Consider the following 251,229-nt stretch of genomic DNA (forward strand, 5'->3'; position numbering starts at 1 on the left):
CCAGCCTGGGTGTGGTGGCTGATTCAGGGCAGCTTTATATGGAAAGGAGCCATTTCCACATGTTTTGGGAAGAGTTGGGTTTGAATACGGTGTCCAGAGCTGGGGCCCAACACAAGGAAGATGTGGGGCTGTTGGAGAGGGGTCAGAGGAGCCACGGGGATGCTCAGAGGGCTGGAGCAGCTCCCCTAGGGAGAGAGGCTGAGGGAGCTGGGCTGGGTCAGCCTGGAGAAGAGAAGGCTGTGGGGGGACCTCACTGCAGCCCCCCAGTCCCTGAAGGGACCCCAGGAACAGGAGGGGAATCAGCTTGTTAAAGGGCAGAGACTGGCAGGACAAGGGGGATGGAGTGAAGCTGGAGGAGGGAAGGGTGAGATGAGATATTAGGGGGAAGTTCTTTGCAGAGAGAGTGGTGAGGGGCTGGAAGGGGCTGCCCAGAGAGGGGGTGGGTGCCCCATCCCTGGGGGTGTTCAAGGCCAGGTTGGATGGGGCCCTGGGCAACCTTGTGTAGCTCCAGGGCTGGAGGTTGGTGTCCCTGCCTGTGGCAGGGGGTTGGAGCTCTGTGACCCTTGGGGTCCCTTCCAACCCAGACTGTTCTATGATTCTGTGAATCAGCACTCACTGGCTGGAGCGGGGCGGTCTCAAGGGCAGGTTCTCCAGGGAAGCAGCCTTGAGGTTTCTGGGATCTTGGGAACAAAGTGGTTTAGTTTTGCTGGGAATTGGAGCATCACAAACCATTTTTTTGGCATCCTTGAGGTGAAGAGAAGAAAGCACAGGGTGCTGGTGCAGGACCTGATTGGGCTCAAGTGTAAAAGTGCCCCAGTTCTGTTTCTGGAGGTCTCTGAGGTTAATCTGCTTTTCAAGTACCTTGAGCTGAGGTGTTTCTGGGCAGTGAAGGGGGCAGCAGGTGCCTGGGGGTGACACTGGGGAGGGTGTTAGAGGATGTGACTAGGCGGTGTGTGCACATCATTAATCCAGTGCTCGGATTTCAGGGTCTTTTCCTACCAAAATGATTCCATGATCCTACAATTAACGTGGCACCTACGGCTTCAACTGCTACCTGGGAGGGGGGGTGACATCAGGAGGGTACCTGGACTGGGATGGGGGGCAGATTTATCCATTTCTTGGTGCAAATTGTGTCATTTAAAGGATATTTATTTATTTTTTTCCCCTTTCTTAGGACAAAAGGGAGGTGGAAGCCTCCCTGACGCTGGGGCTGACGACACGGGGCATCCAGATCTTCCAGGTAGGCAGCTGGGTGAGGGTGGCACCTCAGCTCCGTGCCCGCTGCCGTCCCCCACAGCTGAGCCTGTCCCTTCTCTTTCTGCAGAACTTGGATGAAGAGAAGCAGCTGCTCTACGACTTCCCATGGACAAACGTGGGAAAACTGGTGTTTGTGGTGAGTTCCACCATCCCTGGGGCAGAGCATCACTGCCCAGGTCAGTCCTGGGCTCTGGTTTGGGCACGGGGTGATGGTGTACAGCTCCCAGGCAGGGTGATTATAACCTGGTGGGGGGGGTTATAGATGGCAAGAGGGAATTTTCTCTGCAGGGCTGATGATCTCCCTTCCTCACACACAGGGTAAGAAGTTTGAGATCCTGCCAGATGGGCTGCCCTCAGCCAGGAAGCTCATCTACTACACGGGCTGCCCGCTGCGCTCCCGCCACCTCCTGCAGCTGCTCAGCAGCAGCCACCGGCTCTACATGAACCTGCAGCCCGTCCTGCGCCAGGTCCGCAAGCTGGAGGAGAACGAGGGTAGGTTGCCCCCCCCTCACCCCAGGGTGTGAATCCCACCTGGATGTTCTGCCTGTAACTGGTTCTTGCGTCAGTCACCGGAGACGGGAGCGTGGCAGGCGGAGGATGTGTCCATGTGCCCCCCCAGCTGTGTCCAATGGGAAGACCCTCTCCTGGCCACAGACCCACTGGCTTAGGGATGGGCACAAGCTCTGTGGTGGTCCCTGACAGCCCAGTTCTTGCCAGTACTTCCCAGTGCCCTGTGTCCCATCTCAGAAAGCCCTTGTGCAAATCTAAGATCTTCATCCTCATCTTCCTCTCCTCCCCATCTTCCTCTTTCCCCTCATCTTCCTCCTCCTCTTGCTTCTCCTCTTCCTCCTCCTTGTCCTCTTCTTACTCCTCCTCCTCATCTTTTCTCTTCCTCCTCTTCCTTCTCCTCTTCTTCCTCTTCCTCCTCATCCTCCTTTGGAGGGATGGCACAGCACAGAGCACAGCAAGTTCAAGGCTCCCCACCTCCCCATCCCCAAATCCCACCAGGACAGGGCTGGCTCCTGGAGTGCCACCATGCTGGGCGTGGGTGATGGTGCCACTGGGTGCTCGGGGGTGGCCGTGTCCTTCCCTGAAGTGAGGGCCGAGGCACCCAGGGGTTTGGGGCGGCCCCATGCCGACAGCGTGCCTCTGGCCCTACAGAGAAGAAGCAGTACCGTGAGTCCTACATCAGCGACACCCTGGACCTGGACATGGAGCAGCTGGAGAAGCGCTCGCGGGCCAGCGGCAGCAGCGCCGGCAGCATCCGGCATAAGCGTCTCTCCCGGCACTCCACCGCCAGCCACAGCAGCTCCCACACCTCGGGCATCGAGACCGACCCCAAACCCAGGGAGGTGGGGCCTGAGGACGGCTTTTCGGGTGCCGGTGCCCACCGCAAGCTGAAGACCTGCAGCTCCATGACCAGCCACGGCAGCTCCCACACCTCCGGGGTGGAGAGCGGTGGGAAGGACCGGCTGGAGGAGGACTCCCAGGATGATGGTGAGACACCAGCTGCCTCCAGTCTGGGCTGCTCACCTTGCAACTCGACGGGTGGTGGGTTTGGAGGGTGCTCTGAAGGTGCACATCGATGACTCCCCCTCCTACCTCCTTCCCACCCACAGAGATTGAGATGCTGGTGGATGACCCCCGGGAGCTGGAGCAGGTTGGGGAGATGGAGGTGAGCCCCGACATGTGTGTCTACATCACGGAGGACATGCTGCTCTCACGCAAGTTCAACGGGCACTCGGGTAAGGCAGCAGTGGCTTTTCACCCCAGTTCCTCAAAGCAAGGAGCACCTTTGGTGTTTGACAGAGCAGAGTTAGTCCAAGGCATCTGTCTGGGACACTGGGAAAGCTGCTCACTCAGGAGGGGCGGTATAAGTTTGGTGAAGCTCTAAGAAGAGAAGGGGTTGCCCAGGCAAGGCATAGGTTTTACTCAGAGTAGGACTGATGCTCCATGACTGATGCAGCCCAGGAGGGTGTGCCCAGGGACTCCAGGTTATTCTGAGATCCCAGGGGATGATGGCAGGAGCTGCCTGCAGGCGATGGATGTCAGTTTGGCCATGTTCTCAACTGCTGGCTCCCAGTTTTCATTTTCATGACACCTCCTTGCTTGTTCGCACGAGCACGGGTGCTGTTATCACATGTGTGAACCTGACTTCTCTGGAACTGTGCCAGCACCCAGAGAGCAACCCACGCTTCCAGCTCCTCCATGCTGGGTGCTACTGGGAGGCCTCTGAGGTGCCAGGCTCCCTGGGGACAGCTTTGGGTGGTGTTTTGGTGCAGAATTTGGGATGCTTTATAGGTTGCAAGCAGAGCCATCGTGGCCCTGCTGAGCTGGGGGTGCCTTCGCCTTGAAGCCCCCAAGGGCAGTGGGCATGGAACTCAAGAGACCCCAAAAAGCCTCAAAATAACCTTCACACCCCCTTCTTCTCTTCTCCCCCACTCAGGGCTTATTGTGAAAGAGATCAGCTCCTCCACCTCCAGCTCCTCAGAGACGGTGGTGAAGCTGCGAGGACAGAGCACAGACTCCTTACCCCAGGTACGTGGTGCTGGTGGGCTCTGCTGGCACCGTGGGGTTTTTTGGGGTTCCCCCACGCCATTAGCTCCGTGACAGGCCCTGAGGTCCCTCTTTGCTTTGCTCTAGACGACGTGCAGGAAACCCAAGACGTCGACGGACCGTCACAGCCTGAGCCTGGATGACATCCGGCTCTACCAGAAGGACTTCTTGCAGCTGGCCAACCTCTGCCAGGACACGGCCCAGAGCTACACCTTCGGCTGCGCCCACGGGCTGGAGGAGGACGGGCTCTACTGCAACGGCTGCTTGGCCCAGCAGTGCATCAACATCCAGGAGACCTTCCCCGTCAAAAGAACCAGCAAATACTTCTCCTTGGATCTCACCCACGACGAAGTCCCCGAGTTCGTGGTCTGAGCGCCGCGAGGAGAAGCGGGGGGGGGGGCAGGACCTGCTGCCCACCCTCGAGGGGGAAGAAGTTGGGGTTCCCTGCCCTGCTGCCTTTCTCTGCACCGCTCCCCGCGAACCGAGAGCCCGTGGAAACCCCTCGCGCTCCGAGGGTCACCCCGACGGCGGGCAGGATGGATGGAGACCCTCCCCACCCCATCCCTGGGCATGGTGGAGCCCCACCGGTGGCCCCCCCACCCCGGCATCCTCCTCTGAGCAGGCGGAAGGCACCCTGTGTTTTCTCACGGCCTCTTCTCACCCCCATCCTCAGTGCTCCTGGGGGCCCCGGGGGGGGGTTCGGCGGCGGCTGCCAGAGGGGAAGAGCCAGACTGTCGCGTTCAAGTCAAGCCAAAGAAATGTAAATACCCTCAAGGCCAGTATGGGAAGGGAGAACTGAGCAATAACCCGCGGAGGGGAGCTCTCGGCACCCCGGGGCTGGGGCAGGGCAGCAGCAGCCTGCCAAAACCACTGCCAGGGCTCCAGCCAGAGCCGCCCCAGCCAGGCGGAGGGGGGCTGGCAGCTCCCGCAGCTGATTGCAGCTCGCTTGGTCTCTTGGTTCTGAGTTCTTCTTGGTTCTTTTGCTTTCTTTTCTTTTTTTTTTCTTCCCCCCCCCCCCTTTTTTATCATTTATTTTATTTTTTCTTTTTACTTTTCATATTTTACTTTTTTATTTTTTACTTTTTTCTTTTCTCCTTTTCCCTTTTCCTTTATTTTTCCTCTTCCCTTTATTTTTCCTTTTTATTTTTCCCATTCCCTTTCTTATTTTTCCTTTTTTCTTTTTCTTTTCTTTATTTTCCTTTTTTCCTTTTTCTTTTTCTTTTTTCCTTTATTTTCCCTTTTTTCTTTTCCCCATTTTTATTTTACTTTTCCTTTTTCCCGTTTCCTTTTTCTTTTTTCTGGTTTCCTTTATTTTTTCCTTTTTTCTGTTTTTAAACTTTTTCCTTTTTTTCTTTTCTCTTTTTTTTTTTCTTTCTTCTTCTTTTTCTTCTTTTTTTGGAGAGAGAAAAACCCCAAAACCAAAAAAAAACCCACCAATCCCCACCCAAGAAAACTGAAAGCAAAAGGAGAATGGAAAAGAACAAGTCACCTGCAAAGCTATTGCAATAATCCATCCCAAACTTTGCCTATATGGAGATTACATATATAAATATATGGAGGTATGTATGTTTATATATGTCTGGATCTTATAGACCCATCTGCATTTTATTTCTGCTCTAAACCACCCTTTATACAAAGGATCTGCCTCTCCTCTTTAAGGAACCATATCAAGGCTCACGTTTTCTGTTTCCCAAAGCACTTAAGGTGAGAAAACAGACTGTTCCTCTGGAGAAAAACACGGATGCGCTGGCAGTGTGGCTCATGCCATCGGATTTGTACCAAGGCTTGTCATGCATCTCTTAAATCTCTTACAGTTTGAGTAGCTCTGCTAAAGGATGATGTTGGCTGGGGCCCTGGGCAACCTTGTGTAGCTCCAGGCCTGGAGGTTGGTGGCCCTGCCTGTGGCAGGGGGTTGGAGCTCTGGGACCCTTGGGGTCCTTCCCAGCCCATGCCACTCTATGATTCTATGATGGTGATGTGCTGGAAAAACCTAAGCACAGCTTCCAAGCATGTGCTAGGGAAGCCAAACTGCCTGGGGTGTGATACTTACCATCAGTGCCAGAGGGTGAAGCATTACAGCAGCTAATAATCACAGCACAATGCCTTTTTAGTCGGGGTTTTTAATTAGAGTTTAGCCATTAATGCCAAAGTTTGGCTGTATTTTGATATACTGCCCTTTGTTTTTTTAAAAACTGGAAACTTTTCTTAAAAAAAACCCAAACAAAATTAATTTCTTATTTTATAAATAAGCACAATCTTATTTTTGTAAGAAATGTCGGGGGAGCTGTGGTGGGGGAACTGGTACCAAAAGGAAAGGAGTGTGGCTCTTGGCACGGCACAGAGATCCTCAGTGTTATCGTGATACTGGAGCTGCTCTGGGGAGAGCATTGGGTTCTGCTCTGGGTGTCTCTGCTCCTGAGCCTGATCTCACCTGGCACAAGCCTCCCTTCCTATTAAATGAAGGAGGGAAGGGTTAGATGAGATGTTAGGGGGAAGTTCTTTGCAGAGAGAGTGGTGAGGGGCTGGAAGGGGCTGCCCAGAGAGGGGGTGGGTGCCCTGTCCCTGGGGGTGTTCAAGGCCAGGTTGGATGGGGCCCTGGGCAACCTTGTGTAGCTCCAGGGCTGGAGGTTGGTGTCCCTGCCTGTGGCAGGGGGTTGGAGCTCTGGGACCCTTGGGGTCCCTTCCAACCCAGACCAGTCTGTGGCCCTATGATTCTATGAAGGGGAGTATTAGGGGACAATTGTGTAGACAGATGCTGGTGAGGGTGAGTGGGAAGCTGGTGGGGCCTAAAACCTCTTTATCTTCCCTGAAGCTGCCTGGAACAGGCAGAAGGATGCTGCAGGGGCAGGGGGCTCAGGGCTCTATGCTGCTCTCTCATTGTTGGGGGATCCCAGCAAACACCCTGAAAAACCTTTCCTGTGGGTTGGGATCCCTCACTGCAGACCTTCCATCACCAGCATCTGCCATGCTGGAGCCACACAGGCTGGTACAGGCATGAAAATCCCCTAAATTCCCTCCAAGCCTCTTTTTGTCCCCTCTCCATTGCCCAGCTTGGGGGGGGTCCTGCTAGCACCCCCTCCATCAGCAAGCCCTGGGTGCCCTCACCCATTAATCTGCCAAAACATGTAGCCAGAGGGAGCATAAAGGGAGATAAAGAAATGCTCCACGCTGCTCAGAAAGCCTGGGGGCAGGGGGCGCAGCTAGACCAGCACCTCTCCATCTCTTACCCCCACCCCATTATCCTGCAGCTGAACCCCAACCCCGCCCAGGATCAGAGCGATGCCGGAATGCTGTGGTGGAGCTCACCCCGCTGGGGCAAGCAGGAGCAGTACCAGGGAGGGTTGGGACGGGGAGGGGGGGGGACAGGACACACACACAGAGGTGCCAGTTATTCCACAGGTGGCCAAGCGGGTCCCACGGGGGGCCGGGGGGGGGGACAGGGTGACCACCCCCCCCCTCCCTTGGTGCAGCGCCATTCCCCACCACAATAATGAGCCGTCTGTGTGCAGGAACGAAAATAGTCCTTTCTGTGAAAGGATCTTCCCATGGGGGCCACGGGGGAGCAGTAGGGAATATCCCCCAAGGACTCCTCTCCACAGCCCCGCCGCGCAGTGAGTCTGTACCCGGGCGGGGTCGGGGTGTGCCTTCTGCTGCGAGTGACAATAAAGTGACAGTCGTTGGCATTCACTGTGACTCTTCAAGGTGCTCCCGGGCTCGGGGAGCGATGGAACCAGGGTGGGGTTAATGAAGGTGTTAATGTTATTGGCCTCCTCGCTCTGGCATTGCCTGGCTGGTCCTTTCGATCCTGATTTTTGGGGATTTCTATGAAAAAGGGGGTGATATCTATGAAAATAGATGATACCTATGAAAAAATGGGTGATATATATGAAAAAAGGGTGATATCTATGAAAAGGGATGATATCTATGAAAATGGGGGGATTTCTATGAAAAAGGGGGTGATTTCTATGAAAAAGGGTGTCATTTATATCAAAAGGGGTGATGGCTATTAAAAAGGGGGGATTTCTATGAAAAAGGGGGGGGTTGCTGTGAAAAAAGGGATTTCTATGAAAAAGGGTGTGATTTGTACGAAACGGGTTGGTATCTATGAAAAGGGGGGGTGTTTCTATGAAAAGGGGGCGATATCTTTGAAAAAGGGGGGGGATTTCTGTGAAAAAGGGGGGATTTCTAAGTTCCAGGGCTCCAGTCGGGGGGGGCGGGGGGACACGGGGGGATGTGCAGCAGCTGGCATGGGGGTTGAGCTGTGTAAGTGGGGGCACGGGGTGGGGGGGGGGGAGCACAAGTGGGACCGTCGCTTTCCTTGCAGCCAGTGGGTCTGGCTGTGGTGAGCCCCATGTGGGGTGCTCAGGGGTGTCCCCGGCCTCTAGGATTTGGGGGGGATGCTGCAGGTTCAGCTCTGGTATGAAGGGTTAAGTGTGGTTGGCGGCCGGCTGAGAGCTGGGTGGGCCCAGCTGTCCCAATGGAAAGGGTGTGTGGGTGTTGGGGGGTATGGGGCACCCCTCCACTTGCAGCAGGGGCCACCCCGGGATGTCAGGTGGGCTCCAGCATCCCCAGGGACCACTAGCCCACGGCTCGCAGCATCCCCGCGCTGGCAACGGGCCGAGCGAGGCGGGATTTGCCTTTTTCCCCATGATTCCCCCCCAAAAAACCCTCCCCTGCTTCCTGAGCGAGAAGCCCAGCGCGGGCATCGCCCCTTAGCCTGGGTGGCGGGGACAGCAGAGCCCTGGGGACCGCAGAGGGATATGGGGTGGGTCCATAGCCTGTCCCAAATCTCCACCCCCCCTACCCCAGCCCGGCCGGCAGCGCCGCGGCATTTGCTGCCATCCTGCGGCACCGCGGCACGGTGAGGGGCTGCGGGACCGAGGGGCTACCGGGGGTGGGCTCGCCTCCGGCAGCGGGAGAGGCAGCGGTCACTGGTGTGATGAGCGAGGCCGTCCTCAGCCCGCCGCGCTCCACCCTTTAAATCCCTCTTTCCTCCCTTCTCCTCTGCTTGGCGCGGGATCTGCTTAGGGAGGGCGGGATGGGTGTCTGGGAGCAGCGCCGGGGGGCATCTCCCCAACGGAGGAAGCCCCACCATGTTAATCAAAGCCATGACACCAAGCAGGATCCCACCCAAGAGCCTGGGCCAGCATCCCAGCGCTGGGCTGAGTGCAGGGATGCTTCTGGAGCTCTTTTCCCAGCTCCCAGTGAGGATTTCCCCACTTCCCTCCTCAGTTTCTCCTTCCCCAGTTGATGTTTCTGGACGAAGAGTGTGGATTCTCCAGCAGCTGATGGAGGGCTTGAGCGGCAGCCAGCCCCCCCTCCCCATCACCCAGGGGCCAGCCTCCTGTCTCCCATGCTGCTAGCGCTAATTAAACTCCTCAGAACATAATTAGCCAACTCTTTGCTTCTTGATTGTGCCGCATCCACTGATCCTGGCACCTGCTGCTGCGGGAGGTACAGATACCCAGTGCCTCTCCCAGTCCCCCTTCCCAGTTGCCTGAGCATCTCTTCACCTCCAGCACCTTTATCCGGCCTGTTTCTGAGACATGCCTGGTAGAGAAGGAAGAGAAGGGCTGCCCAATCACTCTGATGTCATAAATTGGCCATTTTCAGCAGCAAAATCCCTATTTCCTGGTGAAGTTGAGGATGAAGATGATGAAGAGCCTGTTCACACACAGGGAAGCAGCATCCCTTCCTGACATGGTTCCTCCCAGCAGGTGCCACTGTCCCATGGATGTCACCATGTGCCACGCTAAGGCTGGGACCAGTGGGGTTACCACCACCCCCCCTCCAGGAATCCAGGGCAGCACTGGGACCTGCACTAGGATGGGGATGGGGCTATGGGACTTGGCACCCCTGGCGTAGGGTATCCCGGAGTGATACCAGGGAGCATCCTGCACCTTCTCTAATGGGCTTGGAAAGTAATGGCATATTCCCAGTGATTTCCCTGTGTCCTCCAAAACCAGCCCTTGTCCCTGGGGTCTGGGTACCCGATCGCTGCTGACACAGGATGTTTTTGGGACAGGTAATTGCCTCATGGTGGAGGGATGAGGAGGAGGGAGGGAGGGATTTCTGGGAAGGGGCTTAGTAATGATGTCTGCTACTGAGGACAGCCTCTAGATTTCATCCCTGGCCTATAAAATATGGGAAATTTTCCTAAAAAAAACAGATGTTGAAGTTTTTTTCATGTGGGCCTACAGAGTGAGCCAGCCCTGCACCCAGGGGGGAGAGGGAGGGGTCTCCCCCCTCCCCAAAGGCTGTGTTTAGCAGAGAATAGTACCCTCAGCCACGCTGTTAAAGAAAACCTCCTCCATCAGAAGGCATTTGATGGCTTGGTCCCCATTGCTCCTTCACCTTACCGCAGGAGAAGCCCCCCGGGGAGAAAGGTCCTCCCGTTCCCATCCTAGTTCCCACCCTGGCATGTCCCCAGGAAGCTCTGCATCCTCACTGGCCTTTTCCCTGGGATGCTCCCTGGTGCTGGCAACCCTTCTGCTGCTCTGGGTTACTGTTTCACAGACTCCAGCCCTCCCCAAAAGGCTGCAATGGGGTCATTTCCTCTTCAGTCACTCCACTTCCAGATTTTTCCATCATTTCACAGGAGCCTAGGAGGTTGGAGACTTGGGATTTGTAGGGTAACAACATGAAAATGTTGTTTTTTGGTTGTTTTATGGTGCCAGCTGCCAAATGAGCTGTAGAAGACCTAAAACTTGCCATCCTAGCCTTGTTTTTCATTTCAAAGCGTCCTAACTGGCCATACTCTCTCTTCCATCCCTTGCAGAGCATCCTCCTTTCACCAGCCCTTCCAAACCAAGCACTGACACTCCCCCAATCAGACACCAGTGACTAATTAGTGGTAATTATAAAAATCCCCCCCATGTGCCAGCAGCTCTTTTAGGCTGGGGACCTTCCATACCCTGAGATGCTGGTGGGATGCAGGACTTTCACATCACACAGCATCACACAGCCCCTGTGTTGGGTTGGTGGCTCTATGTGGGGGGACACCATGCTGTGCCCATGCTAGGCGCTGTCTAGGGGGGTGCCAAGGCCACCCCCCCCCCCCCTTTCCCCATGGGCAGGTTGGTGAGTGCCAGGGCATCATGTCAGGGCTGAGCTCCTGCGTCCCGCTCGCAGGGCAGCAAAGGAAATCAGTCATTGTGGAAACAGGAGGGGACCCCTACAGCCAGCACCTCTGTGCCAGGAACCTGGCAGAGCTTGGCCAGTGCAGGGGTGACACAGAGCCCCACACCCCCCCCGCCCCCCACTCTGTGCCCACCAGTGCTGGCCCCGGGGAGGGGGTCCCACTGCTGCCCTTTGTGGGATGCTCGTGGGAGCTGCATCCCATGGTGCTGCTGCAGCTCTGGGCACTGGTATGGCTGGTTTGGGTGTGTGTGTGGGGGGGGGGGGGGGTTGCTGCACCCCAGCTCTGCTGTGCCCCCTGCAGCACATTAGCAGACCTTCAATGTATATATTGAACATACATTCAGCGTTGAGAGCTCCAGAGAGCAGACTTGAAGGTACAGCCACGGGTGGGCAGCTGGGGTGGCCACAAAGGTTTCAGGGTGCAGATGGGGGAAAGGAAAATGTTTGGTACAAACCCCCCCACACACACCCAGTGCTCATCTGGTCTCTCAGACCTCTGAAATCCTCCCCCTGGAATGCCCAAACTGGCCAAGGGATGGGCTCAGATGGGGAGTTTGGAGCTGGGAATGGCGAAGGGAGGCAGGGAGGGGGCTGGGGGTGATGGGGGGGCTGTGTTGGTCACGATGCCCCACATCAGCGCAGAGGTGAAGGGTTTTGGGGAGCCTAGGGGGTAGAAGATGGGGTCGAGGCATGGGGTGTTTGGAGCTGTGAGGTGTGGAGGGCAAAGGAGGGCAGGGCTGGGTGCAGCGTCGCTGGGAGTGCAGGGGTGGGGTGCAGGGTGGGGGTACAGTGGGTGGGTGGGTCGTGGGGTCGGTGTGTGGCATGTGTGGGGTGCGTGGTCCGGGGGTAAGTGGGGCTGGGGGAGGAAGGGGGGAGGAACAAGGGGCAGGGGAAGGGGCTGGGGCAAAACCCACCGGGCACAAATCGGGGACAGGGACCAGGAACGGGGACAGGGAGGGTGGGCAGGGACAAGGACCGAGGCACGGTGAGGGGCGGGAGGTTGCGGGGTCTGGGGAAAAGGGATCTGCAAAGCCTGGAGGAGAGGAGAGGGAGAGGAGAGGAGGGAGAGCAGGAGGAGGAGGAGGAGGAGGAGGAGGAGGAAGTCGGGGCCGAGCCGCTTCCTGTAGGCAGAAGGATGAGCGCAGACAAAGCTGGGTGGGGACTCGGCGCTCGGGGCTGCTGCTGACCACCCCCCCGCACACCCCCACCCCCGCCAGCCCGCATCCCTCCCTGGCTCCCTCGCTCCGTCTGGCCGTCCGTCCATCCCTCCGTCCCGCCGCCGCCCGCCCCGCGGGGCACTCGGGGCAGCACTGCCCGCCTCCAGGTACCGGGGTGGGGAGACGGGGTTTGGGCTACTGGGAGCGCTGGGAGGGTTGGGGCTGGCAGCACTGGGGCGCACTGGGGCACACTGGGCTTGGCGGGGCGGCCCCCAGCCCCCCTCCCTCCGTGGGCCCCCGAACCGCTTAAGCCCAAATCAGCAAAAAATCCCCCCCTCCGGGTAGCAATCCCTGCATCACCCCCCCCCCTCCAACCCCCGCCCCCTCAACCCCCTCCCTGGGGCTCCCACAGCCTCGGGTGTGGCGATGGCACCTGCGGGAGGGGGTGCGGGGGTCCCCATCCCAGCGGGGGCCGGGGGTCGCGGGGCTGCCGGGGCTGGGGCGAGGCGGGGGGGGGGGGAGGTACCACGCACGGAGAGTTCAGTCTCCCCAACAAAGGTTTGATTTAGCGGCTTTGATCCTCAGTTAATCAACTGATTTGCCATCACAGGGCAGGCTTTTTCCGCCCATGAATGAGCCGTAGTGTTCTTTCTTTCCCTGGGCTTGGGGTTTCCCCCCCCCACACACACATTATTATTCCCTGGGAAGGAAGGGTGAGACTTTTCCCAATCCCAAATCTCTGCAGGAACCTCAGCTGGGATGGATTTACCCCCAGCCTGGCTTGTTAGGGGGGGAAGGGAGGATTTGGGGGGGTGACAGCCATACTCAGTGCCCCACCCTGCCATCCCCACAGCAGTAGCCCTTTTCCCCATCATTCCCATCGTTATCCTTGTTTTTCCCAGTGGTTTATGGGGTGAATGCTTTGGGGATAGTATCCACTGGTCAGCTGGGAAGGTGTGCTCAGAGAAACCCAGTCTAGGGCTCTCCTGCCCCAGCCAGGTGGGAAGCCAGTGGAAAAACTTTTACCTTCTCACCTCCTTGGTGGAAAATGGGTTTATATTTAAGGAAAATCTTGAATCCTGGTGACTCCCCACCAATTCCTAACGAGTTCCTAATGAGCTTGAACCCAAGCCACTGCCATACCTGCTGCATGCAGGGTGGAGCATCACTTTGGGTCCTGTGGGGTTATTTCTTTCCCTGTTTCCCTCTGGAGCCCCCAAATTTCCCAATAACCATCACCCCACCAGTGAGCCCACACTCTCTGGCTGAGGGAGGGAAAGGAGCCTGGGCCATGCGAGTGGCACATACCCTGGCAGCAGGCTGGGGCCAGGCACAGAGGATGTTTCCCCCCCCCCCCTCCTTTATAACTGGATTTCCCTGGATGCAGCTGGAGCATGCGATTTTAATCCTCTTTTCTTCCATATGGCCGCTGGCTGGATTGAAATATGACTCAATTAATTATTGCCAGGAAAGCCCTGGGGCCAAGCCTTGCTCTGGGAGGACGCTTTGAGGTGCTCCCAGGGTATAACAGGGCTTTGCTCACCCCGTACTGGGGGGTACAGTGGCACATGGCTCAGCCCCATCCTGCCCTGGCTCTGTGAGGCTGATGTGCTGGTTCCTTGGCACTACTTTGGGTGTTTTATTTAATATACATATGTATATTTATATTTCTTTTTTGGCTTTTCCTGCTTGTGAGAGGAAGCAGGGGTGGCTTCTCGCTGGCACCGCGTGCTGCTGCCTGCTCACCTGTGACATGAGCGTGGCGGTCTCAGCATCACCTTGGGGATGACCAGACCCAGCCTCACCTTTGAACTGGCTGTCCCCAGCTTGGGGGGGAACCGCAGGTGTGTCCCCCCCAACTATCACAGTGCCTTTGTGTGTGTGTGCTCAGATGAACAGCCGTACCATGGCATGGCTGGCCATGGTGGGGCCGGGGGGAAGATAACTGGTGTGCATCCTGGCTTGGCACAGGGCTGCCTCATGGTACAGGGGGTTGTTGCTTCCCACTGGGAAAATTTTGGCTGACTCACAGCATGGGGGGTGGGGGTTATCGAGATGGGGTGCGGGCGATGGCAGCGGCATCCGCCAGCCCCGCGGATGTGCCCGCTGCCGGCTCCCGGAGCCCCGGGCTCTGAGCGGCGGCGGTGGCCGAGGAGGCCCCACTTCTCCTTTCAAAACCCAGTGAGTCACCGAGGGAGGAGAGCCAGGCGCCGGCGCAGGCTGTTACCATAGTAATTGGGGCTGGCGAGACAGCGCCGGAGCCCCGCAGACCCCCAGCACCCCTCGCCGTGCCGCGGTGCTCAGGGGTGGTTGTGCCGCCCCATCCCACGTGCCAGTGTCAGGATGCTCGAGGCCGGCACGCTCATGACGCATGTGCTGCCCATGGGGAACGCGGGGCTGTACCACCTACTCCCTCCCAGCACCCCATTTTGGGCTGGGAATAAGGGGTTTGTCCTGGGGAAAGCTCCATTTTCGGTCTGAGTTGTGCCAGTTCTCAGCACGGCTTCTCCAGGTGTGACTGGGAGGCGAGAGCGGGATGCGGCCGTGCGCATTCACACGCGCAGGAGGAAAGAGCAAAGGGATTTGGGTGGGTTTCCCCTTTTTTCTTGCTTTTTCAGACTTTTCTGGCTGGTTTTCCCCCCCACACACACCCCCTCTGGCTTCTTGCTCAGCTGCTTCATGGGGTCGCAGCGGCTGGTGGGAGGAGTGATGGGATGAGAGGCGGAGGCAGTGGGGTCCGTGGCGTGGGGTGCAGCGTGGCTCGCTGGCAAGGGGATTTTTGTCTGGTTTGATTCCCTGCTCATTTCCAGGGGGCCTTCAGCCTATTTCTTTTCTTCTGTATGTGCAAAATACCACCCCTCCCCAACTCATCCCTTTGAGCTGCCTTTATGCCCCCCTCCCCAAACTCATAGGGAGAAGTGAAAGGGAAAGGGGGGGGTGGAGGTTCTGCGGCTCGTGGGGGAACGCGTGACGGCTGCGGGGAACGCAGGCTGCCTCTCCCAGCTCTCCACACACGCTTGGCACGAGGCTCTTGGCACTCACCCCGTTTACAGGCATGTCTGAGCTGGGGAGAAAGATGGGCTCCAGCTGCCAGGAGGACACAGATTTGGCTCTGGCTCCAAAACCCATCCGAAATCACCGGGATGGTGCCTGTCAAACCTGGGGCTTTGGGTCAGGCCAGTGATTAATTAACCATGGCTTCCATCAGAGACTCACCAGCGCTTTGTGGGCTGGGAGGCAGCAGGAGCTGGAGGCAGCCAGTCCCTGGGGCTAGGTGAGGATGTCCAAGGATGCTGCCGTGCTGGGGGTTGGAGTCTAAAATCTCATGTCTCCTGCATTTTGTGTAGGGATGACACACTCCAGGCACCAAACCCAAATCTTTCATGTGCTCTGTGAGAAAAAAAATCATTAAAAAAAAAATCTGAGATGGCATTTTACTGAACCTTTAAAGAAATCCCCACCTTGCTTTTCACGTGTGGCTGGGAAACCATCCCCAATTCCCAGGCAGCAGCTGTGCCAGGACCTGCTTATCCTACCAAACATGATTGGTTTTCACTTCATCTCATCCTTCCCTTGTTTTTCATGCAGAAATTGTCTTCCTGTTGTCTGTTGTCATCGTAACTCAGACCAATTAGTTTATCCAAAGGAAGTATGGCTGGACTGGGCTTGGCAGGTACCAGTGTCATGGGGGGATCTCTGGTGCTGGGTGATACTTTCATCCAGCATCCCAAAGCTGGCTGAGCTGCAGGTTGGTTATTCTCAGGGGTGCTGCTGTGAACCCCAAAGCGCTGTACCCAATGTGGTGGGACACCCCAGGAGCCAGGGGGGAGGGGGTGGCACACCAGATAAGCTCTGAGAGTTGGTGTCTTGGTTTAACAGGTTTATCACCCTGCCCTGCCTTGGCCTCCTGAGGGCTTTGGGAAGGAAAATCGGCTCTGTCCCTCCTGTGATGCTCCCTCAAAGCAGCTCTCCAGGCCAGGGAGGTTGGGGCTGGTCAGCTGGGTTTGTAAAATGGAGCAGCTCAAGTGGGAAGGAGCAGCTTTGCTCCAGCCTTGGAGCCCATCAGGGATCCTGAGCATCAGTGCATCTTCCTGGATTGCATGTGATCCCACCAAGGTGGAAAAAAACCCTGCACAGGATGGGATATTCCTGCTGTGATGCTGGTTTTACCCCATGCCGTGCTGCTCAGCATCCCTCCTGCTGCCTACAGCATCCTCCTGGCCAGGGTGGCTAAACCCCAGCTTCAAAGCCTGGCAGCTGCCTGAGCTCCCCGTGCCCATCCCCATCCCCACAGGCAGAGCTCCCCGTGCCCATCCCCATCCCCACAGGCAGAGCTCCCCGTGCCCATCCCCATCCCCACAGGCAGAGCCAACAGCTGCAGTGGGGACGGCGGGGACGGCGGTGCCACCACCGGCGCCTCTGCACAGACACACAGACCTAATTATGGAAGATGTCCAGAGTAAGTCAGCACCAAGAAATCCCTGTCCTCCTCCTCCTCCTCCTCCTCCTGCCCCAGCGCTCCCTTCACTGGCACCTCTGGGAAAATAGCAACAGGGTTTGGGTGAGTCTGTGTGCTCATTACAGTCGGGCCGTTTCGGGCTGCGGTGCCTCTGTGTCACCCCTGCTGTGTCGGGAAACCTGGAGGAACGGTGCCCACACTGTCCCCCGTGGCATCTCCAGCACTGTGGCCCTGTCCCAGCCCCCTGTCCCAGCCACCTTGAGGCCTTGTGGTCATGGTGGGACTGGTGTGCTTACTGCCCTGGGGTGTTTATCCCCAGCCTGGGGACCTGGAGACCTGGGGACAGGCAGGGTGTCCCCATGTGCCAACCAGCAGCCGCAGGGATGTGGTGAAGCCACATTTTCTCTCTTGCCTGCTCCCATCTGAACCTGTCCCAGAGGAGCTGAAGCTGGGTGAAGTGCAAGAGCAATTAACCTGTTGCAGCATCCAGTTGGGATGGCTCAGGGAGCATGGGCAGGCACCCAAGACTCACGAGCCTTAGGAGCAATCTCCTTAAGGAGGATGCTGAAGGGACCCCTCAGGCCTTGGTCTTCTTGAAGCCCCCCGAGCTGTGAATTCCTGCAGACAGAGCATGTCACATGGACTGTGGGTTTGGAGGAGCTATGGGGTTTGGGCTGGTTTTGGGTAAGAAAGAGCTAGTTGCTGACAGATGTAGGTGATCAGTGTTGATTTAATCATTCCTCATCAGTCCTCCTGTCTTTGGTTTTGCTTTGGAGGAGGTGCAGGGAAGGCAGGGAAGCAGGATGCTGAGGTTGGGGGAGGTCAGGGGTGTGAGATCCCACAATCCCACTGTCACTGGGGGTACTGGGATGGTGCCAGCATGTCTCTGAGCATAGCAAGTCTCATCATAAGGGCTGTCTTATGTTTAGGGCCATGATACCTGGTCTGGGATTGTGCTGGGGTGGGGCACCCATGAGCTTTGTGCTCTGGGTGTGTCCCTCTTCCTCAAGAGCATTGGGTGGGTTTGGGTTTTCCAAAGGGCTGAACCCAAACCAAAGAGCTGCAGCACAGTGGCCTTGGCTTTGCTGTGGGGTTGGGCTGGGTTGCCTTAAACCCTCCAAGGTGAGTTACCCATCACCCACAGGTGTTGAGAAGAGCAGGAGTGTCATTGCTGGCCAAATCAGGGTGAGAGATGGGGGCTCCAGCTTGCTCTCCCTGCTGCTGTTATCAGAAAGAATGCAACACATGAGCTGTTTGGAGGCAGAAATCACCCTGCAAGCATGTATCCTCTGTTTCAGTGTGCCCCTCCTCAGGCAGGTCTTGGGAGAAGCAGGCAAATAAGCATCTGCCATCTGCTCGTGGTCTGTGTGCCCTGCAGAGAGCCCTGGGCCGTGCACACAGGGGACATGGCGGGTCAGGGGATCGTGGAATTATAGAATGTGTTAGGTTGGAAGGGACCTTTGAAGGCCACCTAGTCTGCAGTGAGCAGGGACATCACTAGATCAGGTCAGTCAGAGCCCCATCAAGCCTGACCTTGAATGTCTCCAGGGATGGGGCCTCCCCCACCTCTCTGGGCACCCTGTGCCAGTGTCTCACCACCCTCAGGGGGATGGATTTTTTGGTAATATCCAACCTAAATCTTACCTTTTTCTAGCTATTGCTATGTGCCCTTATGAGATGTATGGGGGATGAGTTAACACCACATTCTTCCTTGCTGCTGTTTTTGGTTTCACACCTGCAGACACCATTCTGATAAAAATTAGTGTGTCCCCAGTGCCTACAGGCATCTTCTCAGGTCAACGTGGTGTTAACGGCTCCTTAGGTGTGGGTCACATCCAGCCTGTTGAGGTTTATGTCTTTGAAGGAAGGTTCCTGGAGGTCTCCGGGCATTCACGGAGACCAGAGGCACCATGTCCCTCCTTCTTCCAAACCCTCCTGACAGATTCTTGCTGCATTTTGCCTCTTGAAAGGTTCATGTTAGATTAAGGGACACCAAAACATTGGTCTGTATCTTCTGAGGACCAAAGCAATAGGAGAAATTCTCAGTACCCATTTTTCAAAGCCATGATGGGGCAGCTCTAGTGCTGGTTCCTGTTAGGAGGGGGTTTCTTTGGGGCATTTCCACAGTCTTGGGAAGCCCTGAAGTGTGGCCTGAACGTACCAGGAGCTGCCCAAAGCTCATTAGTCACCCTGGAGGTGAACAGATTCAATCTTTAGCTGCTTGGTTGTAAACCTTGTGGCACTTCCTGCTCTTTCTTCTTATCAGACCAAACCAGGCCTCTCGTGATCTCCATAAATTTTGTCTTGAGCAGAGATGTGTTGTTTGCTGCTCTGACCACAGCACAGCTCACGTGCTGGTGCTTCCCTTCCCCCCCACCCCCAGCCAGGCTTTCTTGAGCCTTGAGCTGTTGTTGCAGGACAGCAGATCCTTTGTGGGACGCGTCCTCCTTCCCGCAGTGCCAGCGGGTGTGCAGAAAACATCTGACCATCGCATTTCCATGGCAGAGGCTTCCTCACCCTTGGCCCCCACATATGAGGAGGTTGGGTCGTGTCCTCACAGTTGGCTTTTGGCTTTCTTACTTCCTCAGAAGGATGCTCCATTGGCACGTCATGTGGTTTTATCTCACTTGCATTGTGGTTGAGTTGGCTCCAAGGGCTCCTTCTGCTTCTATCGGCTCTTGAATGTGACCCATTTTTGGCAGGAGCTGGATGAGGAGTGTGGGGAGATGGTCACTTCTCCATGACAGCCTGAGAGGGGTTAAAGGAGTTGGCTGGCAGGTTCAGGGCAAAGGGTGACATATATTGGTTGCCTGTGACGTGGGGGTGTTTTATGGAAGAAGTCTGCAGCTGCAGTTTGGGCTTTCACCAGTGTTAGTCCTCAGAGCTGGGGGCTGTGGAAACAGGAGCCCGAGGCCTTGTGCCAGCTCCCTTCATTTTCCTGTTGTTTTCTGGATCCCTCAGGTTTCTTTGAGTGAGCAAACAGTGATTTTGGTAATGAACCAGTATGGTCAATGACTCAGTTAGGTTGGAGAGGGAAGCTGAAGGTGCCTGGTCACATCTGCAGCTCAAATCATGGCCAGCACTGTGGGTAGGTCAGTGCTGTCCCCATGGGCATTGTAAAGGTCCAGGTGGGTCCGGGTGGCCTCAGAGTGCTGTGCAGAAACATGGCCAGGTCTTCTCCAGCACCCAGGTTTTCTCCACGTCTCTACATGCCTTGTCAGGGAATTCCTACGTCCTCAGTGGGTCTGCAGTGGTTTGGGTTCCTTAGGAAAGGAAAGCTGCAGGACTTCAGATTGGAGATAAGATCATGCAGAGGTGGGGAATCAAAAGACGCAGCAACCCAGGCATAGGGAGAAGTATAAACAGCAAATAAAGGGAGCACTGATTTTATTTTTTATAACTATTATATATTATTATTTTAATAATAATTTAAATTATTATTATTATATTATTATAATAATAAACATAGATTTAAAAGCCTAAAGCTAACTGATGTCAGGCTGGCTGTGAATTGATGCTTCTCCATCCTCCCCAGAAACAAAACCTGCCCCCCCCCAAAATTGCAGCTGCCCCTGTTTATTTTCATAGCTCACACTGGGAAAAATATCCAGATGAATATACCATGCTGAGGTCTCCCAGCACCCAGGTAGGCAGGAAAAGGCGCTTGCCCTTGCAGAGCAGCAAGGCCTAAAACCCACAGCAGCTCCAGCTCATTTGGAAGAAGGATTAAAGCTGGGGTGGGGTGGGATGGGGGGTATAAATGAAGCGTGTGTAGTCTGCAGCATGGCCAGCATGGATTGATCTCCAGCATGGGAGGTATTGATGGGTGGGAGGGGAGAGCGAGCCAGCGTGGGTGATGCCGTCTTGTGCTGCTTAATCCAGGGTTTGCATAATTTCTTTGGCTTTAATTTATTATTTTTAAATTTTGCTTTAATTTGGGGGGAGGGGGTTTAGCAGTGCTTGATGTTGCAAGTGTGAAAACACCACCCAGGCTAGCAGCTCTGAGGTGGCTTTCTCCTCCCATCGGCGTAATATCAGTGTTTGCTGAGCATGTGTCATTCCACGCCGTAGCCAGAAGAACGCGTGGTGGTAAAAGCAGGGCCGTTAGCAGGAAGCGTGGCAGGGATGCTTTGCCTGTGTTTTCAGGGGAAAACAGGCTGGTCCATGGGAAAAGCAAGAGGTTGTATGTGGAGATTAGGAAGTGATGAGTATGCCGGAGACGGGGTGAGGATGGACTTGGGCCAGGGGAAATAGCATGGGAAAGGTTCTGAGTGTATGGCTCAGGAAAGGAAAGGAAAGTGAATTTGGGTGGTTTGAAGGAGCATTGTGGTCAGGAGAAGTGTGAGAGGGTCAGAGCTGGGAGGGGGGGAAGCTGCCAAGCCCTTGGTGCTGCTGCCTCTCTATCCCCCTTCCATATCCCTGCCCCAACTGTGCTGGGATGGCTGTGCTCTCCTGTCCCGTCACCTCGGGATGGACCCAGGTGCCCTCCACCTCTCCATAACCAGGTCCTACTTTAGACCCAAAAGCAGGAGATTAACGGGGGACAAAAACACCTGAGGCAGCAGTGGGCGGCAGAAGTTAAATTTAATATGGTAATATGGGTCAGCTCACTGACCGAGGACGGAGGAGCAACCTACTTCTCCCCAGCCAGCCCCAGCTAACCCAGTTTGCAGCACCTCCAGGGCCCTGCCTGCATCCCTGCCGTGGGCTATCAGCTCAGAGAAACACCCCCAGAGCCCTCAAGTTGGCCATGAAACATCAGGTCCAGCCCAAGCTATGATAAGTTACTTTTCCAAGTCATTTATTGTGAAAATCTAGAATAGCATGGGGGATTTTTTAATGGGGTTTTTTTTCCGTTTTCCTTTTTCTTTGTGGTTTTTCCCAGAAACCAGCTAAAATCGCCCATGTTTAGCAGTGATCCTCCACCTGCTGCTTGGGATCTGGCCTTCAGCAAAGGTTTCACTCATTTTACAGATATCTCAGTGGTGCCTTTGTGAGGAAACCTTTGCAAGGTACCCATAGCTGCAAGATTTTATGGGGATTTTACCCCTGTAACCCCTACCGAAAGCATATAAAATCTCAGGAAACAATCACAAAACTCTCCCATTTCCATGTGCTACATCCTCCATTTGACTAGTCGCTCTCCAAGGCGACAGCTCTGGGTGCTGTGAAATAAAAAACAGCCCAGAAAAAGAGATAAAAATGGGAGAAAATGGGGAAAAAAATCCTCCCAGCCTCGTTGCTTTGGTGGCAAGGGATGGGAACAGAAATTACAGGCAGCAGCATCTGGGCTTGGCTCTGCTCTAGCAGATAGGCTGTGACCTGTTTGCTGTATTTGAAGCTTGAAATAGAACCTTATGAGTAATGTGGTTCAGGTGCTTATCACTAATTAATTTATTCTTTTGTACGGTGGATACCTAATTAAAGCAGTCTAAGGTAATTCCTGGGGGGTGGGGGTTAAGCTAATGGGATGGTTAACGGGGTTGTTTCTTTGCTGATGTAACTTGCTGGGTGATTCCCAGGGGCTGGGAAGGGTTATTAGGCTGCATGTGAGTGTTACTTAAAATAAAAATTCTAATAAAGGTTTGGTTTGGGTGAAATCAGTGGAGAGCAGCTTCTCCTTGCAGAGAGTTCTGCAGCCGAGGGCTTCACGTGCCGAAATGGCACGGCCAGGCCCAGCGGGTTTGGTTTTATTTCAGCTGGGCTGAAAAATGTGCTGCAGAAGGATGGGCCTGGCACTGTGGCAGGGATCATAGAATCACAGAAGGGTTTGGGTTGGAAGGGACCTTAAAGATCGCCAAGTCCCACCTCTGCTGCCATGGGCAGGGCCACCTCTCACCAGTCCAGGCTGCTCAAGGCTCCATCCAACCTGACCTTGAACACTTCCAGGTAGGAGGAAGCCACCACCTCCCTGGGCAACCTGTTCCAGTTGCCCACCCTTATAGTGAAGAATTTCTTCCTAATATCCAATCTAAATCTACCCCCTTCCAATTTAAACCATTCCCCCTCATCCTATCACTCCATGTCTTTCTAAAAAGTCCCTCCCCAGCTTCCTTGTAGCACCTTCCAGTCCCTGAAGGGGCCTACAAGGTGCCCCCCCCGAGCTGAACAATCCCAACTCTCTCAGCCATTTTAGCTGAATCAGGACAATTCAGTAGCTTCCCCCCAGTTCCTTCAGTGGGGCCAGGGGTGGTTGTACCCCGTGCTGCCAGATGGGTGGCTGGTAAATCACCATGGCCGTGAATTCAGGGTGACTTTGCATGAGGCTTGGGGTGGGTTTCTCCCTTCAGGAACGGTGTTGACACAACCAAATACCCAAATCCTTGTGACACTGGGTGCAACACCTCTGTCACGCGGCGTTCCCTCCGCTTCCAAACCTTGTGTCACACCTTCCCCTAAAGGTCTTTACCTTGGCCCTGGCAAATACAGGATGTTAAAAACTGAAACCCAAGAATGAACCGGTTAATTAACATGACATAATAGCTTTTGGCTGCTTCCTTTAATTAAGGGTCAGGAGTTCAGAGCAGTACGAACAGAGGTTGAGGTCCTTTTCCCAGTACAGCAGCTCATTGCTTCCTCTGTAGATTTAACCATCTCTCTTTTTTTTTCCTGGGAAAAATGAGCAGGGAATTGGGATTTCTGACCAAGGTGCGTACAAAGAAGTTATTTCAGGGTTGATTTGAGTTGGTTTTGGGGAGGAATCAAGAACCAAAGGAACTGAGAAGTCATAGGTATGATGATGCTTCTAATTAGAGGGTGATTTTGGTCTCCTAGAGGTCTCTCCACTGGGGACTAAAGAGGTTTTTTGGAGGTTTTCTGCTCTTTTCTGTCCTACTGTGAGTTGGTGAGTGTTTCCTAGACCTAAGTTCTCCTTCACAGCAGAACCTTCCGCCCAGCAAAGTAAGGGACTACCCAGCCTGCTGCCACTTCATCAGTAGGAAACAAGTTCCATGGATTTGGGGATCCAAGAGAGAATTGGGGGGTTTCAGTGGGATTTCAATGGGAATTTGTATTTGGTCAATTTGTTCGTGTTTTAGTCCACAGAGCTGCTGCTCCCTTGGTGTGTGGGAGCTGGTAGTGCTGGCCTGTCACCAGTTAGCCCTGACATGGTTACATGAGGGTCACTTCAGCCTGGGAAGAGTCATGCCCACGGCAAGTGTTTGGCTGGGAAAATAACCCTAAAGAAAAGGTTTGCCGTGTTATACAGCATTATAGAAGAGGACCCGGTCTTTCCTTGGCCTTTCCTGCAGCAGAATAATATACTCCAGTATTTTTAAGGATATCTGTGTAGTGTCCTAACTGATGCTAAGAAGTCCCAGGGCTGCAGATAGTGCTGTTGATCTCTGGAATGGGCTGAGCTCTGCACAGGGAAAGACCCTCCAATGCAAGAGAAACTCATGGGGTTGTGATGCCCTGAGGCTTAGCAGCCACTATTCCTAGGTTTCTGTGGACCTGATGGGGAGAAATCTGGATGTCGGACTCACTGGGGGACATGGGACAACAGGGCTTGTGACCCTGCTTGTTGGCTGGGGCGGAAGGTCTGTACCAGTGGGCGATGGTCAGAGGGGTCACCCTGGGGTGATGCGTGACCCATCTGTACGTCGCCCCTCAGCATTGCTCCTGTCTGCCCGGTTTCCTCCTCCTCCTCTTTTCCTGTATTTACTGGGAAATCTGCATGATGGAGACATTTTGGTCAGGCCAGGGGATTTCGAAGATGGTGATGATGTCTCCATCCTCCAGCCTGGTGGGGAGGTTGGAGATGCAGGAGGTCAGTACCACTTTGCAGGAGGGCATTTCAGGAAAACCCTGGATTTCAAGGGAGCACTGGTAGTTTTAGGGAATCCCCAAAGCTGTGTGTTCTCCTCTCAGGCAACTAAAATGCAGGCAGCTGAATGCATTAGGGGGTTTTATTATATCTGGGTGGAAAGAAGGCTAATGGTGGCTTGGATGGAGGAGCAGCTGCCTCCTTTATGGCCAGGGTTTCGCCACAAGCCCACCCTGGAGATCAGTAGGACAGAGGCTCCTCAAGTTCCTGGTCCTCCTCACACACACTGCAGCGAGCTTTGACCTCTGGGTGTGTTTTAACATTTCAGTAAATTAAAAAAAAAACAACCACCCCCCCAAACCACAAACCAACGAGGAGGGGGAAGAAAAAAAGCCCAGCCCTTGAATCAGTTTCATTTTCAGTGAAGCACAGAGGTGCTGGTGGTGGTGCTCTGCACTGATGGGGACTGCAGAAGTGGAGGTTGTGCTTAAAGCCTCTGCTGCAGGACAACCCGAAAGGCGATGCTGGGGATGGCGTGACAGGATGCGTGCCCTTATCTGTCCCCTCTGTGCGTCACACGCTGAAACGTGACAGCCAAGGTCTTTTCTTTCTGTGCCACAGCGTGAGGAGATACAAGGGGAGATAGCTAGCCTCTGCTCAGTGTCTGTGGGGACAGGACAGGGGGCGATGGGCTCAAGTTGGAGCACAGGGAGTTCCCCCCAATGTGGGGAAGAACTTCTTCCCAGTGAGGGTGAGGGAGCCCTGGGACAGGCTGCCCAGGGGGTGTGGAGTCTCCTTCTCTGGAGAGATTCCAGCCCCGTCTGGACACCGACCTGTGTGCCCTGTCCCAGGGACCCTGCTTGGGCAGGGGGTTGGACTGATGGGCTCTGGGGGTCCCTTCCCACCCCTGTGATTCTGTGAGTCTGTGATAGTGAGGAGGTCAGCTGCCCTCCCCCTGGCAGGCATTGCCCTGCGATGCATCCCCACGAGTGTATGTGGGTGCTGAGAGCACAATGGGGCGCTGACCAGGGGTCAGGACTGAGTTCATGTGGGTATTTTTAATCTGGATGACAACCTCAGGCCATGGGAGGAAGGTGATGCTTGGCTGCATCTTCACTGGCTCCGACCACTGGACCGTGTCTCTGGGCATCCTTATTCCCTAGTTTTTGGCTGAGCTCCCAGTGCTTGATCCATGCACACTGCTGGGTTTGCCCCTTGTATGTTAAACCCAAACACTTTTTCCCTGTTTTTTTCCCCTAAATGATGGTGGGGAGGCTTTTCCTTTTTAGGGATACGTCCCCAAAGGCCCTGGAGTGGGGCAGAGGGGTGGCATGGCATTTTGGCTTGCTGGAAATCTCCAGGGGAGAAACAATGCTGTTATTAAACCCCTGACTGGGGGGTTTAGGGGTTCAGCAACCCCAACAGTGCTCCCACTGTGCCCGAGCCTTGTGCTGACCCTGGAGCAGGTCGGTGCTGCCCTCCCTGTGGTACCCAGCTGGAGACAAGACACTGTATGTGAGCGGTGGCAGGAGGGACCCAGCAGATGTCCCAGGCTGTGCTGTCTGGTGCCTGTTCCTTCACCCGAATAATCTCTTAAAAAAACCCAAACCAAAACCAGGAAGTTGGGGCTCGTTTGTGCTCGCCTTCCTTTCGAGCCGTTAGGATGCCTGTGAGAAAATAAAAGGCTGAGATTCTCACTTTCACGTGATGCCCACAGCACTGTGACTTCTCCAGGCCAAAGGGAATAGCCCTGCATGACCCAAAATGTTCCCATGGGGCCCTGGCTCCATCACCACTGCATCTCACCCCCTGCTCCACTCCAGGTCCGTAGGAGCTTCAGTCCGGGCAGCGCTGGGACACGCTCGGCTCTCCAAAGGGCTGGGTGTTGTTAAGATGGATGGAGGGGACATCCCGAGCCATGGGGCCACCTCTGGTGCTGAGCTCTTGGTTTAATCCCAAAGCAAAATTTGGGAAGAGAGAAATCTTTGCTCCTTATGCCCTGCATTGCCTTGATAATGAGATTTCCCTGGGGGAGCCGGTGGCAGGCTGGGTCTGCCCCTCCCCCGCCCCGGCACTGCTTTTGGGGTGAAATACAGCTGAATATGGGCAATATATTTTTGTATCCTCGTGACAGAAGCAACAGGAGGTCAGGCCAGCTGCAGGGTTGGCACCAAAACCCACCACCATGGGCAAAACACCAGTGTCAGGGCCAAAGCAGGCACCCATCCCACCTCACCCGTTTGGCCGGAGGGATGGGATGCTGGTGTGATACCAAAGCTGTTTCCATGGAAACAGGTTCTTTCCCCCCCTCCCCTTCACTCAGGCACCTTTTAATTCATTAATTTCTTTCCCAGCACATCTCCAACCCCACAAAGCTGCTTCTCAGCAATTTAAATACTGGATTGGACATAAAAAAAAACCCTGGACATTGGAAGAGGGAATAAAATCCCTGTGGGTGGGAGCTGGGGAGCTGCAGGAGAAGCTGAGGAGGAAGGTCCTCTGCCCCAGCAAAGGGGTTTGATGGGAGCCCACGGGTATCAATCCAGCTTTGCTGGAGGGAACAATGAAACACATGTAATTTGGGAGTACAGAGGCTCCTTTCCCAGCCAGGTCTGCGACTGCTGTCGGGATCGATGTGACTGCAGCGGCTCCCACCCCCTGGAATCACAGCTCAGCTATTTTTCTTGCTGTCTGGGATATTTTTATATTTTCCTGGATATATTTAGCAACTCTTTTTTATTTTTTTTCAACCCAGCTGACTATTTTTAGCCATGGCTTTTAGCAACAGAATGGCTTGGAAAGGCAGCCAGCCCTGCCTGAGGGATTCCCACGCTCCAGCCGGCCGGTGACCGGCAGCACTGGCTGTGGGAAGGATGGCAGCACAGCCCTATGCTCTGTTACCCATTCTGGATGCCATATCATGCCTAGTTTTGGGGAAGAACAGGCATTTTGTGGGAGAATTTGCTTGCCTTGATTGGGATTGCACTGGTCCTATGCCCAGCTGTGCCTCTGGGGTGCAGCGAGCTGGGCTGGTCTCAGCTGTTGGGATGCATAGGAGCCGGGAGCAGTCCCAGCACGCACAAGAGCTGGAACAAATCCCTCCCTTATCATACCCTAGCATCTTTTCTGGGCAAGGAAGCCTGAGCCCTGTGCTCCCCAGAATCATAGGGGTTGGAAGGAACCTCCAGAGATCATCGGGTCCAACCCCCTGCCAAAGCAGGGTCCCTAGGACAGGTCACACAGGTCGGTGTCCAGATGGGGCTGGAATCTCTCCGGAGAAGGAGACTCCACACCCCCTGGGCAGCCTGTCCCAGGGCTCCCTCACCGGGAAGAAGTTCTGCATGTCAGTGCCCCTTAACAGGCTTCACCCAACTGGGTGGAAAATACCAGTTCATCAGTGATGGAAACCAAGAAGCAGGGAGGTTCCTGCTTTCACTCTGAAAAGGAGCTGGCCTCAGTGGTGGGTGATGCCATGTGATGCTCCAGTGGCAGGTGATGCCGTGTGATGCTCCAGGGAGCTGCTCTTGGTCTTTACAGTGAAGGACCAGTGATGATTTTGTGCTGGCAGATGTCAATGCTTTCGGTTTCTTTCTGCTTTTCCTTTCGGTTCAGCTCAGGGGAGCTGTGGGGAGAATATTTTTTCAGCCACAAGGAGAGAAAAAAACCCCTCTGGGAAGTGAAAAAAGCCCAGAAGATTGGGAGATAGGAGAGGATGTGACCTGTGGGTGTCAAAACACAGGCAAAGACTGGGGTCCCCTCGAGATGCGGGAGGTGTCTCAAGGCACCAGTAAAGCCTCAGTCGATGCCCAGTTGCACCTTCAAGAACATAAGAAGATGCTTTGTGAGGGTGCTGGTGCATGCCAGCCAGGTTTAGCAGTGCAGAAGGTGCTCCAGGAGAGCCCTTGTGTAATGAGAGCTGATGCTTTAAGGCAATTAGGCTAAATAATCACCCTTAAAATGCCATTTTTTATACCTTTAGGAGAAATCTGGTCTCCACCCAAATGCAATTTGAGATAAAATTGGGGGGGGGGGGGGGATAGCTCTGTAGGAGAGGTTGGGCTCAGATTTTTTGGGTTTTGGGCTAGTGATGGGGTGATGGAGGTCTAGGAGACACCCCCCTGCCCAAGTGCTGCCTTTGGGCACAGCTCTGTGCAAAGCAGGAGGCAGCTCATGCTGACGAGGAGCTGGCAAACGAAGGCTAATTACTCTTGCAAGCAGGGCTGGCAGCTGCGGGATGCCCAGTTCTGGAGGAAGGAGGAGGACAGGCAGCTTAGCAGCAGGGCTCAGTTGCTCTGGTTGTTAAGAAACTCTCCTTTGCTGGTGGCTTTTTTGGGGCTGGACACGGCGTTTTCCCTCACTCCTCAGTTGAGGTGATGCTGTGGTGGTGCAGCTCATGCTGGGAGGCAGCACCAGCAGCTCACCGGGCTGGAGCTGGGTGGGGAGCAGCAGATAATTTGGCACATTAATTTCCCATTGAGTTAAACGATGCTGGCAGGATGGGTGAGGGTCAGTGCCTCCATGCCAGCTCACTCAGGGATGGGGGGACAGGGGACCAGCACCAACGCTGTCACTGGAGATTACGGGATGCATAAACATACTGGGAGGGAAAAACACATCCAGAAAGCAAGGTGGATGTAGTTAGTTTACTGGGATGAAGGAGGAGTGCTGGTTGTCTCTGGGCTTAAAGCGATGGTGGCTTTTAACAAAGAGCAAATGAACCCCTGATCTCATCCTGTTGTGCAGCACGAGGATGCAGCACCAGCAGGCAGCTCAGGGCTGGGTTTTGTACTCAACATCATGGGTAAAAGCTGAAGGTTTTGGCAAATGCAGAGCAAGCAGACTGAGAGCAGAGCGAGCTGTAAATACTGGATCAGTGCCCCCATGTCAGGGGCGTCCCCAGCTGTTTGCCCAATTAAACCCTGGTTTTCAGTGCCTGTTCTGGCTGGGTGTTGCTGGTGGGAAGAAGGGAATATCCTTTGACTATCAACTGCTCCTCGTTACATAAAGACACAGCAATAAATTCGGTGCTTCCTTGGAGTGTAGGTACCAGCTTGGAGAAATCAGCAGACAAATTTCCCAGCCCAGACATTCCTTTGAAATGAATTCAGCCTTGTGCCACAAGGACTAAACAACCCCCTGATATGGACAAGTATCAAACCAACCTGGTGAGATCCTCAGCTGCAATTACAGGGTCAAGATCCATGTGCTGCACAGGCTAAACATCATTAGTGTGATGATCAAGTAACGTCCTTACTCATTAACCTCGACCTCCCCTACAGAGAGAGGCTGAGGGAGCTGGGCTGGGTCAGCCTGGAGAAGAGAAGGCTGTGGGGGGACCTCACTGCAGCCTCCCCGTCCCTGAAGGGACCCCAGGAACAGGAGGGGAATCAGCTTGTTAAAGGGCAGAGACTGGCAGGACAAGGGGGCTGGAGTGAAGCTGGAGGAGGGAAGGGGGAGAGGAGAGACTGGGGGGAAGTTCTTTGCAGAGAGAGTGGTGAGGGGCTGGAAGGGGCTGCCCAGAGAGGGGGTGGGTGCCCCGTCCCTGGGGGTGTCCAAGGCCAGGTTGGCTGGGCCCTGGGTAACCTTGTGTAGCTCCAGGGCTGGAGGTTGGTGTCCCTGCCTGTGGCAGGGGGTTGGAGCTCTGTGATCCTTGGGCTCCCTTCCAACCAGACCAGTCTGGGATTCTATGATTCTATGATTAACCCATGGGCTATCCAGGTGGGAATCCTGTTATCCAGGGATGGGTTAGTGAGTGCCACCCAAACCTGTACCTTCTCCAGCAAACTCGAGCACATCAGCAATGGGTGGGAGGACAGCCATGGCAACAGGGAGATGGGGATATACTGGGAGGAGTGGGGATTTTGATGGTTAGGGTTGGGAGGGGAGCTCTGGCAGCTGGAGGGGACCTGTAGGTAAATCAGAGCAATGCAACGAGTGCCAGCACACGTCCCTCCTGCGTGATGGCTCCATCCCATCAGTCCCTGTACAAACCTGATGTGTCCAAGTGCTGCAGTGCTGGGAATTACCTGGATTCCCAGGGTTAAAATGGGGTTAAAGTTGTATCTGGGTCTAGTGGATCTCTGATCCCAGCTCTGAAACCTCCCATCCCAGAGGCTGCCCACAGAGGGATGATACGGCTCGGAAATGAGCTGTCTGGCAAGGCAATTCCCTTCCAGCAGCAAATACTTGGCATTTGTCCTCCAATCTAAGGATTTAGATCCTTCCCAGGGTGGGGTAGATTTGTCTGAACTCTGATGCCCTTGGTGCCTACCCACTAATGAATATTTTCTAGTTCCATGGCAGGGAACCCCACGCCTTGTTGGGTCTTGGGGAAGAGAAGTAAATCACAGGATCTCAGAAGGGTTTGGGTTGAAGGGACCTTTCCAAGGCCTTTGGGTCCAACCCTGCAGTGAGCAGGGACATCTTCAACTAGATTAGGTGTCTCAGATCCCCCCATCCAACCTGACCTTGAATGTCTCCAGGGATGGGGCATCAACCACCTCTCTGGGCACCCTGTGCCCGTGTCTCACCACCCTCAGCATAACAAATTTCTTCCTTATATCTGATCTAAGCTGTAAATTTACACCTGCCAGGGTGTTGGTTGCAATCAGCAGTAAAGAGGTCCTGGGGGTTAAAGGAGAGGAGGATGCTCTAGCAGCTCGGCTTGGCTTAAATCAAATCCAAACTGAAGAGCCACGGAGGTTTTGGCACCTTCTGGGGTTACGATGGGGTCTCTTCCTGTTGTGATGAAACAAGCCGCCCGAACAACCTTGCAGGGTTGTTTTTTGGTGGGGTATGCTGACGAGCTCTCCTCGTGGTGTCACCTGCTATTATCTTCTTACCCATGCTGGAGGAAGCACGCCCAGTTGCTCACAGTGGGGAAAGGCTGTAAAACCATCGTTGGCCCCAAAACCGTTCAAGTTCCTGCACCAGGTTTCCACAGAGGGGCTGAGCATGGGGCATGTGGCTGGTGCCTGGGGATGCCAGGGTCCTGCAAGCTGTCCCTGGGTCCCCAGCATCATCCCAGCAGCCCTGCGCAGCGCAGGGTGCTCACATGGATGTCCCCTCTTCCATCCCACTGGGGTCTTGGGCTTCTTAGGCTTTGTTTTGGGGGGCGTAGGAAGAGTATGGAGGGGTTCCTTGCATGAGGGCAGTAGCAGGGTTTGGATACACATATTTAAGGGGTGTACCAGCCATGCAGAAGCTCTATGCAGTCCTCCCCACTCCTGTGCTTCCTCCTGTGACATTAAACTCCAATCCCTATGTGACTCCCTGCCACCAGAGCAGCAACAGACCACGGTCCTCTGGGAAATGGCACCAAATCACTGAGGCAAACATTTCCCACACCAGAAGAGATCCTGTGGGATCCAAACTGTGCAGTGGAGCCTTGGGTGATGGGCACCTTGGTCAACCTATGTGGCTGCTGGCTTTCTCATCAGCCCAATGCTGGTGAGAAACAGGCTGGAATTGGCATCGTGGTTTTGCAGGAAGAATTGAAAGCAAAAGCAGGAGGCACACGCCTGCGGCTCAAACACCTCTCCAGCAAAGAAACTGGGGGAGACCTGAGCAAAACCAGTGTGGAAACAGGTCAGAGACGCTTGAGCTGAACCTCAAGCGATGGCGCAGAGCTGTGCCCAAAGAGAGCAGAGCCAGGCAGGAGGTCTGGCTGATGGGGATGCTCAGTAGGAGCGGAGCTATGCTGGAGGCTGGAGGGGTTTTGGTAGCCCTCCCCGGGGGGGGGGGGGGGGGGATGCTCTTTCCGCCCCACCACGTACGTGCTCGTGCTCAACAGAGGGTTAGAACTCCCCCTCCCGCAGCGCGTGTCCCGCGCTCGGCCATGCTGCAGGGCTCGCTGCAAGCCGGGGAACAGCCAAAAGCCTGACTGCCAACAGCCCCTGGATAGTTGCCTGCTGACTTGAAACCTCTTCCTCTGCTGAAAACCTCGCTGAAAGCAAACAAATGATAGTGCTTGGAGGGGGCGGGGGGGACACGGAAGGAAACCCACAGCCTTTCTGCCTCCCCGGTACGGGATTCGGCGTCTGCGAGGGCTCTGGGTTTCCTGGTGCCGTGAATGATGTTCTGCTCATGTTGATTGGCATCTCAGCTGTCTGAGCTGGGTCTTTAATTGGTTTTTATATTGTCTTTAAAGGTAGCAAGCGGCCGAGAGGAGCAGATCATCCCCTAGAAGCACAAATCACCAGGGAGACCTGCTTCTGGTAAAAACAAACCCCACCCAAACCCTCTTCCTTGTACCCCTCCTTTTAGGGCCATAGCATCCTTGTCCCATCACCCGGGGAGCTGGTACCCAGCTATTGCAGAACATCGCTGGATCACCCCCGAGCGCCCCCATTTTTAGGCAGGCAGCTGTAACAGCATCAGCTGCTGGATGAGCTGAACGCTGGGGCTTCTGGCTGGTGCTGCCGAGGCTTCTGGCTCTGAGAAGGTAACGGAAAAACATCCGTGGTTGAGAGGGTGTGGATGTAATGAGCATGCCCCCCTCCCTCCCCTCCCTTCCCCTTCTCTCCCCTCCCTCCCCTCCTTTCCCCTCCCCTCCCCTCCCCTCCCCGCCTGTCTGGGGTAGAAGTCTCCAGAAACAGGAAACTTCAGCATCCTGTTTAGCATCTCAATGCTCAAGCTGGCAGCAGGGACACAGAGGGAGGCCAAGGGACAGCTGGAGCTGGGCTGGATGATGTGCCCAGCTCAGGGCAGGGGAACCAGCCCGGCACAGGGATGCTTGGGCTGGAGTTCCTTCTCCTGTTTCCTTTGCCTTGGTCCTGGCATCCCCTAAGCATGGCTTGTAGGAAATCCCCCACGCTGGCAACGATGGGGGGACACAGGAGGGCATTGCTGGCAGCCTGCGACTACCTGCAAAGGCTGGTGCCCCGTTGCCCTCGTATAAACTCAGGATTAAACGCCAGCTGAAACACCCAGGTCTTCATCTTCCATCCTTTGTTGAGGACAGGAACGGTTGGACTTGATGACATTATAGGTCTTTTCCAACCATGTGGTTCTGTGATCCTCACCCCCTCACACAGGGACAGCTCCACAGGTGTAACCACAGCCCATTGTTTGGAGGGGGTATTTCAGCTCACCCACATGTGTTTGTTGCCCACAGCCCATCTGCAGAGCGTGCCTGGCCTGCCCATGGCTAGCAACAACACTGCTAGCATAGCACAAGCCCGCAAGCTGGTGGAGCAGCTGAAGATGGAGGCCAACATCGACAGGATAAAGGTAGAGCGGCTCTGGGGGGGGGGGACAACTCTCGGCTCAGAGGGATGCTGTGGGACCGTGCCCAATGCTGAGTGGCTGCCAAAAGTTGCAGGAGCCAGGCTGTGGTGGAGGGTGGTGTTCATGGGAGATGCTCGTGTAATGGTGCCGATGGCAGCGGCTGAAGGCAGCCTGGGGGAGACTGGCTGGAGAGCTGTCAGGAGAGAAGGACCTGGGGGTGCTGGGTGACTGCAGGCTGAACAGGAGCCAGCAGTGTGCCCGGGGAGCCAAGGGCATCCTGGCTTGTGTCAGAGCCAGCGTGGCCAGTAGGTCTGGGGAGGGGATTGTGCCCCTGGGCTGGGCACTGGTGAGGCTGCAGCTCGAGTGCTGGGTCCAGTTCTGGGCCCCTCACTACAAGAAGGACATTGAGGTCCTGGAGTGTGTCCAGAGAAGGGCAACCAGGCTGGGGAAGGGGCTGGAGGGCAAATCCTCTGAGGAGCAGCTGAGGGAGCTGGGGGTGTTCAGCCTGGAGAAGAGGAGGCTGAGGGGAGACCTTCTCCCCACCTCCCCTGCCCTGCCAGGAGGGTGCAGAGAGGTGGGCGATGGTCTCTGCAGCCAGGGGACAGGAGATGGGACAAGGGGCAATGGGCTCAAGCTGCCCCAGGGCAGGGTCAGCTCAGCTGGGAGGGAAAAGTTCTTCCCTGGCAGAGCTGTCAGGGCCTGGCACAGGCTGCCCAGGGAGGGGCTGAGTCCCCAGCCCTGGGTGTGTTTAACAGAGGGGAGATGAGGTGCTCAGGGATCTGGTTTAGCACAGGACAGGGACGGTTGGACTCGATGAGCTTAAAGGGCTTTTCCAGCCTGGTGATTCTGTGATTCTGAGATGCTTCCCCAGGGAAGGTGCTGGAAGCATTGGCTGGAGCCCTGCCAGAGGTGGGAAGGAGCAAATTACCCCCCCCCCAGGCAGCTTGTCCCTCCCAGGAACACACTATACCTATGCTGATTGCTGTTAAAACCATCCTTTGGGCAGGGCTCGGTGCTCAGCCCTGAGGTTAGTGGGGAAACCTCAAATCAAGGGTGTCCCCAAACCTCACTGGTACGGAAAGCCTGCTCCTTTCTGGGAGGTGGTTTCCCCCCTCTAACTGCTTCTGATCCACCCTGGTAGAACTGCTGCTTCTGGGCACATGAAGGCTCATGGGCTTCAAGCCCGAGATCCCAGGGGATTTGTCTTTTCCCCTGAGGTGGTTTTGGATGACAGCTGGTCCTGGGGAGAAAGGTGCTCTGGGGCTGGCTGCTGGCACCTCTGGGGCCTTGGAAGTGAAACCTCATCTTGTGGGGCTGGGGTGAGCTCTGGCAGCTTGGGATCTGCCACCGTGTCCTGCATAAATCGCCAAGTCAGTGGCTGTGGGCTGCACATGTTGGTGTGGCAGCTCCGGATGTCCCTGCTGAGGGACAGCAGGGGACTGAGGCAGCAGGGATGTGGCGCTCGCTGCAGTTGGTCCTGCCTGTGATGCGGTTGGGTGAGGGATGGTTGGGTGAAGGGTGCCAGGGATGCTCACAGGAGCGTGAAGTGACAGAGCCCGGAGAGCAAAACCAGCCCCAGCAGGGAATATGGCATCGTCTCACCGGTCAGGTCACGCCGGGGATGCTGTGAGCCCAGTCCCATGGCTGAGCTCCCTTGGGATGGGATGTCCCTGGCACAGCCTGTCCCTAACACAGGGCTCCTTCTATTGCAGGTGTCAAAAGCAGCAGCAGACCTGATGGCGTACTGTGAAGCCCACGCCAAGGAGGACCCTCTATTGACCCCAGTCCCGGCTTCAGAAAACCCTTTTAGAGAGAAGAAGTTCTTCTGTGTGATCCTGTAAAGCCTCGAGGAGCCTGACCAACACTCAGGCCACCCTGAACACTGATGTAGAGTTTTTAGGAATGGGGACAACCGGCTAGTCCGAAGAATTTAAACAAAAATAAGTTAAAAAAACCCACAAAACACGGCCTGGAAGCTACAGAGATGTGCATGTTTAAAGAACCTGGCCACCTTTTTTGGAGGGGGGGGGAGATATAAGATGATCTGCATTGTGAGGCAAAAAAGGTCTGAAGTTTGTAGAGTTGCTTAGAAAGGGAAAGGGAAAAAATAATAATTAATAATAATAATGTCAAGAATAAATCTGTGTCACTTTTTTCTGCTCACCAAACTGTTTGGTTGTTCCATATTTAAAGCACCAGAGGTGTGCTGAGCAAAGTAACCGCTAAGGATGTGTATAACCTTCTCAGAATGCTAGTGTTGGTTTCTTTCTTTCCCAAATCCTGGGGTTTATTTAAGTTGTTGGGTATATAGCAACAAGGTTAGGTGACTATGGTGTTGGATGTTTGGTCTTGTGCTTCTTTTCATTTCTGGCAGTAGCGTAGCGCAGGGGTTGTGACCGGTCCCTGTGGTGGGTTAGGTGAGGTACAGCTGGCAGCTCCTGCCTGTAACCCCCCCCCCCCAAACCATACTGGCACCTCTGTGTTTCTAGCAACCCCCCCTTTCTACCATTTTTGTACATGGTTAGCTTCGGCTCTGCGAGTAAACAAGTGAATCGTGTGTCGTGGTTGGTGCTTCATACTCCTGTGACGACGTTTGGTGGTAGTGCATGAGAGTCTCTCTCTCTTCATCCGCTCCAGAGTTTTCTTCCCTCATCGCCTGACGCCACGTGCTGCTGGAAGAAGCTGTAGGGAGGAAACCCAGGCCATTCCGAGAGCAAAAGCGGCTCCTGCGATGCCTTAGACGTGCCTGAAATACCTCCTGCTTTAGGGTAGGTGCCAGCCCTCCCTCCTCCCGCCTCCCACCCACCCCTGGGTGCTGGGGGGGGCTCGGGGTGGCCCCCGCTCTAGGTGTCGTGGGGTAGCTAGAGAATCTGCAAATCAAAGCCGACCACTTCTTTCCGGGTCCTTCCTCTTCTCCTACACCTCTGTGCCTCTGCCCTCCTCGCTTGGTCCCTCTCCTGCTCTTTTCCCTTTCCCAGCAGCATCTCCTTCCCTTTGGGACTGGGTCAGGATGCTGCCCAGCAGTCAGATGCTTCTGCCCCTACCCATTCTCACTGGCTCTCCCATTCCCACTGCCACCTCACCACGATGGGTAGGGGCAGGGGAGCAGCTCGGGGAGCTGGGGGGCAAGCTGTGGGGCCACCCCTTCACAGAGGTGCCTGATGCCTTGTTTACACACAGCCTGAGCTCCACATCAGCCCAGGGAATTATTCCCAGGTCCAGTTTATCCACTATCAGCATTTATGGGGGGGTGGACACCCACCACCTTTTTTTTTGGGAGGGGGGTCCTACCTTGGGATAAAGCTTTTGCAGACCCAGCTTGCCTCTCCTTTACACTGCTAAACACCTCCCAGCTTTCTCTGCTCATCTCCACTCCCAGAAAACTTTGGGAATGACAACTTGGGGATCTGGGTACAAAATTCAGTGGGTATCACATAGGGCTTCAGGGGGGTTGGGTGGAGGGGATGGGGGTCCTGCTGTGACCTCGCTAAGCCGTAGTTCCCAATCAGGTATCAGCTTAAAAATCCCTGTGGATTCAAGAGGGCAATAGTCTCCAGGTACCTTTCAGCGAACCTTTCCAGCCCAAAACAAGTGCATTTTGGTTTTTCTACCTTTTCTTACTCTTTTTCTAGTCTTCTACAGAGAAGACCAATTCTTCTTACACTGGGCTTGAAAACTTTGGCCATCTGGGAATGTTTATGCACCACGAGTAGCCTAGATGGTCCCAAAACCCTCTCGTGGTGGCTTTCGTTACCCCCCTACTACCACCACCCCCAGGCTCCCCAGCTCGATCTTTTTACTACAGCTCACGTAGCTTTAGGATAGAGGATGGATGAAGTTGTTTGCTCTGCAGCTGGTTTCACTCTTGGGGTTACATGGCAGGCATGTAAACACCCCATTTGGGGGTCTGCCTCTCCTTTCCAATGCCGGTTTACCCTCATGGAGAGTGAGGAGCAGCCGGTCTGACCCGGGGTTTGGCCCCAGATGCTGTCATGAAGGGGTTTGTAATAATCTTTTGTAACGACTTTGCCTATTTTACAACTTGAATTCTTAATAAATAAGTGGAGAAATTCAGCTGCATGAAAACGGGGAGGGTGGGAGGGAGGGGGGGTTTTGAATTCGCCTAAACTACTCATTGAAGGTGTTTTACTACGTTGCTGGTCTCTTGTTTTACGTTGGTAGTGGCGTTGCCATTGGTGTGCTGCCAGGTATTTCACCACAGTATTTATATTTACCCAGATATACCTTTGTTAGACAAGTAGAGATCGCCTGCCAAGCTCCTTTCCCCCCCACAACCCCCTCAAAATTCCAGTCATCTCTCCATCCTGATGCTGTATTTCCAGCGTGGTATCAAATGACATTCAACTTTACCCCCCCCTCACCCCTTCCCCTCCCAGGAAAAAAATATCTGGAGTGCTGGAAAAGGAATTGTTCTTTATTCCTGCCTAGGCTGCTGGCAGGGGAGGGGTGAATCCATCCCTCTGCTGCCAGGCTGTTTGGGGAGGGGGCGGTGGTCACCGAAAGCCAGCGCGGGGAGGTCGGCGTTGTGGTGTAGCGCATCCCCATCCCACGTGGTCTGTGTACTCGTTGGAAATAAACTTTTGGATTTGTTTCAAAACCTTTGGAGATGATGCTCTGTGCGTGCCAGCCCCCAGCCCCCAGGGGAAGTGGGTTCCCATGCTGGTTGGGGGTCTTGGGAGAAGGTTTGGTGGTCGTTGGTGGAGCCTCTCAGGGTTTCGGCTCTTGCTGAGCCGCAGCTCAGTTGCAGCGTGGGGGGATTGGGCTCAGTCAGGGGGAACATCACTCCCTGCACAAGATCACCACTGCTCCAAAATTGAATCCCAGAATGGTTTTGGTTGGAAAAGGCCTTCAAGAGCATCAAGTCCAACCATCTACCCAACCATGGCCTAGTGTTGGGCCTACTATCCAGGTCCAGTACTAGACTATGTCACCAAGCACCATATCTCTTCTTTTAACCCCCTCCAGGATGGATGATTGAAAGACACCCAAAAGCTCTAGCTTGGGCATCCATCCCACCTCCCCATGCTTTCCTTCTGCTCCCATCCCCAGCAGCGAGCACAGGCTCTCCCCAGTGCCCAGGATCAGCAATGGCCTCATTTGGGGCTCTTTTAGGGAGACTCTGAGGCTGCGAGCTCCGTCCTTGCTGCCGTGGGAGGCTGGGGAAGGGGTGATGGAGAGCAGCACGGCGGGACTCCCTCCGTGCTCAGCAAAGACACCCTGCTCCCGCCAAAGTCACTACATCCCATGCTTTCTCTCTGGCTTTGTAGGGCCCTGGCAGGCAAATTATTTCCTAGCTGTGGTCTGAGGCTGGGTGTGCTTGGGTCATCTCTGGAGCCAGCAGCAAGGTGACAGAGTGGGTTTTGGGATGAAACCCACCGCTGCTGAGGCCAGGGTGGACACGCTGGGTGGGAATTCCAGTTTTCCCTGTATGTTACGAGCATCTCAGTGGAGCAGAGGACATTGCCCGTCCCTGGGGAGACAGCAGAAGCCTGGCCTGACATCCCCACACAGGCTGGCTCGACTCCAAGCTCCCCACCCCTCACTGAGACCATCGGGCTGCCTGGAAGGAAAGCAGCATCGGTGTCACCAGGGAAGAGCGAGCCACCCGCCGCTCAGCTGTCGCTGTGCTCGCTGCCCCCCCCATTCCCCAGCCTTGCTCCAGTTTGTCCTCTCCTCCCCAGGCTTAATCTCACCTCCCCAGTATTCAGCTCCAGAGCCACTGAGCCGGAGGAGGAGGAGGTGTGGCACACCCAAGGGAGGGCAGCTGCTTGCCCTGTGCACCCCCTGACACGGGCTCTGTGAGGCCTGCTAATGAGAATTAACCCTCTCCATGCTAATTGCATTCACTGAGGCGTGAGCCCATTAGATGTGCAGCACATGGTGGGAAGAGGAGAAGCGTGAGCCCTCTCTGCAGCTCCTGGGGATGCTGCAAAGGTGGGAGTCCCTGTGCCGTTGCTGCTCGCTTGCACGTCACGGCTCACACGTGTCACCAGCACGCCAGAGCGCTGCCAGGCCCCGGCTCCGGGAGCCAAAGGAGGCAGAGCTGGCTCCCTGCCTGCTCTGGGCAGGGCTGCGGCGGCCACAGAGCCTGTTCCTGCAGCTAAAGCCCTCCATCTCCGAGGAGATACGCGAGAGGACTGGTCCAAACGGGGCAAGAAGGGAGAAGCCCCCTCCCTACACCCCGTCCCCGAGGCTCAGGGTGCTGTGGGGAGGTTGGGCTCAGCCCCATGGCACCCTGCCGTCCCAGCGCCGCTGCAGCCCGTGGCTGTGCTGGCTGCCGGCTGGGGAGCTGGGAAGGGCTTTGGCACCAGGAGAAATGTGGGGATGAACATTGCATGGGCTCGGCGCGCTGTCAGCACCGCGTCTGCAGGGGAAGGGAGGGGGGAAACACGGAGGGAGGTGGGCTCACTCCCACCCACACCGGGCTCGTCGCCTTCTCCAGGCAGAAACACCCAGCCCCCACTTAAACAGGCATCCTTCACCTCTGCCACGGGCACAAGATGCCACCAGAGCAGGAACCTCCCCTGGCACTAAACCACACTAACACCCTCTCTCCCCGCGCACCCCCCATCTCTGGGGATGAGGGAAATAACCCGGGAGCAAAATGGGATGAGCAGCAGCGGCATTTGCATGGAAAAGTTTAATTCCAAGCTGGGTGTTTAATGCCGAGCTGGATGCAGCACTGAAGGGAGAAGGGGCTCAGGCTCAGCAGGCAGCAGCATCCCCTGCCCAAACACCTCCTTCCCTGCTTCCCAGGAGGATGACAGAGGGCTGCAGAGCCAGCTGCTGGCTGGGGCGGCTTTGCACCGTCGGGGTGATTCATGCTGTGGTTTGAAGACTTCAAAGGATTTGCTGAAGGCTGGAGAACAAACCCAACACCTGCACTGGGAGGGCAGAACAAGACCCCCTTCTCTGGCCAGTTGGGTGTTTCCCAGTTCGGCTCTTGCCCGGTGTCGTGAGGGGCTTTGCTGGCCCCTGCAGCACCACCAGCGCGGTGTAAGGACAGAGAACACAGGGGAGGGATCATACTGCCCCCCTTCCTCCCCGGGGCTGTGACCTCTCATTCCCCACAGCCCTCGCTGGAGCCACCGGACACGCTGCAGCGCCCCAAGACCTGTCCTTGGGGGCACCAGGCTGCACGGGGGCTGGGGCAGACACGGCTGGGCTGGGGTAGGTGCAGAGTGGCTGAGGGCCATGCAGTTCAGGGCGCTGCTCTGGGGCTGCCCCAGCGCTCCCAGGCACAGCCCAGCACTCCCCAGCATGGCCAAGTGGTCCCCAGTGAGGCTCCGCACAGCTCCGCACAGCTCCGCACCCCGCAGCAAGGATCACCGCTCCCCTTTAAGGCCCAAAGCCCCCAGCACGGCCCAGCACCCCCCAGCGCTTCCCAGCACAGCCCACCACCCCCAGTACAGTCCAGCACACCCCCAGTACAGCCCAGTGACCCCCCACCCCCCCAGCACGGCCCAGCGCTGCCCAGTAAGTCCCAGAGCCCCCAGCGCCGCCCAGCGCGCCGCCCCCGCCCCCAGCACGAGGGCCCGCCCCCAGCACGAGGCCCCGCCCCCTCTCGGAGGCCCCGCCCCCCGGCCGCTGTCCGTCCGCCGTCGTGTCAATAAAACTGGCCGAAGGGAAGTTTCCCCTTCCGGTAGCCCCTCTCCGCTTTCTGATTGGCGGCAGAGGCTGCCGCTCAGTGTGGCGCTGACCAACGGGCGGGCAGAGAGCGGGGCAGGGGGGACGCTGTTTCCGGTGCGGCCCGTTCGGCGCGGGGGAGCGGCTGGGCCCGGCCGGCAGCGGCGCCATGTTCCGCCGCAAGCTCTCGGCGCTCGACTACCACAACCCGGCCGGCTTCAACTGCAGGGGTGAGGGGCTGCGGCGGGGCTCCGCGGGGCCGCCACTTCCCCCCGTTCCCGCCCGTCTCCTCGGCCCTGCCGCCCGCCTCGCCCCGCTCCCAGGCCCGGCGCTGCCGGGGCGCCGCGGCCTTCCCCTGGCCGTCCCCTCGCCTCAGCGCCCCTGCGGCGGGGGCCGAGGCTGCCCTCGGGGCCCTAGGCCGTAGCTTAGCGCGGTGTTCAGGGAGCGTGTGCCGGGAGCACCGGGGCCCGGCGCGGTTAGCCCCGTCCCCGTGACTCTCGGGAGGAGAGGCTGAAGGCCCCGGGGTTGTCCAGCCTGGAGAAGAGGAGGCTGAGGGGAGACCTCATGGGGTCTGTGGCTTCCTGATGGGGGGAGTGAAGGGGCAGCACCGATCTCCCCTCTTTGGGGAGCAGGGACAGAACCCAAGGGGACGGCGTGAAGCTGCCCCAGGGGAGGCTCAGGCTGGGTGTCAGGAAGAGGTTCTGTGCTGAGAGGGGGGTCGGGCGCTGGCACAGGCTCCCCAGGGAAGGGGTCACAGCCCCGAGCTGGGCTGAGGGCAAGAAACGTCTGGAGGATGCCCTCAGTCCCGTGCTCTGACTGGGCTGGGCTGTGTGGAGCCGGGAGTTGGGCTCCAGGGGCCTTACGGGTCCCTCCCAGCTCAGGAGATTCGAGGATTCTAATTCTGTGGTTGACCTGCCCGTGGCCCCGGAGCCAGGGGCATCCTGTGCAGGAAGCAAGGCAGAGGCAGAGCAGTGAGTAGGAGTGGTCTTACAACATGATTAGGGCTGTTTTCTGATGTGTATCAATACATTGATGTTCGGTTTTTGCAACAATTAACATTTTCCCTTGCATGAAAGGGGCCTGTAATGATTGTATCTCGCAGCGTGATCAGTTACAAGCTTTGGGCCATCTTTAGTAGGTTGTTTTTCCTTCAGTGCTGCAGGTGGACTCGCTTCTCTTTCACTAGGTGTTGCCTCTGGGCATCTTCTCCTGTAGTGGGTCTTTTAAGTTCCTTACAGAGAGGGGTGAGGGGCTGGAAGGGGCTGCCCAGAGAGGGGGTGGGTGCCCCGTCCCTGGGGGTGTTCAAGGCCAGGTTGGCTGGGGCCCTGGGTAACCTTGTGTAGCTCCAGGCCTGGAGGTTGGTGGCCCTGCCTGTGGCAGGGGGTTGGAGCTCTGGGACCCTTGGGGTCCTTTCCAACCCAGACCATGAGTTTTTTTCCTTTAAATTCGTTTTATCTCTGTAGAAGTTCTCAAAAATCTTACTGCAAGCTTTCCTTCATGTGCTGTTAACTGTCTCTCTCTCACAACACATTCAACATAAACAGGGCACTTAGATCACTTAGAAGACGCTTTCCAAGAAGCAAACTTACCATTCTTGTCCCTGATGGGGAGAAACAGTGTGCTTACCCCTCCCTGAGATGCAGGGGGATATTAAACTCCTTAACTCAGATTATTAAACCTCATCCAGTGCCCAGAATACCACGGCTGGTGTTTGAGGGGCGGGCGATACGCCAGAGCCACCATCCTGCTGTGTCCAGCAGTGAATTCTCTCACTGGGGTGCAGGTGTGAGGCTAATTGCTTCACCAGGGGACAGATAGCTTTGTTTGCATCCCAGTCTGTGTATTATGGAATTCCAGCTCCCAAATAACGAGCTGTTGGGTCAACAACCAGGAAAAGTTGAGTCAACAGCGAAGGAAGCAAATGTTTCTGCGCAGTCGCGAGTGGTGTGGCTTGAGGAGAGAGGGGGTGTCCCTGCTGCGTGTGACATGCTTGTCCAGAGAACAGGGTTAGGAACCGAACTTCTCTTGTCATTGTTTCACCTATTGCTTCTCCACTTCAGTTATAAACACGTTCCAAATAAAAACACCCTGCTGGCTGATGCCTTTTAGGGTTGTCAACCAGTTGGAAGTGACTTGAATTGGTTGATTTTTTTGTTTCTTTGGTTGTTTCTCCTGACAGATGAAACAGAATTCAGGAATTTTATTGTCTGGCTTGAAGACCAGAAAATCAGGCACTACAAGATTGAGGACCGAGGGAATTTGAGGAACATCCACAGTGATGACTGGCCCAAATCCTTTGAAAAGGTATTTTCCTTGTTTCAGATAAGTTTTAAATGATGAAGATGTCTTATGTAAGTGACAAACAAGAGCTGCTCCTGTTGCTGGATGGAAATGGCTCTGAATATTCTCCCTTTCTCTGAACTTTGACATTTCTAGGAATTTAAATGCACTCTGTGAACTGGAGGTGTTGCTGGGGTGGGAGAATGTTCTGTCCATCAGTTCCACTCAGCTGTGGGATTTTGCAAAAAGAAGTATCCATCCTAATCTGTTTCTTGCCTGATTTGATTCTGCTCTTGAAGTAGAAAGAAAATTGCCTACAAATAAACAGCTTTTTCTACACTAATGATTCTCCTGTTCCAAAAGAAAGATGGATGAAGCTAATGCACTTGTAGGCTTTGCAGGCACTTGGCAGAAAGCTACTTCAACTCATCTCTGCACCTCTTAATGTTTCAGAGAGATGATTTCCCACTGCTGGCACAAGGCATGGCAAGCAGCCATCGTTTTTGGAGCGATATCCTGTGTGCTCATGAGCATTTTGAGTCACTGCAGGATGGTTGAGCCTCTTGGTTCCCACTTCCTTTCTCTCCACACAGCCCTGCAAGGAGCTGAGGATGCTCTGTAACGCTCAGTGCCTCTTCATCTCACTCCCCCCCAGCCTAGAACCACTTGCCTTGCTCCCTGCCCTGGAGGGCTGGAGCTGCAGCACTCGTGCTGGGCAGGAGGAGGCACTTAAAGCATTCTGATATCACATACATTGATGTACATGCTGTTAGAATTACTGGCTGCTGAGACTCTTGTGGATCAGTGGGATCTTTCTAGGCTTGGCCAGACCATCCTTCTCTGCTTGCGTGCCAGGGGAGCCCTGCCTGCTCCTGCTCTCCAGCCCCTGATGCCCTTTCTCTCTGGTGCTGCTGGAGCAGAGGCTGTGTGGCATTTCTCCCCAGCTAAGGGACACAGCAGAATGTCACCATGTCCTGGGCTTTCTTGAGTCTGGGCAGCAGGTTGGCCTTAGTCCTGTGTTTTGGCTTCAGGAGAGCAGAGACACTGTCCCAGCTGCTTTTTGTCCTCTCTCATTGCACACAATCCCTAAGAAAGGGAAGATTACTTCTGCTGCCCCTCAGAATCCTCTGATCTCAGTACTGTGAGAGCCTTAGGTAGCATCATTCCTCTTCCCTGCTTTAGCTGTGACATTTTTGCAGCAGTTTGCTCTCTGTCCTTTCCCTTGCCTCCATTCAGTGTGTAAAATGATCAGAGAGCAGAGAAAGGCCTGGTTTGGTTTCTCCTGTTGCAGTCTGACAAGGACTGTTACCCATCAAAAGGCAGGTGCTGCTGGTAAGTGCCAGGTTTGGTTTAGTGGTGGCTTGGAGCTCCCCAGAACACCTCAGGGCGGGTGCCGCAGCGGAGCCTTTCGGGATGATGCTTCTTGTTAGCAACTGTGCTGGCAACCGCAAGCTCTGTGGGAAAGCAACTGTTTACAAAGCAGCTCTGTGCTTCCAGCTCTTCAGGGGTCAGTAACATCTGTTTTCTCCTCTCTCTCTGCTCCTCAGTACATGAAAGATGTAAACTGCCCGTTCAAAGTCCAGGAACGACAGGAGACAGTGGACTGGCTCCTGGGCTTGGCGGTTCGGCTCGAGTATGGAGATAATGGTAGGAGTGAGTTGATTTCATCCTTTCTGTTTGATTCCTCAAGTTAAGATGATGTCAAAAGTATATATAGTTTCCTTTATAACACAAAAAAGAGATTCATCTGCTTGGTTTTGCTCCATATGCAGATGTGAACTGTTTCTCCTCAGCTCCCACGGGACAGGGCAGTAGCATTCTTGTATTTATTACTTTATTTCTGGATATAGCAAACCCCATTGTATGTTTATACCCTTCTCCCCACGGGATTGCCTTGATGAGAACTTACTCTGAAGTGTATTAAATGCATCTTCTTTAGTGCTGCATTTATTCAAATAAACTATTCTTAGACCCTTGTTTTACAGGGAGTAGATCCCAAACCCTTGGGAACTAGGGCAAGGTTATAAAAAACTGGAGTTTAATCTGAGCAGTCAGCAGCAGTTTCCTCTCCTTATAGTGAGAGTATGGCTGCAAATGTGAGTCCTGGTGGCAAACACAGTAACAGTCACGGAATCATTAAGGTTGGAAAAGACTTCCAAGATCATCTAGTCCAACTGTCACCCTACCACATCCCTAAGTCCCTCACCCAGCCTTCCCTTGAACACCCCGAGGGACGGTGACTCCACCACCTCCCTGGGCAGCCCCTTCCAACGCCCAACCGCTCTTTGGGAGGAGAAATTTCTCCTCATTTCAAACCTGAACCTCCCCTGGCCCAACTCTCAGCCATTCCTCTGTCCTGTCGCTGGGTATCTGTGAGAAGAGGCTGAGCCCCAGCCCCCCACAGCTTCCTTTCAGGGAGCTGTAAAAGGACTGCTTCCCATTACCTTTAATCCCCACAAGGGGATAAATACCTGCAGTCTGTAGAGCTGCTGCTCAGTCCCTCCCGGTGGAGAGAGAGAGCTGCCTGGGACTCAGGCTTACAGTTAGAAGGAGGCAGGAAGTCCCATCCTCAAAAGGACTGAAAAAAACCCAACCCAGTGTGGGTTGCAGATGAGTGCTGTGGTATTTAAAGTACAACCTCCACTGGAAACATTTTACTTGCTGGTTGTAACCAACGTCAGCCTGTAGTTCTCGAGCCCTGCATACACTGCCAGTGGAGGCAGAGGCCCAACGCTAGTTAACTGACAGATTTCACAGCAGTAGGACTGTAAGGTGCAGCTTGTTTGGCTTTCTGGGATGAGGACTGTAGGAAGAGCTTTAAGCAAGCGCATAGTTCCCTGCAGAAGTGTGGAGCATGCTCTGATGCCGCTCTTGCACAGCGCGTAAGTTCTCTCCAGCTGTTAGGGTGGCTCATTGGAATGGCAGCCACTGGGGACCTTCCTAGGGAGCTCCTAAACATCACTCTATAAACCCAGAAGGCTTTTGGGCCACTACCACACCCCAGAAATACAGGTCTAGCAAACTGCAGCTGTATTCTAACTTCTAACTAGTTACTGTGTCATTAGCTCTGTGGTGTTTGTGTTTGCTTCTCCATTTAACAGCTGATAAGTATAAGGATTCGACCCCTGATGGTGCTAAGAACACTGACAACACAGCAAAAAATGCAGAACCACTGATTAACTTGGATGGTGAGTATGTGGCAACCTCCTGTATGGGCATATTGGGTGTGAAAGTGTTCTGTGGCCTGTGTGATATCCTTCAGATTAAGTAGTTCTGATACCATGATACATACAACTTTTCAAAGCCCTGTTTAAAGCTTTAGGAAGGACTCAGATATTCTTTTACTGCCTCTCTGTGAGCAGCATTTCGAGTTACTTAGAGTTGTTGGCACTTATCTGTATTCCTACTAAAGGAAAGAGGAACTGGTGCTGCTCTGTAGGAATCCCAGGTGTCTGCAGAGCTTTTCCTGTTGGGGGGAAGAAGCGGAAGGGCAGAGGAGGAGAATTTTTCCCAGCAAAATGAGGTGCCCAGAGACTTGTTCAGATATGAATAATGTTGAGGGGGCTTTTACCAGGAAGCAGATGAAGGGTATTTACCTTACCAGCTCTATAAAACAGGAGTGTTTACTGTAGGTTAGAGTGAAATACCAACTATAGGCTCTAACTTCTCTTAAAAAAGAACAAACCAACAAAAAAACCTCACCAAAACCAGCTAAGGAAACATGATGGCAGGCTGTTTCCTTCAATGCTGTGACATATTCTGTGTTGGCTCAGTCTTCCCCAGCTGTACCTTTCAGAATCATTTTTCTGGCTGTTAGGCACAGTCACAATAAGTGGAAGTGGTGGGAAAACAGCTACTAAAATTAGCTCTAAGTCCTCCCAAGTCTTCTCCCACTGCTCCTTCTACAAACAGCCACCTAGAAATTGGTCCTGCCCTCACCTCAGGTCTGCTCTGTGCTGATGGAAAAACTCAGTAAAGATAATACTTTTGTGTAATTAGCTTAATTTTCAAAGACTGAATGCAAATTTGCTGTGAGGTAGGACATGCTGGAAACAATGCTGCTTGTGCTTGGATGATGTTCTGCAGCCCAATTCTGAAACCCGGTGTGCACATGGATTGCTCTGCAGCCAGACAAAGTGGTTGCTTGCTGATGTGTGTCCATGGCCTTGCCCATCCTTGAGAGCAGCCCAATGCTGTGGAGTCAGGAAGCCAATTCTGATGTTTTTTGAGCCCGTTCAGCTAACGTTTTTAACGATGCCAATCATTTATTTGCAGTGAATAATCCTGATTTCAAGGCTGGAGTGATGGCTTTAGCTAATCTGCTTCAAATTCAGCGGCACGACGATTACTTGGTGATGCTTAAGGTGAGTCTCACAGGTTTCAGACCTTATTTCTTCTCCCCAGTGCCTGGTACATGAGTAGAAGCTTCTGTCGCAGAGTTACCAATAACTAGGACTTGTAAGGCCCAAATAGAAAGAGAAACTCATCCTGTATGTGCCATTTCAAACAGATAAGAGCACAGAATGTGAATCATGCAAACTAATGCAGGGGTAATTGTCTTGGTAAACAGTTCAGCTGTAGCTGGGTGGTGGAGTTCCACCACTGAGAGCTGTGGGTCAGAGTTGGAAGTGGTGGAGGCTAGCTGAAGTACTGCTTTCTTTGTGATGAACCTTGGGAATGCTGAGGAACGCACTCAAAAGGAGAAGATTGCATTCCAGGGCTAGAAATTAGGAGAAACTTGAACATGCAGAGGCTAAGGGATGTAAAGGATGTTTTAAAACACTCAGCCTGGGGAGAAGCCCCAGGTTAAAAGCTGCCACCAGCTCCTCCTGGCCTTAGGAGCTGCATATTCCTTGTCAGCACTGAAGTCAGTTTGATTTAGCCTTGACAACTAATCAAGGCTTTTAAATACAATACATAGGCTAATTAATTTTCTAAAGCATCCTTTTTATGACTGATAAAATGTGTGGCTTAGCAGGAGAACACAGTAGTTCTCTGTAAATTTGGGGTTGAACTTGTACTGTATTTACTGAGGCCGTAGCGATCCTGAGTTCCTGTTTGATCATGTTGTGATACAGAAAGCAGCTTGGTTTTGTTTGGGACCAGAATAAACTCATTTTACTGAAGAAAAAGACTAATGTCCATCCATTAGAGAAGCTGTGATATTTGCTAAATTTTAGAGAAACTAAATGCCACAGGTATTGAAGTTTATACAGTGTGTGTGAGGCTGTAGCAGGTCTGTTTCAGCAGTAGTCTGGCTAGCTGGTTTCTGAAGGAAAGGGCTGCCTGCAGTTAGACCATCAATGCTGTCCTCCTTCTCTCCAGGATGGTATCATCCTTTGCCTTCTGTCGTGGTTTCACCCGGCTGAGGGCCAAGATCCACGCAGCTGCCTGCTCCTTTAAGGAAAAGGGCAGGTTAAAGGGAAGGGGAAGGGGGGTGAGAAGTAAGGGAAGGGAAAAGGAAGAGAAAGGGGCAAATAACCCCAAAATCAAGAAATTAAGAGGCCCGTGGGTTGGGATAAGGATAGTTTACTAAGATAACAGAAAGATACAATGTAACAATACTAACAGGACTTCAAAGCAAAATATATGAAGCTGTTGATACCCAAGGCAGTTTCTCACCAAACCACACAACTCAGGCCGTGCCACCCAGAGCCGTCCCAGAACCCGACCGTCCCCCAGGCACCGCGCGTCCCGGAGCCACCCCGGTCCTTCCTCCCGTCAGCCCCCGATATCCTGGGCAGGACGTAACTGGCGTGGAATACTCTCTTTGGTCAGTTGGGTCACCTGTCCTGGCTTCGCCCCTCCTTTCTCATGAAGAGCTGAGAAAGTCCTTGACTGTCTGACAGCAACTAGAAACATCAGGGTGTTATCAGCAGTACTCCCATTTTACTCTCAAACACAGCATCCATCTGCTGTACAAATGAAATTAACTCCATCCTGACCAAAACCAGGACACCTTCCCAAAATAGCCTTTGAGCTCTTAATCTTTAAGGAGTGCTGGAGTATATCAACCCCCTATCAAAAAAACCCAACCCAAACCCAACCTCCACAATAAAACAGCGGGGAGGAATATTGAGTAGAGAGGGAAGAGACCCTGTGACTGGCACCATTGGGGTTCTGTTAGGCAGAGCTCCTTCAGGTCTCCTTACAGGACTGCCTCCAGGCTAGCAAACTTCACCTGGGTTCTTCTAACTTGGTGCCAACAACTGAGAGAGAGAGAAAACAACATATCTTGTCTATGTGAATGTATTTATGCTTCTATCACTACTTCCACAGTCCTGGGCTCACTTTTTTCAGACAGGAGTGGTTGGACACAGCCACCAGCCTGAATTTTCTTCCCTTTAATTACAATGGGAACAGGAGCAGGAATGTTAACATGAGCAGCAGTAGTGTTCAGGTTTTGATGGGGTCAGGATGTGTCAGTGAAACAATTCCACACCACAGCAAGCGAGTTTGCAGTGTGCATGTGGAGAATTCCTGATCCCTGTTTGGGTTGGGATCCTCTGGAATGGGTGCCTAGGGAAGGCCAGAGGGTGTGAGCATGCCCCAGACATTTGGGCAGAGCAAGCAGATGTATTTGGAGTGCCCTTTTAGTAACTGAAATCTGGTGTGTGGATCAGAAAGCATCCGTGCAGCACAGTTGGATATCCCTCTTCTAATGCGAAAGGCACTCAGAATTCTCTTACATGGGGTTTGGTTTCACTCCTGGAATTTAAAGTCTTGGTTGAACCATTCTTTTCTCCTTCAGTTAGAAAGATTTCTAGAAGTATTCAGTGGCAACTTCCTCATATCCCCTTTCCAGTCCAATCCTGAGCAAAACTGGGCGAGACATGAAGCAGGAAGACTTCTGTCGCCCTTGGCTGCTCCTCAGGGAGAGTCTGAGGAATGTGTTTGACAGACCTAGTTCTTTGGGGTGGAAGTCTGCCTGCTTGGTATTTGGTTATTTTTAGAGGCGTTTCCAGCTGTAGGTATCAGTAACTGAGAGCTCTGATACAATTTCATGCTGTGTACTGGAGCCAGTAAGAACAGATGAGCAGCAGGATTGTATAAAATCAAGGCTGTGCTTGTTCCTGTGTCTAAAAATAAAAGGCTGCAGAGCAGGAAGGAATTAAAACTTGGATGGGTAGCCTTGCTCCAGGATCCTCTGTGTGTGGAAGGTGGTGCAGCACCTACTAAAGGATGCCAACAGCAGAAATTGCTTCCTGGAGAAGCTGTAGTGCTGCAGAGAAAAGTAAAAGCCATGGTGCTGCTGCTTTGGAATGGCAGTCTGGGAATCGGAGGCATTCATGATTGTTCCTGGTATGTTCTGGCCCAGCAAGTGGCTGAAATGAAGAGCATAATGTCCTTCCCTCTTCTGGTGAAGCTGCCTTCCCCAGTGAAAGAAACTACCCCTTTGTAAGGCGCTACGTGGAAGGAATATCTCTATGGAATACTGCTATTCAAGTAACAGATGATTTAACAGTAGCTCAAATACAGAGGAAGTGGTTACCCCTGAAATGCAGCCAGAGGAAACCAGATACAGTTAACCTAGCTCCTTAAATCCTGAATTCATGACCCTGTAAATCAGTAGCTATTCCAGCAGGGGTTAGCTGAATTAAAGAAGAGAGTTTATCCATTTCAAATACACACAATACCTATTTATCTCCCCTTAATCTGATCCACTTTTTATTACCTGGCATATAAATAAACTCTTAAACAGATTTAAAGTCAAACACAGCGTTGTTCTCCATTCAGAATCAGTGTTCAGTGTCTTTTCAGCTCTGAGTATTCCTCGATGCAACACTATGAAACTTTAGTTTCATGAGATGCCAGAACTATTTTGTTCCATTTTTTTTGCAATGAAACCTCAAAGCATTAAAGCTCTCACAAGAGAAAGTTACACTCCATAATGATCACTCTTGGAATATAAACAAGGCTGGAATATTTTGTTCTGTTTTGAGGTTTTTGTTAAGTTAGGGAAGAATCAAAGCAACAAATTTAGGTGCCTCGGTTAAAATAAGGGACTTTCTTTTTTTTTCTGTTTCTAGACTTGAACTTCTCTGTCTTCATCTGTTTCACACATCAGAACACAGAGGCTAGACAGGCCTGGCTATTTGAGGAAAGGTGCTGAGGGATGGTGGAGTCAGGAGCTCTTATTAGTGTTTATAAATATCTGAAATGTTGGAGATGAGAGAGAAATGGGCAGCCTCTGCTCAGTGTCTGTGGGGACAGGACAAGGGGCGATGGGCTCAAGTTGGAGCACAGGGAGTTCCCCCCAATGTGGGGAAGAACTTCTTCCCTGTGAGGGTGAGGGAGCCCTGGGACAGGCTGCCCAGGGGGTGTGGAGTCTCCTTCTCTGGAGAGATTCCAGCCCCATCTGGACACCGACCTGTGCCCTGTCCCAGGGACCCTGCTTGGGCAGGGGGCTGGTCTCAGTCTCTGGGGGTCCCTCCCAACCCCTGCAGCTCTGTCATTCTTAGCACTTTTCAAAAAGGGTTAAGGTCTGAAAGCTGCTCAAAATACTTCTCTCAGACTCGTGGGTTTGAGGTTATGCTGGGTTACAGCATTGGCTCCCTTTCCCTTGGAATTGCCCAGAAATGCTTCCAGACCTCAGTTAATGTACTCTCCCCCTCTCTGTTTCTCCCTAGGCAATTCGCATCCTGGTTCAGGAGCGCTTGACGCAGGACGCCATCGCGAAGGCCGCTCAGTCCAAGGAGGTTTGTGTATCACTGCACCAGCCTGGTGTTAATTATTCCATATTGAGTAATGGAGCAGAGGCCTCCCTGTCTGCCAGCTCAGTCAAATCCAGTCCTGTTGAAATGCTTAGCAGGGAGGTGGAAACTTGCTTTGTATCTTCACCATCTCAATTCTGAAAGAGCCAGGGGATTATGGAGCGTTTACAAAGCTCTTTGTTTGGGTTGAATAGGAACAGGTGTACCTGCATCACTTACAGAGCTGTTCTCTTATCTCGGGGTTTGCTGGAGGATTACCCTGGCTCTTAGGAGAGGGGACGTATGACCTGGCTTTTCCTTGGAATCAGCAGTGTTTGCTGCCTAAACAGGTTGAAACATTCCTCATACAGAGTGTTTTGTGTGTACACCTCCAGTGTGTTTAAGGAATGGGATGCTGGGTGTGCAACTCCCCTCTCCCCACCCCTTCCCCTAAAAGAACTGAAGGCAACTTCTGTGCTTAAACCTCAGATTTTGCAGAATTTCTTTTCTGACCACAAGCTGGCTGTTCCTAAGAAGCTCCAGGGGATGTCTAGGGTTTTTCAGCTCATCATTTCTTAGAACATCTCAGTTTTCCAGCTCTTCTCTGCTGTTTGGGTGCAGCAGCCACTGGCATTGGCCCTTCAGCGCAGCCAGGGAAGGCAGCTGCTCCTGCCCTGCAGCTGTATGTTCTGATGTGTTCCTGAAACCTAAAGCCACTGCATCTGGTCAAGGAGCCCCTTCATCTCTTCTGGCAGCTGCTCAGCACAGTCCAGGCTTTATTTATCATCACAACACTGGTTGTGGCCTTTACTAAGTGGCAGTTGCAGGTGCTCTGAGCTGCAGGCGCTGTGATTGCCAGAGGCCTTGGAACACTCAATCACAGATTTGCTGTCATATCCCTAAAACCATTAAAAAGAACAAGTAACTGATGGCACTAAAAAGCTGTCTTTTTAGTTGTTGTTCCCATAGCTGCTCAGCTGACATGCAGGGATTGGAATGGGCTTTTCTGGGTGTTTGGCTGCTTGGAAGAAAAACCAGGTTGTGTTGTTTTTTCCTGGCAAAGAATTATTTGCATTTGATAGATCCTCAAAGTGCCACCAGGTCTGAGGGTGAAATGTCACCACATGTGATTATTGCCATTGGGAGTGTATTCCCATTAGGAATGCTAAATTGCAAAGGGGGGGGGGAAGGAGAAAAAACAGGGGTGCAGAGGCAGGAAAATGCTTTTATTAGTGGTGGCAGCACTAATAAACACCATCAACAAGGTGCAGTGGGGAAAAGATAAAACAGGTACAGGAATGGTCTCTGAGGACTGTGCTGAGGGAGCTTCCACCACTGTGCTTGTGGCTTAAACACAGTGACATGAGATTTGTGGTGTTGGGCTGTCAAGGCACAGCTTTCAAGGTAGGACATGGCACTTCTTTTCCCTTTTATTTAAGATTATGGCTTGAATGGCCAGTGATTCAGTGTCCTTGGTGTCCAGACAGGGTTTGGATTTATGCTGACACACTCCTAGCCAGACAGTCCTCTTTCATCAGCAGAGGAGTGGCAGCAGGGACAGGGAGGGGATTGTCCCTCTCTGCTCTGCCCTCCCCAGCTGGAGTCCTGTGTCCAGAGCTGGGGCCCAACACAAGGAAGATGTGGGGCTGGTGGAGAGGGGTCAGAGGAGCCCTGGGGATGCTCAGAGGGCTGGAGCAGCTCCCCTAGGGAGAGAGGCTGAGGGAGCTGGGCTGGGTCAGCCTGGAGAAGAGAAGGCTGTGGGGGGACCTCACTGCAGCCTCCCAGTCCCTGAAGGGAGCAGAGGAACAGGAGGGGAATCAGCTTGTTAAAGGGCAGAGACTGGCAGGACAAGGGGGCTGGAGTGAAGCTGGAGGAGGGAAGGGGGAGAGGAGAGATTGGGGGGAAGTTCTTTGCAGAGAGAGTGGTGAGGGGCTGGAAGGGGCTGCCCAGAGAGGGGGTGGGTGCCCCATCCCTGGGGGTGTTCAAGGCCAGGTTGGCTGGGCAACCTTGTGTAGCTGCAGGCCTGGAGGTTGGTGTCCCTGCCTGTGGCAGGGGGTTGGAGCTCTGTGACCCTTGGGGTCCCTCCCAGCCCAGACCAGTCTGTGATTCAAGCCTGTCCTAAGCTTTCCTTGCCTGATAAGTGTGCCTTAGGTGGGATCAAGTGCAAAAAACACCCTTTAGGATCACTTTAAAGATGTTCCCAAAAGTTATACCTGGGGCATATTTAAAAGCACAACAAAGCAGGTACATTTTCCTGTAGGACCCCCTTAAGTACTGGGACACCACAGCTCGGTCTCCCTGGAGCCTTTCCTTCTCCAGGCTGAACCAGCCCAACTCTCCCAGCCTGTCTTCATAGCAGAGGTGCTCCAGCCCCCTTATCATCTTCGTGGTCTCCTCTGGACTCCCTCCAACAGCTCCATGTCTGTCCTGTCCTGGAGGCCCCAGAGCTGGAAGCCAGAAGGGAGCTGGCAGATGGACCGGTGAGAGGAAGGCAGGGGAAGTACCGCTGCGCTACCGGGTGTCTTGGAAAAGCCACTGAGGGTGCAGAGCAACGTTCCCAGGGAATTCATCCACAAAGAACCAACCAAATCCATTCTTTTTTGTGATCATGCAGCTTCCAGCATGTGCCAGGCTGGAAGTGAGGTTCTGGCAGCCTTAAGTATAAACTGGATGTCTTAAAAACTGTAGACTTGAAGTCTGAATCTGCTCAAAGTCGCTCTGACCAACAACCTGTTTCCAGTTCAACAACATGGGTGTGTTTTTAAGGCTGCAGTTCAATGCCCAACATACTGTAAAAGAACCTTTTTTTGGAAACAGAGTATTAAGAGTTCAGTTCAGGTGGCATTTCATATTTGGCTTGCATTGTTTGATCAACTTTCTACTTAATATAAAAGCCTCTAAAAGAAATCCTCACCCTTCACAAGGTTGTGCTGGACTCATACGTTTTTGTCCTGCAAGGCAAGTGTTGGAACAAGTTAATAGAGGTGGTGAAAGCAAATTTGAAGACTTGAATTGGTTGAATCTCCTTCTGTGTTTGTGGTGAAACAGGGCAGGTGGTTGGTTGGCATCTCTCCTCCACAGTGGGAAGAGGGTAAAGGAAAAGGGAGCTTAGAAATTGTCACTGATAAAACTTTACCTTGTGCTGCCCTCCCAGAGCAGGAAGTGGGATGGTTTTGTTCCTGAGCTTAACACTTGAGGAGATGCTCCTGGGGATGTTGCAAGTGGAGAGTCTGAGGCAGAGAACTTTTACAACTCTCTTCTCAGATCAGCCTGTGCTTTGGAAACGGGCAGCGCTTTGACGGCAAGGGTTTCTGAGGAACACAAAGGAGGCTTTTTATTGGGGTGGGTGTTCTCTCTGGCAGCACTGGTGTTAGCCTTTTAAGGATTGAATGCAGGCAGCGTGTATCCAATGGGGTTCTCTTGACGAGGAGGGGGGGTTATTCAGCATGAAGATTCCTCTTTATTAACACTCTGGGTTTGATGTTTCGGGGCGCAGCGGCGCTCGTGTGCGAGCGAGCACGATGACTCCTCCAAGCTGTCACAAGGTGTCTGGATAAGCAAAACCTGAGTGTCCTCTCCTCCAGAGGAGTCACCTGCTGCAGCATTTGACTTTTGTTGCCCAAACAAGTGAGATGACATTTCTAGTTAATCACATTTTAATGATCTTTTTCTTTTTGAAGGGCTTGCCTGTTGCCTTAGAAAAGCACGTGCTCGGCTTTGACACAGGAGGTAAGCAGTCCTTGTAATGCCACTTCTAAACAGTGATTGTTGCCTTCCACAAAGCATATTGCTGTCAGATACATAGATAACATGGGCAGCACAAAAGCCTCCAGTGGAAAGAATTGCTCCCTCCCAGCTTATTTATGAGCATTTTGTTTTGGAACAGCAAAGCATAAATCTTAAGCTGTGGAATATGTTGTTTTCAGAGTCGTGTTTAAAGAACAGCTTTTAATTGCAGAGAGGAAGGAATGCTCCTCGTTTCTGCTGCCTTGTAAATCTTCCTTCTGCCAGCAGAGGACCTCTGTGCTGCTTTGGTCTGTGTAACTCACCTAAAATCTAATCACAGGCAGCAGAGTTGGCGTGACACCATAGATTATCCTGCAAAGAAGAGCCAGACGACCTGGCATTCCACTCGTCTGGCTTTGCTTTTGCCCTGTGATATGCCTAATTTACTAGGCTTCATAGCCACCCAGCTATGCATTACCTGGGAGGGCTCCAGGAATCACAGAATCAGAGCTGTAGGGGTTGGAAGGGGCCTCCAGAGCCCATCAGTCCAACCCCCTGCCCAAGCAGGGTCCCTAGGACAGGTCACACAGGTTGGTGTCCAGACGGGGCTGGAATCTCTCCAGAGAAGGAAGCAGAGGGAGGTTCTGAGGAGCACCCCATCCCTCTCTAAGCAGCAGGGAGAAAGTTCTTCCCTATCTCCAGCATGACAAGCACAGCTGAAGCACAGAGTACTAGCACAGATTAAGCTTTCCTTAAAACCTTTGTCTCAAATGAAGCTAATTTGATGTGATTTCTCTTCACAACCCACCCAGATGCTGTTCTCAACGAAGCTGCCCAGATTCTCCGCCTGCTGCATATAGAGGAGCTCCGAGAGCTGCAAACCAAAATCAACGAAGCCATTGTAGCAGTTCAGGCCATTATTGCTGATCCCAAGACTGACCACAGACTGGGCAAAGTGGGGAGATGAATGGGTAGAAGATTTTAGCCCCTTGTGTGCTCTAGCCCAGTTAGGATCTATGTACAACTCCGGCATGCTCTTTGAAACGGTATCACTTGACTGTTTTGAAAGAAAACGGGGGGGGAATTGGGTTCTAACTCCTGAAGAATTCTCATTTTTCTTTAAATAAATGAAATTGGGGAAAATAGATGAATTGTTCTGATTAGCTCCGAGTTGGCAAATGCAACTCGTTGGGGTTTGGGTTTGTTTTTCCATTGTATTTGGCTTTGTGTTGAGACCGGAGCTCTGCGGATTCCTCTCTTGTTGAGGCCCTGCCCTATGAACTGCTTAGCTTCTGGCTTCTCCACAGTCTACCCTACAGCCAGAATACTTAAGAACTAAATCCAAAAGGGGAAACTTCAAACAACCATCTTTTTTTATTCAATTATTGAAATAACCTAGGAAAAAAGTGAAGCATTACAATGTAAATGGTATTTCTGACCGTGTGTCGGTCTACACTGGGTAGGTCTATGAAGGCACTTAGAAGAAACAAGCACGAATGGTCCATTCTAGCATATTCTTCTAATATAAATACTAAAAGACATGCATTGAGGCAGTGGTGAAAATACAGAGTTCTTCTCAGAAGGCTTCGATGCCTTTGGTGTTTCACATAACCCTTCAGCACACACAGTCTTGTCTTCGGGGCTGTGTGTTACTTAGACCCAGTGAGATACCCCACCCAGAGCTTCTGCAGGCACTTAGTTATTTTGGATAACGGGACCCAGTGCTCAGATTGTCAGAACCATTACAAGAATGAATCCATTCTTCTTCCAATAAAATAAACCATTTGAGTAAGAAAGCTACATTTTTGATTTGCTTGCATAAGCAAGAGTTAAAGAGTGAGGGCCCAGGAGTCATGGGACCTCTTGGTTTGGTGATATATCTGTGTTTTTTCACTTGTTTAAAAAATACAGTAGTAAAGACTTGAGGTATAGCTCCAAAAATAGACTTTTGATAATCTTTTGCAGGAAAGTCGCTCCCTTGGCCTTGGTTAAAGGTTTTCTCCCCTTAGCTGTGTGCTAGTGGCAGTTCTCTGGGTCTGAAGTTCTTTGGGGGTGCAAAGATTTGTTGCTTCTTGAAATAGCAGGTCCTATTTCCTTGCTGCAGAGAGAAACAGGTATCTTTAGTGCATCAAGCATGTAACTGCTGCCAGAGGGCAGCCAGGGGATGGATTTTGGGGGGGTTTTACCTCCAGGGCAGTAGGGATAAACTGCAGTTATTCCGTAGAGGTGCGATCGCTGCTCGGGGAGATACTCGTCAGTAAAGGAGCCAGTCTCTTTATTGACAGCTATCACACCATCCCTGGTGACATGAAGGGCAGAAGAGCTTTACTCACCTACAGAACTTGGGTTTGGGGGTTGTTTTTCCCCCCATCTATATGCATTTAAGAAGAGAGGCAGCAAAGATGCTGGTCTGAACACCTGCAGCACGGGGGGGGGGGAAGAAATTTGCCCCATATAAATTTGACCCAGTGTGGTCAGGGCACTTCTCTTCAGCGATTTGGAGGCGCAGGGACCGCCTTCCAAGGAGAGATTATCTCCCTGAGAGTCTCTTCCAAGCACGACAAGCACTTAAGTGTTTGTTGTCATCTGCTAGGGTTTGATTGTAGCTTTGAGAGCTTCCAGCTGGAGCGGGAAGTGCGAGTCCCTGCTGCTGAGGGCCTCGGCCGACGGGGCAGAGAGGAGGAGAGGGTGGAATCTTTCCTTTGACTTCATCTGGGTTCAGAAACTAGTGCCAAGTTTTATTTAAAAGAACCCCAACTGCTATTTCTGTCCCTCCCAGGAAGCTGAGACTTTCCAAACAACCGCTCCGCATGGAGATGTACAAGCGGGTGCTGCTTGGAGACCCCAGGGAGCGCTCTGGTGAGATGCTGGGATGCAGGAGCAGCACAGGGACAGAGTTTGGTTCCCCCCACTCCAGCTTAAAGCCCTTCCAAGCTGCTCACAAGCTGGAGTCATGCAGCTTAGGGGAGCAGAGCCTTAGGAGCTGCTGGCTCAGGGAGTGGGATTTCTTCCCTTACCTTCTCCAGTCGGTGTGGTAGAAGTGGTTGGCGTAGCTGATGATGCTGAAGGGGTAGTTGAGGTTGTTCTGTATGACGCGCCGGTCTTTGCCATCCGGCTGTGTGCACTCCAGGTGCTTCGTTCCTTTGTGAACACAAGACGGGTTGGGCACCAAAACCACCCCCAAGCTGAGCCCACCCACCGTGTTCTTGACATTCACCAAGTTCTGAGATGGCTCCTCAGCCTGGGAGTGTAGCAGGAGCTCATGTTGTGTGTGTCCCCAGCCCCAACTCCTGTGCAGCAGGACACTGGGAGGGGGCAGAGGAGCCTGTAGGCACCAGTGGGTTACCAGTACATCTGGTTTTCCTCTCCAGGCTTAGTGTGGTGCATACTGAGCTGCCCTCAGTGACGTTACCTGCGTCTGCCCAACAGAGCTGCTTGGAGAAGGGGTCGAAGGTCAGGCCGTTGGGCAACCCGATGTCCTTATTCACCAGCACCCTCCTGTTGGCTCCGTTGACAGTGGCAGTTTCGATTTTGGGTGCTTCACGATTCCAGTCTGTCCAGTAAAGGTTCCTTGGGAAAGAATTGCACAGTGAACAACCAGGACACGCGCCAGTGAGGAGTGGTGGGAGCTTACTCCTTCTTATTGGTCCCTGTCAGGAGGGAGGCCTGGGTTTCCCCTTGAAATAAACCTCTATTTGAATTTGAAGAAAAGCCTCTAAAAGGAAAAAAAAAACCCAAAATTATGTCAAACGTGTTTATGACCCAAACTGCAGCTCCTAGACGAGGGTGAGTCTTAGGAGTGGCACATGTTGTATCCCAGCAGCACCCCAGGGGCGCAGCTTGTGTGTTCCAGCGCCAGGAGTGTTTCGGAGCTTGGGACACAACAACCTGATGCTGGGAGGGGGGTTCAGCCAAAATCCGGGATTATGAAATAAAAACGGGTGGGGAGCAGAGCAAATCCCTCCTTCAGGGAGGAGAGCTGCTCCTGAGGTCAGGATGGGGTCTGGGCACCACCACCGGTGCTGGAACTCTTGCAGCTCCCAAATCCCTGCGTGTAAATCCCTGTGGAAAGGCTGCTGCTCACCCTCGGAGAGGATCCACGGCGATGGCCCGGGGGTTGACGAGCTCGGTGTCGAAGAGCACCTGTCTGTCAGAGCCGTCCAGCTGCGCTTTCTCGATCTTATCCAGGCCGCTGTCGGTCCAGAACATGGTTCTGCGCAGATGGTCCACAGCTAACCCCTCGGGGCTGATGAGCCCTGCCCCAGGGACGGGCACGGTCAGCGGATGGGGACGTGCTGCCCCCAGCCCCAGCCCGCTGCCCTGACCCACAGCCAAGGGATGTGAGTGCAGATGGAGGACCCGATAATCTCTTGAGGTGCCCTTCCAACCCCTATGATTCTGTGACCCCAAAACACAGCGGCCCCAGAGCTGGGATGGGCAGCAGCTGGATGGCCCTGCTGCTGTGTGATGGGAACGTACCTGAGTTGATGATGGTCTCTGGCTCAGCGCCGGGCTCCAGGCTCGCTCGGCTTATCGTCCGGCCGGCCACATCGGTCCAATAGATGGTCTTCTCCCGGCAGTCGTAGTCGATCCCCACCACGATGGAGCCCTGCCAGGGTTGGGAGAGGGGGTTGGGGGGTGAAATCCTCCTCTGTGAGATATGGCAGTGGGGAACGATCCCTTTTTCCTCAGCAAAACCCAGCATGGACAGGCTTGCTGCCACCGAGGCTTTCAGGGCAGCTGGTGCAGGGGACAGCCCCGTATCCAGATGGGCTTGAAACCCCTCGGCTTAAGGAGCTATTGCTCCAGCAGCAAAGCCAGCCTGAGGAATGGCCTTCAGGATGGGGAAAGGGAATATTTGGCAAGCTGTTTCAGTTCCCCGGGTGCAGAGAGGGTGGTGGCCCAGGTTTTAGTGTTCCGCTCCCTCACTTGGGCTTGTCCACACTCTGAGAAGAGTCTGGGGAAGGGAAAATGCAGGTCTGGAGTAGAAACACGCAAGCTGGCAGCCTTGGGCCTGTGATGGATGGCTGGGGGGGGGGGGGGGGCAGCTTGTGTCCTTCCATGTGCCCATATCCCCCTGCCCTGCTGCTGGGGGTCACTCCTGCTCCTCCAGCTCAGTGCCAAGGCAGCCATCACAACCAACATCCCCTCCAATCACCGTGGACCTTCACGAGGTGTCCCCTCAACCCCATCACAGCTGGGACCAAGAGGGGTGTGGGGAGATGTGGAACCCAGAACCGCAGCACCAGCCCCTCCCTAACTCCCTCCTGCACCCCAACCCTGACCCTGGAGGTACTCTACATGCAGGGAGAGCAGGGTCTTGGCCGCCTCCTTCTGCAGCCGCGTGCCGTTGAGTGGGAGGTATCCGATCTGCTGTCCCTGAGCGTAGAGCAGGAAGGTCCCCGTGGCTGGAGGGGACACGTCAGGACGGGGTGAGGGCCGGACGCTGGGCGGCGCGACGCTGGGGAGACCTGGGGGGGTAAATGGGGAGGGGAGAGAGAGACATTGGCTCAGGGAGCATCGCCCCTCGGCTCTGCACCCCAGCAGGAGCAGGGTGCAGTGCCAGGCACCCGTGCTGCACTGGATGGGGCGGGGAGGGGGGTTACACTTGGGGTGCTGAGCTCTTACATGGCGGGGTGCTGCCGGGCTCGGAGCGCGTGCCCTGGATCTCCCTGCCGCTCTCGTCCACGCACCAGCAGTACCCGCTGTCCCCGTGGCACTGCAGGGGGGTGAAGTTGCCCCCTGCATCACACTGCGGCACGTACTGGTCGTGGCGCGGGCGGCCCCCATAGTGCTCCAGCAGGCTCTGCCGCCAGCGCTCACACATGGTGTGGGGCCGCTCCGTGGGCTCTGGCATGGGGAGGGAGATGATCAGCCCCGTCCCTGCGCACAGGGCTTTTCCAGGGCCCTGGGTGCCCCCCCCCTCCTTGCTGGGTGCCCCTCTATATGAAGTATGCTGGGGTGCTGCCCCCTCCCCCCCCCAAGAACTGACCTGGGCTCCCGCAGCGAGGCGGCGTGCTGCCCGGCGCTGTCCGTGTGCCGGCGATCTCCTGGCCCGCAGCATCCACACACCAGCAGTACCCGGTGCTGCTGTGGCACTGGAGGGGCCGGTACCCACCCTCCTCATCGCACTGTGGCACGTGCCCATCACTCACGGGTGAGGGCCCCGGTGGCACCGCCCGGGGGTACAGCCGCTCGTGTTCACAAGGGGTCAGCTGCTGGATGGGCTCTGCTGGCAGCAAATGCCCCCATCCCAGGCTCAGGGGGGACTGAGCAGCACCCCTGCACCCCCATGGCACTCAGGTTTGGCCCCACTCCACCCAGGGCAGGAAATGCTGGGGCTGAAGTGCTGCGGCCATGTGGGACAGGCAGGGCTCCGTGTGCCACCCAACACAACCAGCTGCACAGACAGCCATGGCATCTCCTGCACCGCGGTGCTCGGGGATGCTTGGCCCCAACAGTTGGATGCCCACCAATTCCACCGGGATGCCAACAAGGTGCCAAAAGACCCTGCTCGCCTCCCCCTTCACCCCCTCGAGAGCCGCAGGGCAGCACTGACCTGGGCTCCCGCAGCGAGGCGGCGTGCTGCCTGGCGCTGTCCGTGTGCCGGCGATCTCCTGGCCCGCAGCATCCACACACCAGCAGTACCCGGTGCTGCTGTGGCACTGGAGGGGCCGGTACCCACCCTCCTCGTCGCACTGCGGCACATGCCCATTGCCCACGGGCGAGGGTCCCGGTGGCACCGCCCGGGGGTACAGCCGCTCGTGCTGGCAGGGGGTCAGTCGCTGTGTGCTCCCCTCCGCTGCTGGGAGAACCAAAGCAACAGCGGAGTGAGGATGTGGGGAAGCCACCCCGGGGAAGAGCTGGTGGAGTGGTGGGTTGGGTGACCATACCGTGTGTGCACTGGAAGCCATCGCCCTCGTAGCCAGGCCGGCAGCGGCAGGAGAAGGAGCCCGGCGTGTTGTAGCAGGCAGCAGCTGGGTGACAGGGGTTTTCAGCGCACTCGTCCACGTCTGCATGTGAGGAGGATGGGGATCAGCTAAGGCAGGGCACCCTGGTTGCACCCTTCGGTCCCTCCCACGCCCCCCAGCCCGTACCAGCGCAGTGGATGCCGTCCCCGGTGTAGCCAGGGAGGCACTCGCAGACGGGGCGGCCGCTGGCATGGGGCAGGCAGCGTGCCCGGTCTCTTGGCGCACAGGGATGGCTCCCGTCCTCGCAGGGGTCTCTTGCTGGTGCCAGCGCTGCAGATACAGGAAGGGTGAGGGGCTAAGGTGAGCCCAGTGGGACACAGGGGTCAAGGGGGACCCCAAAGTGTGGGGCTGGCACTTACGCACACACGCCTGCCCGTCCTCCGCCGGCTGGTACCCACTGCGGCACTCGCACCGGTAGCTGCCCGGCACGTTCTGGCAGGTGGTGAAGGAGCCGCACTGGCCCAGCCCCTCCGCACACTCGTCCACATCTAGAGGGAGGGGGAGACACCAGGCACCCCACGGGTGGTGGGATATCCCCACTTCCGGGATCCATCTGCTCCCAGCCCGGGGGAAACATCCCACCCCGTGCTGCCCATCCCACGCCTGCTGCCTCCTCCACCCCTGCAATGCTCCCCCAGCTCCCTGCCTCAGTTTCCCCACACCATTCACCCCATTCCTTGGTGCAGGAGCTGTGATGCTGTGGCACATCCCAGCACCCCAAACGGCTGTGGCCACCCTGCTGCCCCACGGGTGATGGGGTGCACCAGCCCCGCCAAAACCCCCTCCCCAGCCCCCCGCTCACCTCGACAGCCCCGCCCGTCCCTGCGGTACCCAGCTGCACACTCGCACGTGTACTCCATCCCCGCGCCGGGCTGGCAGCGCGCCGGCGCCTCGCACCCGTGTGTGCCATCATGGCACGGGTTCACCGGGGGATTCTCAGCATCACCTGTGGGGCATGAGATTGGGTGTGGGGGGGGGGGGGGCATCACCCCAGAGCTGCAGCACCCTCCTCCCACAGAGCGCCCCAGGGCCACGCCACACAGTGCCGCCCCTGCTCTGTGTGTCCATGTGTCCTCCCTCCTTCCCCACCATGCCAGGAGCCCGTCAGCTCAACCTGCTTGGAAACGAGCCCCTCTCTCGGGAGAGGACAGAAGACAGCAGCATCCCCCAGGGTGGGGACCCCAGGGCGGGCGCCTGGGGCTCACCTCGTGCCAAGCCCACCCAGGCGGCGAGGGCGTAGCGCAGGGCGTGCTCCTGGCTGTCGTAGAGGGCGAAGGCACGCGCCACGCTGAGCTGCTGCTGGGCGGGCGGCCGGGCGTAGGGGCAGCCAGAGAAGGTGATGTTCTGCCGCAGGCGGTAGGACAACGTCTGGTTGGTGGTCCCAGCAACCAGGACATAATCCTGCTGAGCAGAGGATGTCACAGCTGCCAGAGAGTGAGAAAGTTACCCGGGATGGGCATCACAGAGTCAGAGTCACACCGAAGCCCTGGGGGCTCCTACCTGATGTGGAATAGTGGTAGAGCTCCTTGTAGGGAGCGATGTGCACGGTGACGTTGTCTGGGATGAAGGGCACCTGGCCCTGGATGTGTGTCTTCAGGCTTAAGTAATTATCCGGCCCCAGGCCCTGGGCTGTCTGGGTGATGTGGACTGTCTCCTCCCCGGGGTAGAAGGTCACCTCCAGGCTCTGGGTGAACTCAGCACCTGGGCAGGGAAAGGGAACAGGGATACATCCCCAAACCACCCTTCCCACCACCCCCACACGGGCACACAGCAGGGAGATGGCGATCAGAAGAGCCTCGGAGCCGCCCTGCACCCCCACCCACCCATCCCAAGCCCCGCATCACCCCATGTCTGAGTCAGGCCACCCCACTGGGAGCCACGGGGGTCCCTCAGAGCAACCAGGGCTCGGTGGGACATGCCATGTCCCCGCTCACCGGTGATGCTGAAGCCGTTCTCAGAGCCGGGCTCCTCCAGCGCGAAGAGCCAGGCGAAGAGCCCGCCGACGGGCAGGAGGGGCAGCAGGGCGCGGGCGGCGGGCTGGGGCACCCCGCTGATGGCCGTGTAGGCGCGGCCGTCGCTGCCCACGATGTAGGCGTGCAGGTCAACGTCCTGGAAGCCGACGGACGCCCGGCCCACCCTCAGGCTGCCGCTCACCTTCCCGTTCAGACGATGCACGGCCCCTGGGCAGGGAGATGGGTACCCCTGGCAGTAGCCGCCCAGGCACGGGGTGCCCCTGTCCCCACTGCCCGCCCCTCGTACCTTCGGGCAGGCACTGCCGCCCGTTGCCATAGTAGGTGGCCCGGCAGTGGCAGCAGAGGCCGGTGGGGTAGTCAGTGCAGAAGGCGTGGGGGGAGCAGCGCCCGTGGTGCTGGGAGCACGTCTCCTTGCCGGCTGCGCTGTAGGTGAACACTGGAGACGAGGGCAAAGGGTTGGGGGGCACAGGGACAAAGCCACCCCTCCTCAGGGTAGGCACCCTGCCCTCCCCGGTCCCAAAAACACCATTGGGGACGGCACAGAGGGGAAGGCACAGATGGCCATTGCCCTTCTCAAGAAAGCCACCTGGGGATACACGTGGGAGGCAGAGGGTGGCAAACCTGTTGCCTGGCTTTAGGCAGGCCTGGCAGAGGGTATTTTTGGGGGACAGCCAGCCAGGGACAGGGCTTTGCCCCCCATCCCCCTGACCCTGGGTATGAGGAGCCCCCAGCAGTGCTCTGAGTCAGGGCAGAGCAGCAGCAAACCCATTGGGAAGGGACATCCAGCTCCAGCAGCCCCTTGGCAGCGGGATTTGGCTGAGAGGAGAGGAGCTGGAAGGGCAGCAGCTTCGCAGGACCGATGCCAGCCCACAGGAGCTCCAGCCCCAGCTGCTTGGGAAGAGATGAGCTTCCAGCGAAGGGGCCTGTTTCAGGGAGCCACCCACCCCAAGACATCCCCAGGGGCTCATCAGAGGGGCCACAGCCACTCACCATCGGGGTTGAAATTCACGTCTTCCTCCACGCCGACGCCGTGATGCCCAGAGCTGTAGGAAGAGGGGTGGGGGGAGTAGCTCTGCTGGGTGCTGCCATCCCCATCGGGGTGCAGCCGTCGGCTCCGTTCCTGCCCTGGGGATGCAGGAAGACCCTCGGGGGCGACGGGTCCATGGTCAGGACGTGAGGATGCAGCGTCCGAGCCGTGCCACGCCGGCAGCTCCGTGGAGACGCGGTGGGCGCGGCTGTAGAGCGCGTGGCTGCGGTCGGCCTCGCCGGGGACGTGGGGTTCGGGGCTCTGCGGGGTGTCAGGGCTGGCTCTCCTGGTGCCCCCCGGCTCCACGTGCTCCAGGGGGGCTGCACTGCCCACGTGGAAGACCCACACACCAGGGACCCCCGCATTGCTCCCCCTGCAAGACAGCAGCACACGTGAGCTGCGGTGGGAAACCCACCCCAAAAGTATCATCCCTGCTCCACAACACCCCCAGGACTCCAAATGCGCCTCCCAAAAAGCTCCCATGGATGTGAGGGCTGTGACACCCCCCCCCCCCCCCCCGCCCCGACACAGCCCATCACCCCCGGCTCACCTCCCAGCCTTTAAAAGACACAGGGGGGGCTGGGAGAAGGTGACCCCGCTCCCCCTGCCCACCCCGCACGCCCCCCGGGTACCACGCACCGCTCCAGGTGCTTCAGGGCCTGCTCGCTGCTGGCCAGGCTGTGGAACAGCCCGTCCCTCTTCGGGTCGTCGCCGTCGCCCCGGCTGAAGCCCACCCTGGCTGGCAGCTCCAGCTGGACGTTGTAGGACTCCTTGGGCCGCGTCCCCAGGAACTGGAGGCCGCCGTGGGGGTAGAGGAAGATGGCGTAGGTGTCCTCGTCGTCGTAGGCTAGCACGGCCTGGAAGGTGTTGAGCTGCCGAGGGGAGAGCAGGGGCCAAACCTCAGCACAACGTGCTGGGATGATGCTCTGCATCCTCCATGGGAGCCTGAGACACAGCCAGTACCCCCACCCCCCCCCCACCCCAGCTCAATCAGAGCAGGGGCATCCCCGTGAGCAGCCACCATGCCCAGGAGCATCCCAGGTGGCATAACCTGGGACACCCCCTTGCTCCCACCCCCTCTCCTCCTCTCCTGTCCCCAACACCAGCAGCTCCTCCCCATCCCACCAGCACCAGAGGAAAACCTGCACACACACACACACACACACACCCCATCCTGCTTCCCTCCATCCGGAGAACAACTTTAGCTCTGTTTCCTCAGGAAAAAACAGGCACGAGCTCACTCTGACCCTGCGCCCCTACGGAGCCCCTGGCTTGGAAACGACCTTCAAGATCACCAAGTCCAACCATACATCCCACTACAGGCACCCTGCCTGCCCACCCTGAGCCAGCACAACCATTACAAGCCACCACAGAATCCATACACACACATCAGCATCACCCTGAAGGAGGAGACCCTCTAACTCCCCCTCCACACATAGATGCTGCTCTGCAAATAGATGGATCTCAGCCCAGCAGAAGGAAAAGTTATTAAACTCCTGGGTTCAGCCCTGCAGAAACAGGCAGGAGGCGTGGGGGCTCTCCCCCCTGTGTAACCCCCCTCCCCTCCAGCCCTTATTTTGGGGTGAAGGGCCCCCAGGGCATCGCAGGGCTTCCCAGTGGCGCTGAGGGATATAAAGAGCCTTGTTGTGTGCATCACACACTTGGGCATTCAGAGACCCCGTGCAAAGGCAGCCAAAAAGCTGGGGAGGGGGGTAGAAGGGGGGGATGATCCCTACCCCCCGCCCTGCCTTGGGGTCAGATTCCTCCCCCACACAGCCAAATTGTGGTGGCAGCTGGAAGACTCATTTTGCCTTGTGGTGGGTGGTGAGGGGGGGACACAGAGGGGGACACGGGGCAGGAGGTGAAGAGGAGGGTGGGGATGGATGCAGCCCCTGGCTTGTGGCCAGCTGCTCCCAGCAAAGGGCAAATTCCTGTCCCAAAGGGCAATTCTTGCTCCTGGAGAAGCGGGATCAGCTCTCATCCCACTTTGCAGCCTTGGAAAGCATCGCTGCAGGGACTAGAAGTGATGTCCCCAAGGAGCTGGAGGGGGACAAGGCACTGCTGACGACCTCCCAGACCCCCAAGGCAGGGGACTGGGGACCCTCTGAGCCAGGTTTCTTCTTTGGAGGCTCAAAAAAAGAGCAAGCTGACATTCTGACAGTGGGAGGAAAAGGCTCCAGGGGCAGTGCTGGTTCTGAGCGGGTTTCAAGGCCAGGTTCATTTTAACCCCTCATCCAAGGTCTTGAGAGAGGAAAAAAACCCAACAAACACAATTGGGAAGAGGAGGAGAGGGAGAGGGGGAGAAGGAGAGAAGGAGACGGGGAGAAGGAGAGGGGGAGAAGGAGAGAAGGAGAGTGAGAAGAGATTAGGCTGCATTTTTGATGGCTGCGAGGTCACCGCGAGGCCCCTGATGGCATCTCTTCAGCTGCTTTCCCAAGTTTTAAATGAGAGGAAAAAATGCACGTTGTTTCCTTCCAAACCATGGGCTTGGGTGTGTTCTCCCCCAGCCTGGCTGCCCTCTCAGCATCCCGCTACGGAAGGGCCCCAACGCGGGGGGACGGCCGGCGGGGATGGGTCCCGATGGCCCGTGGGGACCCACTGACGGGCTCTGGGCTGAGCCCACCCCAGCGTGGTGAGAGCCTGTGACCCGTCACACGGCTCTGGGGGATCCATCCCAAGAGCTTTTCCTCCTGGAGCTCGTTCCAAGCCAGAGGCCCGTCCTGCCGGCGGAGCGTCACTGTCCCTTCCCCAGCACGTCATCAGCCTGGCGCGGCGGCTCCTGCCCCGGCAGCACATCCAGTGCTGTGGGGAAAAGGCAGCCTGTAGGACCTTGCCCTCACGTGGGAGCCTTATCAGCCCGTGGGTGGGGAGCTCAGGCCACCTCCCCGACCCGGAGGACCACCTACAGGCTTGTTTTGCAGACACAAAATCAGCCCAGGGTGGAAGGTTGGAAGCCGGTTCCTCGCTGGGCAGAAGGAAGGGCCAGCCCAAAGCCACCAGCACACAGCCAGGAGCACGACCTGGGCCACGGCTTCCCCCGGCCCAACTCCGCCCTGGCAATCTAAATCCAAAGTCCCTTTTGCCTGAGAAGCAGGGAAAAGCCCAGGAACCTCCAGCTATGGAGCTGAGGGCAACCCCCAAACCTCTTCTGCTCATCAGCAAAGCCAACGGGCCCCCGGACACCGCAGCTCTGAGCGGAGAGGAGAAGCTCCATGTCCCTCCCGGGGCTCATCCGAGGCTGGACACACCATCCAGCTGCCCAGAAAGAAGACACCAAGGAGCAGTTTGGGTGCCACACAAAGAAAGACCGGTCCTCCCAGGATGACAGGGTGGGTATCCAACTTCAGCCCAGCAGCCTCACCTTCTCAGAGGGCTCAGTGTCCTGTGACAGCTCCTGGTAGGCACCCACGTCCTCCCAGGTGGCGATGAACAGGGTGGTGGGCACGAAGGAGCCGGCGGTGTCGGGGAACCCAGCCTGGATGTAACCTGCAGCCCTGTCCAGCACGTCTGGAGAGTCATCCTGGCGGTAGTAGATGTTCCCTCTGCCTCCTGAGGTGTCCAGGTCGGCCAGGAAGGGAGCCACGACCGGGAAGTCTGTGGGGAAATCGTCATCCACGTACTGGGTCTCCCTGGGGAAATCCTGGGTGGAGATGACCCCGTTGGTCCCCACCTGCAGGGAGAGGGGTGCAGGGTGCTCAGGTGCTGCAGAGGTGACTCTGCCACCGTCGTGCCCCCACTTCTCAGCGTCCTTCCCCTCCTGGGTGGAGTGGGGAGCAGGGCCAGGAGCCCTGTGACCGCATGGCCCCCTCCAGCCACGGAGAAAACAAAGACCCCGGGCTTCTCCATCCCCCAGAGAGCCGCAGCTCAGGGGCCGCCCCAGCTGCAGCCGCTGCTGCGGGGGAACAGCTGCGAAGGAGAAAGATCCCTTGTTCCTCCGCAGCAGCCGGAGCCACCGGACAGGAGGCAGAGGGGATGGGGTGGAAGGGGAGGGGGGGAAGGGACGGAGTAAAGGGAGGGGGGGGGGGAAAGGACACGGGTGGTGATGCAGGGGTGGAGGCACCTATGGAGGGGCAAGTGGTGGGGAGAGAGGGGTGAGAGGGGGTGGGTGTCAAGGGGAACGGCCGGGGAGGAAGGGAAAGATGGAGGGGCGGAAAGATATGAGGAGAGAGGGGCGGCGGGGCAGGGGGATGGAGAGGAGGAGGGTGGGAAGATGGAGAGCCTGGGAGGGATGGAAGGAGAGAAGGATGCAGGGAGGTGGTGGAGAAGGGTGGAGGGATGGGAAGGACTGAAGGGTGGGAAGATGGAGGGACAGAGGGACATGATGGAGAGGAGGAAGGGGGGCTGGCTGGAGGGAAGAGCGGCGGAGGGTTGCGGGGGGGGGGAAAGGAGGGCAGGGCAGGGGGCCGGGGCCAGGCGGGACTCACGTAGAGGCGGCGGGCGGTGCGGCCGTAGAGGCGCAGGGCTCGGCGGAGCGGCAGCCCGGGAGAGCTCTCGTCGTCCCCGGGCCGCAGCCGGGCATCGCCGCGGGCCGGGCCGTGCGGCAGCAGCCCCCGGCGGGGCAGGGCAGCCCCCGCCGCCAGCACCGCCGCCAGCACCGCCGCCAGCGCCCGCATCCCGCCGCCGACAGCACACGGGCTTCTTCCCCCCTTCCCCTCTCCCCTCCCCTCGACGGGCCGACCCGCAGCCGAGGAACGAAGCGGCCCCGACGGGACGGCCCCGACCCCAGCGAGGGAACCGGAGCGCGGGCGGGGCGGGACGGGGCGCGGCCCTGCCCCCATTGGATCTCCCGAACCCGGCGCTGACCAATCGGGTCCTACCCCAAAATCCGCCCCGGGCTGCAGACCCCCTCCCGCCCCCCGCCCCAGCCCCCTCCCCCCCACCCCACCCCCCCCCGCTGGGTACCACGGGGGCAGCCCGGGGGGTCGGGGCCTCGGCGCTGTTGCGGGGTGGGGGGGAACGCGGGAGTGGGGGGATCCCCCTTCGTGCCCGCCCCCCCCCCCCCGCCTCTCCGGCTGCAACGCCCCCGGAGCCGGGCCCGCAGCCAGCCGGGGTCGGGGCTGGGGTCGGGGCGTGGGCGAGAGGCCCCGGCCGTTCCCCTCTGCCTTGAGCCGGGCAGGAACGTGACTCCTTATCCATCGAGAACCGGGGCAGGGAGCGAGGGGGGAGGCGGGGGGGCTGGGGGCTGGAAGGCTGGAACAGCCACCCGGCCAAAATATGTCGTGCAGCTCCAGTGGGGAGCTGTCAGGGAGCAGGGCTGGCCCGGCCCCACCAAGGGCTCCCCACGCACGCACGGTGCCGCGGGTGGGAGGTCATCCCTGTTTATCCTTTCTCAGACCCATCTTCCTGCCCAGAGAGATCCGGAGGGGTCAAGGCTTTGAGGATGGACAGCTGGGATATGGGGGCTGGGGAGGAGAGGTTGGGGTGGGGTTGTTCCCTGGTTTTGGGGGTGTTTGGGGTTGGAGAATGGACACCTCCCCCAAATCCAAACAGCCAGACTCACGGAAGGCTCCTGGAAATCCGGGCTGGGAGCAGCCAGGAGCTTTGCTCAGTCTCCTTGGAGAGCTTCCCATTTCCTTGGCCCCAGGCCAGCGTTCCTATCACATCTGTCCCAAAATGTATACATGCCCCAGGAATGCCAGATAACAAGGAGAGAAGTGTCAAACCCCCGAGGCTGGTGAGAGAAATAAATCAGGGACACCGATTCGTGGCATTCCCAGTAGGAATCCTCGCAGGGGAAGCGGCTGGATGCCCCCCATCCCTGCTGGAGTGAGGGGGGATTTGTCCCTGAGTCCCTTGTCCCCTCCATCCCGGGCAGCGTGCAAGCTGACACATCCCAGGCACCCTGGAAAGCGGCTCCCACCCGTGCTGGGGGTGCTGAGGGCCAGTTCATGCGGGCGCTGGGCTGACCGGGCGAGCGTGTGAGCGCGGGGGCAGCGTCCGGCCCGGCTGCCCCGCTGCAGTCAGCTGGCTCCAGCCCTTGCAGGGACGCTCCTTGCCTGGCCATGGAAAACCATTAAGGCTTTGAGCAGGGCTCAGGCCAGCTGGACACGGTCTGCAGCCTTCGAGGAGCTCTGCCTGCCAAAAAGTGGTTTCTCCTTGAAGCTCAACCCCACCCTGGGGCTCTCCAGGGAAACCGGGCACCCCGCGGGGCTGGCAGAGCCAGGAGACCCCAGCAGGGAGCTCCTTCCTGGGATGTCCCTCCCATGGGTACTGGTGGCATTTGGTGGCACCCAGGAGGTGGCGATGGGCAGGAAAGGAGGGGAGCAGCCTTGCTGCCCCATGGGATGTTCTGGGGGCATGGAAAACACAAACCCACCTGTCCCCAGTGGGATGGAAGAGTTACAGTCAGAAAATGGGAAAGGTCTGGGGGGGGGGTGTTATGTGAGCTGCTGTAGCTGTCCTGAGATGTCTCATTAAGACATTTATCTTCTAATATATATATATATAAATATATATAAAGGGTAATTTAACTTGGGTTTTCAAGGGAGGAGCTGCTAACCCCACATGTTCCCCTCGCCGGGTCCAGCCAGCGCTGCCCCGTGCCCCAGGGAAAGGGGCCCATGTGGGAGGGACAGCTGACAGGCTTCCTGCCCAGTTTTTAAGACGTTAAAAGAGGCTTTTCACCACCTCCCTGGCAAAACTGGCACCAGTCAGTTAAATAAGGAGCAGCTGGGAAGAGCTGCAGTTGTGCTCTGGCATTGGGAGCAGAGTCCAAGTGGCACGGAGAGGCTTTGGGAGCAGCTGGGAGCCTCATGGGGGGGGAAGGATGGGGCTGGGGCTGGGATATGGATGGGGCTGGGATATGGATGGGGCTGAGGAGATGTATGGGGGCAAGGATGGGGGCAAGGATGAGGATGGGAAATGAATGGGGATGGGGATATGGATGGGGCAAGGATGGGGATGGGGTCAGGGATGGGGCTGGGATATGGATGGGACTGAGGAGATGTTTGGGGGCAAGGATGGAGATGGGAACAAGGATGAGGAGGGGGACAGGCTGTGCTCCCCCACACCATGTGTCAGCAAAGGAGATTCCTGCAGAGCCTGATCCCTGTAATCACTTCCATGTGCCTCAGCACAGCCTTTGACTGGGGTGGGGAGGGGGGGGGTGTGGGGGGTGAGTTTTTCTCATAGCTTGGGCATAAAAAGACCAAAAAAAAAAAATCAATAGGCATTGAGTTGGTGGTGGTTTGTGCAGAAACAGATGTGCTGAAGCTGGAGGAGGTGGGGAATGCTCTGCAGGACCAGGCTGGGGAGGGTTCCTGCTGGTCCCTGAAGCCCCCCACCCTCCCCAGCCTCAGACACACTGAGCATACCTGGACAAACCTCTCACTGGTCTGTCCCCCATCATCCTCCTGCCAGATGTGGCTGCTGGGGTTGAGGGTGGCAGCCTCCCAGTCCTGCTGAAGGCTCACCCTTGGCCGGGGCTCCCAGTGAGGAGGAGGAGGAGGAGGAGGAGGAGGAGGAGGAGGAGGAGGAGGAGGAGGAAGAGGAGGAGGGGGAGGGGAGGAGGAGGAGGAGGAGGAGGAGGAGGAGGAAGAGCAGGCAAATCCCTGGTGCAGAGGCTGTTTCAGGGAGGAAATCCCAGCAGCCTCTTCCCCAAAGCCTGGCAGCTCTGGGATCGCTGAGCCAGAGATAAGGGAAGCAGCAGGAAACGTGCATCTCTCTTGGGGTGGCCAGGAAAGGAAACTTGATTCCCAGTGACTGGAGCCTGCAGCAGGAACCCAACGCTCTCAGGATGCACCGGGGCTGGTCGGATGCTCTGGGATGTCAGGAAGGAGTGTGGCTTGGGTAAGAGCTGGGTTTTGGCAGTGTCCCCTTGCCAGCTGGGTTAGTGGGTCACTGTAGTGATGCCCTTGGACTGTTTCCCCTCCTGGCTGTAGGAAATGGGTCCTGCTCGTGGTCAAGTTATTTGGAAGGAAGAGCAACCAATTAATGCCTTAAACATCCTTCTGGTTTGGAAAGGGCTCTCACAGGGAAGGGCTCTCACAGCTCTGAGCTCCCTGAATCAGCACGCACAAGGGGGGTTTTGGCCCTAAATTAAAGAGCTGTGCACAGGATTTCCCCTCCAGCTTTAATCTGCTGGCTAATTTCAGACAATCCTGGCAGCAGCATCTCCTGAGGGGCTGCAGACCCAGAGGGAAGAATGAGACACCCTGTTAATTGCCCTGTGCCTGAGGAAGGAGGCATGGCCTTGGGTTCGGGCTCAGCCCTTGTAAGCCACCTGAGAATCCACACTGGGGTGAGTCCAGTTTGGATCCTGCTGCTGTGAGAACAACCCCTGCATTGCTCTGGGGGCAAAAGGGGAATCACTGGGTGGCTGTGCCCTTCCAGGGGGGGTGGCTCTGCTTCCCCTCAGGCCATGTCAAGGTCATGGAATCACAGACTAGTCTGGGTTGGGAGGGACCCCAAGGGTCCCAGAGCTCCAACCCCCTGCCACAGGCAGGGACATCAACCTCCAGGCCTGGAGCTACACAAGGTTGCCCAGGGCCCCAGCCAACCTGACCTTGAACACCCCCAGGGATGGGGCACCCACCCCCTCTCTGGGCAGCCCCTTCCAGCCCCTCACCACTCTCTCTGTACAGAACTTCCCCCCAGTCTCTCCTCTCCCCCTTCCCTCCTCCAGCTTCACTCCATCCCCTTGTCCTGCCAGTCTCTGCCCTTTAACAAGCCCATTCCCCTCCTGTTCCTCTGCTCCCTTCAGGGACGGGGAGGCTGCAGTGAGGTCCCCCCACAGCCTTCTCTTCTCCAGGCTGACCCAGCCCAGCTCCCTCAGCCTCTCTCCATAGGGTCCATCCACAGTAGGCTCCTGCCTGGGCTCGCTGCCTTCCCAGGGCTGTTTCCTTTCCTGGGAGCATCCCGCTGGGTGCTGACAGCAGCGAAGTGGCAGCAGCAGCAGCGTGGCTGATTCCCACCAGCACAGCACCCAGCTCTCAGCATTTCCATTTTTGGGAAGGGTTCTCATTGACTTCAGCCTCACTTCTTTCGATCAGCTTCTCCTGGTGACTCACCCCATCCCACCGCTGCGGCGCGCGGGGACTCCCTTCCCTGCTGGGTCTGGACCCAGAAGCTACCACAGGACCTGCTCAGGTGCATCCTCGAGGATCCATGTGTTGCCCGGGTGGGTTTTGGAGGCCACCAGCCCCAAGAAGCATCTGGTGATCCCAAACCACCCACCTGTGCCCAAGGTTTCTGCCCACCCGCGCGGCAGATGATGTCCATGTGCAGGATCCATCCCACACGCTCTATTCGGCTGGGACCCAGCACAGGTTTGTCCTGCTGAGGGCACCAAACACGCTCTAGGAGAGAGGTTGTCCTCAGGGAGAGCTGGGAAGGTGGAGTGCTGGATCCCAGGAGGGTCCACAATACAGAAAACCAAGGGGTTTATAGAAATAGGAGGGATTCTTGGCCCTGGCCAGCTCTGTTGGAGCAGAAGCTGAGCCCTCCCAGGCGGAAAGGCAGCGGGACTCGGATGTCCCAGCATCCTGGGGAGTCAGAGACTCGTGGGATGGGAACACTGCTCGCACACGGCAAAGCTTCCCGAGGCTCCCGAGCCCCAGCCTGAAGGACTGCTCCAGGTGTTAGGGTGGGGTTCGAGGGATGAAGGTCAGGAAAAAGGGGAGGTGAGCTAATCTCTGGGGTCCTTCCCTTCCCCCCCTCCCTTCCCCCCCTCCCTCCCTCCCCCCCTCCCTCCCTCCCTCCCTCCCTCCCTCCCTTCCTTCCTTCCTTCCTTCCTTCCTTCCTTCCTTCCTTCCTTCCTCCCTTCCTCCCTTCCTCCCTTCCTCCCTTCCTCCCTTCCTCCCTTCCTCCCTTCCTCCCTTCCTCCCTTCCTCCCTTCCTCCCTTCCTCCCTTCCTTCCTTCCTTCCTTCCTTCCTTCCTTCCTTCCTTCCTTCCTTCCTTCCTTCCTTCCTTCCTTCCTTTATTGCTGCAGACCCCTTTTTGGTGCTGTGGCTGCTGGAGGAGCATACTGACCCCCCCCAGCCTCCAGGGCTGCTGTGGAGCTGGGATCCTGCCTCCTGCTCACCGTTCCCCCAGCCTCGAGCTCCTTATTTGGTCCTGGCTGCAGCAAGCGCCCTGGCAGAGGGGATCTCATCTGCCAGGCAGAGCAGCCTGGATGGGTTTGTGCTGGGGCTGAGACCACCAGTGGGGCAGGGAGGGAGCATGTTCACAGCAAAGAGAAAATCCACCCAGGGCAGGGGGCTCCTTGTGGGGTTTCCCCCCCAGCAGATGCAAATCACATCTCCCCATCACCCCCCCTGCGCCGTCCCAAGGCTCTCTGCCCCCCATCATGCACCAGTCCGGGCTGATGGGGTGCTGAGACATGTCCCTGGGTGCTTACACCCCGAATCAAGAGGTCCCTGCAGTATTAGGCTTTATTTAGGTGTCCCTGGGATCTGCCCTGAGCAGAGAGTCCTGGAGGAGCTGGGACACCGTGACTGACCTGGGACCATCAGTGACAGCACCCAGGCCCTGGTCACCCCTTTCTCTTCAGCCACAAAGCCATTCCTATGGACCTAACAGATCCAAAGCTCTCCCCACAATACCCTCTCCTGAGCTCATCTCTCCTTGCCTGACCTCCCTGGGGCCTCCAGCCCTGACCCCTGCGGCACCCGAATGCTCTGGGGTGACTAATCCCAGCAATTAGCCTCATTCCCTGAGTTTATCTGCTTCCTGCCTTTGTTTCCCTGTGACAGCCTCTGCAGCAAACATGCTTTAAGCCACATTTTCCTGGCTCCAGCTCTCCCACCAGCCTTTGTCCCGCGGAGCCTCTCCGAGCTGGGTGCAGAGGTTATTCTCCCCTGACACACGGCCCTGCCGTCCCTTCTGTCTCCGGGGATCAAACCAGTGACCAAAGATAAGGCCACCTGACAGGACTGAGGTGACCCCAGCCCCCAGCAGCGGATGGGCCGGCTCAAAGTTGAGGAGATAGGATTTGTTCTTGGAGATCCCTGCAGCCCCAGGGGCGTTTTGTGCTGAAAGGGATTTTTAAGGCTGAAGGAGCCGGTTAAATGGGGACAGAGCGCCTGGGCCAGCCTAAAATTCAATGGGAAATAGAGAAACACATGGGCAGCACATTTGGGAGCTGCTTTCCCAGCCCCAGCCTGTTCCCTGGGACAGCCTGTGTGTCCACAGGGGAGGTCTGCGATCCCACTGCCTTCCAGAGGGATGGATGGAAGCAATCCCAGACAGGCTCAACCTGCCTACAGAACCCAGACTGCTTTCATTAATTCCTTATTTTTTTCTTTCTAATTTTCTTTCCCATTCCAGCATCCCTCAACTCTGCTTCAACAGGTGTCAAAGCCAAGCAGGACTTTTCCTCACGGAGCTGTGGGCTGGCCTGCAGTGGGTCTGACCCCGCTGAGGGCTTGAGCTTCTTGCGTCCATTCGCCTGGACATGGGTCCCTTTTCACCCAGGGTCCCTTCCCCACCACAACTGGGGTGCTCTGATGGGTGAGCCCAGGTGGGGAACCCACCTCTGGCCTCTATGGAGAGCGGGAATCACACTCACCAGGCTGGAAAAGCCCTGTAAGCTCATCGAGTCCAACCGTCCCTGTCCTGTGCTAAACCAGCTCCCTGAGCACCTCATCTCCCCTCTGTTAAACACACCCAGGGCTGGGGACTCAGCCCCTCCCTGGGCAGCCTGTGCCAGGCCCTGACAGCTCTGCCAGGGAAGAACTTTTCCCTCCCAGCTGAGCTGACCCTGCCCTGGGGCAGCTTGAGCCCATTGCCCCTTGTCCCATCTCCTGTCCCCTGGCCCTGCTGCCACGCTGGGTCTGACACGGGCCAGGATGCTGTTGTCCTCCTTGGCCAAAGACCACGAGGCTCAGAGCAGAACAGAGGGGTTTCTCACACAGCACTAGACAGGACGCTGGCTGAAGGAGCTGCAGGACAAGCGGTGGGTGGATGCAGCTCTGGGGGTGATGGTCCTTCACCCCCTCGCAGCGGCTGGGGCAATCGCTGGGTGAATGAAACTCTTCTGCTGAGCCCAGGCCCAGCTCAGCCCCTGCCCAAGGAGAAAAGCTGCTGGAACATCCTCAATTTAAAGGGGAAAAGAAAAATAGAACAGAATTTGGGGTCTGGATCCTTTCCCTGGTGCAAGGCAGCACTCAACAGCACTGTGGGGAGGGCAGGGAAGGGGAAGGGGAGTGCCCCCCCACCCCGAGAAGTGTGTCCCGTCCCTTCCTCCCCTCCCCTCCCCTCCCCGCCCCGCAGAACGCCCCTGCCGCCGCCTGCTGTCCACGCGTGTGCTGCGCACCGGGCACGCACCCACGGCAGCACACACACGCCCGCGGCACGACCCCCTCTCCCCTGCAGAGAGGGCTCTGCTCACACATGAGGACCCCTGCCCCCTGCCCCCTGCTCCCGCCCCAGCCAGCAGCGTCCCAGCCTGCCCAGGACTCACCCCAGCCTGTCCTGGCAAAGCCGCGGCGCCCAAACCACCTTCCTCGCTGGGTCCAGTCATCCCACCAGCGCGACAGCCCCGCCCTGGGCTGTGGGGCCTTGTGCAACGGGGGAAACATCGCTCCACCGCCCACCCCCTCCTTGCCCAACACCTTCCAGGGCTCCTTTCTTCCCCATCCCACCTTGTTTCCCTGCCTTTGGCAGACCAGTCAGGATCATAACACAGCCCGAGGAGGTGGCAGCCCCCCCAGGGACCCCACTGCCCCCCACTGCCCCCCACGGCCTGAGCTGCCAGCGGCTTTGGGCACATTTCCCGGCTGGGCTGGGGTTATGTTCTCCTCCAGCTCTGGCTCTCTCCCGGGGTGAGCAGGGCTGCAATAACACAGCTGGAAACTATCGGCAGGGTTTCTCCCTCCTGATGACTCAGAAGGCTCAGCTGGGGCCGTGCACCCCAGCAGCGCCCCCAAACCCCTCTCTCCTGGGTCAGGGGATGGTGAGGGGATGCGGGGACCAGCCCTGTCTCTCTCAGCTGGTTTAAATGGGGGATTTTGGGGTGTGTTTAAGGTGCTCCCTGCATCTTCCCAGCCAAAACCACCCCCTAAAACCTCAACAGCTCATGAGTGGCTCGAGTGCAGGTGGGTGATCCCCACCCCTGCGCCCCAACCCCGTGGGTGCCTCCCCAACCTGCTGCATCATTTGGTCCATGGGTGCACCCACCTACCCACTGCATGCCAGGGAGCTGTGAATCCCCACCCCCCAAAAAAAACCCCAATCCCACTGCCTGGAAAGAGTGAAAGGCCAAAAACCTGGTGGGTGTTTAGTCTGGAGAAACCGGAGCTGGGGAAGAATGCGTGGGAACACTTTGGAAAGGCCAGAGGGGAGGAGACAGCGCTGCTCTCCTCCTGTCCCCTTGCAAAAACGGGGTCCATCCAGGGACAGGGATGGATGAGGAAGCACCAGCCAGCCACGATTGAGTGCTGCTGGGCAGGGAGGAGGTTGGTTCTTTATTTTTTTGCAGGACCCTCCCAGCCTTGTTGGCTTTTGACACACGAATATCCAGGGAAGAGCTGCCAAAACCACCCCATTCCCAGCCAGCTGCATCCCCCCAGCCAGCTCCCCGGCACGGCATTGCCTGCCAAAACCCTCCCCGTCTAACGGGCTCTAAATTAGGTTATTCAGCCACAGCTACAAACCCTTCTGAAAGCCAGGAGGAAGGAGAGAAAAAGTCCCAGTACGGATTCTGTGTCGCTGGTGAAGGGCAGACAGACACAGCTGCTTTGGGATAAGCCAGGCTTGGCACGGTGGCATGGCAGGCACCCCTCATCACCCCTTCCCACCACCCAGATGGCAAGGAAAAAGCCCCGGGGGTGGGAGGGGGGGTGTCAGGAAGAGGTTTTTTGGGGAAAAAACAAAAATTCCCCTGAAATTCCTTGTGGCTGCTTCAAGTTTTTTTCCAGCTCCTCGTTTGTCTTCTGTGTTTTTTGGGGTGTTGCTTTTTCTTCTGCTTTGGGCTGGGTTTATTCCGGGGGTGGGGTGATGGTGGTGGTGGGGATGGAGTTGGGGGTGTGGAGGGGGGGGTGAGGGGGAAGTTTCTGTGGTTTTTTTCCCCTTCTCCACCAGGAATGTGACCGGGGAGACGAGGGTCACATCGGAAGCATGACCAACAGGAGAAATTCGTCATAGGCAGTGATGAGAGTCTCTCAAAAGCCTTTTCCCTCCCCAAAAATAAGCTGCAATTTATGCAAATGAACCCACAGAAGAGCTGAATGGGGACTGGCCGGGTGCATCTGGCTGCCCACGCTGCTTTCTGTCCCGAGGGAGAAAGAGGAAGGAGATGAGTCTGTGGTTAAACTCCTGGGTGGACACCTGCCCTGAGCCTGGCTCCATGGTTCTGGGGGCTGGGTTGCCCACTGCAGAGAAGGTTGGTCACCATTGCTGGCTGTGCTCAGCATCAGATCTTCCAGCAGTTGGGGAAGGTCTGGGACCAGGTGAAAAGCATCCTCCTGCTCAGCTGGAGGCCGTGCTGGGGGGCTGCCTCCCTCGCCTGTACCCAGCACCTCCAAGGCATGGCTGGACCAGGAGGTCACCCCAAAAAGCTGTCTCCATCCCAGGTTTTCACCATCACGCTGGTACCAAGGGTGTGAGGATGGGAACAGCAGCATCCCCCTGGTTCTTTGGAGTTTCCAGCCAGCTGGTGCATCTGGGGCAGCACTTGCCCCCAGTAAGAACTGGCTTTTGTCACGGTTCCTCCTCCTGCCAACCCACTTCTGGTGGGTCTGGCCTCCTGGCTGGTGTCTGTCGAGGGACTTCCCAGAGGTGGTGGGGAAGCCCAGCACCGGGGTCTCTTCTCCATCAGAGCAGACTGGTGATGACATGACCTTCACGGGGACGTGTGGTGTCATCTCTCAGCTGGCAGCACATCCCTGGAACCCACTGTGCCTGGGGGTGATGGGTACAGCATCCCTAACACCCCTGGTGCAGGAAGGGAAGCAAAGCTCGGGAGAGGCAGCTGATGGGGGTGGAGGCAGCTGATGGGGGTGGAGGCAGCTGATGAGGATGGAGGCAGCTCACCTGGGTTTTGGTTCGAGATGGCACGTTTCTGCACTGAGCAAGAAGAAGGAGGACTGGACATGCCCTGTGCAAGTGCCAGCCTGGGGCAAGGACCACCCCAGGTCCTTTTCGGTAGGGCTGTCAGGGGTTGCTCCAGGCACTGTCCTCCCAACCCTTGGGAACTGGTACATCAGCAATCTGGAGCTGCCGGGCCCCCCTTCCCAATCTCCATGCCAGGGAAAAGCCTGAGGGATCCCATTCCATCATCCCTCTGTCCTGTACTGCCAGGACCACCCCTCCAGGAGGATGCCTGGAGAGAGGTTCTGCAGAGCAGGACACTCACTGGGACACTGGCAAGCCGCCTCCTTGCCCTCCCCAGCATCCTCCCTGGCTCATCATGGGCCATGAAGATGCTCAGAGGGCTGGAGCAGCTCCCCTACGGAGAGAGGCTGAGGGAGCTGGGCTGGGTCAGCCTGGAGAAGAGAAGGCTGTGGGGGGACCTCACTGCAGCCTCCCAGTCCCTGAAGGGACCCCAGGAACAGGAGGGGAATCAGCTTGTTAAAGGGCAGAGACTGGCAGGACAAGGGGCTGGAGTGAAGCTGAAGGAGGGAAGGGGGAGATGAGATGTTAGGGGGAAGTTCTGTGCAGAGAGAGTGGTGAGGGGCTGGAAGGGGCTGTCCAGAGAGGGGGTGGGTGCCCCGTCCCTGGGGGTGTTCAAGGCCAGGTTGGCTGGGACCCTGGGCAACCTTGTGTAGCTCCAGGTCTGGAGGTTGGTGTCCCTGCCTGTGGCAGGGGGTTGGAGCTCTGGGACCCTTGGGGTCCCTCCCAACCCAGGTCAGTCTGGGATTCTATGATCATCTGCAGGGAGGTGGCAACAGTCGGCTGAGCCCTGATGCCAGCCCTGCTACCAAAGGCAGCGGCTGTGTTTTGGAGGTGCAGGGGGGGAGGGTGTCACTCTGGATGGAGTTTCTTCTCCGCTGGGCCCCAGGCAGGAAGCAGAGGCTGGGCTGGTGCTCAGCCCCAGCGAGGGCAGCACTTCAACAGCTCACGTGTGCAAGTGTCGTGCTGCCACCAGTCGCATCTTGATTCCTTCCAGAGCCGGGGCTTGTCCCCGGCACACCGGCAGCAGCCACCAACGGTCCCTGCAGTCACCAGCTTGCCCCGCAAGCAATTACAGCCCCACCACCCAAACACTGGCAGGGCTGATGTCTGGTGCCCCAGACCACCTTTCCCACCCCTCCTGTCATCTCAGTACTTCCCTGTGCTTGGTGTACACTCATCCAGGGTAGCAAAAAGGAGCCTGAAAGCTGACGACCGTGGTTTCGTGCTTATTCATCATCACATGTAGCCTGCAAGCTGTGGTATGTGTGAGGCAGTGGGGCTTCTGCAGCTAAAGAAAGGCTTCTTTTCCTGGAAGAAGCTCTGGGGGCTTGTCCCGGAGTTTGCTTCTGGGAGAGCAGAGGGCTGATGTGCATAGAGGGGCTTGGAGCCCCGCAGCTTGGAGATGGGGGGCGTCAGCAGCGGTACCACCCCACAGCCGGCACGCGGATGGGGTGCAGGAAGGGGTGATGCTGTGCCAGGTTGAAGGCTCAAGGCGGGATGGCTCCTGAGTCATTTGGAGCCACGGGCGCCCCGAGGAGTGAGGGCACGCTGCTCCCCGAGGGAGCACGGGGTACTGGGCAGCAGACGGGGGCCTGGGGTAACTCTTGTGTGCCCCCTGCCTTACCTAGCCCAGTGCAGCAGCGGGGCTTGTCCCCAGCCCTTCACCCCGTAACGCCCCCTCGGGCTCAGCCCAGCCCCCTACCCTGTAACCCCACTACGGGCTCAGCCCTGACCCCCCACCCGTAACCCCCCAGGGGCTTGGCTCCAGCTTCCTCCCCAGGAACCATCCCTGGGGCTCAGCTCTGCCTGCTTACCTGCAGCCCCCCAAAGAGCCCGGCTGTCCTCCCCTACCCATACTGTCCTCTACCCCATAACCCCCTGCACTCAGCCAGGCCTCCCTTACCCCTCAGCCCCCAACCCCAGGGACTGGGTCCCTGTCTTCTACCCTGTACCCCCTCCAAAACAGCGCTGGATCCTTACCTGCACCCCCCCCAAGGGGCTCGGCTCCAGCTCCCTACCCCGTACCCCCCTTCCAGGGACTCAGCTCTGACCTCCCCGCCATAACCCCATAACCCCCAACCCAGGGACCCAGCCGCGATCCCTTTACCGTAACCCCCGTCCCGGTCCCTTTTCCCGTCCCTCCTCCCGGGGCTCGCCCCCAGCCCGCAGCCGCACGTCTCCCGGGGGAACTCCCCGTCTCCTCCGTCCCGCAGCCGCCCTCAGACGGCCCAGGGTGGGCCGGGCAACGGGAAGGGGCCGCCCCGGAGGCCGTACCCATCCTCGCCGCACCCCCTCTCCCCTCCCTCCCTCCCTCGGCCGGCGGGGGCCGCTCGCCCCGCCGGGCCAGTCGCCGCCGGCAGCCGCGGCGCAGCCCGGTGCGGTGCTGGTGCGGTGCGGGGGGCCGGGGAGCACCCCATCCCGCTACGGTGCATCCCACTGCGGGATATCCCGATGGCGACGGAAGGTTACCGGTGCCGTAACAGCCGGTACATCGAGAGCGGGCAGTCGGCGTTGCCCAGCTCGGTGTTATTCGCCGCCGGGTTGTTGGGCAACGTGCTGGCGTTGCTGCTGCTGGGACAGCACCGGAGGCGGTCCCGGTCCTCCGGTGGCCGCCCGCCGAGGGTCTCCGCTTTCTACGTGCTGGTGAGCGGGCTGGCTGTCACCGACCTGCTGGGCAAGTGCCTGCTGAGCCCCATCGTGCTGGCCGCCTACGCCTACAACCGCAGCCTCAGCGAGCTGGGGCCGGGCGGGCGCTCCGACAGCGAACCGGGAGTCCTGTGCCAGCTCTTCGCCTTCCTCATGGCCTTCTTCGGGCTGGCCCCCACCCTGCTGCTGCTGGCCATGGCGCTGGAGTGCTGGCTGTCCCTGGGACATCCCTACTTCTACCGGCGGCACCTCACCCGGCGGCTGGGGGCTGCCGTGGGGCCGGCGGCGGCGGGGCTGTGCGCGCTGTTCTGCGCGCTGCCGCTGCTGGGGTTCGGGGCGCCCATGCAGTACTGCCCCGGCACCTGGTGCTTCATCCGCATGGCCGGCGGCGGCCCGCGCCAGCTGGGCTTCCCCGTCCTCTACGCCAGCGTGATGGGCCTCTTGGTGCTGGCCATCGGCGCCTGCAACGTGAGCAGCATGCGGCACCTGTACGGCATGGCGCGGCGGCAGCCCCACCGCGGGCCCCCCGCGGCCGCCCCGCACATGGAGGAGCTCGACCACCTCGTCCTGCTGGGGCTCATGACTGTCCTCTTCACCATCTGCTCCCTGCCGCTCATCGTGAGTAACCCCCCGCCGCCTCCCCCCGACCCCTCCGGAACAGCCTCCCCCCCCCCCCCCGACACCACCCTCCATCCCCCGGTTTCTTTACCCCTCCCCATCCCGAATACCCCCCACCCAGCCCTGGGGGCAGCCACTGCATTAACCCCCCTGAAAAAACATCCCCTCTCCCTGCCACCTCCTCCCAAGGTGGTTGGATTGTTGCTTTGGCCCCCTCCAAGAAGCCCCTCACCCAGTCCATAGGGGTCAGCCTAGAGTTCCTTGGAGTAGCCCCCCCATCAGCACAGCCCAGTCCCAAGGGAGGAAGTCGGGGGGGGGGGGGTGTGTGGTGATTTTGGTTGTTGTTTTTGCCCTTTGGAATATCCCCAGCGCCACCACCTGCTCCTGGGGGCTCAGGGCATTGCCCCCCTCTCAATACTCCCCCAACCTGTCTTCAGAGGTCAGCTCGTTGTCTAAGCCCCCTTGGCATAATGCCCCCCACCCCCAGCACTCAGTCCTGCAGAGAGACAGGGGGGTCAGGCCATTTCTGTGGGCCCTTGGAATAAACCCTGGCACCACCACCCACCACCAGAGGGGTTGAGGGGGGACCAGTGCTTTAGTCCCCCCTGAATAACCATCGCTTGCTTTAGTCCCCCCGAATAACTGTCCCCAAGGGTTGGCTTATTCCTTCAACCCCTTTAGGATGAATACCCCCTTGTCCTTGGGGGGTTGCCCCCCTGTGAATACTCACCACCATGTCTCCAGGGGTTAGTTGATTGCTCTAACCCCCATGGAATAACCCCTCCTCACCCCACCCTGTGATGGGGGCGGGGGGGTGAGTTCAGATAATTACTTTACCCCCCCCTCTGAGCATCCCCCACCCTGTCTCAAGGGTCTGGCTGTTGCTTTAACGCCCAGGGAATAATCCCCAGCACAACCACCCCATGCCATGATGGGGCGGGGGTTGGGGGTAGGATGGGATTAATTCATTGCTTTAATCCACCACCCCATCCTGGAGTTCAGTTGATTCCTTAAATCTCCTTGAAGTACCCCCCCAGCCCCTACCCCATTCCTCAGAGGTGTCGAAGGTGTTGGAGGGTTGGTTCATTGCTTTATCCCCTTGAAATAGCCCTCCTGTGCCTATCCCTAGGGAGGTTGGTTCGTTGTGTTACACCCCCCCCCCCCACCCCATCTCTTCCCTCCTCTCAGCCCTGAGGGCTGGGTTGATTCAAGCCCCTTTGAACCAGGCTGTGTTTTCTAGCGTGGGGGAAATTGTCCCTAAAATCCCCCCGCTTCTTCCCCAGGGACTGGGGAGAGGGGGGTCCCGCTGGTGGGGGCGGGAGTGGGAGACCCCCAGCATGACACCCCCTTGCCTCTGTAGGGTGCTGCAGAGGGGGCTATCCCAGAATCCTGGCGGGGTGGGGGGGTGCGGGTGCTGCCACTGCCCTAGAAGACAACGTCCATCTCCACTGCCTGTCCCCTCTGTCACATCCTGGGGCTGTATGGTGACATGCTACCCACCAGCAGCCCAGTCACGACGGGGCTCGTACCGGTTTTGTAATAAGCCGTGTGAAAGCCCCGTGGCCCTCAAACAAAGAGGGACCTGGGTGGGGAGGAAAAGGACAGGACCTTGCCCCCCTGCCTGGCTGTGGGCCAGCCACTTTATCCAACAGATGCCGAGACCCGTCCCAGTGCAGGGGGGTGGCAACAGAAGTGGGGTGCCCACCTTTGGGGGGCAGAGCAGCCTGCAAAGGCTGGGTCCTCCTTTTGCTCACGAAATAACCCCAGTCCTTGGACCAAACCTGCAGGTTTCATCTCTCTGGCCTGCCGGGGACACGGTGCCCCCTTGCTACAACCACCCACGACCCACCCCAGCTCCCAGCCCTGCACCCCATGACCCATACTGATTCGATGCACAAGGACACTGAGGGGCTTAAACTTCTTTAGGTGCCCCTTGGGAGGGGTTCTGCACCCAGCTTTACCCCTGGAGTGGATTCTTTTCTCATTTCCCCCGTTTCTTTGTGTTTTTAACAGATCCGGGCCTACATGGGGGCCTTCGCCGCCGACTTTAACGAGAACGCTGACCTCAGCGCCCTGCGGTTCCTCTCTGTGAACTCCATCGTGGACCCCTGGGTCTTCATCATCTTCCGCACCTCTGTCTTCCGCATGTTCATCCGCAGGGTTTGCAGGAGGCTGAACTCCCGCAAAGCCACCCTGAAAAGTCCCGTCCCAGGGGTGGACAGCCAGTTCTGCCCCTTGGGCTGGCGCAGGACAGACGCCCCTCAGCTCGGCTTCTCCTGAGCGAGCGGGTCTTGGCAGAAGCCGGCGGCTGCTGGTGAGGATGAGGAGCGAGCCTTCGGCCCCGTGCCCCCACCCCGGAGCATCCTGAGGCAGCACGAGGCTGTCGCAGGCTGGGACAGAGTCCAGCTTGCAGCAAGGGGTGGGTGTGAAGTGTTTCTGCCCCCTCCCCGGGTTGTGTTTTGCCCTGGAGAGGAACCGGGGGGGGGGCTACTGGGTACCTGTGAACATTACCGAGCAGCAGCAGCACTTCGTGGAGGGTTTGGGGAGCACCTGGCTCCAGGGAGGCAGGAGGATGTTGGAATGTGGCTTCAGGGCAGCGGGGATGTGCAGGGAGGAGAGGGGGGGGGTGTCCCCATCAAATAAAAGTGTTTCAGAGCCCTGCTCCATCGCTTCGTCCTGTGCGTCAGCCCTTTCCATGCTGGGGGGGGGTTGTTGCAAGGGATGCTTTAGGGTGTCTGCAGTGTCTGCAGACTGCTTTGGGGTGTCTGCCGCCTGGGAGTGGAGGGAGGGAGTGGGGTGTGAAGTGAAGGTGCCTTTGGGGACCTGGAGACTCAGCGGCAGTTCGTGGCTGTGCTGAGGAGCCAGAGGGTAAGTGGGGGTCCCTCCCCATGGTGCCCACTGTCCCTCCCTGGCAGACCTGTCATCATCCCTCCCTGGGGTGCCCAGGCAGCACGGCCCCAAACCCCTATCCCCCGAGCAGGGCTGCGGTTTCCCCGCTGTGGCTCACTCTTCTCTCACAAATTGATTCCTCCGAGGGCTAATGCAGCATTTGTGTTACTCAGATGCCTACCTGTCCTGCTGTAATTATTGTAATTCACTATTTATGACAATCCCAAGCCCTAATAAAACAGTAATTGAGAGAACACAGAGTCCAGGATGTCTAACCTCACGGTGCAAGCACGCAAGCAAACAATCATTTTAATGAAAGACCCATTTCCCCTCAACCACACGTATTAACTGGATTTAATATCTACCTCAAGTGACCATTTAGGCCAAAAAATTCATCATGTCCAAAAGTCCCAATCTGCTCAGAGTCCTTGGAGGAGACAGGGCAAATACTTCCCTCTATTTAGCCAAGCCTTGCAAGGTGTAGTCGTGTTCCTGCCCGTATTTACTCTTGGTGTCAAATGGGTTCTGCTTTTGAAGGAAGAAACTCATGCAGATCCACCTTGGGGGCTTTTTGGGGGTGAGGGCGACTGTTTGGCCAGACACTCCGGGCTGGAGGCAAGGGCAGGCTGGGTTTGAGGATGTATGGGGGGTGACCTGCCAGCTCCCTGCTCGGGGCTTCTCGTCGGGGTTTTTTCTAAGGAGAAAGAAATAAAATGGGGCTTGGCCTGTGTGCTGGTTTCATGTTACTGGTGTGTTACTGACTTGGAGATGGCTCACGTGGGACTGCAGAGTCAACAGCACCGAGCCTGCGCCTTGCCTTTCACCGGACCTGTTTCTCCACGGCAGGATGACGGCCAGGTGAGATAATGGCTCTGCAGAATCCTCCTGTCACCCCCACACCGGCCCTGGTCTGGGATCTCCTGCACCATATGGATCCTTGCATCAGTCAGGACGGATGGACCAGGCCTGGCTGGGTTTAGGAATGCTCAGTGACATGAGCTGCGGGTGCTCGGTGTGTGCCCAGGCTGGGACAAACCGTCATCTGCCCATGAACCCAACGAGGATTCGGTCCCAGAGAGCCTCCCAGGAACGGCCCCTGCCCCACACTGTGTGTGTTTAAAGCCCACAGCGACCATGGTCCCCAGGAAGCAGCAATTACATTAAAACCAAACCCAAACCAGGCTCTTCATTAAGGTTTATTATCAGGCTCCATCTGAGATGATGCACACACCACAGCATCTGACCCATCCATGAGCTTGTCATGGAGCCACCAAGCACTCCCTGGGGACTTGCAGGCTGCTGGGGTGATCCCCCACCCCATTCCCGGCATCATTCCCGCTCCCTGGCCGGGCTCCTGAGTGTCCCAGTGACCTTGACACACTCACCTGGCTCCAGTAGCACTTTTAATCAGTGTTCTGCCCTTTCTGGTGTCCTACCTGCCCTGGGAGCAGACTCGGAGGCTCCAGCCAGCCACCGCTACCTCCGGGCAAGCCGAGCCCCGGCTGCAGCCGACAAGGTTTGCACTTGGAGCTGAAGGCCAGGCCGACCTGGGAGCAGATAAATCACTCCTTGGCACGTTCCTGGGGTGCAGGACTGCCATATCTCGGTCTTCTCCAGAGATGGCAGCACGTCCCCAGCCAGAGCTGGGCTCCGAGCTGGCCTGAGCGCGCTGGGCACTGCAAGGAGCACGCTGCTGCTCTCCACCCCAACTTTCTCCCTTGGGCATCCCACATTTTAATGCCCAGACATGTACAGTTTGGGGTTTGGAGGAGCTCAGAGCCCCTTCCTATTGCTGAGCTTGGGGGAAATTAATTAATTAAGTAATTAATTAATTAAAGACTTATCCCTGCCCCATGTAGTTTAAGAGTTGCTAAACAGGAACCACAGTAAGCCCAGAGGTTCAGGGCTCACCCAGCCAAAAGCCAAGGTAAGAGGTGCTGTGGGAGCCCTTCCCAGCTGCATCCTCCTCCCAGGCTCCCTCGTTCCCCACGGGCTCCCTCAGGGACAGACTGATCCCCAAAGGGACAGACTAATGCTTAATGGAGGCAATAAGGAGACACTCAAGGCTGCAGCTCACACCGACGATGCTCTTTTTCTTGGGTGGGGGGAACCCTTGCACCGTGCCCACTGCCCTCCAGCACCACCATCCCATGCCCACACATACCCAGCATCACCAAGTCCTGCACCCTGCTCCTTCCCTGGATGTAAACCAAGCCATTTTTTAATTATTATTATTATTATTATCCCTGCCCCCCCCCCCCCCCCCAGCTTATGAAATCCAGGCACAGCTTCACCCAGGCTCATTTCCCAGCAAATTGGTTAGTTCTTGCAAAAAGCCTTTTTTTTTTTTTTTCCCCTTCTTTCAATTTTTTATTGCCTGCATTTTTCAGCCATTCTGGAAGCAGGAAGGCACGTGTCCCAGCAGGCAGCTGCACCCTGGGGGGGATGCCAGGCACCCGAGCCAAGGCACTCAGCCCCCAGGGGCTGTAAGACACAACCAGCCTCTGTGTGGGTTGAGTTATTAAACCAAGGCACCGAAATGTGTCCTCCCAGTGCTCAGCCTTGCTTCTCTTGGGGATGGGGGGGGCGAGGAGGTGAGGAGGGGGGGCTAAGTGAGGCTGCTGGCAGCACCAGTGAGTGAGATAAGTGATGGAACTGGGAAGGCTTTGGAAGAAAAATGATGTCTTGGATTTGCTAACCGCAAGTCAGATGGGGGGGGAGGGGGTTCTTTTGGGGTTTAAAAGGGCTGAGATCCATCCGTGCAATCCATCCCTCCATGCACAAGAGGGCTGGTCTTCTCTCCTGCCCAAGCTTTCCTTGAAAACCCATCAGGGGTGGAGCAGGATCTCTCCCAAACCATAGGCAGCAGACTCTGGAGGTTGAGTTCTCTTGGCTGCAGGGTTTATAAGGAATTCTTGCTGCTTTTCCTACAAGCCCAGAGGTTTTGGGGTGGTGTTTTTTTTTTTTCCTCCTGGAAATCTTCTCTTAGGGCAAGCAATGCCAACGAGGATGTGAGGGTCCCCAAACCAATTTCCTTATTATTGCAAAAATATCCCATCAGAGCTGAGTGTCAGCTGAGACACCCAAAGCCCCAGGTGGGTCTTTAAGGCTCCATTAGCTGCCAGGAAAATGAGCTCCAGAAGGTGCCAAAACCCCTTTCCTGAGCTGTGACACCAACCACCAGAAGGCTGGGAAAAGCCTTGGAACAACCACCCTACGGGGTGCGCTCCACTGGGACAGAGACCTCCAGGCAAGCAGACTGCAGCCTCCGCGAGCTGCTTGGATGGACCCAGCCAGGATCCAGCCTCAGCTCTGTTATCAAGCCTGGGTTTTGTGGATACCACAGAGGGGCTGAGTGAATCAGGATGCCAGGATCCCTCAGGAAGCTGGCAGCATCGCTCCCACAATCCAGTGTGTCCCCACATGCTTTGGTGCTCTGATGGATCCCGTCTGAAGGCCATGAGGGGAGTTAAAAGGCCCTGGGATGCATGTTTCGCTGTCCCACCTGCACTTAGGGTGAGCTGGGTGTTGACTAAAACACCTCCCCCTCCATCATCCCTGTGGCTTTGGCCATGGGAAGAGGGAGGGATGGGGTTTGGGGCACACATCCTCCCTTGCCAGGCTGAAGAAGCCTTCCAACTACGTGATGAACGGAAGCAAAGCGGGGGATTAGTGCATCGGAAATGAAGGTGCTGTCACAAACCACAGCCCGCCCGGCCCTGGAGCTCGCTGTAGACCATATTTCCTTTACAAAGTTCCTGTTACAAAACTCAGGTTTTAAAGATAACAGCCCAAATCTGCTGGTGGCAGCAACCTGCCCGTGTCCCTGCCGGAGCTCACCAATGCTGCATCGTTTCACTGGGATTTATGGGGGGACCAGAGCACCTTGAGGGGATGGTTTCCCATCAGGTCCTGGATGAAGGGCTGCGCCCAAGTCCTGCCTGGCCCCCTGGATCATCCCAGCTTGGGGGAAAAGGATCTTCTCTGGCAAGGTGGGGAGAGGATCAGGGTAATGATGGCTGGGGAAACATTACGCAACAGCAAGAGCTTCCTGTGACGTGTGACAAGCCCCAAGGCCCAACAGAAGGAGGTTTCTTGGAGCTGGGATGTGGGGCAGACAAGCTGTGCTCAGCCAGGCTTACAGTGGGGAGAGGGGTTCCTTCTGATGTCCCCCCCCACACACCCCAGTCATACCCAGACAGTGCTGCAGTCCCACGGGGACCTCTGATGTCGTATGGGAGAGAGGGACAATGGGGATGTGATGTGGGGCTGGCCGTGGGGCAGGGTGTTCTCCATAGGGTTTGGGTGGCTCTAGGGCTGTGGGCACCCACCCACCCACCCAGCCTGGGCTCAGCCACAGTTCCCCAGTTTTGCACCAGGCTGGTGGGATGTACTGGGGCTCAGCGGGGTCCCTGAACCAGCACCGGGTCCTGGCGTGACACAGCACCAGGGCTCAGTGTGAGCCCCGTGCTCCCCGAACGGCACCAGGTATTGCTGAGCTGGAGAGCCCCAGACTGGCACAGGGGGCTCTGGCTGTGCCTCCTGGGCATCCCAGAGCTGCATCAGGGCTGTCTCAGTGTGGGGGCTATTCCATGTGAGGGGATCCTGGACCAGTACCAGGACTGGACATGAGCGGGGATCCTGGCCCCCCAGTATCGGGGCTGGCTGTGAGAGGGGACCCCGGCCCCCTGGTACGGGTGCTGGCCATGTGAGGGGATCCCAGACCAGCACCGGGGCTGGCCATGAGAGGGGATCCCGGCCTGGTGCTGGGGCTGGCCGCGAGCAGGACTCCCAGCTCAGCACTGGTGGAGCTGGCACTGGAGCAGCACGGAGGGTTCCCAGCCCGGTACCGGGGCTGGCTGTGCCGGGGGATCCCAGCGCCCTGCTACCGGGGCTGGCCGTGTGAGGGGTTCCAAGACCGGCACCAGGGACCCGGCACTGAGGCAGCTTGGGGGTTCCCGGCCCGGTACTGGGGCTGTCAGTGAGAGGGGATCCCAGACCGGCACCGGGGCTGGCCATGAGTGGGGATCTGGGATCCCGGTCCAGTACCGGGACTGGCCGCGAGTGGGGATCCCAGGCCGCCGGTACCGGGCTGTCCGTGTGGCGGGTCCCCGGGCCGGCCCCGGGGCTGGCCGTGAGCGGCACTTTCAGCCCGTTACCGGGACTCACCACGCCTCGGGGCTCCCGGAGCGGCGCGGGGACTCCCTGCCCGCTACCGGGGCTGTGAGCACCGGCCGCAAGCGGGGCCCCCAACGCGCGCCCGGACGATCCGTGCTGGGGCGCGGGCAGGAGACTGGGGGGCAGAGGGGGGCGCGGTGCGGGGGGCGCGTTCCGGTGGCCCCTGCGCCACGCGGGGCGGGCTCGGGGGCGGCGGGCGGGGCGGGGGGGCCGGGAGGGGAAGGGGTGTGGGTGTGGGTGTGGGTGGGCAGCGCGGAGGGCGGCGCCGGCGGGGCGGGGCGGTACCGGCGGGGCCGGGCCGGGCCGGGCGGGCGGCGGCTTCAGTCGAGCGGCGGCGGCGGGATGAACGGGACGGGCCGGGGGCAGTGCGAGCGCGGCGGGGCGCTGCCGGCCGAGGCCCGCCCGCTGGTCAGCGCCCTGATGTTCTCCGCGGGGCTCCTGGGCAACCTCCTGGCCCTGGGGCTGCTGCTGCGCTGCCGCCGCGGGCCCCGGCCGCCTTCCCTCTTCCACGTCCTGGTGCTGGCACTGGTGGTCACCGACCTCCTGGGTACCTGCTCCGTCAGCCCCTTCGTCCTGGCATCCTATCACCGCAACCGCACCTTGACGGCCCTGGCCCAAGGAGGGCACATCTGCCTCTACTTCGGCTTCGCCATGAGCTTCTTCGGCCTCGCCACCATGCTCATCCTCTTCGCCATGGCGCTGGAGAGGTGCCTGGCCCTGGGGCAGCCCTACTTCTACGAGCGCTTTCTCAGCCCCCGCACGGGCTTGGTGGCCCTGCCAGCCATCTACACCTTCTCCGCAGCCTTCAGCTCCTTGCCGCTGGTGGGCTTCGGGCGCTACGTGCAGTATTGCCCCGGGACCTGGTGCTTCATCCAGATGCACCTGGACTACCTCCAGCACAACGGCGGCGGGGAGGTGTCGCAGTCGGACGTCACCTTCTCGCTGCTCTACGCCAGCCTGCTCCTCATCCTCATCCTCTCCGTCCTGCTCTGCAACCTCAGCGTCATCGCCAACCTGGCCCGCATGCACCGCCGCGGGCAGAAGACCCGGCGCCTGGCCACGCTCGAGCAGCCGCGGGCGGGCAGCGGCTGCGGCCGGCGCATGTTCTCCATGGCTGAAGAGATCGACCATCTCCTCCTGCTCTCCATCATGACCATCATCTTCGTCATCTGCTCCCTGCCCTTCACGGTGAGTGAGAATCGCCTCTCCCCTGCGGTGGGGGTCCCTCTTCTCAGCACCCCTGTTTCTCTCCTTACCTTTATAAGGCTCCCCCATGCTCCACTGCCCAAGCTTCAAGGGTTGGGGTCAAAGCTCAGCTACTCCTGAAGCTTGGGACACCCCAGTTCTGCCATGAACTCCAGGCCTTGCACATCCATCCTCGGGGGAACCACTCCCCATATCCTCAGTGCCAGGAGGAGGATGGGGTGACAAAAGAATGGGTGGCAGGGTGACAAGGTGGCAAGAGGATGGGGTGGTAGAACCAAAGGTGCCCTGGCTCCAAGGACAGACAGCGTGGCCCAGGCAGGGACTGGAGTAGGGGTCCCATGGACCACACGGCATCCCCGTGGTTCCTGGGAGCTGGACTCTCAAGGGTTAGGTGTGAGGGGTACCAGAGATTAGCCATCCAAAGTGGAGCATGAAGAAGATCCTGATGGGCTCGAGACAGTGGGTACATGTGTTGCGTGGGCAGAGGGATCCATCCTATCCATCCATCTCCAGAGGGATCCATCTCCATCTCCATCCTATCCCAGAGGGAAGGATGGAGCTGGAAATGCAGGTGGGCAGCACCGACCTCACTGATGGACTGAGGTCTCCACTCCACACCACCACCGGGACATGAGCATGGAGATGGGTGACTGCTGGGAATGGAGATCCATCCCATGGCCCACAACATCCCTCATCCCAGGGTTCATGCCCACGTCCAGCACCCTGTCTGCACGTGAGGCTTCCAGCAGAACTACAGGATTGATACACTGTGGTCAAGTGAGGAAGGGGAGAGAGCGAGTTTCCCTGCTTCTCCTCCATCCCAGCCATGTGATGCCAGCAGCATCACGGTCTCAGAGCCCCTCCTGGCCCCTGCCTGTGTGTGTGTGAGGCTGCTGCCACAGGAGGTTGTTTTGTTCCCATTAGAAATGAGCTCCACCAAGGTTGGGAGCGCAGCCAGTGCTAATTTTGTGCTCACAGAGTTAAATAGACACTACCTGCCCTTCATGAGTCCCTCCTTTTCCCAAGGGAAAAGAAGATAACCACAGGCCATAGCTGAGCCAGGCTGCCTGGGTTTGAAGTCAGAGAGAAGCCAAAGTGATAATATCCAGATGCTTCTGAGCATCCTGGGGGCCAGGCTCCCCATCCCAAGAGATGCCTCAGCTTCTGTCAGTGGGCCCACACATCATGGGCGCCCCTTCCTGGGTCCCAAAAAAGCCCAGGTTTGGGTGCTGTGGTCGTTATAAAGTGGGACCCATCGGTGGGGACGCATGGGCAGGGTCCTGTGGGTCTGCTGGGGACAGACAGGATGGGAAAGTGCCGTTGGTGGGGATCCCCTGGGCCCTGCAGTAGCAGATACAGCCTTATCCAGAAGCAGAGCTGGCTCTGCTTTTCCCACCGCCCTTCTCCCATGTGGGGTTGTGTTTGGGCTGCCTTTTGGCAGCTCCTCAAACCCAGCTGCTAAACACTGCTGTGGTGCCTCCTTGGTGTGAGACACTTTTTCTTCTGGCTGGGGCTGCCCAGGACGTGAACCCAGAGAGCATCAGGTCACAACACCACAAAATCCTCCCCCAAAAACCCCTGAGCCCAGGGCAGCCCTCGTGTGCTGCGCTCACGGCGGTCCCGGCTGAACCATGAGTGAACCTTGTGCCCTGGGATGCACCATCCATCCCTGGGTGGTACCCAGCTGGAGGAGGGACGCTCACATCTCCTGTGCCCCCCACTCATGTCCCCCAAAGTGAGGGGGTGGCGATTCCACCCGCATGAGTAAGAAATGCTGAGTCACTATTCCAGGAAGCCCCGTGAGCTGCGATGAGTCGGCATGTTGCAGGAAGGACCAGAGCGCTCCAGCCACCCCTCATCCTCTCCACCTCACATGTCTGTTTGCCCTGTCTGTGTGGGTTTCAAGGTGACACCCACCGCTTCCTTGGGCAGCCACTGGTGTTGATAACGAAGCCTCGTTAGGTGCTGGGTGCAGAGCACAGGGCAGATCATGGGCTGGCTTTAATTAGCAAGGAGTTCACAGAGACCCATGGAAGCAGAAAGTGTGCTGTGACAGCCCACCTCTCCCTGAGGAGATGGCCAGGGGATGGAGCCTGGAAGCCCAGACCTGGAATTATTGCTCACAGGATCGCAGAGCTGTAGGGGTTGGGAGGGACACTTTGGGGCTCTGAGGTCCCTTCCCACCCAAATCAGGCTGGGGTTGAGTGATAAAGAGCCTGACTAAGGAATGGGAGGTTTCAGACACAGACACCACATGCTTTACCCTCATCCAGAGTGATGCTGCTGATGGGTTTTGGGTTGGCACAGAGAAGAGCTTCTCTTCCTGGGCTGCCGGAACCAAGAGCCTTTGCTCAGCTTCCCACCAGCCTGGGACAAACCTCTGGAGATTTTATTTGGAATAAAACAACCCAAAGCCCAAGAAAATGGAAAAAACTAAATGGCAGAAACACCCAGGTCACCAGTCCTGCCCCATCAGGGAGCATCCTGCAGCACCACTCTGTTATAGTTGTGGGATGTGCCTGACACTTTTCGTGGCTCCAGGTTGGTCCCCACGGGGGGAATGACAGACTCACAGAATCACAGGGGTGGGAAGGGACCCCCAGAGCCCATCAGTCCAACCCCCTGCCCAAGCAGGGTCCCTGGGACAGGGCACACAGGTCGGTGTCCAGACGGGGCTGGAATCTCTCCAGAGAAGGAGACTCCACACCCCCTGGGCAGCCTGTCCCAGGGCTCCCTCACCCTCACTGGGAAGAAGTTCTTCCCCACATTGGTGGGGAACTCCCTGTGCTCCAACTTGAGCCCATCGCCCCTTGTCCTGTCCCCACAGACACTGAGCAGAGGCTGCCCCTGTGCCCTGGGTCCCACCCTTCAGATACTGATCCCCATGTATATTCCTGTTCCTCCCTCTGCTCCTTTGCAGATCCGTGCCTACGTGAACAAGTTCAGTGAGAAGGTGGACACCCACGACTGGGACCTCCTGGCCCTGAGGTTTCTCTCCATTAATTCCATCGTTGACCCTTGGGTCTTTGCCATCCTGAGGCCACCGGTCCTGAGGATCATGCGCTCCGTCCTCTGCTGCCAGGTGACTCCCACGAGCCAGGACAGACAGACCCCATCCCCTGCCAAGACAAAGCTGGCAGCACAGCTGGAGCCCTGTGGGCAGTAGATCCACCCAGGAGACATCAGCCAGGTGAAGGACAGAGCCCTGGTAGATGTTGCTCATAAAGAGACACGTCTGCTGCAGGGTGGGCCAGGCGTGGGTGGCCCGGCCAGGTGCTGCCTCACATCTGGGAAGCCCCTGGAAAGCCAGTGTGGCCTCTCACAGGGTAAAAAAACCCACAGTGGGATAAGATTGGAAGGGCTGATGAGTACCTGGATATCGTTGTTGCCCTTTGACGGGGCTGCTCCCACCCAGAGGAGGGTGTGGGTTGTGTTTGGCCGTGTTGGGAGGGTCAGGAGGTGAAATTATAACACTACTGCTGTGGGGCCCATGTTGGGGAGCAGAGCTTCCCACTGCCCTACTTCCTAGCAAGGTCCCTGTGGTCGTTTTTTGGGCTGGAGGCAGTGTGCAGGCAGGGGTGTGGGTCCTGGAGATGGGGCTGGGCAGCTATGGTCGTTGGAAGGACCTGTCTGTGCCCCCCAGGTCCCCAGGGACTGGATAGGAGAGGAAGTGAGTGGTGTATCCCTAAGTATCCCCCTTTATTTGGTAGTCTGGCTGCCTAAAGAAATGCACTTTATTAGGTCTGTGTGCCTGTGTCTGTCCATCTGTCCCCCATTCCCAGAGATTTTAGGGTCCTGTGGGTGCCCACCCAGCATATCTGAGGACACTGGGGCACAAAACCAGCCAAATCATGGCACTGGGATGGCTGGAGGAGCAGGGAGGCCCCATTTTGTAGATGTCTTTGCCTCCTTGTTTGCACAGGAGCCAACAAGGGGAATGAACCTGGACTTGTGCAAACGTCTGACACTGTCCCACACAACATCCTCATCTCTACATTGGAGAGATGTGGATTCCATGGACAGACCACTCTGTGGATAAGGAATTGGCTGGATGATTCCATTCAAAGAGTTGTGGTCAAGGGTTCAATGTCCAAGTAGGGACCAGTGATGCATGGTGCTCCTCAGGGGTTGGTACTGGGACCAGTGCTGTTTAATGACTTTGTTGGAGACGTGGGCAGTGAGATCAAGTGCTGCCCCTTCCCACCAGGACCTTGCCACGTGAAACCCCAACAAAGCCAAGGGCAAGGTCCTGCATGTGGGTCAGGGCAGTCCCCAGCACAGCGACAGGCTGGGTGGAGGAAGGGTTGAGAGAAGGACTTGGGGTGCTGGGGGGTGAGAAGCTCAATGTCACTCGGCAATGGATGCTCAGAGCCCAGAAAGTGACCCAGGTCCTGGGCTGCATCCCCAGCAGTGGGACCAGCAAGTCTTGGGGGGAGATTCTGCCCCTCTGCTCCACTCTGGGGAGACTCCCCTGCAGTGCTGCATCCAGCTCAGGGGAGTCTCCCCAGGACAAGGAGGACACAGAGCTGTGGGAATTAGACCTGAGGAGGCAACAGGGATGATCCGAGGGCTGGAGCCCCTCTGCTCTGAGCCAGGCTGGGATAGTTGGGCTGGCTCAGCCTGGAAAAGAGAAGGCTGCTTCTGGGGAGAGCTCTGAGCTCCTTCCCATCCCTTGAGGGGCTCCAGGAGAGCTGGAGAGGGGCTGGTGCCCAGGGCAGGGAGAGCCAGGCCCAGAGGAACGGCCCTCAGCTGCAGGAGGGGGATGGAGAGGGGCTGGGAGGCAGAAATCCTTCCCAGGGAATCACAGAGCTGTAGGGGTTGGAAGGGACCCCCAGAGCCCATCAGTCCAACCCCCTGCCCAAGCAGGGTCCCTGGGACAGGGCACACAGGTCGGTGTCCAGACGGGGCTGGAATCTCTCCAGAGAAGGAGACTCCACACCCCCTGGGCAGCCTGTAAAAGGAGCATCTGATCCCATGGACAAGCTGGTCTGGGCCTGAGGCCATCGCTGCTGTTGGGGATTGCTGGGGGTGGCTGGGGGGGGGGGGGGGGGGCATTCATGGTGCCTGTTGATGCAGCACCCAACAAACACGGTGTTGTCGTGCGAGGAGGGCGTCTCGTTGGCTGGGAGCTGCAGCTCTGCTCAGGAAGCTCAGAGGTGCCAAGAGTTGGAGCTGGGTTCTGTGACATGTTAGCTGGGGTGATGTAAAAATAAATATTATTATTATTATTATTTAAATAATAAATGTCTCTGAAAGGAGCTCGCTGAGTCGCGTGGGGGGTTGTGCTGAAGATGCACCTTGGGGTAGATCCCAGGGGTCACGTGCCACCTCCCTGGAGCATCGGTGGGATGAAGCCCTTGGGGATGGGGAGAGAGGGCAAGAGGGGAGGTGGAAAGTGCCTAAAAAGTGAAAACAAACTGGGTCTTGTAGTTGACCCAGTTGGGGGGGGGGGGGGTGTTGTTTTTTTTGCCTTCCCTCCACAACCTACAGAAACACCCCTGAGCTCTCCCCTAAAACTCATCTATCCTGGAGGCAGGGCGAGGGGGACAGAGCTCCTACCTGTTATCAAAATACACACAGGGACCCTAAAAAAAAATTCCCCTACCTAAAAATAAGAAATTAAAACAACAACACCCCCCCCCCCCCAGCCAAAAGGAGGCCGAATTTATGTCACTCCTGTCAGGCAGCCAATATCCACAGGAAGTTCACTGGCCTCCGAAACGCGTGTGGGCAGATGTCAGGCATGGGCTGCTGTTGCTCAAGCCCTGACAACGGGTTTCTGGCAGCACCCCACGGGCGGGGAGGTGGGTGTGGGGGTTTCTGGGGAGGCGGGGGAGCCTTTTGGATTGCAAGATGTGCCCCACGCAGGGTGAGGAGAAGCCGAGGTGCTTCCCGTGTGTTAACTCGTGCAGTTAAGCCCTTAACCCTGTTGATGAGCTTTGAGTGTCCTGATTTGGCTGCCACCCACCCCTTTGCTCAGGGATGACCATCCCCCCCTCCACAGCTGTCTCCTCATCCCTGCGTGCCACAGCAGCACCAGAAGATGCTTCCTGGGTTCTTTAGCCCCCCCGTTGTGTCTCCAGGGGGTGTTTGGCTTGCAAGGAGCCAAAAGCTTTGAGAGGCACAGTGGGTCCATGTGCTTCGTTTGTCCGGATGGTCGTGACCTGGTTGCTCGTGCTGGAATTTCAGGACCAGCTGCCTAATCTTCTTCTAAGCCAGAGGGAAAGGCTTAGAGGGGGGAAAAACCACCCCCCACAGCAGGGTCAGAGATGACAGAGGGGTCACATCCTGCAGAGACCAGCCTGCTGAGGTGTGGGACCCAGCACAGGGGACAACCCGAAGGCAGCGTGCTGCTGGTGGCTCTCACTCCCAGGATCCGCTCCCACCGGCTGCCAGCTCGGCTGCTGACCACTAATTGCCATCTGCTTGTTTTGTTTTGGGAGTTTTATGGCTCCTGATCAGGAAACGTGGGGCAGGGAGAACAACCTCCCAGCATCCATCCTGCCTGGGGCTGCTTTTCACAGGGTAGTGCTGTGCTGGAGTCACTCTCGTGTGAACTGTCCCCAACGAGGGACAGCAGTCCTGGCACACGGTGTCCAGGAAATGATTTGGCTGAAAATTAATGTGAAAAGAAAAGGAAAAAAAAATAAAAAGAAAAAGCTAAATGGGTTGTGAGCTGGGAAGAGGCTTGGTTCATGCAAGGAGAGGAGCCCTGAGACCTGCGTCCCTTTGCTGTGATGCATCTTGCAGAGATGGGTCCCACGCTGTGGGGCATCGCTCTGCCTGGGGACCCCTTTACACACTGCTCCTTGGGGAGGGATCATAGAATCACAGAATCCCAGACTGGTCTGGGTTGGGAGGGACCCCAAGGGTCCCAGAGCTCCAACCCCCTGCCACAGGCAGGGACACCAACCTCCAGCCCTGGAGCTACACAAGGTTGCCCAGGGCCCCATCCAACCTGGCCTGGAACACCCCCAGGGATGGGACACCCACCCCCTCTCTGGGCAGCCCCTTCCAGCCCCTCACCACTCTCTCTGCAAAGAACTTCATCCAATATCTCATCTAGACTGGGCCAGCCCCTTGCTGAGAGCACATGTGTCCAGAGAAGACACTCTAAACAAGCCAGAAAAGGAGAGAGCAAGGGGCAAGCCCTCCCCTGTTCTTCCCTTCTCTCCAAAAACACACATTTTCCCAAAACTGATGCCATCCTTTCCCACCCAAACCATGCCCCACTGCTCACACCCGTCATGAAGGGACACATCCCAGAAGGAGAGGCAGGTGCTGACCTCCCTGCTGCCACAGGGACCAACTCACACCCACCCCTAAGATGATGGGGAGGGGTCCCAATCCCCCAGATCCCCCAGCTTGCTCCCTCCTGCAGATGCAGGGAAGTCTTTCTCCATTTTTTAAGGAGCCCAGTGGGCCTGTGATGTCCCCAAGGGCTGGTTTCTGCCTCTCTCCTCTCTGGCAGCTTGATTTCCAGACAGAAATGCAAACTTTCAAGACCCACCCGGCAGCTCCTTGCGTGTCTCCGGCTCTGCTCCGCGGCCTGGGAATAAGAAATCATTAAGGGCCAGTGCACAGAATGAAATTACTCTTTGGTGTCTTGCAGTTAAGCTGAGCAGATGTCGATTGAACTGGAAAGAGCCCAATTAATTTGGCTTTCATAACAGCTTCTGCGTGGTGTGACACAGGCAGCGCTTCGCGCAGCCCCCGGCGCAGACTCGTGTCCCTCCTGGTCTCGGCAAAAAGCATCCTCTGAGCCTCTGAGCTGTTGGCTGGTTTGGCCGCCTGGGTGAGCCCTGCTGCTTCTCCCGGGGGCCACCAAAGCCCCCACAGCCCAATTCATGGGGGTCAGCAAAGGTGGGCAATGTTGTGGGACAGGTGGGTGGCATGATGTGCCATGGACATCCCTCTGGAGAACCTCTGGGACTGCTGCTCCAGTCCTTTGGGATGCTGGAAGGAAAGCAGAACCCCAGGAAGGAGGGGAGAGCCGGGGGGGCAGGGTGGGGAGGCAGCTGCCCTGCTGAGGCGGCTGCGTTTCCAGGCAGAGGACTGGCAGTGACCACGTCCCCCGGCTCTGGCAGGGTGTGTGGCATGATAGCTGTTAAACTGGATTAAATGAATTAGGCTAGGAAGTGACTTAAGGGAAGATGGCACAGCTGGGCTCCCAGACCAACTTCTCAGGGGCGTGGGGCTTACCTTGGCATCAGATGATGGACCTGAGGGCAATTCCCTGCGGCTTGAGAGTGGGGAAGGGAAAGATTTGGCTTTACTGTGGCTGCCTTCTGCATTTGCAGCTGGTTTTGGATCTCTCCATCCCCATGTATGAACGTGAAACCTTCCCAGCTCCTCCGGGTCCCTCAGGTCACCCCACATCTCCCATTTTCCTGGATGCAACGGGTCCCTTTTTGGGTCACTGGGGACTAACCCTGAGCGCTGAACTCCTGCAGCATCCCCAGAGGGGAGAGCCTGTGGTTTGCATCAGGCTGTATTTTACCTTCCAGCCCGGTTAAAAGGGCTGTCAGCCCTTTCCAGGATGGCTGCTGGGAGATCCCAGGCATCCCAGGCTTCAAATCAGAGCCTGCCACCCAACCCCAAGCCCCACAGTAGGTAATTAGTGGCTTTTCCCCTGTGGTTATCACAGTGGGGTTGCAGACCTGGGAAGCAGCAGGGATGTAGTGGGATTGCCACTGTTTCAGGATTATTTTTTTCAATGTATGAAAACGATTTAAAAATAAATAAATCAATCGCCCCAGCTTTTTGGGTCAGCACTGCAGGGAGGCCAAGGTCTCCTTGGTGTTTCCCCCCCAAAGCTGCTGTTATTTTGGATGGTTGGGGGACCTGCTCATTCCCAACACACTCCTGGGTCTCTGTCCCTCCCCGGTACCCAGACATGGCTTCAGGATCTGGTGCATAAGGGAGGAATGTGGGATGGACGTTTAGCCTCCTGCTGCCAGCAGCTCCTGAGGGCTCATTCCTTCCTGCAGGTAAATCCAGCTGGCCCAGGGAGGTGAGCTGGAGGGTGTCAGGGATTGTGCTTGGCCTTGGGATGACAAGGGCAGCTGTTCATCCCTGTTGGCCCCCAAGCCACCCTCCAGCCAAAAGACATGGGCAGGGAAAGGGCTGGGGGTAGCAGACCCCCCCTAAAGAGTCCTTCGCCTCCGTTTTGGGACCGTGCTGCTGCAGGAAAACCAACTGGGCTGGGAAAAAATCCACCCATGAGCTGGGGAGATGATCTACAACTGATTGAAAACACAAGGAGGGAAAGTTTTACGAACCCAACTGGGATGTGGAGCTAAAAATACAGCTGCCTTGGCTTAGGCCAGGGAGCGAGACATCCGAGGCCACTGCTGGGCTTGTTTGCTTGCTGCACGGCAGGCCTGGCACTCGCCCCCAGAGAAAGTCCTCCTCCCTTAAGAGCATCCAGATGATGCTCTGTGTTCTTGCCTGGGGCTCTTTAGACATCTGATGAATGCTGGAGGGACACACGCTGCCTTTCCCTGAGTGGCAGAAGCTGGCAGTGAGGGCTGGACCATGATGCCCCCCCGATGCTCATGAAAGGGGGAGCATCAAACCCCTCCAGCGAAGGGTTTGAAAGGGACAGATCAGGTCCTGACCTGAAAACTTGAGGTGGGCACGTGTTTTGGGGAGGCTCCTGGAAGTCAGGAGGGTTTTCTCATGCCCAGCTTCTTTTTTTAACCGGAATTTCCCTGAAATGTGGAAACATCCGCGCCCATCGAATCCGCAGGGACATGCCGCTGGCCTGCCAGGGTCGGTGCAGTTCCCAAAGAGAACTTCTTCAAAAGGACCAGAGACTAAACAGTGTCAGACCTTGTGTCAAGCATCTGGCTTTTAAGGAGCCCATAAAAGTTACGAGGCATCTCTGAGCGTGATGGATGGCTCCTCACCCTGCCCTTGCGCACCAAACACCGGCGCCTCGCCGGAAAACCCTGTTTATGAGGTAAACATGGGACCCCTGCTTGCAGCCTCGTGAGCTGAGCTCATGCAAAGAAGATGATGATGGCAAAGGTCACAGTCAGACCATAAATCTGTGTGAGGGTTTTGGGTCCCAGCACCGTAGCTGAAGGCAGCCACCGCCTGCTCTGGTTTTGCTGTGGTTCTTGCTGAGCTGCCCCAGCTTCAGAAGGTGCCAGTTTGTGGCTGGAGTAAAAATCCCTCTTAAAAAAGCCCCAAACCCAGCCAAAACCACCTGAAAAAAAGCTGGTTTCTCTGCTCAGTGAGGTTCTGTTATCGTTGAAGCACCATCCCTCCAGCTCTGCAAGTCTGGCACGCTGCACTTCACTTCGGTTTCCCCTTTATGCTCTGGGAGCATCTCTTCCCAGTATGGGAGCCACATCCCTCCCATGGCCGTTCCCCCCATCACGTTGCATCGATCGGGGAAAACTCCAGAGAAATAATAAAGGGAATAAAAAGGAGAAATGATATCAGGGAAATAGCCTGGGTGCCAGGGCTGGGGATGGCCAATGCTGCAGGGCTCTGCCAGCCCCGACCTCCTGGCTTCCTCCGGCGGCTCCCAGCCGTGCTCCCAGCCTGTCAGCCTTGGCAGCTTTCGCTGTGACGAGCGGCCCCTGCTCTGGCTCAGCTTTCCCTTCCCGCAGCCAGCCCCACGCTGCCGGCACCGTGCCATGCCGAAAGGAGCCTGGCCGTGCCTCGCCTGAGCCAGGTTCCCACAGGGCTGTTCCCTGTGCTGAGCAGTCACACGGCTCTCTCAGTCCCACTGGCCACTCTAAAGAGCACCCACTGGATGCAAACATCCCCCTGCCCAGCCAGCCCTTCCTGGCCACTGAGTTATTCCCCTCTGCTTAGCCGGGGTGCCGGGGAGCGGGCAGGATCAGCTGCAAGGATGCAGGGGAGGAGGGCTCTGCTCAATCCTTGCCTTCTTCCTAGAAGCACCAAAATGGCACTGGGACAACTGCCCTCAGAGCTCATTGAGCCCATCACCCTCCCCAAACCTGTGCCAGGACCGGCATCCTTGCTGACCTCCTTCCTTTGCCATGACCTGCGCTGTAATTCCAGCCCATGGAACCACCTAGAAGATGCTGAATAAGCAGCGTAGCAATGGCTGGCAGTACCAGGGGGGGTAAAACCCCCTAAGGATGCCATTTACTGGGAGCCCAGAATCCCCAATTCCTCTGCCAGGGCACATGAGGGCAAGGTTTTATCTCTCTATAGGTGGGGGGCACAGAGGGGGATGGTGTTGACCAGGGCAGATGTGAGATGTCAGAGCAGACAGCGCCTTGAACAAACTTAAAAAGAGAAATAACTGTGTTTACAAGAAACCATTCCAAGGCTGCTCTGTTTGCCTGTGTTTATTCCCGGACATTCGTGCTACTAGAGTTTTTGGCCAGGCAGCTAATGAAGAGTGATGGAGTCTGTCGTGCTGAGTGCACGTATACATTCATTTGGTGTGAGCAGCTGCTAGTTCCTCTGCTGAAGACCCTCGTGCATCCAACTGGGGCTGAGTTGGCACCCTGAGGACCCCGTGGAGGACAGACTGACCTGTAGCTACATGAGGATGAGCCCTCAGCACTTACTCTCAGCGAAGTGGTGCATGGGGGAAAGGTGGTGGCAGCCCTGGACTGTCCATGGGGGTGCTGGAGGAAACTGCTCAGGGTCTTGGGAGTGATGAGGCATTGGTTTTGGAAACCTCTCCCATCCTGTGAAGGTGGTCCTGCTTCCTCCAGGGCTCTGGGGCATCGCCGTGCCTGGCACCCCCTGGTCCCCTGGGGCTGTTGGTAGTGAGCCCACCATTTCTGCGGCAGGACCATGTCCATGAGGTGAGTAAGAAAGGGCACAAAGACTCCACAAACCTCCTGCAAATGGGGATGGAGATGGGGAAAAGGAGCAAGAGAAATGGGGAAGGGGATAGGGGACAGGGAAAGGCTTCCAGGCTCCATCTAGGTGTGTCTGGCCATCAGAAGTTGCCGTGGGCAGCTGGTTTCTCTGCAGGCAGTACTTCGCTGTCAGCCCCCCCGTCCATCGCCTTCTGCCTCCCCAAGCTTTGGCAGCTAAATCAGCCCCAAGACCCGAGCGCTCCCTGCAAGATGCTCTGGGAGCTGGAGGCTTCCCACTGCTGGGGTGTTTGGGGACATGCCAGGACAGCGAAACACAGACTCCCCCTGACAAGTCAGGGGTCAAAAACCAAACAGCAGGAAATCCAGCGGGGGGGAAACAACCTCCTTGGAGAAGTCCTTCCCTTTGCCACGCACCCGGAGCATCCTTCCCAGGGCAGCCAGCTCAGCTAGCTCAGCACTTTCCTCCTCCACAGAGCTCCTTGCACCAAGCCAAAGCACTAGAGCCAGCTCTTCCTCCCCAGGCACTGAGTTCTTCCTCTGATGCATCCCACCAGGACCAGTCACGGCCACTCCACAGAGCTGCTGGGCTCAGCTTCAACCAGCCACGAAGCCAAAGGCTTCTCGAGTAGTTATGCAAGAGGCTCTTGATTGCCTTAATTATTTATTGTGAACGATGTGCTGGAGCTATTAGAATAAATCACAAAGATTTGCAAAGTTTAATAATCTCTCCCTGAGAGGAAGGCCATGGTGTAGTGCCTCACTGCTGCAAAGAGGTTTGGGCCTATTTAAGTGAATATTCGGCATCTGGCAGCTTTTTAAAGGCAGAACAGCTATTCCCAGGCATCACAGCAATGCTCCCAGGGGTATCTGCTGCTGCTATCATAGAATCATAGAATGTCTGGGCTGGGAGGGACCCCAGGGGTCCCAGAGCTCCAACCCCCTGCCACAGGCAGGGACACCAACCTCCAGCCTGGAGCTACACAAGGTTGACCAGGGCCCCATCCAACCTGGCCTTGGACACCCCCAGGGACGGGGCACCCACCCCCTCTCTGGGCAGCCCCTTCCAGCCCCTCACCACTCTCTCTGTACAGAACTTCCCCCTAATATCTCATCTCCCCCTTCCCTCCTCCAGCTTCACTCCAGCCCCCTTGTCCTGCCAGTCTCTGCCCTTTAACAAGCTGATTCCCCTCCTGTTCCTGGGGTCCCTTCAGGGACGGGGAGGCTGCAGTGAGGTCCCCCCACAGCCTTCTCTTCTCCAGGCTGACCCAGCCCAGCTCCCTCAGCCTCTCTCCATGGGGAACTGCTCCAGCCCTCTGAGCATCCCCGTGGCTCCTCTGACCCCTCTCCACCAGCCCCACATCTTCCTTGTGTTGGGCCCCAGCTCTGGACACAGGGCCCCACACCTCAGCCCGGCTCACCCAAAGGCCCTGGGAGCATCGATCCCATCCCCTGCCAGGTGAAAGGAGCAGGGCTGGTCAGCAGACACCATCACGTTGCTGCTTTGCTCTATTTTTTCCCTCTCCAGGAGGGATCAGCTCATGTTTTCCTCACATTTTTCTGAAGTCATTCCGTGTTTTCAGAAGGACACACTAAGCCAGGCAGGATTCTTTTCTTGTGGGTGTGTTTGCTCTGAGCGTGGCCTTTGCACAGCAGTGCCTGCTGCATTTTTAAAATCCTCTTTAATTAATTGCCCTTTCTCCTCCTTGGACTTGCTGGTGCTTTTCTGGGAGTGGAAGCACAGCCCCACGGGTCTGTATGGCTGCTGCAGCTTCAGACCTCAGAGTGCCCCATCCATGCAGAGCAGCCCCTGCCCTCCTAGGAGGCTCCTCACCTTGCAAGGGGCCTCTGCAGAGTCCTCATCCCTTTAGGACATCATTGTGGGTACTTGTCCTGGCGTAGGGGTCCCTGTGCTCATGGAGGGTGGGGTGTCTCTGTCAGGGGAGATGAGGTGCTCGGGGACCTGGTTTGCACAGGACAGGAACAGTTGGACCCAATGAGCTTAAAGGGCTTTTCCAACCTGGTGACTCTGTGATTTTAGGGGGTCATTGTGGGGGGTCCTCATCTTTGCAGAGGGTCTAAGCCACTTGTAGGGTGCCTTCGGTCTTGTAGAGGGTCCTTGTCCTTTCAGAGAGGTCCTGTGGTGTCCCTGTCCTCATAGGGGGGCATGGTGGGGGTCTATTTGTTAAGTCAGACCCCCTACCCTTGATACTGAGCAGCAGAAGGAAACACTTGGGCAAAGACCTGGGGCAAAGCATAAGAAAACCCCTCCCAGGCTAAAAGCCCAGCCCTGTTTTCCTGGGAAACAGCAGGATGTTTCCCAGCACTTCTGAAGCACTGATCTTCCCTGGAAATCCCTGACACAACACGGCAGAGTGGATGCACAGAGGAGCTTTTTCCTCATGGCACTGTGAATGGATCAGGGAAGATCCAAGAGGAAAGCAGGGCTAAGGAGTCCTTCCTGTCAGTGACTCAGTTTTCAACCATCCTGGGGATCTCAGAGGGATGTCAGTCCAGAAAATAACCATGGAAAGCCAAGGAGCTCCAAAGGAAACAGACAGTGGGAGGGTTATGATTAAATGGCTTTAACTCATATCCTTAAAACCAGAGATCTGCTCTGGGAGCTGCTTGGGGGGAAGAATGTAAGGCTGGGCCTCCTGGCTCACGCTGAAGGTCTCTTTGTAGCTTGTCTCCATCAGCAAGTGCTAGCTGGGATTTAGGGAATGAGTTCAAGGACAGGGCAAGTCAGAGCAACCTCAGCTGGTGATGGTCAGCAGTCACCCAGCCCTCCAGATTCACCTACCCCCTTTGGGAGGGACCACCTCAGCTCAGGGGCTGGCTAGGGGTGTACCTTTGGGTGGGAAACCTACCCCATGGGGACAAGGGATGCAGTGGGGTGTCCTCCCAGACCCCCTTCCCTCCCCAGCATTGCCAGGTCTACCAGCACGGGGGAAAGGTTGGGCACTGCAGCCAGCTGGCCTTGCTCCCCCAGGACCGTGGGACATGGCTTGCCAGGAGAATAGTTGGAGCTTTGCCACCAGGAGCTGGGGATGGCTGGGCTCCGTTCCGCTGTGAGGACCTTCCCGCTCCCTGGGAAGTAAAATATCCGAGATCCCATCCCAGCTGGAGCTGAGCCCTTAAACCAGCCCGTGCTGTGCTCCTGGCTGCGATGGAGGGAGAGGAGGGAAGTGTTTCCTGGTGAGAACTCCCAGCTTTCTCTCTCCCTCAGCCCACACATCCCCTCAGTGACCCGTGCCCGGCTCCCAGCGCCTCACTGCCCTCTGTGGCCAGGCTGCGGGTGACCCCAGGGGAGAGATGCTGGTGTCTGGCTGTGCCTCGTCACCCAGACCCTCCCTGCTGTGGGTTGGCATCGCTGGGTCCCTGCTGTCCCCAGTAAGCCTCAGGACTTCCCAAGCCATGAATCAAGGAGGGATTTCCTCCGGCCAGTGCAGCGCTACCCAGGGGTGACGCAGCCTGAGTCACGCTCCTGCCTTCCCATTTCACTTTCCACCTCCTGACCTGGCTTCATCCTGACCTGCTGTGATCCCAGGGACATCCCCGTTTCCCCAGTCCTGTGTGGATAACAGGGGTTGTCCTGACCCAGGTGCAGGACTCTGCACTTGGCTTTGTTGAACCCCATGAGGATCCCCTGTGCCCACTTCTCCAGCCTGCCCAGGTCCCTCTGGATGGGATCCCGTCCCTCCAGCACATTAACCTCAGAAAAACAAGACAGGTTGCTGGCTGCACCCAGAGCCTTTGGTGCCTCGTGGCTGCCTCCCCATGTACCCCATGAGCCACCCCAGCACCCTCCTGTCCCCAGCACAGAGCTGGTTCCCAGAGCAGTTCAGTTCTGAGGGAATCAGGCTGCTCAAGCACTGGGAGGGGACGGTCCCCTGCCCTGCCACCCCAGATAGCTCCCAAGTGACCCAGACATCAGGCTGGTGTCTCATGACAGCATCAAAATCTCAGCACTCAGCTCTCAGTCATGTGCCCCACTTCTCCCCTGGGCACTGCACACCCTGGGGGGAGCGGGGAGGCAGCCCCACATGGCAGTACCCGGCGTGGTGAAGGGCTGGTGAGTCATGGGCTGTGTCTGCCATCCCGGGTTTGCCTGGGCACATCTGGCTGCTTTGCAAAGACACTGAGCTCCCCTTGGCTCCAGCCTCGCTGTGCTCAGGTTTGGGCAGGTCCATGGGGACAGGGATCCCCACCTAAGGACCCCCAGCTGGTGCTAATACCTTTAGGCTCTCACATACCCCCTCCTGGATGCAGTTAAACACAAGAGGTTGAGTTTGCACCTAAAGCTGCTGAGAAAACTGGGAGCTGGTACCCCCATTTCAGCCTCCACGTACCGAGAAGGGAGGAGAGGTTGCTTCCTATCTCCTCAGCTGCCAGGTCCATGGGGAGGGGGTGTTTCCCAAGCCCCCAGCAAACAGAAGCCCCACAGACCTCACACACTGCCAAAGAAAAGGTAATAAATGGCCATGTCCCTGTCCTACCTCTGTTCCCCATGCCAGGAGCTGACAGGGAACTCTGGCCAGTGCCCATGGACCCTGTTCCAGCTTTGCTCCTGAAAGAATTTGCAGTTATTTTGGGTCTATTTTGGGTCAGTATCTTGCTATCTAAATATTTGCCTTGGTGTTAGTGCCTGGACGTGCTCGGAGCTGGGGGTCCCTCCTCTACTCATTGCCGTGAAAAGCTGAACTATCCCACCAGTAGCATCCTTCAGGCAGCCCCCTGGTACCTCCAGGTCCAGGATCCCACCTCTGCCCATGGGCCACTTCTCCCCACAGCTGGTCCAGGGTCCACAGAGAGTCACCCAGAGCATCTCTCCTAGGTAAGCCATCCCTCCAAAGCTCCCGCTCCCCAGCATGGGTCATGCACAAGCCTGCAACAGGAGGGAAATCTCCAAGATTTAAAACTCAAAAGGGTCCTGAGGAGAGTTGGGCTGGTTCAGCCTGGAGAAGAGAAGGCTCTGGGGGGACCTTATAGCCCCTTCCAGTCCCTGAAAGGTGCCTGTAGGAAGCTGGGGAAGAACTGTTCCTGAGGCCATGGAGTGATAGGATGAGGGGGGGTGGTTTTAGAGTAGAAAAGGGAGATTTAGGTTGGGTGTTAGGAGGAAGTTCTTCCCTCTGAGGGTGGTGGGACACTGGCACAGGTTGCACAGAGAGGTGGTGGAGGCCCCATCCCTGGAGACATCCCAGGTCAGGCTTGATGGGGCTCTGAGCGACCTGATCCAGTGAACATGTGGGACCTTTGAAGGTCCCTTCCAACCTTACACATGCTATGAGATGCTCCACGCACTGCACCAAGGGGCTCTGCTCTCTGCTCTCCTCTGGGCAGGGCTGTGTGTGGAGCAGGGCTGAGCCAGCAACACAGCTCTCATCCCCTGGGCTCAAGGAGCCACCGGTCCACGGCTTTGCCCTCACTGGGGGTCCTGAACATTTTGTGGGTCTATGTGCAGAGTGAGACCAGCCCGTGAGCTTGGGCAGCTCCCAAGGGAGAGGACCACCCCCAAGAGCAGCGATACCACTGTTTGTGTTGCAAACAAGCCAAGAAAGCCCCGGCCAGCCCACAGAGCAAAGGCCCTTCCCCACCTCCACACCCCACCAGCATCACCCTCCAGGCCTGGATCAAAAGCTGGGAGCCTTCCCAGCAGGGCTTCACAGGGGAACTGGCCCATGGGTGACCACTGAGAGCTGAATCATGGTGTTACAGCCGCTCTTTCAACACACAGAAGGGATGTGGCAACCCCACGGGCTATTAATAGAGACACGCTGCTTTCCCGGGGCTGGGCTGGAGGAGGGCAGCAGAGCAAAGCAAACTCTTAAGGGAGGAGAAGGGCTGAGTTTACCTAAGGAGGGAGGTGGGGCAAGTGGGGAAAGAACCTGCCAGAAAGCAGGAACTGGAGCGGTGCCCCCTGCCCCTTATCACCGCCCGTCCCCGCCGAGCCAAGAGGGAACAATGAACAATGGAGCCAGCGACGTGGCCTCTGCTCCACCGAACCCCGGGCAGCTGCTGCTTCTCCAAGGGGGCACAGACAAGGTGCAGGGGTTGCCGTGGGATGGTCCACTGCGATCTTCCAGCCTGGCTTTTGGGTTGTGAGAGTCACCCTGACCGGCCAGTGGCACGAGCACCAAGGTCCTTGCGTGGGCACATGTGTCACCTGGCGGGGGAACGGAGCGGGGTGCCTTAGCTCTGGGTGTTGTCCCAGAATGAGATGCTGGAGGTGCAGCATCTCTCTGCTGGGTAGGGGAGATAGAGAAGGTGATCGGGGAGGAGCTGGTTTGGGCTGTGAGGTCCTGCTCCATCCCGATCCCTGGCTCCAGGAGGATGGAGGTGTCCTCAAGACCCAGCCCCTGCCCACGCTAAGCATGGGCTGGAAGGGATGGAGGCCCCGTCATGGCCACCCTGCGGGTTACCACGGGCAGCATGAGGTTGGACACAGCAGGTACCTGCCCAGGGCCTGTGCCAGGAGCGCGGATGTATTTTTAGCCATGGAAACGCCAGGCGGAAGAGCCACCCCAAGCCACGAGGAAACCCATCCCGCCCAGCCAGCACCCCTTATCTCACACCCCAGCTCCATCCTGCCCCTGCACCCTCCCTTCCCCAGCACGAGCTCCTCTGCCACCTCCAGCCGTGCCAGTACGGCACCCACCGCTTCCCATCCCACCCCCAGACTAACGTCTGTCTGTCTCCAGGTTCCTCTCAGCTCACCCCTCACCACCAAATTGGCAGGTAGCAAGGGCATCGTGTGGGCTCGGTTTGGGTCTGGGTGGGGGGGACCTGCTGGCAGTGATGGGCCACCCCGGGCACTGCAGAACCATGGGACCCTTCTCCCATCCCCTCAGACAATGCCAAGGGCAGGGGGACCGCAGCCCTGGGATGGCTGGCATCACGCCAGTAACGTCAGTCACCTCCAAGGTCTGTCTGTCTGTCTGCCTTCCCAGGGTGATTTGAGAAAGTCTGGGCAGGAGACCAGCCTCACCCAGCAGCTCCAGGCAAACAGGCCCAGCCACGGCTCCGTCACTGCCGGCAGGGCCCCGCGGCTGGGGAAGGTGCCCCCTGGCAGGGATCGTGGCCAAGCCAGGCTGGAAAGGAGCCTGCCCTGCAAAGAAAGCGTCCCTGCCAGGCTGGCCTGCCAGAGCGACTGGTCCCCGCCGCCTCCCAGCCCTGCCAGAACCCCCCCAGTGCCCACGCAGCACCAGGAGCCCAGCCCAGCCCACCAGGTCTGCATCCTGCTTCGCATCCTGGCAGCGCTGCCGGGAATCGCTGGCATGGCAGCTGCCTGCACACAGGCAGATGTGTCCTTCCCGTGCCCCTGCTTCTGCTTCGCAGCATCTCCCTCCTGGGGACAATGTCTTCTCCTGCCTCCTCCCTGCTGCAGCCTCCTCTTCCACCACCCCACAGCTGCATCCCCATGGCAGAGCCGGGTGAGAGCCTGGCCATGGAGCAAGGCTTACTGGGAAGGCCTGTGGCCATCAGCAGTCCAGGATGGGCTGAGAACAGATGATTAAGCTCACCTTCTGCTGCAGGGACTCACCTTTCACCAGCCTTGTCTTGCTTAGAAGGCTGAAAAGCTGGGAGAAATCCCATGATTGCTTCTTGAGGTCCCATGGTTTGGAGAGCACCCTTCAGATGAGGCAGGTGGGACGCTGCTGGTTCCTAGGTCACCTGAGGACAGCGGATGGCATGACAACCCCTCTCCAGGCACCAGGTCCCTGGGGCTTTCTCACCATCAGAGCCACCTCTGTCCTGCAGTGAGCACTGCACTGCAAGCCTTCCTCCCTCCTGTCTCACGATGGTGGCTCTATGGGACTCACCAAGGATGGTGAAAGGTCAGACCACAGAGCACGGAGACCTTCCTATTGGTTTGGGCAATAACTGAGTTTGCTCTCCAGGATGAGCACCTCATCGTTTTTGCTGTTTTTTATTTTTTTGGGGGGGTGTTGGCACATCACCATTTTATCTTCTGACCAACCACCGACAGTTTAAGCCCCCCACCCCAAAGCATCTTTACCTCTGACCAGCTGTGGGGAGACCATGTCTCCCTCTGGTGTAGCTCTGAAATAGAAGTACCACCCAAAGACGAGCTTGGCCTGGAGCTGTGACTAGACAATATCGCATCTGTCATGAAATGCATCAGTTCTTCAGCTCAGTGTGTGCCTCACCAGCTTCATCTGTGGCTTACCCGCACGTCTTTTAGTGCTAAGTGGTTGAAAAGAGAGCTGATAGCATCGCTGAGATCCTGCCTCTCCTTCCTCTAGCTCGCTTCTCACTCAAAGCCCTGAACACCCACTGAGCATTTCTTCCCTGGAGCCATTGCTATTGAACCAACCTAGTGCAGGGTGGGTTCCTTCTCCAGACTGCCCCCAACATCCCTAAGGTTTTCTCCCTGTCCATACATATCCTGGCACCTGTAAGCCTGGCTGGGTGTCCCTAAGTTCCTGCTTGTGCCACACAATGAAAAAGACATTTTTTTATTTAACCCCCCTCCCAAAGCCAGGCCTGTGCATGCTGGTGTGGTCCAGGAGCCTGAGCTGCACCCACACTCAGAGTCAGCAGCTCAGTGACCGTGGCTGCAGCCCTGGTTTGATGCCAGCAGTGCTGGGAGAAGGACAAATCGATCCTTTTCCCACATCACCGCAGTGCCAGCTGCAGGGACCCCCCGGCTGGGCTCAGCTCGGGGCTCCTGGTACACCCCAGCCCCAGCCAGGAGGTCTGGGACGATGGATGCCCTTGAAGTAGGGGCTGAAGAGGACGAAGAGCTCTTCCCGTGAAGAGCTGGGACTCCCCAGCCCTTCAGACTGGCCGCAGCCGGTGCCCCCGGAGCAGAGTCCCTCAGCCAGCAGCACCCCGGGGAGCGCTGGGGATCCCCGTCCCGCTGGCGGCCGCAGCTCGGCAGCAGCTCGGCAGCAGCTCGGCAGCGCTCAGCGTCTGCAGCCACCAGCGAGATGTGGCACTGACCTCTAGTGACAGGCTCCTGCCCCGATGCCGCACCAGGGACGCGCCGCGACGGGAAAGGGGCCCGTGGCCGAGCGCGGCCGGGATGCAGGAACGCTCCTTGTCTCCTACAACCCCTGCTGAAAGGAAGAGACCCTTCTGCTGCACGGCTTGGCAGGAGCATCCCCATGGGGGGCATCCCCACAGGGACACACGCGCCCAGCCCGCCCCGGCCCTGGGCACCACGCTGCCCCCGGACTGGATGCAGATTCGCTCTGCCCAAGGTTGGGTTTATTTAAGTTCTCAATGATGAGCCCAAATACCTTGTGCTGAGTGGGAAAGCGACGCTGGGACCACGGCAGCGACGTCATTAGGGAGAGGATGGGAAAGGACCGACGCAGAGCTCACAGTGCCTGGCACTGTGATGACCTCACGCAGAGGAGGAATGATGGGAACTCACGGAGGATCCATCCACGCCCTGACCCGCTCCTTCCCTTGGGAATACTCAGCCATATGGCCAGCTCTGAGCTGGATGCTATGGGTTTAGTGCTTTAGATACGTCTATTTGGGCTCTAAGCCTGTCCTCAAGTCCAAAAATGGTCTCTTTCAATTAAGGGCTTCAAGGAGAGCCCCGGAGTAATGGTCTATTTCTGGCATTTCAAAATGCTCCCAACCACGTGGGCTGCTTGGGGGATGAGAAACACAGGCTCTACAATGTGCTCAGCAGCTCCTTACCAGCAATTCTTCCCCTTCCCAGGAAGTTCAGAGCCATAAGGAGGAGGGGTCAGTGGTGCTGTGGAAGGGAGATGATGTTTATTGATGGGGGTGGGAAGATGATCGTGGCATGGGTTGGGGGTAAGACAAAGCTCCCCCCTCACCTCAAACACAGGGTTCTCCCCAGCCTGCATCCCATGCCGTCCAGCAGGCTCAGGTCCTCCAGCAAGGAATGACAGACCATTTGCTGTCCCCAGGAGATGGGCAGAGGCTGGAAAGCCACTTCCCCAGGCCCTGCATCTAAATAGGGGTGCAAAGCAGCACCATCCTACCTCAGCAGGGTCTGTCCCCAGCCTTGCCCCTCAGCCCTCTCACCCTCAATTCCAAAACTCTTCCTGCAGCCCTCACACCCAGCACCAGCCCCAGCTCAGGAGGCACCAACCTTTCTGCTGTCACCAGCAGCGAAGAAAAATGGAGGCTGCAAATAACCCCCTGGGCTTGTAACCAAGAAAATGCCAGCGCTGAGCAAAACCATCTTCCAACCTGCCCACCCCTTGGGACTTGCTGGGAAATTTTTATCCCAGCTATTCAGGGCTGTTGTGGTGACCCTTGGTAATAAAGCCACTCGAACCAGGTACTTCTGTTACTCCCCCAAGGATAAGCTGGGCTCACACGTCAGGTGTAAACACCAGCCTGGTGCCAGTCCATGCAGCGGTTTCCTGTTTGCCCACCCAGCTCCACACAGCTACAGTGAGGATGGTGTTGCTTTGAGGAGAGCAGGGCTCCCCAGCACACACCAGCAGAGCCGCTACTGCAACCCTGTGGGGAAAGAGATGTGCTTTTCAGCCCTGAAATCACTCACCCCTTCCTGTTCAGGGGAAACCAAAGCACCTCTGTGAGACATAGAGAAACTAGAGAGCAGGATTTCTGCTGACTGGGTTTTTCCAGGGTAGCTGGCTGTGCAGGCACGTGGTGAGCTCACCCCACCTCATCCCGAGCTCCCTTGCATCACCCTCCCTGCAGATCTGCCCTTGCTGCTCAATGCTGACAGCAGTCTGGGGGGGATGAGGTGTGGGGTGCATGGATGTGTTTCTGCTGTTGGAAATCACAGCCGCCCCACAACAGCCAACACACCACAGCAGGGGACTCACACCAAGACCTGGGGGCTGGTTTACCCCTTTGCTATTCATTTACAGCCCAAAACACTCCTCTCTTGGGTGTCAAGGCTCATGGAGGGGTGGGAAAGGGATTTCACAGAATCACAGAATCACAGAATGACAGGGGTTGGAAGGGACCTCAAGAGCTCATGGGGTCCAACCCCCTACCAAAGCAGGTCCCCAGCTCATATTGCACAGATAGGTGTCCAGATGGGACTGGAATATCTCCAGAGATGGAGACTCCACACCCCCTGGGCAGCCTGTCCCAGGGCTCTGTCACCCAGGAGCTGTTCTACACCTTTCACCACCCTGGGGCAGGGGGATGCCCGGCTCTCAGAGCTCGCCGTGTCTCCTGCCCTGCTTCTCCCTTGCTGCCAGCCTTGGGGCCGTGCCACGCAGGTCCCTCCCAGGGGACCCAACTTTCTCTGCCTTGGTGTCCTGGGATGGATCCCCCCTGACAGCAGCATCTCCTCCAGGGTTTTCAGACGGGCATCGCTCTGGCACGTCCCCACGGCGCTGGGAGGTGTGGAGGGGGAGCTCAGGCACGCCTGTCTCCATCATCTGGAGGAAGTCATAAGCAGGGAGAGGTGGTTTCCACTCTTCCTGGGACAAAGTGGCTGAGAAGCAAAGACAGCCCCATGTTAGTATGTTGGTCATTAGCCTCACCAGATAATTAATTATGGCTCTTTTGCTCTCCTAGTGAAACCAAGAGTAAAATGAAGACGACATTCTTCCCTCCAAAACTAACAGCACCAGCCAAATTAAACCAGCCAAGCGTGTGTTTGTGTCTGCTGGAGCTGGCCAAGCCTGCAGGGTCCTTCCCCATCCTCAGATACCTCCCCCCCAGAGGTGACACTGGGTGTCTGTCCATCCACTGGTGGGTGGATGTTTTACTCAGGCCCCAGATCACCATGTTGATGACCACAGGTTACTGACATGTCGTTAGGACTTGGGGGCAGCCCGTTGTCTATAGGGGGGAGAAACTGGTCCCATTTTGTGAAGATGCTCTTCAATTTGTGCTTTTAGGACTGGTCCCATCCGTGGAATTGAAAAGCTGGAGGAGGAGGAGGAGGCCATGGTGGCTCCTGGTCATGCAGTGAGCTGCTCAGCCATCAGCTCACCCCTCTGACACCCCTAAAAACCAAGTGCTTTATTAACTAGAGACCTACACGGTGGTGTAGGTGCCTTTAGCAGCGGTGATGGAAAGAGGTGTGTGGGGGGGCAGCTGGCTCACAGGGTTCCCCCAGCAATTACTGGGACAGAAAGGGTGTCTTCAGCCTACACCCACCCCCTCGTTGCCGGGCTGATGCCAGCTTTGGGAAAGACTGGCTTTGGAAAGGGTTCAGCAGAGCCAACCTCATCGCCTTCCCGGAGCCCGGCGCAGGCTGGCAGCCGGCAGTTCCCAAAAGCCCCGTGGCACCTACGTCTACACGTACCACGTGAGAGAAGCACATCTGGGCTGCCTTCCTCCAAAGCTCCAGCAGGCTGAACAGGGCAGGGGGACACAGTGAAAAGCCAACCCTTTACATCCCAAAGCCAGCAGCAAAGCACCAGCCTCCTCCTCCTCTCCCATCCAAAAAAATACACCCCCCCCAAAAGCTGGAAGGCACCTAAAGAGCAGCTATTTCTTATGCTGACAACCAGGAGGCAGGAGATTTTTCATTTTAGGAGTGTTTCAGAAGGTCTGTTGGCAGCAACCAGAGAGCAGAGCCAGGTTTGGGGATTATCTCAGGGAAAAGATGTTGATTCCCAAGTATTCACACTTGGCTCTGAACATTAAACAGTCCCAAAGCGAACTCGTGAGCATGGGTATTCTCTCCTGCCTGGACTATTTGTTCTTCTCCAGCTCAAATGAGCATAGTTAAGGGTTTTTTTCCATCATTAAATTCCAGGGCAGGCAATTTATTGCACATAGCATCTTCTCATAAATAGACCCGAGCTAGCGGCGCGTGCTCCGGAACCATACAAACGTGTTGTCTACTTACTGCTGGGAATCTCTGCTCCTGCTTTTAGCTTCTCCAGCCAAGCCAAGATGTTCCTTTCAGTCACTGCTTGCTCTGATGGGAACTTGAATACCTGGCCTCCAGAGTGAAGGTTCACCCAAATGAGAGCGGGCAGAGAAGGTGTGGTGGCAAAGTACGTCTTGAGGACCCCGCGGCCCACCGGAGTCTTCTTCCTGTTGGGAAGAGGAGATTCAACTTGCCCACTGGTGGTTTGGCAGCATGACAGGACCAAAAAGCCCTTGGGTCTTCTACAGCTGACCTACAGGGTTTACCTATAGGACAGAAGTAGAAGCTCATCGGGTTATTTATTCTTTCCAGAGAGTGGTGAGGGGCTGGAAGGGGCTGCCCAGAGAGGGGGTGGGTGCCCCGTCCCTGGGGGTGTCCAAGGCCAGGTTGGCTGGGGCCCTGGGCAACCTTGTGTAGCTCCAGGCCTGGAGGTTGGAGGGGGTTGGAGCTCTGGGACCCTTGGGGTCCCTCCCAACCCAGACCAGGCTGGGATTCTGTGATTTAGAAGCTCAGTGCCTTAAGCAAGCGATGAGGGTCAGGCGGGGAGGGAGTGGATGGCAGATTGGATGTGTGAAGAAATCTTTGGGCAGGAGAAGCTGGGGCAAACTCTGCAGGAGGCTGTGAAATGTTCTCCAGCATGAGTTTTGAAGAAGTGAGAGAGGAAGGGGACGGGTCCTGCAGCCCCCTGTGTGGAACCCCAGCTTGGGGAGAGAGCTACCAGCTCCCTCCAGCCCAGCTTCTGCCATTGCCCTGTGGAAAGGGGGGTGGAAAGGTGGGAGCTGATGCAGAGGGCTGTGCTCAGGTGGTCCAGCTCCTGGGTGCTTCCCCACAGCCCCAGGAGCTGGGATGGCAACTCCATCAAGTGACACAGAGAAAGGCAAAAGAGGATGTTGAGATGGAGGGACAGCAAGAGGTGAGATGCTGAGTCCTACATGTTCAGCACTACGTTCAGGCTGAGAGCGATGCTGGAGGTCTGATCTGGCTCTCACCAGGGGGATGAAGACCTCTTCCCAGGGCACTACCACTCCTTCCCAGCCAATGGCAAAGCTCTATTGCTCTGACACAGGCCAGCTCGCTCCTCCTCAGAGTAAAGGCACATGTGTAGGTGGGGAAGTTCCAAGGGACTCTTGTTTTCTTACACATTACTGGCAAACAAGTCGCCTTCTCTCTGTAGCCACGTATGTTCCCCATCACCTAATCTTCAGCCCACACTGTGAGGTGCTTCCCAGGCTTCACAGCAAGTTATGATTAAGACACTGAGGTGTCTCTGGGCTTGGGCAAAACAAACAGAGGCTGAAAACTGAAAACCTAACTAGGGGAGGATTAAAAAGAATTCAATTTCTCTCCTATGACCTCCTATTTCTTGCTCCTGGGTTTGGTTTGTTTCTGGACTAGTTATTAAGTTTGCCTTCTGGGGCTGTTGCTTCTGAAAACCTTCTTTCCCCCAGTCAGCTGTCCTGGTGTTCTTCCCTCTGATGTCTGATGGAAGCATCACAGAATCACATCACTGTAAGGCACTCAAGGATGGCACACTGATTTTTCTCTCTCTACCCAACTAACACCACAGCCAGGGCTGAGCTGCTACGTGCTATCGTTGAGGATGTTTGACTCCACCAAAACCACTTTCTGCCATCAATTAAACATATACTAATTTCACTTAGGCAGGAGATTTTGCAGCTGCCCAGAACACCTCCCACATCACCGCTGAATGATCTGACCTCCCAACTGGTGAGGACTCCAGACCCAACAATCACCCTACCAGCTAGATAGTGGTTTCACTCATTGCAGACTCGTTTGTTCCCCTTGCCCTGAAGCACTAAGAGCTAACAGAAAGAAGGGAAGAGGTTTCTCTACACTTACAAGTTCAACCAGCAAGCCACAAACTCTTGCCAGGGTGTTCCCTTTGCCACCTTCAGCATCTCCTGGCTTTCCCTCTGGCCGATGTCACCATCGCTGAACAGGAGGAGGAAGGGCTTTCTGAGCTGCAAGTAGCTGGGAAGATTTTGCACCGTGACTTCTGGCTGCAAGACACCAAAAGAAGAAGTTGGGGTTTATGGGGAGAAGGGGATGAAATTGGAGGTTCTGCCCTGATGTGAGGGGTGCAGGGCCTGAGAAGGGCTGAACACAAGCGGCTCAGGAAACAAGGGTGGAAGCTGGGATGTCGGTGGGGCTTGGAGATGGGAATCAGCTTGTTAAAGGGCAGAGACTGGCAGGACAAGGGGATGGAGTGAAGCTGGAGGAGGGAAGGGGGAGAGGAGATATTAGGGGGAAGTTCTGTACAGAGAGAGTGGTGAGGGGCTGGAACAGGCTGCCCAGAGAGGGGGTGGGTGCCCCATCCCTGGGGGTGTTCAAGGCCAGGTTGGCTGGGGCCCTGGGCAACCTTGTGTAGATCCAGGGCTGGAGGTTGGTGTCCCTGCCTGTGGCAGGGGGTTGGAGCTCTGTGATCCTTGGGGTCTCTCCCAACCCAGCCCAGTCTGGGATTCTATGTCAAAGCCCATCACAAGCCAAGCCTGGCTGTGCAGGCTGAGACAATGGGTGAGAGCTGAGAAGACCTGAGCTGGTCTTCTGGGCTGAGCCCAGCTCCACGTGCTGCAGCTCTAACCAAGCCATTTGTGAGGGACAGGGAGCAGACCCTGCATAAGGACAAGCCACCACTTCAGCGGGTCTGTGGCTACGAGCACAAGCCAGGCCATCAACTCCCAGGGTCTCCTCCCAAGGGACCACACAGCCAACACCAGATTTCTGTCCACACCACCTGGTCCAAGCCAGAAAACTTTAAAACAAATGTAATTTAGCACAGTAGAAATTAAGAGCAAAGACACTTTGCACATCTCCAGGCTGTGATCAGTCTTTCTTCAATGACCACAATGGAAAAGGGACCTTGATTTTTACAAGAAAACTTACAAAAACATCCAGCAATTCATGTCTGATCATCTGCACCATGTCCTGCACGCTCTGCTGGGATAAAGTGATGCTCTCCACTCTCTGAGCTCCACTCCTGGCAAGGAGAAGGGCCGGGGGGGACACCGTGTATTTATGGGATCTGTAAAAAAGAGGGATGGTAATGAGAACTGGTCTCTTTGCCCAAGAGACAGGTGATGGGACTGAGTCCCCAGCCCTGGGTGTGTTTAACAGAGGGGAGATGAGGTGCTCAGGGATCTGGTTTAGCACAGGACAGGGACGGTTGGACTCAATCTCAAAGGTCTTTTCCAACCTGGTGATTCTGTGGTCCTGGGAAGTGGCCACGGGATTCACCCACAAACCAGCTCTGCTGCAGGCAGAGCCAGAATCCTCATGGTGAAAAGTGGGGAGAGGGATTCAGGGGAGGGAAGGGCTGCTGGTAGAGGCTCAGAATAAAAAGGTCCTGAGTTGCCTGTCCTGCACATCATGTCCACCATCGCCCCCTCACCAGTCCCTGCACTGTCCTGATTTGGATAAGGAATTGGCTAGATGGTTGCATCCAGAGGGCACTACTGGTCACAGAATCACAGAGCTGCAGGGGTTGGAAGGGACCCCCCAGAGGCCATCAGTCCAACCCCCTGCCCAAGCAGGGTCCCTGGGACAGGGCACACAGGTCGGTGTCCAGACAGGGCTGGAATCTCTCCAGAGAAGGAGACTCCACATCCCCTGGGCAGCCTGTCCCAGGGCTCCCTCACCCTCACTGGGAAGAAGTTCTTCCCCAGATTGGTGGGGAACTCCCCGTGCTTCAACCTGAGCCCATCGCCCCTTGTCCTGTCCCCACAGACACTGAGCAGAGGCTGCCCATGGCCCCCTGGGTCCCACCCTTCAGCTATTGATCCCCATTGATCAGATCCCCTCTCAGGCTTCTTTTCTCACCTAAGGTTAGGTGGTGCCAATACCCACCCAGTGCTTCCCTCTGCCACCCAAGCCAAGGCAAACAGAAGGTCTTAGACTCCATCCAAGCCAGGGACACCAACCTACAGGAGCCAGGCTCCAGAAGATGTGATTTCTGGCTTGGTGAACACAGGAGGTTTTGCTCAAGCTCAGCCCCACGTCAGAGCAGCACACCCAGACCACGCACGAGCACACTCGCTGGAGCAGCCAGCTCATGCTTTGTTCCCTAAGGTTCTGGTAAGAGGGTTCAAGGGTATTTAAAGAAAAGCTGAGAAGGGGGAAAGAGCAAAAACTGAAAGGTCAGGAGACACACCAAGGCAGGCAAGCAATTTTCTGGAGGTTTGAGGAACTTGAAGGCTCCAGTTGTCAGTGCCCAGAGGAAGGGTGTGATGGGGAAGTCAGCTGCTTCTACAGGCGTTTTTTTGGGGTGTGTGGAAGGGCATCTAGTTTATTTTTCAGAGGCTGCTGATGCCAGAATTGCTGGGGAAGCGAATGAGGTATAAGGACACTTTGGGCTGGGGAGGTGGGGAGGTGCAAAGCCTTTGATTTCCTCTTCAAAAATAATCTGGTCCATGTGTTTGTGGGGTGTTTTTCCCTCCATTGGGTTGGGGACTCAGCCCCCTCCCTGGGCAGCCTGTGCCACAGCCCCACAACTCTGCCAGGGAAGAACTTTTCCCTCCCAGCTGAGCTGACCCTGCCCTGGGGCAGCTTGAGCCCATTGCCCCTTGTCCCATCTCCTGTCCCCTGGCTGCAGAGACCATCGCCCACCTCTCTGCACCCTCCTGGCAGGGCAGGGGAGGTGGGGAGAAGGTCTCACCAGTGCCCAGTCCAGGGGCACAATCCCTGCCCTGGCCCTGCTGCCACGCTGGCTCTGACACAAGCATCAAGCCAGAGAGTCTCTGTGAGAACTGTGGAAGCTCAAGAAGCTCAAAATCCCTGAGTTTAATTTTTTTTTTTCTAGGGTTTTACTGTTCTTAATCAACGGCAAATACAGGTTAATTTGAAGCATAATAAAGATGAGAGTTAAGGACCTTCCTAACAGATGAGAGGACCCTGCCGTGACCAGAGGTGTGAGACCCAGCTTCTTGCTGGGAGTAGCTTGGGAGTCCAGACAAGAAGGGGGAATGCTTATCTCAGGGCTGGATTTAACCAGAAAAAGCAGAGGATGCTGTAAAATAAACCTGCAATGGCTCAGGTAAGTCCAAGAACAGTTCAGCAATGGATTCACAACGCTGATGGCCTCAGGGAAGCCCATGGTCATTCTTTACCACGTCGTTAGCAAGTAGTTGCTCCACCACTGATAACTTAAACCACCAAACACCACAAAAAACCACACAAACCAAGTGTGACCAAATCTCCATCCCATTCAGAACAGCTAAAATAAGCAGCCAAACTGAACTGGCCTGGGAAGAGCGAGGTTGTACCTGCCTTCTCCACAGGCTGCCTTCACAGGAGGCTGAGTTTGTGGACTTAAAGGTCTTTTCCAACCTGGTGATTCTGTGACTCTGTGATCAGTTCTCAGAGGAGGTAAGGACTCTCACTGCCCAAATCTAATAGATCAACCTGTCAGTAGCCTCTGATAGAGATGTATTTCTAATATACTGCCAGAAAACCAACAAATTCCCCACCTATTAGCTAGAGCCTACCCTGAAATCACTTCCCATCGTGCTGGTACCGAGTGGCTGTCTTGTTGCTTACGCCAGCTTTCTATTTATACAGCAGGAGCATTTGCTGGGTAATATGAGACCCACATTTAAATCAAAACCATCTGCAAACAGACCCTTGGCAGGAGCCTGTGACATCCAACTATTTGAGAAATAAATAATGACTTTGTTCAAAGCTTCTCTTAATGCTTTTTGTCCCCCCCACCTTTGTTGTTTTTCATGTAGTTACCTCCTGAGCAGGTGCTTGCTGAGCAAACAGCTTTGCTAATAATATTCTTTGTGTGTTCTGTATACCTTATTCTCCCCAGATCTGGGAGCCCCAAATATTTCCTCCTCCAGCATTTAGCTGAAGAATCGTTTTTCTTTGCTCAAGAAGGGAAGTGAGCCTGGCTCTTGCACAAGGAATTCCTGTAAGTGTTTACTTTCTACTTACAGTTGAGAAGATGACCATCTACAGTAGCTTCACCCACAAATCACAGCCAAAATGCAAACTTGGCAGAATGAATAGATATATATAATATATAAATATATAAACTGTACAAGCTATTCCAGCTGAACGGGAGCGTGCTGCAGAGCACGGCTGGAGGAGGAGGAGGATGGAGGTGCATCCTCATTGCTGAAGAGAGCACAGGCATTTTCTATCAGGATCTTGCTTTGTAAGATCTCCCTGCCCTCCTTTGCTGGATTTTTTCCCCCTCTTCTTTCTTGGCTGTGATCCTTTGGGGTGAAAAATCGTTTAGCTTTGGGGAGGGGTCAGGTTTTTCACCTTGATGCTGCCGGTTGTGACTCCGGTACCTGTCGTCCCACCCCAGTGCTGACCAAGCCTGGCACCTCCTGGCCTCCGAGACCCAACCATGGCTGGTGCTTTCAGTTAACAGAGATGCTCTACCATGATATCCATGTTTTCCTTCTCCATGTGTACCACAGAAATGCCCATGTCTCATCAGACATGCTAGAGACACATGATGTCTGTAAGAAACCAATGAAAATAATTCACCTTCGCATTACCAGCTGTTAACACCTGGAAACACAGGCCAAGGACCTTCTGGGGCTTTTAACTCTGCCTTGGCAGCTAATTCCTGATGGAAATGAGATGCCAGGACAAGCTGGCGATTCCCCTTGGGTCTAGCAGCATTTATAGGCACTGAAGCATGCTCACAGTCTAATCCAAAGCACTTCATCCCTTGCTGGAGTGACCCTTGATGCCACAGTTAAGTGCATGGACCAGTACATGCTCAGATCCCAGTAGATCCCATTTGGCTTAAAGTTAGGGCTGGAGTCGATGCTCTATTCAATCAGGAGCTGACCAAGAAAGCCTTGATGTGGCTTTTCCTGTATTTGCAGGAGGAAGGCAGCTACATTCTGTGGATACTCCTCCTCCAGAAAGAGGGTGCAGCTCCCCAAAGCTCTGTCTGGAAACAGGGATCTTTTGCTCTCAGGAAGGGGAGGGGAACAGGAAAAAGAAAACCATGAAAACATTTGAGGTAAGATAACTGGTGAAATGATAGAGGGAGTTCCTTCTCCATCTCTGGCAGTTGCAAACACCCCCAGGAAGTGCGTTCCCATCAGGAAGCTGGATGAGACCAAAGGGCTGTAATGCCTTTCCCAGAGCTGCAAGAAAGGCCATTTGGTCTTGGTGCTCCACACCAAGGCAGCTCTATGCAACAACCCCATTTATTTCAGGGCTTTCAAGCCATTTTCCAGCACCCAGACACTATCCCCACTCCACTGCCAGCCAAGAAAGCCCCCAAGCAGTCACGAGCAGCCTCTGGTTTGGCTGCTCTTGGCAACTGGGGGCAACGATCAGAGCAGGACCAGCATTTACAGCCCTGGCTCTGCAGCAATGCCCTTATGCTCCCCCTCCCCATCCCTCAGCAGGGACTTTTGCCACATCGGGGTGGGGAAGAGGAGACAAGAAAGTGAAGGGGCTGAAGAAAGAGGGAGATAAGTAATGATTCATCACTTCTGCCTGATGGAGAGAGAAGGGCAGAACCATTGTTTTCTTGCTCACACACTGATCCTACCTAGAGAGTATCACTTTCCAGCCTGTTTTTGTCCTCCATAGGAGCTTGGTTCTCTTTGTAGGAGGAACCCAGCGGATGCAGGGCTGTAGGACTGAAAATACCCCGAGTGAACAGCAGGAAGGGAGAGGACTGTTTGTTTCAGCAGGGCTAAATGAGATGACCATGGACATGCTGCAAATCGGTGGCAGAGCCAGGGCTACACCTCCAGAATCATCTTCCTCCAGGATTAAGTCACTTGTGGTTCAGTGACACTTCCTCTAGGCATTGGCTTTCACTAAATACAGATCAGTTAGAACTCCTAGAAAACCTGGTTTGGTTCCTAGGGACCCTGCTTTGGCAGGGGGGGTTGGACTCAATAACCTCTGCAGGTCCCTTCCAACCCCTACAACTCCGTGACTCACCCCAAAGAATGAAACAACTTACAAAGCCAAAGCATCGTCTTCAAGATACATCCCCATCCTTACGTGGCCACTTAAGATGTTTCCTGCCTCTCTGAAAGCTTCCCTGGCTGTAAAAACAAAACACAAAAAAGAAGAGAAAAAAAAGACAAAGATTAAGAGGAATAAACCAAACAATCAAGAGAGAAGTGTGGGCTGCCTCCCAGGAAGCAAACAGTCTCCGGACAACGGCCGGCTGGGAACACGCTGAGGCTGCCGAGGAGCGGCTGCGCCGCGCGGCTGCTGCCTGGGGGAGGAGGAGTCGGCAGCGGTGGACAGGATCAGAAGGGAAGATCCTACCAGGAGAACAGTGTTTACTCGTTAGCCACCGGCACTGAGCTTCCAGGATCACAGACTCACAGAGCTGCAGGGGTTGGAAGGGACCTCCAGAGCCCATCAGTCCAACCCCCTGCCCAAGCAGGGTCCCTGGGACAGGGCACACAGGTCGGTGTCCAGACAGAGCTGGAATCTCTCCAGAGAAGGAGACTCCACACCCCCTGGGCAGCCTGTCCCAGGGCTCCCTCACCCTCACTGGGAAGAAGTTCTTCCCCAGATTGGTGGGGAACTCCCTGTGCTCCAGCTTGAGCCCATCGCCCCTTGTCCTGTCCCTGCAAACCATTGAAAAGAGGCTGGTCATTTCCTCCTGTGTCCCATCCTTCAGATATTTATAAACATTAGTAAGATCCCCTCTTAGCCTTCTTTTCTCAAGGCTCAACAGGCCCGGTTCTTTCAGCCTGTTCTTTCATCAGGGGAGATGCTCCAGGCCCTTCAGCATCTCTGTCCCTCCTCTGGACTCTCTCCAGGAGATCCCTGGCTGTTTGATCCCAGGGAGCCCAGAACTGGACACAACACTCCAGGTGGGGCCTGATCAGGGCAGAGCAGAGGATCTGGAAGACAAGAGGCACTGATGGATAAAGAAATGTCTCGAAGGACTTAAGGTCTGCTAAGTGTTCTTAGAAACAGGAGGCCAATTATCAGTCTAAATAGAAAACTTGTAAATACAGGTGACCTTTTGCAAATGACTAATGATGACTTAACTGGAGTAGTGGTAAAAGCCCAGCAGATAAACCAGCTTCTCCCCCAACTGCCTTTTAGTTTTATCCAGTTCCTCAGAGCAGGAGGCCTCCAGCTAGGATCAAAAAAAGCTACATGCTTACAGACACCGTGTGCTCCATCACTTCGTGCAGCTGGGAAGAGCGGGCAGCCCCTCTGCTGTCACAAAGCAGAGGCAGAGGATGGGGAGGAAAGCAACCACATTTCACAGAATCACGGAGTCACACAGCTGGAAAAGCCCTTTAAGCTCATCGAGTCCACCCATCCCTGTCCTGTGCTAAACCAGATCCCTGAGCACCTCATCTCCCCTCTGTTAAACACACCCAGGGCTGGGGACTCAGCCCCTCCCTGGGCAGCCTGTGCCAGGCCCTGACAACTCTGCCAGGGAAGAACTTTTCCCTCCCAGCTGAGCTGACCCTGCCCTGGGGCAGCTTGAGCCCATTGCCCCTTGTCCCATCTCCTGTCCCCTGGCTGCAGAGACCATCGCCCACCTCTCTGCACCCTCCTGGCAGGGCAGGGGAGGTGGGGAGAAGGTCTCCCCTCAGCCTCCTCTTCTCCAGGCTGAACACCCCCAGCTCCCTCAGCTGCTTCTCAGAGGATTTGCCCTCCAGCCCCTTTCCCAGCCTGGTTGCCCTTCTCTGGACTCACTCCAGGACCTCAATGTCCTTCTTGTAGTGAGGGGCCCAGAACTGGACCCAGCACTCGAGGTGCAGCCTCACCAGTGCCCGGTACAGGGGCACAATCCCCTCCCCAGCCCTACTGGCCACACTATTTGTGACACAAGCAAAAATAGTTTTGTTTGGGGTTCGCTTGATCCATCACAGCTGAATCTCTGCTGGGAGACTGAGAGCTGAGCCTGGAGATGGAGCTGACTCTGGAGCTGGTTTACACCCTTGTAAAACAGAATGGGCTCTGTTTTTGGGCAGCTGGATCCCCGGGAGAGGCGAGCGTTGCGAGAACGTGCAAGGCACAGCGCACGGGCTTGTAAAATGTGGTTATAGATCAGAGATCAGAACTGCTGCTGCCAAAGGTAGGGTGAAAACGCAGCGGATTTCAACACCACCACCCCTCCCCGCCTGTGTTGAGCAACCGAAAGCAACAACAAGGGCTGTTCTGACTTAAGAAGTGTGAGAAATAGCACTCTTCAGAAAAGCCAGCTTCTTCCCCTGAATTCAGGTTACGTCTCAGATACAGCCCTGATACGTGGCGCTTTGAAACCTCAACATGAGCTCATTCAGATACAGTTCAGTGTCCCTCATGGCGTTCACCATCATGTCTCAGCTGGCCAGCCCAAGCTCTTGGGACCCCTGACTCAGCCCTCGACAGACCGAGGTTGGCTCGCAATGGGTCAGCGTTTTGGTTCTTTGCCTCCTCTTTTTCATTGTGTTTTCCTGGAACAGGAGGGACCACAAACTTCCCTTCGCACTGTTTCCTCCTCCAAATGGAAGCTCAGCTCTTGAAAGGAGTGGCTCGTTGAGAGTTCAGACATGGCAGGAAATAACAGGCATACAACAAAGCCGGTGACACGGTGCATCTTCCAGTGCGGAGGAACCACCATCGGATGGGGTAGGTTTGACGTGGGGTTCCAGCTCTTTGGTTTACTTGATTTTATCAGGGTTGAAAGAAAAGCAACCCACAGGACCCACTGATAAGGAACACTGAGACCTTCGTCAACAAACCCATTGTGAACGTGCCCATCCCCTGGAGAAAAGGCCACAAGGAAGCCCGGGAGGCGTAAGGCACGGAAGGGCTGACGTGGAAGGGCTCAGATCCAAACATGCTCAGGACGGCACTCTGACAGGTGCTGAAGTGAAGTGAGAACTCCTGCAGGACTTCTCTCCTAAGTCAGGAAAACCTCCAGCAGAGTCCCTGCTGACTTCTCTCACTGGGGTCATTCCTGATGAGCTCTTCCCTCCCCATGGCACATCCAAGCGTTCCCGTGTTTTGGGGACTGGGCCAGACCCAGAGACACTCACCCGCCCTCATTTCTCAACAGCCCCGTGCAACAACCCCCCCTTCCCCAATTCACACAGCCCCAGAACAGACATGAAGCACTTCCAAGGATGTTATTCTAGTATTTCCTAGAAAATTAGTCCTTCCCAAGGGCACAATTTTGATTCCCTGCTGCGCCCAACCATCCGCTGCGAGCGGGAATCCCAGCTGCCTTCCACCACAGCCTGTGAACTGCACAGCCCCAGCTTCACCTCAGGATTTGGGAGCATGAAGGAATAAAACTCAGGTGGGGAAGGGTCCACAGCTCCTGAAGAGATTCTGGAGGCCAGATCTGAGCATCATCTCTCTAGCAAAAGGGATCTCACAAAGCCATGCTCTCCAGCAGCACCTGTAGCATCTTCGCACGCCTTCTTCACTTGGTTTACCCTGATGCTGATGAGCCCAGGGATTTTACCAGAGCTTTGCAGGGTGCACGTGGATTTTTAAACAGCTGCTGCATGGTTTAGGGCAGACTCTTAGTTCTCAGCACTATTCCTGCTCCTGCACCAGCAAACAAATGTCTTTCCTGTAAGTTCTCCCATGTTTCCAGGGAAATCCTCGTTCACTGCCCCAGCAATGCTGTTCCCCTCTTCATAATAAATTTTAGGAATTATTTTTCCAACAAGCCTCTTTTAGCTTAGACCCACTGAAGAGCTTCTTAACATAGCTCTGACGCCAAGCCATGGAAGGAATCCAGGGCTTTATTTAACCAGACATCTCCTTGCTCTGTTGGAGTTAAGCAGAAACGGCAATGACGTGGTGCATCGGTGGTTCAAGTCAGAGCAGGAACTGGAATCATTGAGAATTCAGATAAGTCAGCAGGCTGATAAGAGCAGCAATGTGGTTTCCCTGATTCTGGGCTGGGTTTGGTGCCAGAAGAACTGGCTCTGGTTTTCTGCTCCCTCAGGTTGTCCTGCATCATGTTCTAACTCCCCTCAGGCTACAGGTGGTGAAAGCATTTCATCTCCCTTGGCATCTGAGTTACCCCAGACTGTGGATGCCATTCCTGACTGCAGACAGAGCGTGCCCTGAGGAACAGGCAATCTTGTGGGCTCTGGAAACCTCCAAGGTTGCTTATTTGCATAGAAGGGAAGGGAAAAACTTCAGTATAAGGAAGAGTCTGAGCTCAGGCATCCAGCTGGTAGGTTCCTTCCATGAAGCCCTCTCATCATCCCCACCTTGTTCAAGGTCCTACCACAGTGCTAATCCAGGCCCCACCACTGCAGAGAGCAGAATATGTGGGAGAGAGGGGAGGTTTTGAAGCTCAGTTGATGAAAACCAAGGGGAAACGGGAGGGTGGTAAGATTTTCTGCTCTATTTAACAGGCTTAGACCCTCCATAAGAAGGCAGCAGGTCTGGTGAACACAGACCAAGTGTCTTCTGCTGGGGTCCAGACACTTCGTTTTGTTCTCACCTCTGAGCACAGCTGATTCCCTCCAGACCTCCTGATGTGAGGAAGCAGCTTGGCTCATGTTTAACCAAGGTTTACAGCCCCAGAGGAGCTTCAAAATGAAAAAAACAGTTCCAAAACATTGATCTGAAGGAAGATCTGAAAATTCTCCTCTTTCTAAATGCAGCAAATCCCAGGGGAGGGACCGTGGTGTTGGGAGGTCCCAGCTCTCCACTGGGGATCCGACTGAAGCGTGACACAACGTTCCCTTCCCTGACTGACCTTATTCCTCCTCCCTTGTTCACATACATGACTGTTGGATGAAAAATCACCATAGCCCTCAGGTCCATTTCTCTGTCTTTCAGAAAGGCTGTGGAAACCCAGCAGATGCTGGACCACAGCCATGGCATGCAAAGAATGATACCAGAGTGGGGCATGTAAGAGCACCCAAGGCAGCGGGCAGGGGAGGGGGACCATCACCACTCCAGGTTTCACCCACTCTGCTGCCCCAGCACTGGCCAGGGCTATTCAAACAAACTCAGATGAGTTCAGAACAATCCTTCCAATAACTTCTCTTGGCATTTCTAGCTGGGTACCCACCGCCCTGGGGGCTGTGTCCACCTATTGCAAAATGGCTTTTCTTGAGTTATTTGCATCTTATTCATTTTGGTGTCAGAAATTTGTATTTTACTTTATTGCAGCTTTGCTGCTTTTTTAAAGAAAAGTTATTTATAAAAAAAAGGGTGTTAGATTGGGTGTTGGATACAAAGACTGGGGCTACAGGAGGGGAATCAACTTTTTAAAAGGGCAGACAATGGCAGGACAAGGGGGATGGAGTGAAGCTGAAGGAGGGGGGGTTTAAATTGGATATTAGGGGGAAGTTCTTTGCAGAGAGAGTGGTGAGGGGCTGGAAGGGGCTGCCCAGAGAGGGGGTGGGTGCCCCATCCCTGGGGGTGTTCAAGGCCAGGTTGGCTGGGGCCCTGGGCACCCTTGTGTAGCTCCAGGGCTGGAGGTTGGTGTCCCTGCCTGTGGCAGGGGGGTTGGAGCTCTGTGACCCTTGGGGTCCCTCCCAGCCCAGACCAGTCTGGGATTCTATGATTTGCAGGAGGAGGAGTCAGGAATCTAGTAGCACAATAGAGAAAAGGGCTTTCTTTAAGAAGGAGCATATTGTGATATGCTGTACATGGACTAAGAGAAGAGGTTGAAGGATCTCAGCTTTAGTCAGAGGTTAAGAAGGATGTAATCGTAGCCTAGAACAACTTTGGAGGAGGCTTACAAAGAGGACAGAGCCCAGGCCTTCACAGGCAAGAGGCAGGAGATGGGACAGGCCCAAATGGTGGCTTGGTGAGCCCAGGCTGGACATGTGCAAACGTTTCTTTGCATCACTGTTTTGTACTTCACCAAGCATGACACCCCAGCTCTGGCAGGGTTCTCGGATGCTACTGCACTGGGTGTCGTGAACATACCCAGCAGGTGGATGTCCCCTGAGCCAGGACATGGACCTCAGGTTCCACACCTGGAATCACCTGCAGCTTTCTACTCGTGATAGTAAAAAGGGTGGTGCCAGGCAGGCTGTGATGTGAGCACAGCCATGTGGAGGAACCAAACATGGAGCAACTTCCCAGCACCTGGAATCATCCAGGAATGAAACCACATGTACCACACTAACCTTCACTAGTGGCTGTGCTAAACACTCCCAGAACTGAAGTGTGGTGGTAGGATGCCAGCTCAGATGGAAACTCTCCTCTTAAATATCCTTCTGCTTCCTCAACCGTGGCCAGCTTCAGAGGGCAGGGAACTCGGCTCCTGTAGAAAGGCAGAGAAACACCATGGGCTGCACCTTTGGGATGGAGAGACAACAGGGCAACCTCAATCCCTACTGCAACAACACCACCCCAACACAACACGACACCTGTTACGCCTCACTAGAGACAAAAATCGGTCTCCTGGGGAAGGAAGGACAATGCCTAGCTAGGAGAGCACTGGGTATGGGGAAGAGAGGACAGCCCCAGCCTAACTGGTCACTCTGAGATCCTTGGGATCCCTGCTAAAAACAACAGAGAAGGAATTCCAGCAAAGACAGAGGCATAGGGACAACAGAGGGGTGCACTGTCCGAGAACAGACGTTCCCTGACATTGAAAAGCATGAGAAGTTATTAAACTAATTACCAAACCAGGTCTAGCACCAGATCTGACATTATTTTTCCAAAACAGAGCTCCATGACACAGGCCTGGGAGCATCCAGAACATCATCTAGCAGACGTGCCAATCTTGCTGCGTGGGGACTCGTTAACAGACACTTACAGCATGATGAAGCTGGTCAGCTCTTCGGTTCCCCACATGCCATTGTACTTCACTGACCCCTCTCCCTCCTTGTAAATCCTGATGGTGGGAAACTGAGTGACATTCTCCTCTGTGCACACGCCAGGCCAGTCCCAGCAGTTGACCCGAGAGAGCAAAACCCCTGCAGTTCCTAGAATGGAACACAAATAGGCATCAATAATAAGTATTTGAATAAAAATGGTTGTAAAAGACAGTTTCTTCTCCACTTATTTGTGCAACATCATGTATGTCTGCATTACAGAATCACAGAATGAGTCACAGAATCGTAGGGGTTGGAAGGGACCTCCAGAGCTCATTGAGTCCAACCCCCCAAGAGTAAGTGGCCTCAAGTTGCACCAGGGGAGGTTTAGATTGGATATTGGAAATGTTTCTTCCCAGAGAGGGTGGTTAGGCCTTGGAATGGGCTGCCCAGGGAGGTGGTGGAGTCTCCATCCCTGGAGGGGTTTAAAAGATGGGTAGATGTGGTGCTGATGGACACGGTTTAGTGGTGGTTTTGGCAGGTTAGGGTGAGGGTTGGACCTCATCTGAAAGGTCCCTTCCAACCAAGACACTTCTATGATTCTACGACCTTAAGAAAGAGACAGGGGTGTCCCAGGAAAGTGAGAAGGAAAGGGAGAGCACTTGGGAATTAGAGCAGTCAGTCCAACTTTGGCCCATGGTACAAACCCAGCTATTAACAGGCCTCACTCAAGGGATTGATGAGCAGGGAAAGAAATGAAGGCTGGCTCCCTGTGTGCCCTCCCCAAGCCCAAGACACAGTGCCTGCAGCTCCAGCATGCCCTTATCAGCCCTCCTTTCATCTGTGGCTTGGGTGATGACCAGCACCTGCTGCTGCTGCTGCTGGTCTGTGGCTAAGCCTGTGCAGCTGAACCACCACCAATCACCAGCCTCACCAGCCACCACCCCTTGGTTGCCAGCCTCACCTAACCTGCCTCCTACCTACTTTCAGGCTCGACCAAGGACAGCAGGGCTGTGTACAGTCCTGAGGCCATACACTGGCCACACAAGGTCCATGCCCACTGCAGGAATGCCCTATCTCAGAGATCTTCAAGCCTTCCCTAAATTTGTTGAAACAGGATCCCAGGGTCCACAGGAAAGATGGGATGAAACCAAGAGACAAGTACACACAGGGAGGTGGACCATGGCAACGTGGCCCTCAGAAAGCAGGGTCAGGGCAGGTGATGAGGATTTCTCAAGGGTACAGGAGATGAAAACAGCCAGACTTTCTTCTCTGTCTGCCCTGGGTTTGATTCTGATCGCTATTTTCATTAAAGGCCTGGCTGATGGAATGAAAGAAGCACATCCAATCTGTGTAGGATCCCAAGCCCAGAGGGGCAGAAAGCAATCTGAAGGTCAAAGAGCAATAACAGCAGCATTCAGCAATGAGAAGCAGGGTGCACAGATACCATCGGCGCTGCAGAAAAGGGCAAAGCTCTCACGGACTCTCAAGGGTGTCTGCAATACACGGGAGGAAAATGATGCTCCTCTTGTTCCCATGGGATCTCTGCAGAGTCCAGAAAGTCAGGCTGGGAAATGTGGTTTTGGAAAGGTGTAAACAGATGCAAGAGATTCTGGAGATGGGAGATGTTTGGAAGACACATCTCCTGAGGAAAAGCCCTAAGAGCTGTGTTTCTCTGGATCAGAAACTGCCTGGAAGACAGAAAGAGCAAAACCTTACAGCATGTAAAGTCTGGTCTGGAGGTGACAGTGAGACTGGTCTCTGTTGCCAGCTGGGCAAGGACAAGCAACACCCCGTTCCCAGGTAGGGAGGTTTGTCCAAATATTAAAACAAGCTACCAAGAACCAAACAGAGCTGAGTCATCTTGCCAGAGAAGCTGTGGGAGGGTTTTAATCACAGGTTAGAAGCGTGACAGCCAGCGATGGGCAAGGCATCCTCACAGACAAGGCTGAAGGCAGAGGGGACCTTCTCCCACATCCCTATCCCTATCTCCTTGGTATCCCACTGGACCATTTTCTCCAACCCTCATTTTAGGTCCTGCTTTGCAGCTCCTTCCCATGAGGAGCTCGCTGCTGGTCTGCCTCGTGTCAAACACACACAGAAGCAGCAGGAGGTGGCACAGAGCTAAGGGCCTGTGATTCCACTCGCTCAGGAGTTGTCAAAACACAAATGGTTTGTGTCATCCTCCAGGTTCTGAAATAACATCTGGAATTAAAAAGCCTGTCCCTGGATTTATTTCACACCTCTGATCCTCTACGAGTGGTTCTCATCATCTCTTACCACATCGCCTGGGTGTCTTGCCCAACCCTGAGTAATACTGACATGGGAAGAGGACTTTGAGGTCTTGTTAATGCTGAGTTCCAAGGCTAGTCTGAGGTCCCTAAAACACGAGTTTTAGTACTTGGATACTACCTGGGGGGATTAGGTAGCAAAAGTGACCACAATCTCCAAGGGACCCTCATGTAGCCTGAGGAACACCTTGTACAAGACCGTTGCTCTTCCCATCCCAATCTGAACCATGTTATTAATTACTGGACAAGCAGCAGTTTCAGGAGCTGAGTAACTCAGCAACAGGCTCATTGACCCCGTGGTAACTGTTAAGCTGCTGGATGGGAAGAAAAGGTGAGAGAAGAACCCAAATTCTGCTGTTCTGGGATTTGAGGTGCTACTAAAACCAGCAACAGTGAGAACCTCTATCCTAGGTGTCTTACAAAACCAGGACAGGGCAAATCACCAAGGCTACAGGAAAAAAGACAACTCAAGAATCCCTTAAGCTTCCAAACCTTTGGAGGGGATTAGAAACAGCTCACTTGGAGAGTGGTCCAAAGGCTACAACAAGAGTAATAAGCTCTGTCCGAAGAGCTGCACTTCAAGAGGAGGAATCCAGTGCAGAAATGACTTCCCAGGCAGCATCACACAATGATTCTGTGACTCTGTGACCTTGTAAACCCTTACTTCAGGTTTAGGCTCCTAGAATATACCCTGCTAAATCCCACAAGTGATTTTCATGTGTATGAACCACAACCTCAGGGTCTTGTCAGTAGTAAATACAACTCCACTACCATGGAAAAGGGAAGCAGAACTCTCTTTCATCAGAGTGTATCACTGCTCTTACGCACTGGTTTCCTCTCCTGAAGAAAAAAGGCCAGTGACACACCTAAGAAACTCAGCACCCTCTTACTCCCACATTCTCTTCTCCTGCCCCAGGGGTGCTGCTTCCATAAATCCACACCTTGCCAAAGAAAACAGGAGCTGCAGCAGCACGTGCTGGTGGCACTGGTGGCACTGGTGATGGCCACTGCTCTTGCTGCAGGAGCAGAAAACGTGCTCAGTTCAGCAAGACAGAGAGATGCTTCTCTCCATCTCTTGCTAAATTGGATCTCTCTACAAAGGGAAAACACTTGGGGGGCTATAAAAGTAACTCTGTGATCATCTGCTGAACATCTGTTACCGGATGATTCACGAGGCCGCTGCAGGCTCCAGCCTCCTCCATCGCTTGGTCTCACATGGCCCATTCTCAGCTCAGGGAATTGGCATCAGAAGTGGGACCTGGTTCTGCGACTCAAAATGTGCCTCCAGCGTGGGTGATTCATGCCTCAGACAGCTGGTCCAGGCTTCCCAGCCCTTCAGAAGCGAGCTCCAGCCCAGAGAGCAACAGGGATACCAGCGCTTCTGGGGGAGCTGAGATTGCCCCAGAGCCACGCCTGAGGCTTTATTCCCAGTCCTGTGAGGACCAAGCTCTTCTTCCTGATCCAGACTTCTGCCTCTTGTGCTGGTGTCTCTTCCCTCAGCCTGGCCAAACTTGAGAGCCTGGGGACCCTTGTCCTTTTCAGTCTTCCAGCTGCCCTGGTAGCCCTACCTGCAGCTGAAGCTCCCTCGGAAGCAGAGGCACAGGACCTCCAGATCCACTAACGCCGCCGATCTCTGTCCTCTCCGAGGCCACGGTGGGGAAAGCAGAGTCATTCCACAAGTCACGTCTGGCCTGGGAGCCTTTGGTGGGACCTCACTGATCACAGAGGAAAGGCCCTGACCCCAGTCAGTTCCTAATGTCTGTTGAGAATCCGCCTGTGGCTGCTTCCACGTACTGAGACTGTTATCAGATGGTTCAAGGAAGCCAAAGTTTGGCCAGTGGCTCTCACAGAGACAGGGTTTCATCCCCTGACTCTCCCAGGTTGCTCCTCTAGCTGATCTGACCATTGGCGAGTCTAAAAGAAACCCCAAACCATCAATGACCATAACATCTCCAACAACAACAACAACAACAACAACAACAACCCTCCCTGAGTGTTGCTGTTCATTCCTGGGATTTCAGCCAGATCAAAGCTGCTGGTAACTTTCCCCTCATGCAAACTATGAATGCAGAACTGCGTTCATCCAAACCACAGCTCCATCCACAGCGTTCCCAGGAGGGTTTCTTGTAAGCAATTCCCACTGCATCTGCTTCCCAGAAAACTGGCTGGGTCCTCTTGCAGACTCTAGAAATGTCCCTTCTGCTGAGAGCTCAGCCACGAATCCTCCGCGGGACACGGCGTCCGGTCCCATGGGAGCACTGTCATTAGGAGAAATGAGGCTTGGTGAAGAATTACAAACAAGAGGAGGCACCAGGCACCTCTGGGGGTGCCAAAACAGCTCTGGCCCAGATCCACACAACTTCCCCACTGCGTTGAAACGAGCTGGGGATGGAACCATCTGAGTGTTCCCTGCATCAGGGGGAAAAAAACAGGCACAGGCATCTCTGGAAGAGATTCAGCTCATGTAAGCCTGATGGATGTGCAGAGGGCCCCACTTGTCTCCAGCAATCATAGAGGGATGGGGCTGACGCCCTGAATGAAGATGAATTGGGGCTTACACTGCTTGGGAAACATCACAGACCTTCTTCAAGGACCTCCTGTCTTTCCTATCAGACTATCTGGTGTGTGCTCTCTATAAGTGTTGAAGATTCTTCACCATCACATGTTATTTATGGAGTTCTGTGGCTGCCTGCAAGACTTCCCATGTACTTAAACCAGTGTCCAGGCCCTGAAGGCACCACCATTGTAAATTCTTCCTCTGACACCGTCCTGCCTCGGTGGAGCTGGGCTTGCCCACACCTGCCTGTCATGCTTTCCTCCAAAGCCAGGGCCAATTACCGCCCCGTTGCAGATCAAGCACTTCTAAGGGCAGGAGATCCGATGTGCCTCCCAGCACACTGATGTGCTGTGCAGCATGTAGTGCGTGTCCTTGCTCTGTGCAGGACCTGGCACTGAGAGGCACCAACACAACCCCATTTCCATGATGCAATGCCTGCTGTTTGCCCTTCCAAAGCCCACCCCATGTCTGCTGGTGCTCTGCCCTGGCTCTCACCACTCAGTCACTGTGCCCACCAACATCCCCATCACGCAGTCACTGTGCCCACCAACATCTCCATCCCAGCTGCAAGGCAGTTTGGGCAGCTGGTGTGTACCACTTTACACCAATTTACACCACCAACAGAAGGCGACTGCATTCCCAGTCCCCTGACTGTACAGAGACACAAATGGACCAGAAATATCCCTAAATAAAAGCCAAAGGACTCTTCCTAAGCAACCTGATGTGGGTATTCCTTCCTTAAAGAGTTTGGGAAGAAAAAATGAGTCAATTCTGAGCGAGGGAGTGAGGTACCACCAGTATCTTCCCAGTATGGCTCCCACTGCCAAGGCAGGTAGGTGGCAGCTGTAAAGAACTCAGACCAGTGGTATCTTACCTTTCAGGTGATCAGCCACCTCGGCGTAGGACCGCAGCACTGCCAGGGACACTGCCTCCCCTGAAACACAGGAGACACAGCCCTGAGGGACACACCGGCCACACACCAGCCCCACCTCGCTCTCTGGCAGTTATGAGCCTGTGCATCCTGAAGTGCTTCCAGTCTGCAAGACTTGGAAGAAAGCTTCCAGAGCTTTGAAGCTGGAGGAGGGGAGGGTGAGATGAGATAGTAGAGGCAAGTTCTTTGCAGAGAGAGTGGTGAGGGGCTGGAAGGGGCTGCCCAGAGAGGGGGTGGGTGCCCCGTCCCTGGGGGTGTTCAAGGCCAGGTTGGCTGGGGCCCTGGGCAACCTTGTGTAGCTCCAGGGCTGGAGGTTGGTGTCCCTGCCTGTGGCAGGGGGTTGGAGCTCTGTGATCCTTGGGGTCCCTCCCAGCCCAGATCATTCAATGAAATAAGGAAAAATGGACTTTATGCTTCTGTATCAAACAGCAACTAGATTACCTAGGCCATCCCACGAGCCCATGCCATCAGTTTTCCCTCTTGTTCTACATTCAGCGCTGTAAAATGAAGGTTAAAAGCCTCTGAACGTTGATATCATGGATATGGACAGATACTGTCTTCACACAGCATCAATCAATGTGAGGAACTGATTTAATCTCATTGCTAAAGGTGGGTGGAGGCCTGTGGGACAGGATGTGCCGATTACTTATCATTTGAACTTGTCTTCAGGATCACCATACTACAAGAAAAGCTTGAAGCAGGAACAGCCAAGCTCCATCTCCTACTCACAGCTGGCATAAAACAGCACGACCACCCGGGCAGCCTCGGAGAGGGCAGAGCTGAAGGTCTCCTCTGTCAGGACAAGGACCTGCTCCAAGGGCAGCTCTCGCTTCTTGTCCCTGGAAACAGCTTCCACCACCTGATCATCCTGAACATCTGCAAGAGACCCACAGCTGTGCATGAGCAGGGGGTTCCACACAGAGGGCAGAGCCCACCGCAGCCGGTGTGAAGCCCACCCCGTGGGCATGTTCTAGTGAGCTGGGGGCTCCCAGAGGAGACGTGGTGACGGGGAGCAGGGGGTACGTAACTGCCTGGTATGGGGGAGTGGAGGCACAGACACACTGACAGACACACAGACTCACCTCGTGCCAGCTCACACCCGTTCTGCCCCCTGATCTGAACACTGCTCTGAAGCCCTAGGATCCCACACTGGGTTTTTTTGGAAAACCAACCCAATTTTGCATGGAAAGCAAACACTTTTTCAAGGAAGCTTTGCAGGACCCAATGTCTCCTCCCTGGGGAAGGTGAATCCACAATAACTCTTACAAAAACATGACTCAAACCTTTCCAAAGGGACTGATAATTCTGAGGCTGGGAGAGGAGAGGGCACTGGGTGCACTTTAAATCCTTCATGCCCCTAAAGCTGGATGCATCCAAGCAGCAGCATGCCCAGCCCTTCAGGCAGCACCTCTGTGACTGTTCCTCTAACAGCTGCTGGTTTTCTTCCCCTGGTGTCTCCCCTAAAAAGGACACCTGTCAGTCACAAAACCCCAGTGATCTGCAGAGAATGAGAGAGCCACGTCCTACACCTGTGACCTGACTGTGCCCTGGATTTGCAGCAGTGCTGGCTGGCTGCACTTCCTCTCCAATGACCATCAGCTTTTCACTCTTTAGTTGCATACCTTGATTGTTACTCTCTTTTTCATCCTCCTCTTCCTCCTCCTCCTCCTCTTCCTCTTCCTCTTCCTCCTGGATTTGTTTGACCATGTTCTTATCTTCCACCAGGTTTACAACTTCATCAGTGTCTTCCAAGACCAGGTATTTGATTGGCACTCCCTGGAGGAAACACAATCACTCAGTGGGAACAAAACAGCACCCTCTCCCTATTCTGTCCACCAACCAAACTCAAGGCTGATGGAGTGCCATCACCCCAGTCCTTATTTTGGGGGTACAAGCTGCCAAACAGGAGAGCTTCTGGAGCTTCTTTGGCCCAGTTTCACCTGCACATCAGTTTTTCTCACCCCAGGCTGACTTTTCCTTGTGAGGAAGTATGGGAACCTGTGCCTGGAGTGGCATCCAGCATCTTAATGTGGATCCACCACTGCAAGAAAATTCCCAGTGGCCAAATGTGAAGGAGGTACAGGGTCCTCTCAGCTGTCCCCTTTCCCCAGCAATCAGGCTGGGTCACAGCAGCCCATCACAGCCTGGGAAACTGGCACAGAACAGCTTTTCTCTCATGGAGCTGAACAAAGGAGAGCGTTCCCAAGTGTACGTGGGCTGCCAACCCATGGAAAGAAGAGAGCAAGATGTATTTCTCAGAAATGGGACCTTGTCAGCTTAAAACCAGTTCTGGCACTGTCTCAGCAAAAGGCACTTTGGAGCAAATGAATTTTTTAATGAACTGAGAGAGATGACAAACTGCTGGCACCTCCCATCAGCTCTGAGGGGAGGAAGGCAACGTGCTCGGCTCGTCTCTCAGCAGGGCACGGGAAGCCCTCAGGAGATGCTCAGGTTCAGGTTTGATCCTGTATCCCAAGTGTCACAGCTCAGGTAATGTGGGGCAACGTGTGCTCCCTGGCTATTTGTCGGTGCTGAATTCCAATCTTGCCTCACAAGTTGGGTCAGGTCCCTCCAGAGCTGAGCTCATCTTGATCAACCTCATTTAACTGCCCCTTTCCCAGCTCGCTGCCAGAGGCTGTTGGTTGCCTCAGCTCAGCACAGACCTCTGGTTGTTTGCCTATAGTTTGCTCTTAGTATCACATTCATTTCCTCTTCCACCTTCTGAACACCTTTCCTAAGGGGACAAATGGTGCTTATGAGAACAAATCCTTTGGGAAGTTGCACTGGGACTGCTACCTTGGGCAGTTCAAAAGCTTGGCTGCCTTGAGGGGCAATGGAGACGTCACCCTATGTTTTGGACCCAAAATAAACACTCTCTTTTGTCTTCCCTAAGTAGGAATAATTGCTCTGCAGCATCAAACTCCAGCAGTTCCAACTGTGTGCGTGCATCTGGGGAAAGACACCTCCTCCTGAGCTTCTGGGAAGGCTGTCAAGTAACATCAGAGCCAAGCAACACCCCCAACGCTTCTGAAGAACACCATATCCAACGAGGAAATAAAGGAACTCAGCATCCAACCTCATCTGGTGTCTTGAGAGCCACGTTAGACCGGAGCAGAACGTTCGTATCTACGAGGTCCCTTCCAAAACACAAAGTGAACGTCAGATGGTGTGATGTGCATGGTCACCCCCTCTCTTCAGCCTGCCTGGCGCACAAGCCCACCTCTCTGCACCCTCCTGGCAGGGCAGGGGAGGTGGGGAGAAGGTCTCCCCTCAGCCTCCTCTTCTCCAGGCTCAACACCCCCAGCTCCCTCAGCTGCTCCTCAGAGGATTTGCCCTCCAGCCCCTTCCCCAGCCTGGCTGCCCTTCTCTGGACACACTCCAGGACCTCAATGTCCTTCTTGTAGTGAGGGGCCCAGAACTGGACCCAGCACTTGAGCTGCAGCCTCACCAGTGCCCAGTCCAGGGGCACAATCCCCTCCCCAGACCTACTGGCCACGCTGGCTCTGACACAAGCCAGGATACCCTTGGCTCCCCAGGCACACTGCTGGCTCCTGTTCAGCCTGCAGTCACCCAGCACCCCCAGGCCCTTCTCTCCTGACAGCTCTCCAGCCAGTCTCCCCCAGCCTGTAGCGCTGCAGGGGGCTGTTCTGTCCCATGTGCAGCACTTGGCCTTGTGAAACCTCATCCTGTGGAGCAGAGACAAGGAACTGGTGGCCAACTGCAGAGGGGTGCAACAGGTCTCAACAGCAGAGCTGCCCTGTGGCCAGCCACAGGCGTGTCTCCTGTCCTCCTGGGCAAGAAGCATGCTGGTCTAACTGGGAGAGGCCTCACTGACTGGGGAGGTACCGCCTATTGAGGGCAGACCCCTCCACATGCCAGCACCCACAGCCCACCTTCTACACTGGATCTCCTCCTGCCCTGAACTCACAGGCAGAACACGAGCCTTCCTCCCAGGTTTCCTTGCTGAAGTCTGACTGGTTTCCCACTTCTAATCCATCAAGAGACCCAAACGTTTCTCCACATCCAACCAGTCTGAAACCAAACTAACCTGATTCCAAACAAGTCCTTGAACCTGACCTCCTCTCCTTAACATCCACCCACACAGATCTGGATAAGCCCACCAACTGTCATCCTGGCTGTGGGGGAACTGAGCTGGGAAGCACCACGAAAAGGAAGGAGAACCCCAAAACACCTGAGAGCAAATACCTAGATAAAAGGGCAACTCCTGCTTTCCCCAGGAGCTGCCAGGCCACAAACTCTGCTGTCCTCTTGTCAGCCTCATAGGTCTCTTTCTGGCTGAGGATGAACACCAGTGGTAGCCCAAGCTGTAAGTGAACGGTGGAAACCTTCTCTGGGTGCTCAGCAACCTCTGTCTGGAGAAAGGAGATGGTTACACTGCAGCACATCTCCACCACATTGAAGGTGCCTCAGCTCTTCTCCTTGCACAGCCCAAGCCAACACATGCTCTGAAGCCACAGAAACACAGATACCCCCAGGGAAAAGCCTCTAACCCCCATTTTGAAACAACCACTGAAGCAGAACCCACACAAACTGTGGTTAAACTGTTCCAACCTGTCATGACCCTCCCTGTTAAAAGCCTGGCCTTCATTAGGCATGTTCTTCATGACTTGGCAACTCCAGATGTCAAATTTTCATTACTTTTTATTTCCCTGGCACCCATTCCCCAGAGCAGTTTGAAAATCCTGGCCACAACATGCTGGAGTTGGCACCTTCTCTCTTCCTGCCTTGGACATGCTGCTTCTTGACAGCACAGAGCTGCTTAGCAAAGTGCTTTCCTCCACGGGCCTAACCCAGGAGGCTGGCTGAAGGAAGGACTTCCCAGCTCATCTACCCATCCTTTGGGCTGGGCAGAGATGTCACCAGTGGGAAGTGAAGCCTTGCTGAAGAGGAAAGAGGGAAGAGGGGAGGGGAGGAGAGGTAAGAGGAGGTAAGAGGGTGCTTCCTGCGTCCCCCAAGGCATGTATCACTGATATCCCTCTCCCCAAGGTGCTGAGACTCTTGCAGGGAGCCTAAAGGAACAGCTGAGGGCTTTGAGTTTCTCCATTCTGGAGAAAAGGAGCATGAGGAGTGACCCCATGGGACTCCACAGCTTCCTGAGTGGAGGAGGTGGAGGAGGAGGTGCTGAGCTCTTGGCATCCCGTGACTGAACACATGGGAATGGCTCAGAGCTGCATCAGGGGAGGTTTAGGCTCAATATCAGGAAGCATTTCTTTGCCTAGAGGGTGGTCAAGTGCTGGAACAGGCTTCCTAGAGAGGTGGTCGATGCCCATCAGTGTTTAAAAGCAATTTGGTCTGTGCCCTTAATCATCTCCGATAACTTCTGGCGAGCCCTGAAGCAGGACTAGTGGGACTAGAGGGTCATTGTAGGTCCCTTCCAAGTGAAATACTCCACTCCTCTATGCCATGCCGTATGTCCCAGTGCAGTGCAAGGGGCACTCCACCCTGTTCCTGCTCACAGACAAGCAGAGGAGCATTCATCAGTGCCAGGGCTCCTTGGTGAGGTCTGAGCAAGCCAAGCAGCGTGATTCACTGTCACTCCTGTCCAGCCCCATGCCTGTTCCTCACCTGGACCCTGGAAGCTTTGCCATTTAACTCATGAGTACAAGGATGACTCTCACCCTCCACTCACACCATCCCTCATCCTCACACCCACCCCACCTGCCCTCCTGCCCCCAGCCCAGGTGGTCCCTCTTCCCAGGTCATACCACCAGAGGAGCCCCCATCAGCTTGAGGTGCCTGTGGATGTTGAGCATCGTCAGGGGCTGCTCCATGGCTGTCCTCTTGCAGGGCTGTGCCAGGCCTGTGGCTTGCTGGCAGTGGCAGAACAACAGCCGAGGCGATGACACGTCGGGCTCATCGCTGCTGTGGGAAGGCAAAGGCACACCCCGTGGGGACCCAGGGATCCACCACCGGCTTTAAAGCACCCTGACAGAACGACACGCGTTTGCTGACAGATTTGAGGGCAGACGAGCCTCAAGTTCAGGGTTTGTCAAGCCTGTGGGACCTCTTCAGGATGGGTACAGGTGCCTTTCAGACAGTGGTGAACATCTAACCATGGGCCTTGGCTCACCAGCTGTGAATGGCCCCAGCCCGGGAGCAGCCGGCCTGGCTCGAGAAAGACACAGACTCAGCTTCTCCGGGTGGGATCACTGAGCCGAGACACTGAAGTGCAGACGGAGCAGGAGGAGGGGAGGTGAAACCTGCAGCTCCGCTCGTGTCTTTTACCCCCCGGTGACGCCTCAGCGTGGTGCGAGGAACACGTCGCCATCCCGAGCAGCAGCCGGGGTGTGCCCAAGGCAGCCGCGAGAGGCAGCTGCTCCCCGGATGGTTCCTTGCTTCGCGACTCCTGCTCCGACACCGCCACGGGGCACCCCTGGGGGGTCACACTGCCCTCCCCACGCCCACCGCAGGGAGGGCTCTGGCTGCAGGGGCTCTGGGCCTGTCCGCGCGGGGCTGCGGGCAGCGTCCCGACCCCGCGGCCCCGGCACTGGAAGCTGCTCGGGCCGGCGAGGACGGGCCGCTCCCTGTCCCGCCCGTTTCAAGCCAATGAGGCCAATTCTCGCCCAAATGACAACCGTGCCATCTAGCGGCAGCCAGACACGTTACCCCGAGCACATCCCGGCCCCGCAAGGTCTGGGTGCCGCGGGAAAGGGCTGGTCCTGTGGCCGGGCCCTGCTGCACACACAGAGCGACCTTCACCTGCCTCCCGCTCAGCCCCTGGCTGCAGCTGCGGCTCACAGCGGCTCACAGCGGCTCACAGCGGCTCACAGCAGCTCACAGCAGCACACAGCAGCACACAGCAGCACACAGCAGCACACAGCAGCTCACAGCAGCACACAGCAGCACACAGCAGCTCACAGCAGCACACAGCGGCTCACAGCAGCACACAGCAGCTCACAGCAGCACACAGCGGCTCACAGCGGCTCACAGCAGCACACAGCAGCACACAGCAGCTCACAGCAGCTCACAGCAGCACACAGCAGCACACAGCAGCTCACAGCAGCACACAGCAGCTCACAGCAGCTCACAGCAGCTCACAGCAGCACACAGCAGCTCACAGCAGCACACAGCAGCTCACAGCAGCTCACAGCAGCACACAGCAGCACACAGCAGCTCACAGCAGCACACAGCAGCTCACAGCAGCACACAGCAGCACACAGCAGCTCACAGCAGCTCACAGCAGCACACAGCAGCTCACAGCAGCTCACAGCAGCACACAGCAGCACACAGCAGCTCACAGCAGCTCACAGCAGCTCACAGCAGCACACAGCAGCACACGGCAGCACACGGCAGCACACGGCAGCACACGGCAGCACACGGCAGCTCACGGCAGCACACAGCAGCACACAGCAGCACACAGCAGCACACAGCAGCACACAGCGGCACACAGCAGCACACAGCAGCTCACAGCGGCTCACAGCAGCACACAGCAGCACACAGCGGCTCACAGCAGCACACAGCAGCTCACAGCAGCACACAGCAGCTCACAGCAGCACACAGCAGCACACAGCAGCTCACAGCAGCACACAGCAGCACACAGCAGCACACAGCAGCACACAGCAGCACACAGCAGCTCACAGCAGCTCACAGCAGCTCACAGCAGCACACAGCAGCTCACAGCAGCAGCTCACAGCAGCACACAGCAGCACACAGCGGCTCACAGCAGCACACAGCAGCTCACAGCAGCACACAGCAGCACACAGCAGCAGCACACAGCAGCACACAGCGGCTCACAGCAGCTCACAGCAGCACACAGCGGCTCACAGCAGCACACAGCAGCTCACAGCAGCTCACAGCAGCTCACAGCAGCTCACAGCAGCTCACAGCAGCACACAGCAGGGGGTGTGTTGGGACATACCCAGTGTCTTTCAGCAGCGCTGCCTCGGTTGTCAGAACAAACTGGTGGACAGTCCCATAGACAAAGGCCACCTCCATCACAGCTCTGTGCTCTGCAAAGGGACAGGCACGACAAACTCACCTCAGCTTCCTCCACACCATCCTCTTCACCCATCCCAGCTGTAGATACCAATGCCCAGGCTTTTGGAAACCCTCAGGAGAGAGTCACAGCTCTCTGAAGACACTCACTAGGAAGGCAACTGAGTAACTGGAGCTGAGCCCAGCTGCTGATGCCCAGTGGTGTGAGTGAACCCACTCTACTGCCTAACCAGGCATCTAGCAATGAGTCTATTTATCTTCCCTCTCAAGCCCACCACCAAAAGTTTGTGTGCTCCCAGCAAAACTCTTCTGGTGCACCTGATCCCTTTGGAAACAGAACAAGACAGAGGTGGAAAACTTTCTGTCTAGGTGGCCCTTTCAGGTTTCCTTGCCATCATCAGCAGGATTTTGGGTGGGAAGCCCCTGCTCCCTTCCACCTTAGTTTAAAAAAAGGAGCTGGGAGGAGAGGAAAGGTGAAAGGGTGTTAATACCTGCTGTCCCAGTAGCTGGTACGTAGGCAAAGACCATGTTGGACCTTCCTTTCAGCTCATTCTCAATGTTCTGAAGATCTGCCAGTGTTTCAACATACTTAACTTCATTAAAGAGGAGGGCACTGAGGAGTCAGAAAAAACTCGTTACCATCTGGTTTAAGAGCAAATTTACAGCAAAAAAAAAAACAGTGATGAGAAAAACAAGGTAAAATTCCAGCTTCTTGCTGGCAGATTGAAGGTTCACAGCCAGATACAGCTGCCCAGATGTGTGCTGGTGAGTCATCTCAAGATGTAACAGGGTCACATTGTACCCCAGAGAGAAGCAGCCTTGTGCTTGGCTGAGAGCAGCCTCTGGAATACATGGGGGGGGGGGGTGTTTATGCTAAACTTTATGATGACAAGTGGAAATGGCAAGGGAATGATTTCACAGTGATGTACCTGTGGAGGGCAAATCCTCTGAGGAGCAGCTGAGGGAGCTGGGGGTGTTGAGCCTGGAGCAGAGGAGGCTGAGGGGAGACCTTCTCCCCACCTCCCCTGCCCTGCCAGGAGGGTGCAGAGAGGTGGGCGATGGTCTCTGCAGCCAGGGGACAGGAGATGGGACAAGGGGCAGTGGGCTCAAGCTGCCCCAGGGCAGGGTCAGCTCAGCTGGGAGGGAAAAGTTCTTCCCTGGCAGAGCTGTCAGGGCCTGGCACAGGCTGCCCAGGGAGGGGGCTGAGTCCCCAGCCCTGGGTGTGTTTAACAGAGGGGAGATGAGGTGCTCAGGGATCTGGTTTAGCACAGGACAGGGACGGTTGGACTGGATGATCTCAAAGGGCTTTTCCAGCCTGGGGACTCTGGGGTACCTGGTCTGTACTTACAACAACACGTTCGCCACTATGGAGTTCACGTCAAACAGGGCATCGGTGGGGAACTCTCTGATCAGCACGTTACCTCTGGGGAGGGAAGAAAGAGCATCACCAAAGGAACCACAGAAGGTTAGCTCAGCTCATTTTCACGCTGCTGAAATCCCCCAGGTATCTGCTGGCAGGAATGGCTGGAAAGAAGATGTTGGGATTGAACGTGGGGATTTGGTAGGACCAGGTGTCTGGGCAAAGCTGTTTGAGCAACGTCACCTCTGGCACTGCCATGCTGCTGGGGCCTGTTGATGAGAAGCCTGGCACAGACTGACAGGAGGTCTTTACATACCAAGCATCACCCCACAGACCCTTACCAGCAGAGGGAATGTTTCTGCAGGACATGTACAACAGTCAGTGAGGAGCTGATACATGGAGAAGCTTCCAGCTGACAACATACAGAGAGATCGAGAGCTACACCTTCTCAGCCAGGGCAGGTGAGCTACCCACACTGACTGGAAGAGCACCAAAGAGTGTTCCTCTCTAGGAACAGACCCAAGACGTAGTGGACTGAGTGTAACTCTGGAGGACCCGGTGGTGGGAGCCCTCAGGGACAGAGGAATGCCAGCAGAGGACTTCTCACATGGCTCCACGTAGCAGCACAACCCTCTGCTGCTCAAAGGAACGTGGGGTGGGATGGGAGGTTTCCCAGTGAGCACAAAGCATCTACTGTGTCTGTGTTGGACCTCTCTGGGGGTGCTGTCCACCAAACTCTATCACTGCTGTCCTCAGGGCTCCTCTCTTCCTATGGAGACACCTCACTGATCGCTGACAGTGTTTTCCCCAACATCCACACTGGGAAGAGGTCACAGAGAGCCCCCCTCACCCGAACAGGTAGGCTTTCCTCAATGCATCATCTTTCCCACAGTATCTTGAGACATCCTCCTTGGGACAATTAACCTAGACATTAGAAAGGACATAATTAGACACCCAGCTCCACACATGACTAGAAACTACAGTTTTAACCCATTTCAGAGGGTAAATACAGCCTTTCCAAGTCTGATGGGAGAGAAGATATAGTAAGATGGAGCCCAAAGCTGTGGACTGGAGTTTGTACTGCAGTTCTCCAGCTCAGCCTGCCTTGAACTGGGTCAGATGGGATCCAGAGATCTTATGATCCACCCAGGATATTCAAAGTGATTGACTGATGCTTATTAACACCAGCCTGTACCTGGTGGGAATTAAACACACAGGGATCCATAAGCACTTGTGAGAGTGTAACTGCTCTTGTCTGGATTTATAATTCCCTCATCCACATCCATGTAAAATTTCAGCTTAAAACCCCCTTTATATGGAATCTAAAGGGAGGGAGTCAGGTGAACCCCATCTTCTGACTGCGACCAAGAGCTGATGCCCTCCCATGCAGGGATGGTACTCATCCATATGCCGTGCCCATGGGCACACAGCAATGACCAGGTAACCCCACACACCCCAAGTAGCTGCTGGGAGCCCAGATGAGATCAGCCAGCTAAGCCTTGTAGGCAGGGCTGCCCATGAAAAAGTCCAGCTTGGGGGAAAAGTGTGAGTAGATGTCCCCTCAACCCACAAACACACACAAAGCGCATGGGTTCATCTCCAGACACTGAACTGGGAGGCCAGGAGAAGCTCGGGGCTGCCCCTGCCTGACCTCCAGTACTGCTGGTCCTCTGCTCCACTGGGTTTGGAGACACTGGAGCTATGTTGAGCCTCCTCAGGACAGGGGAGGCTGCTCCTGTCCCGCAGGCAAAAGGGGTGATGCAACCCACTAGCAGATGTCAGGCCAGGAAAAGGGCTAAACTGGGATGCCTTGGTCTGCCAACACCTTCCTTGTGGGGTCCCACTGCTGTCAGTGCCCAGAACGAGTCAAGAGAAGCCCTACAGAAATAATGTGTGGAAACAGCCTGTCCTGTTCCTCACCCCCACCCACCTTCACCACCGCGACGCCGTAGTCCTGGAGCGCCGCGGCCGAGGTCCCGATCTGCTCCAAGAAGGGCTGGGCACCAGGAGAACCTGAAACAACAAAAGAGGCTGGTTTCCATTCCTTCCCTGCATGGGTGAGAGCACCTTCAGGGCATGCACTGTCTGTGCTCTGGCATGCAAACACCCCCGGGACATCTGGAGATGCCAGCACCAGGGCTGGTTTTGTCAGATGGGTGCTGCTGCGCTGGGCTGCGGGTCCTCAGAGTCAAGAGCATCCTCCTGTCACAGGCTGAGACAGTGCTTGGCACAACATGGACTTGCTCTTACTCAAAAAGTAAGGTATTGACTGCAACAAAACTAACTATGGGCAATGAGGCGATGCCCTCAGACTGCCCACCCTCCCTCTCAGCCTTCAAGTGCCAATGTGGGAGCTGTGTTGGTGCCTCAGCCCATGCTGCTGTCTCTGGGAAACCATACCTTGGGGTCATGATGGAGCAGGACAAAGGCAATGCCAAGGATCTCACAGGATCACAGAACATTAGGAGTTGGAAGGGACCTCAAAAGATCATCCAGTCCAACCCCCCTGCCAGGGCAGGATCACCCAGACTAAATCCCACAGGAACACATCCAGGCAGGTTTGGGTGTCTCCAGAGAAGGAGACTCCACAGCCTCTCTGGGCAGCCTGTCCCAGGGCTCTGTCACCCTCACAGTGACAAAGTTCCTCCTGACATTCCCATGGAGCTTCCTCTGCTCCAGCTGCACCCACTGCCCCTTGTCCTGTCCCTGCCACCCCTGAGCAGAGCCTGGCTCCAGCCTCCTGACTATCACCCTTTATACATTTATAAACATTAATAAGGTCACCCCTGAGTCTCTTCTTCTCCAAGTTTAGTTCCCTTGTACGCAAGGGATCCCCCTTTCCCATGGTGGCACCATGGAAGAGAAACTCAGTCTCTGGGAGGAAACACCTCCCTACCAGGCTGGGCTTCTCTTCCATGGCACATCCCCAAAATAATCCAGAAAATGAAGAGGCTTGAAGCAGACAAGGTTCCTGGAGACACAGCCAGGAAAGATCCCACCCAAGATGATGTCCTTGACACTGAGAAGCACGCAAACACAGATCTCCTAGCTGAGCTTGACCAGCTCCTCAACCCTTTGGGTTTAAAAAGCTCTCAAGAAGTGCCTCTCCATTGTCCCACTTTGAGCCACCCTTCCCTGAAAGCCTGGGCTGATGTCAAAGCCTCCTCTGACATACCTACCCTTATGGCTGAAGTAAGCCAGGGATGCTCTGCCAGCCTGCAAGCTGCTGAAATACTCCTGGGGGGTCAGCTCCTGCAGCAGACTCCCACTCCCCCACACTGGGATGGAGGAAGCACAGAAGAGCAGGAAGGAGAAGGAAGAAACCCATCTGTCCTTTGGGGCTGCCATCATTCCTACCAGTTGCAACTGGGGAAAGAAAACCAAGTCAAACCCAGGTATGTACAGACACAGACACAGATCTGAGAGCCTGCTGCTGAGGTAGGTGCAGCGTGACTGTACCTGTCCAGAGGTGTGGACAGGACATCCCCAGGAGTGTGGGCAGCAGATGGAGAGAGGGGATTCTGCCCCTCTGCTCTGCTCTGGGGAGACTCAACGGAGTCACTCCGACCTCCCCTGTGCTTGATCAACACACATCAGCCCTTTTGTTGCAGCAGATTTGCAGATTCACAGATTCACAGAGCTGTAGGGGTTGGAAGGGGCCTCCAGAGCCCATCAGTCCAACCCCCTGCCCAAGCAGGGTCCCTGGGACAGGGCACACAGGTCGGTGTCCAGACGGGGCTGGAATCTCTCCAGAGCAGGAGACACTCACCCCACAGCCAGCTGGTACTGGTTTTGGCAGCGTGCTCACCTGCCTTTCTTGCCTTTCTGGCACCATGCTGCCCTCACAAATATCCTGGCAGAGAGGACATGTAACAGCCCCCAAGTCCCCCCTCAGCACCCTAAACCAGTCTCCCCAGCATGGCTGGATGGATGCCCCAGCACAAAGACACCTGTTGCTGCTGAAAAACGCAAAGGAGAGAGAGTAATGCTGGCAGCTCTTCTCCTTCTTTGGACCGTGCAAGAAGAGTTTCCTTTAGTTTTCCTTTCAGGCATCCAGAAAAACTCCCTGAAAAGCTCTGTCCCAGCCTTTGGCTCTGTGGATGCACGTGAATCCCTCCGGCCAGGCGATCGGAGAGCCCTTCCCAAACACATCCAACCTGCAGGTGCCTTCACAGAGTCACCAGCTTGGAAAAGCCCTTTAAGCTCATCGAGTCCAACCGTCCCTGTCCTGTGCTGACCCAGATCCCTGAGCACCTCATCTCCCCTCTGTTAAACACACCCAGGGCTGGGGACTCAGCCCCTCCCTGGGCAGCCTGTGCCAGGCCCTGACAACTCTGCCAGGGAAGAACTTTTCCCTCCCAGCTGAGCTGACCCTGCCCTGGGGCAGCTTGAGCCCATTGCCCCTTGTCCCATCTCCTGTCCCCTGGCTGCAGAGACCATCGCCCACCTCTCTGCACCCTCCTGGCAGGGCAGGGGAGGTGGGGAGAAGGGCTCCCCTCAGCCTCCTCTTCTCCAGGCTGAGCACCCCCAGCTCCCTCAGCTGCTCCTCAGAGGATTTGCCCTCCAGCCCCTTCCCCAGCCTGGTTGCCCTTCTCTGGACACACTCCAGGACCTCAGTGAACTTCTTGTAGTGAGGAGCCCAGAACTGGACCCAGCACTCGAGGTGCAGCCTCACCAGTGCCCAGTCCAGGGGCACAATCACTTCCCTAGACCTACTTCACTTCCTTAGACCTACTGCCTTGTGCCAGCACCTGTATCACCTGCAAATCTATCTTCCCCTGAAGAGATGACAAATGGGCTCTTGAGAACCAAAGCAAGCATCCTTGTATCAGTATCAGATGATACTGACTCTCCAGTGACAACCCACCATGTGAAACTGTCACACTGCAGCCACCCCTCTGCTCGGGGGGGTTAATTCATCACAACACCACACAGCCCCAGGTCACACGCCTGACAACTGCTGACTGACACTGCTGACAGCTGGGGGAATATTGCTTATGCCAAGCAGAACTTAAGTTGCTTGTTGGGGTTTTACTCCCCCTGGTTTACTGGGATCCTACAGCTGCCCTGCACCCCTCACATCCTCAGATATCACTTTATTGTGCCTGGGTTTCATTCCAGGCTCCCCTTCCCTGCCCACCTTTCAAGCAGCAGCCAGCATCAGCCTCCTCCTAAGCAGCAGATGAGCTGGGTTGATTATCACCACCCTGTTTCGCTGGGGCACACAGCTCATCAGCCAGCTCTCCAATGACCCAAAAGTGAGCTCTTTGACCCACATGACTTTGATAAGGTCAAAAACCCCTGCAGATCCCCAGCATGCAGAGCTGGGACTGCGCTGAGATGGTTTTCTGTCGCTTCGGGATGGGACTGCAATCATGGGATGGAAATACCCACAGCTCACCCTGCTCCCTGGCAGCCCTCGGAGCAGGTAGTGGATGCAACCTGCAACTCCAAGGCTCCTACAGCCACCCCACCCTCACCGTGCGCTGCTGTGGCTGTGACCGTAAGGATGTGTGAAGCTGTTTCCCCCCGTGCTGGACGCTGTGGCTGGGCTGTGACGTCGGGACCCTCAGCAAACTCCTGCACTGCTTCCCGCCGGGCAGCAGAGCACCACAGCAGAGCTCTTCATCCTGCATCCACCCCAGTCGCTGCTCGCAGCCAGGGCGCTGCCAGGCCCTTTGTGCCCGGGCAGGCTTGTTGTCCAGCCAAGCAGCGTTCTAAGGACGCTGCGGGTCGCCCACGTAATCAGCCCGCGGCGCAAATCCCAGCTGGGAGATCATCTGGCCCAGCACATGGGATGGTAACGGGGCTCCTCTCCCCCAGCCTCCGAGCCCCTGCCCTGGCCGTGCCCGGTCTCCAGCCAGACACAGGCCTACGACCCGGCGCCTCGCCAGGGCTCCTCGCAGCGCTGCTCCCTCGCTGCCGCTGTCTCCCACTACTTCCCGGAAGAGCTTAACTTTCCCTTTCACTTCCAGGTCCCACTTCCCCCGTGCCCAGCAGCCTGGCGGGGCCTGGCTCGCCATAGCTGGAGCTACAGGAGGGACACGCTGCAGCGCACACCGCTGCCCCCACCCCCAGAGGAGCACTCCCATGCCCTCGGCATCGCCCGCCACCCCCCGCGGGGGGGTCCGACCCTGCGGACCAGCCCCTCGTCCCCTCCCCAAATGCCCGGAAGGCAGCTGTCACCGTGGCGACGGGCACTGCTGAGCTGCCGTCCAGACAGCTTGGGGATGGCACCTACCTGAGTGTTCTGAAGTCCTGGTCCCTCCACCACGGCTCTTGGGAGAGCATCGCACAGCGAGGTCCCCCAGCAAGGCCCCTGAGGCCAGCGGCCCGGCTGGGGGCGGTCCCGTCCTTCGCGCCGGCAATGGGATGCCGAAGGCAGCGCCGGCAGCTCTGTGCCGGCTCGGTCCTGCCCGCGGTGGGATCTCCGGGCCGCCAGCTGAGGTTGCTCGCCAGCGGGGGGGGTCTTCAACCCCTCACCCGACCCCCTACGGCCCCTGCAGCCACAGGGAAGGGACGACCCCGGAGACCCGACCCGCACCCACTGCGGAGGGGCTTCCTCCCGCACACCCACGCAGCCTGCCGGGGGTGCCCGGGTCCCCCCCGAAACCTCCGGGGACCCTCGAGGGAAGCTCCCAGCTGCCCCCGACCCGCCGCTGGAGCCGCAGCGCTGCTGGGGCCGACCCCCTCCCGCCCCCACCCCGAAGCGGAGGGTCTCTGCCCCTCTTTGCCGCGGAGACACCCCCTCCCCAGAGCTAGGGGCTCGCTAGGGGCTCCCCAGGGCCGCCCCGCAGCCGCCCGCGGTACCACCGCCCGCAGCCGCGGGAGGGGCCCGAAGAGCGGGAGGCGACGCCTCCGCCCGCCCCACGGAGTAGGCGGAGCGGCGAGGGAGCGGAAGGCGGGCGGCGGCGGCAACCCAAGAAGCGAGAGGCGGCCCCCGCGGGGGGGGGGGGTGTAGGGGAAGCCGTTGAGTGACAGGCGGAGGCGACCACTCGTCGCGGCGGACGGGCGCGGCGGGGGCGGGCCGCCGGGGAGCCAATGGGGAGCGGGCGCTGTCAGGAGCGAGCGCCTCAAATAATCGGGCTCAGCTGATTGTCCCCGGCAGAGAGTTGTTTGGCGGCGGGCGGGAGCGCGGCGCAGCCAGGAGGGCGGGCAGAGGAAGAGGAAGGGAGAGGCGGCGGAGGGGGCTCCCCTTTGTTGCATGGGGGTGTCCAGCCGGGGCTGAGGGGCGGGGCGGGCGCTCGCGCCGCGACCTTTGGCGGGCCGTTGCCTCCCGCTGCCCCATGAGCGCGACGGCGGCGGCGGCGGCGGCCCCCGCTGAGGGGGCGGCCCCGGCGGGGGGCCCCGCCGTGCCCTACGCCGTGGAGCTGGGGCTGACCGTGCTCCACACGGCGCTCTACGGCGCCGTCTTCCTCTTCGCCTACCTGCAGCTCTGGCTGCTCCTCTACTACCGGGAGCGGCGGCTGAGCTACCACACGCTCTGCCTCTTCCTCTGCCTGCTCTGGGCTGCCCTCAGGACCACCCTCTTCTCCTTCTACCTGCAGAACTCCCTGCAGGCCCTCCGCCTCCAGCAGCCCTTCGCCCACTGGCTGCTCTACTGCCTGCCCGGCTGCCTGCTCTTCTCCAGCCTCTGCCTCCTCAACCTCTATTTCGCTGAGGTAAGTTGTTTGGGGGGTGTGGGGGGTGTTTCTCCCCCTCTTGGCCCAGCCCCAGGGGGCGGTGGGGCTAAAGGAGCCTCTTCGGCCGCCCCGCTGCTCCCCGGGGGGGGTGCAGGGAGGTGTGTCCCGGGGCAGCGCTCTGGGGCGGGGTGGGGGTGTGACCGGGCCGGGCTGGAGGGGAGAGGGTGCTGCGAGGTGTGCCCGCGGTCAGGCTTTGGGGCAGGCTGGGGGTGCAGGGCTGCGCTCTGAGCCGCGGTGGGGGGGTATGGAGGCTGTGTCCTGGATTCGGGCTCGGGGGGAGGGGGTGGGGAAGGACGGGTGGGGGGTGTGCGAGCAAAAGGTGTGCCCCAGATCCCCGTGTCAGGCCGGTGGGGGTGCCCGGGGTGCAGACTGGGACACACACACTCTGCACACACCGTGCACACGGATCTGGGGCTGGGGGAGCCGAGATGTGCCCTGCTCCCGGGTGGGGCTTCCCCTCACGCCCTGCCACGGGGCCTCTTGCAGGACTGGTTTGCATCTCTCTTATTATTTTTTCCTTTTAATTGATTCCCCTTCTCTGAAGGGGACCAGAAAGTGGCAGCAGCAGGGGTTGCTGTGGCCTGGAGTGATGCCAACCATTACGTCACCAGCTAGAGCCTCTTCTGCTATTGTTGCTGCGCTCCCTCCTTCTCTCCATCGCTCCGCTGTGAACTGGGCTCGTTGTTCTGCAGCTTGTTGTCACATAAAGAACCCCTGAGATCCCTCTGTGTGTCCCCCGTTAGACAACAGCCTGGGGGGCTGGAGAGGTGGGCCCCTTCCGAGGACAAAGATTGCTACTGGGACAGTGTGGAGCTGCTTGTTGTTGTTGCTGATCTATCTCCACCCCCCTCCCCCCTTTTCTGCCTTTCCCATCACTTGCTTTGTGTTTATTTTTCTATCTTCCTTTCTCTCATCCTCTCATTTGTCTTTAAATATAAAGCTCTAGCTCTCCCCTCCCCTTCCTCCCCGGATTATTTTGTTTCTGCTCCAGTTTCTCAGGAGCAGCCCTTTGCTTTCCTGCCTTCCAGTTTGGTGACTTGTTTCATAAATAGGCAGCACTTTCCTTCCAGCTCTGTTGCTGCTGCTGCTGTTGGGATTCTTTGCTTTGCAGCGCTCAGCTGTTCCCCAGCCTCACAAAGGAATCGCTGGCACACAGCGGAATCGCTCCATCGCCCCGATGTGTCACCCATGGGCAGTTATGATTTCATTTTCCCGAGGACACCAACGTTCACATGATAGTGTGGGACTCGGAGCAGTTGGGTCCTTCAGCTGTTTTCCTTCTCTCTCTCTCTGTCACAGACACCTGGGAGCTGGGGTGAACTTGCCCTGGTGTTAGATGCGCTGCCGATCGAGTGGCAGCCAAATAACAAATGGTGCATAGTGAGCATAATCCATCTCGCCTGTTAAAGGGAGCCCTGACCCCCTGACTGCTCCAACTGGTGTTTGTGTGGTCCCTGGACTGCAGGCTGGGGAGGGGATCTTGTGCCCCAGTACCACGAAGTGCCTGGTTTTCTGTTGTCCTCTAGTCACCCAACCTGACAGTAGGTCTGCCTCTCTGCAGGCTTGTTTAGAGGCTGCTTTAAACAGTAGCAGAGTAAATTCAGACAGGTTCAGGCTTCCCTTCCTCCCACTGTCTCTGTTTCTTGGTGGACTCTGGCTGAATATACCCCATTTCTTTCTCCTTGAAGCCCTAGAACCAAGGGGAACCCTGTCTGAGGAAGCAAGAGCTCAATGTAGCGTGGGGAAGGATGAGATGACTTCTTAAAATGCCTTAAGTCTGCCTGCATAGTTACAGAGAGGGCTTGACACTTGGCTGTTGCAAGCTGAAGGGTGTCCATGGCTTTGTGGTGATCTGGTGGTGGTGGTAAGTGGTGAAGAGCTGTAGCTCTGGTGGTTTGGAGAGAAGAGTGCAGCTGTGTGGCCTGAAAGGCTCAGTGCTTTTCTGGCTTCTGCTTTAACAAAAGAATTGATGGCTGCCTCTGCCTGGGCAACAGGCTGGTAAAACCAGCACCCCTTTCCCTTGACAGAAGGGTGCCATGTGCTGGTAGCTAGCTTGGCTGTGTTCAGCACAGGAGGAGCTGTGTTAAGGGGGCTCAGGGTGTGTTTAAGCAAGAATCTTCACTCTCTGGAGGAAGGAGAGAAGCTGTGGTGGAACCACAGCTTATAAATACAATACCTGGAACCACAGCAGCTGAGCTGAAGTGGCTCAAGACCTAGAGAGGACTGAGTGTTTGAGTGGCTTCGAACCCACATGCTCCTGGTTCTTAGGGGCCTGTTGGTAGCGACATGTAGAAGGGCTCCTGCTGCTCTGGGGGTGTCATCCTGGCCTGGGATGTCCTCAGACAGCAGCCTGTGCTTTTTCTGTGCTGGAGGCCTGTGAATTGTCTTTGTACACAGTGCCTCCTTTGTGGATGTGATGGAGAAATGGCATCTGTCTAAGCAGTGAAAGAAAACCTTGGCCTGTGCTGTGTTTGAGCTAATCTTGCTTGCTTTAAGGAGGTCCTTGGGCTATGTGCAAGCTGAGGATGTGGTGGAGCTGGTTGGGGAAGGAGCTCCAGGAAACAGCGAATACCCAAGGAGAACTGGAATGATTTTGCACTCCAGGCTGTTCTGGGGCTGAAATGTGAGCTTGGGAAACTGCTCTGTGGGGAGAGGCTGTCCTCCTACCCCCCAGGATCCCTCAGGGAAAGTGGGAGCCTGACAAGATGTGTGTGTGTGGGATGCTTATTTGGTGGTGACAGCTTCTGTTTTGTCACTACCTTATTTCCACCTGGAACATCAAAAGGTGTAATGCCTCTTGCTTGGGAGTGTGTCTTCCTTTCTGCAAGGGAGTGAGTTCCTTTCTAGGAAATCTGGAGTTCGTGGTGCATCAGGTCAGGATTCCTCAGATCCACTCCCAGTCCTGCCCCAACTGGGCAGAACAATAGCTCAGGTGACCAACCTGGGATGCTCCTCTAGAATAGCTGGTGGCAGAGCCAGGTAAACATCTGCTTGGGTAATGCTGCCTTTCCCCAGGTCATTGAGGAGCACAGTGCAGGGAAATGGAGCCACAACAACCTCCATCTTGACCCTTTCAAAGACATTCTCCAGCTCTTGGTGTCCTTACTTCACTTGGGAGTCAGCAACCCTGTGCAACAATGAGTAAGGCCTTCTGTGGAGCAGGGAGCTGCCCGGCCAGACCGGCGTGGCCGTAACCCTTAACCTGTCTGGGTTTCTCCAAGTGCTCCATCTGATTAGATGACATCAGCCTCTTTCATCCCTTGCTGCTCTAATTGTGCTGGGGAAGAGCATCCAGCCTGGGAGTTGTTTGTCCTGCATCTTCCTGCCACCTCAGATGGAAAACTGGAAAAGCCTCCATCGGTTCTTGCACTCTTCTGCCTTCCCTGCCCCACACCTCACATGCCCTCTGCCTCAGAAGGACAGCTGGTCAGGGGTCACTTTCAATCATAGAATAGAATCAGAATCACGGAGCTGTAGGGGTTGGAAGGGACCCCCAGAGCCCATCAGTCCAACCCCCTGCCCAAGCAGGGTCCCTGGGACAGGGCACACAGGTCGGTGTCCAGACGGGGCTGGAATCTCTCCAGAGAAGGAGACTCCACACCCCCTGGGCAGCCTGTCCCAGGGCTCCCTCACCCTCACTGGGAAGAAGTTCTTCCCCACATTGGTGGGGAACTCCCTGTGCTCCAACTTGAGCCCATCGCCCCTTGTCCTGTCCCCACAGACACTGAGCAGAGGCTGCCCATGGCCCCCTGGGTCCCACCCTTCAGCTATTGATCCCCATTGATCAGATCCCCTCTCAGTCTCTTCTCTCCAGGCTGAACAGCCCCAGCTCCCTCAGTCTTTCCTCCCATGGGAGATGCTCCAGGCCCTTCAGCATCTCTGTCCCTCCTCTGGACTCTCTCCAGGAGATCCCTGGCTGGTTGATCCCAGGGAGCCCAGCACTGGACACAACACTCCAGTGGGGCCTGAGCAGGGCAGAGCAGAGGGGGAGGATCCCCTCCTGTCACCTGCTGCCCACACTCCTCCTGATGCCCCCAGGATCCCATTGTCTCAGCCTCCAGGGCACACTTGCTGGCTCATGGCCACCCTGTCATCTACCAGCACCCCCAGGTCCTTCTCTATAGAGCTCCTCTCCAGCAGCTCCCCCCAGCCTGTCCTGATTCCAGCAGTTGTTCCTTCCCAGGGGCCAGACTCTCCACTTGCTTTTGTTGAACCTCACCTGGTCTCTCCCTGCCCAGCTCTCCAGCCTGGCCAGGTCTCTCTGGGTGACAGTGCAGTGTCCTGCCTGTCAGCCACTTAAACCTGCTCCATCCCATAGCTGATGATTCCTGTGGGCCCCACGGCTCCCCAGTGAACAGGTGGCTGTGCCAGCAACCAGCTATTCCTGGAAATCAGGGTACATGTAAGTTGTACCCTGTGCTCGTGGTGCCCCAGGATGAGCTCTGTGTTAGTGGGGATGGTGAGAGCACCTCACAGACAGCTCCAGCTTCCCGAGGGGCAGGAGGAGCATCCACACCCTTGTTATGGGGTGCAGCCTGTGCTCTGCTTTGCTTGCTGCTGAAGGACTGTGGTGAGGAAAGGCATCTGCCTGTGGATGCTCCTGCAGCTGAAAGGTCTGTGTGTGTGTCCAGGCAGGATGTGGTCGTGCCTTGTATCTGGAGAGCCCAAGCTCATGGCTTCTTTATGGAGTGAAAGAGGGCTTGATTCCCTCAGACAATGAGAAGCTTCTAGCTCTCCTGGACTTTTCAGGCCTGTTGTGGATGGCTGAAGTGCTGTCTGAGGCTCACTGTTAGGGCTGAGGTCCTGGCTTGCACAGGCACTGATGGTGTGGTTTGTCACGTGCCTCTGCTTGGCAGCTGTGACACCTCCAGTGCATCTTCCAAGATCAATGTGGTTCTTAAACAATGCTCTGGGAACAGACCCTGAGCAAGCTTATTTTCTGGGCTCAGCGATGTGAGCAAGGTACCTGCTCTTGTGATGAGTGGGTTTATTTCACAGAAACAGCCTCCAGCATCACAGGGGACTTCAAGGTCTGTAGCTGCTCTTGGCTTTGACTCCCTCCCCAGTCCGTGGCTGGTGTGAAGCACCCAAGGGACTTGTGGCTCCAGAAAGACAGCTGACTATTGCTTAACTCTTGTAAAAGGCTTGCTTAGGAGTAAGTGTTCTCAGTCCTGCTTCTGTGGGCTAGCAGATACCTCCATTCCTTGCCTCCAGCAGATGACTACATGATTTCTGGGGCTGGTGTCCCAGCTAGGAACCACTGGTTTGCAAGGGCTGGTACCAGCACCCTGGTGTAACACACCTGGCTGAGGGCAGGAGTCCCCATTTCCCACTGCTATGGACAGGGCTACTCCAGAGCGCTCTGCACTGGTTTCTTCCCAGCAGAACCCTCTGCATCAGCTGTCCTTGGGCTCTGGAAACAGCAGAGATATGCCAGCAGGGAAAGGCTGTGAGAGTGTCTCAAGGATACAACCCCAGGGGTTCACTGTGCACCCTGCTCCTGCCACTACTGACCTGGCCCTGTGAAGGAAAAGCAACCTTCAGATGAGTTACCGTGTGGTAATAACTAAACCCACTGTCAGCTGAGCAAAGCTTGTTCTTTTCCTCAAGTCAGAGGCCTGGAGAGCTGGGGGCTAATAAAAGTGTGGGGCAGGTGCTGTGGTCCCTGGCCGCTCGGCGTGGCCGCGGGCCAAGTGTGAGGCTCAGGTTGCCATTGCACTCTTAACCCCGGGACAGCTTTGTGTGCCTCAGTCCCCAGGGCTGCAGGGGAGGGTCTGGGGAGGTGGCATCTCCCTGCTGTTAGCCCCCAGCATTTCCCTGCTCAGCCGAAGGGGCAGTTCTCACCCCAGGGACCGGCTGGTGCGCGAGCTGGGGCCTCCTGTGCAGAGCTCTCAGGGGCTGCTGCAGGCTCCTGGGAGTGGGAGCAGAAGCAAATACCTCAAATGGAATTTTGTGTTCCCGTTTTAGACGTGGCCCTGACCATGGAGAGATAGGATGAGGGGGCTGAGGCCCTGGCACGGGGTGCCCAGAGAGGTGGTGGCTGCTCCCTCCTTTGAGGTGTTCAAGGCCGGGCTGGATGGGCCTTGAGCAGCCTGGGCTGGTGAGAGGTGTCCCTGCCCGTGGCAGGGGGTGGGACTGGATCATCTTTAAGATCCTTTCCAGCCCAAACCCTTCTATGATTTCTTTGCTGTGTGAATGGGTGCTGAACAAAGAGGTTTCCTGGCTGGGTGTCCCTGGTGTCTGTTTTGACACTTGCCAAGTGCTTGAATGTGGTCTACAGGCAAACTAAGGACTGAGGAGGACCTGGGGGTTTTCCTCTTGTTGGAGTCAGCACGTGGCTCTTCTGAGGCCCAGGTTCCTGTAATTCAGACAAGCTTTGGGGTCAGCATGGATTATGCCACAGTTCTGCATCTCTCTGGGCTGGTGTTGGCCAGGACAATAGGGTAGAGAGCTCTGGTTATGCTGGTGGTGCTGTGCCCCTCAGCCATGGGGCTGGATACCTCCCTCTGCTCATGTACTGTGTCTTTGAAGTGCTGCTGGAGTTCCACCTCCCTCAGAGTGGGGAGAGGAGCCAGGCAGTGAAACTGGCTCTGGAACAGGGCTGCTGAAGCTGTCCTGATGCCCTGTAGAAGGGCTTTCAGAGCCTTAAAACTACTATAATGGATCAGACAACCCTCAAATCCTGAATGTCTCTGGAAATCCTGTTGGCAGGAGCCTGACTTCTGAAGCTTTGGAGTGCCATCAGTGCTGGCTGGAAGGCAGGAGCCAAGAAATCCCATCAGAAAAAAGCTGACTAAGGGTGCCTTGAGAGAGATGAGTGATCCTTCACTGCAGCCACAGCCTGGAAGCTGACAGGGCTCCTTGCAGAAGCAGTGAAATGAAACCTCTCCATCTCTGCAGTGAGCCCGTGGTGGTCTTGTGCTGACCACCACGTGTCTGCTGGATCTGGCTAGATGGTTCTACCTCTTCCCAAGTTCCTTCAAAGGCTGTAGTCAGAACGTGAGCTGTGAGGCTGAAGGTGACCTCAGCTCTGGGATCCTTCCTGGTGGGGTCTGCACCAGGATCTGCACTTTTCCCAGGACAAAACCAGTTTCTGCCAGGGTTGTGCTGAATCAGTGTGTGACAAGTGAGCTCCACATAGCTCTGCCATCATGCTCCTCACTGCTCCTTGTCCTGAGCAGCGTCAGCACTGGTAAGCTGTCCCCTTGGAGCAGAAGAGGTAACATCTGAGCTGCCTGGGGGTGCAGGCACGGATGGGTTCAGTACCCTGCAGTCTAGAGAGGCCTGTAAACCTTTGCTTTTAAGTCCTCCTTGTGCAACTTTCAGCTTGTCTCCTAATCCCTTGTGTGGTGAGGAGGCTCACAGAGCCCAGATCCAACTCTCAGAGCGTGTGTTGCTCTGAAGTGGGATAATCTGCAAAGACCTGGCTGTCATCTAATGCTCTGGCTGTTGCATGGCACACTTGACAGACATGGACTGAGTTACTTTTCAGGTGTCTCTTGGCATACCAACATCTTAAGGGTGGAGGAGCTGTGAGCTCTGAAGGCTTGTTCCAGCCTGCAAGTCCATAATCCAGTACCAGAGGGCTATTTTAGATCAGCTGTTTGTCTTGCTAAAGCACAGCAGCTGAAGTGGCCTTTTCTCCCAGGGAAACCCAGTGTGCTTGAGGTCCTAAAACACGCAGCAAAGTAGGTGTATCTTTGAACATGTAGTGACTGCTGGGTGCTCAACTCCTTGCTTTTCCTGAAGAACTTAGGTCTGGTGTTAATTAGTCCTTGTCACATATGGGATATTAAATTATCTTTCTAGGGTCCTGGTGCAGTGGTGGACTTGGCAGGGGTAGGTTAATGGTTGGACTCAGTCTTAAAGGTCTCTTCCAGCCAAAATCCTTGTGTGATTCTGTGCCTGTTGGACACCGAGGTCTGTGCTTGGCTCTAGCAGGGGAAAGAACACCAGTCTTTCTTGCAGGTGAGTCCAGTGTGAGGCTTGGGACTAACAGGTGATGAGCCCTGTGAGATGTCCAGGTGGATGTTGCCTTCCTTGCTGCGTGTATCCTTGCAGAGCTGAGAGGAGAGCTGCAGGTCATGTTGAGTAATGCTGTGCCAATCTTTCCCCAGGTGATCTTCAAAGTGAAATGTGCAGCTGAGTTCAACAAGTACAAGTAAGTGATACTCTGCTAATGCTACCTTAAAGGCTGGCTTGAGGTGACCTCCTGCTGCAGGGCTGGGAATGGGAGCTTCTGAGCCCAGAGATGGGGCAGAGCTAATGCCCCACTGAGCTGTGCTCCCACTGTGGGTTGGTGGGGTGTCCTGCAGCAGGACTGGGAGCTCTGAGGGTGCTGGGGAAGCTAAAGCATGTGCTGCATGTCCCCATGCATCTGCATCCAGTCCTGGAGCATCTCCCCTGGGAGGAAAGGCTGAGGGAGCTGGGGCTGTTCAGCCTGCAGAGAAGAGCCTGAGAGGGGATCTGATCAATGGGGATCAATAGCTGAAAGGTGGGACACAGGGGGCCATGGGCAGCCTCTGCTCAGTGTCTGTGGGGACAGGACAAGGGGCGATGGGCTCAAGTTGGAGCACAGGGAGTTCCCCCCAATGTGGGGAAGAACTTCTTCCCAGTGAGGGTGAGGGAGCCCTGGGACAGGCTGCCCAGGGGGTGTGGAGTCTCCTTCTCTGGAGAGATTCCAGCCCTGTCTGGACACCAACCTGTGTGCCCTGTCCTAGGGACCCTGCTTGGGCAGGGGGTTGGACTGATGGGCTCTGGGGGTCCCTTCCAACCCCTACAGCTCTGTGATTTCTGGTGCTGCAGCAAATTAGATGAGCTCTGAAGGTCACTCTGAGCTGTTCCACCCCAGTAAAGATCTGCAGGATGAGGTTGGGGCAGTAGGTGAGACCCATATTTGTGCAGCCCATGTGCTTCTTACCCACTTCCAGGGAAACCCGTGCAGGAAAGCACAAGCTCCAGTGGCTTTCACTGAAGAAGTGGCAGTGGTTGTGATGACTCACAGCTTATTGACTGGAGCTAATGCAGAGCTAGAGCAACACTTCAAATCTGCAAGATAAGAACCTGACTGTCAGAAGATGAGTCTTGTAACTCATGACTACTTACACTGCTCATGCATTACGCCAGCAGCTCAGACAATGCTCTGCAGACTTGTGCTGGCAGCACAGCAGCTGAAACTTGCTGGAATGTCTGATCTGCCCAGAAAGTAGAGCAGTGGGCATGCTGAGAGCTTCTCCTCCCTGATGAGGCAGGAGGGTGGTGCAGAATTGTCTGAACTCAACTAAAAAACCCCCCTTATTTTCCTTTTAATTTCCCCATCCCTCTCTTCAGGGTCCTGTTGTATCTGGGCTCCATATTCACCAGCCTCCTCTTCTTAGTTGTGAACTTAACCTGTGCGATGCTGATCCACGGGGCGGTCCCGGAGAAGCAGCTGAAGTGGCCGCTCCTCGCCCGTGCCCTGGTCAACGACAGCCTCTTCATCCTCTGTGCCATCTCACTGGCCTGCTGCCTGTGCAAGCTGGGAAAGATGTCTTCAGCCAACGTCTACCTCGAGTCTAAGGTAGGTGCCTGAGCTGCTCTTACCCAGATTCCCCTTCTGGTGTGAAGGTGGCAGCTCTTGGGCTTCTCCCTCCACAAACTGCATGTTCCTGCTGTAGCAATCAGAGAATTAAGAGGTTGGAAAAGACCTTTAAGATTGAGTCCAGCCATATCTGTCATCTACTAACCCATATCCCTGAGCACCCACCCAGGGCTGGGGACTCAGCCCCTCCCTGGGCAGCCTGTGCCAGGCCCTGACAACTCTGCCAGGGAAGAACTTTTCCCTCCCAGCTGAGCTGCCCCTGCCCTGGGGCAGTTGAGCCCATTGCCCCTTGTCCCATCTCCTGTCCCCTGGCTGCAGAGACCATCACCCACCTCTCTGCACCCTCCTGGCAGGGCAGGGGAGGTGGGGAGAAGGTCTCCCCTCAGCCTCCTCTTCTGCAGGCTGAACACCCCCAGCTGCCTCAGATGCTCCTCAGAGGATTTGCCCTCCAGCCCCTTCCCCAGCCTGGTTGCTGGAATGAAGCACCCCACATCTTTCAGGTTTAGCAGTATCTCCTCAGCTTTGACTGGAGGAGAGGCTCCTCTGAGGAGCAGATGCAGTTTCTGCAGCATGTTGTGACTGGGCACAGTGAAGAGCAGCCCAGCTCCTGCTGCCTGCTGGCTTCAGCCAGTGCTCAATTGTCCTGGCTGAGCTGAAGGGGAAGGGAAGCTGCTGGATGTCCTGTCCCAAGGCAGAAGGACAGGTGGGGGCCTGAACACACACGACTCTTCTCAAGCAAGTACCAAAGTGCTGAAGGCCCCAGCAGCTTTATCTCAGTGTGGCAGCAGTTCAGTGTGTGCTTGAGCTGCCTCCTCTCCCTCTGGGAAGCCCCTATCAAAGGTGGTTCCAGAGTGGGATCCTGGCCTGCTGAGGGGCACACAGCAGCCCCCTGATGAGCCTGGGGGCATCTACAGGAAACCCAAGCACTGTCAGGGCAGCCAGCTGCCTGGCTCTGGTACTGAGCTGCTGCCTTGTCCCTGCAGCACAGCTCCTCACTGCCTGTGCTCTGTCCCCTTCCCTGGGGCAGAGGTGGGACTCCAGCCTGCTGCAGAGACCTCCTTCAGCATGTGCCTGCAGCTGGGTGACCCTGTGTGGCTGCTGTGCCGGGCTCAGGTCACAGCCCAGTGACCTCAAGGGAGACAGGAGCCATGACTAAGCTGGGAGCCTGCTCACATCCCTGCCTGCAGACAGGGTCTCAGCTCTGGCTGGCTCTGGACACTTACCAGGTTCACCCTGTGGTGTTTTATGGATGTAGTAACTTCCTCTGGTGACATGCCTGAGGCTGCCTGTGGGGCTCTGCTCTTGTAAACACACTCCAGAGAAGCCTGCTCTGTCTGCTGAAGGTCCCTGGCATTCAAATGCCACCTCCCATCCCTGCCTTGGAGGCATCTCCTGACTGTGTGTTGTGGAGGAGCTGCAAAACCAGAGTGGGGATGAGCAGAAGTGTTACACAAATGCCTGCAAACAGTTGTCCTGGCTCCTGAACTCCAGCTGTGAACCTGCTGACTCCAAGCCAGGCTGGAGGGGCTGGGTGAGGCTGCTGCCTCCGCTGAGGGTAGGAAGGCTTGAGCCACTTGACTCTTGAGGAGGAGGCAGTGCTGCTGACCTGCTGCCAGATCCTGTACCACGGGGCTGTTGTCAGCTGCAGACTTGCTCTGCTTGCTGTTCTGCCTCTTGTTCCTCTGTCCTGAACCCAAGGGCTCAGCTCATGGAGCTAGAACAGGCCATGTTCTTGCTCTTTGGTGGTGTCATGGGGGCTTCTCTGCTAGCAGTGCCCTCATGCCTTCCCTTCCAGGGCACTGCCTTGAGCAAGCACTGTGGAGCCAGGGAAATAGCCAGCATACCTGCAGCTTGGGTGTGGGGCAGGTTGATGAGAGGACCTTCCTGAGCAGGCTGTCTCCCTAAGCAGAGAGGCAAGTCAGCTGCAGAGACGTTTGTCAGCCCACCTACTGGCTTCTGCTGTGGTTACCAGTAGCTATTAAAAGGCTTCATGGGTGTATTTAGTGAAGAAATGGAGACACTTGCAGGTCTGCGAGTGGCTTCCTCTCCTCTGGCCAGCTGCCCAGGTACCTGGGGTGCCTCTGGCAGCACTGCATCTGAAACATCATGGAGAAAGCAGCTCTTCACCACCACAGCTAGCAGGAGGCAGAGGTCTCACAACATCCAGCCACCTCCATCCTTTAGTGCCCTGCTCAGTGTACAGCAAAGCCTGGCTTGTCCCACAGCAGAGCTGGGCTTCAGGGGCTGGGTCTTTCTGCTGGTTCTCAGCTGCCCACCCCAAAATTTGGGCTTCTTTCCTGGACAAATGCTGTGTTTGGTGTTGGGGTGCCACACTACTGCAGGGTGGATCAGCCAGGTGAACATCTGCTGCAGAGACTGATCAGGGTGTAGAAACAGCAAGATGACTCTTCCTGAGCAGTTGTTGTGCCTCACACTGCCCCAGAAGGGCAGCGGGTGGGACAGCATCTCTGGACCACCAGTTTGAAGCTGACAGCTCAGAGCCTGAGCCTGACACTCCAGTCCTCCCTGGTGACACTGGCTGTGTAGCTCTGCTGCTGCAGTGAACTCCTCACACAAGGAAGCTCTTCACCAGCTCTGAAGACTTTAGCAACAACATGCAAATGTTCTGGGTCATTCGTGCTTGTGCAGCTTCCCATGTGTCGAAGGTGGGGTTGGGGGTGCACTCAGGCTCTGTAGGAAGCTCTGTATTAAACCTGGGGTTTTCCTCCTCCTCCCCTAGGGAACATCTGTCTGCCAGGCGATTCTTGTGGGATCTGTAGTCGCTCTTCTGTATTCCTCAAGGGCTTGCTATAACCTTGTAGCTGTGGCCATATCTCCAGACAATGTTCCTGGTCCTTTTAACTATGGCTGGGACAACCTTTCAGACAAGGTAAGTGTCTGTGACCCTCAGAGCTTGTGAAGTGAGAGGTGGTCACTGCTGTCCCATGTAGGGAAAAAGGGAGGGGGGGGTCTGTTTAGCTGAATCCCCAGGTGAGCTGACTCTGCTTTCAGAAGCCCTGCTTGGTGTCCCCACCAGAACAAAACTGAATCTTCTCCAGGAGGGATTCCCTGCTGTGCTTTTCAGCTTTAGCCTGCCAACTCCTCTTTTGGGGGAGAGGAGGAAAGAGTCAACTAGAGCAGAAAAGTGATGCTTAATAAGGCATGGCTGGCTGAGGGAGAGTTGTTGGGAGGGAGCTGGAATCACCCTGGTAGCACACTGGAGAGACCAGTCTCTCCAAGAACAGTAGCAGCAGCTGGGTAAGAGTCGGTAGAGTGTTTTGGGGACTCTGCATCCCAAGTCCTCAGCTGTGTGTTGTGTCCAGCTTTGAGCTGTGCAGCCCTGGTGATGGCTCAGATGGCTGAGGGAGCTGGGCTGGGTCAGCCTGGAGAAGAGAAGGCTGGGGGGGGACCTCACTGCAGCCTCCCCGTCCCTGAAGGGACCCCAGGAACAGGAGGGGAATGGGCTTGTTAAAGGGCAGAGACTGGCAGGACAAGGGGCTGGAGTGAAGCTGGAGGAGGGAAGGGGGAGAGGAGAGACTGGGGGGAAGTTCTGTACAGAGAGAGTGGTGAGGGGCTGGAAGGGGCTGCCCAGAGAGGGGGTGGGTGCCCCGTCCCTGGGGGTGTCCAAGGCCAGGTTGGCTGGGGCCCTGGGCAACCTTGTGTGGCTCCAGGGCTGGAGGTTGGTGTCCCTGCCTGTGGCAGGGGGTTGGAGCTCTGGGACCCTTGGGGTCCCTCCCAGCCCAGCCCAGTCTGGGATTCTATGATTATACAGAACCCTCTGTCTTGTGTCTGCAGGTGCATGTGGAAGTGAGCAGCGAGGAGTATGTGGTGTTTGGAGTGGTTCTCTTCCTCTGGGAGCTGGTGCCAACAACTTTTGTGGTGCTGTTCTTCCGGGCCCAGAGACGGAGTCAGAACTTGGTAGGCATGAGCGAGCTGCTGTGGCTGGAGTACCCCTGTGCAGGGGGGCTCTAGGGTGCTGGGGTGGGGGACACACAGGAGGACTGTCAGAACCATCTTGCTTCTGGCCTAACTCCTTTCTCTTTCCCAGACTCCTGCAGGGATGGTCAACAGTCACAGTTACAGCTCCAGAGCCTACTTCTTCGACAATCCGAGGCGCTACGACAGCGACGATGACTTGTCACGGCTTGGGGCCAGAGAAGGAGGGTGAGTTGTGCTGTGCAAGGGAGAGCACAGCTGCTGTCCAGCTGTCCTGTGTGGAAGCAACAGAGCTCTTGGCTTCTCCTCTTAAGAAAAAAAACCTTGGTGGGCAAGGTGGATGGGGCAGGAAGCCTGCTGACTGAGCTCGGTAGCTGCAGGAGGGAGTGGAGACAAGGAGCTGTTGCTGTTAGGCAGAGGGGACCTGCTGTGAGGTGGGTATCACACTGGGTGCTCATGGGTGGAAATCTTCCTGAGATGCTCCCTCAGCTGTTGGGGGCAGAGGACTCTGAAATGCCCTCTCAGGAGAGCTCTTCCCCTGGGAAGTGAGAGGTGGTGATGTCCTGTGGGATGTGGGCCCTGGGAGCTGACCGGGATGAAGTGCTGCAGGGGCATCTGCTGTGGGAGTGGTCAGGTGTCCCCAGCAAAGCTGATGGGGAAACCCAACAGCCTTGTCCCTGCCCAGGGGGGTAGTGGAGGGTTCAGAGCTGCTGGCTCTTCTCCACTAGCACGTAGGGCCTGGAGCTCTCCTTGTACCTGTTCCAGCAAAGCCAGGCTCCTTGGAGACACTGTGTCTGCGTGTCATGGCTTGGTACCCCAGGCAGCCTGTCCTGGCAGCAGGGACCAGCTGCACACCCAGACTGTGAGTCCACATCTGTGTCTTCTGTGTCTCCTCCCAGCTTGGCCACCCCCCAGTGCTCCGGCTGCTACGGGTCGCTGGCTGGGAGCGAGGGCTGCGCGGGGGGTGCCCGTGCCAGCGGCGCCTCTCCGGACAGCGCTCCCCTGCTCTCTGCCGCGGGCGGCTCGGAGGCGAATAACCACCACGGCTCCTGCCCCGCGCCACAGAACTGAAGAGGCCCCTTTCTTCCCCGAAGTGGCATTCATGTATAGGATTGTAACCTGGGTTTCTCTTTCCTCCTTCCCTGAAGCATCTAACTCATCGACACAAACATTCCACTCCCTGCTGCAGCTGCGAGCAGGACCCAGCCGCTGGCTGCAGGCAGTAAGCAGGAGAACTGACTTTAAGGTACCATGTAGCAAAGTGAAGCTGAACTCTCTGGAAGCTTTTTTTCTTGGTCTGGTCTTCAAGATGTTGGCAGCTAAATGCACCAGAGCTTCCTCACTAGAAAAGAAACATCAAAATGCATATTTGCACTTTTATCTGCACACTTGGAAGGAACGGATCTTGCTCAGCCCCTGCTGGGTCTGAGACTGGTCTAGTTTATTCTTTTAATTGCACATCCATAGCTGGGAGAGGCACTGTCTTCCTGCAAAGACGTGTTCCCTGAAGTACTCTGCATCCTGACTCACTTGGGAGGAGGGTGAAGCTCTGTCCCCCGCGTGGCGCGGGCAGGGCCTCCCGCGGTGAATGTCATAGCGCACGGTGCCATACTCGCCCCTGGCAGGGCCCAGGCCTCGGCCTGGCTGGGGCCTTGCTCTGAGAGCTGGGCCTGGTTCCCCCTGCCTGCTGAGCTCCCCTGCCTGTGGCTGTGGGGCTGGAGCTGAGCTCAAACCCGAGGCCTGCGAGGGGGAGACTGAATGCTCCCGCCAGCATTAAGATCGTGCTGGTGTAACCAACCCGCTAGCTTGGGGCAAGGAAGGGGGGCTGGTTTGGGGGGAGGCTGTTCTCACACTGGGGGGGTCAAGGCTCTGTCAGCTGCTGCCTTCTGGGGAGACTTGGAGCTGGCTCAGTGAGAGTGTGTGTGCAGGAACGTGTGGCCCGAAGCACATGTGAAACGGGGGCTGCTTCACCAGGGGCTGGGCGCAGCCCTGCTCCAGCCTCTTCACCTGTGCTGGGGCTCCCTGTTCCCCTCAGTATTAAACTGTATTTAGCAGGTACCCAAGAGTTTAACCTCGAGTGAATGTGAACTGGGGGTGTCCCCACTGAGGCACGGGTGGTGTCTGTCGCCTTGTAGAGGGTGAGGAAGGGGCAGACGCTGCTGGGATCAGGTCGCAGGGCTCCTTGTTCCCTGCCCTAGGGCTGGACCCTGTGCCTGGAGCCTTCCCATTTCACAGCTGCTGTGGCAGCAGAGCTCACTGGTGTACACGGGCAGGTGGGAGGAGGTTTCTGTGCTGAGCTTTGCCTGGCCTGTGGCTCCATCGGGCTCTTGGAGCTGAGGCTCGATGCTATTCCTGGCTTGATGCAGGGAGCAGTGAAGGAGCTTTGGCCACAGGGTTGGATAAAGGCTGTGCTCCAGGGAGGGCAGCTGCTCTGCCTTCCAGCGCCAACCTGAACTGGAACCATTTTTAACCTGCTGAGAGCTGCCCCTGCTCTGTGAGCCCGAGTCTGGCAGGGAGGCACCCAGCGGGGCTGCGGCGAGGGCAGGGCTGGGACACAGGGTGGGTGCTGGTGTGGGAGGGACCCTGGGGTGGCCACGGGGCCCACAGCTGCCTGAGAAGCCCGGTGTGTTGGGGCAGCCCCAGCCTGTCCTTGCTGTGCACTCCCTAGTACAGCCCGGTCACTCGATCCCCCCGCTGTCACTTGTCACGCCCGGAACACCCCGTCCCTCTGTGCTGGCCTGGGGGCCTCTCCCTGCCAACCCCGGAGAGGAGCAGCTCCTGCTGCCCGTAGGGAGAAGGCTCCGCACTGCCCTCTCGCTCGAGTACTTGAACCAGAGAGCTTCACCCTGCCTGTGCCAGCTCTCCTGGCTGCTCCCCCGCAGGCAGAAGGGTCCTGGCTCCTCGCCTCGGTGGGGGTGCAGCAGCAGGTTGCTCCCTCTCAAATCACTGCTTGACTTATGGCAGAGCTAACGAAGGACCCAGGCTGGGTGTGTTGCCCTTCTTTCTTCTCCCATAAGTCACCAAAGACAGTTCAGTGACGCTGGCAGCCCTCGTTCTTGCTTCAATTCCAAAGCACTAGGAGCACTTTAAGTTTTTCTTTGGAGGGAAAGGAGCGAAGTGCAAAAAAACCCCTAAAAATGATAAAAATAATAAAAAAACCAAACTGCAAAGGGCTACAGGCTCATTGTTCATATTGCACTGAAGCACACACCAACACCACGCTCTTCCTGGCGTTGGACGGCAGGCCGGGGCGGGAGGCTCGTTGCTGATGTACTCGTGAGTGTTTTGGTTTTCCTCATTTGTAGGGCTGGCTGTTGATGAATGGAAACTCTGCTCCTGCTGGGGGCTGGTCCTGTGTTTTACTGAAGTAATTTATAGCTGAGAAGTACAATGACTTTTTTAATGCATAGTTGCCTTTCATTAAACTCTCTCTTCTTTTGGTTTGGGATGGTTTAACAGCGTTGGGGCTTTGCAGTCAGGCAGCAGCTGGCTGCAACAGGAAGCTGTGGCCAATGAATGTACCTATTTGTTCTTCACTAAACTGTAACCAAGCACTACGATGCTGAAATAAAAAAGAAACAACAACAGACAAGGTGTTTCTGCACTGGGCTGCTGGAGACCTGGCTGGGTTTTGCTCACGGTGCTGTGGACAGGATCCTGGATGCCTTGTAGGGCTCCTCTGTGCCAGGCTCACGGGGCTGAACTTGACCTGGAGTCAGTGCAGGCTCAGCTTTGGCTCCTCAGGCCCTGCTCGGTGTAGCTCGATACCTCAGTACTTCCCTCCTTGCTCTGCACAGGTTTATCTGCGTGGCCTTGAGCTCATTGCACCCTGAGCTGGAGCATGTGCTGCATCTTCCTGTCCCCCCCAGCGTGTTTTGGGGTGAAAAGCAGCGTGTCTGGGGCTGGGCTGTCCTCTGCCCCCATTTTGAATGGTGTCACGGGGGCTGCTCTGTCCCCAGGGACGCCACAGTCGGCACAGCGGGGTGGCTGCTCCGGACGCTGCCAGAACAGCCCCCAGGTGCAGAGTTTCACCCCCAGGAAGGTGCCGGTGTAGGGCAGGGGCTCTGAGGCACAGCCAGCTCCTACCAAACTTGAGGGATTGTTTTAGCCAGGGGAAAGCTAAGGAAGAGGGGAGTGGTTAGAGACACGGAGCATGGAAGGTATTGTTCCCAAATTTATTCAGCATCACAGTTCTTGCCCTACCTCCATCTTCTGAAGGCCAAAAGAGTGGTCTGATCCATCAGAGCAGTACAGCGAGAGTTAGAGGTTACTGAGAAAGATCTTCCCATCTGTAAAATAAGCCTCACGTGCAGTCCCCACTTCTATACAAAAAGTAGCTTTTTGGGGGGATTCCCCCTCACAGAAAATGTGTCATCAGCAGGTTCCAGACAGCAGGCTGGGCCCTGGACAGCTGGGAAGTGACCCACAGCCTGGAGCAGTTGGGAGTGTGATGGAGCCACGGCCTGAGTCCTGGCTCAGAGAGCCCAGCCCAGCAGTGAAAGTTCAAGTCTCTCTGGTGAGTTCACCGCAGATTCCGTAGGATGTTCCTGAAGTTCTCCAGTTCTTTAACACTTGTTGAGATCCTGCAGGCAGGGAGAGCAGAGGGGAGATGTCAGAGCAAAATCTGCATTGCACCTTTAGAGTTAAAAGAGAAAGCCACTGCGGCCAGGTGAAGCGTCAAGGAGCCTGTAGGAAATGGAGAGTTGCAGGTGAATGAGGTGCTGGATGCAGCCAGACCCACGGAGGAGCAGCAGCACAGGGTGGTGTGGAGAGCTCAGCAGCCGTTAGGCAAACCCAGGAACTAGCAGTCAAGACACAGCCCATAATATCCCCAGCTGGGGTTACAGGATTGCCCTGCCCTGCACGCTCCTGTCTTCCCAAGGAAGAGCTCTTGGGAGGCTCAGACACCAGAGGCCATGGGGAGAGCACTGCCCTTTGCTGCTGGGACAGCCAGCGCTGGGAGGCTGGGACCAGGTAACCCAGCGGCTGGGGGGTGGGGGATGGAGGGGTGTGGGAAGGGCTGTGCCTAGCCAGGCAGGGCTCCGAGGTTGGAGTCGGGGCTGAGGGCGAGCTGCCTGGGCCCAGCTGCCACAGCACAGCTGTGGGGAAGGGGAAGGGGAAGGGGAAGGGGAAGGGGAAGGGGAAGGGGAAGGGGAAGGGGAAGGGGAAGGGGAAGGGGAAGGGGAAGGGGAAGGGGAAGGGGAAGGGGAGCTCTCTGCCTGCCAGCCCTCAGCTTCCCCTGACCAGAGATGATCAGAGGGTTGAGATCAGCTGGTGAGTCTCCCCGCTGCTGTTTCCAAAGGCCATCCTGACATGGCACTAGAAAGGCAGCCAGAGCCCAGCTCCTCTGGTGCAAGGAGAAAGCCATGGGCTGGGAGTGCCACAGCAGCTCTGGGGAAGAGGGGCTGGGGGAGTTCCAGATTGGACTGATGCACGTCAGGGTCCGATTCGTACCACAGAAGGTACAACTAGTAGGTCTGAAGTGAGACACTGCAGCACCCCTGAGCTTTAGCATCAGCAACAAGGTCACCTTAAGGAGCCTTTGCCAGAAACTCCAGGTCAGGCACCACCAGTGTGTGTATCACCTACCCAGCATCTTGCAGCCCCTGCTGCCTTCTGCTGCCTCTTCACCCCCCTTTCCTCTGCCAAAACCTCTGCATCCAGCACCCTTCCCGGGCTGGACCGATGGGTTCCTGCTAAACACAACCACTGCAAACCGCTCTGGGAACAAGCTGGTGGAGAACTCCAAGGTGAAGATCATCCCTGGTCTGGGGACACTGCGCTTGAGGACAGAGCCAGTCTCTTAAAAAGTACCAAATCCTTTGTATCTGAACACAAACACTCCCTCAAATTCCTCACAGAAACGTAAAGTATAAAGATTTAGGTTTTTTTTTTTAAAAGCTTCTTCAGGAGACAGTATGGGCTGAGCAGATCTAACACCAGTATCACTGATGAGAACCAACCCTTTACACTTAATGAGAGGTGTGAAAGTCCCAAACTCACCTTCCAAAAGCATTAAACAAGGCCACGATCTCCTGTCTGGTCAGCTGGAATCCATAGGAAGGGCCACTCGCAGGTATCTTCTCAATCAGGTTTTCAGAGAAGAGGATCTTCAGCGCTGTACCCAAGCCCTGTGTCTGCATGTGACAAACAGGATCGTTCAATATCGGGGAGACATCCAGGGCCTGACTGCCAAGTTTAACTTCCCTTCCCTCTGTCCTCTCTCTGCAAGGATCCCTGCTGACATCGTCGTGACAGAGCAAGGACCTGGGTTTCACTGAGCACAGCTCAGAGAAGAGAGCAGAACAGCACCAGGATGCTTTATTTACTGGGTGTGACCAGCAGCAGAGCTACTCAGCAGAACCTTCCTGTCCAGGTCTGACCATGTGTAAAATCTGTGTGGATCACACTGAAGCCCCAGGTTTACAGCACCCCTTTCCTCCCTCCCTCCCTCCCAGGGAGCAGCTGGAGCAGGTTAACCCCTTTTTCAACCACAGAGGGAAGAGGGTGCCAGGCCCTGCAAGCTGCAATTGGCACGCTGCTTCCTGCTGTCTGCCCTCAGGAAGGGCTCAAGCAGCCCTGGTCGGTGTCCCAGGGGATCTGTGCAGCACAGTCCCTCAGGTGAGGGGCTGCCAGACACACCCAGCCTCGGGCAGGGCTCACCTGCAGCTTCCCCCACAGGCGACACTTGAAGCAGCCAACACAGTCCATGATCTTCGAAATATTCTTGAAGTGCAGCCTGAATTCCTCCTGGGGGACAACACACAGGAGTTGATCAGGGTTACACACCAATCAGGACTTCTTCCATTTCTTAACCCAGACCCAGTGATGTACTTACTGATCCCTCACTTCAGGCTCAATTCAGCTGGATGAGTTAAGGAAATGCTGCCTGAAGTGGGGTCCTTTCCCAGGGCACACCCACCAGGGCCTGGAGCTACCCACACGTATCCAAACCATCCAGCAAGCAGCAGGAGTTGGAAATGCCTGACCCAGTGCCTCGTGTATACTGGGGTCCCCCTCAGCTCTACTGTTATCCCAGACACACACCTGAAAACACCCTTTTGCTGGCTGATTACCTTTAATTTAGCAGCTTCCTTCTTATTCCCTGCAAAGAAGGAGTTTTCATCAAAATGCAGCGGGAAGGACCTGAAACAGAAATGAAAAGAGAGATTTCTCTCTGGTTTGCACAGTCCAGACCCACAGATACAGAGGAGGGACAGAGATGCTGAAGGGCCTGGAGCATCTCCCCTGTGAGGAAAGGCTGAGGGAGCTGGGGCTGTTCAGCCTGCAGAGAAGAGACTGAGAGGGGATCTGATCACCGGTTCTCAAGAGCTGAAGGGTGGGACCCAGGGGGCCATGGGCAGCCTCTGCTCAGTGTCTGTGGGGACAGGACAAGGGGCGATGGGCTCAAGTTGGAGCACAGGGAGTTCCCCCCTCAATCTGGGGAAGAACTTCTTCCCAGTGAGGGTGAGGGAGCCCTGGGACAGGCTGCCCAGGGGGTGTGGAGTCTCCTTCTCTGGAGAGATTCCAGCCCTGACCTGTCCTAGGGACCCTGCTTGGGCAGGGGGTTGGACCCCATGGGCTCTGGAGATCCCTTCCAAGCCCTGTGGTTCTGTGATTCTGTGATCTGTCTGGGTGCACAAATGGAACCAATCAGTGTTGGACAGCAGGCATCTCTCAGTGTATTTTAAGTCAAGCCACTTGTTTGTTAGATCTCTTGGAGGCTTTCCATTCCCATTTTAGCTTGCAGCTCACCTTGGAGACACTTTCAGCAATTGCTCTATGGTTTCTAAGCAATTGTAGTCTGTTTTCTACCAGACAGCAGCACTGAAGGCATGGGAGTGTGACAAGATAAATTTAAACATCAATCACATCAGGAGACACCCGTTTCCATCTGGTTCTGGTATCTTCCACTTGTTTTTGTACTCGGTGCTGGTGAGGCTGCACCTCGAGTGCTGGGTCCAGTTCTGGGCCCCTCACTACAAGAAGGACATTGAGGTCCTGGAGTGTGTCCAGAGAAGGGCAACCAGGCTGGGGAAGGGGCTGGAGGGAAAATCCTCTGAGGAGCAGCTGAGGGAGCTGGGGGTGTTCAGCCTGGAGAAGAGGAGGCTGAGGGGAGACCTTCTCCCCACCTCCCCTGCCCTGCCAGGAGGGTGCAGAGAGGTGGGCGATGGTCTCTCCAGCCAGGGGACAGGAGATGGGACAAGGGGCAATGGGCTCAAGCTGCCCCAGGGCAGGGTCAGCTCAGCTGGGAGGGAAAAGTTCTTCCCTGGCAGAGCTGTCAGGGCCTGGCACAGGCTGCCCAGGGAGGGGGCTGAGTCCCCAGCCCTGGGTGTGTTTAACAGAGGGGAGATGAGGTGCTCAGAGATCTGGTTTAGCACAGGAGGGGGATTGGTTGGACTTGATGATCTTAAAGGTCTTTTCCAATCTTGTGATTCTGTTTTCCTGCCCAACAGCCCAAACCTCTGCTACCAGCATGTTCAGGGTGATGTTCTTTTTCTAGTTGAGAACACAAAGCCGGGGTCGGTGTTCTGCAGAGGAGCCAAACAGGGAGCTGATTTCAGGGCTGACACACAGGTGGTTGTTAAATTCAACCCTGCTAAATCTACAAGGCAGCTCAGGCTATTAAACTGTGGGTTTTGTTGCCCCATTTAGCAGTTTGAACACAGGCACCAGCAGGCTCCCTGCAATACTGCCCTCCTGCACTCTCCTCCTGCGTGCATGAAGCCAGAACCTGCCTTTCCAGGTGCTGTAAGTGAAAGGTTAAGCAGGCCCAGAGATGTCAGGGCTGAAAGAACCATTCTCCCCAGGTACTGAACATAATTACTTGGCCAGATGGAGAATTTCCAGCAGCAGGTTTTTCATCTCAGCATCCTGACTTTTATTCCCTGTGTAGAGCTGGAAACCTGGGCGCTCGAAGAACGGCAGCACTTTGGAGAGGGCCCGCAGCTCGATCAGGTAGAGAAAATACAGGTTCTTGAGTCTCCTGGGGCCTTCCCCTCTGGTGAGGACTTCATCAAATCTCTGCTGGAACTCTGTAACATTGGGGCCCCATTTCTTCTCTGACCAGGTATCTGAGAGAAAAAAAACAAACCAAGACATGAGGTGGATGGGGAGAGTTCTGGTTCAGCTCCTCCCACCACCCCGTCCGACAGCCCCAGGCAGGGAGACCCAAGCTGTACAGTGGTCACAGCCCTTCTGCTGGCCACAAACTGATGGGAGTCAGGAGAGAGACATGTCAGGGTCACCAAGACTGAGAGGAGCTCTTATGAATGTTTATCAGTATCTGAAGGGTGGGACCCAGGGGGCCATGGGCAGCCTCTGCTCAGTGTCTGTGGGGACAGGACAAGGGGCGATGGGCTCAAGTTGGAGCACAGGGAGTTCCCCCCAATCTGGGGAAGAACTTCTTCCCAGTGAGGGTGAGGGAGCCCTGGGACAGGCTGCCCAGGGGGTGTGGAGTCTCCTTCTCTGGAGAGATTCCAGCCCCGTCTGGACACCGACCTGTGTGCCCTGTCCCAGGGACCCTGCTTGGGCAGGGGGTTGGACTGATGGGCTCTGGGGGTCCCTTCCAACGCCTACAGGCACAGTCCAGCCATTTTCAGACCTGAAGGCCTGTGGTAACTGCATTCCTGATGCATGTGCAGAGGGAGCAGAGCACAGGAGTAGTCCTGAGCTCTGCTAGAATGGGCTCCAGCCAACATTTAGTGGGGCCAAAGTGTCACTTTAGGAGTGGCACAGGAATCACAGAATCCCAGCCTGGTCTGGGTTGGGAAGGACCCCAAGGGTCCCAGAGCTCCAACCCCCTGCCACAGGCAGGGACACCAACCTCCAGGCCTGGAGCTACACAAGGTTGCCCAGGGCCCCATCCAACCTGGCCTTGAACACCCCCAGGGACGGGGCACCCACCCCCTCTCTGGGCAGCCCCTTCCAGCCCCTCAGCACTCTCTCTGTCCCAGCCAGGACAGGTCAGGCAGCAAGTGGCAGTTACCTTGCAGAAGGTACCGTGCGCTCAGGTGGATGTTGATGCTGGCGTGGAGACCCGAAATGAGTTTGTAGAAAGCTCGTTTCTCCACACAGACCCCTGGAAAGGAACAGGCACTTTCAGACACTGACAACTTCCTCTGAATTTTCTCTTCTCCTGGCTGTCAGGAAGAAATCTAATCCCACCCCAGTATGGGAAGTAACTCCCACCCACTCATCCCAGGAAGAGAAATAAGGATTACCTTTGAGCCACTGGTAAAACGTGTGCCCTGGGAACGAAAGGGAAAGCAGCACGTCAGTGTGAGATGCCTGGCAGCACCAGGAGGGCTTCAACACACCCTGGCTTTTTCAGCACGACAGGATGATACACAGGGCAGCATCCTCATCCCATCTGCACCATGGGAGGGGACCAAGCCCTGAAGCCACCTCTGAGGCCAGCCCCCAGGGCACCTCTGCTCCCTCCATTTGCAGAAGCAGGGAGAGGAGCGTTAGCAGAGCATGAGGAGAGTTTTCCTCCTGCGCTCCCAACTGATGCTTTGAGAACACAGCCAGACACAGCACGTGGTTTTTCCAGCCTGTCTCAGTGAGGGGGATGCAGAATCACAGAATCCCAGACTGGTCTGGGTTGGAAGGGACCCCAAGGATCACAGAGCTCCAACCCCCTGCCACAGGCAGGGACACCAACCTCCAGCCCTGGAGCTACACAAGGTTGCCCAGGGCCACAGCCAACCTGGCCTTGGACACCCCAGGGACGGGGCACCCACCCCCTCTCTGGGCAGCCCCTTCCAGCCCCTCACCACTCTCTCTGCAAAGAACTTCCCCCTAATACCTCATCTAACCCTTCCCCCCTTTAGATGCAGAGTGGCACAGCCCAAGGGCAACCAAGGACCATGGATTATTTTTGTTCTCTGCCCAGGATGGGGAGACAGGTATGTTTATTTAAAATAGCACAACGAAGCACATACCATCAGACAAGGCAGTGTTTCACACAACCCCCTCCTACAGGCTTCAAAGTGATCTGGGGAATGTGAATTTGGGAGGTAATTTGGTGACCAAGCTGTGCCATAGAGGCTTTGGGCACCCAGCCCCTACCAGCTGCCAGATTCTTCTCAAAGCTTCCCAAGAGCCACTTTCTTGGCAATAACAAGTGCTGAAAAACCCCCAACAAACCCCAGACCCTGCAAGGCAAGTCCTGCTCCTGAAGGCTTCCTGCACTACAGTGACTACCTTCAAACAGGACTTGTTCTCCTAAAAATCCCCTGCTGATGCTTTAAGGCCTCTGCACAAGGGTCTGGCCTTGGGAACAAGGCTCAGGGGGTTTTCTCTCCATGGCTCTGGGCACAATTTCAAGCCAAATTCGGATTCTGGCTGAATAATGACTTTGCTGTGCTAACCAGGTGCATTATCTCATGGTGCAGCTCGTGACAGCAGGATAAAGACACCACGTTTGTTCCTGTTATCAGCGAAAGCAAACAGAGTGCCACTCACCTCCATCGTCTCCTGAAGGGAAAAGCAAGGTGAGAGTGGTGGGGGGGAGAAGAAAAAGAGGAGATAAAAGTTAGACATGGCCAAAATCAAACTCCAAAGTATAAGCATTAAGATTGCTCCGTTAATCTGCTCTGACAAGGGAATGAGCCTCTCCAGGGAGGTTTAGAGATGTTCCCAACAGAGGAAACATCCTCTCCAACGGCAGCAGTGAGCACAGCAGATGAGCAATGCTCCCAGATAGCCTGACCAATGCAGGAGGGATCAATATTTGCAAAGGAATTAAAAGCACCACACAGCTGAAGCAGTGGGCCAGCCAGTGGGACAGAGGTGTTTGTCTCTGCCAGAGATCTCCTGTATCACCTCCAGCAGGATCCTCAAGGACCCTGCCCCTGTTTCCTGCAGTTTATTAGTGGGTAACAACTCTCCCAGACATCAGGTCAGATCCCCTGTTTTCATGTCCTCCTCACCTGCAAGACAGCAATCCTTCCCTCTCCCCTCAACATACTGGTGTTTTATCATTTGGATCTTGCCCTAAGTGGAGCTAGCCAAGGGAAGCACCACTATTTTAAAGGATGCTGTATGTTTCCTCCACTGGTGCAGCTCCAGAAGCACCACTTGTTTGCACAAGGGTCAAAGGAGGGGGAAAAGCACCTGCAGAGTTTAGGGAGATGCAGAGCCCAGCCCAGAGGGAGCTGCTGGAGCAGCGTTCAGCTCAAATGAACATGCAGGGAGACTGAAGCTGTTCTGCATGTCTGGGCTGGATGGGGCATCAGGAGACCTGGGGTGTCTTAGCAGCAGCCTTGGGCAAGAAGCTCTTATGTCTCCAAGCCCCTTCTCTACCGGCATTTACACATCTAGCCTTAGTCTCTAGGGCAGAGGTTCTCTTACTGGATGGTTTCCACAGGTTCTCCCACCCGTTACCAATGGTTTGACCCTGACAGGTACAGAAACTGGGGGCACAGGAAGAGCTCAGGGTTCAGGGCAGCTCCCAGCCCCTCCAAAGCTCACACTTCTCCCTGGAGCTGAGGATCAGACTTCCTTTCTCCACACTTCCAGGGGCCCTGGCATTAGCCTGAAAATTCCAGGCTTGATTGAGAGCTACAATGCATTTCTCATTCAGGAGGAGAAGCAGCTCAGAGAGCGTTTACTCTTCCTGGAGCTAGGATCAGCATGCTCCTAATGACTTAGCCAGACAAATAAATGACTCACCTCTACCAGATGCCAAAGGTCTTTTTACATTCTGAGGCCTAAGAGGAAAAACAAAAACTCATGTAAATAAGATATGTAAATAAGCAGCTGTCTCCCTGCATAGCACAGCAGAAGGGACTGCTCTGCAGTCAGAGGGCCTGAGGAGCCCCTAGAACCCCTTCTGTGCTTTCCCTTTGCTCAGGCAGGGAAGGGGCAGAGCAAAATGTGGGTTTTGTTTTTTATTTGTTTCTTTGTTTCTTTAGAAAGAACAGGTAGGAAAACTCTGTGTGTCTGGAGGTGCCAGTGGGTGTTATCCCACCCTGGGTGTAACAGGATACACTAGCACCAGTGGGAAGGAAATCACTGGAGATGGGAGCAGGCAAACCTACAGAGCAGCATCCACCAGTGCTGTGCCTCAGCCCCAGGGATCCCAGTTCAAACTGGCACATAGACTGGGGAGAGGGCTCACCCCACCAATGCAACAGCTGGGGAGGACAGGGCTGCGTGCCCAGGATCACAGCACACAAGACATGCTCCTTGCCAGGCTGCTGTCTTGCCTCACCACAGGGCTTGCACTGGGAGGAGCAGTGGTCCAAAGCACAGCCAAGGGGGCTCACAGGGCAGCCACACAGCTCATCCCTTCCTCTGACAGCCCAGGAGGTGGGAGGATGGGGATTCATGGGGCATGTCAAGCACATGCAGCCCCTCCACAAAAATCAGCTTGTGGAGTTTGTCTCCCAAAGCACCTACTTGAAGCAGTTTTCTTCATAAATACTGTTCCAGATCTTCCAGGCATCTGGTCCTTTGTAGCCAGTGTAACGTTCAGGGTTCAGGAGTAAATCCACATACTCTGCCTCAGGAGAATAGAAATCTGGGAAGCAGAGCACAGGGTCAGTGACTAAAGCTTCTGAAGGATAAACACCACCTTCCCCAGGCTGATCCAGCCACCCCTTCCCATACAGAACAGTGTTCCCAGCAGAGACCAGCCCATCCCTCCCTGGAGAGGCAGGGGTGACGCTCTCTGACCTTCAGAGCTATCAGAGCACAAGGCCACTGATGGCAAAGCAAACTGAGCACCCTCCATCCAAGCTGCTGACTCGCTAAACCTGGCAGGATCCTGACCAGCACCCAGGCTTGGTCAGAAAGATTCCCCTCATGTTACTGTCCAAAAACTGCAGGTGACTGGGGGGTGGGAAAGAGAAGAACTGTGATAGATGCTCCAGACTTCCTGGGGTATTACATATTGGGCTGGGAGTTGTGCAGAGGTGCTTAAAGTCCCATGAGGAGACTCAGATTAAACTGGTCCCAGTACCATCAGCTTCGCAGAAGCTGTCTGACGAGTCATCGTGCTGTGCCCACTGCAGCACTGCCCGCTGGGTCTCCTCACTGCAAGGGAGGCAGAGAAAGGCTGTCAGGAAGAGCACAGATACCAGGCTTCCTTCAAGACAAGTAAGGACTGTGGAAAAAGAAGTCCAACCTCAAAGAGCCATCAACAGCCCCCAGTCTCTTGGCTTCTTCACATTCTTCAGCGAGGTTACTGGCTTCTTCAGAGTACTGGGTTGAAAAGCAAAAGGGGTGGGGAAAGAGGATTAAAAAGCAGTTTTCCTGCTGCTGTAATTCTGCTTTTAATGCACTAACTGGTGTAAGCATCAGAAACACTTTTATGATTCATCCCACCCTGTATTTCCACAGGATGTCTGCAGATATTTAGAGGCTTATGCAACTGTGATGATTGTTGCAGGGACTGGCAGCAGCCTCTGGCACTCCCGTTGGAGCGTTTTGTGCCTGATGATACCTCCTCTTGGAGAAGTCACTGCTCTGCCTCAGTGGAGGGGAGCAGCTGACTTCAGGACAGCCACCTCAGAGGGGTGCTGAGCACGTGAAGAGGGTAGGAATGTAGCCACCAAGAGCACCCTGACAAGCACACCCATTTGATTAAGGCAGCTTTTATCAGCTGCAGTGACACAGAACTGATCCTTCAGCCTGGAGAAGAGAAGGCTGTGGGGGGACCTCACTGCAGCCCCCCAGTCCCTGAAGGGACCCCAGGAACAGGAGGGGAATCAGCTTGTTAAAGGGCAGAGACTGGCAGGACAAGGGGGCTGGAGTGAAGCTGAAGGAGGGAAGGGGGAGAGGAGATGTTAGGGGGAAGTTCTGTACAGAGAGAGTGGTGAGGGGCTGGAAGGGGCTGCCCAGAGAGGGGGTGGGTGCCCCATCCCTGGGGGTGTCCAAGGCCAGGTTGGCTGTGGCCCTGGGCAACCTTGTGTAGCTCCAGGGCTGGAGGTTGGTGTCCCTGCCTGTGGCAGGGGGTTGGAGCTCTGGGACCCTTGGGGTCCCTCCCAGCCCAGCCCAGTCTGGGATTCTCTGATTCTATGAGCAGGGTGGTGTTGTGCACAGGCATGCTACCTTGTAACTTCCAGATCTGATCCCATCAGGCACTTCCTCCTGAAAGACAAAATTAGCAGGTGTTACATGTGGGGCTGCTGTGGGCTTCCAGCCTGATGGTAAAGAAAGCTGGGGAAGGTCACCACGCTTTGGAGACGTTAGAAGGTGCTCAAAGCACTCTGCTTACAGCACAGCCAGCTTCTGGCTCCTCCACAGGCTTGGGTTAAGCAATGTTCTTGGTGGTTTATTTTGATTTTTCACAAGACAACTCCTCTCCAAAGGTCAGCAGCCTTCCACAGAGCCCTACCTCAGGTTCTGTTTTGCTTACCCAAGCATGAGGCTGGGGAAGCCAATAAAAACTTCAGAGGAGGTGGAGCTGCCTCTGGAGCTGCCTCTGGTCAGCTGATGTCTGGCATCCCGTCTCCAGGAGACGGACAGGAGCCCAGGCACCTCCTCAGGTATTGCATCTCCCAGCCCCACACGACCCTAAATCCTCCTCAGCAGGAAGGCAATAAAACCACTCCTACACTGCTGGAGCAAGTATTATGATGGCAAGCAGCACAGAAGAGAAAGATTAAGCAATAGGAGTTATTTTTGTTGCTTTCAGAATGAAATGGACCCAAATGGAAATAATTAAAGCCAGCAGTGACACAGTCAGCTCTTAAGAACAACTTCTAGCTCTGTAATCTCAACATTACGCCTTCACAGCCTCTAAAACCATTACCAAAAGAGTCCCTTTAAATATTTAAATACTTTATTCCTTCAAAGTGTTTGAATTTGAAGGAATAAAGTATTTAGAGTTATTTCAGTTGGGGGAAAAAAAGTCATCACCCTATTTTGGGTCCATAATAAGTGTTTTTTGAAGACTTGGGAAGCAAAGGAAACTTGGTTCAGGGGAAGGGTAGCTCATGGCTGAGAAAAGAAGTGAATTTAAGTCGTTGTGTCACTGGCATGGCATCCCCCTGCGTGGCTCAGCACATACCCTGACTGCTCGAGAGACCCAGACCCACAAAGCCAGGCTGGGTGGCATCTCCACCTCCTCCATCAACCAAGTTCTGGTTCCCTCACTGTCTCACCCCCTCATTTTCAGGCAGACACCTGCAGCGAAGATGTTTTCTTCCAGCTTAGCAGAGAAAACCCTTTTCCCAGGATACAGGGACAAGACTGTTTGCTTTTGTGCTGGGAAACAGGATTCAAAGAGCCATTTCACATACAAAAGGCTGGACAGGGTCAGGTCCAATTTGTCAGCCAAAGCTGCAAACCCCAGTGTAGCTCATGGCCCAACAGGGTGAATAGCCTGGCAATTAACACAAGAGGCACTTCTTGAAACAACAGTGGACTTGCCCCAAAATCATCCCACTAACACCAGGAATACAAGAGGGACCAGGACAAGGTGAGGTGTTAAAAGCCTAGCCTTTCTTTAAACTCTCAGAATTCTGCATGTTGGCCTTTCTCATGGATACCAGTATTACTGCACCTCAGAAAGCTCCATGAGAGCCACAGTTTTGACCTCACTGCAACAAGAAGGGCTGGTTATTTGCCTGCTTCTTCCTCATGGTCTGCAAAAGCCAAATATAGAAAGAAAGAAAGAGAGGTAAAAGAATGGATGTGGTACTTACAGATGGGCAGGGCTTGACAGCACAGTCCCTTATTCCACAGTGACTGTTGTCATTCCAAAAAGGACAAGGTTTATTTAGGTTTACCTGCAAAGAACAGAGTGCCCTGTTACATTTCCTCCCTGCAGCCAGGCCAGCCTTCCCCACCACCAACACACATCTCCAGTGCCTTAGCACAGGGCTTCAGGTAACAAAGCTTAGTGCAGGGAGAGGGAAATCAGATGGTGTTACTCATCTTGAAGTGGATCACAGTCATTCCCTTGTCTCTCCTATGAGATGTGTGCACCTGTGCAGCCTGGCCAGGCCTGTTTGTGTTAACACAGGACACCAACTCCTCATCACACCCTGAGGCTCCTGTTGAGCAATGACAAGCTGGGCTTTGGCCAGGTGGTTTGTACCCTGTAGGAGCCAACAGTTACTACGGGGCAGGTTTTGGCCTTGGAACATGGCTCACTTCTTTCTCTGTGAGTCTTTGGGGACATTTGCTATCCAGTGATTTTGTTCCTTTGTTTTGGGCATCTTAGGCCTACAGCCTGCCTTCCTGTCAGAGGAGGAGGAAGAGGATGTGCTGGAGCTTTGCTGCCATCCTCCTGTGGCCAAAGCACAGGTCTTCTGCTGTCAAGTCCTCTGTGTTCTGGACTTGGTGTGCAAGCTGTCTAGGCCTGATGGGAAGAAGCAATTCCTTGGCATTTACCAAATTCATTGCTACTGCTCATGTCCTTGTTATCAGTGCAAGTTATTCTTCTAATCCTTGTTTTCCATTCCTGCCTCATTCACCCCAATCCTGGCACTGCTGTTGCAGATCCCAACACTGGAAAGGACATTAATTTCTTGAACAAATCCTAGTCTTTTTTTTCTGTGAGCTGGTATCAAGGATCAGTCTTAAAAACCCAATTAGCACTTTGTGGGTTTGGTAGAGAGAGGTGGGAGGGAAAAGCAGCTCTACCCCAGTGATTCCAGTGGGTCCATCCTTGCTTGCAGTGCAGGGATGTTAAACTGTTCTTACAGACGAGTAAATACTTGGTTTGTCTGTTCAGTGGCTGTGTGCAGCAGGTGAGACACTGCCCATAACCCCAGCACGGCCAAACAACCCCCTGTCTAGTCCCCTGTGCACCTAATGAGGTGGTCTGGCAGGAGCAGCCATCAGTCCACCTGAACCCTCCCGGTCAGCGGGGACGCACCGCGGACACTCAGTGTGTGGCTCCCCAGCCATCCACACTCTTGAACCACAGGCTGGGTGGGGTTGGGAGGGACCTTAAGGACCATCTAGTTCCAGCCCCTGCCACGGGCAGGGACACCCTCACCAGACCAGGTTACCCCCAAAGTCCCATCCAGCCTGGCCTTGGACCCCTCCAGGGATGGGGCCTCCACCCCTCTCTGTGCACCCTGTGCCAGGGCCTCACACCCCCAGAGTGGAGAATTCCTTCCCAACATCTCACCTACCCCTGCCCTCTGCCAGCTTGAAGCCATCGCCCCTTGTCCTGTCCCTGCACTCCCTGGGGAACAGCCCCTCTCCTCTTTCCTGTAGGGCCCTTTAAGTGTTGGCAGGTCACAATTAGGTCTCCCCAGAGCCTTCTCTTCTCCAGGCTGAACCAGCCCAACTCTCCCAGCCTGTCTTCATAGCAGAGGTGCTCCAGCCCCCTGATCATCTTCTTTGCCTGCCCTGGACTCACTCCAGCAGCTCCCTGTCTTTCCTGTCCTGGAGACCCCAGAGCTGGACACAGTACTCCAGATGGGGTCTCACAAGAGCAGAGGGGCAGAATCTCCTGCCCAGACCTGCTGCCCACGCTCTTTGTGGTGCAGCCCAGGACACGGGTGGCCTTCTGAGCTGCCAGTGCACACTGCTGGCTCGTGATGAGCTTCTCATCCATCAGCCACAGCTCAACACAGGAAGCCAAGTCAGTTCATTGGTCTACTGCTTAAATTCTTAAGAAGGAAAAATGCCCAAGAAAACACCTTTACATTTGAGCATTTTACAAGCACGTTGTACCCCATTGAGGTTCTCCTAATAATAACAGAAGGGTCTCATTTATTGACTGCATTCCTAAAAGACCAGGATTAAAATGTGGGCATCTGATTTTAAAGAGGTCAGAGATAACTTCAAGGAAGATTAAAAATCAAAACAAAGCAAAAAAGACACAAACCAAATACAACCCTTGTGTGAGAAGATTACCTTGTAGTATCTAAAATAGTCGCTTTCCAGAAGTTCATTCAGCCTGGGGAAAAGCTTGTAGTTGTTGAAGGCATCGATGGTTTCTACATCACAGGTGCAATCATCTAAATGACCAGTAACCTGTGTGATAAAAATCCAAACAGCCAAGGTGAACAGCTGAGCTGATACTTTTTAACACTGCAGACAAGAAAACAACTCAGATTTCTTTCCCTTTACTAGTGAGTCAACTAGTTAAGTTGAACCAGAAGCATTGGCACAGAACTTATTTTGATGCATCGTTCAGGAAGGGTCCTGCACCTCTTGCTTGGGGACAGGCAGTTTTCCTTGGGGACAGTTATTGATGTATTAGAATTTGCTGATGTCTGAGTAACAGGCATCAGATGGACACTTCCACCTTTACAGGGCAGAGATGCCACAGCCCTTGTCCACAGGTCAGGCACAGTCACACAGATCACAGGGGGTTCCAGGAAGACCCTGGGTCTCAGCTGCTGTAAGGGCTGTGAGATGTGCACACCTCCCAGCTCGGGGTCACATTTGAGACCGACCCTCTCACTACATCACTCCTGTGGGATGGCACCCAGGTGAGAGCTGGTGTTTGCATACAGGACCAGTTCAGCAGTGGTAATGCCAGCAAAGATCCCAGCAGGCAAATCATAGAATCCCAGACTGGGCTGGGCTGGGAGGGACCCCAAGGGTCCCAGAGCTCCAACCCCCTGCCACAGGCAGGGACACCAACCTCCAGGCCTGGAGCTACACAAGGCTGCCCAGGGCCCCATCCAACCTTGGCCTTGGACACCCCCAGGGATGGGGCACCCACCCCCTCTCTGGGCAGCCCCTTCCAGCCCCTCACCACTCTCTCTGCAAAGAACTTCCCCCCAATATCTCCTCTCACCCTTCCCTCCTCCAGCTTCACTCCAGCCCCCTTGTCCTGCCAGTCTCTGCCCTTTAACAAGCTGATTCCCCTCCTGTTCCTCTGCTCCCTTCAGGGACTGGAAGGCTGCAGTGAGGTCCCCCCACAGCCTTCTCTTCTCCAGGCTGACCCAGCCCAGCTCCCTCAGCCTCTCTCCACAGGGGAGCTGCTCCAGCCCTCTGAGCATCCCCGGGGCTCCTCTGACCCCTCTCCACCAGCCCCACATCTTCCTTGTGTTGGGCCCCAGCTCTGGACACAGGACTCCAGCTGGGGAGGGCAGAGCAGAGAGGGAGGAGGGCAGAGTAAAGAGAGCAAAGAAAGTCCTTGCTGTTCGTTTGTTTGATTTAATCAGAACCACAGCAACTGCAGCAGTCTCTCCCCCTGCCTCAGAGGGCCGTGTGGCCAGGAAACATTTGTTCTGAATCTGATGTAGAAAGCCAACCCCTCTTGCATCACCCTGAACAACTCAACAAGCTGTGTGCAAGCCCTGGAGAAAAAAAAAAAAGGCTACAAATTCAGCTCTGGCTTTCTGACACGTAGATTACTGTCGGGATGACAGGGTTGCACAACTCTGAAGTAGTTTTGCTTCCTCTACACCCCCTGATGAGTACTTGGGGAAATCATCCTGGGCAAAATGAAGTATTACCACTGATTCACTCCCAGCAGCACACCAGGGATTTTTCCTGGATGTTGATACAACAATGCAACACGTGGCAAGCTGCCATTCCCCAGTACCAGATAAATTCAGGGGGTTAAGACCAAGGCAGTTGTTTTCAACTGGTTTTGTTGATTTGTGAAGCAAAGAACGGGGTAAGTTTGTAAGACACCCTCTAGCCACTTCTTTCCCAGAAAGCAGCCTGTAAAATCCCGGTAGCAGACAGCCCAGAAACAAGAGTACCCCAACCACACAGTTCTAGGGGGTTGTGTCCAACCTCTGCCCCCTCTCTGTGCCAAAGAAAGCAAGCAGGGAGCAGGGCCAAGCAGAATAAGCCTGGAAGCATCAGCATGGGCAGCTCCTGTGAAGTGGGACAGAGCAGACTGCTGAGCAGGGGCATGAGAGCTCCCTGGGACAGGCCAGGAACAGGCGGGCAGGTGAGGGGTGCACAAGACCCAAGAAGGTGCCGGGTTGTATTTAAGGGGCTCCCCCTTTTCTTACTTCTCAAGCACTCATCCAGCCTTAGGGTTGCTGAGCACTGCGGGACAGGAAAAAGCAGCAGGTGATCAGAGTCACAGGCAGCTCAGTCAGACCCAGGCAAGGGAGTAAAACCCTGCAATCCCCAAGAAAAACCCTCCCCAACTCCAAAGCAAAGGTGCTACTCCAACCTTCACAATAAAAGTGTATTATTAGGCACAGAGAGCAAAGAAAGAGCCATGTGAGAAACACGAGTCACCTGCCCTGACGCATTTCCAGACAGCCCTCAGATAACTCAGTTAAGATTTGCAGATCAACTTCAGTAAACCCTTTCTAATTACTGTGTGGAAATGAAGCTCCCTGCCCTCCTCCCGAGAGGGACAGCAGAAATAGAGCACTTGCCCTCAAAGCACAGTCACACAAAATGGGAAGGGGGAAGAAAAATAGCCTGGCTTTAGCATAAAGCACCTTGAAGGCAAGAGCAAGTTTCCTCCTGCCCCCCTGGACTAGATCTGGACTGCTCCATTGCCTGAATCAGTAATTTTGGAAACAGGTAATGAAAATCAAGACTAATAGCAGAGCAATTAAGCTCTCCACTAGCTTGAATCACCCCTGTAAAAAAAAAAGAGCAAACCAAGCAGCAATTTGCTAATCCAGTTACCCAATTTAAAACTGTTTCAAAATTTTTAAAACAACAACCCAGCAAACCACAAGAAGAAACAAAACCCCAACCAACCACATCTTTTTTATTTCCTGGAAACCTGGCATCCTTTGAGGCAGGCAGCTTATAGATTGGGTCTAAAAGTGGCCTAAAAAGAGATTTGTGGATAATCTTCAGCTGCTCTCTGCATCCACAGCAGACAAAGGCATCACTCCAAGGGAGTGACATCCCTGTCCGAGGAGACATCAGAGCAGCTGGACAGCCCTCAGTGGAAAGAGGATGTGCCATTTGCACCAGGCCTGTCCAGTGACCAACTGGAGCCAGAACCAACCTGGCAAAGCATCCTGAAAATAACCCAAAGGGAAGCACTGCAGATGTTACCACAACATTCTGGGGTAGATGGGGGCCATCCTTGGGAGATCTCCAAATATCCACTGCTCACAGGCCAAGACAGCATCAAGAGCCAAGTCTCTCAGAGACCAAGACCAAAGCCCAGTGATGCTGTCACAGAACAGCACTGACCCTCTTCAGACAGGGGAAAGGGGCTGTGTCAGACCACTCAGCTGGGCACGTTCTTCACCCCAAAGTTCCCTCTGGCTCTGTGAATCCCTGCCAGCTTCAGCCCTGTATGCAGACAGGAGACTCACTTGTTTCAGACTGTAATTCCTGCTGTCAGTTCAGCTGAGCTACAGCGTGTGTCAAACGTGCCCTGCAAGGGGTGGTGGCTTAAAACACTTCCTCCTGCCCCCCATCCCAATATTTACCTGCACCTTCAGCCTGTAATAACTCGGAATAGTTGTTCAAGATGAAATCTGTTCCCAAAGATGTGCCACGTGCTTGCTGGCACCTGTGAATCACCACGCTGAGCTGCACCCCACCCCACCCAGCCGGGGTGTGAGCGGCTGGCAGCAGCCATGGGCAGGGCTGCGCTGCCCGAGCGGGGAGAGGTGCACGGGAGCTGCTGGGACAGGGGTGACACAAGAGGCTCCAGCTGCTGAGTCTGCAACAAGGAAGGTGTCAGGTGTTCAGTTCAGCCTCTGCAATGGCCACTCTCAATCCCTTCACACCAGCGTGCCTGCCCTGTGCCCATAACACGGGTCGAAACACCACACAGGGGCTCCACACAATCCTTGGGCTTGGCCTTTGCTGCTTCTTCCTCTGCCTCCATCCCAGGCTCCTGTCAGGCTGCTCTCCCCACCTCTTCCTGCTCCCTGCAGTGTCACTGAAATGCTCCCTGGGCAGTGGGGCTGGGGCTTCCTTCTCCTGCTGTGTGCTCCGTTCTAGCCCTGTCCATCACCCCCTGCAGCACAGCCAGGCAGGAAAGGAGGGGAACTCCTTCCTGCATCCCCCTCTTGCAGCCGCTGTGGGCCGCAGGGAAGGGAGCAGTGTGCTGGGTGAGGAATTGCTCTGTGCCTGCGCCTTCCTCAGCGCCAGCTTCCCTGCTCTTCTAGATGAGCCCCACCAGTCCCAGCCTGGCAGCGAGCAGATGATGCCCCTGCTGCCCCAGCAGGAGCTTCCTGCAGGAGTGACGTGCCAGCAGCACTCAGCCCAGCTAGGTCTGTCCCCCCTTCAGCCCTGCCAGGTGAGCACAGTCATGCCCAGCATCTGCCCTGGAAGCAGCATATGCTGGCCCAGGTGCTTTCCCCCCATCTTTTCCCCAAAAAAAAAGGCCTGAGGCTTCCCAAGCCCACACAGAAGCAAACCTCACACGGGAGCCTCAGGATGGGGTTTAACCACAGAGGCTGAAGTGCTGTCAGGTAACACCTCCAAGCATCTGCTAGCAAAGCAGGATCTGCAGCTGCTTTGCACTTGGAAGCGACCTCTCCAGCCACCCCACAGAGATGGGGAACTGTGCTAGGTGTGAATTCCTGCCCCAGAGGCTGCTGGGCCAACACCAATTCAACAAGAACACAAGAGCAGCTTAAAAGTCTGTTCAGGTAACAGCCAAGTTATTCTCAGTGTCCCAGATGCACCCTTGAAGGCAGTACTGGACACTGAAACACCCCCTGAAGGAAACCAGCCCTCAGCCAGGCTGGAAACAGACAAAATCCCAGTTTGCCAAACACCTGTAGCACATCCTTAACGCAGCTACATCACTCTATAAACAGCAAGTGAGCAATAATTGCTGGGAATATGGAGAATTGATTCATGGCTGACTAAAGCATTAATGCAAACAGGGGTATCTGGGTGGGGAACAAGCTATCTGTAAAGCTCGAGGGAGCTCTGATACTGAGGTGTTACTCAGTGCTAATGGGACAGGCAGGGAAGCAGAAACAGCACGTGAAACTGGAGTGTTTTTAAAAACAAATGGGCATTTCTAATACAAGCTTCAGGACTGGTTAGTAACCTCTCCAAGAGCTAAAATAACAGTCAAAAAAAAGCAGGTGAGGCACTGCTCTTTGTAGTACAGACAGACAAGAGCGCAACACCCACTCCAGAATTACAGCCTGCTTAAGTCAGCCTCTGGAATATTGCTACAGCAAGTGCTCTCAAAAGCAGTCCTGTCACTTGTCCCAACACAGGCTGATGGACAAGTCAAAGCTCTTCCATTCACCTTGCATCAAGGTTCCTTAAGGTGACAAGTCGATGAGACAGCAAGAGATAGGTCACAGGAGGAAGCCAAAGCTAGACCCAGGCCTTCAGGTACATAAACAAAGGAGGGTAAAACACAGCATTTATGGCTTGCCCTATATTTTATTTGGTGGTAAATAAAAACCACCAGACCAGTTCTGCACAGGATGAGTGGCAGATATTACATATATATTTACAAAAAAGAGCTGAGGCCGCCCTCGGGGGTGGTTTTGAAAGGTTCAGTGGTTAGCAAGGAGGAGAAATGCTGCCCTACATAACATGCTTTCCCAAAGGCAATAAAGTCTGGGAAAATCTTCAACCTGAACCCTTGTATTGACATCTAAACTGAAGCACGTGCTGCTCCATAACCAAGGAGGGAGCTGCTCCAAACCAAAAGAGTACAGAGTACAAAGCCAGCTGCTGCTACCCAAGGAAACAGCCTGCAAACCATCACTGCGCCAGGATGCCAGTTTGTTTAGTGGCTTGGGCTTCTTACCCCACACCACGCTCCTGACCCACACCCGGATCTGTAGCGACAGACTTCTCTGCTAAGCAGGACGTGTGCAGGCACAAAGATATCTGCAGATACAGGATCAAGATGCATGCTTTTCAATTCCTTATCAGCATAGCTTTTACGTGCGTTTCCACATGAAACTGAAGCATCAAGAGCCGCCCAGAAGGCAAAGCTAAAGTCAACTGCACGACTGTATTTGTTTTCTTTCTCCACTCCCAATTTCTGACTCAAATTGAAGCACCACAGTGTTAATACCACAAGAGTACCCTTTACAATAGCTTCCTTTTTTTAAAGAGCAACAGAAACAAAGCACCAAGTACAGCGTGTCATCTTCACTCCTGGATCCTGCAAACGTGCTGGGGCAGTTAAGTCAAACGGGATCTGCACAGCGACCAGTCCCCCGAATCCAGCTTCTCAGTCTCCTCTTGGTTGGCTGTACCCTGTTCTCTCACTACTGCGCATCAACAGGAGGTGCACCAGGCCAGACAGTAACACCCTGTTGGTGTCAACAAGGGGAACTAACCCTGGAAGGGCTTTAACAAGCAGAGCAGAGCATCCCTGCTCACCCCCGGGCATGGCAGGCTGGGGCAGGGTAGCAGACGCCTGCTACAGCCACTCTCTCCTCTGGATACCGGCGTTGGGAGGAACTGCAAGGCAGCCCCTCTGGAGAGGGGATGAGGCAGCTCCCAGACACTGCTGAAACACCCGAGCGAGGCGGGCAGGGAAGAACCGCTGCCCCAGCCGACACCCCGTCCCCCAGGGGCAGGGCAGAGGCCACGGCGCTGCCCGGCGGCAGCAGCTCCCTCTGCTCTAGGCGCTCCCGGCAGGTCCCCGACGCTCGGCGAGGAGCCGAGGCACGGAGGGTCCCAGCGGTGCCCACGGGAGGGTCCCCACCCTCCGCGCCCACCCGCGGAACTCGGCGCGCAGCCCCACACGCGGGGAGGAAGCCGCCGCCGCCCGGCCCGGCCCGGCCCCCGGCAGAGCCCACCTGGCAGAAGCAGCGTCGCTCCGCCTCACCGGGCGGCCCGCGGGGCGCCACCGGCAGCAGGAGAGCTGCGAGCCCCAGCGCCCGCAGCAACCAGCCGCCGCCCGCCGCCATCTCGCCGCGCCAGTGCCGCCGCCGCCGGCTGAAGAAGCCGCGTCGCGCCGCCCCTCGCCGGGGCGCGGCTGCCGCCGGCTACGCGCCGCGCCGCACGGAGCCGGCCCGGCCCGCGGGGCTGCCCCGCCGCCCAGCAGCGTCCGGGGCCTGGCCGGGAAACGGCGGGTGGCGCCGGGGAGCTGCCCAGGCGTTCAGCCGCGCTGACTCACTCGTGCCGGGCCGGGGGCGGCTGTCCGGGACACGGGTGAAAAGCCAGCCCGTGGTCGGGGCCCACGTCCGCAGAGGAGCCGGGGCTCTCCACAGCGGGCTGGCACTGCTGCCTGGGCACCGAACTGCGTCTCCTCTGCCGGCACAGAAAGCAGCCCGGCTCCCCCCAGGAGACACGAGGAGCGGCCCCTCTTCTCCTGGCAGTGCCCCCGGTCACCCCATCCCACATGCAGCGTGAGGGGGCGGCTGGCTGCGGCAGGCTGGCCCTGGTAACGGCGTGTCCTCCCCTCCGAGCAGGGGCTGCGGGATGGGGCACAGGGGCACTGGGGGCTGCTACAGCCCTCACTCGTCCTGTTTTCTCATGCTCCCCCAGGCCTTTTGGCCGGGCTCTGGCTGCACGAGAGACATGGAATCACAGAATGCATTAAGCATTAATGTCATCTGAGGGGGATCCCCTGAGGTGAGCAGGGATGTGCCTGGGTTCTCCTGTAACCACAGGCCATGGCCATGCCGTGATCTGTTAAATTGCTGCCAGCCAGCACTGCCAATTCAGTTCATCACAGAATCAGACTGTTGGGAGTCGGGAGAGACCTCAAAAGATCACCTAGTCCAGCTCCCTGCCAGGGCAGGAACACATCCAGGCCGGTTTGGGTGTCTCCAGAGGAGACTCCACAGCCTCTCTGGGCAGCCTGTCCCAGGGCTCTGTCACCCTCACAGTGACAAAGTTCCTCCTGACATTCCCATGGAGCTTCCTCTGCTCCAGCTGCACCCGCTGCCCCTTGTCCTGTCGCTGCCACCCCTGAGCAGAGCCTGGCTCCAGCCTCCTGACTCTCACCCTTTACATATCTATAAACATGAATAAGGTCACCCCTCAGTCTCCTCCAGGCCCAGCTCCCTCAGCCTCTCCTCACGAGGAAGGGGCTGCGCTGGGCTCTCTCAAGGAGCTCTATGTCCTTCTTGAGCTGAGGGGCCCATAGCTGGACACAATACTCCAATGTCAGTGCAACTAACGGCATTTGCACTCGGTGCCAGTTATCTAAGGGTTTGTCCTTGGCATAGTCTGAGCTCCCAAGTGGCCTGTGGGCGCGGGAGCCAGCTCTGGCGGGAAGCCCTGGGGTGCCTGAGGAGAGGAGCGGCGGGGCTCTGGGGGAGGCTCGGCCTGGCGGTTACTTGCGCCAGACCCCGCGGTACGCGGGGGTACCGGGCACACAGACCGCCCGAGCCCTGCGGCACTCCCGGGGGGAGCGGCGGGGGGGGGCGGCGGGGGGGAGCGGCGGGGGGAGCGGCAGGCGGGAGGGGCCCTGTGTTCGCGCCTGTCGCAAGGCGCGTTCGCCGCGCTCCCCACATTCCCCCTCCGCGGCGGCAGGGGGCGCTGCAGCGCGAGGACAGGCGGGGGGCGGGCACGGGCGCGCGGGGGGGGCGGGGCGGGCGCGCGGCCCTGCCCCCGGCCGCCATGGCCCTTCCCGGCATTCCCTATGAGCGGCGGCTGCTCATCATGGCGGACCCGCGGGACAAGGCGCTGCAGGACTACCGCAAGAAGCTGCTGGAGCACAAGGAGATCGACGGCCGCCTCAAAGAGCGTGAGCGCCGCCCCGGGGGCTGCCGCCGTCGCCGGGGGAGTCGCCGTGGCTGAGCGGCCCGGAGAGCTCCGCGGAAGCCCCGCGGCCGCTGCCCGCGCTTCGTCACGGGCCTGGCCGGGCCCGCGGGGCAGCGCCGCGGCCGGGCCGAGGGAGGGGAGGCGGGGCCGGGCTGGTGCTCCGGCCGCGGCGGCGCGGCCCTTGTCAGCGCCCTGGCCGCTTTTCTCTCCCCGCGGGGCAGCTCGGCCGTGGGGACCCCCCGTGCGGGGGGGCGGTGTTCTGAGGGGCTGCCAGGCCGCGCCGCCCCACGCGAGCCGGGCGATGCCCGGTCCTCAGCCCTCTGCCCCGCGAGGGGTTTCCGTCAGCCTCAGACGTGCCTCACGCCCTCAGAGGGGTTTCTGTGCCCCAGACGTCCGGGGTTGCATCGCCCTGGCGGTGGCTCGCCCCGCAGTGCCGCGGGAAGGCACCTCTGCAGTTGGGGTTGTTGGGTGCCTCCTGCGGAGTGTTTTCACTAGCGAGAGCTGCCACCGCGTTGAGGGCGTGCGGGCCCTGGAGCAGAAGCTCCCCTGTGCTTGCTGGGAGGTGATGTGCAGGGTGTGCAGATCTCGCAGGCTACCTCTGCCCGCTGCTTCTCTGAGTTCTCAGTGGATGGAAAGTTTAAAGGCTTCTATGTTTCTTGCTTTTCTTCTAGTAAGAGAACAGCTGAAGGAGCTCACCAAGCAATATGAAAAGTCAGAAAATGATCTCAAGGCCTTACAGAGTGTTGGGCAGGTACGTAAGTGGAACAGTCGCAGCGACCCGCAGTGGCTGACCCTGAGCTCCAGTGGGTGTAGCATCATCTAAGTCCTTTTTTATGTCAAAAAAGGGTAAGCAGGAATGTTACAACAAACAGAAATAAGCCTTCTGTGACAAGGTTGGAAAAGCCCTTTAAGCTCATCAAGTCCAACCGTCCCTGTCCTGTGCTAAACCAGATCCCTGAGCACCTCATCTCCCCTCTGTTAAACACACCCAGAGGTGGGGACTCAGCCCCTCCCTGGGCAGCCTGTGCCAGGCCCTGACAGCTCTGCCAGGGAAGAACTTTTCCCTCACATCTAATCTGTACCTGTTCCTGTTGGAACAGACACACGACATGGGGGCTAGAGCAGTTGTCTGTCCTAGTTGTCATAAATGTGTTAAAAGAAATAAAAGGGCTGACAAACAGCATGAAACAGGAGAAAGAATGACAAAGGTGACAGTCATCTTTTGTGTCCCAAAACATGTTAAGAGTTGTTTTGCAATGACAGCTTATCTGTAGGCTAATAGTGTCTTTAATCTTTTGCAGATTGTTGGGGAGGTTCTTAAGCAGCTAACGGAAGAGAAATGTAAGTGTCCTGAACCATTGGTTCTTTGAAATCTTGATTGTAAGCTTCTGCAGTTAAAATCTGGCTAGAGGTTGGGAGGAGTAAAGAATTAGGAGTATTGGTGGAAAAATACAATTCAGAAGTGTAATTCGGAGCAGCAGATCAAGTGAAGTTGATGTTTTCCTTTGATCTTCTCTCTGCAGTCATTGTGAAGGCTACGAACGGACCCAGATACGTGGTTGGCTGTCGTCGTCAGGTAGCTGATCCCTCTGAACACTCATTAAAAGTTTGCTTTGGTCTTGAATGTTGGCATTGCTTTTCCTAAACTGGGTCCTTAGTGGGATGAAGTACGTTCTTCTTTGAGGTGTATATGGCTGTTTTATACTGCTGTCTGCTTGCTCTCTCCTTTTATAGCTGGTAGTAGTGTCACTTCTAGGAAAGCTGAAGTTGTCCACAACCTTCCTGGAACGTTGCACATGTGTAGTTAGGTGTTATGACATTCATCCTTGACTTTGAGGAATGGAAGGTAAGAGGAATAAGTATGAAGAGTGAGAGTGTGAGAGGTCTCTGAACAGATAGCAACCCTGGGGAGGATCTTGTACCCTGAGAAGGCAGCAGCAGCATTTGACTTTGTTATTTTAATGCACAAATAAGTGTGAGATCTTTCAACAGCTGTGACCTCTCAGTGCATCTTGAACTGACTCCTTTATGGTGGAGAAAGGTAACTGGAGTTGAGCTTTTAGTGCATGAGTATAGATTGTTCAGTGTTATGGAAATTGTGGAAAATAAGTTTTTATTCACCAAAAGTTCCTTTGGCGAAGGGAGCGCAGATGGGTAGTGATCTTGGAAGTGGCTTTTCTTTCTCTTTCTGAAGAGAATCTGCTGTTCTTTAGGGAATTTTGAACTCTACTGATCATATAGGAAGAAAGGAGAGGTGTTTGTAAGATTAACATGCAAGTGTTTTGCAGTAACCAGAATTATCTTGAGGTTTGTACATGGGGGTTAAGCACAGCGTAGTGGAACTTCAGCGTGCAGGAGCTGAACTGCTCTGTGGAGGGGATTCAGCTGTGATGGCGATGTGGTGGCCACAGGAGCAGGCGGCAGAGCAGGGAGCCTGGAAGAGTTTAGGAAGAGGGGCAGGAGGAGGTGTTCCTAGCTGTCAGAGGAGTTTCTGTTGAAGGCCCACAACTAACAGTACTTAGTGGGGAACAGGGAGCAAAACTCTCACAAGAGGTATCTTCCTATGCCATTCGCTCTTGTCGGTAGATTGTGCATTTCTCACTAAGGATGGACCTTTTCTCCTCCTTTTAGAGAGAAACTGCTTGGGAATTGTACCTCTAAGTGTGTTACTTTACTTTTGTGTATGTGTAGAGATCTCCTTGACTTTCTTCAACCATACCAATGCAATACAGCTTTGCTTGTGGAAAATATATGCAAGAATTGTTGGTATCAAAATGCTCTTTAAATACATCATTCTAAGCTTTGTCATTTTCAAGGTGTTATGGTGCAAACTCACTGTTTTCTTTGAGGAGGATGAACAAACTGTTGTGGAACATCAGCATCCTGAATTCCACTGAGGGGCACGTGAGCTCATCCCGAGGTCCCGTGTCGAGACGGAGATACGTGCTAGGGAGCGGGTTGGGTTTTGGCTGAACCTGGTGTTGCAGCACATACTTTGAAGTTTATTCTTCAGTAAAAACACTCTTTGATCTTAAAAGATCCTCAACTTGATAGTAGAGAGTAAAAAAACACTCATGGTTGTTTTAAATGTCAAAATATCAAGGCAGGTAATTTTGCATGGAGTGCTTCAGAGGACTAGTTTTGATCAGAGTCCTTATGGCTGTGCTGCTGCTGAGGAAAGGGAAGGACACTGTTTAAATCCAAACAAAATGACTTCCCTATCTACAGTGTGTTCCAAAAGGAATTCAGAGTCAAGTGGCTTCTCTTTGTTTTCTTCTCACTGCAGAGTGACTTAAATTGGTGCTGAATCTGATAGAATTTCAAGCTTTCACAGATCTCTCTAAGATTAGGCAGCTGGAAAGAGGTCATATTAGTGATCTCAGTAAGGGAGGAGTGACAGCTTGATTCTGAATGCTGCTAGACACTAAAGCCCACCTGTGCTAGGGACTTGGCAAATCCCCTCAGCAGGGGTGATGGAAAGCTTCAGGCTGTGCTTGCAAATAGGTGTTGAAATCCCTCTTCTTTGGTTGTCTTGCTGGGAAAGCTCAGAATAAATAGGTTTTATATTCTTCAAATGTGGATTGAGTACCTCAAAGAATTAAAGAAAAAAGGGGCAATTAGAATAGAGGTAATCACGGGTAATGGAGGAGATGACAGGTAATCTCTGTGATCCGTGCTCAGGGTTGTGTTGTGTGAGGTGAGAGTGCTCTCCTAGGCCTGGTTTCTTGCAAACAAGGTGAGAAATGCAGATTAGTAGGTTTAATCCCAGCAGAAATTAGCAGTGTGTACTGGACTAGGGACTGCTAATGGGTTTAAAAACCTCATAAAAATGGAATAAGCAGACAAAAAATGCTGAGGCAGGTGAATGAGGCATCTGAGGTGACAGATAGCAGAAGGATAGCAACTGGGACGGATGATTTTGGGGTGTAACTGGATATGGGAAAATGTGCAAATGATGGAAGGCTTGGAGAAAATAGGTTAGGAACTTGTGTCACCTGTCTTGGCAGTCCTGAAATGAGAAAGCCTTTGAGTACAAGGGGCAAAGTTCGGGCTCAGATGGGCTCTGTGCCTGAACTTCCTTCCCTTAAGGGCGGATTGCTTACTTGTCCTGAAACAGCTGGCTCTGTCCTTTCTCTCTCACTAATCCCCTCAGGTTGGCAGCAGTAAAAAAATCCCGTAGTATTTATTTTCAGAAGTGGCAGAGTTGATGACTTGCTGTTCAAGATCTCTTCCAGGGTTGAAAAAAAATCTTCCTGTGGCCTGGTTTAACTTTGCTGGTGTCCAGTTGTGACAACCAGCAGGTTCCTTGGTCAGCTCCTGGGTCGCTTCTCCCAAAGCCTTTGTTCCCATAAAACAGTAGAGCCCGGGTTTTTTTTTTCCCAAAAAATGATGACAAAGAGGATATTGGTTACTGAAGGAACTGCTTGGCATGTAGCTCAGTAGCCTTGTTTTCTCCTTGTGTGTGATTGAGCAAAGAGTAAATGTCTTGGCTAAAATCAGACGTTGTTTTGGAGCGTGGTTCTGATAGACATCCTTTCTTTGCAACTAGCTGGACAAAAGCAAGCTGAAGCCAGGGACAAGAGTTGCTCTGGATATGACCACTCTGACTATCATGAGGTAAGTTTCTGCTCTACAGCATTTAAAGGGGGGGAAAACAGTCATCTGAGTAGGTTTCACAGAGGTTTGAATAACTTTTGTGATGTTTTGTACATGTTTTCTGCAAAGCAGTGTTATAGTAAGGGCAGGTACTTTGAGGGAAGGTTTATGTGTCTGTTAGATATCGTCTAAAACCAAATTTGTTACTCATTAAAAAGTAATTCTGTTACAACTCAGCATTTTTAGCAGTTTGTTTTCAACTTTTGATGTGAAAGTTTGAAAGAAGTTTGCTAGGGTTGGGGTTATTATGTTTTTTCAACACACTTGTTATTAAGGTGGGAGGAGAAGAAATAACTTTCATAATTGCTGCAAAATCTGTTGTCATAACTCTATAAATGTGTCTGCAGGACAAAAAAAGTCTGCTTTTAACTCTGCTTTTCTTTCCTCCCCCACCCCCCAGGTACTTGCCAAGGGAAGTGGATCCACTGGTCTATAATATGTCTCATGAAGATCCAGGGGATGTGTCATACTCTGAGATTGGAGGGTTGTCAGAACAAATCAGGGAGCTGCGAGAGGTACCAGTGTCTCTCAGACACTTACATATAGTGGTGTATGTTCTGAGTTGAAGCTTTTCAGTGCAAAAAATGGCTTGCTGATTATTCTAAACACCAAAACCCATTTCTCAAACTGGTTATAACTTATCTCTACCCTTTCAAAAGCTTGGAATGATACTGAAATGAAGGAAATCCTCTTAAAAAAAGAGGGTTTGAAGGATCTAAGACCCTTTAGGCTGTTGCAGTGCTGTAAAGTCAAGTGCACGTGTCATTCTGCACAAAAACTGCTGGAATCGCTCTGTGTGGTTGTATTATGACAGTAACAAAGAGCACTGAGGGAAACAATTGGGTGGAGAGCTGAAGCCTGAACAAGAAGGGCAGGGTCATGGGTTGACCTGTTAGATCAATATGACATTTTCTGGTTTCTCACACCAAATATGCTGCACAGCTAGGAACTGAGGTAGCTGGAAAACAGCATGGCAAGTGTTACCATCAGCTTCCTGGGGCTGCTGATCTGTCTTAAAACTCTGAGTCTCAGTGTGTTTATCTCTCTATTCACAGGTAATAGAATTGCCACTTACAAACCCAGAATTATTCCAGCGTGTGGGAATTATACCTCCAAAGGGTTGCTTGCTCTATGGCCCCCCTGGTGAGTCTCATGAAGGGGTAATGAATGCTTAGTTGCCACTCTCAAACTGCAGCAGTAGCCTTCCCTTCCCTTTTATTAGTTAAACAGCTTCCATCTCTTGTCTGCCCAGGAACAGGGAAAACACTTCTGGCCAGAGCTGTTGCCAGCCAGCTTGATTGCAACTTCCTAAAGGTAGTGTAACTTTATTCCTGTGTTCATGCACATGCACCCTCACCTAATCTGTTTGCACTCCAGTCTCTTCACCCACGTCTCTTGTCTTTCAAAGGTGGTGTCGAGTTCCATAGTGGACAAGTACATTGGAGAGAGTGCTCGGCTGATCAGAGAGATGTTCAATTATGCCAGAGACCACCAGCCCTGCATCATTTTCATGGATGAGATAGATGCCATTGGTAAGGCTGGTGGCCTGATGGGTGGCTAGAGTCTCCTTTTAACACTGAAATTAGCTAGCAAGCTACAGTCTGTCTCCTCAAAAGAGAGTGTGCATGAATGTTTGTTCAGAAGAAATGTAACAGGACAAGTGGCTCAGCTTCCTTCTGAGCCTAGAGCCACAGCTATTTGTATTTGACTTGGATTTTTTTTTGACTAGGATAAAAAGCATTTAAAAACCTGTGCATGTAGCTCTGAATACCAATCCTCCTTCCCCCCAGCTAAAAAACATAACTGTCTTCAGAGTTAGTATCATGTGGAGGCAAAAAGAAAGTACTATAACTCACCAGTTTGGTTGTGCTGCAGGTGGTCGGCGTTTTTCTGAAGGCACCTCAGCTGACAGAGAAATCCAGAGGACTCTGATGGAGGTGAGTGTCTCACCCTGGCTGTGTGCTGTGCACATGAAGTAGTAACACAGATGGGAGCTGTTACACTAGGATCTGGCTCTGTAGGACTTTTTCTGAGTTAATTAGCTGGGCTAAAAGTGAGCCAGATGCTGCTTTTCCAAAGAGCAGCTGCACATCCTGATAACTCAGCCATGAATTTTACTGGTTTTAAAGATTCTGTCAGTTAGCCTCCAAGCTGAATTGTCTGGGGTGTTTTTTCTCCTTACTGTGACTTGACTTTGCTGCTGTTTACTGCACCTTCTTGTAGTAGGTTTGGAGGATCCTTCCTTTCTTAAAGAAGGGAAAGCAGAGCTGGTGTCTTACACCAAAAGTCCCTTACTCAATACATTTTAGAACTGTTACAATTTAATTTTCAAAACTAGGAGAAGTTAGATGTATTTTTTGTTGTTGTTTCTGTACTAATTGCTCTGGTAAACTTGAGTTATGTGAAGAGAATTTTAAAACTGCTGGAGACAATTAAGAATTCTGAGGCTAACGGGGAAACTTTGCTGGCCTGTGTTTGCAAACAGTTTGCCCAGTTCAAAAGAATGTGTCTGCCTGAAAGAATGAAATGACCGTGATCAAAGAGCAAGTGCTTGAATCTTCACAATGAAGTGTCTGCCTGTGTGTGGATTAGTATTCTAGAGGCTCTTCTCCAAGACTAATTTGAATGTTCTGGACTTGGTGCGCTACAACCAAAATGTGTCAGCCAACCCTTGGCTCCTTCAGTCCTTGCACTGTGCTGTTCATTGCTGTACATTTTCAGTGGAGCCTTTCGTGTCTGAGCTCTGCTTTGCTCAACGTCTTTTTCTCTGGGCAAAGCATTTTCATATCTTTATTGCCTGTAGAGTGTGAAGGGAGCTGTGGCCTTCTGTTATAGAAGACTTGCAGCCTTTCTTCTCTGATTTATCTTTACTGCTCCTACATCTTGGGGGGAAAAAACACTGATGCAGAAAATAAACATGCTAGATCACACCAGGGAGGCTTTGGGTTGTTTAAAAACATACTTCTGTTTCCTGCTAGTTACTGAATCAGATGGATGGATTTGATACTCTGCACAGAGTTAAAATGATCATGGCTACTAACAGGCCAGACACGCTGGATCCTGCCCTTCTGCGGCCTGGGAGACTGGATAGGAAGATCCGTGAGTTACTGCTGGGCAGTGGTGGGAAGGAGGATGTTGTCTGTAGGAATCCTGGGTTTCTGGTAAAGCTGTAATTCTTTCTAGATATCGATCTCCCAAATGAACAAGCCAGATTGGACATCTTGAAGATTCATGCAGGTCCTATCACTAAGCATGGTGAAATAGGTAAGTGGGAAGCTACTTGGATATCCTTCCTACTTCTGCTGGAATAAATGTGGAGAGGGGAGTTGTGAGGATGACTCTACCCTTCTAATTCCTCCCCTTGCACCAGCCATGTGACTTCCCCTCTCTGGAATTCCTTTTTATTTAAAATTGATCCTGGTTGTGTCATTGCATAGCCTGCCTTTGCACCCTTGGTGCACAGTTGTAAACTGGAAAATTAAGATGATTCTTAGCAGGTGATTTCCTGTTTGTAAAGGAATAGCTTGATGGCAGCAGACAGCACTTCTGTTAGCTCCACCAAGGAGAGAAAAAACCTTGCTGCACACGTGTGAAAACAATAAGGAATCTTTAAAAGTGATGGAGAACCTTCCTTTGGGGTTCAGAGATGGCATGTTGTCTGAAAGAAAGTTGTCTTTAGTTAGTGTTGTAGAGAGCTCTCTCCAGAGTGTAACGGTGAGAAGAACCCACCAGATAAAGTGGGGGAGGCTTATTTAATGGCTGTTACTCTGACCAGAGCTCCACAGTGATGCTTAGAGCTTTCCTCAAGAAAACTGTAAGTGTGGTTTGCCTTTGAAATGACACTGGCTGCCTTTTATTTCAGTGAGCAGCCCCCTGGCTGCTTGTTCACAGCCCCTTGACCCACCCCCACCTCTCTGCTGACACGATCTGGGTAGTGGAACTGATCTCCTTCACCATCTGGCTGCGTAAACAGCTGCGGCTCAATAGAGGGGGCGGCTGGGGAGCAGGAGGAGGGTGGGAGGGATGAAGATTGCCTTTCTTAGTAGCAGTGGTGGCTTAAACACACGCAGGGCTGTAGTCTAGTGAGCTAGAGAAGATCTGAAGCAAATTGTGAGCCCGAGGTGAAGTGCTTCATCCTTCCTCCCCGTGTCTGCGGGCACTGGTGTGGCAGCAGGGTAGGATCACTCCTTTACACCGTTTAGCAAGGTGAGATGTCAGATGGGTATTAGCTGCGTTTCAGAACACAAGATGGGAAGACTGTGCTGTTCAGCTTTCACACCTGAAAGGAAACCCAGAACTTCGCAGCAAGGCGGGGTGTGGCTTGAATTCAAATCTGAAGATAATGACCAGCTCCCTGATGGAGCATGAGGTTCTGCTTGAGTCTGGTGTCTACTGAAAACTCTAAACTTAACAAACCTTGCAGTGTTCAACACTTGCTTCCTCCCCTCATTCGTTTGGCTTTTTTTTTTTTTTTTTAACTCTCCAATTGTGGGGACACGTTGTGCTACATGGAATTAAAATAAAATTGGAGCATTTTGAGGCTCTGGAGGGGAGTGGTTGGATTCTTGAAATACAAACATTCAGTTCATTCTGAGTTTCACACAGAAGGTAAACTGCTTTGGAAAGTTTTGCAGAAAATTGATAGTGTTTTAATAAGCAGCCTTGCAAAGATTGGAACTTGCTGGAGGCTCAATAGCTGCAGTGGTTTAGAAATTGGTTCTACAAACTATAACCATAGCCACTATTTCAGTAAAATATGTGCATAACACATCAGGCTTGATAAGGCATTTAATGCCTTCAGTAAGATGCAGTTGTTATAAGTGGAATAGGATCAAGTTCTGATGACATGGAGATAAGTTTTCGGGGGGGTTACACATCATTTAAATCATTGGAATCTTGCCTTGGTGTAGCTTTACTTGAGTTTCATGTGGATGTAACCACAAGGCAGTAACCTTGGGATTTAAATCATACAATAGCAGCTCTTTGCTGCAGTATGTTTGCTTTGATGAAAGGGGTAAACCAGCTGATTGGTTTCAGAGTGAGTAGATAGCTGCCCACTAGACCAATAAATGAACTGAATTAAAGTGTTTCTCTGTGAGCTGGCATCCATAACAAAGTGTGACTTTATTTCTAACTGGCATCCTTGTTTCATGAATAGATTATGAAGCAATCGTGAAGCTTTCGGATGGCTTTAACGGAGCAGACTTGAGAAATGTCTGCACTGAAGCAGGTATTTTCTGAACTCTTCATTTTGCTGTGCTAAATCTTGGTAAATGCTAAACATTTGAGTTGGGTTTTTTTTTTGATACTTCTGAGAAGGGGTTAAAAAATGCTCTGCTGACACACAGCACTTGCTTGTTGGTGCTCCCTTTTTGGATCCCTTCTTGAAGGGCTAGATAGCTTTTACTCAAGGGAGACATTAGCACCTGGACAGCAGCAGAGTGCCGAAAAGGGTGTGTGTTTCAGCGTGTCACACGTGTCTGGACTGTTGAAGCATGAGCAACAGCATGGTGCTACACCCTGGAGCCTGGTGGAACAGCTTGAACAAGCCCTCTTTTCTTATCTTCCAAGTTGCCTTATGACCTGTAGAGTCACACAGAGCTTTACATCCTCCTCCTGAGGTTACAGGCAAGTCTCTTACCGGGCATGTGGATACTCCAGCCAGGCATACCAACAGTCCAGCTGATAATGTGCAGATCTGCTGCCAGTTAGGAGCAGTAGCACCCTGTGTTCCCATGACCTTACACCTGCTAATATCCCCTGCTGTGCACAGGCTGGATCCACACAGGGTTACATGGATTTGGGCACTGTCCTGGGACGTGCATGGTAATAAAGCTTTTTGTAGTTCAGCATGATCTGTGGATAAAACAACCATATACCACTTCAGAGCTGGAGCTAGCCTCTAACTGTGTACTAGCTGAGTGTTGTGACATATGTCGTCCTCTCTCAGAAGAATTAGATACATAACAAAACCAGCAATGATACCCATTCTTTTTTTTCCCTTTTTGCAGAGAATCCAAGCCCCTTTGTACCTGGGTGATTGGAGAGTTACTGCTGTTCTATACTTTTTTCACATTATAAATTCATTGTATGCTTAGGGTTTGCCTAACTGGGAAGGCTGAGTAACACAGTAACCACACATTCTTGTCTAGAGCAAGATTAAATAACTGTTTAATACATTCCTTACTGATCACCTGGTTCAGGAAGATGACCTCATTCCCTTTCCCAACATCCAAGACCTGTGTGTAAAAGTGTACATGCAGATAATACAACTGGGATCTGTTTTCACTTTGAATAAATCGTTACGTATTGTCTTTGTCCTGTTGCTGCAGGGAGCGCAGACTTACTCCTGCTATTAAATTACTCTTCACAGGTATGTTTGCGATCCGTGCTGATCACGACTTTGTCGTTCAGGAAGACTTCATGAAGGCTGTTAGAAAAGTGGCTGATTCCAAGAAGCTGGAGTCCAAGCTTGACTACAAACCTGTTTAAACTAACCACATCATTCATGACTGACTGGTTCGTGTATAAAAAGAGAGAAATAGTATACATCCTGATTTATTACTGTACGGTGTTTGTGTAACGTGTAGCTAATAATTTGGTAACACTAGTTGCAACTTGGCTACAAAAGTATGTTTTCCATACAGTTCTGAAATTCAAGAGTCATTAACAGCCCAGGTTAAGTGGAAGATGGGTGGAGAGGTGTTCTGTTTAGCAATGATAGTGTGAGTTTATAAATGAGCCTGAATAGGTTAGCAGACTTGAAGAAAGTCAGTTTGTTCCATGACTTTTTTTATATCAGTAAATTTCCTTTCCCCAGACAGTTTATGAATAAAACTTGTTTAAATCTGCTTATCCTGGTATGTACCTTTTCTGTCACTCTTTGAAAGAGTTGTGTCTGTGGTAATTGAAGAGCAATTTTTCTCTGGTGAAGACTTTGCATTGGAGTCCTATGCCTGACGTACCAACTGGGTGCAAACTTTCCCTCCGAGGAGGGAAGAGGATTTAGCTGAGTTAGCGTTTAATTGCTCGGAATGCAAGAAGTAAACAAGTCTGTCTTCTGACTTTAATGGTCAATGCCTGTTTATGGACAAAAGCATGTAAGCTGAGGTGGAGAAACAGAGCAGTTTACATATAAAAAAAGTTTTATTCCAGCTTTTGGGGTAGTGGGGAGACACGAGAGCTGGATTTCCTTTCTGAGGTCCCCCACATAGACAGGAGCTCTGTATCATCTGAACCTGCCCTGTTTTAGGAGCTGGGCACAGAGCTTTACAAGCTTGGAAGTCGACCAGGTGCAAAGGGGTGACTTTGCTCGTCCTGGGAGTTGAGGGCTGGGACTGTTTGTGTGACATGGTAACAAAACGTAGAGGCTGAGGTGTCTGTGTTCTTAAGGCTGTCTGTCACCATGCTTCATTTTTTGATTTCCAAGCAGTTCCACTTCAGGGCTGTGCCTGTGGATCAATCAATGTTGTACTGGAACAGTAGTGTACAAGACCCTACTTCTGGCTACTTCTGATTATCCTAATTGGATTACTCTGGGCATGCTCAGCTGAGAGACAAGTTCATTAGATTAACTCTAGGTTTGCCAGGAAACATCCTGCTCTAGAGCATCTCTCAGGGCTGTATTTCACCATTGCTGTGAGACAAAGGTGTAGAGCAGCTGAAACAGGGCAGGCAACAATGTTTTCATGTTTATATGACTAATGGTTGTTACCTTTTGATTTCTGGTTCACATGAAAGCTTCCTTGTGCCTGTGTTAGGAGTGTCAAGATGCAAGTCGCAGTTTACTGTAGGTGCTAGGTCTGGGTGCTGGCAGCTAGTGTGCTTGGAACAATGAGGAAATGCAATAAAAGTGGCTTCTGAGCTCTAGAGGGGTGTAAACAGTGACCTGAGCTTCTGCCATTGCCTTGGAGAAGGGTGAAAGGTGGCAAACTGTTTCCTGGGAGTGGTTGCAGCTTGTTTTTTAAAAGCTGGGCTGTAAACTAAGGCTACCAGCACCTGTCCCTGTTCCAGACGCCAGCTGGAGGTGGGAGCTGCAGCTTTACTGTTGCTTTCTCCTTGGCCGTTTGGTTTTTCATCTCGTGCTGGGAGGAAATTGCAGCGCCCAAAGAGCGGCTGCTGAAACGTGATTGCTAAAGGCTTCTCACGGGGAAACGAGCAAACAACACAACGTTTAAAGAGTTTGGGACGGTGCCTTAACTGTGCCGCGGAGTTTGGGGCCAGGGAACCTCAGAAAGGGGAAAAAGAGGTTCCTGCCCCAAGCCTGGCAGGTCAGAGGGCATCTCCAGAGCAGCCTTTTGAAAACGCGTCTGTGGCCTCAGCTAAAAGTTGAGGCGGCGTCTGTCTGATGGCAGACAGAGTGCCTGCTCCCCGTGATGGAAACGGGTTCCTCTGCTGCTGAGAGAAGGGGCAGGGGCAGGGCCCCTGTGGCGGGGAGCAGGGCTGAGGCGCGAGGCGCTTCACGGCGCAGAAAACCAGACCTCGATCGCTGTGAACCTGTGGCGGGGAAAGGGCTTGTTTGAGAAGTTCGAACTGGGGGTGCGAGGAGGGAATGAGCTACTGTGGGGAGCGGAGGGCGCCCGCCCGGCCGCGCCTGAGGCCGGTCGGGGAGGAGGAGCCGCCTTCCCGCCTGCGGGAGCTGCCGCGCGCCGGGCCCCGCCCCTCGGGCCGTTGGCGGCGCCGCCCCCGCGCGCGCCGGCCATTGGGGGCGGGGTGGGGGCGGGGGCGGCGCCGCCGCTGGAGCGGAGCCCGGGGGCGGGCGGAAGGGAGGGGGGGGAGCGGCGGCGGGAGGAGAAGGAGGAGGAGGGAAGAGGCAGCCGCGGCAGCAGCAGCATGGCGGCTGGGCGCGAGCGGCTGAGCGCGCCGCCGCCTCCTCCGCTTCCCTCTGCCGTTGCCGCCGCTGCCGCTCCCGAGCCGGAGCCCGCGGGCTCGCTGCCCAAATAGCCGCCCCGTCCGGTCCTGCCCCGCCCGGAGAGCGCCCGGCCATGGAGCTCGCCAAGCCGGCCTTCCCCGCGCTGCCGCAGGCCAAAGAGGACTCTGAGGTGAGCGGCGGAGGGGGCTGCCGAGAGCCGCCCGCCGCGGGGGCAGCTGCCGCGTCGGCCTCGTGCGCGCCCGGCCCCGCGTGGCGGATGGTCCCGGCCCCCCCCCCCCCCCCCGCCCCTCGGCCCGGGCGGCGTTGCCCCGCGTCCCGCCCCGCCCCGCCCGCTCGCCGCGGGGCCCCGCCGCCTCTCCCGTCCCGCTCCCCTGCCCGCGGGGGTCCCAGCGCAGGCCCCGCCGAGGCGCAGGGCCGCCCCTTCCCCGTGTCCTGGTGACACCCCCGTCCTCAGGCCCCGCCGCTGGGCGCTGAGACACCCCCCGGGACCACCGGCCGCATCCCGCGGTCCCGCCCGGTGCCCGCCCAGACCCCCTTCCTTCCTGCGCCTCCCCTCTCGGGCGCCTCCGGCCTCCCCCCGCCGGCCTGCTGCCCAGCTCTGCCTGCTGAGGAGAGGGTGTCACCGACCCCCCGCACGCCGGTCAGCTCTCCTGGCTGCTGCTCCCTCGGGTTTCGCTCTCCGGCAGCGGCCCCAGCTCAGCCTCGTGTGCGCCTCAGCGTGTCCTGCCCTCTCTGCTGCCTGTTCCCCCTCGCTTTGTACGGTCCCCACGCCCTGTGCTCCCTCTGCCGCCGCTTCCCCTGCTCACCCCGTTCTGTAAGTGCGGGAGGGTCGTGGGCTGCCAGCAGCGAGCACCTGCGTGTCTGCTGCCACACACCCGGTGTCTGCCGGCTCTGGCACACTGGGGAAACAGCTTGGCACTCTCGGTGAGTCCTTTGGAGAAGCGTTTTCTTCAGTGTTGAAGAGCAAGGACTTCTCCACAAGGCAGGACGGGTGGCAATGTCTGCCAGGGCTGCGCTGCGCCCTTTCGCCCGGTGTCAGCGGAGCGGGGCCAGCGCGGTGTCTGATTCCTGAACGTGGCTCCTCTGCTCTGCCCCGGGTGCTGGTGGTGTGTTCCCACGTGTCACCAGCAGCCTGGAGCGTCCTGCTTTGAGAGCCTCAGATGTGTAATGTGCAATGCCACAGTGTTCATCAGGCAAGCCGATAGGATCTGAGCCCCTCAGAAATCTTGCATAAACGTCAGCATTTGTTTCCATGTTCACAGAGCTGCTGTTGAGTGCTGTTGTTGTGGTGAGTTACACGAAATATGGAAGTGCTGGGGGTTTTTTCTTGTTTGGTTTTGTTGTCAAGCTTTAGCTCTCTCCTCAAAGCTGTGGAGGTGTTTACAGGTCATCTTGGTTGGTTTCAGAAGGCTGTAATGGGTTTGTAGGTGAACACAGTTTATATACCATCTTCAGAGTTATGATTTGTTTGGTTTCTCAAGAAAGAAATACTTTAAACCAGTCACATTACGTACAGTTCCTTCTGGGAAATGATTAACTAGTCTAGCCTGGATGGCTTTTGGCTTTTCAAACCTGTTTATAGCTAGAATGGCTAAAAAGGGGTGTGTGGTTAAAACAGTTTGAAAACCAGGGGTTGCTGCTGGTCTAACAGCTCTGAGCTGATGAAAACTGAAATTGGAATATGGTCTCCTTCAGAAGGGATTTTACGTTTTGCTTTTTTTCCTGCTCTTTTCCTTGGTAGTTTAACGTGTAGTATGTCAAGATGGAACGTTCTGCCAGACCATAGTGGAGAATTTCGGGGAGTTTAAAAAAAAACCCCAAACCAAACCCCAAAACTCCACACATGTAAGTTAATTTTTTCCAGCACCTTACATTTGTGTCTGAACTTGATCTGACTACACTGTAGTTGGAGTATTTGGGGGAAACAAAAAAGTTAAAGCCAGTGTGGAGCACGTTGAAGTCCTTGTGGAGCTAACTTACTCAGCAGAGTCGAAGAGACTCCAGCCCAGTCCTAAAGAAGATGCTTTGGATAAGCAAACCAGAGAAAATAAAACCATTCCGCCCATAAAAAGTGGTTATTCCTGGCAAGCTGAGTAATGTCTGTTGTGTATTGCAGTGAGGAGGCTCTTCAATGAGTAGTCCCTGATGTTATTCCAGGAGGTTGGCTGTGTCTGGTTTAATGCTGGCTTGGTAGAGGCCATTTCAAAACACCGGGGGCAGTGGGGGGGAAGTGGAGCAGAGTGAGCCTGGGGAATGGCTGGTGCCCTTCCTGAAGTAGGGTCCTTCAAGCCAGTGCAACGTTGTGGTCACTTGCAGGGGATGTAACTGCCACCCCCGGCTGACACCAGTAACCATGGGACAGCTGACACAGTACTGGTCACCAAAGCGGGGAGCTGGTCTGGCTCCTGCGCAGGACAGATCAGAGAGCGGGCAAGGAGACCTGCTGGGGGGCAGCAGCAGCCCGTGGTTGCACTGGCGCAGGCAGAAACCTGCTCCAGGTAGGTAGGTCCCTTTTCTGGCCTGTAGATCGTTCGCAATGTCCCCAGTCCAGACACAGTACTAAACGTCGCTGGGTTTGTAAACTGCTTGGCTACTGGTGCTTCTTGGAGCTCCTGAAGTGCCAGTGATGTTTACCTGCTGGGAAGAGTTGTGCCTTCTTTGCATTCCTGACCTGATACCATCTCCAGGAGAAGTTTGGTCTTCTGAGTACTCAGTGACGCGCATCGCTCTCTCCCTGCAGTCTGTGTGTAAAGTTCACCGGGGTGGTGGAACCGTGGTGGGTACAGGTCCAGCACAGGTGGCAGCTCGCCTGACACCCTTGGGTACGTGTGGCAGTGCTGGCTTGTGGGGCTTCCTCAGTCTGCTCCCACGTGCTGGCTGAGGTCTGGCTGAATTGCTCTGCCCGATGAAACAATGAAGCCTGGGATGAACCAGCTCCTGCCTTTCAGTGGTGAGTCTAAGGCAGTTAAAACCAAAGTCCTTTTTACAGGTCCTTACACCACCTGAGTGTGTTTTGCCTTTAATTTGTGGATATTCAACTTGTCACTCATCGTTCTTACAAAGCTTTTTTGGTGTATGCCATGAGTGGCTGCAAAGGTGTGTATTCCTTTACAGATGGTGAGTTTGCAGAGTCTGCTGAGTAATAGAGATCGTACATGGCATGAAAGTAACTTGTGAGCCTGGACTTTTATGTCCTTTCCTAAACTGACATGCTTTCCAAGATGAGATCTCAGACTTACTTAAATGTGAGAAGGTTTTTTTTACCTCCAGTATAAACACCTACGGATAAATAACCATTAAAGGAGGGTCTGGTTAATAGCAGCCACTGAGCACATACTGTATTGGTACTGAGATGTCTTAGCACTTTGGGCAAGGTGGGAAATAAGGACTGGAATAATTCAGGGGCTTTAATGGAAATGATTTTCCCCTTAAATTTTAATCAACGACAACAAAAATAGAACAGCACTCGGCTATATGGAATAGGAACACAGCAGTAATTACCAGATCATTTCTTTATTAAAACATTAGCATATTAGCTTGCAAGCAAGCTGAGCAAACTGGTGTTTGTGGTGTATTAGAATTTTTTTAGGACTCTCCGTGGGTTTTTTTGTGATGGAATTGTCAGTGGTATTTGCCTTTTATTCTGTGTGTAAAAACTCAGCTCTCTTTAGTGCGTGATTTTTGAAGAAATACATGTTTCTTGACAGCTGTATTTAGTCTGAAAGGCTGTATTAGTCTGTATTTCAGATAGCTTCTTACCCTGTGCAGTAGCACACTACCCTCCATCTCAAGGTGGAACAAATTCTTAAGCTTTTATACTCTTACATCTGATAGGAAACACAAATAACCCCCTTAAACACAGAGTGGTTCCCCTCCTCTGCAGACTTCAAGTAGGAAGTATTATAATATTTACTTTACTTACCCACATAATAGTGCAAAAGAAACTTAAAATAAATGCTGTGTCGTGCTGGGAAAGGTAAGTCAGGTGACAGGTTTTGATCCCAGCTCTGTGGGACACTGTCAGGCTCCTGTGCACGGATCAAAGGTGCCCATGGCAGCTGAAGTTGAGCAGCCTCATGGGCTGTGTTGGTAATGACCATCGCAACACAAGTCTTCCTTTACTGGTAAAACTTGTTTGTTAGTGCACATTCTACAGATTCTTCTTAAAAAGTGACTCATCAGGACCTGTTACTGGAGCGGGTAGAGCTGCTGAGGGTGGATGCAGGAGGAATACCACGAGGGAGAAGCCTCGGAGGAGCCTCAGGTTCAGTGCAAGTCTGTTTGAAAAGGAAACAATCCAAGTGTGGCAGCTCTGCCACTTGGCTCTGTGCTCTGTGTAAGCTGAGGAATTCTGCCCTCACTGCTTTGTTGTGCTTTAGTAGAAGCCAGTGCTGATGATCCTGGTTGCTAATGGGTATTTAACAAGTGAGCAGAGGTGTCTTTTGGACAGTGGGACCAACTAGAAATGGTTCTTTCCTCTCTGTGTTTCTACTTTCCATTCAGTTGCCTTAGCCTGCCTTTTATCCATTTCCATGCCTTGTGTTCCTCTTGGCCAAAATAACCTTTATTTTTCCAGTTGTGCCCTTTTTCCTTCCTCTGTGTGCTCTGTCATTCCCACCTGCTATTGTTTTCCCTCTCCACCATCCCAGCTTTGTATTCCTTTGTATTTTCAAAAGCAAAACTGTCTATATGAGGAGAGCTTCCCATTGTCCAACTACTCTTTGCAAACCCACAGAAAACGCTGTTAAAATGCTGGTTCCCAGCCTACGTTTACCATCATAGAGACTGACTGAAGCAGGATCTCTGACCCAGGGGGGACTTACCATCCCAGCAAAGCCTGTCTGATAGCTGGCTTTGCTAAAAAGTGCCTCTACCCACCCTGCCAACAGTCCAGTGTTGTCACTGGGTTTGTCCTGGTGTTCATCTGACCTGTGGTGACCTGGAGCAGGGAGCTTACTTGGTAGAAAACCAGCTTTGCTAAAAAACCTGTTAGTTTTCAGCCATTATCATTTCCCAAGCATGGTGTCCATAGGATTAGAGAACCATGCAAGGCTGGGAATGTGATCTCACCCTTTAACCAGCTGCCCCTTGGAGTTGGTGATCCTGTCAAAGCCTTTCTGAACCTTGGCAGTGCAGCTCTGTTCTCATTGGTGCTGTGCCCACATCTTGAGTGAACAAAATGAGTGGGTTGAATTATTTGATCACAGAATCCCAGACTGGTCTGGGCTGGGAGGGACCCCAAGGGTCACAGAGCTCCAAACCCCTGCCACAGGCAGGGACACCAACCTCCAGGCCTGGAGCTACACAAGGTTGCCCAGGGCCCCAGCCAACCTGGCCCTGAACACCCCCAGGGACGGGGCACCCACCCCCTCTCTGGGCAGCCCCTTCCAGCCCCTCACCACTCTCTCTGCAAAGAACTTCCCCCCAGTCTCTCCTCTCCCCCTTCCCTCCTCCAGCTTCACTCCATCCCCTTGTCCTGCCAGTCTCTGCCCTTTAACAAGCTGATTCCCCTCCTGTTCCTGGGGTCCCTTCAGGGACTGGGAGGCTGCAGTGAGGTCCCCCCACAGCCTTCTCTTCTCCAGGCTGACCCAGCCCAGCTCCCTCAGCCTCTCTCCCTAGGGGAGCTGCTCCAGCCCTCTGAGCATCCCCGTGGCTCCTCTGACCCCTCTCCAACAGCCCCACATCCTCCTTGTGTTGGGCCCCAGCTCTGGACACAGGACTCCAGCTGGGGAGGGCAGAGCAGAGAGGGACAATCCCCTCCCTGTCCCTGCTGCCCCCCCTCTGCTGATGGAGCCCAGGATCCCATCGCCCTTCCCAGCTGCAGGAGCCTCTGCTGCTCATGGGGAGTTTCTCATCCCCCCTGACACCCAGGTCCTTCTCCTCAGGGCTGCTCCCCAGCAGCTCTTCTCCCAGGCTGTCAATATGTCTGGGATTCTTCCAGCCCAGGTGCAGCACCTGACACTTTGCACTGTTGAACCTCGTTATGTTCACCCAGGCCCCCTCACACAGGTAGAAGCCTGGTGCATGTGCACACATTAAAAACCCACCTTCTTAGAGAAATAACCGTGTCCCAGGAACATGAAGTGTGGCTGGAACTGAAGATCCAGCCTTGCCTCTTGTGTGTGTGGGTGATGCTGGGGCCCCTGATGCCGTGTGTTTCAGTGGTACACCTGCCAGCTTGCAGGAATACCTGAGTGTTTTTCTTGAACTTGTTTTCAATACTTGATTTAATTGGTCTGTTTTCTTCTTAAAAGATGGCAAGTAGTAAGGTTCTATTACTGTTTTAAGTATCTAATGATTTCTTTTGCCAACTGTTTGTTCCATTTTATCAAATCCCTTGGTGTAACTACCTTTATTTTTGTGCAGGTCTTTAGTGGCAGTGCCTCCCCTCCCACCTTTGGACTGCACCAGCTTTTGAGTTCTTTTCTTGGGTTTTTTTTCCCCAAATACTTTCAAAACCAGGATGTGATTTCATTTCCTTGTGCAAATTCGACTTGAAGCTGCCTCAGCATTAAGCATAAAGCTTTTATGTCACGGTAATTGTTACGGGATCAGGACCCATCTACAATCCAAGCTGTAGCCTGCTGTGGGGGTGTGATGGTAGTGTCAGCAGCTAATAAAACTCTGCCCTCTGCTGATGTAACACCATTTAGCTGGTACCTTTCATTTCCTATGTGAGTGGGACAAAGTTAGAGCCAAGAGATCAGCTGTGCAGGGCGGATGAAGGAATTGAAGCGGGTCAGGAGAACCCGTGGCTGTCGCTGCCGTAACAGTTGTCTTCAGCTTTGATTTCACAGCTTGAAAGAAGTGGAAGGATGTTGTACCACGTTTGGAGGAGAGACTTTGGAGTGTTAGAGCTTCTGTGAATATTCCACTAGACAGGGAAATTTTAAGCAAGAGGATTCTGTCAGCCCCAGGTTTCTGAGGAGCGCTCGGTCGTGCAGGTGTCTCGCAGTGACAGATTGAGATGGGAACAGAAATCTGTACAGGGGTAAATGATGCTGTTACTCAACAACAAAAGAGCTGGGAAAAGGGGAGGGAAAGGGTCAGAAGCCTGGAGTGGTCAGGAAGGTTTTACTGGGAGTTGCATGCAGCTTTTCAAAAGCAAAAAAGGGAGAGTTATTGCAGATGGTGGCTGATGCCCGGTGATGCTGAGGAGTAATGGGCAGCAGCTAAAAACCCAGAAAGGATACTTCTTGAGGCTGTATGCTCCTTCTTTAAACTATCAGCTATTTTACTAGTGGGCTGTTATTTTTCAGAGCATTTGAGAGCTTCTTCCTTCATCTAGTGTAGCCTGTGCTTTGCAGGCTCTGTTAATTGTAAGGCAGAAGAGTTTAACCATAATAATGGAAGTGCAGTAGAGCAGATTGCCTTTCATCCAAAGCTGAGCTTTGACAAAGATATCCAGCTAGGATATACCTTTTATATGATGTGTCTTCAGACTTAAACTGTTGGTGGACCAGCTAAACAGTGCCACATAGATCCATCTCTCTACGCTGCTCCTGGGGAGGCATGTGCAGTTTGCATCGGGTACACTGTGCTGTGTTCAAAAACCACAGGCTTTGCTTATGTGCAGATCTTGAGCAGAGGCAAGACTCAATGTCAGGGCTGTTAAACTAATTGAATTCTGTATTCCATCCTAGCCAAGGTGACTGAGGAAAAGGTCCACATGTATGAGCGCTTACATGTGCCTACACAGGCAGCACAGTGACAGGACAAGGGGCAGGGGCTTCAAGATGAAAGAGGGCAGGTCTGGATTAGATGTTAGGAAGAAATTCTTTACTCTGAGGGTGGTGAGGCCCTGGCACAGGGTGCCCAGAGAGAATGTGAAGCTTCATCCCTGGAGGTGTTCAAGGCCAGGCTGGATGGGGATTTGGGGGCAACCTGCTCTAGTGAGGGTGTCCCTGCCCATGGCAGGGGGTTGGGACTTGATGATCTTTGAGGTCCCTCCCAACCCAAAGCATTCTGTGACTCTACAAATGTGAGTAGTCAGTTCTTTTGCCATTAAGCTGTTCTTTGGAAGCACAGGTACAGCTGTGACAAAATGCTGACAAAACCCCTGCAGCTGTTGGCAGAGCAGCTCCCGATGCAGCTCGGATGTTGGTTACTGAGCAGCTCTCTGTAGTGTAGACAAGCCAGTTCATTCCTATCTTTGATGTATTTCAGCTAGAGACTGGCTGTGGAGAGGAAAGGAGAGCTTTGAAACCTGTTCCTTCCCTTTTCTCTTGCTAGTTGCTCCGTTCTGGAACAGCAGCTGAAGTGCTTTAGATAGCCCCTGACACTTCATTTGTGAACACAAACACCAGATAGGTGCTGGGAGCACCCTCAGTGAAACGTGTCTGTCAGTGAATCTCAGTGGTGTTTGGGAAGATCTGTCAGAGGTGCATCTCTCTTTAAAACTTGGTTGTATTTTGCCCTCCTTCTCCTGACTTTTGGGTCTTGAGAGTACTGTAGATGGTGTCTTCCAGTGAGTCATCGCTCACTGTGTGGTTCCTGCCATTTACTTAGCAGCAAGGCTGTTACTCTGTCCAGCTCTGGCATCATCAGTAGTTTTCTTAGCAAAATTCTTGTATTTGGTCTGATAAAAGAGAGAAACGTTCAGTTATTTATCTTCCAGGTGCTCCAGACAGTATGGAAAACGTGGCTGGTGACTGAATTCCTTAAAATGAGACCTCTGCTTGGGTTCAGACTACATGAATAGGTTTTTTTAACATCATTTTGCCTAACATTTGTATAATCTCACATTGTTAGTTTTAAAACCCTTGAAGGGCACTCAAGAAATCCCCAGAATCTCTCTTTCCTTATACTTACAGAAAGAAAACATTTAATCTGAGACACCACCTCTGGGATACTCCCTTTGCAGACTAAATCCCATTGGAAACTCTACTTTTTGGGCTTCTCAAAGAGCACTGAAGACTAATGTCTGGAGCCAATGGGTTTCTCTTGTTCAGAACATCTCTGGCATCTGTTGTCTGTTGGGTCTTTGTTTTCCTCTGGGACTGTATGTTGGTAAATTCTGGGCTGCTTGTTTTGCAGAGCTGATGGCTGTTGGGACTAACACGTTTTCTAAGGCATTTGAAAGGAATATTTGTCATGTGCTACATCCCTTTGACCAAAGTAGGGACAAATTCCTGTTACAAATTCTACCAAGAGTAATAAACCCACTTGAGTGCTTGTATACTCCTGGAGTATAGTTGGAGCTTTTCAGAGTTCATACCCTTGCTATTGTTTTTACACTTGGGCTGGGTTTTTCTTGCTTTACTGATGAGTGAATTAGCTTTTGTACGTGCAGTGAGACAACAGGGGTATGCTGAAACACCCTTAGGTCAACTTTCAAAGGCCACAGCTCTGTAAATGCCATCCTTTTGTCACAGGATTTCTGCTTTCTACTACCAGGAGCTTTTACAGCTGCTACATGCAGAAATAACCCTGCTACCCCTTTGTGTCTTTAGCAAACATCTTTTCAGTGCATTTTATTTCCCAGTTTCCACCACAGTTTCAGGTAGGATCCGTTTGTCTTGAGTGGTTTAATGTTTGTTTCCTCCCAGATTCAAGTCAAGTGGTTTCCAGAATAACTTTACTGATGCTAAAATCCTTTCTAATTCCCTTACCAAGTGCTACCAAAACCTTCCTGTGTAACTGTGGGTCTGGGGAAGGGAAGTACTGGTTTTTCTTGTGTCTCTTAGTAAAAAGAGGATTAGTGTGACACCAATGTCACCAGCAGGCACTAAGGTGGGCAGTGCTGCATTTTGAGGGCCTGAAATCTTTTTTTGGTGTAATCCTGACATCACTTCAGAGGTGGAATATTTAGAGTTTAACTTTCTCATAGTTCTGAGGAGATTGGAACATGACAAGAACGACATATGGCAAAGTTGGGCTGTTTTTTTCCCTTAGCTGCTGGTGTGTGTGTGGAGCAAACAAAGTTATGTAAACAAATATATGCAGTCTAGTTGATTTTATATGGTTGACTCTTTTCCTCCAGTTGGTAACTGTGATCTCAGATACCACTCCTTCATGTGTGAGGGTCAAAGAATGAGTAAGAGCCTGTTAATAGAGGACAGTGGGAGTTGTAAAGAAGGAAAGACAGAAATAGAGTCTGCCAGAGCAGGTTTCTATCCAGCTTTGGCAGCTCTGTGAAAGGAGCAAAGGAGGAAAATGTTGATACTGGCATTTGCTCTGGGAAGTTCTGAGCCACTGAGCTGGATGATAGTAAATAGCCAGCTGGGAAGGGCTGGCTCCAGAGTGGCCTCCTCACAGACAGGAGGGGCTGGGATGCTGTGGGATGGTGGGATGTGGCAGCTCTAACAAGCAGTGTGACAGCTGGATGTTCGTGTTCCCTGTGCAAGGGCCCTTCCTAGTGTGACTGCTGAGGATGGAGACAAGTGGAACTTCATTTGGAACTTCCACTTCAAGTGGAACACTTGCTGTGTTCACAGAGGCTGAGTTCCTAGAATTGTCAAAGCTGAATTATGGATATTCCAAGTAAAACTAGTCTGATGTGTCAGGTGAGGCAGTGTAGACTTTAGGGGAGTTACCTGCTGTATTTGCTATCTTCTGTTTTCTCAGTGGGTGTAGGAATGTACCAGTCAAGGGAAGATTTGTGCTTCCATGGCCAGTACAGAATGATATAAAACTTTTCCTTTGTTGTTTTTTCTTTTCCCCTCCCCTCTCAAGTGTGAAGCTGCTGAGCACAAAGTTGAGGTGTGGATGTTCAACACTGGCTGCTCTGCAGAGCTTCACCACTGATGATGGAGAATACCTGAGGTTTCTTTGCATTAGCTTTCAAGTTAATTTTCCCTGATTTTGAGTGTTACTGGAATCACAGAGCTGTAGGGGTGGGAAGGGGCCTCCAGAGCCCATCAGTCCAACCCCCTGCCCAAGCAGGGTCCCTGGGACAGGGCACACAGGTCGGTGTCCAGAGGGGCTGGAATCTCTGCAGAGAAGGAGATATCTGTGTGGAGGGTCAGCAGTAAGTGTGAGTGATGTGCCTGTTGTGTGGCAGCTGGCCTGTGCAGTCTGCAGAAAACAGATCTGGATTCTTGTACACAATACCTCTGTCTGGATTTGAGGTGTTTTCCTCTTTATGTGCCTCTATAATTATTGTTTGTTTTTTCCTTAAGGATTGGACCTACCCCATGAGGAGAGAGATGCAGGTAATGACATATTTTCATCTATCTTTTGAATCTGAACCCAATGGTGCCTTCAGTAAGAGAAAGAAAGTGCCCTAGGAAAGAGCTGGTATCAAAAGGAGTCTTCAGGGGAGAAGTGTCAGGCAGCATCCTGGGAGAGAGGATTGCCAGTTCAGTGTGCTTGGATCTGAGTTGTGCAAGTACAAAAAACATGTACTATCCTTGACTTCAGAGCCCCCCAACTCCTTTATTTTTGTTTTCATGAATATTTTTAGGAGATGGCTGCAGGTAGGAGCTGCAAACAGCTAAGATTTTCCTGTCATGTGCAAGACAAGATCTACAGACCTACGTGTCTTTATTGGTGGGGAGATGAATTGCTGAGAACTGCTGTTTTCCTACTCCTAGGAGAAAACTAGAAGACTCACTGTGCATGTATCTCTTTTTTACCAAGAGAGTGGTTTGGAATTAATTACAAACTGTGCTTCTATACAAAATTAGAGTTCCCTTCATTTGATCTGGGTAGGATGTGGTAATCAAACTGGAACTTAGTCCAAATAAAGGATTTGGTTCCTGTTCCAAAACAAGATCTCCTGCACAAAGATCAGGTTTCTTTTTATTTTGCCAAACGGATTTTATCCCCCTCACCCTGTTATAAATGACACTCAGCAGCACATCTCTCACTGGCATGTAAATGTCTTGTTTCCCTGGCCAGAGTTTGAGCTGAGTGCAGTGTATTATTCAAAGTCATTTTGGGTTGGTATTAAATATCTGTTTTTCTGCCCCTCTAGGAAATTTTACCTGGGTTATTTTTAGGCCCCTACTCTTCAGCTATGAAAAGCAAGGTATGGTTTTCAAAACAGTGTCTCATCAGAGAACTTTGCTGTGGTGATCTGTTGGGGTGGCAGTTTGTTCCAGTGCTGTCTGTGGAGAGAATTTGTGTGCAGTCCTCAACTGGAGCATGAAAGATGCCAGAGCAGAAGCAATAGGTGGTGTGTTTATGGGCTGGTCCTCTTAGCCTGCAGGATAATCGGAGCTAAAGGGCTGATTCAGGAGAAGAATGAGTCCTGAGTGGTTTTCATGCAGCTCAAAGTTCTGTGTCTGTGTTCATGCACACATACCAATGTGCTCTCTTGGTTCAGCTCCTCAGCTTTACCTGCTCCTTACAAACCAGAGAGGAATGTGAGTTTGAAGTGGCTGCACAAAGCTGCAGTGAGAGTGTGCATGTGAGCTTTGTGTATCAAAATTGAGAATTATAAATTATACAAAGCTTACTTTTTTTTTAAGAAAATATAAAATATTTGAGACTTGCACGTTGCAGATCAGGCAGTCTGTTTCCTTCATGAAATCATTACAGTGCATTTAGGAACTAGAGCTCACACATAAATAGTATTCAAACTGCAGCTGCAGTAAAATCAAGCACTGCTAAGGCAAAGCTTTATCTGCAAGTTTATCTTCTAGTATAAATGGTGTTAATTTTAGTGGCCTGAGTCCAGCAAGGATCTAATTCTAGCTGAAAATCACTACATCATGTAGGGACTTGCAAGTTTCAGGTGGAGTGGAAGGTGGGCAGAGACAAACAGGTTCCCTGGAAGCTTGCTTTATTGCCTGCTCTGTTTGTCACTGTCAGGAATGCTTTTTCTTGTGGCTGCTGATGTTCTGCTGTTCTGAAAGACACAATTTTTCACACTAGGCTTTGAATATGGAAAAGTAGCTGATTTTCCTTGAGGACATGATCTAGCCCCATTGTGAATGAAAGCAGAGCTTTTCTTTTTATTACCCTGCAACTGCTGGTTCAGTAGTTAAAACAATCTCTCCTTCTCTCCCCACAGCTCCCTGTCCTTCAGAAGCATGGCATCACCCATGTGATATGCATACGGCAAAACATCGAGGCAAACTTTATTAAACCAAACTTCCAGCAGTTATTTAGGTGAGAAGTGTTCAGAGCTTGCACAACTGCAAACAGGGAAAGGTCTTGTTTTTAAAAACCTTATTCTGGCTTAATGAGACCTTTTTGTTACTGTGAAAATGGGGGAAGAACTCTATACAGCCTGTTTGAAACATGTGCTACGGTGTAGAAAGACTCAAACCCAAACCATGAAGTTCATTCATTGTGCTAAAACTGTAGACATAGAATCATGGAATGGTCTGGAAGGGACCCCAAGGGTCCCAGAGCTCCAACCCCCTGCCACAGGCAGGGACACCAACCTCCAGGCCTGGAGCTACACAAGGTTGCCCAGGGCCCCATCCAACCTGGCCTTGGACACCCCCAGGGATGGGGCACCCACCCCCTCTCTGGGCAGCCCCTTCCAGCCCCTCACCACTCTCTCTGCAAAGAACTTCCCCCTAATATTTCATCTCACCCTTCCCTCCTCCAGCTTCACTCCATCACCCTTGTGCTGCCAGTCTCTGCCCTTCAACAAGCTGATTCCCCTCCTGTTTGTATGACCAGACTGCAGAGTTGGCAGTTTTATCACTGAGAGTTCTGTGTACAGTTTGTCCCACCAATAAAATACTGGGAAGAACACTGGCCTGTACTTACACACTGATGGGGAGCACTGAGTGTGTAGTGTGCTGCTTTCAAACACACTCAGTCACCTGTAGCATCTTGCAAATCTCTTCCACTCTGAAAGGGGATTTTGTCAGAGGATGCTGGAGAAGGTTCCTTACTGGCTTCCTCATGAGGAGAGCTCCAGAGGCCACTTGTTTTGTAAGAGTTGTTGATTTTTAGAGCAGAAAGTAAAGCCAGGAGGGTGGTGCTGGCTTCCTGCCCCAGGTTTGAGAATTGTGGTGGCATGGCATCAGCTGTGTGTGTACAGATGACAACAACTCAGTGTTACTGTGTGCTCACTAGAACTGTTTTCCTTGTAGGTATTTAGTCTTGGATATTGCAGATAATCCAGTGGAGAATATAATACGATTTTTCCCTATGGTAAGTGTGTGTTCATGTGAATGGATTGGGGATGGAGCTGCCCAGCAAGAATTCTCTGAATTAAGATACCAGTTTCAAATTTGGGATGCCCAACCTGAGGCTCCTGGATGGGCTCTGAACTCCTGACTTTCTTATTGCCACTTTATTAAGTGTAATTAACTCCTCCTTGCAAGTACAGAAACTGAGGCAGAGCTGTAAAAGCTGCACATTGTTATGGTCTCCAAAAAAAAGACAAGACTGGTCTCCAAACAAAGAACTGAGGTCATGGGAGAGTGCTGGAGAACTTGGCCGGTGGGAAACTCACTTTTTGAACTCAAGACTTCTTACATCTCTTGTATCAAGTTCTAAAATTCGACAGAAGATGGTAACTAGCTGGTGTAACTAAGTTGTACAGCATCTTGAAACATGCTTACTGTAGAAGAATTAACAAGCATCTTTAAGTGTACTGGTACTGGTTACATTCTGACCTTTGCAAGCAGAATAAACCCTCAGCTTTGAGCTGTGGCATTGTATCTCTGTTTTAGGTTAGTTTGCAACAGAGCAAAAGCATTTTGTTCCTTGCCTAGTACCCCCAGAGAAACCCCTGACATCAGAAAGTTCTTCTGGCTTCCCTGTGTGTGGCAGAGGTGGCTGTGTTTTTGCAGAACAAGGTGACAAATCAGTTGATGGCTTGTTTTCAGAGTACAGTGCCACTTGATAGGACAACATCCTCTGTAAATCTCAGTTACCAACACCTTAGTAGCTCTGTGGTGGTATGTTTTTAAGAATCTACTCTGACTTTTCCCCACAATAAATTATTTTACTCTTCAGCCAGTATTATTTACCTGCCAGTGTCCCACAGACTTTGCTGTATCACCTATCTCACCTTACAGGTTGATGAGACCTGCTTTTGTAACTGGAAGTATCACTGGAGAATTTCCAGGGGACACAAGTGTCAGTGGGCCAGGCTGTAATGCTGTTGCTTGTGGGTTAGGTTGGGGGTTTGTTTCTTCCCCAAAGCCATTTGGAGCTTATTTCTATTCTAACATGTGACACAATGATTGTAAAAGGCACACATGTATACTGGGTTTTTATGTAGTTCTGGGGTTTTGTAGAGTTTTGTTTTTTATTGACAGTTTTATGGATGGTTAAAAGTACAAAAGAAATAGGAATGTCCAGTTTAAGTGGTGTCCTAAGTCTGTATAAACAGAGTGTGGTCTGTACAGGCTGAAACAAGAATTCTATCACACTTAAGTGCCAGTAGCAGTAACTTATGAAATAAGCTGAAGGTTTGAGTCTTGTAATGTTTTTTTTTTTCTTTTTAGACTAAAGAATTTATTGATGGAAGTTTACAAAGTGGAGGTAAAATCATAACTTTTTCCTTCATGTAGTAATAGATTGTTGTTAAAGCTTGAAAACTAACTTGGTGTGTAGTGAGAGACTCGTAGGTAGGAGGGTTTTATTGTGCTGGACTTGAACTACATCATACACATTCAGAACAAAGTGTTCTTCTTTCCTCTTGCCTCTGCAGAACGAATTACTTTGTATATCTGGGCTTTCCCCCTGAATCACAGCTCTGTTCTGTGCATCAGTTGCGTGGGGTGGGGGGTTGGTTTTGCCCCCTCTCTAGTGTGGGACCTGAAATGTGCATTGTGAGCCTGGAATGCTGAGTTTGTTACTAAAAATCCTTGGAGGTGGAGGAATCCATGCTTCCCTACCCCAGTGGGTGGGGTAGTTGGTAATCTAGAGAGAAGACAGGCACACACATTATTAGGATGCACCTTTCTACTGTGTAGTTCTCCTCAACAAGGGACAGCTACACTTCAAAGGATCTTCTTAATTCTGTAATTGTTTTCTTTTTCCTTCCTAGGGAAAGTTCTTGTCCATGGAAATGCAGGGATTTCTAGAAGGTAGGAAATGACCCATCCTACTGTTTGGGTTTGGTTTTTTTTAACACCAGAAATAGATTTTACTGATTTAATTTGTTTCTTTCCAGTGCTGCCTTAGTTATTGCATACATAATGGAAACATTTGGGGTGAAGTACAGGTAAGAACAGAGCTTGGTCATGTAGATAACCCTTTGAAAAGTCTGAAATGACAGAGTGCTTGAGTACAGGCCAGAAGTCTGCTGCAGTCTGTAGGTATTAATACTTCTAATTCAAGTGGTATAAGTGGATAATCACTTTGGAGGGATGTAAACAGACTCATATAGATGCAGAAGCCTGTTGTTACCTACTGAGACTGAGTGAAGACACTACATGGGGCAGTTTGTTCTGTTTCACTTCACTGCAGCATTGTTTCTGTCCTGTCTTTAGGAAGAAGTAGGTACCAGCTGCTCTAAGCAGTGTGGTTAGAACAGGACAGCCAGCTGTGGGAGTGGGCAAATTGTGTGTTACAACTGCTGCCTCCTGTTGTACCCAGAGTTTTAGCTACACAGCCTGGTTCTGAGGAGCACTGAGAGGTGGTGCCTTTCCAAAGAACTGAAAATAGGGTGAAAGGCTCCTGAAACCACAGAGGCTTTTGTCCCAGTCTGTTTTGCACTGAAGTATTTTCTCTCCCCTCTCCTTAAGGGATGCATTTACTTATGTTCAAGAAAGAAGATTCTGTATTAATCCTAATGCTGGATTTGTCCATCAACTTCAGGTGACTTTTCTTTTTTTCTGGTCATAACTCAGAAGCTCTTTGAGCAATTTTCATGCAGAACAGCCATTTCTACTTAAGCTTAACATCTGCTGTAGAAGCATACTTCAAATAAATGTCAGAAGCCACAGCAGAGCTTGAGAGGAAGATGAGTGGGTACCCCAGTTATTAGACTTAAGCATTAGACAAAGTGAATCCAGAAATGGAGAAGAAAATGTGAATCCTGATTAAGAGGCTCTGAAACAGCTTAATTGGTGGCTAAAGAAGCTGCAGAGTAAGGATTGTGGCACACACCAGTGGTGCTGCCTGATGTTTGCATTTGTAGGTGATGATGTTCACAAGTCTGAAACAGCAGACAGTGGTCTGGTGATGTTTCTGCATCAGATAGCAGGAGTCTGATGGGTGAATAATCAGACTGGAGGGCAAATCCTCTGAGGAGCAGCTGAGGGAGCTGGGGGTGTTCAGCCTGGAGAAGAGGAGGCTGAGGGGAGACCTTCTCCCCACCTCCCCTGCCCTGCCAGGAGGGTGCAGAGAGGTGGGCGATGGTCTCTGCAGCCAGGGGACAGGAGATGGGACAAGGGGCACTGGGCTCAAGCTGCCCCAGGGCAGGGGCAGAGCAGATGGGAGGGGAAAGTTCTTCCCTGGCAGAGTTGTCAGGGCCTGGCACAGGCTGCCCAGGGAGGGGCTGAGTCCCCAGCCCTGGGTGTGTTTAACAGAGGGGAGATGAGGTGCTCAGGGAGCTGGTTTAGCACAGGACAGGGATGGTTGGACTGGATGAACTTAAAGGGCTTTTCCAGCCTGGTGGTTCTGTGATAATGATGGGCAAACATCAGCACAGTGGGCTGAAAGAGATTTGCAGCGTCCCTGCTGTTCCTTAACTGGCTGGCAGCAAGGTGGTTGAATCTATCCTGAGTTTGAGAGGGGTTTTTTGTTATTTATTTTAAAGTAACTCCTGTGTAGTGCTGGAAGTGTGACAGGCAACTTCAAAGCTGTGTATGATTTGTCCTTGTAAGAAATCTCTGAAGCTACTATCTTCCAAGTTTGGCTTGTTTCTAGTCTGAATTGCCTTCTGGGAGCAGCAGAGAGTTCTCTGAATGTACTCACAGCCCTTTTTATAAATGCAAGTTTACTCTCTTCAAGCAGTTTCTTGTCATCATCTTTTGCTCTGTCTTCCTGACAGGTTTTATTGTTTATGTCAAAGCAACCAAGAGCTCTCAAATCTCTGCCTTATTATAGAATCACAGAATCCCAGCCTGGGCTGGGCTGGGAGGGACCCCAAGGGTCCCAGAGCTCCAACCCCCTGCCACAGGCAGGGACACCAACCTCCAGCCCTGGAGCTACACAAGGTTGCCCAGGGCCCCATCCAACCTGGCCTTGAACACCCCGAGGGATGGGGCACCCACCCCCTCTCTGGGCAGCCTGTTACAGCCCCTCACACTCTCTCTGTGGTGACCAGGATGCTCCCTAGTCTGTCCTAGTGAACTCCCTGGGTCAGTTCTCATCCTTACAAAGTGTTGTGCCAGACTAACATTTAACTGTGTATTGTTAAACTTTTTCAGGAATATGAAGCCATCTATCTAGCAAAACTAACCATCCAGATGATGTCACCACTGCAGCTGGAGAGATCCCTCTCAGTTCCCCCTGGTACTACAGGTCAGAAGCCTCTCCTGTTGTGTGTGGTGCTGCCTATCTTACCTGCTCTCTTGAGGTGACTTCTGCAGACCCCCAGCAGCAGTGAATCCCAGGGGGTGGCTGCACTTGGTGTGTAATCTGTGCTCAGACTTCAGCATGCAGCACTTAAATACTCTGTTCTCCTGTGGTTGAGCTGTTCCTGTGCTGTTTGTGCTTCCCTGAAGTACTGGAGAAGGACCCTGCCTCTCCTTGTCCTTCAAAATCCTCTCCAGTTCCCTAGAGGAATCGAGAGGGACAGGCTGAAAGCAGCCAGTGCTCATTACATGATTGCTGCCCTTAAGATTAAAGCAGTTGTTCTAAAAAAAAATCCAAACAAAGAAGTTTTGCTGTGTCTATAAACAGATAACAAGGGCATCTAAAATAATCTTACTGTAGTCATGTTGAGGTTTAGCAGCCCTGGCTAGAGGTCAGTGGAAATGGAGTTTGGGGGGGGACAGGTAAAGGGACTGCAAAAACAGGTGGAATTCAGGAAACTTTTCTTCCCTCACACTTCTCCACATGGAAGAAAAGTGCTGTCAGCATCTGGCTGAGTGTCTTCAGAGGGGAGATTCCCCACAGGAAGACAACAGCAACTTCCCTGTATTCCTCCTTGGAGCTGTGTGCTGCTGCAGCTGATGTCTTCCACTGGATCCTCCTTCCTCTTGCCTTTTGTTTGGTTTTCCAGGCAGTTTAAAGCGAATGCATGAAGAGGATGAAGAGCTTGGAACCATGCAAGTGGCAGCAGCCCAGAACAGGTGATAACCTGAGGACAAGCACTGTTTGAGTTGTGAATTCCTGCCAAGAAAGGTGAAGAAAACTAGGGAAAAAGTCAATAACATGAAGTGATGAACACACACATAGCTTCTTTTCAATTACATGTTGCTTTCAGATGTAAATCTGCCTCTGCAACACACTAAGCATCATTTTTAAGATGTTGGACTTCTTGAATGAATAGATGGCACTGATTGTTTTACTCCTTTTTTACACTTTACAGTTTTATTCTAAACCAAGATTTTTTGGACTTGCAAAAGAGGTATTATTGCAATAATGCACTTTTCATACTTGAAATTTCTTTATTTGTATGATATAAAGTTATTACTTTAAACAAAATGCAAAGGGGGGGATTTGTTTATAAAGTTATTTGTGTAATTTATAACAAGAGACTTTAGTAAAGAAAAATTTGCTAAAACTCACCTTGTTCTCAGTACATCTTATGGTCAGTGCCTGCAGAAAGGTGCTTTCTGAGCTGCTCTGGGCAGTACTACTTGCAGTTGAGGGACAGCGGTGATCTAATCAGTATTTAGCTCTCCAAGTTGTTAGAAAACCTCATTATATACTGAATTATTTGACACTGAGACCAATTTGAGACAAAATACTGTTCTAAAAATGGCTACTTGTTTTATGCAAGTTCAGCTTCAGCAGAGTACTGATTAATTGCTTAATAAAATAGTCATGTGCTAATTTAATTCAGGTGACAGCTACCAAATTTCCACAGACAGAGACCAGGGTCTTTCAGCTAGCATTAAACAGCTGCTGGTTTAATTACTTCCAGGTTCATTTCAGTTGGCTGAGCTGGCATGGCATGTCTGTCTACTGGAATAGAGCCTCTCCAGATTGCTGGTGCAGGAGTAGTTCTCCCTGTGAAACCAAAGTGGCATCACTTTGAGGCCCAAAGCACCAGTGGTGACGGTGACAAGACCAGGAGGGATCCACCCCCTCATCTCTGAAGCACTGGAGTCAGCTGGTGCATGTTACCAGTGCGTGGAGGATTTCAAACTGGGAATCACCGAGGTGGTTCATGCAGGTGTGACTCTTCCCCTGCTGAGCAGCTGGTGACAAACACTGGTTGTGCAAGAGCAGCTGCTGTTCTGCACCGCCGGGTTCTGTTTGCCAGGGGGTCTGTGCGTAAAGACAGAGGGAAGGATGACTCCTTGGGAGTGCTGTGGTGGCTGGGCAGGTGCCAGAGCTGTTAGGAAAGACTGCTGTGTTTGGGAAATCTGAGTTTGGAGTCAGACTGACTCGTAACAGGACTGGGTGGGCTCCAGAGTTGAATTAATAGAAGCCCTGTGGGGACTGGGGCATCCAGCTGCCCCCCGTGCTCTGATAGTGCCGCGTGTGAACAGCCAGCATCCTCCAGCAGGCTCAGGGTGAGCAGTCTGCTGAGGGCAGGTGTCTTTGAAGGCTCAAAATCCCAGCAGTGCAGCCACTTTGTACTGTGAGGGTCTCCTCTGATGCTGCCTTGTGCTGGAGGAGCCTCCAGCAGCTTGGTTACTTTGCAGGAGTTCTGCCTTGCTCAGCATATTTGAGGCACGTTTACTGTGACTTGCTGCCCCTCTGCCTTGTCTTGCAGCTCCTCAGAAGCCTTGCTGAGGGACACAGCCTCCAGAGCAGCTCTGAGCTCCTGGCCTGTGTCAAGGCTCTTACAAGCAGTTTGCAGATTCTGGTTTGAGCAGATGTTGGTGACACCTGAGGAGGAAATCCTCCCACAGTAAGCCAGGGCTTTGGGTTGAGCCAGGTCAGCTGGCTGAGGTGGTGTAGCTGAATAACCATCTCCAGGGTGGAATGTGAGAGCCCTGGAGTGCTGTGGGTAGGGCAGGTTCACAGCTTTGGTGGAGCTCAAGTGCCTCAGTGAGGAACCTTTCAGCTTGAGAAGAGGAAGTGGTGGTGTGACCTCCTTAGGAGCTGTTGGTGTTGAGCTGACTGGCTGGGTGTGCAGCACGGGTTCTGCACTTGCCAGGTTCATTATGTGCCATTACCTGACTCTTCTGAAGCATGCTTGGGGGCTGGTGGCTCGAGAGGCTCTTGGATGTCTCACCACTGCCTCGTGGCTTGCCCTGTGGCTGCAGTGGGGTTTGTGGATCTCTCACTCCTGCCCCTCACCAGAAGCTGGCAGCTCCAAGCCTGTGATCACACAGGGATGGGAACCAGATCTTCTGCATAAAATTCCTCTCTGTTTTGGCTCCCTGGGGAAGGGGTAGGGATGAGACACGGATGAAGGAACACTACTGATTCATCCAGCTATACCCTGCCAGAGAGGCTTATTCATGTGTAGTCTGGTTCTGTTACCTCACTGGGGCCCTGGTGCTTCCCTGGGGATGCTGTTTCACAAACCAACAAGCTTCATGACTAAGGATTTTCCACCAATCTCTTCTTTTTCATGTGGTTACTCCCTGCTGTTGCCCTCCACAGCCCTTCCGGTCTGTCTGCCTGCTGCCTTGCAGATAGCAGCCTTTCAGATCCTAAGGGATGCTGAGATTAGTTTGCCTTTTATATCTATTAAGTCTTTTATGTAAACCTTGTTGACACCTCAACACTTTGAATTACTGCTTGCTTTCTGGGCTCAAACCAAAGGTTTGGCAGCAGGACCTCCCTCTGTGCCCTAAGAATTTCTTCCTTCTCTGGGTGCAGACACAAAGCTGGAGTCCCCAGATGCTCAGTGATCCATCACATGAAGTGAAGGTGCTGAAAGAGAAGGAAGGAGCTGGGGATACACGGAATATGGTTTAGCATAGGAGGGGAATGGTTGGACTTGATGGTCTTTTCCAACCTTGTGATTCTGTGAGAGATCCCACAGGTAATCTTAAACCTCAGGAGAAGCTGGTAGTTACAGGAGGTGGGACTTTGCTGCTGAGCCATGGATCAGTTAACAGAGTAATGTGTTTGAACAGCATTTGACAGACATGGGTGGTGTTTGGGGCACTTTCCTGGCACAGTTCAGGATCCCCAGCCCTGTGTACTGGGTGCTCTTCCACTGAACCCAGTCCACTGTCAGCTCTGTGTCATCTGCCTCCAGGGTATAGAGTGAGTTTAGTACCTGGGTGCATTGATGCTTCCACCACCTCTGCTGGGAACAGGCCAGTTTCTGCCTGTTCCTCATGTAAAATACCAGGAATAAGCAGGTGTGACACAGCAGGTGCCAGCACCTCTCCTCTAACCAGAGGCTGCCCTGGTTGGGAATGTCACCCCTGGCACAGAGCAAAGAGCTCTTCAAAGCTAAAGGGATGCTGAGGAGCTGGATTGGGCCCAGCAGAGGCATTGTCATGCAGCCACAACCCCAAGCTTTCACCCCAATTCATTTGTTTTCCAGTGATCTCAGCTGGGTACAGGCACCTGCTCTTCACTTGTACTAATCGTTTCATTAACTCTTAACGAGGGCCTGGAGCTAGGTAGGTGGTGGAGGTAGCTTGGAATCCAAATAGCCACCTTAACATAGTGGAGAGTCAGAATGAATTAAAACTCTGAAAGGCAGGAAAAATCCACCTTGGTCATTTGTGCCAGCATAAAACAAGGCTGACTTACACAGCCAGCTCAGCAGTGGGGTTCAAGCCTAAGAAGGGGTGTCTCAGACTAAATGCAGTGACACAAGGCAGTTTGAAACCTCAGCCTGGCTCTCAGCCACGTTTTCTCAGGGGTGGTGGCAGCCCTGGGCTTGTGTCTGTTTGCATACCAGCCTCTGGGGTTTGTGTCTCCAGGCAAAGGCTCCACCACCACAGTGAAACGACTGGACAGCAGCCACGCTCCCCAGGACATGGATCTCTCATCTCCATGTTCTTTCTGGGCTAGGACAGGCCAGATGAGGGACTTGCAGCCGAACAGGCACACAGCACTACCCAGACCAGACCCATGTGGCAGTCTTCATTTATTCAGCTTAAACAAAGATTTTTTTAAAAAAATAATCAATAAATAAACCAGACATCACCAAGGAAACACTATATTGAGTGGAGTACCATCAGGAACCTTAAACAGAACCCCCACCTCAGCTCAAAGTAGCTCTCCACACTGCAACAAAAGAACATGTTGTGAGGCCTAACTGTTCACAGACAGGACTGGCTGTTCTGTGGGAACCTTCACAGTCATAATGCCCCTTTCACAGCCCCAGGGTTTGTCACCCTTTGTCACCCTTCACACAAACTGCTACTGTTGAACTCAGGGCTTTGTATGCTGTTTGCTTGCTGCCACCAGCAAAAGTGCTAAAATCATTTATCTGATCCTCCAGCAAGAGAGGGGGATGCTCCACAGCAGCAGGAGAGGGGGTCAGGGAATCCCAGTCTGGGGGTTCTCTGCCAGTGCTGTGCCATTGCCAGCAAACCCATGGCCTGCTGGGGGCTGGAAGCTGAATGCATCTCTGCCAACTCCCCCTCCCCTTCCCCCTGCAGCTAGCCAGAGCCCTGCTGAAGCCAGGCTGTGTTCTGTCAGACATTCCAGTTTCCCAGGTACCTTTGCCCTCTTGCAAACCATCAGGTTATTTTATAGAAAACAAGTTAATTATCCTGAAAACCAACTAAGTTATCAGCTAAAGTGCAGGACCCCTGCAGTAAGAAGCACACACCCCCTTCCAGACACAGACCAGCAGCTTCAGCACAGCCCCTCAGGATTCCCCCTGCTCTCAGGAGTAGCAAATTCCACTGAGGAAAACAGTGCCTGTAAAATTTTAGGCACATTGACAGTGAGGTTTTGGGGGAAGAACAGAACAAGCACTTGTTCTGTATCACTAATCCCACACAAGAAGCAGCATCCCCCCCCCCAAGCTACATGATCCTTCAGTCCAGTCCACACAGGAGCACAATCCCATGAGCTGTACTTCAGCTGCCCAGGAAAGAAGCACAAACCTTTAGAAAAATACAATGCAAGAAAAAATTTGAGATAAAAATATATACCTTTGGTTAAAAACCATCCCTTTCAGAGTCCTTTGCAACTCAGCTAGAACAAAAAAAAAGCTTCACTTACACTGAACAGTAGTAAAAATTAGTTCCAAGCCCTGATTTCCTAACCCAAAGGACCCTTCTAAAATGTCAGTAATTATTTTTTCTTCTTTCAGGATTTACACATTTGATGTCTGTTATTTATAGGGATCATTACATTTGCAGCAATAAACTATAGAAATTTTCCACGAAGAGAATGTCTGCAGCACAAGCTCCTCCACCAACAGTCTTTTTTTAAAAAAAATAAGGAAAAATAATTACTAGAAGGTTCTAATTAAAGAACCGTTGAAACATGTAGTTCTCTTCAGACACTGAATAGCCAAACTTCTTATAGAAATCCACGTTTTTTGGCAGACACTCAAGAGTAATTTTGTAACAGTTCAGTCTCTTACTCAGCAATGTCAGTGTGGATGTGAGTCTGAAAGAGAGAAATGAAACCCAAACATTGGGTCAATCAGCATTTAATTAGCTAAAGTTATCAGACCTACAGCACTGAGTGTCAGGGCACTCTGCATTTTCCTTCATGCCTCAGGATCACAGAGTCCCCAGGCTGGAAAAGCCCTTTAAGCTCATCCAGTCCAACCGTCCCTGTCCTGTGCTGACCCAGATCCCTGAGCACCTCATCTCCCCTCTGTTAAACACACCCAGGGCTGGGGACTCAGCCCCCTCCCTGGGCAGCCTGTGCCAGGCCCTGACAGCTCTGCCAGGGAAGAACTTTGCCCTCCCAGCTGAGCTGACCCTGCCCTGGGGCAGTTGAGCCCATTGCCCCTTGTCCCATCTCCTGTCCCCTGGCTGCAGAGACCATCGCCCACCTCTCTGCACCCTCCTGGCAGGGCAGGGGAGGTGGGGAGAAGGTCTCCCCTCAGCCTCCTCTTCTCCAGGCTGAACACCCCCAGCTCCCTCAGCTGCTCCTCAGAGAATTTGCCCTCCAGCCCCTTCCCCAGCCTGGTTGCCCTTCTCTGGACACACTCCAGGACCTCAATGTCCTTCTTGTAGTGAGGGGCCCAGAACTGGACCCAGCACTTGAGGTGCAGCCTCACCAGTGCCCAGCCCAGGGGCACAATCCCCTCCCCAGATCTACTGGCCACACTATTTGTGACACAAGCCAGGATGCCCTTGGCCACCCGGGCACACTGCTGGCTCCTGTTCAGCCTGCAGTCACCCAGCACCCCCAGGTCCTTCTCTGCCTGACAGGATAGCTTATAGTACTGGTCCCAGAACCTCAGCTTGTGCTCTGCCAGCTAGTGATGCCTTTGGGCTAAATTCTTTTAGCCTGGTGGGCTGGGGAGGACCTGCCCTGAGCTAAACCCCAGCTCTCCAGGCTCTGCTGAGCCACCTTCATGGCTTCTTCGCTGGCACCCATCAGCGTGGTGAGGTGGAGGGACAGACACCCCCAGGGTGAGCTGGCTGCTCTGCCCAGAGTCGAAATACTTACAGTTTGCCAAGCTGCCTCCCTCTGCACTCCCCGCTCACCACGACGTCTTCTATCCTCCCCCTCTGCAGAGCACAGGCGAGCGTTAGTCCCACGGAACGGGGCTGTGTCCATCCCCCCGCTGCGCACACATCACACGTGGGCTTCCTGCTCTGACCCTCCAGCACCCACAGGAGCTGCAGTCCCACCAAAGCCTTTTCCCACCAAGGCTGCCCATGGCCCCTGGGTCCCACCCTTCAGCTATTGATCCCCATTGATCAGATCCCCTCTCAGGCTCTTTTCTCCAGGCTGAACAGCCCCAGCCCACTCAGCCTTTCCTCACAGGGGAGATGCTCCAGGCCCTTCAGCATCTCTGTCCCTCCTCTGGACTCTCTCCAGGAGATCCCTGGCTGTTTGATCCCAGGGAGCCCAGAACTGGACACAACACTCCAGAAACTGGATACAATACTCCAGAATACTCCAGATTTGTGTCTCTCCAGCTCCCTGTTTCCACATGTCTAGCTGGGACTCCACAGCAGCAAGATCCTTGGCCATCTGCTCTGTCAGAACCAAGCCTGACAAGTTCAAAAGCTCACTGGGAGGGAGAACAGGAGATACCAAATCCCTCTTTTTCCTTAAGAAAAGCCAATCTTCCTTTTACTACTGAGCTGAGCATACAAGGATGGGAGATATTTTTAAAGTGACTGACTCAGAAGGTTCTTCATCACACAGTAACACCATAAAAATAACGTGCAGGGAGTCAGGGGCAGGATCTTTCTCCTCACTTTACAGCTTCCATGAGAGAATATACCTTTGCACAGGAGTGAGTGAACTTATGTTCTATCACCAGCGTTGCTGTAGCAACAATCTGTCCAAGATTTGTGTCTTCTACAACAGTAACATAGTAATCTCCAGATCTCTTCATGTGCTCAAAGCTTTCTGTGGGAGCAGACAGAGCAGAACAGTAGCTGTTAATCTCAGATTAAATCACCATCAAGTCTACCACGTGTGATAGATTCTGCCTGCAGATCGCTGCAGGGTTCAGGATCATAAGGCAGATGTGCTTGGAAAGACTCAGACTAACCAGACAGAACCAGAAAATAAAGCTGAAATTAAACAAATGGGTTTTCCTCAGCTGCCAAAAGCACTCTCCTTCCCCAGGGTCTCTGCAGATCAAAGTGGCAGCACCGCTAAGTCTCCTTACATCTCAGTCCAGCCAGTGAAGCTCAGGACGCTGCTGAGCTGTGATCAAAGGCAAACTCCTGCCTCACTACTGGTGCTGCAGCACCTCAGCCACAACAAACCATCACCCCACAGTCCTGCCTGCCAGGTACCTAAAGCTCCATCTCAAAAGCAGGTATATGATTTAAGCCTGTCCCAGCCAAGAAGCCCTTTGGGACAGCTGCAACCAGAGCCAGTGCCAAAGGCTGCCTCTGGAGCTGAGCTAACAAATCCCTCTGGCATCGGGCAGTCAGGAGCCTCACGCCCAGGCAGCTTTCCCATGAGCATCCTCTGGTTCCCAGCAACCTCCATGGAAATGCCAAGAATTCATGATATACTCACTGATAAACTGCTCTGGGCTTGCAACTCCAGTCTCTGTCAGCTGACCCAGAACCTTAAAAAAACCTGTTTTAATAGCAAGGAGAGAGGGAAACAACCTTCAGTGAGGGACAGAGCCACACAAACAGCACAGAACAACACTGCACAGCCCTTTGGAGAGTGAACATCCCCATGGTGCCTTCCAATTCAGCTGTGTGTAAAAGCCTGCACAGCACAGAGCCAGACTCTAATCTTATAACTCCTGCCTTGAGCGATGCTGAAGGCTCAGCCAATGCTTCAGCAGCAAACTGCAGCTCGAGTACAGGTGTTCACATTCAAGCAAGGAAAGTAGATGCCTGAAGTTATGTGATATTAAGCTGGATCATAGAATCCCAGACTGGTCTGCGTTGGGAGGGACCCCAAGGGTCCCAGAGCTCCAACCCCCTGCCACAGGCAGGGACACCAACCTCCAGCCCTGGAGCTACACAAGGTTGCCCAGGGCCCCAGCCAACCTGGCCTTGGACACCCCCAGGGATGGGGCACCCACCCCCTCTCTGGGCAGCCCCTTCCAGCCCCTCACCACTCTCTCTGTACAGAACTTCCCCCTAATATCTCATCTCCCCCTTCCCTCCTCCAGCTTCACTCCATCCCCCTTGTCCTGCCAGTCTCTGCCCTTTAACAAGCTGATTCCCCTCCTGTTCCTCTGCTCCCTTCAGGGACAGGGAGGCTGCAGTGAGGTCCCCCCACAGCCTTCTCTTCTCCAGGCTGACCCAGCCCAGCTCCCTCAGCCTCTCTCCCTAGGGGAGCTGCTCCAGCCCTCTGAGCATCCCCGTGGCTCCTCTGACCCCTCTCCAACAGCCCCACATCTCCCTTGTGTTGGGCCCCAGCTCTGGACACAGGACTCCAGCTGGGGAGGGCAGAGCAGAGAGGGACAATCCCCTCCCTGTCCCTGCTGCCACCCCTCTGCTGATGGAGCCCAGGATCCCATCGCCCTTCCCAGCTGCAGGAGCCACTGCTGCTCATGGGGAGTGGATGTTCAGAACAACCTTCTTGTCCAAGTTACAGAACTGAACACATCTCCACACTCAGAGAATAAGAAGCTGGTTCACAATGATACCAAAGGGAACAGTAGGAACAGCTGTACTCCTCTCTCTGAGGCTGTGGATTATTTGGAAGACTTGACTTTGCCAAGTGTTCCCATTCCTTACTGATAAAAATAACCCCAATCAGACAAAACAAGCCCCTCTCTTCTACTGAGAGCTGCTGCAGCAGGACATGTAGCTCAGCGCCCAGCCGCTGTGGGTGACGATACCTCGATTGACATCGGCTGTGCAGAGGGGTCTTAAAACCAGCCCGTCTCCTGGATCCAGAGGAGAGATGGCGGGGGAGAACGTCGCGGTGTTCTCGCTCCAGTCAAGTTCATGCAGGATACTCGGGTCAAACATCGGTGTGTCGTCCGGCATCACGGCTGCAACGGGCATCATGGCTGCAACGGGCGCTCTGGTAGGGAGCACAGGAATGGGGGACACTGGTTATCATTACAGTATTTCCCCTGGTCCTCAGGGCTGTAGGGAAAGGGGAACGGAACCAGAACGGCTGCTGGGTTCACCTGTGAGTGAAGCTGCTCAGGCCTCAGCGGCGCAGGCGCTGGGTTAAGCAGAGAGCACACCCTGACACCCCCTGTGTGTCCCCTGAAGGCAGCACCTGGGGCACTTGTGTTTGATGGGAAAACCCCAACAACAGAGCCCAAACCACGGGGAAGATGCTGATGAGGATATTTAACCCCTGTAGCCCTCTGAAAAGGAAAGCATCTCACACTCCCAAAGAAACCTCCCTAAAACACTGTTCACAGAGTCACAGAGCTGTAGGGGTTGGAAGGGACCCCCAGAGCCCATCAGCCCAACCCCCTGCCCAAGCAGGGTCCCTGGGACAGGGCACACAGGTCGGTGTCCAGATGGGGCTGGAATCTCTCCAGAGAAGGAGACTCCACACCCCCTGGGCAGCCTTTACGTGATGGGGCTGGTCAGAAAAAACCCTGTTCTATTCCTGTCAGGACTGAATGGAACTAATGCTAAGGATCTCCCCTAGGCTCAGTAAACTGTGTCCAGTGCTGGGCTCCCTGGGATAAAAAAGCCAGGGATCTCCTGGAGAGAGTCCAGAGGAGGGATATGGAGATAATTAAGGGCCTGGAGCATCTCCCTTGTGAGGAAAGGCTGAGGGACCTGGGGCTGTTCAGCCTGGAGAGAAGAGACTGAGAGGTGATCTGATCAATGGGGATCAATAGCTGAAGGGTGGGACACAGGGGGCCATGGGCAGCCTCTGCTCAGTGTCTGTGGGGACAGGACAAGGGGCGATGGGCTCAAGCTGGAGCACAGGGAGTTCCCCCCCCAATGTGGGGAAGAACTTCTTCCCAGTGAGGGTGAGGGAGCCCTGGGACAGGCTGCCCAGGGGGTGTGGAGTCTCCTTCTCTGGAGAGATTCCAGCCCCGTCTGGACACCGACCTGTGTGCCCTGTCCCAGGGACCCTGCTTGGGCAGGGGGCTGGGCTGATGGGCTCTGGGGTCCCTCCCAGCCCCTGTGATCCTGTGCTCCCAGCCAAGAGACAGGACATCCCGTGTACGACACCACAGCTGACCCTGCTCGCCGTGCTGACGGCCTGTGCTGCCCTCCTCCTGCCGTCAGATTTACTCAGAGTATTTCCCAAGCCTCCTGCCGCCCGGTGCAAAGTGCAGACACTGCCAGGGTGACACAGGCGCCTGTTAATGGTTAAAGAGGGATCTGGGAATCGTGTCCTTTCAGAATCCGGGATGGGAGGAGGCAAAGGGGATGCCCAGAGGTGGGAAGGCAGGTCCTTACCGTGTCACCTGTGGAGCACCTGCTCAGGCTTCTGGTGTAACTGGGCACATTATGGGAGCTCCTCCTCAGACTGAGCTCTCTCTACATCCCCACATTAACCCCACCATGAAGGACGTGGTAGTCAGACACCGATGGGCAGGACAAACAGCAGAAAGAAGACTGGCTTTGGGGTGTACGGTTTGCAAGGTGAGAGCTCTCACAGCCCTGTCACGCTGCCCAGAGGGAGCACAGAGCGTGCTGGCTGTGGAGGGTCCTGCCTCAAAGCAGGAGGTGGCTCTGGAGACCCAATGGGAACCCAAGCCCAGCCACCCACAGAACCCTTTGTCATGCCACCTGCTGGCACACACTGGTCCTTGGATCCCCTGTTCTCACCTCAGTCCTGTTAAGTGTTAACAAGCTGTTAGAGCACCTGCATGATGACACAGACTCATTCTGTGGGAACTGCACAATGAGACGGTGGGGAAAGCAAAGCACCAGGAACAACCTTTCCATAGAGGGGGAGCCAGAAGGGAAACCCAGGTTTCTCAAGTCCCAGACCTGAGCTCAAGCAGTCAGATGATGCACTCAAAGGATGCTGAGCCCAGTGCCACTGTCACTGATGTCACTGCCAAGCAAGTGTGAAGCCTCCCTGGTTCCAGGAAGACTTTGGCATCTCTTCCCAGACCTCGCTCACTGCAGTGCTGCTCCTGCCCTGCTCGGCCACGCAGCCTCTACAGCACCCGCGGCAGCGACCGAGGAGCATCCTGCACGGGATAAACCGAGTGCTCGGGGAGACTCAGACCCAGCACAGGCGGGACACAACCTGTCCCGGTGCCGGGCAGCAGCAGCCCGGGGGGCTCCGGGCTGCGCCCAGCGCAGCAGCAGCAGGACGCGCTCCGGAGCCTCGCGTGTCTCCTGGGCTGGGAGCGCGACCCGCTCACAGAGCCGGGCGGACGGGGCATGAGGCAGAGCAGCTGCGGCAGCTCCCGCGGGGCACCGGCCTTCCCACCGCGAAGCGCAGGGAGGGATCCCCGCTGCCCGGCCGGCCCCGAGGGGCGAGCGACGGGCCCTCGGCCGGGCGCCCGCAGCCTCCCCCCTGGGGAGGGTCCCCCCGCCCCACACCCAGCGCTCCAGGGGAGTGTGGGGGGGTCCCCTCACCCCTCATCCCGCCCCCCGGGGGATCTCCTCACCCCTCACGCAGCCCCTCGGGGGTCCCCTCACCCCGCGCCCAGCCCCGTGGCTGTGTCCTCACCCGTCACCTCGGGGTGGGGTGGGCTGGGGGTGCCCCCAGCCCCTCACGCAGCCCCCAGAGGGGTCTCCTCACCCAGCCCCCCGGGGGGTGTCCCCCGCCCCGCGCCCAGCCCCTCGGGGGGTCCCGTTACCCCTCACCCGGCACCCGGCACCCCGGGGGGGGTGTCCCCAGCCCCTCCCCCAGCCCCTCGCGGGGTCCCCTCGCCGCACACCCGGCCCGCCAGGGGGCTCTCTCCGCGCTGCCCCCGGCGCGGCCCCTCTCCCGCACTCACCCGCCTCCGAGGCCGCGGCGCCCACTGCCGCCCGCACCGGCTCCGCCGCAGGCGCCGCACGGACGTGGCAGGGGGGCGGGGCCGGCACGCGCGCACGCCCGAGCGCAGCCAATCACCGCCCGCCCTCACCAACCGTCGCTGCCCCGCCCCGGCCCCGCGCGCCCGGAACTCCGGGCTGCCTCCCCGCCGGCCTCGCGACCTGCGCAGCCCCGCCCCCCCGCGCGGATTGGCTGGCTGGCGGCGCGGCCACGCCCCTCCCCCATAGAGGCCGCGGCCCTCGGTGCCCGCCCAAGATGGCGGCCGCCGCTCGGCGGAGCGCCCGGCCCGGCCTCTCCCGCTGAGCCGCCCTCCTCACCCCCCCCTCCCGTTTCACCCGGGCGCGGGGCCGCAGGGAGGAGGGGGGGCCCGGCGGGGCGGGGCGGGGCGGGGCGGGGGCGGCCCCGCTGCCCCTCAGCGGCGCCCGGGCTGCGGCGCGTCCCGCGCTGTGGGCGTGGCCGGGCCGGGGGCGGGGCCGCTGCCCCCGGGGCCGCAGGGCGCGGACAGACCCCTCGGGCCGGCCCCGCCCCGCCCCCTCCGCGCCGTGTCCTCGCGCGCTCCGTCCCCACGCCCAGGGATGGGGACCCCACCACCCCCCTGGGCAGCCTGTCCCGGTGCCTGACAGCCCCTTCGGTACAGAAATTCTTCCTGATACCTGATCTAAGTCTCCCCTGGGCAATTTTAAGCCATTTCCTCTCATCCTATCATTTTTTACCTGAGAGAAGAGACTGACCCTGACATCTCTGCAGCCACCTTGCAGGTAGCTGTAGGGAGCAATGAGGTCTCCCCTCAGCCTCCTTTTCTCAAGACTAAAAAGCCCCAGCTCCCTCAGCTGCTCCTCAGAGGACTTGTACTCCAGACCCTTCACCAGCTTCATCACTCTCCCCTGGATGTGCTCCAGCATCTCAGCATCCTTCCTGTCGTGAGAGGCCCAAATCTGGACACAGGACTGCGCCAGGGGCTGTGGGGAGCCCTGTGCCCGGGGCAGCTGGGTCACACCTTCCCCTCAGCCCTGTGCCTTCTCCTCGCAGCTTCAGAGGGGTTTCCCAGCCAGTCGCCCTTCCTGTGGCTGCTGAGGCTGCTGAGGCTGCTGAGGCTGCCCCTGGCACTCCCCTCTGGAGGATGAGGTTAAAATCCAGGCCCAGACCGCGTGCGGTGAGTGGGGGTCAGTGTGATGCTCCCCAGAAGCGCCAGGTCCTGACGTGCTCGTGGGTGCAGTTGCTGGCTGCTCTCAGCAGGTTTCCCCGTGGTTTTGCTGAGGTTTGGCCCCTGGGGTCCCTCTGAGAAGCTGTGTGGTGACTGGGGGGCTGCTGGCTTCACCCCAGAGCTGGGCACAGCTCAGGACAGGGTCACGGCGCGGGCGGGGGGACGGCTGGTGGGAAAGGACCATGCAAAGGTTCCTCTTTCTCCTGGGGAACTGCAGCTGGCAGCAGCCCTCGTCACGAGAACATCGCTCACTCCAACAATCGCCACTTCTGGGGGTGTTTTCAGAGGCTCTGTCAGTCCCCCTGGGTAAAACCTGTTGTCCCATACTGGGACGGGCCGTGTTCAGCCTCCCAGGCTGGCAGGGAGCGCGACTGAGGGGTGGTTTTATCTTTTCCTGTTCAGTTTTAAACCCCCAAATCCCCACAGCAACTTGGAGAAGATCTTGAAGAGGTTGTTTTATAAATAGCTGAGGTCAACATCCCTGCAGCACGGAGCAGCAGGTCTGCTGAGCGAGGTAATTACACAGTGTGCTTCTGAGACATGATTTTCATTTTCCATGTTTCTTCCCCTTTTACCCTCAGAATGAATCACTCTGTTACTCTGGAAACAATCAACATTACTCAGTTTTCACTTCTTTGGGTCCAGAGTGACCGGATGACACACAGCAGCCTCCCTGGGGCTCAGGCACACCCAAAATCTGGGGATGATGCTCCCCCCAAGCTTGTTCAGGGGGCTGCGTGGGTGAATCGGTGTGACTATGAACCTTTTAGTGCAAGGGAAAGGCACAAACTGGCTGTGATTTCCCTGTTTCCTTTCTTTTGGGGGATTAAGAGGGATGGGGAGGTCCCATCCATGCTGAAAAAGAACGCTGGGCCTCCCTTCTGTGCACGGAAAGAGACAGGGGAGCGCTGCTTTGAGTGGTTAAATGGTGAAACTGGGAGTGTGGGGACATGAAAAGCGACTGATGGGGGTTCAGTGCCTTTTCCTGGGTGGAAAGATGTGATGGATGTGAGGGAAAATCTGCATTCTGTGCAAGTGAGCTGTGCGGGGTCGCGGGTTTCCGAGCCATGCCAGGGCTGTGACCACGCGGGGCCAGCCCAGCGCTCCCAGCGGGCTCGGAGCAGGGGGCCTGCTCCAGGAGGGGAGCACTGCGGGCTTTGGCCAAGCTTTACCAGACTCGTTCTCCCGGTTTCTGGCCGTTGGCCATGCAGGGACATCCTGACCCAGAAGGTCCACCCGTCCCGTGGGATTTAGTAGCTGGACGGTGCCTCCTCAGTGCTCCTGACCTCCAGCCCAACGTGACCTAAGGAGGAGCAGATCCTCTGGTCTGGTTAAAGCTCCTGCCCTGCCCCAGCACGGATGCCTCTGCCAGTCCTGGAAACCTGGAAACCAGCCCTGTCCTATCTACAGACTGAGTCCTGTCCTGTCCAGGTGCAGACGTCATCTCAGCTTGAGGACAGGAACCTTCCTGCATGTGGATTGTGGAGCAGCCTGAGTCTAACCCAAATTATCAGGGTTTTTCCCTGATGTTAATGGAATTGGAAGGAGGTGGTGGTGTTCTCAAGGGCTTTTAAAGAAGAGGTGGCTGGTGGGGAAGGACTGGATGAGTGTACCCAGCAAGGAATGGATCAGGGATCAGCCCTTTGTGAAGGCTCCCAAGAGCCCACACACAAAACAGGCTTCTCTCCTCACCAAAGGCTTGGCAAAAGGCACGTGGCCACTGATGAGCTCTCACATCTCCTCCAGACATCTGAGTCCCAGCCGGTGGCTTTTTAAAGGTCAAGTGATTAAGGCCCGTGAGGATTCACAGCAGCCAAACTTCCCTGCTGCCTCCAAAGCCAGGGTTCAGCTGCTGCAGAGAAGGGGAAGGTTTAAATCACACATTTCCACTCGTGTGGAACATCCACGGACGTTCTTCTCCTCTCTGCTGGTCCCACTGTGGTCTGTTGTCTTGCAGAGGAACAAGAGAACCCACAACCCCCCCCCAGGTGACCCCGTAAAGGGCTGTCTCAGGCTGCTCAGTGTTTGCCAGCGCTGGAACAAGGCAGGGAAACTGCACATTCAGGACAGTCAGAAAGATGGGAAAGGAGCTCTGCCCTTGCTTGGTGGAAATGTCAGAGCCTGTCAGGAGAGAAAATACCCTTTCTCCTCTCCCTTTCTCCTCTCCCTCTCCTCTCCCCAGGTGACACGAGGCAGCAAGAGCAAATAAATCCTCACCACAGGAAAACGGTTTAGGATCTGTTCTGGAAGCACTTCGAGCCTCAGTATACCCAGGGACTGGCTTCTCTGGTTGTTTCTAACCTCTCCTAGCTCAGGCTGTGTCCAGCCCCCGGTGGATAAATCCTGAGCACTGGGAACCATCTGCAGAGGAGCCACAGAAACCAGCCCCCAGCACCTGGGTTTTCCTGAGGACCCAGCGCCTGCTTAATCCCCATCTGTGTGCCAGAGGAAAGAGAGGGGCTGCTCTGGCTCCCTGAAGGTTGCCTGTGGATGGCTAATGAGGAGCTAAATACCTGCTCCAGCTTAATTGAGTGGTAGGGGAAAGCTGGCAGCCTGTGGCAGAGCTCTGCCTCGGTCCAGATGGCCACCTGGGACGCTGGGGGCATGTGGGGCCAGGGAAGGAGCACACCCCAAATCCAGGCAGAGGACAACATGGCCTGGTGAGCCCCTCAGCAGGCTTGATCTCTGTGTATCCATCGTGGTGGAAAGGCTTTATCCTCTGCCTCGGCTGCGCTGTGCAAGCAGTGACAGGGGGTGGTTGTTAAACAGAAGCTGATGCTCCCCTTGGTCTCCCATTTCCAAGGTTATAAAGAATTTAAAGAGACCCAGCAGCTGATTCCCATGCCCAGAGCCAGCCTGGTGTGGGCAGGAGTCCCACGGGAAGAGCAGCAGGGCTGAAGTGAGTGGGGCCTGAGAGAGCCTGAGCTGGTCAGTGAAGGTGGGGGCCTGGGGAGTGCAGGAGGGGAAAACAGGGGCTGCTCCTGCACGGTGCTTCCACCACCCCTGCCTGGGGTGATGGTCCTCATCCAGTTCATGCTGGGCTCTGGGCTGCCCTTTCCTTCCTCCCTCCCACCCCTGGGTTTATTTGCATCCTCCATCCTTGGCCTCTTCATGCTGAGGTGCAGCCAGGAGTGGGGAGAGCAGTCCCAAATCTCCCTCAGAAGGTGGGTGGACTGTAGCCAAGCCAGCTCTGGTGGGGTTGGTCCTGGCTGGAGGTGGCCAGAAGTTCTGGATCAGACAGGAGGCACTTCCCAGCTCTTCCCATCTCTGACCAGCCTGTAGATATATCTGCTTTGGAGAACAAAACAAGCAAGGAAGCCAGAAAAATTGGGGGTGAGAGCCAGCTGTGGGACTGGGGGGGCTGTTTCAGCACTGGGTGTATCAGAGCACTGTGCTGAGACGTGTTTCCCTTGGTTTCCTCACCAGTTTTGAACCTGCTGCATGGCCCAACCCCGTCTGTGCCCGAGGAGGTGCCAGGGAGGAGTGAAGCTCCTAATAACAGAGGGGAGTGCCCTGAGTCCCTTGGAGAATCGCTGGTGGGATGGCTGAGAAGAGACTGGTGAGTGGCAATTGGTCTGGGGGATGGAAAGGGGCAGCTGGGCTGGGTCTGAGCTGCTTCAGGCTCCCTGGGCACGGATGGAGCCTTGTGCACCGTGGGACCCAGCGCTGTGCGTCCGCTGCGGCGAGTGATGCGCACTCTGGTGTCCCAGGGCCACCTCCATGTCCCAGCCTGCAGTGGGGTGTGTGCTTGGCCACAGAGCCACAGATCACCGTGGCCAGTCTGACCCAGCCGCCCCTGTCCCCCCAGTTGCAGTTCCTGCCCCTCAGATTCCAGCTCACTCCGTGCCCAGACCCGTTCCTGTGGAGCAGCCAGGGGGGCAGCGCGGTGTGTGTCACCCTCCCTGCATCCTCATCACCTGGCTGCTTCCCAGGGATTTAATGAGCTGAATTCAATGAAGCCAAACATGTCTTGAGGGGGCTGTGGGTGGGTTTACAGCTGCGTTTGGCATGCCTGGGATGGGAAGGGGGGTGGGAGGGTGGCCCCCCAGATGAAAGGAGGGCGATAATGCAGGGACCATGGGCTCCCTGTAGCATCTTCCCTTCACTCTGCTTCACAGGCTTCTCCTCCTTCCTCTTACCTTGTGCAGTTGGAGGGGAGGGAGTGGAGGCAGGAAATCCTGCTGGGCTATTTCTGTTCTCTGGATTAATTAACGGCAGTTAAGGGGCTGGGCTGGGCTGCAGGAGGCTTGAAGGGCAGTGTGGGAGGTGCTGGTTCCAGATGTGCTCATTCCCAGGCTGTGTGGACATTGGAGACAGCTGGGGGGGCTTGTCTGCAGGCACGGGGGGAGCACAGGGGGCTGAGCACCACGGGGCCCAGGGCCAGGTCATTTCCAGCGAGTGCTGTGGCTGCAGGGCTGGGAGGGTGGCTCTGCTCACCTTTTGGGTCACTTAAAGTCTTGTCTTTGGTTTTTTTGGCAACTTTGTATGAAAGAAAAATGTGAGAAGTGCTCCCCCAGTGCTCTCCCTGCTGCTCAGCTCCCCCCACACCATTCCCTGCTCTCAGGGTTGCTTCCAGGATCTGGCACCTGTGGTGCATTTGAAGGTCAAACACCCCTCTACCTGAGTCAAATTTCTAACCCAAATCCTCTCCCATTTCTTTTCCACCCCCTTTCCCAGGCAGGAAGTCAAAGCCCAGCTTGCTCATCAGGGGCTGCCCAGCTGCTGACCAAAAAACCACCCAGCCCCAACCCAGAGGCGATGCTTTGAGTGCTCAGACTGGGGCTTTCTCAGAGTGGGGGGAGTGGGAACCCCCTTCCCACCAGCTGGGGATCGGTGGCTCCCCCAGGACCTGACAGCTCTGGGGAGCCCCGTTTCCAGGTTGGGGTTTTTTTGGGATCAAAGGGAAAACTTCCCCAGTGATTTTGGGATGTGACTGGTTCTTGAATGTTTGAGTCATTGTGAAATCTGGGGTTGGCTTTTCCAAGTTGGTTGGACTCTAGGAGAATATTTTGATGCTCCTGTGTCAGGTAAATTAAGAAGACAGACACCCCCCTCCCCTTTATCTCCTCCCCTTTACCTCCCCTGAAGTGCAAACCTCTTCCATGGGTCAGATCAAATGTTGATCAAACCCACATAAGCCCCTGGCAGACTTTTTGGGGTGGATTTGGAATGTTTGGGGGTTTTTAACTCACCATAAACTGATGTTTCTCATCCTCTTCCCCCCAACCCCAGCCATCCACAGAGGTCCCCCAGGTGAGTTCACACAGGGAAGATCCAGGTTTGCATCCCTGGGGGCATCACAGACCCTGCAGCCTCCCTAACACCCTGGGAACAGTCCCTGTTTGGTGTTCTGCAGTTATGAAAACCAGACTGGAGAGCTTAAGAGAAACCAAAGGAGCAGTTTTGGGGAGGGGTGAGGGGGGAGACTCAAGCCTGAAATATGTGGAACAGCTGGAAGGATGCAGGGGATTTCACAGGGGAGGCTGGGATGCCAGTGGGGAGGGGAGCAGGGGTGAGGTCAGGCTGGTCAGGCCTGGCTGTGCTGGTGCTCTTGGGAAAAGATGCAAGTGGGAAAACGCTGCATTTTTCAAAGAAATCTGTAACATCCAGCTGAATATTTACAGATCTTTCATCTCTTTAGGGCCTTGGTGCTGTGAATAAAAGCACCCAGTGCTTTTATGGTACTTAAAGAGAAGAAATAACCCTCCTCTCCATGAGCTGTGTGTGCTGGCACCAGCCAGCCTGGGTTTCATTAGCCTGATGGTGAAGCTGCTCCTGCCCCCCGTCCGTGCTGGTGCTGGGGGCTTCGACTCTTCCACGTGCTGTCCTGTGCCAGGGGTGAGAGGTGCACCCAGCAGGGGGGCTCTCTGCAGCTGCACCACGTCTCTCTGTGGCTTTGGGATGGGTGGTGGGTTTCCTGCATCCCAGCTCAGCACTGGGCAAACCCCTGGTGACCTGAGCACCCTCGGGGTTACCCAGACCCCTCTCCCCTGGCTCACTCAGGGTAGGTCAGGCTGAAAGATGCCCCCAACCCCATCAGCCTCACTGGGCTCCAGGCCCCGACCCTGAGCCGAGTGAGGGGCTTGGAGGGGCTGGATGAGGTGGGGGAAGGTGCTCACCCCCCCGGGAGCTCAGGAGGTGCCTGTGCACCCAGCCGGCCCTGGGAAGCAGGTGCTGGCCACCCAGGAGCCTCTTCCCAGCCCTGGACAGTCCCCAGTGTGCTTCCTGTGGGTCTGAGATGCTGAAGTATCTCCTCTGGCTTGGTTTGATGAGGGGTTAATTAGAGGATCCTTCCTCAGCCCCTGCCTGCCACAGGAAGCCCCCGCTGCCCGGGGTGGCCATCCCATGGGGGGCACACAGCCTTCCCCCACCCCAGAAACCAGCTCCATGGCCCAGTCACAGGCAGTCACCCTGCTTAGGGGTTTTTTTTATGTTATTTATGCCCCAGAAAACCCCAATAACTTCCCCAAATCTCCTTTTCCCATCCATTCATGGGTAACAGGACGTGCCTCCATACCCAGACCCAGCAGCTCTCACCCCACCCCTCACTGCCTGTTTTGGAGACACTTCTTTTCCCACTGTTTGTAAAGCTTCCATGGCTCTGGACATCAATTCCTTGTCCCAATCCTCCCCCCTACCCCCCCATTCCTGCTTCCAAACCTCTCTGTGCCTTGCCCATCCTCATGGTATTAAATTACTCGGGGCTTAAAACTGCTGCATGAGTCCCAGCTGATACCTTGCTCAGACAAGCATGTGAATCCCCTGTGTGCCTCCAGCCAAGGGCTTCCTCCCCCTTCCCCAGCAGCCGGTTTCCATCAGCACCTTTCACCAAAATGATTTATTTTTTGCTTTGCAACACCCCCCTTCCCCAGCCAAGGTCCTTGAGTGGGGTCAGCAAAGGGAGGAGCATCCACCCCCCCTGGCCCTGCACGCTGTTGTAAAGCTGGAGTAATCCCATCTTCAGCTTATTTTGGTTCAACTGGGCTTTGGGCAGCCCTGAATTTCCCTCCCCACCGTGTGGTTATCAAAATAGTTGGAGATAATTTGGGATTTTGTTTTATTTACCCGTGGCAGCCACTGGTTTGGGGATACCAGATGGATACTGTTCTTCCTCCCCAGGGCTGGGTCACCCTGGGGGGGCCTGTGGACACCCACAGGCTGGTTTCTCCTTAGTTTTGCTTTTGGTTTTAATTCAGTTTGCTTTCTTGTTCACCCCACAGGGTGAACCACAGCCAGATCTCACTGCATCAGCACAATAAACCTCCACATCTCCCTCTGCTGCTGAGGGAACCAGGAACTGCACGGCCACGGCTTGCCAAGGCTGCCCTCATCCTCTGCTGGCCAGCCCGGGGCCTGAGGTCGGCTTCCTGCTCCATTTATCTGGTGTTTCTCCAGACTTCAGGTAAACTGCAGATTTGGGAGGGTTTTTTTCCATTTCCCTGCCCCCTCAGCTCCACCAGCTCATTTTTATTTGCACCTTTGGGCTTGTTCAGCCTGGAGAAGGGAAGGGAAGGGAAGGGAAGGGAAGGGAAGGGAAGGGAAGGGAAGGGAAGGGAAGGGAAGGGAAGGGAAGGGAAGGGAAGGGAAGGGAAGGGAAGGGAAGGGAAGGGAAGGGAAGGGAAGGGAAGGGAAGGGAAGGGAAGGGAAGGGAAGGGAAGGGAAGGGAAAGGAAGGGAAGGGAAGGGAAGGGAAGGGAAGGGAAGGCTGTGGGGGGACCTCATTGCAGCCTCCCAGTCCCTGAAGGGACCCCAGGAACAGGAGGGGAATCAGCTTGTTAAAGGGCAGAGACTGGCAGGACAAGGGGGCTGGAGTGAAGCTGGAGGAGGGAAGGGGGAGATGAGATATTAGGGGGAAGTTCTCTACAGAGAGAGTGGTGAGGGGCTGGAAGGGGCTGCCCAGAGAGGGGGTGGGTGCCCCATCCCTGGGGGTGTTCAAGGCCAGGTTGGCTGGGGCCCTGGGCAACCTTGTGTAGCTCCAGGGCTGGAGGTTGGTGTCCCTGCCTGTGGCAGGGGGTTGGAGCTCTGGGACCCCTGGGGTCCCTCCCAACCCAGACCAGGCTGGGATTCTCTGATCTTTTCATCCAAGGAGACAGGAAAGGCATCCCAGAGAAGCTGATGGAGTTTTCCTCTGTCGGATCACCTCAGAGCCCCCAGCAAGCGCCTGCACCGCTCCCCACCCAGCTCCTGGCCTTGGTGGAGGGGGGGACTGTGCAGGGAAGGGCTGTAGTTGAAAGCAGCCTCTGCCTTCCCATGCCCCTTCCCCGACCTCCTCCCCTCTTCTGCTCAGCATTTCCTGCCTTATCACCTCCTCCAGCTGCAAAATCGGCCCCGATTCAGCACAGCAGAGCCCTGTGGAGGCAGCTGGGGACGGAGGGAGCCGGGGAGGGGACACACATCTTCCTCTCCACGTCACCCCTCCCCATCCTGCAGAACCTCAGGCAGTGGGATAGGAGGTAAATGCTCCTCA

General features: G+C 54.8%; 11 protein-coding genes across 13 annotated transcripts in view; 7 read left to right on the plus strand and 4 right to left on the minus strand.

Annotated features, from left to right (window-relative positions):
- Positions 1–4,185, plus strand: part of FRMD6 (FERM domain containing 6) — a gene marked incomplete at both ends in the record, with an annotated part of 7,377 nt that extends 3,192 nt beyond the window's left edge. For all 3 annotated transcript variants that reach the window (XM_084270679.1, XM_084270680.1, XM_084270681.1), the window contains 7 exons: positions 1,175–1,240; positions 1,325–1,393; positions 1,575–1,749; positions 2,419–2,754; positions 2,877–3,002; positions 3,704–3,795; positions 3,901–4,185. In XM_084270679.1, the coding sequence (XP_084126805.1) occupies positions 1,175–1,240; positions 1,325–1,393; positions 1,575–1,749; positions 2,419–2,754; positions 2,877–3,002; positions 3,704–3,795; positions 3,901–4,185 (1,149 nt within the window). The remainder of the gene's footprint in view (positions 1–1,174; positions 1,241–1,324; positions 1,394–1,574; positions 1,750–2,418; positions 2,755–2,876; positions 3,003–3,703; positions 3,796–3,900) is intronic.
- Positions 4,186–33,453: 29,268 nt separating this feature from the next.
- On the plus strand, positions 33,454–36,003 carry GNG2 (G protein subunit gamma 2). Its single transcript, XM_084270482.1, has 2 exons — positions 33,454–33,565; positions 35,275–36,003. The coding sequence occupies exons 1-2, from the start codon at positions 33,479–33,481 to the stop codon at positions 35,401–35,403; spliced, it is 216 nt and encodes a 71-aa protein (XP_084126608.1). The 5' UTR covers positions 33,454–33,478; the 3' UTR covers positions 35,404–36,003.
- A 5,311-nt stretch (positions 36,004–41,314) lies between these two features.
- RTRAF (RNA transcription, translation and transport factor) lies at positions 41,315–57,055 on the plus strand. Its single transcript, XM_084270374.1, has 8 exons — positions 41,315–41,439; positions 43,389–43,513; positions 45,037–45,136; positions 46,591–46,677; positions 47,765–47,853; positions 52,120–52,188; positions 55,863–55,911; positions 56,721–57,055. The coding sequence occupies exons 1-8, from the start codon at positions 41,379–41,381 to the stop codon at positions 56,873–56,875; spliced, it is 735 nt and encodes a 244-aa protein (XP_084126500.1). The 5' UTR covers positions 41,315–41,378; the 3' UTR covers positions 56,876–57,055.
- A 208-nt stretch (positions 57,056–57,263) lies between these two features.
- NID2 (nidogen 2) lies at positions 57,264–70,492 on the minus strand (the record flags this gene model as incomplete). The annotated part of the gene is made up of 22 exons (XM_084270373.1): positions 57,264–58,006; positions 58,095–58,207; positions 58,926–59,049; positions 59,321–59,478; positions 59,993–60,164; positions 60,388–60,517; positions 61,210–61,379; positions 61,537–61,758; positions 61,901–62,137; positions 62,468–62,710; positions 62,802–62,921; positions 63,006–63,149; positions 63,239–63,367; positions 63,682–63,825; positions 64,085–64,303; positions 64,380–64,580; positions 64,814–65,059; positions 65,139–65,288; positions 65,843–66,252; positions 66,519–66,751; positions 69,241–69,549; positions 70,304–70,492. 22 exons carry the CDS (start codon positions 70,490–70,492, stop codon positions 57,996–57,998), a joined length of 4,074 nt encoding a protein of 1,357 aa, XP_084126499.1. The 3' UTR covers positions 57,264–57,995.
- A 12,890-nt stretch (positions 70,493–83,382) lies between these two features.
- On the plus strand, positions 83,383–96,634 carry PTGER2 (prostaglandin E receptor 2; the record flags this gene model as incomplete). Its single annotated transcript, XM_084270686.1, has 7 exons — positions 83,383–84,195; positions 86,209–86,464; positions 87,005–87,063; positions 87,931–87,942; positions 92,131–92,355; positions 92,587–93,450; positions 96,389–96,634. 7 exons carry the CDS (start codon positions 83,383–83,385, stop codon positions 96,632–96,634), a joined length of 2,475 nt encoding a protein of 824 aa, XP_084126812.1.
- An 18,392-nt stretch (positions 96,635–115,026) lies between these two features.
- Positions 115,027–154,321, minus strand: TXNDC16 (thioredoxin domain containing 16). The gene is made up of 20 exons (XM_084270757.1): positions 154,161–154,321; positions 151,099–151,285; positions 149,850–149,932; positions 148,770–148,843; positions 147,908–147,982; positions 147,051–147,172; positions 146,483–146,573; positions 144,330–144,486; positions 142,810–142,976; positions 141,680–141,740; positions 140,238–140,379; positions 139,333–139,479; positions 138,547–138,606; positions 132,827–132,995; positions 132,192–132,328; positions 126,074–126,158; positions 121,012–121,150; positions 119,968–120,128; positions 118,084–118,274; positions 115,027–116,715 (listed from the first exon to the last, which is right to left on the minus strand). The coding sequence occupies exons 2-20, from the start codon at positions 151,268–151,270 to the stop codon at positions 116,432–116,434; spliced, it is 2,517 nt and encodes an 838-aa protein (XP_084126883.1). The 5' UTR covers positions 151,271–151,285; positions 154,161–154,321; the 3' UTR covers positions 115,027–116,431.
- An 884-nt stretch (positions 154,322–155,205) lies between these two features.
- Positions 155,206–170,331, plus strand: GPR137C (G protein-coupled receptor 137C; the record flags this gene model as incomplete). The annotated part of the gene is made up of 7 exons (XM_084270657.1): positions 155,206–155,580; positions 163,719–163,762; positions 164,932–165,160; positions 167,922–168,071; positions 168,977–169,099; positions 169,230–169,345; positions 170,017–170,331. The coding sequence occupies 7 exons, from the start codon at positions 155,206–155,208 to the stop codon at positions 170,186–170,188; spliced, it is 1,209 nt and encodes a 402-aa protein (XP_084126783.1). The 3' UTR covers positions 170,189–170,331.
- A 2,947-nt stretch (positions 170,332–173,278) lies between these two features.
- On the minus strand, positions 173,279–194,832 carry ERO1A (endoplasmic reticulum oxidoreductase 1 alpha; the record flags this gene model as incomplete). The annotated part of the gene is made up of 16 exons (XM_084270739.1): positions 173,279–173,700; positions 175,121–175,254; positions 175,781–175,867; positions 176,194–176,263; positions 177,945–178,191; positions 179,106–179,198; positions 179,341–179,367; positions 180,587–180,598; positions 181,796–181,833; positions 182,525–182,645; positions 183,087–183,160; positions 183,252–183,328; positions 184,178–184,216; positions 185,776–185,859; positions 187,946–188,065; positions 194,722–194,832. The coding sequence occupies 16 exons, from the start codon at positions 194,830–194,832 to the stop codon at positions 173,640–173,642; spliced, it is 1,395 nt and encodes a 464-aa protein (XP_084126865.1). The 3' UTR covers positions 173,279–173,639.
- A 1,660-nt stretch (positions 194,833–196,492) lies between these two features.
- Positions 196,493–208,144, plus strand: PSMC6 (proteasome 26S subunit, ATPase 6; the record flags this gene model as incomplete). The annotated part of the gene is made up of 14 exons (XM_084270509.1): positions 196,493–196,619; positions 197,308–197,387; positions 197,938–197,977; positions 198,160–198,212; positions 201,186–201,253; positions 201,693–201,807; positions 202,348–202,435; positions 202,545–202,606; positions 202,701–202,824; positions 203,168–203,229; positions 204,271–204,391; positions 204,476–204,556; positions 206,451–206,522; positions 207,666–208,144. The coding sequence occupies 14 exons, from the start codon at positions 196,493–196,495 to the stop codon at positions 207,782–207,784; spliced, it is 1,212 nt and encodes a 403-aa protein (XP_084126635.1). The 3' UTR covers positions 207,785–208,144.
- Positions 208,145–210,074: 1,930 nt separating this feature from the next.
- STYX (serine/threonine/tyrosine interacting protein) lies at positions 210,075–229,699 on the plus strand. Its single transcript, XM_084270677.1, has 11 exons — positions 210,075–210,333; positions 221,285–221,317; positions 222,082–222,135; positions 223,123–223,220; positions 224,162–224,222; positions 225,527–225,563; positions 226,072–226,111; positions 226,198–226,248; positions 226,772–226,844; positions 228,401–228,494; positions 229,198–229,699. Exons 1-11 carry the CDS (start codon positions 210,277–210,279, stop codon positions 229,269–229,271), a joined length of 672 nt encoding a protein of 223 aa, XP_084126803.1. The 5' UTR covers positions 210,075–210,276; the 3' UTR covers positions 229,272–229,699.
- Positions 229,700–233,132: 3,433 nt separating this feature from the next.
- Positions 233,133–241,548, minus strand: GNPNAT1 (glucosamine-phosphate N-acetyltransferase 1). Its single transcript, XM_084270494.1, has 6 exons — positions 241,522–241,548; positions 238,477–238,664; positions 237,189–237,251; positions 236,437–236,564; positions 235,650–235,711; positions 233,133–234,632 (listed from the first exon to the last, which is right to left on the minus strand). The coding sequence occupies exons 2-6, from the start codon at positions 238,646–238,648 to the stop codon at positions 234,485–234,487; spliced, it is 573 nt and encodes a 190-aa protein (XP_084126620.1). The 5' UTR covers positions 238,649–238,664; positions 241,522–241,548; the 3' UTR covers positions 233,133–234,484.
- Positions 241,549–251,229: the final 9,681 nt, after the last annotated feature.

Source organism: Gallinula chloropus (genome assembly GCF_964237585.1).
Source record: "Gallinula chloropus genome assembly, chromosome: 14".
In the NCBI taxonomy this organism is placed as follows: domain Eukaryota; kingdom Metazoa; phylum Chordata; class Aves; order Gruiformes; family Rallidae; genus Gallinula; species Gallinula chloropus.

Coding starts and splice junctions, on each gene's coding strand:
- GNG2 (XM_084270482.1), top strand. CDS start 33,479: ATGGCTAGCAACAACACTGCTAGCATAGCACAAGCCCGCAAGCTGGTG. Junction 33,566..35,274: donor CCAACATCGACAGGATAAAG/GTAGAGCGGCTC, acceptor CTTCTATTGCAG/GTGTCAAAAGCAGCAGCAGA.
- RTRAF (XM_084270374.1), top strand. CDS start 41,379: ATGTTCCGCCGCAAGCTCTCGGCGCTCGACTACCACAACCCGGCCGGC. Junction 43,514..45,036: donor GGCCCAAATCCTTTGAAAAG/GTATTTTCCTTG, acceptor TCTGCTCCTCAG/TACATGAAAGATGTAAACTG. Junction 47,854..52,119: donor ATTACTTGGTGATGCTTAAG/GTGAGTCTCACA, acceptor GTTTCTCCCTAG/GCAATTCGCATCCTGGTTCA.
- TXNDC16 (XM_084270757.1), bottom strand. CDS start 151,270: ATGATGGCAGCCCCAAAGGACAGATGGGTTTCTTCCTTCTCCTTCCTG. Junction 132,329..132,826: donor CTGACCAGCTTCATCATGCT/GTAAGTGTCTGT, acceptor GCCTTTCTACAG/GAGCCGAGTTCCCTGCCCTC. Junction 120,129..121,011: donor ATGAATTGCTGGATGTTTTT/GTAAGTTTTCTT, acceptor GGTGTCTTGCAG/CCAGAAGTCACGGTGCAAAA.
- STYX (XM_084270677.1), top strand. CDS start 210,277: ATGGAGCTCGCCAAGCCGGCCTTCCCCGCGCTGCCGCAGGCCAAAGAG. Junction 210,334..221,284: donor AGGCCAAAGAGGACTCTGAG/GTGAGCGGCGGA, acceptor TTTTTCCTTAAG/GATTGGACCTACCCCATGAG. Junction 226,249..226,771: donor ACATTTGGGGTGAAGTACAG/GTAAGAACAGAG, acceptor CCTCTCCTTAAG/GGATGCATTTACTTATGTTC.
- GNPNAT1 (XM_084270494.1), bottom strand. CDS start 238,648: ATGATGCCCGTTGCAGCCGTGATGCCGGACGACACACCGATGTTTGAC. Junction 237,252..238,476: donor CACAGCCGATGTCAATCGAG/GTATCGTCACCC, acceptor CTATTAAAACAG/GTTTTTTTAAGGTTCTGGGT. Junction 235,712..236,436: donor TCACTCACTCCTGTGCAAAG/GTATATTCTCTC, acceptor TGTGCTCTGCAG/AGGGGGAGGATAGAAGACGT.